The sequence below is a fragment of the Xenopus laevis genome, chromosome 8S (genome assembly GCF_017654675.1).
Source record: "Xenopus laevis strain J_2021 chromosome 8S, Xenopus_laevis_v10.1, whole genome shotgun sequence".
NCBI lineage: Eukaryota > Metazoa > Chordata > Amphibia > Anura > Pipidae > Xenopus > Xenopus laevis.
The window spans coordinates 28,107,417-28,395,774 of NC_054386.1; the positions used below are offsets into that span (position 1 = coordinate 28,107,417).

Sequence of the window (288,358 nt, forward strand, 5' to 3'; positions counted from 1 at the left end):
GCCTACGTGTGCCAACTTTTTTGTCCCTCTTTTTGTTTCCAAATGTTAGGAGGTATGCAGATAGGTAGAATCTCAGCTGCCATAAAGCAGGGCAGGACTGCTGCTTCCAGTTAGTATGATCCTCCCACACTCTACCCCACCAGTTAGCACAGATTTCAGCACAGCCCTGTACAGTGCATTTCCGATAAATCCCTATATAAATGGGAATGTTTGGGGGGGAATGAAGATCCACCACAGCACAAATGACACTGCTACCAGTTATAGTACACTGTCTTTTTGTTGTTTTCTCAATAAAGTTTTCATTGTACAAAAAAAAGTTCGGGAAAAGGTGGCGTGTGGGTACACCGACGTATCAGCGGAGCGCAGCCAGATGGGAGGTGCTAGAGTGAGAGAGTGCGACCCGGAAGTGTCTACTGGGCGAGGCCTTAGAGCGTTTCCGGCAGCTGAGGAGGCCGGAGCTGGGGAGAAGAGCGGGGTTAGGCCCAGGCAGCGGCCCGAGCTGGTACCTGAAGCGATGTGAGGAGAGAAGTGGTTCATTGTTACCGGGGTAGGTGAGAGAAGGAGGAAAGGGAGCGGGTTTCGCCTGAGTGGAGAGAGTGCGTCGGTGTTTCCCGCGGGTTACATCCCGCCTTCTGTCCTGCCAGGGGTGTGGGGGGAGGTGTAGTGCGAGGGGCCGCGGGTAGGGGGCAGTCTGGGCTCAGGGGCACTTACACGCGACACAATATGGGACAGGGGAGAGTGAGCACGTTACCAGCCACAGGGCAGTAAGTGAGGTTTTCCCTGTTGTCTGCGCCCTGCTTCATTATATTTCTGCTGTTGGGGACCTTGTATCCGGCCTGTGCAGTTTGGGGCTTTGAGGGCTCCTGTGCTAAAACTTCAGGTTAACAGGCACCGACCTGTGCTGCGCTTTTATGCTGCTGGGTGGGCTCTCTGCTATAATTTGGGGAACTCTCAGGGGTTCGGGGTGGCTGGTCCCTCTCTTAGAAGTTTAGGGCCCCAGCCTAATGTTCTCAGGTGTTTTACTCTCATTATTGGGGGGCCCAGTTCCGCTCTGCTTTAGCTATAGGGGTGCAGGCCTGTCATGTGCTGGTCGCCTGTTGCCTTTTCCTTGATTTGGACAGAATATGACTTTTTTTGTGAGCTGCCAGTTTGGCCAATTTCATGCCTTGGGGGAACTTTTACTTTGTCGTTGGGGGGGAGCCGTCCTTTACTGGGGTGTCTGCATTGGGGTGCCTTTTGTGTATATTTAGCAGTCGTGGGCTGATCATCTCAGTTCGTCTGTTTGGGGGATACAATACTTTAAATCTTGGGCGGTTCTTATATTTCAACTACTTTTTGTTTGTTATGGTTGTCATAAAAGTGAGGTTTTTTTTGTAGGGGTGCCGCGCTGGAGATGTCCTTTCCAGGGATTTGGGGGTACCCTAAGCAGAAAACACAATCATCTTCCTTAATCAGTCCCCTCATTGGGTTGACATGGGCTCTCCTGATTTAACTGATTTGATGGGAGTTGTTTATCATGTCTGTTTCTGGGGTGTGCCATTTTTTGGTAGATCCCGATGTATCTTTTGGGCACCCCTGTTCTAGAATGTGGAGACTTGCCCTGTTCTCTGTTAAGTCCATGGGGAATTCAACTGCACAGTTTTCTAGTGTCTCTGCTCATATGGGGTCAGGGATAATCCTGTGCCAATGTTTGGGGAACTTGTCCAGTGTTTGGGTGGGGTCCCCCCTGCTATTGCTAAAGAACTTAACATTTTGCATGGTTCTTCTATTAGTTTTGTGGGCTGCCCTACACTTTTGTATTGCTGTTAGAAGGCTGGCGCTTCAAGTGTACATTAGCTCTAATTTAAGATGGTGTGTTTTGGCATTTTCAGGGCACAGTCTCAAACCCCCTGGGTCACACTCCTACTGTCCTGTTTACTACCCGTCTCTAGTAGGTGTATGGTGGGACCAAGAGCGATCCTGGCCCCTCCAGCGCCTGAGGCAGCAGCAGTTGCTGCCCCCCCTCCCCCGGAAATTCGCTCTTAAAGTACAAGGAGCAGCATTTTTGCTGCCCCTGGTACCTAGTGGGGCCTCAACTTGCCTCATTGGCGAAGCACCCCTGGGTGGGACATAGTCAGGTTTTACAATCGGGGTTTACAATCTGGATACTAGAGTACAATATGATGCTAAACACCCCATCCCAAAGTGTAACTGATGTGATTGTTGGTATAATCCACCCACAAAACCTATAATAACACTAGGGAATGATTTGGCTTTCATAACGAATATGTTGATTATCCAGTGGGTGAAATGGGTGTTGAACCGCATGTTTGGGGTGATCTGCATTAGGTGCAGCCTAGGATCTCGGTGGTATATTTGCATATGTATTTGTATTGTCTGGTGCTTGATGTTATCAGCAATGACACTCCTAGAACTGGTATCACAGGGACGCCTTGTGCTTATAGAGTGATAAACTGGGGTTCTCTAGCCACCCTCTGCCCTCACACTGGTTCTCTCCTGTTCCTACAGACGTACATTCTCCTACAGATGACTCTCAGCATAGAGTAGGACTAATCGCCAGCTATATGCCCTTTGTGCCGGCTCTGCCTGCTCATGCCCTGAAGCCATTCTGCCACCTGGCTCAGAGCAACTTTGTGGGGGGCATTACTCTTGGTGATGGTGAACTACAACACTGTTTATGGAGCTGCCCTGCCACCGGGCAATAATGCATATTGAGCCTTTCTGTAGCATTGCCCTTCAATATTATGACTGGCAGCAGTCGTTCAGCTTGGTCTATATGTATATGTGTGGGCTTCAGTGTGGATATAGGTATGTGACTTGAGATGGGGGGACATGCTAACGTCTGATTTAGTTCCTCTGCTCCCCAGGGACGTTTGTTGGCTTCTCTCAGTGTAGAGGTCAGGACTGTGAGAGCTGCTTCTGATTAGCATTGAGGTTCACTGGGCAACCATTATTAGCACCTTGCTTTGCTGGAGCTTCAGCAATTCCACAATGCTTGTGTGTGTTCTCCCCATGTCTGCAAAGGTTTCCTCCAACATCCCACCCCAAGGCAAACAGGCAGGTAAATTGTCCCCTGAGAAAACAGATTGTCCATAATGTGATGTAAAAAAAAAGAAACTAAAATAACTGCCCTGTCACTAGACATAGCATTTTCTCTCCTAGAACCTTATTTGTTTCAGCTCCATAGGACTATGGCCTCAGCCGCTCTACATTTCACATGCAGTGTAAATAGGAGCTGCAGCCATTTTTGGCCCCCATATTGGGTGAAAAGATTAAATCAAATTTGCATCTCGTGGGTGTCGTCAGTAATTAATTTACTTTCTATTTTAGTGGCTTGGAACTCTGGAAAGCTCACCACCACCCCACTTATCAGAATCTGCCTTTTCATTCTCACGGCAGGAGCAAACGAGTGACTTGTATGTAACCCGGCAGCTAACCGACCCACAAATTATATAAATGGCCCCTTACTGCTGAACTTCCCCTCTCTGTACCAGGTGTTACACATACAGCTCAATCATTCGCACCCCCGGCTGGGCGCAGCTTAGCTTTATCTGCCAACTCTACTTGTTGCACCCAAAATATTTGGTGGTAAATCATGAATATTATTTATATCTACATTATACATAACTTACTGTGATATAGAAAATTCCTTCTCTCTATATTTGTATTTATACATATGGGAGGAGGGAGGTGCTATATTGATTCCCTTAGACCAGTGATCCCCAACCAGTAGCTCGTGAGCAACATGTTGCTCTCCAACCCCTTGGATGTTGCTCTCAGTGTCCTCAAAGCAAGTGCTTATTTTTTAATTCCAGGATTGGAAGCAAGTTTTAATTGCTTAAAAACTAAGTATAGAGACAAGTAGGCTGCCAGTCCACATAGGGGCTACCAAATAACCAATTACATCCCATTTTTTGGCACCCCAATGGGACTGTTCATGCTTGTGTTGCTCCCCAACTGATTTTTTAATTTGAATGTGGCTCACGGGTAAAAAAAGGTTGGGGACCCCTGCCTTAGACAGTACAGTATGAGGGTATAGCTTATTGTGTGTCCAGAACATTCCTTCTCTGTATATTTGTATTTATACATATGGGAGGAGTTGCCATGTTGATTCCTTTAGACAGTACAGTATGAGGGTATAGGTTATTGTGTGCTCAGAACACAATCTCTCGTTTTTATTTATTTATACAGATAAAAGGAGGGAGGTGCCATATTGATTCCCGTACATTCCTGGGCAAACAGCAGGCAGCTAGGCTGGAGTATATAATGGTCATATATAGCTGGGAGGTTATTACCTAATTCTGCAAACATTGCTTCTTTTTTCTTTTTTTACAAAGGTGCTGGCCCTTTAAGTAGACAGAATTCCAGAGCTCTGACAAGTTGTAACTAGCAAAGATGGAACCCAGCAGCCCCCATACTACATATGCTGACTCTATTATGGTTTTGTGCATTTAGGTCAGCCCTGACTTGCTCTTTCCATGCAGTGGGCCAATAAATTGACATACTATATGTTTGTGGGCCAGATTATTTCAGCATGTTGATGTCATACACATCGGCCTGTCTGGCCCATCGGGATGCAGAGGGTCCTAAAATACTATAAAGGGCCACGTCTGTCCATTGTGCTTCTAGTTGGGAAGCTGTGGTGTAGGTTATGGCATATATTAGTGCAATAATATTGTTATTTTGTATTATAATTTACAGCATTTGAACACATTGTAGCAGACACAGCAGATTCTGACTCTTGCAACATTGTAGCAGTCCTTTCCCCTTTAGTTCAGTCAATTCGCAGTGCGAAACCCAGTGAGAATGAGGAATCAATGGATATTGGGAAGTTTTATCAGGAGTCAGGCAGCAGTTCAGAGAAAGGGACAGACACAATGACAGTTACACAGAACTATAAACCCAGTGAGAATGAATGGATATTGGAGTCACAGGCAGCAGTGCAGAGAAGAAAACGAGGAATGGATGAATATTGGGGAGCTCCTTGGAGTTATGTCTTGTTGCTTGACTTCCCCTTTAAGTACAGAAGCACATACTGCTGGTTGTGAATGTAGCTTTGCCCCTTGCTGGTGTCAAGTAATCTGCTGTACAGCCATTATCATTATTATTATCTTTATTGCCCCTGCCCATGGGAGATAAAGATCTTGTTTTTTCAGGCACAGCCTGTGCTCGTATATACTGTACATTTTATTGGAACAGCTGTGTGCTTTGTTCTCCTTATCAACCTGGATGGCATCTTCTTATTTCCATTATATACTCCAGCCTAGCTGTCTGCCCTCATTCTGTACTGTAAGGGAAGTCTAAGGGAATCAATAGGGCACCTCCTTCCTCCCATATGTATAAATACAAATATACAGAGAAGGAATGTTTTGGGGACAGAATAAGCTGTACCCTTATACAGTATTGTCTAAGCAAATCAATATGGCACCTCCTTCCTCCCATATGTATAAATACAAATATACAGAGAAGGAATGTTTTGGGGACAGAATAAGCTATACCCTCATACTGTACTGTCTAAAGGAATCAATATGGTACCTCCTTCCTCCCATATGTATAAATACAAATATACAGAGAAGGAATGTTTTGGGGACAGAATAAGCTATACCCTCATACTGTACTGTCTAAAGGAATCAATATGGTACCTCCTTCCTCCCATATGTATAAATACAAATATACAGAGAAGGGATGTTCTTGGCACAGAATATGCAATGACTCCCTTTCCTCCTCTAAACAGAGACACTTTCCACTTGCACCTGATAAAAACTACCCGTTGTTCCTTAGATTTATGGATTGAGTTGGGGTCAGAGTTTTATCCATCTTTTTTTGCTCGGAAGGGAGACTTTGTTCTCCAGTGGAAACATGAGCATATGAAGTTGTCATTTAAGATCTATAAAATTGCATTAATGCAGTGAGAATTGTTGGAATGTAAATGAGGCACAGCAGCTCCATGAATATCAATTGCCTGTTTAAGAAGAGGATTAAAATTTGGAGCAATCTATTTTCCTTTTATAGGAATTTCACCATCAAACCTACAGCCCCTCTGCTCCTGTCCGTCCACAGGCCAGGGGTGCTCTGGGCCCTTTATGGAATTGTCTTTTTTTTCTTTAAACTCATTCTTTGCTGTGACCCTTATTGTTCATACTAGTAGTGTATGTTTTGTAACCCTGAAACTTTAGCAGGGTGACTGTTACCCCAATGTTTCTATATATCAGTAACCTTGTTATGAGCGAAGGGGGCCCAGTCTGAAGGCCAGTTAGGGAGAGATTTGGGGTGAGTGCTTATTTGTGCTTTGGGTACCCCTGGAACTATAGCAGGCTGACTGTTTCTCTATATCTGCGCCCTTGTTATGAGCTAAGGGGGCCCAAGAATAAGTGCAAAAACGGGCAGCAAATCTCCATCATTTACCAAGTATTGATATAAATGTATTCAGTGTGTTTGCTTAACATGATCTGTACATTGACATTTGAATACTGGGCAATGAGATCTTGAATAAACAGTTCTCCCAATGCAAACGGCACAGGATTGTTTAACGTAACATGAACAAGAAACACGGCCGAAAGGTTCTGTTTAGCTATAAAATGTTACCCAAAAACCCTGGGTTGTGTCCATACGTTTCTCGGCTGGAGGTCGTTCAACCAGAGAATCCAACTGAAAAATGTAATGGAAATGAGCCATACATTTATTTTTCAAACAAATCTAATAGTTGGCTTGTGTATTATATAGCAACAGAAGAATTGGTCAAAGAAAGGCTTATTTTGACAGTTTTATTTTTTCACCTTGAATTGACAGGCGACATACACCAGCTAAATTATGGATACAGGATCTTTCTGGATATTGGATTATATATAATCAAACAGGCAGTGTGTAATTAGTGAAGCCAGGCTTGAGAATAGAGTCAAGGGAAGCCCAGACGGACAGAGCAGAACACAGGGCTGCAGCTGCACTTTTTGGAAATTCTCCAATATTATTTATATTTCTGCCTGTTTATCTGGCATTATACAGCAGCACAAACACTGCCTGGCATTTCGTGGCACCAGAAGCCAGTGACACAGCCAGATGCAGATTCCCTTAACCACGAGGCAGAGCAAGAACAAATCCAGCCTGATAAAGCAATCTCTTCTGCAATGATGGGTCTTTCTCATGAGTGTTCATATTATATATTGTCTAATGTTCTTTATAAATGTGAAATGATTGACTAGAATTTGTGGCAGCCGTTGGTTTTATTGTGTGATCTATAGAGGAAACGTTAGGCTTATGCAAATGGTGGTTTTCCCCTGGTTTGTGCAAGGATATTGCTGTAAGGTTTATCTGCCTTTTGCAACCCACATTTTTTGATGGTTGTTTTGTTTTTTTTTCTTGAATTTCAGTTACCTGTGCAGAAGACAACATGGACAGCAACAGCTACATTCAGTTTGATGTGCCGGAGTACAGCAACACTGTTCTGAGCCAACTGAACGAGCTGCGGATGCAAGGGAAACTATGTGACATTGTTGTCCATATTCAGGGCCAGCCGTTCCGAGCACACAAGGCCGTGCTGGCCGCCAGCTCTCCCTACTTCCGAGACCATTCGGCACTAAGTAACATGAGTGGCTTATCTATATCTGTTATCAAGAACCCCAACGTCTTTGAGCAGTTGCTTTCCTTCTGCTACACTGGAAGGATGTCGGTGCAATTAAAGGACGTTGTAAGCTTTCTGACTGCAGCCAGCTTTCTTCAGATGCAGTGCGTCATTGATAAATGCACCCACATACTAGAGACCATTCATTCAAAAATCAGCGTCGTGGAGGTCAACTCTGTACCCGGCGAAGACGGGTTAAACGGTCAGAATGGTGTCAAAGATGACGGCTATTTTGCCAACCCGGTGGAAATATCCCCTCCTTATTGCGGGACAATTCGACAGACTATCATAGGCGGCGATTCCAAGATGGAAGTCATATCAAGTAAGATGCTAAGAAGCCGTTCCCAAGAAGAGGGCCACTCTGATAGAGGAAGCAGCGGTAGTATCTCGGAACATGAGGTTCAGATTGAAGGCGACCCTGACCAAGTAGACATTAGAGATAACCAAATCACTGAGGTTAAAGTAAAAGCTGAGAAATCTGACAGGCCGAGTTGCTCTGATAGCTCTTCTCTTGGCGATGATGGCTACCACACGGAATTGGTTGATGGAGAACAAGTGGTGGCTGTGAATGTAGGTGGCTATGGGTCTGTGTTGCAACACAAATATCCCTATTCACAAGCTGCTTCCCAAACTAGCAACCTGTCAGAGTCCTATGGAAATATAAGTAACTCAAGTCCTTCCAGGTCAATGCTGAACTGTTATCGCGGGGGACGGGCACGGCAGAAGAGAACGTCCAGCGTGCCCGGCGATATACAAAATGTCGTTCAAAGTTCCGAAAATGAAACGGTGGTGAGCACCCCAAGCTACGAGACCAGTCCACGTGAAAGAACTAGCAGAGGCTACTGGCACCCCTACAGCGAAAGACTTATCTGCATCTACTGCGGCAAGACTTTCAACCAAAAGGGAAGCCTCGACCGACACATGCGCCTGCACATGGGAATTACCCCCTTTGTGTGCAAGTACTGCGGGAAGAAATACACACGTAAAGACCAGCTAGAATACCACATACGAGGGCACACAGACGACAAGCCCTTCAAATGCGAGGTGTGCGGCAAATGCTTTCCCTTTCAAGGCACTCTGAATCAACACTTACGGAAAAACCACCCCGCTGTGGCAGAGGTCAAAAGCCGAATTGAGTCGCCCGAGAGAACAGACGTGTACCTGGAGCAGAGTAACGATGCTTCTGAAACAAATATTGACTCAAATGTTGAAATTCATACAGCGTCTACCAGCCCCGAATAACCGTTATGTTGCCACGAGGGGGGCACAGTGTACAAAGCACATACATAACATTAATCAATGCATAGTTTTCCTCTCAGCTTCTTTGGTGATGTCTCTTTCTAACAAAGAGAGCAACTTATCATGATTTTTTGGGGGCAGGGAATGGTTCTTGATAAAATGGAAACTGTATAGGAATTTTGGGAGATACACTAATAATTTAGGTTTCCTTTTAAGTTTTGGCCTTTTTTTTTTTTTTTTTTTCTTTTAAATTGTCCTTTTTGCTTTTTTAAGGAGACAGGGTACTTTTGCACTCCCGAAGAAGCGTTAAAAAAAGGGGGGGGCGGGGTTGGGGAATGTGAAACAATTTGGTGATTTGATACTATTTTAACAAAACTCAAGTTTTTTGTGAGAAATTCTGTATAATGTACAGCTTGAGGATACCTGTACTGCCAAGGTGAAAATGTTGCCTTTACCAATACAAACACCAGGTTATCAAACCTGCACTTAGTGGTCATGGGGTTGGTGCTTCACCGTTTGACAGGTTTTCTAGCTTCATTGTAAACATATCTGTTAATCTTCCGGTTTTATTTTCAGCAATGAAGAGCTGTGCAAGCTCATATTCAATCTTGAGTAGCTGTTAACTCATTTTAAATCTTGGCGGCCATAATGGTACCCACTGCAGATCTTAAATTCAACGCATAGTTCAGATTCTTCTTGATTTTTGACAGTGAAACCATGGTCTGTTTTTATTTTATAGCTCGTCTTCTAGCCTGAGTAGCTGCTGCCTGTTTTAGGATCAGGGGTCATAATGGTGCCCTTTGCATATCTTCATTTTAATGCATGGTACAATTTTGTTGAATTCCGGACAATGAAGACTTGTTCAGCTCTAATTTTGCAACTCTTGCCTGATAAAGGTGTCCTAACTGTGGCCTTGGCAGGTCATCATTTTGTTTTTATAGCTCTTTTGCCCAAAGAAGCTGAAAAAATGGTGGTCAATAGAAATCTCCATGCAGTAATGTTGTAGTGAAAAAGTGAACCGGGTTTGCTTTGGAGTCTGGTTCAGTGCATGGCATCAATTTTAAACGTGAGCAGTAGTCTGCCTTAGTTGCTTCTGTTTAATTGGTTATTTCTTTCTTCTGATTTCTGGTTATTTCTATCCGCTTCACTTTCTACAGTGCTTTGTAATGGTCCTAAAGTGTAAAGGGCTGCGGCAGAGCTAGATTGGGATGACTGCTGCCCTTGCTTGGGCAGTTCCTGTAAGACTGAAACTTATTGGTCTGTAAATTTTAGGCACTGCATACTTTGAGTGATGCACATTTTCCGAAAGCGAACCTTAATACCTCTGCAGCTCTACATACCTGACCCCGATGCCATAACTATACTAGTAGGTAGACATATTGGTTTCTCTCAGTGACGGGAGAGGTAGAAGCTGGAATTTGTGGTGCTGATATTTAATTATAATTTTTATCACAATTTTGTAGGGTTTTCAAGTTCATTTTGTGTGTGTATACATTGCATTTTCTTTTAGGCCCATTAGTCGTTTATTTTGTAGGAAAGGCACCATGTACACCCACATGCTTGGGTGCTTCCTATGCATGGTAACACTGCTTAATGGATTGTACTCTAGCACTATGAAGGAAAAGGGAGCTTTCATTTTTACTGTGCTGAGAATACCTCTTAAAGTCTTTAAAATGGCTAAAATATTGTTCCCTTTTCCCCTCGCATTAAAGCCAACAAGACCTCATGAGAAGCTATTTCAAGACTAACTTTAGTTGCATAACCTAAATTTCCTTTAATCCTCTTTATATTTTCTTGTACATAGCCACTTCCTTTTTTTTTTAAAGATAGATTCGGTGAACCGAATGTCGGATTTTACACTTTTATTGTGGTACTACTTCTGAATTAGGTCTGTACAATGTATAAATGTGAAACCCAAAGGTATTGGAATTTCTTTCCCTAAATGGACCTCTAGTTTCACGGCAGCCCCACTTGCCGCTGCCATATAGTTCCTTGCTCCCGATGAAGTAGATTTTTTTAAAGAATGACAATTTTTGTAATTCTTCGAACATTTTTGATAGAGATTTTAGTTTACCAAAGAGGGAGGAGGTTATTTCAGTCATTTGTTTTGGCTTGTCCCACAAGGAGGCAGACAAGATGCATCAGCTTTTCCACTGTCTGTTTACAGTGGGAAAAAAGCCAGTATAGTTTTATATGAAATTATTTGCATGAACGACGCAGCAGATGTTGATATATTGTTTTATCATGCCTTGGCTATTTCTCTTGGACAAAACGTCAATGATTTAGTCTTTGCCGAGTCCCATGTCAGCCACTGATTTCAAAGTTTAAATACAAGTTCTTTGTTTGCTGTTGGTGTATCTGGCCTTTATTTATGGGTTTCTGTATTGACCTGCAATTCTAGGAAAATCCAAGCCATAAAATGGTGGGGGCGTCGGTTTTGGCAGTTCATTTATTTTTAAGCGGATCCCGGCTGGAGTGACATTCGTCCTTACAAGGCAGTATGTGATGCATGTAAGGGAGGACTAACCGTAATGTTTTAGGCCACAATTTCTAATCTTGTGCCTTGTAAATGAATATGTATCATATATATCTTAACATTCATACATGGGCAAGAGCTAGGGATTCAGATTTATTGAAACAATGAATGTTGCCTCTTCATGGTTTAGTGCCTCTAATGGTGAGGCAGTGCCTTTCCCAAGTGGGCCATGTACTCCGCTGACTGTTAGATACTTGGGACAGCTGAAACTTACAGCCGACCATCAATGGGTCAGGATCTAGAAAGCTGTTTAATGATGTAATGAAGGTTTGCTGTGATAAAAACATTCAAATATTTTAAGTCGCTATTGACTTTTTACTTAAATTTAGCAAATACCATCTATACAAGGGTTCTATTGTTCATTTAATCTTGGCACCTTTCCTGCTTAGATTGTATAGATGCTTTGCATCTTCCATCATTTTTCTTGGTCTCCTCACAAAGGGATCCTGTCATCGGAAAACGTGTTTTTTTCAAAACGCATCAGTTAATAGTGCTACTCCAGCAGAATTCTGCACTGAAATCCATTTCTCAAAAGAGTAAACAGATTTTTTTTTTATTCAATTTTGAAATCTGACATGGGGCTAGACATTTTGTCAATTTCCCAGCTGCCCCCAGTCTTGTGCCTGCACTTAAGAAGAGAAATGCTTTCTGGCAGGCTGCTGTTTTTCCTTCTCAATGTAACTGAATGTGTCTCATGGGACATGGGTTTTTACTATTGAGTGTTGTTCTTAGATCTACCAGGCAGCTGTTATCTAGCTGCTATCTGGTTACCTTCCCATTGTTCTTTTGTTTGGCTGCTGGGGGGGAAAAGGAAGGGGGGTGATATCAATCTAAAGCTGGCCATAGACACATAGAGCGATTCGTACGATTTTCGGATCGTTTGTGGAGAGTGCCGACAGCTTTCGTCCGGCGGAGATCGGTCGTTTGGTCGATCGGTAAGGTTTGATTTTGACCCGACCGATCCCGCTGGAGCCCATTGCACATCGTAATCGGATCGGCCATACGGACGACCATTCAGATTACCCCTGATATAGCCATGCTCGTTAATGGCATATCGGGGAAAAATCCGCTCGTTTGGTGATGTCGCCAAATGAGTGGATCTTTGCGTCTATGGCCACCTTAACTTGCAGTACAGCAGTAAAGAGTGATTGAAGTTTATCAGAGCACAAGTCACATGACTGGGGGCAGCTGGGAAACTGACAATATGTCTAGCCCCATGTCAGATTTCAAAATTGAATATAAAAAAAATCTGTTTGCTCTTTTGAGAAATGGATTTCAGTACAGAATTCTGCTGGAGCAGCACTATTAACTGATTCATTTTGAATTTTTTTTTTTTCCCATGACTATCCCTTTAAGGGGCACAATTTCAGAATCATTCTTTTAAGGAAACAGCAGAGTTTGTAAATGGAAGTGGGTTTGCCAGACAAGCAGGTCATTAACTGGTTCATCCACCAAAATGCTTAACCAAATTTGGATGATGTGTCTGGGCCAATCGAATCATATTTGTAGTGGCTTGGGAGAAGACTGTATGAATGTGTAGATGGGGTCCTCATCCAGTGGGATGCTCTAACCTGGGTTGGAAAGGGGCCCTTACACAGACCAATAAGCTTGTGACCCTGTGTGGAGGGGCAATTGTTATTGGTCGGTGTATGGTCACTTTTAAGGATAATTAGAAGAAGCCTTGAACTGGTTTTCCAGAAAACACAATTGTTTTGAACTTGGCTTAATAACCCTCTTTAGTTTTACTGCAGGTACCAATGCGGCATTCTGGTTGGTGGCCCCATTATGATCTTCTTGCAGTAATGCTCAAAGCTACAGTAGCCACTCTTGCTGTCCATCTCCATGCATTACAGAGTGGCTGAACATCACCCACAGTTGTTGCCTTGAATGCTTAAGCTTGTCAGTGGTAGAGTCTCTCCATCTACTTTTAAAGTGATGTGACCCCTCTCCTCTTCTTCCTCCTCTCCATCTAGGGAAATGTGAAAAGGATGATTCTCTTCTATCCCATCCTATAAATGTTGAATCTGTAACAAGACTGTGAACTTTTTTATTTCTTTATAGCTATAGATTGTGGGTTGTTTTTTTTTTTTTTTTTTAAAAAAAAAACCCTTTCTATAGGGTAAGAATGATCACATCTGTACATAGATAAAGGGTTTTTTTTCTTTGTATTTGCATTTTTAAAGCGATTAAGTTAACATGGCTGCCGTGGTCCGTCACTGGTTACTTGTGGACGGAACAGGAATTGGAAGGTACGATTGGAAGCCATTTCCGCTCGACATTTTTCTCTTCTGTGCGTTAAGATGAAGCCCGCCACTTTAAACTTGCCAAATTTTCATCGCGTTTGCTTCTATTTCTCCATGTCATGGCTGAACTAGAAACAGATAAACCAATTCCAAAGGGCTTGGGGGGAGGGTGGGAAACAAGTCACAAACAAGCTTTACGTAACCCTGGAGGAGGCCAGTATTTTTGGGTTTCATCTTTTTCTTTCTCCAGTGCGAGACCCGTCTGGCTAAGGATTATTAAAAAAGAAAAAGTATTTAATGAAAATAACTTTATATCTCTTGACTGTGATATACTTAGTGTAATTTAATTTTGTTTTCTTAACCGATTTTCTCAAAACCTCCACTGAAAGGGACTCAAAAAAAAAAATATGCAAACCCTTCTCTATTTTCTAAGGGAATTTTCACCCTTGAATGGTGCTTTTTGACTGGTCAGGATTATTTATTAAAGTTTTATATATGAAAGTATTTGGAAAATGTACTTGTAAATCCTTTGTATGACTCTTGGGTTGATAAGACAAATTTCATATTACTCAGCAACTGAACAGCCGTTCAGTACAGCCATTCAGAATGTGTTCTGTTTACCTACTGGGGGCGTTGTTTGGGCCGCTTTGCAACCCCAGGGTGGTGTCAGGCAGAGAAGAGCTATTTTTCCACTCTTTTCAATACCGAATTTGAAGCTTTTCTGCTCATGTCAAACAAAATGGCTTCTCCCAGGTTTGTGAAGGTCACGAGCAGCACCCGCCCATCTTTAATATTTCCATAAATGTTATAGAAAATTAATTTCTACTTATACATAGATATTTGGCTATAAATATGTTTCTTGCAAAATCAGTCTCAGGGGTTTTTTTTTTTTTTTTTTAAATTTTCCTAAATTCCAAATCCTGCACAAAACAATTTGAAACTGACTTTGAACCCAAATTTCTATATTCCAATGAAACACATACATTTACAAAAAATGCACTTTCAACAACTTCATGAATTTGAATTTTGCTCAACTGAACAATTAGGGGGGCAGGTTTACAACACTAGAAATCAAGGTTTTTACCACAACGGCGACTTTTCATATTAGAGTTGCCGAAATGCATGTATATGTAATGTTTCCAAATTCAAACTGGTTTTAGATTTAACTTTTTTCACTTATTGAAAATGATGAGTAGAATTTATTTTCAATAGAAATGGAATTTTATGAATTGTTATAAAAAGTATGAAATCAATTTTTTTTTGAACCTTATATTTGATAAATTTTACATCTCAAATAGCGCCACTATTAAAAATGTAATTTTAAAAATAATTTCATTTTTTTTTATTGTACGAAAGCCCTCATTAGAGCAGGATTTGGCTTCCCCCCCCATAAACTGATTTAAATAAGTTTATAGTTTTCATCTTTTATTTATAGTGGGTTTCACATTGTGATTGAATTAGAATTTTTCTAGGAAATTCCTAGTAAAAAAATAAATAAAAAGCTCAAAGCGTAAAAGCCAATTTATGGCTTAAAATGTTGTCATAGACGGTTTGTGTTTTTGTGTGAAAATGGTAAATTTTTGCACATTCTGAATGGCTTTCTGTGTTACTAACGCCTTCTGGGCCAGCGTCTGCCTGGAAGGGTTTAACTTGCAATATAAACCAGTAACCTCACAACTCCACACTTCAGTATGAAGTAACCAAGCTAGCTAAACAAATGCTGTAACAGACTAATAACTTGCCATTAAGGATTATTTTATAGCATGAATTAAACAAAAATATTTATTCAAATGATATTTTACTCTTGTATTTTTTTTTTTTAGATTTGTGATATGAATTTTCAGTGCTGCTTAATTTTGTTCAGATGACTTTATTGCTTGTAAAACTGCTTTTTTAATGGTTATAAATAAAGTCAATGGGGATTGCTGTTTGTTTGTAAATAAAAATGCTGCTATGGCAACTCTGGATCATTTCTTTCTCCCCCAATTCTGCATTGAAATTATTTCCAGGTCCATTTGGCCGTGGACTAAAGGGATGGTTCTGTGGTCAATGCTGACCACAGAAATACTTATTTGAGTAATTTCAAAGAAAAGTTCTGCAGCTACTTATGTTTGTAAAATGTATTCAGATATGGGAACTGTTTGGATGTGTAGAACGTAAATGACTCCCTGTCTGTTCTGAGCCGAGAGGAGTCCATCTATCATCCTGACGTGTAGAAGGAGCTTCTGGACACCTGCACTGCTGGAAGGCCTGTAGAGCAGAAGTGTTGACCCTTGGCAACGTGATTAAGTTCCTATCTGTTTGATGTATGTTCTCCCTCTCAACTGTGAAATGGTGCTGTTCCATATTTTTTTTTTTGAAAATGTTTCTACTTAGGGAGAAAACTTCCTCTTTAGCAATGTCACCAGTTCCTGCCTTTACAGCTTAGAACTGATCTATCTCCAGGTGGAAGTAGAGTGACGACCATGTAATGTATAGAGTTCCATGTCCCCTCCCTGTACAGTATTCCTAGGCAAAAGTTGTTTCCTAGTTGTATAGATGTAAGAGGACCTCACTATTCTGATTAAAAGTCATAAACCTTGGCAGGGCTTGTTGAATATTAACAGAGGGAACTGTTGACTTGCCAGGAAGCTTCGAAGTCCAACATGGTGCTGGAAGATGCAAGCTCAGCTTTTATTTTTTTTTTTTTTGTAACCTATACATTGCCTGGGACTTGCTCCGTCCGTGCAGCAATATTGTACTTGGCAGTGGAAGCAGATTTTTTTTTTTTTTACTACTATCCTGGCCCCTTCCTCAGGCAGTTGGGTTATTAAATCTAGTCCCATAGCGATGGAGTCACAGAAACCACTGGAGGTGGCAAAAGGAGAAACAACCGAATCCCCAAACACCAGGGTGTCCAACGTTTTCATATTGCCATCCTCATAGCTATTCTTATAGGAAAATAGTAAGAGGTTAAATCACTGGAATAACGCATAACATATTTGAATGGTAGCTGGGAAGAGCCCACCCAACTCAATAACAAAAAAAAATAAATAACCAGACTCAAGAACAATGGAGATGGGTAAAGCTGATCTGCCGAAGTCAGAGTTTTCCTTTGTAAGGGTGTGATACCCAACAGTATTGTGAAATACAGAAGTGGTTGGTGGCAGATGAATTCACAATGGCCAATCATAATAAGCGTCAGATAAGCCTGTAACCTTCCCTACAGTTCTTTAAAGGAGAATTCAACCATTTACTAAAAAAGCCTACCCTACGTAGACTCCCCTCATCCCCCTCCCCCAGCAGGGGAAATGCCCCTAACTTTTTACTTACCAGTTCACGGCAGCCATCTTCTGGTCTTTGGTAATCTGAGACTGAGACCGGAGAAGCGTCACATACAGATATGGAGCAATTTCCCGGTTTGCGGCAATTGCGCATGCAGCTAAATGGACGGAAATTGACGAAAGAAGGCATGAAGACCCGGAAGATGGCTGCCATGAACTGCGATCCCTGAATCTGCATCGAAGGGTAAGTAAAAAGTTAGGGGCATTTCCCTGGTGGGGCAGTTAGGCTGGGTGGGAAGAGGGAGGGGGGTCTATGTAGGGTAGGGGGGTAGGTTTTTTTTTAGTTAACGGTTGAATTCTCCTTTGAGTACTCACTGTAGCCTAACTCCACAGCCCATCCCCTCCAGTACTGGAGTAGGCTCTGCTTTGCAGTAAAACTCTATGACCCTTGACACCATCAGATGTTTTAGCTGAAGACACCACCCACGCTGCCAACACTGTGCCTATTCCCTTAATTTGGGAAAGTCCTGTTGTTCAAACAAGTTCTTTCTCTTATCTATAGCCTTTCCAGATCCATCCTCCTTAAAGGGGTTGTTCACCTTTGAGATAACTTGTAGTATAATGTAATATTATGATATGATGTGATATTCTGAGATAATTTGCAATTTTTCACTTTTTATTATTTTAAGGTTTTTGGTATTTAGCTTTTTATTCAGCAGCTCTTCAATTTGCATTTTAAGCAATCTGGTAATTAGGGCCCAAATTACCCTAGCAACCATGGTTGATTTGAATAAGAGACTGGAAAATGAATAGGAGAGAGTCTGAATAGAAGGATCAGTAATAAAAAGTAACAATAACAATGCATTTTAAGCCTTACAGAGCATTTGTTTTTTTAGAAGGGGACAGCGATGCCCATTTGAAAGCTGCAAAGAGACAAATAACTATAAAACTATATAAAAAAAAAAATAATGAAAACCAATTGAAAAGTTTCTTAGAATTGGTTGTTCTATCTATAACATAATAAAGTTGAACCACCCCTTTAACATTCACAGCGGTAGAAACCAGTCTCTCCACATGGATATTTAAAAGGAACCAGAAATAATCAGAACATTTGCCTTATGCAGTTTAGGCCTGATAGTGGGAGTCATCTCAAATGCTTGGTTCCGTCATGAATGTGTGTGTGATTGGCACTAAAGTTTTGCAAAAGCATTAAGATGTTTGGCCGCCTTCACGTTTTAATTTCCGAATACCTAAATCCCATGTTTCTCTTTGAAAGGACAAAGGGTGCTGAGACTAAAGATTTCCAACCAAAATTCTTTCCAACTGACAACCACCAGAAAGTGTTGCTCACCTACCAAAGCCGAGAGCTTGGACATCCTTCAAAAAAGCCTCAAAACAATTTAATTTAGTTTGGGTTTAGATCCTCTTTGAAAGACTGAGATTTGGTCAGGAATTCCGACTCCAGTTTCATTCTTGGCCATTGTGAACTCTATGACCCCGAATGAGCTGAAGAGCAAACATTATCTCTAGTTTCCTTCTCGGAGGAGCCCCTATCTCATGCAGCCTGTGCCAGGTCCTCGTGTGAGAGGAATGGAGCTGTTTTGTTAGTCTAATGAGAGAGAGAAGCAGGCCAGATGGGAGAAATGCAACAGGAACATGGAAAGATTTTCTTTTTGGTTTTCAGAACGGCAGAAAACTGAGGATGGCTATTAACTTGTTTTTTCCCGTGTGCCAGCTGGTTTGTATAAAGAGAAACAGATTGGGCTGATGGTGAATCTCGGCCCACGAGCGCAGCAGCTGTTGGCAGTTTTGCGTTTCTTTGTAACAGCTGAATGAATTCAACAGAAATAATGTGTGAATTACCTGCAGTTGGGTTCTAGAGCTGATGCTACCTGGAGACATCTGCTCTTTGCTTGAGGTCCCAAACCAGTGGCTCTGTAGGGCAGATGTGCAGTAGACATCTCTGCCAACTGTCTCCATTGGCCTTTTGACTGACCTGAGTGAGCTGCCACATAGGAATAGCCAATGGTTTTTCTTCTTTGGTCTCAGCTCTTCATTCTCTACAGTAGATGTACAATAGACATATTAATGGCTGCTCTACTATAAAAACCTACTCCATGACTTGACCACAACTACGTTCTCCCTTGCCCTGCTGGAGACGCAAAGAAGGTGCCTCACAGTAGTGTTGTAGCCAATAGTTTTTCCTCCAACTGAACACCTTCCAGTTATATTTGCATGGACCTGCTTTGTATACCGTAGAGATGTACAGGGGACATCACAGTGGCCGCTCTACAGTACGACCCTACTACTTTATTCCATCTAAATTCTCCTGACCTGAAGAAGGCACCTTGTAGTCATTTTCCAGCCAGTGTTTTTTTCCTCCTAATGGATGTTTTTCCGTAAAGTCACTGCCATGATTTCTATACAGTAGATGTACAGTATATGTATGTCAGGGGCTTCTTCTCATTGACCTTCTGACGGCCTGAGTTAAATGCCCCATATTCCCTTGGTAGCTGCTATTTTTTTCTCCTAGTGAATCATTTGCCATCAGGTCAAGGCCCTGCTGTGTATACAGTATATGTACAGTAGATTGTTGCAAAAAGACAACTAATTACAAAGTAACCAGCTTGTGCTATTCAGAGCAGGTTATTAATAAATAACTGAACGTCTGTTGGAGCGGGATGTTTATGTACAGAAGCCCCACCAGTTCCAGGAATATATAGATAGGTTGGACCTTTGCCATATGGCTGTTTAATATGTCAGCAGTCGACATGCCCTTGAACTTTTACATTTCACCTCGGGTTACACAGCCACAATGTGACCGAGCCATACCCCAGTAACAGAGTAACATTTCCTACTGAATACTTTCATGTGTCTACTTTTAAAGGGGAAGCAATCCTGAGCCCTGTGGTGCCTGGAAGTGATATGATTTATGTACAGAGGAGCTCAGGTCCCAGCTCGGATTCACGGTAAATAGCAGTTTCCCCAGGTTACACTGTACCCTTGTGCCCCCAGCTGGTGTTCATATATAGGTATCCTGTATCAGCTGAGTTTTCTGATCTCTTCTACTTTCCTAGTTAAATCTGCACCACTTCTGCACTTTACTTCCTGCTGTAAAGTGAGAGAGAGCTGCGGGTACCAGAAAGAAATTCGCATTCAACCACCCCCCACATGCACAACCAGTGGATTTCTCAGAAGTTGCATAAATCTCTTTCTCCAAACTGTATTAGTAAATGTTTAACTCTTTGCCTGCCATGACCCTGTCATCTCAGTACACTGTGCGTGACTTGTAAAAACACAGCTAGGCACAGATCAGAAGGGAAACGTTAAGCTGATGCCAAATATTTTATGATCTGAGCACTAAAAAGGGTTAAAGTGATACTGACTCTAAACAATTATTATTTAAAATATTAATGTACATCAAAAGTTGCCTATAGCTCATGTTGATCGTTTTTCACTGATAGTTCTGCTTTTGTAAATAATTGTCACTTGAAGTTCCTAAACCTGACTGTTTTGCCAACCTGACTGTCCCTTCTCAACCTGTCAGTTAGAGTTTCTCATGCTAACAGACTACTGAAGCTCAAATATGGCAGCCCCCTCATAGACGAACTTGGGGGATCAGATGAGTAATATAAAAGCATCTGTAAATACGTTTTATGGCAAAATTATAAATAGCATGCAAAGACAATATTATGATAGATGTAAAAAAGGTTTAATTTCTGGTGTCAGTATTTTTTTAAAGGTGCATGTTAACCATTATTTTCTTTTCTTTGTGTGCCATGCAACTTTTGGGTTTTTTCAGAACCTCAGCCACAGGGCAGGACTGCTACTTCTAATGTGGATCAGATAGGATCTGTGCAGCCACTGGGACAGAATGCTCTGTTATACAGATAGCTAGAATCTCAGCTGCCATAAAGCAGGACAGGACTGCTGCTTCCAATGGGGATCAGTTAGGATCTGTGCAGCCACTGGGACAGAATGCTCTGTTATACTCTGCAATAGAACAGATTGTTGAAGTGACAATTCTGATGATGATGATATAACAAAAAGAGAAACAAGAGGTGCCATATGGAATAATTCAGGTATATGTTCTCTCTTTCCCATTATTGTTTCTGCTGCTGCTACAGAAACTTCCAGCAGGTGGCGATGTCTATCGGGGAATAAAGAAAGATGCCCCTACTACATGGCAGGGATAATCTGCTGGGGCAGGACATATTCAGATGGAAAGTAGGTGGTTTCCATGTAAACAGTTACTTTTACAATATACAATAAAGTGGCCTATATTCCCTGGAATATTTCATGCAGGGACCTAACAGGTACAATTTACACAGTTAAACCTTGATTTTAAGTACCCTGATTTTAAGTTTTCCTGCATTTTACATTTTTTATTTGTGGTCCCACCAATTTTTAATGCATTTCAATGGGTGCATTTCCCTGATTTTAAGTAACGTTTTCCCAGATTTTACATCAAAATTTTTTCCTCAAAAAACTGCATTTATTCCTCTATGAATGTTATTTGTGAAATAAAGAGGTTGGGTGTATATTTTGCCATGGCTCTGCCTGTAAATGGTCAATTCCAATCAGTCTGCACTAATAATTTATTGCTTTAGGTTGTGTATGTGACAGAGGCCTTGCACAGGCCCCCCATAGTGTAACATTAACGCTGCAATGCTTAACCCTTGTTATTAACACAGTAAATATTGTATCTTGAAGTAAAACTGACTCCTGTGTTAATATCCTTTCAGCACTTGAAGAAAGTTACTTTCCCTGATTACATTACATTTTTCTGGATTTTACATCATTTTTTCCTGGTCCCCTGAAAAATGTCAAATGGGGGGTTCTACTGTATTTAGATATTCTCCGGAACTAAATTGCTTCCAACTCCATTAAAGGTATGAATGTATCAGACTCCAATGTTATTTGTAAAGAGCTGTGGCCTTTTTGGCTTCAAATACAACAGGTCCACTGGCACCAGCTGGTATAATATTGAGTTTATATAGTACATATAACATTAAAAAATGAGACTGTTGTATGGGCAGTGTTATAAAGCTGCCATGTGCCTCTGCCCAGGCCTAATAATGTTCTTACTTCAACTGCAGTTCACACTTTTCACACTGGAGGGCAGTAGCTGATCAGAATGTTTGTAGCACTAAGTCCATTCTTATTAGTTTATGCTCAGTGCGAGATTGATTCAATATCACAGGAAAGGCCTGCAATACTGAATGGGGTGCTGCTTCTGTGTTTGCGCATTTAATCTCCTGCGTGTCATATTTGTATTTATACATATGGGAGGAGGTGCCATATTGATTCCCTTAGACAGTACAGTATGAGGGTATAGCTTATTGTGTGCCCAGAACATTCCTTCTCTGTATATTTGTATTTATACATATGGGAGGGGGTGCCATATTGATTCCCTTAGACAGTACAGTATGAGGGTATAGCTTATTGTGTGCCCAGAACATTCCTTCTCTGTATATTTGTATTTATACATATGGGAGGAGGAAGGTGCCATATTGATCCCCCTTAGACAGTACAGTATGAGGGTATAGCTTATTGAGTGCACAGAGCATTCCTTCTCTGTATACAGTGAAGCCTCGATTTTAAATTTCCCGCATTTGAAATTTTTTATTTGTGGTCCCACCAATTTATAATGCATTTCAATGGGTGCATTTCCCTGATTTTAAGTAAAGTTTCCCAGATTTTACATCAACATTTTGTCCTGATGTTCCCAAAAACTGCTTTTATTCCTCTAAGAATGTTATTATTTGTGAAATATGCCTCGCGTGGAAACTTCGGAAAACGAAGCACCGTGTGTGCATTGCCGCAGGTGATTTTCATTTTAGCCGGGAGAGGGCAGTGGGAAGGCAGTTTGGGGAGATTTGTTGCTGGGGCGACTAATCTCCCCAAATCTTATAGTGTGGCCAGACCCTTATGGTAGACTTGAATATCGATACACCTACCTCCTGGAGAGTGTTGTTCACTTGTTTGGCTGTTGTGAAGGGGTTTCTCTTCACCTTGGAAATGATTCTGCGATCATCCACCACTGGACGTCCAGGTCTTTTTGCGTTGCTGAGTTCACCAGTGCTTTCTTTCTCAGGATATACCAAACTGTAGATTTTGCCACTCCTAATATTGTAGCAATTTTTTAGACTTTTTTTCTGTTTTTGCAGCTTAAGGGAAGGACTCGATGATCCGTTTTGACCCGACACGTCGCAATGCGACTAAACGCATGCGACGTGTTGGATGTTTTACTGAAAACGAAAGTGAAGGAGAAATCGCATGTTACAACTACATTGATCCGACTGTCGGACATTGATCCGACTGTCGAATGAAATTTCATCCGACAGTCGGATCAATGTAGTTGTAACATGCGATTTCTCCTTCACTTCCGTTTTCTGTAAAACATCCGACACGTCGCATGTGTTTAGTCGCATTGCGACGTGTCGGGTCAAAACGGATCATCGAGTCCTGCCCTAAGGATGGTTTGTTTCACCTGCAGGCAGAGCTCCTTTTACTGCATGTTGTCTGTTCGCAGCAAAATCTTCCACATACAAGCACCTCCCTCAAATCAACTCTAGGGCTTTTATCTGTTTAAAGGGGAAGGAAAGGTAAAATACAAATAAAGCTCTATGTGTTGCCCCTTAAGTCAAGAGCCACTTACAGTAATGCTGTTTCTATAGGAGTTAACCTTCAGCTGTATGCAAAGATTGGTTTTAAAAATATTGCAAAGTACATGAAATATAGTGGACATCCCTCTGCCATTTGGAAACTGCAACATCAGGGCTTGCACATGCGCAAATATAAATCTTCCAAGCCCTGCGCATGAGCAAACAATCATCTAGATTCCCCCAGGCCAGTGGTGAAGTTCTGGTCACATGATAAAAACGTACCTCTGCTTCTTCTCCCCTTCATTGTTAAGCGCCGATAGCAGCGATCGTGTTGGGTTGCCATAGCAACAGCATTGGGTTCCGCATTACTTCTTTCTTTAGCTGGGTCTAGTCTTAGGTGCGATCCTCAATAGTAAAACCAAAGCAGCCCGTCTGGCGCATGCGCTCTTTTAGCCCGGGAGATAAAGGAAGTGATGTAATCTTCAGCAAGATGTCGGCTGCAAACGCCGCAGTGGTGATTTTTTGTCAAGTGCCTGTACAACTAAACTATAGTGATTTGGAAAATTACAGCATGGCGTTTCAGGAGGGGGGCACACAAACTACATTTAGGAATATCATTTAAAAATTAGCTTTCGTTCTCCTTTAATTGATAATGACATAACAAAGGCATTGCCTACACCTGCCCATGAAATAGCCTTTGCGTCAATTGTCCAATTACTGAGCCCCTGAAATGAAGCGAGTGTGCTAAAAAAAAAGGCTTTAGTTCCGCAATCTTTTTCTTCAAACCACTGAATTAAAACTGCATCTGAGTTGTTTCATTTAAAATTCATTGTGGTAATGTACAGAACCAAAATTAGAAAAAAATTGTTTCTGTTCAAATATTTATGGGCCTAACTGTATATTTTGTCATGGCTCTGTCTGTAAGTGGTCAAATCCAATTAGTTTGCCCTTATACAGTCCTGTAATAATTTATTGCTTTAGGTTGTGTATGTGACAGACAGAGAGACTTGCACAGGCCCCCCATAGTGTAACATTAACACTGCAATGCTTAACCCTTGTTATTAACCCAGTAAATATTGTATCTCAAAGCAGAACAGACTACTGTGCTTATATCCTTTCAGTACTTAAAGAAAAAGTTACTTTTAACACCTTTTCCAGATTTTACATAATTTTTCCTAGTCCCCTAAAAAATGTAAAATGGGGGGGGGGGGGTTGTACTGTATTTGTATTTATACATACAGGGCCACCATCAGGGGGGGGCAAGGGGTCCGGGCAATGAAAGGGGGCCTGGCAGTGCTGCAGTTTTGAAAACAGCCGGACCCCCCTTGCGAGCGCCGAAGCCGTGCGTACGGCCATCCCGAACAGCCGAAATGCGGAAGTGCAGAAGGACCCAAAGCCGCAAAAACAGCCGAAGCCGAACTCCCGAAGTGGCGAAAAGACCCGAAGTCACGAAAGGAGGCGAAGTTGAAGTGCTGAAGCCACGAGTTCAATTCTACTGAACACTAATGTGGGTTTTTTTTTTTAAATCCCCTGGCCACCAAAGTATTATTTTAATATTCTATAGACCCCTGCCACCAATGTTTTTTTAAAAAAAAAATTTTTTGGAGCCCCACAAACTTCTTAGGGGGTCCTGACACGTGTGTGTGTGGGGGTGTGTGTGTGATTTATTAGTGCTGATGTCTGTGTGGTCTTTGGGTGGGATGGAGTGGGGTGTGGGTGGAGTGGGTGGGATCTGGGGTGGGGCTTGGGCACTAGTGTGGGTGGGGCTTGGGCACTAGTGTGGGTGGGGCTTGGGCACTAGTGTGGGTGGGGCCCTGAAAATGTTGTTGTATGGGGCCCCATGATTTCTAATGGCTGCCCTGTATACATATGTGGGAGGGAAGAGCCATGGAGTGGGAGGGGGGGTGATGGTACAGTACAAGGAGTAGGCACAAGCAGGTCCGGACTGAGAATTAAAATAGGCCCTGGCATTTCAGGTACACAGAGACCCAATCAGCCCACAAAGAGGCCCAAACAGACCCCACCAGCCCACTAAATACTGACTTTCTATGGCACCTTATAGCAGCCCCCTCTGGCATTAGCAGCCCCTCTGGCATTTGCCAGAACCCACAGACTGCCAGTCCGGGCCTGGGTACAAGTATAAATGAGGGGTGCCAGGGAGAGTCAATAAGACTGACGGTTTCTCAGGTTCTGGCCAGTGAGTTGTTACAGAGCGGAATCTTTTCCTCAGACCTTTAATTGAGGTTCATTAGGGTAAGGCCACACTAAGCGATAGCGCGGCGATTTGACTCGCGGCGACTTTTCATCCGCAATCGCTGGCGAAACTTTGGCGCTGGCGTCTATGGGGAATCGCGCAAAATCGCCAGCGTAAAAACACACGCGGCGATCTTTTTTCTATTGTCGCTCGAAATTGCCTAGCGAGGCGATTTCGAGCGACAATAGAAAAAAGATCGCCACGTGTGTTTTTACGCAGCGATTCCCCATAGACGCCAGCGCCAAAGTTTCGCCAGCGATTGCCGTTTAAAAGTCGCGGCGAAAAGTCGCGGCGAGTCAAATCGCCGCGCTATCGCTTAGTGTGGCCTTACCCTTATTCGGGGCAGAAGGTAAAGAAGCGATGGGGTCCCAAGCAGTGGGCGAGTGTAAGCTCTTGGGCACAGGGCAGTACAGACGGGATGTTTCTGCACCAGATTTCTATATGGAGAAAGTGACATGGAACCTTCCCCCACAAATTCCACGATTTGACTCGCTATTGCTAAAGCAATGGGAATAAAAGCGCTAGAGTTCTCCAATCCAGCCCGTCACTCAGCATCAGCATCAGCGAAGCATCTGCGCACTGTCCAGTTCTGGCGCTTCTACATAATCCCTCCCCGGGCCGCCTCTGATTGGCCAGTCTCCCGAAGATCCCTCCCCCTGTATTCTCCGCCCGCTGTTTGGTGCGTGTCCCTGTCCCTCCTGCCCGCACCTGCCGCTTCCTGGAGTCCGGGGCTCGGTGTGTGTGGCGCTGCCATGTTCGTGTGGGGGTGCGCGGAGGGCCCTGGAGCCGCCACCACTGCCGCCGGGAGAGCCAATACCGTAGAGCCTGTCACAGGTCAGTCATTCGCTCTTTCACTCCTCCCCGCCATTGTGTGTGTGTCACGCCTAGTGATAGTGGCCTCTGTGTCTTCTCTATATGTCCAGCTCTGTGCCAGGCCTCACCCCAGTCAGTCCCTCCTCTCTGCGCCTCTAATCACCCCAAATCTCAACAAACACACTCACCCCTCCCAAATTCTGCTTTACCTGTATCCTCCCTCTAAGTCTTTCACTTCCTCCCCGCAAAACGTCTATTGGAATATTCCACTCATGTTTCTCTTTCATCTTACCCGAAATGTACCACTGCCATGGGACTGGGGGGTAAGTCAGACTCTGAGGCAAAGGGGAGGCCCAGAGATGGAAAGGTCCAATGTGGAGGTCTGGAAAGGGGTCCGGCTGGTGGGTGGAGATTTTAGACTAATTGAAGAATTGAATTGGCTGGTTTAGGGGCTTGACACTTCATACAGGGAGCATCATGTTCTCATTGTGGCCCCATTTTACTTTAAAGCAGGAGTTTTCACTCAGCCAGGGGCCCATTGAATAATAACTTTCTGCAAATTCCTTCAGTCACCTTCACCTGTGTATCTGCTCACTCTCCAGTCAGGCCACACCAGGAGACCCACAAACCATTTCAGCAAATGTAGGTATGGAGGGAGCACATCACTCGCTGACTCTGACGCAAATAAATATTTATTGAATCACAACATGTTTCGGATCACAAGGACCCTTTGATCCTTGTGATCCGAAACATGTTGTGATTCAGTAAATCTTTATTTGCGGCAGAGTCTGCGAGTGATGTGCTCCATCCATACCTACGTTTGCTGAAATAGTCAGTGAATAACCCATTGGGAGGAGGAGCCTGACAATATTAGCATGGGGCCTCATGACTGCTAATGTCCCTGGTCACCCCTCCTCCCCCAAAGTTCTGTCTATTTACTCTTGTGTGTCTCTCTAATCACCCACCTTCCTAAAATTTAGGGGAGGTGGTTGTATTCCCACCCCGATGTGCCAGTGAGTATTTCTTACCCCCCCAGGGTTGCCACCCAGCCGGTACTATACTGGCCTAGCCGGTAAAACACTGCCAAGGCCGGGACCGGTATTCCAAATTTACCGGCAATGTACCTGCCGGTAAATTTGTAATACCCTTAAAAAGACCCCTCGGCCAGCCCCCAATCCCCTGTGAATTTACCTTGTCCTTCGGTTTTTGTCCTGGCCGCGCTGTGGCCCCACCCCTTTGCATCTCAACCCCACCCCCTTGTATGTCACACCACGCCCCTTTTTGTACCCGCCGCCCACCAGCCGGAAATTTTTTTTGCAAAAGGTGGCAACCCTACTGCCCCCCCCCCAATCTGTGAACACTCCCTCACCCCCACATCTCTTCAAGAATATTCTCCCCCTTCGTTAGGTTTTGCTCACCACCCTCTCCTCTAAATGTCACAAAGTTGTCCCCCCGGCACCTGTCGTCTCTCCCTCTTGGGACACCCCCACTCTTTTCTTTCATATCCTTGTTCTTTCCCAATATATCTTCAGTTTTATCCTCTATTGACCCCTGTGTATCACCTTTAAAGGGGTGGCTCACCTTTGAGTTAACTGTTAGTATGATGTAGAGCGTGATATTCTGAGACAATTAGAAATTGGATTTCATTTTTTTTATTATTTAAGGTTTTTCAGTTATTTCGCTTTTTATTCAGCAGCTCTCCAATTTTGCATTATAAACAATCTGTTAGCTAGGGTCCAAATTAACCTAGCAAACATGCATTGATTTGAATAAGAGACAGGAATATGAATAGGAGTGGACCTTACGAGAAAGATGAGCAATAAAAAGTAGCAGTAATAATGTGTGTAGCCTTACAAGAGCATTTGCTTGTAGATGGGGTCAGCAATGCCCCCATCTGAAAGCTGGAAAGAGTCAGAAGAAAAATGCAAATAATTATAAAACTATCAAAAATAAATAAATAATGAAAACCAATAGAAACTATATACTAAAAGTTTACTTAAAGATGGACAACCACTTTAATTGTAAGCTCTGCTGTGCCAGGCCCCTCCATCTCTTTTATCCCTTGCTTTTTGCTGCATTTGAGCCCTGTGTTCTATTATTATGCAGTGCTGAGTAACCTGCTGGGTTCATATCTAATGGCAATGAGTGATAATGTGCTATTAGATGTGCTGTGTGATATCATCAGATTAATATGTTGTTCCATGGGAACTGGTGGCTGGGCTCTCGGCACATCATAAAACTCTTATTATATATTTCAGCTACCTGATAACTCTATAAATATATTGGGAGCGCCTCCGGGTATTTAAACGATAATTACAAATAAAGAACCTTATTAGAAGGGAGGAATCCCCATATTGAGGGCTCACACAGGTGAGCTCGGCACCTTTCCTGTGTATGAGTTACTTGTGCCTCATGACCTTTACATGAGATACAGCAAATGCATGAACACCATATTCCCTGGCTATTAACACACGCCACTCCCTAGAGATGCTAATATTGTTACTAAATATCTTACACATAATTTATGCCATAGTTCAACCAGTTCTGCAGATTTTAGGATAATTGATGGTGAGAGGCGGCCAATCATCAGGTAGATCCCTGTGCAATGGGGAGCCTTGCAGCCACATGGATGGACAGACTGACTATTGGATGGCCCTTAGGAAGTAGGCGTGTCTCACTTCCAGGTTGTCATGAGCACCATCCACTGCCAATCTGTAAGGTGCCACACACATATACTGGCATGTAGTCCTCTGTGCCAGTCAGAGTGCGCACTGAAGAAATTTGAGACAAGATTAGCCGCAGTGTTACTTTCTCTTTCTTTATTACCAGGTAATAGTCGGAGAATGAGTTTGTGTTTATTTTGGTTTAAGTGGCAGAAAAGACCCATATAAACATTATGAAATATCCCCCATGGCATTATGGGTATAAGAAGTAAATAGAATGGGGCGTTATCCATGACCTTAGTGTTGCCTTTTTTGCTGCTGTTGCTTTATCTCTGAAAAGTACATTGTTACATGGTGATCATTGTAGGAAATGATTTGTGGAATATTATGTTACTGTAGATAAACATTCTGACATCTTGGCCTTGTTGCTTTTTGTACTGGATTTTATGGCCTAGCGCCATTAGAGTTGTGATGCTCTGATGTTGGACAGGTTGGTCTAAAACTCTGTGACTTGCTACAGGACAGAGTCTAGTCTTGTGAAAGTTCTGATTGACTACAGGTCTGTGTAGCCATGTGAGAGTTCTGATGCTGTGATTGGCTACAGGATGAGCCTTGTGAGAGGTCTGATTGGCTACAGGTCTGTGTAGTAATGTGAGAGTTCTGATGCTGTGACTGGCTACAGGATGAGCCTTGTGAGAGGTCTGTGTTGCACTGTGAGAGTTCTGATGCTTTAATTGGCTATAGGATGAACCCTGTGAGAGTTCTGATTGGTTATAGGACTGTGTAGCCCTGTGAGAGTTGTGATGGTGTGATTGGCTACGGGATGAGCATTGTGAGAGCTCTGATTGGTTACAGGTCTATGTAGTCCTGTGAGAGTTATGATGCTGTGATTGGCTACAACTTGTTTAGCGCCATGAGAGTTCTGATGTTCTGATTGGCTACAGGTTGGTCTAGCCCTGTACCCTCTTAAATTTGTTTGTTGCGGTCAGTCAACAAGTCTGTGAGTATCCAGTTTCACGCACCAGGTGAAAGTGCCGGCTCATGGCTGTCGGTTATCCCAATGAGCAAACACAGATGCACTGTGACATTATGAGCCCCAGAAGTGCTTCTCACCAGTTTCCCTCTAGTTCTGTTTAATGCTTTCAACATACAGATTTTTTTTTTTTGAAGAAACAGTATGCTTATAAATGGTGCTCAATTATGTAATTTGTGTCACTTGACTCACTGAGGCTATCCAAAGTCATCTCAGAGCTCCCTAACCCCTATAATTCAGCCTTTGTGCCTTTATGTGGTTACAAAACCCCTCAGTGACTTCTAATATCCTTATCATTTACAGTAGGGGGTACATTATCCCTTATACAAAAGTGATACTCAGCGTTCCCCGTATAACTCAGCCTGCAGCCTTGTGACTTTAAATGGTCACAGACCCCCTCAGTGACTTCTAATATCCTTATCATTTACAGTAGGGGGTACATGATCCCTTATAATACGGGTGATACGCAGAGTTTGCACCTTATCTCAGTATAGCTACAAGCATCCTGTGCAAGGGATGTTGGGATTTGTAGTCCATATTAAGCAGAGGCTTTGCATTTGCCTTAGTGCCCGGGCTGCAGACCTAGAGCTGGAACAGACCTCTCTGTGAGCTGCTTTTGTTTATCATTGGATATCTCTCGAGCTGCCTCTATACAGAGCTGAGTGCTTCCATTGTGCTTTAAGCCAGGGACAATAAAGCATGAATTTGAGTCACCTGCCCTTGAGCGGAGCTATTTTTACTTTCACTTGCTCCCTTACTAAAGTAATGGCTAGTGCCCTCCCACCCGTAAACTTTTTGTCCCGTAGTGTCACCCACAGGTGCTCCAGGAAACCAGGTAGGGCGACTATTTTATCTGGTATATTGTGTCTGTGCAGATATTGCAGGCGGAACAGATGGACCAATCCTTTCCCATAAATCAGTTTTTATTTTGTGCTAAATGCACAAAATAATGCACTGGTAATGGTAACAGACTTCTCACATAGGATCATGCGGTGCCATTGCTGGCAGTTCCATTCCCCTCTGAAAAGGTCAAAGCAATTTTACAACTTGTTGCACGGAGGTCTGTCTGTCACCCCTCGTGTTCATCATAAGGGAGCCGTGAAAGTGGAGAGGGGCGCTTTGACCACCAGCGGAGGCGTTTCATCTGGTATCTGGCATCAGAAGGGCAGCCTTATCACTGCTTAACTGCCCCATTGTGGAAAAAACATGGCACACTGTGGATACATGGGGCAAGCTTGACAGGTATTTGCCCGGATCTGCCACCAACCGCTATGTCCATGGTGGGAAAGGTGCACTTTGAGAAAGCGTTGGGGATGCTCTGGGCATGCTTTAACCCTTAGTATTATGTTGGCGCGTGGTACGAAAGGTTTATGTCCCCTGTGTCTTCACTCTCTAGTAAATACTCCAGATAAGAAAGCAATAAAATTCTGCTATTTGAATAAAGGAAAGTGTTGCAGGTCTGGCACGCGCCCTCTGGTCAGAAACATGGCTGGCCTGCTGCAAGGCAATTCTGTAGAGCTTGTGCTTGGAAGCTTTGCCTTTAAATTAGCTCCTAATAGTAAAAGCCGAGGAGCAATTAAAGGACTAATAATAAAGCCTCTGGCAGCTGAACACACACACCAATTGGCTCATTCTGGGTTAACCCCCTTGTTCTATAACCTCCTGCGTGCATTCATACCCCCATCCCTTCTGTCAAACATATACACAATTATCTTGCCCTTTCACAGCGATCAGGCTCCTCTCATATAGACATGACGGCATAAGGGAACGGCTGTGAACCCATCTGGCTACCCAGAGCCCTTAGAAGAGACATATATGTGTATATACAGGATGAGATAAGACCCCTGCTTTGTGTAATACCTATTGGTCATTACACCAGGTCCCTGAGTAGTAACTTGCCCATGTAAGCCTACTACAAGCATCATGTTCCAACAAGTGCCCACCAGTGGAGCATAGATAGTTGGCAAGTAAAGGGGGTATTGATTTAGCCCTATATCCAGTACTCATCACAGTAAAGGTGGAAAGGCTATCAGTCGATATTATAGGGAAAGTGTGTAATGCAGTCCCCAGTAATCCATTCACAACAAAGACAACACCATGCCAGAGAACTGCCAGTCCAAACCTTAACTAGTCATAAGGTATTTCAATAATGACTGTTGCAGTCTAAGTGGAGTACTTGCTTGTGTCAGGTGGGAATCGGACCTGAGGTAGATACCGTATGTTTGCAGGCTGCCCCTGTTCACATAACTGTCTCAGTAGTCTAATACAAATGCCCATTGACCAAACCTGCACCCAAAGTCTCATCTGATGCAGTAGGTGCCTAGTCCTACTAGTAACTCAGGGGCCACTTACAAGTGTCCAAGGCCAACCAGAAATCTTCTCTGTAGTGTGGGAGGTACCTACAACAGAGCAAAAATATACAGTGGATACGATACGACATAACTTGACATGAATAAAACAATGTACATAAGGCACAGACTGGAAAGTTCAGTAGACAATATATAGGTAGGGTGTAGTCCTAAATAAAACATCCCAAGGGTAAGGATACATTGAGACCTCTCAGGGTTAAAGTGTCCTTCCGTGCATAGTAGAACATTGTCTCTATTGCCACCTCCAGCCAGAGGCCATACACTTAAATGTGGGGAGGCTGTGTCATTTGAAAGAAAATGTCTGGCCACCGGCTGTGAAGCATGGCCCTCTTTCAGGGCTCTGCTGATAGCTGACTGATGATTACTGATCCGTTCCCTAAGTGTGGTAATAGTCTTTCCCACATTGTATAACCCACACAGGCAGTTACTGATATATATATATATATATATCACATGGGAAGTGGTGAACCTCAGCCTTTACTGCCCCACGTGAGCCTTTACTGCATGGCTGACATTTGGAATTCATTACTACAGGGCCAGCAATTCCCCAGCTGGATATCTGCCTATAACATGAAAGCACAGGCCGAGGAGGCACAATGAAATGGCCATTAAACCCAAAATACTAATTGCTTCATATTAAATAGAGACTTGGAAGAGCCACAGTCATTCAGGGTGTAGCTGCCGGCTTGGCCTTTATAGTTGGTTGGGTTATGAGGAGATGCTCAAGTCGCCATTTGTTACCCTGCTTGGTATCCGGACAATATTTGATATTATTTATATGTTTGTGACCCTTAAAGGGGTTGTTCACCTTTGAGATAACGTTTAGTATAACGTAGAGAGTGATATTCTGTGATAATTTGCAATTCGTTCTCATTTTTTATTATTTAAGGTTTTTGAGTTATTTAGCTTTTTATTCAGCAGCTCTTCAATTTGCATTTGAAGCAATCTGGTAGCTAGGGTGCAAATTGCCCTAGCAACAATGCACCGTTTTTAATAAGAGGCTGGAATATGAATAGTAGAGGTCTAAATAGAAAAATGAGTAATAAAAAGTAGCAATAACAATACATTTGTAGCCTTAAAGAGCATTTGTTTTTTAGAAGGGGTCAGCAACGCCCATTTGAAAGCTGCAAAGAGTCAGAAGAAGGCAAAAAATTCAAAAACTATAAAAAATAATAATGAAAATCCATTGAAAAGTTGCTTAGAATTAGCCATTCTATAACATACTAAAAGTTACCTTAAAGGTGAATCACCCCTTTAATATATTGTATTGATAATACAGGGTCTAATAATCAGATCCTGAAGGACTTGGCCCTTCCCTTCTCTGTATCAGTTGGGCTGACCACAGACTTAAATACCTGGGTAAAATGACCATTTCCCCTCCCTAATTGGTGTCTGCCATATAAAGATTAATAGAGGTAGGCTCACTGTGATTGAGAGTCCCGAAGCTGCTTCAGGTGGCCAGGCAGAGTTGTAACCATTAAACAGAGACATGCATCGATTGCCTCCCACAGTATGGACCTTGTCAGGCTTTTTGCTTTAATTTATGTGGGCCGTAAAGATAAGGTCATGTTTCAGGAGTCTGGAAGTATTTAAAGTCACAGTAGCTTGGTTTCAACTTGACACTGTTAAAGTGGGCTCATAGTTGCATTAAACCCTTTCCTATATCTGCTCATGGCACCCACTACTGAGTGGTGTCACCCTAATCAGTGCTAACAAACTACACCATATATAAATGGCCTTATTCGTCTTTTGGTTTAGGGCTCCAATTTGAGGTCCTGGAAATCCCTTATACCCCTTAACTAATAACAAGGTTTTGCTTTTTTGGAGACCTGACCAAATGTTTGCTTTATTCTGCCATCCACATGCTGGGCCAAATCTGGTGCAATTATTTTCTCTTCTTAGTCCTATGCAGACCTGTCAGGAGAAGACCATGTCATCCTCGCCTGATAGAAGCTTTTAACCTACCTGATCGATATATGTCCAATCTTTAGCCCAGGGGTCTCCAACCTTTTTTTACCCATGAATCACATTCAAATGTGAAATCACTTGGGGAGCAACACAAGCATGAACAACGTTCCTGGTGGAGCCTACTGTTTTTCATGCAGCCAACATTTCCTTCCAAGCTTGGAATTGAAACATTTTTTTTTAAGCCACTGGGAGCAATATCCAAGAGGTTGGTGAGCAATGTGTTGCTCAGGAGCCACTGGTTGGGGATCACTGCCTTAGCCAGATATCTGTCTGCAAAAGTAGATGGGCTTCTCGCTGAAGCTTAGGACTGATTGTAGAGAGAGAGATCAGGCAGGCATATGGTGCCCCATGCTTCTTTAAGACAACTCTGGCCATGATATTCAGTGTTTTGGCTTTGAAATAATTTTGGATTTCCCACCAGGAATACTAGTCCTTAGTTTCCATCTTATAAAAGAACAAAGGAGATTCATATGTAGGGTACTGAGGCCAGGAGTCTCCTTTTCAAAACCTTTTTTTCCCTTATCCCCAGAGGAAGAGCTATAATTAGCTAATCTTTTCAGATCGGGAGACAAGTTAAAATACTCAAGACTGTTTCGCGGAAAATGTAGTCTTAGGACAAATGTTGTCTATAAGACTGGCCATTAATAATTCAGCAGAACAAAAAGTCCCTGTTGTGCATTGAGTTCATTAAAGGCGGCAACCACCAGTGCCATATAGACTTGTCTCCTGTCTGCAGAACATGCTTAGTTCAATGCGACACATTTTTTTTTGCCCTAAACCTGCTAGTGGCATCCCCAACAAAAGGCTTAGTGACATTTCTGACAATTCTGTTCTTTCTATTTTGTGGAACATAGTTACATAGTTACATAGTTAAATTGGGTTGAAAAAAGACAAAGTCCATCAAGTTCAACCCCTCCAAATGAGCATCCATACACACACCCCTCCCTACTTTTAATTAAAACAGTTTGGAAGAACCCCCTTTCCTGTTTCAGCACAATAATGCCCCCCATTGACAGAGCTAGGACCATACAGAATGGGTTTGCTGAGATGTGGGCTGAACCCCAGCTGGACCCTCTGGGATGAACTGGAACCCCGACTGTGAGCCTGATCCCCCAACATCAGTGGCCAACCTCATTAATGCTCTTGTGGCTGAATGGAAGCAACTCCAAGCAACAATGTTCCAACATCTAGTGCAAACCTTCTCAGAAGCACCGGGCAGTTATAGCAGCAATGGGAGGGGCAACTGTGTATTTAACCCCCTTGGTTTGGGAATCAGATGGGGGGCAGTTTTCCAGACATGACTGTAGAATGAACCTCACAAGCCTTAAGGAACACATATTAAAGGATATCTGGCCTACAGATGTTTTTCTGTTATGACCATATATGTTCCCTTTATGTCTAGCTCACAGAAGCAGCTGCTGCAGGGTATCAGGGCTACTGGGATTCCAGTTGTGCAAGGATTGCAGTCTGCTCGACTCACTAATAACCTCAAAGATAATATGAAAGTCTTAGTCACAGCAATAACAATAACCAACACGAGAGTTTCAGGGAAGCAGCGCTTTATATTATGGCAGTAAAACTCGACTGATGCATTTGTCAGTCAAACCGGTTTGAAATGAAGAGAAAGCAGATTTCCAGTATAGGTATGTTTTTATTAACAGTTTATTAGCTGCTCTGTAACACAGGGGGGGGGGTGTTTTCCCTCTTGCACGTACCATGCCATGATGATGCGGAAAGCATCTCCTGATACCTTTCTGAACAGTTATATTGTGATAGGAGCAGTCGAACATCAGGAGACGCTTCCTTCATCAGTAATGTAACCTTGTGACTTTTGGCTGGATAAAACCACAGAGGTTGCTCCCATTGCAGAATTATGATTTTACCATTGTTAAACTGCTATTATCATGAGCACTAAAAATTATGTAAGTTGCAATAGAGCCTGTAGGCCAAGTCATCTGATGTCACATATAAATCTCCCCCTCTGAATCTTATTTATTCTCCATCTCTGAGCAAGAACGAGGTCATGTACAGTAGGACATGTCCCTTGATGGAAGCATTAAGCACAACTGACAGCAAGCTCTTAATTATAGAGCAGAAATCCCATTTGGCTGGAGACAAGCTTTTTATTTATGAAACGGTGATGAGGTATTTAAGGAAGAGGAGCCGCTGCCAGTTCTTTGTGACTGTATCGGAGTAGCCTGCTTGCTATTGTCTGCCAGCTTCTAATAGGCCGACCTGTAATACTTCCTTCAACTTGTCCTTTTTCATTGAGGTGCAGAAGGGAGAGAAGACAGGGAAAGATCGGATTGGGCTTGTTTGCCTGCCAGGAAAAACAGCCCCGCAATTCATGGGAACATTTCAATCCTAACACTTGGCTCCGATTCCATTCCCATTCATGCTGTGCTGCTTCCAGAGTATGAGAGGCGCTGGTTCAGAGCCCAGTTTCATCTTGGACCTGCTATTGTGACATTTCTGAATTGATAATGGGTTGTCTCGCTCCGTGGCCATGGCAGCTCCGTCCCCAACATTCCGGAATGCCAGTTACTGTGTCAGCCATGTGGTCTATTCTGCTGGGTCCTCCCATGTCCATAAGGTGCATTATTAGCTAAATCCACTTTTGTTTCCATGCAAATGAATAAATATCTTCAATTCCAACATTATGTATTGCTCTGCACTTCATCAGCTGGAAGTTGGTTCCATGTATCTCTCACCACGTGCGCCTCTCTGTCGGTAGTTATACGATCCACCCAGTCTTCTGAGGCCACCCAGTGTCTGAGGCCCGAGGTAACAAATCCCTGTCTCTTTGCATCCGTAGCTCGAGGGTTCTTATCAGTTACCTCTCAAATAACCGTAAGCTAAATCGGATCTCCTCTCTTGTGGATACAGTGACAGAGCCTGGCGACACTGGGACGGTGACAGTGCCTGATCATAATTGGCCCCTGTGGATCCATAAAAACAACCTTTGGCTGTGCAGCCCAGAGATTTGTTCTGGAGCCTTCTGTAATTTTTTCGGTTCCCATTTAATGTATTTATTTTGCGGTCGCTCGGATGTTGGAACAGAACAGAGGGGATTTAATAAACTGTTCTTTTATATGAATTAATATAATGTCTGGTACCCAGTGCTGCTCCCTCCCGACTGGAAGTGCTTTTTGTCGCGCACCTGGTGTCTTTTCCTTCTGCTGCCTGGTGTTTGTCAGACAACCTGTCTCTCCTGCTTCTGTGGCTTCATTTAGCTTTGCCAAAATGCCCGCACTGTTCTTATTTATTGCCGGCCATGTGGATGCCCAGCGCAGCCAGCTGGCCTGTTAATGTTAATAAAAAGCATCATGTTTGGCTCTCTTTAAATTATCGTACGATACTGCGTCACTGTGAGTTCTTTTTCCGGTATAAAATGGCCACAGGGGGCAGTGTGGAACCCTCCATGCGTGGTGTTTATAGCAGAAGGTATGGGATTAACTTTCCCTTTAAGACTTTTTCTAGACTTCCATGTAATCATTTTCACTCATGCATTAAACGTACATCAAACATCCACTCTTTTTTTGGTAAAGTTGAGCAGATGTTCATCTGCATGCAGTTCCAAGACCCTAATCCTGTCATTTAGCTTCCAAGATCATTTGTAGGGAAGGGACAATACTCTGATCTACTCTAACCTACCTTATAGATATCTGCCTAATTTTTCATTCTGGGTCTGGGGACTGCACATGGGCCAATAAGTCTGGAAGGGCTGTATAGGCTCAGGATCGGATTGCCCAGTTTGTCCACGCCAGTGGTCCTAAACTGTTGGCTCCTGATGACTTGACTATAGTTTTCTCCTTGACCTGGTTAGTATCTGAACGAGCCTTGATTAGGGATGGGTAGAAAGGGGATTGAGAGGCTGAACCAGCAGTCCCTGTATGCCCATGTATGGGCACCATTGGATAGGAGCAAGACATCTTGCACTACTCTTGTGTGTTTGATTGGGCATTTACCATCATGACCCCCAGGCTGTGCCCCATGCAAGGACTTAGGGGTTGAAGCTAGAAATAAATGAGCCCTTATTTGCTCGTTAACGTCTCTTTTGTCTTTTCCCCAACTCTCCAGAATGTGCGACCAGAAGATGCTTCCAGACAAGCCGCTCTCTGTTCTCCCTTTCCCAAATAGATAGTATTACAGTTGCCATAACTACCATATAAATGCTCTTGGCTATAAAAAAAAAAACATGTGGGAGTCAATTGAAAACTTTATCTCTTGGTATGAAATGTGGAAGCACAGTGGGAGGGGATGGGATTCTTAAACCCAAAATAAAGCAGATTTAAGGGCAAGATAGACTTGTCTGATGCTAAAAACAGCATTAATTATGGTGTATGGCTCACAGGCAGTTTATGGGGTATATGGTCATTGGTGACTTCATTGATGGTACTGGGCAACCCCTGCAAGTTAAACAATTTAAGGGTTAAAATCCCATTTAATTAATTGAAGTTAATAGTCACCATGGGCTGCCAATTGTGTGTACTTGAGAGTTGCGGGTGCTGGTCTTGTTCATAGAGTATGGAATTTGGCTACTCGGTCATTACAGCGAGTCAGGGAGCTGCAGTGCCAGGAGGCTGTAGTATTGACACACAATGTATAGAGAAGGCATCACAAACACTTCTAGACATGTGATACAGTTGTGTGCTAAGTGCAGTGTAAGGAATGCAGGAAGCTGTTATGTGTGCGAGCATATGGACAGCACCGCAGCTAGGTGCTCAGCTACCATGGTGGGGATGCATTTTGGCATTTATGTTTTGCTGGAGGTGTGAGCTGTTCATAACTAGAACTTACTGGGCTCCTTTAAACATTTATTGAAACAACTTATCAGAGGGAAAAACCAGGCTGTCCAGTTCAAAACCAGACGAACTGGGTCGCAGTGTCTGCTTCTTTACTGGTTGCACCCATGGTCCGAATCTTGGCTTGTTTGGGTTGTTGCAGGGGATGGACACCTTGTTGTTGAACTACAGTAAACAAGTACTCCTTGACTGCCTTTGGTGTTGATGATTTATAGGGCTGCAGGTTGGGCAAGACTTCCCTTGGATATTAACAGATCATTTGGCCCACTTTATGGGAATGTTTGTCTGGCATCTTGTAGTGAGAACAAATGTGTCTAAATGGCCAAAATAGATGGTGGTAAATTGGTGGTGATATTCAAAGTCCCGCTAACAAAGAATTACAAAATGCAACAGAGTTTGACATTCGACATTTATCACCCAACTGCTATTGCTGAGAAGCTCAGCTCATCATAAGGGCTCTGTGTCCTCCTGAACAGCTATGTGAATATGGATCAGTGTTACCTGGGCTTGGTGATGCCATCACATCAATAATCTGGACTGTTATGGAATGTAGGAATGTGCCATTGGAAGTATCTTTAATTGATTGCTGAAGCTTCAGTGCGGGTCTGATTCTAAAGGGACCAATCAGTGTTCAGATCATGTCGTCCCCCCATGTCATTACCCAGGGGACTGAATATTCAAATTGGGCCCAGTGCTTGCCAAAGCAGCAGAACTTTCTGTGTATGGGCAGCCAATTTCTGGATAACAACGTGGCTACACCGTGTGTCCACTACCCGTTATTGGCACAGGATCTGAGCCAGCGAACAGCCCAGGGAAAATACAGTATTAGCACTTTGCTCGGCGAAAAGGACAGTAGTTATAGCAACCAATAAACACAGATAAACATTGCCCTGTTTACTGATCTGAGACACTTTTAATATTTTACTTGATTGTATTCATTACATCGGCCGGAGCTGCCCAACAACCCATGAACCAAATAGAATCATTTTTCTCATTTGCTGAGAATGCACATGTATTAAGTGTCTTTTAATTGGGACACTTTGCCTTCAGTTTTCCAACTCTCTTTTCTGTTACAGGGTACAATGACATTCCTGACAATTCCGTGTATCCTGCTTTGTGGAACAGTTTGGGGAAGGCCCTCTCCTGTTTCAGCACAATAATGCCCCCCTCATGCACAGAGCCAGGGCCATACAGAATGGGTTTTCTGAGATGGGAAGAACCTCAACCCAATTGGAACCCTGACTGTGAGCCTGATCCCCAACCTTACTAATGCTCATGGAACTCCCAGCAATAATGTTCCAACATCTAGTGGGAACCTTCCCAGAGGAGTTTGGGTTGGCTGATTTGGGAATGAGATGTTGGACAGGTATTGGTGGGATGTCACTGATACCCAGAAGGTTCATGGGTACTATCAGGTAGAATATAACAAAGTAGCTCATGTGCTTACATTGGCCCATATCTGTGTCTCAGTTGCTCAAAGAAGGCCATGTGCAGGGTCACTATCGGTGAATGTCCTTGCATATAAGAAACCTCATTGTTTCCCATTATTTTTTGTTATTGTAGAAGTCGTGCCCCGCACTGTTCCCTTATGGCACAGGTAAGCGTGTAGGGGGCCAAGCTCTGTTTGGAAGCAGAATGTTCTTCTCCTAAAGCCTCGGCTGTTTTCAGTCCAATCGTATTATTTTTCTACCCTGCAAGCTGTTATAAATAGCTGACTGGTTAAACGGGTTTAGCAGATGCGAGAGTTAAGTGACCGAACCTAAGCGAAGCATTCACTGGTTTCACAGCCCAAAGCTATTTAAATGGGTATCATTTGGGGAGGGGGGATACTTCTAGGAGCCTCACGGCTGTTCTTAAATTGTCATTGCCAGAGCAGACCCCCCGATTGTACCCTAACAAAATTATAGATGTGTGATATGGAGAAGAGTAGCCAAAGGAACCACCCTAACCCTAATTGGAGGACTGCAGGGCATTTAGAACATATTGGCCTATAGAATCCCAATAATATTAGGAGCCTGCGTACTCCTGCCAGGCCTTTTCACCCCAAATATATCCGCAGTACTGTCTTGCTTTTTTTGCAGGGATTCTAGATGGTTGGCGCTAGACCCAAGGTAACCTGTGCATTACACCTGCCATTGAGCAGACGCAGAAAGTACCGGTGTCCTCTGCACCTGTAGATTCTGGGGTTTTTGGGGGGCGGGGTATATAAGAGAAAGCCATGTTCATATAAGTAATGCAATCACAGTGTTTCCAATCCCCAAGATGGAAAAAGAGTTTGTTCTGCCTGTTTCTAAGATGCACGTCTAGTTTATTTTCATTTTCCCCCGAAAAAAAGGAATCACAAGAACATCTTTTGGGGACCTGCAAATTGACGTGTCACTATCCAATGGATTGTTGTGCTGGAGGGTATCTCTCTGGCTGTTTTATTGTATTATTTCTCAGAATGGATCTCGTACTTTAATGGATCTTTTACTTCACCCAAATCTGCGGAACCACGACTCCCATGATTTTTCTTTACCAGCCATTGTGACCCAGTATCACCCTGGTATTCTTCTGGAGAGCAATGGGTCAGAGCCAAGCACTCCACCAATGTCCCCCCTTACACTGCCCAGATTTGCCTTGTACATGGAATTATCCCTTTCTTTATTCAGCCTAAATTGTTATAATCTGTCGCTTGACTAATCTCCTCTCCAGGAGGATTTGCTGTGGGGCTGACCCATATCAGAGCCCACCCTTTGCACTAGAGCCTGGCACGAGAGAGATTTCCTGGAAAAGAGTTGTTTAAATGCAAGATACTTGTCATATACGTGTGACTTCCCAATATCCATTCTTTCCTCATTTCTACCGAGTTTATAGCTATGTGTAAATGTCAATTCTCTGGAAATCTGTGTGGGTAGGGCTGTTTATATTCCCTACACTGCTGGTTCTGACTAGCTGATTAACAGGACATGTGGCACTGCTGCCGCTGCTTAAGAGGAAGAAGAAATGAGAAACAATTGTATCTCGATACTTTGTTTCCGTCAAGCATTTCCTGTGATTTCTGATAACTGTTGCCTTTTGCAGGTTGTGGTTGCTGAGGGGCCCAGGATTGTAGGGGCCCAGTATGATTGGGTAGAGGTTGCTTTAGCCATGTGAATGTCCCATTGTTCCGATTGGCCCAGGTTGCTATAGCCTTGTTGGTGTTCCAGTGTTCTGATTGGCTACAGGTTGCTCTAGCCCTGTTGGTGTCGCAATGATCTGATTGGCTACAGGTTGCTCTAGTCCTGTTGGTGTCTCAATGATCTGATTGGCTACATGTTGCTCTAGCCTTGTTGGTGTCCCACCCCTGTGTTCTGATTGGTTACAGGTTGCTCTAGCCCTGTTGGTGTCCCAGTGTTCTGATTGGCTACAGGTAGCTTTAGCCCTGTTGGTGTCCCAATGTTCTGATTGGTTACAGGTTGCTCCAGCCCTGTTGGTGTCACAATGATCTGATTGGCTACCGGTTGCTGTCACTTTCCCAGTCCCAGTCTTCTTTTCAGATTCCAGTATTTTATCTCTAATGATTAAGCAGCGGGAGGCTTTATATTGACAGAATAACACTGCTTTTTAGTCATAATAGAATGGCACACGATACAAGATATTTCTCATATTAGTTCATTCAGAATGTAGTAGCGGATTACTGGTGCAAAATGCAAAGATTTTTGAGCAAAACAGATTGGCTGCATCAACTATATGGGGTGCACCCTGAAAAGCATTCCCCAGTTTTGTTTCAGGAGTCCATACTCTAGGGAGCTGAAAAAGCAAATACATTGCCCTCCCTGGTGTCTGCACTGGAGGCTGAAATAAGTAAGTGTTAGTAAGCAGTTCCATGTTCAACTTCTGTTGATGTGCAGTGTCAGCATTATCTCTGTCCGTTGGGGTACTGAAGGTACTTTATATCAGGGCAATAAAGCCCTTTTGTGCATCTGCCCGTTCCCCCAATCCCCCTTGTTTGCAGGAATGATTGGTTTGCCAATAAACGTTATGTCCTTGGCTGCGCCATAGCAATTAATCCTCCCTGGAGTCTGGATATAAATCTGCCTTGTGGGTGAGACTGACAGTTCGTGATCAATGTCTGCTTCCTATTTATCTGACAGTCAGTATTTGCATGAATATATCGCAGCTAAATGCTCCAAACATTTATAATGTGACCATCGCATGTGTATGGACTTTGTTCCACCTGCTTAGAGAGTGCAGAGACCTCAGGAACAGGAAATCAGATGTGCAAAGGAAAATGGCTCTGTCCATTATATGTTTACGTCTGATCAGCTTCTCAAACAGGAGAGAAGTATGATATTGCTAGTGGCTGGGAGCTGCCATATTGCTTGCCTTGGAAACTATTCCCTATGTGTTTCAGGGAACCTGCACTAGGGCTGCTGTATATTAAAGGAAGGAGTTTCTGGGACCTTAGTGCTCCTTTAATGGGAAAGAGAAATGGTGATTAGCCCTGTTAATAAGTGGTGTATTTCCCCTTTAATATGTGTGCTTGCAGCTGCCTGCTTTAATCTCTTGGGCAGCTCCCCTCAAGGCTGAGCTGGTTTTTATGAGGTTGGGAGAAATGTGCTTGGGTGCAGTAATTGGAAGCTCTGGCAGGTATGTACTGTAGCAGGTTACACTTTCATCTTTGCTGGAACCACCAGGCGGATTCTGATTTCACGTTCTCTGATGCTGTTAGTGCTTCCAGCGCTCGCCGGCTCATTCCCAGACGAGATTGGCTGGCAGAAGCCAAAGCAGGCTGGTGTTGCTATGCATATACAGTCATATGAAAAAGTTTGGGAACCCCTCTCAGCCTGCATAATAATTTACTCCACTTTCATCAAAAAAGATAACAGTGGTATGTCTTTCATTTCCCAGGAACCAGATTTTTAGTGAAGCAGTATTTAGTTGTATGAAAATCAAATGTGAAAAACTGGCTGTGCAAAAATTTGGGTACCCTTGTCATTTTGCTAATTTGAATGCATGTAACTGCTCAATACGGATAACTGGCAACACCAAATTGGTTGGATTAGTTTGTTAAGCCTTGAACTTCATAGACAGGTGTGTCCAATCATGAGAAAATGTATTTAAGGTGACCAATTGCAAGTTGTGCTTCAGTTTGACTCTCCTCTGAAGATTGACAGCATGGGATCCTCAAAGTAATGCTCAACAGATCTGAAAACAAAGATTGTTCAGTATCATGGTTTAGGGGAATGCTACAAAAAGCTATCTCAGAGGTTTAAACTGTCAGTTTCAACTTTAAGGAATGTAATCAGGAAATGGAAGGCCACAGGAACAGTTGCTGTAAATCCCAGGTCTGGCAGGCCAAGAAAAATACAGGAGAGGCATATGTGGAGGATTGTGAGAATGGTTACAGACAACCCAAAGATCACCTCCAAAGACCTGCAAGAACATCTTGCTGCAGATGGTGTATCTGTACATTGTTCTACAATTCAGCGCAATTTGCACACAGAACATCTGTATGGCAGGGTGATGAGAAAGAAGCCCTTTCTGCACTCACGCCACAAACAGAGTCGCTTGTTATATGCAAAAGCTCAATTAGATAAACCACAGTCATTTTGGAACAAAGTGCTTTGGACTGATGAGACAAAAATTAGTTATTTGGTCAAAACAAAAAGCGATTTGCATGGCGGAAGAAGAACACCGCATTCCAAGAAAAACACCTGATTTGCAGATTTGCTGGAGGTTCCATCATGCTGTGGGTCTGTGTGGCTAGTTCAGGGACTGGGGCCCTTGTTAAAGTCGAGGGTTGGATGAATTCAACCCGATATCAACAAATTGTTCAGGATAATGTTGAAGCATCAGTCACAAAGTTGAAGTTACACAGGGGTTGGATATTCCAACAAGACAATGACCCTAAATTTACCTCGAAATCTACAAAGGCATTTATGCAGAGGGAGTACAATATTCTGGAATGGCCGTCACAGTCCATCCGACTTGAATGAATATCATTGAAAATCTATGGAATGATTTGAAGCAGGCTGTCCATGCTCGGCTGCCATCAAATTTAGGGGCGGTTACATTTGCAAAAGGAGGCTCAACTAGCAAGTAGATATAAAAGACTAAGAGAATAAAGAGGTTGAATAATAGTTGGAAAGTGGGCCCACGGTCTAAGGTTTTCTGGTGGGCCCACAGGTTTTCACATGACTATCAGGAAATACACTCCCCCTTGCAAAGGAAGTAGAGACAGTCGTATGAGTACCAGGAAATACACTCCCCTATACTGATGCCAAAGGTTACTGCTTTTATTTCTGATGGCAGAGTTCAGTACAGAGTGCAGCCATATAATGGTATGTATTGTTCAGCTCCACTACATAGTGCTCCTCTCTCAGCACTCTCTGATCACTATTTCTAGCAATGATACAGCTAATTATTTAATTCCGGTGCATGTAGGGGAGATACCGGCTCAAAGCATTCTCTGGTTATGGCACCTGGAGGAACCTGCCTGTAGGTATTACTCTGCTTTCCTGCTGATGAATGATCAGTTCTCGCCTCACGAGATGTGACTCTCCTGGATCTGTGTGTTTTAGGGGTTCATGAGTCTCTTTCCTGGGACCCTAACACTATGTATAGAGGAAATGTGTGTGCTTGGCACGGGTACAGATGGGACAGAGCAGGGAATGGTATCCAAGGCCTGGCAAGGGTTCAGATGCCTGTAGCACAGAGGGCAGACGGCTGTCATAAAGTGGAACAGACCGAGGCTAAGGTGGGTCAGAACCAGGGCTTCTGGGGCATCTTTAGATTGTCTAGTTATTTAAAGGGTACAATTACCCTTAATAAAATGCTAACTGTAGTGCTAAATGCCAGACTGTTGTGGTTTTGGTTTATATGCAGAGCCTCATATCCTCTGCATGGTTACCAGGGTTACAGGCCTTAGCAACCTCATCATGCTAATGCCAAAGTGCAGTGTTCATGGCTGATATGGGGCTCTAGGGAAAACACAAGTATTGCACTGAGTATCAGTTGGTATCAGAGAGTCAGGACATTGCCAAGTGGATCTTTCCCTTATGCCTTGGTCTGGGGCCGAAAGTCCAGTTCGCTCGTCAGCTTTTCCATTTGCTGGAATCCTTGCGTCACGTTATTGATTTCCACATTGAGGCTAATCGGTGCAGCCTGTTTGGAAGTCGCCACATCCGCTCTCAGGATAATGGTGTAGGTGCCCTCAGTGTGTAGGTGGCATGGGTGATGTGGTAGTGGATGCCGTTCCCCTGTATAAAGTCACCCAGAGTCATTGCTGTACTTGCATAAATTATGTGCCTTGTCTTGTCCCCTGGGGCCACTCTGCTGAACTCCCCCTCTTTGTGCAGAATGAGGGCCAGATAAGCTCCAATCCCCTGTTCCGTGCCAGTGTGCTGGTGTTGGACGGGTCACACTCAGTCTCATCACTGGCCTTTGATGCTTTCTGGTTGTTCTTGCCGGTGTCTTTGGCCACGTGACTGGCTGATTTACCAATTGTGCCGTCACTTTGTGTCATACAGTATCCGCCTGTCCTCTTCGGCTTGGCTTTGTCCAAATGACCCGCTGATTTTGGTCTACAATGAGTTGACATTTGCCCCCGGTCACGTCTTGTTCATGGCAAGCTCATGCGTGTCCATGCTGTAGTAGTCCACTTGGGTCACCTCCCTGGATACAAGAACTTCCCCGACTGCATCAGCCTCTCCTCACTCGTGTCCTTCACCCAGTAGCTCTGCTGGATCCTCATTGTATGGACACTGGGGTCCTTCTGGGACATCTTTTCTGGGGATACAATTTGGGAACCTGTTGGCAGGAGCAGATATAAACTATCATCCTTCCCCATCTATTCATTCCTCATGCTTAGTGGATTTATAATTATGTGGATCTATCTTTGCTGAACCTGTCTATTCACTGCCCTGGTAGTTCTTACTTCTGCTACATTGTTACAGCACTGGATTCCTGCAAAGCCCCTGTTCTTCATATCTGCTGTGTGGGAGCTCCCTCCAGTGGCCGCTTGCATTATTGCTGATCAAGTGGTTAATTATAATACCTGTCCCAGATTTAACCAGTGAATGGCTGGAAGTTGTAGTTGAGCAACAGCTCTCCGTACCATGTGTTTGTATTGATGCAGTGAACTGATGCATTCAGTTTTAATGCATTAATGGATTTAATGCATTCTGATGCTGTACTTGTGCTTCATGCTCATGGAAAATTAGAAATGCTAATACACAAGGCTGCCAGAAGCCATAGAGCAACATGCTAGCTTTATATAGAAGAGAAAGGGGATATCAATTGTGCATGGATTTAGGGTGTGCTTCCCCTTTACAGGGGTCTTAGTGATGGTTTTTAACACAGGTTGCAGTTGGTCTCAGAGGAATGAGACATAGAAATGGGTTGTATTCAGGGGTGTAACCATTGAGGAAACAGGTGCTTCCCATTGGGGCCATTGACTGGTCAGCAATTAGGGGGTTCCTAGAATGATTTTCCCCAGTAAGGTATATTATATTATTATATAATCATATTGTATGATTGACTGATACTATATGTGGGTTTATGGGGGGGGGGGCTGGCAATCTTACACCCCCCTCTCAGCCTGTGTTTGCAGGAAAAACTGTATTTTCTCTGGTTCCCATAACAAGAGCTTCCTTGCAGTTGGGCTTGGTCACAGTGTGTGTGTGTGTGTGTGTGTGTGTGTGTGTGTGTTAGTTGTGTCTTTGGCAAGGAGCTGCCAGTAAAATGGGCAGTATATTGCATAGATACACAGCAACAATGCCTACTCCCAGCATGCACAGCTATACACACACTGGGGCTCATTTATTAAAGCAGCGCAGCGCATAAGTGGACGCAAAAGGTTGTCTGCGCCATCACAAGCGTGATCGCTAATATATTTGCGTGATATTGCGCATAACACAGAGCTTTTGCGATGGTTTTGTTTATGCGCATTGCGCAAAAGATTGGGCATTTATGTCGCAAACGATGCCGTGGTTGTTAGGGGCGTGGCTGTGGGCGTGGCTACAATGCGCTTGCACTGCGGCCGTCGCAGATTTGCGTCTGTATATGTGCAAAACTGCACCCGGGCAACAGCACCACAATTTTTACGCCTGCCTCTTCGTGGCGTAATAGTAACGCTCTTCAAAATGCGCATTCCTGCCCAGCTGCGCTAGTATATTCAAGATGAACAACCCTTGTAAAGTGCATATTAACCACGCCTTCCACCCAACATGTTTATATTGACCAAGGTTTCTTTAAGGGTATCAGGTAGGCTAAACACCTTTGCAACCAAACAAATATTAGCACAGAAACAAATGCAGATGCGTCTAAGTGAACGCAATATGCGCAATATGTGACGCAACTAATTAAAGCAGCGCATTCATACATGAGCACAACTAATCCTTACCTTTGCGGTATCTTCCTGTGCGCACAATTTATTATAAGCACTGCGACAGCTGATACGCAGTTTCACACGTCGCACCTGTCTTGTGTCTACATTAGCGCACAAATCGCACTGTTAAGGTATCGTGCGCTACATTATTAAATACTCGCATGCGCTGGGCAAATGTCTGGCCACTGCGCTCTTTTTAGCGCTGCGCTGCGTTAATAAATGAGCCCCACTCTCTCTAGGTTTCCATTAACCCTTACATGACTACTGCAGGGACACTCGATGTGTAGCTCCCCCTCAAGCGGGCAGCACTCCTGTAGAGTAGGGGGTTGCAGGTCCTTACTGCTCGTCTCTACCTTAGGCCCATGGGGGTCTGCTCCCCCTAGTTAAGTTTCTGGAGGGTTTTCATGTTTTGGGTGAAGTTCCCCTTTAACATTCCTACATTTCTTTATGGACAGCACCCAGTAACCCAAACAGTTCTGCACTGGTTCTTAATCCATACAGATGATTTCAGTAGCAGCACATTCAGTAGCAGCACCGTCACACATCCACTTGGAGCAGCCGCCCGACACCCCAAAAATCTCATTCTGTAGGTGCATCTGCATTTCCGCAGGGCTCTAGTTACGGGGGGGGGGATTCTGTGGCAGTTTGTGCTATTGATCCGTTACTGATATTGATTGGCTTAATCAGCCCTTTAATCATTAGTCACCCCTTGTTTGCAGCTATTGTCTACCCCCCATATAGTTCCGTTCATGTGTCTAGCGGCTCTTTCCCAGGGGGCCCAGGGCCCCATACTGATGCCGCACAGGAAGTTGTAGGAAGTGGTGGTTACACAGACCAGTCACACAGGGATTGCTCTTTATTTATACAAGGAAGAGAATTCTGCACAATGACTTCCTGTAATAATAGGAGGCAACTCCCTGCCCCCTTGTATATAGTATAGATAGTATATTATATATATCTGTATATCAGTGCTGCATCTATCCAGGCCTGTGCAATGACACCCCCTGCTGGCAGCGGAGCAGTGTTACACTCTTTATTGATTGTGCAGCTCAGTACTAGTCACATAATGCTGCGAAGCTTTCAGTGTTGGGGGTAATTCTTATCATTTATTTATCGCTATCTCCATCTGCCGGGTTTTTAGGTTCTATCTGAGCACTAGGAGGCCCAATCCAACACTGCAAGTTATTAACCCAGTTCTTTCTGTAGGATCATTCAGACATGTAGAATGATCAAGTGACTGGGCCGATTAGTATTGGCACCCAGTGACCCAGTTCAACACCCTCCTGCACCCACAACCCCTCTCTTGTCCCATCAATTACTCACCACTATGTTGTAGTACTGCCAGAATTGTACCCCCACCCTCCCTAGCCACATGCCCATGCTGCCAACCCCCTAGTTATGGCCCTCTTTTCCACCCTGCAAAGCTTACAATCTAATTAAAGAGCATGAGACACACATTAGATAAGAAGATCAATGCCAAGTCCTTCTAATGGTCGTTAATGGACCAAATACATTTGTTTGCCTAATCAATACTTATTTTCCACCTACTGTTCTCTGTCTGACCCATTGTCACTCGGATCTGCAGTAACCAGTTCTAAACCAATTAGACTGGCATATTCCCTAGCACTTAACTTTGCCTTATTTTGCAGGGCGAATCAATGAGGCAATGTGAGCGGCACCCGGCTGGACCTCCTGAGCTTATGAATAAAAGACTTTGTGTTTCTTCACAAGAATCCAGAATGGGTGAGTGTTCTGATGTGTTCTGCCCGGTAACAGGAACCCACCAGCATGTCCAGCACCACAATGTACAGACTGGAATTGTAATTTATGGATAAATGGGCTGCTCATATCTGTGTGGCACTGACTGTGTTTCCTTACACCGCACAGTCGGAGGCTAGGGGTATTGAGATCACAAAGACAGCGAGTAAGTTTAGTGTTCTGCAATTGGCACTCACTGTACAGGTATGGAATCTAAGACTTGTGGTGTGTGGGACCTGGGGGTTCCCTGGATAAAGGGGTCCAAGAGTTTAGGGCAAGAGCAGTAAGTAGGGGTGTTGTTGGCACAGGCAGGGAAAGGCAACTGCAGCATGTAGTGCCCCCAGGAGAGCTTGTGAAATGTGCTGCAGAAAATCTCCCACAATTGCCAAAACGTGTAAAAATGTCATGTGACCCCCCCCCCCGAGAGAGCTGTTGGGTGTCCCCCACAGTGCGTCACAGTGTGTCTTGGCCCGGGCTGCCGTCTCTGTCACTTTCAGCTTTGCGAGGTTTCCTTATTTGCACTTCTATTCCAGATATGATTTCACGTCTTTATCCTACATAGTGCGCGCTGGGGCCTCACATCATCCTGGAACATAAACTCTCTTGCCCCAAGAATTGTCCCCATTTAGTAGCCTTGCGCTCTCCTTGCTGAGAGTAATGGAGCTGCCATGTGTTCTGCACCCGGGTTCCCTTTTGTTCCCCCCCCCCACGCTCCAACAAAATGCTGATTGTTCATTGGCTGCTAACTAGCGTCTCTGAATGGTATAGGGACTTTAGATTGTAAGCTCCATGGGAGAAGGGACTGATGTAAAATCTCTTTACAGTAATCTGAAATATATTCTATATGCTATATATTCATTTGATAATAATCACATATGCTCACTGTTAGCTGTCATTGGCCAGCCTGCTGATCACGCTGTTCTTCCACCAGTAGGTGGCACTGTTAATAAGCCAGACACAACCTCTCAATGTATAGCACCCTGGCATTATTATTATCTTTATTAACACATATTATACCATAAACTATATGGCAGCATATGTATTCCCCTGTACTAAGCACAATTCAGCAGGAGCAGCCCCCTAAGTTTTCTCATAGTCTGTACAGAGAGATCCCATAAAATTATGACAGCATAGGTATTCCCCTGTACTAAGCACAATTCAGCAGGAACAGCCCTAATTTGCTTATAGTCTTTACAGAGAGATCCCATTGACACTGTGAGGCACTCATTGTCCTTTAAAGCTTTTGTTAACAGACAGTTCTCACTCAGTGGGGGTTAATAACATGTTTACCCAAATCTCTAAATACCATTTGCATGACTCTCCCAGAATGAGTCAAAATGAGTTTCCAACCTGCCAGTTTTGCCAATAATAATTGGGTAATAGATCTGGTGCACAACAGCCTGCAATGTTTTCTTGTTTGTCTCCAGCTTTGGGGGTCTCTAAACATCCGGTGTCTGATATTGGGGGGGGGGGGGAGTTTTGTTTTGTTGAATTAAGTAACATATTGTGCAAGTATTTTCCTCTCTTGAACTCTCAGCTGGTTTGATATTGATAGAACACAGACATCTTGGCACTCCCCCTGCAGCCTTGTCAGTAACTCCCAGCTTATTGTGTGCCCAGAACATTCCTTTTCTGTATATTTCTATCTATGCATATGGGAGGAGGGAGCTGCCATATGACAGATCAGACTAACAAATCACTCTTTTCTCCTCCTCAGGTAATATATGTCTTCAAAGGCGCATCAGCAGCTGAGGCTGAGCAAATCTCCCAGGATCCCGTGGGGGAGCATGTATAAGAGGAATGGCCTAATGGCCAGTGTGACAGTCAGGGGTGCTACGCCAGAGGTGAGGGTGCTCTCGCCCCTGTTTGTGCAGTTACTGTGGGAAAATACTATGAGTAGCTGATTTTGGCCATCACATGCCCCTCTGATGCCAGGGAGTGGGGAAAACCCTTATGATGTATGAGCTGTGCTGCTCCCTTATCCTGACTCATTAGCAGGGTTTACTGATGAGCTTCGTAACCCCCCAAATTACTTGGGGTTCGGTCTAGGACTGGAAACTGCAGAAACGACAATAGGGACCTATGTAATTCAAAGGGGGTTATGCCCAACTCTAGGAATGTTGCACTACTGCTCATGGGAGTAGTTTTATCATTAAAGGGATAAAGGTCTTTGGTATTTTTCCCAGATAGCTCTGCTGGTTTCATATAGCAGGGATATTGCAGGGATTCCCTCATGCCAGGCTGTTTTTACCCACTGGGTGACCTTCATGGACCCAATTAGCATTAACCCCAATCTTGCTGCCCACAGGCCCTTGTATCACATGACCAATCCCAGAATCCTCACATTTGGCTCTAGCTCCTGTTACTGAAATGAGGAGGATTCCGGTCATTGTGGGTAGAAGTCAGGCCCGGACTGGCAATCTGTGGGTTCTGGCAAATGCCAGAGGGGCTGCTATAAGGTGCCATAGAAAGTCAGTATTTAGTGGGCTGGTGGGGGGCTGTTTGGGCCTCTATGTGGGCTGATTGGGCCTCTGTGTACCTGAAATGCCAGGGCCTATTTTAATTCTCAGTCCGGACCTGGTAGAAGTGATTATAAACAGAGCTCCTTGTGTTGTGTTGGCACAGAGCTGGCGTCGGGGTTGCCGCAACAATTTTGAGGTTTAATCCTTTTTTGATTAACATGTTCCACTGTTGGTTCTGTTCCCAAACACGCAGTCCATCGCTTGTGCCCAGACAGGTCCTGTATATTCAATTACAAATATCCATTGTTAGGCTTTAGTTGTCCTTAAAAGATTATACAGCATTCCCTGCCCTAGTGAGCTTACAGTCTAAGGTCCCTATAACATTCACCGGGAGGTTTTCTGATCCAGTGCCATGGGTGCTCATATGGACCGGCCAATGTGGCCACGTGATACATTAGAAGGCGAGGGTTAGAAGCCGGCATGGCCTGTGCTGGATTTCTTCTGGAGGCAGATGAAGCAAAGCGCTCTCTATCAGAAGGTGGGTGGCGGGTAAGATAAAAACAACGAGGGTGGGTTCCAAGTAAGGAGCCTTATAAATATTGAATAAGTACCCCCTCTTGTGAAATATAATTATAAGTTATACAGGTCATGGAACTCCGATGTGACTTCTAATATCCTCATATTTTGCAACGTGGGTTACTTTATTTATTTATTATAATACACAGGGCTCTGTACTAGGTCCCTTGCTTTTCAACTTGTTTATTAATGACCTGGAGGTGGGCATTGAAAGTACTGTTTCTATTTTTGCAGATGATACTAAATTGTGCAGAACTATAGGTTCCATGCAGGATGCTGCCACTTTGCAGAGTGATTTGTCTAAACTGGAAAACTGGGCAGTAAACTGGAAAATGATGTTCAATGTTGATAAATGCAAGGTTATGCACTGGCAAAAATAATATAAATGCAAGTTATACACTAAATGGCAGTGTGTTGGGAGTTTCCTTAAATGAGAAGGATCTAGGGGTTTTTGTAGATAACAAGTTGTCTAATTCTGGGCAGTGTCATTTTGTGGCTTCTAAAGCAAATAAAGTTCTGTCTTGCATAAAAAAGGTCTAACTCAAGGGATGAAAATATAATCATGCCTCTTTATAGGTCCCTGGTGAGGCCTCATCTGGAGTATGCAGTGCAGTTTTGGACTCCAGTCCTTAAGAGGGATATAAATGAGCTGGAGAGAGTGCAGCGACGTGCAACTAAATTGGTTGGAGGGATGGAAGAGTTAAATTATGAGGGGAGACTGTCAAGTTTGGGGTTGTTTTCTGGAAAAAAGGCGGTTGGGTGGGGACATGATTACACTTTACAAGTACATTAGAGGACATTATAGACAAATAGCAGGGGACCTTTTTACCCATAAAGTGGATCACCGCACCAGAGGCCACCCCTTTAAACTAGAAGAAAAGAACTTTCATTTGAAGCAACGTAGGGGGTTCTTCACAGTCAGGACAGTGAGGTTGTGGAATGCACTGCCGGGTGATGTTGTGATGCTGATTCAGTTAATGCCTTTAAGAATGGCTTGGATGATTTTTTGGACAGACATAATATCAAAGGCTATTGTGATACTAAACTCTATAGTTAGTATAGATATGGGTATATAGAATTTATGTGAAAGTAGGGAGGGGTGTGTGTATGGATGCTGGGTTTTCATTTGGAGGGGTTGAACTTGATGGACTTTGTCTTTTTTCAACCGAATTTAACTATGTAACTATGTAACAAGTTTCAGTGAGTCATGTAACAGAAATGACATCACTAAGCTCTGATTATAACCTATGACATCACTAAGCATTGTTTATAAGGATATAATTTACAGGATATTCAGAGCTCTTGTGTGTGTGTATATATATATATATATATATATATATATATATATATATATATATATATATATATATATATATATATATATATATATATATATATATGCATTCATTAGAGTGGGTCTGCTTGAGCCACAGCAACATAAGTTTTACTTTGCGCCTTACTCCTCCGACGTACTGAGTATTCTGGGATTAGCAGCTCTTATCATCTCCCCGGTCTTCATTTGCTTGACCTTGTTCCAGTTGGTGCCTTATGGTCAGAGGCAGAACTTGAGACCTGTGGGACCGTGATTCTATCCTAATGAACACCTTGTTCCCAGGGCTGCCATGAAAAGTCACAGGACTCCATAGAACAACTTTTTCTGGGCCCCCGCCCACCCCACTGGTGGCTAAGGCCCCCCCCTCCAAGTTAAAAAAACATGCTAAAGCTAAGAAATTGGTGCCAGGCTCTCTGAGAAGTTAAAAAAACACTGATACCAAGGCAAATTAAAAAAAAATGGTGCCCAGGGCCCCTACAAGTTTAAAAAAAGCATTGAGTAGATAAATCCGGGCTCAGAGGTAGAGGTTCGGCAAATCACACTGGACATGTGTCACATAGAACTGCTGCAACCAAGGAAACCTGCATGTTTAATGCAGAAGTGCAATGTTTCGTGGACCCCCACATTAAACGTTCAAGGTTTACCTTGCTTGCAGCAGTTCTGTGTGCCATTGGACTCCCTGTTTTCTGACCATAAGCCACCATAGTTCTATCTGATACCATAGACCCCCATTTTCAGAGCCTCCTTCAGGAATCATGGAGCCCCATGCAAGTAAGTTAGTAGGGCCCTGTCAACAAGTCAGTTCGGGCCTCAATGATAAAAAAAAATGACTCACATGCACACGGCCATGCCTATTGGTTCCCAGCATGGATCATTATCGTGTGACTTCTGAGTTCCGGGAATTCACAGCAGGGGAAAAAGTAAAAAAATGAATGACCCCCCCCCCCATGTGATAATTGTTCCTGTTGTGATGACTTGCTCACAGCCCTTTGTTCCAGTACAGATGTTGCACAAACGTTCCCAATTATTTATCCCAAACCTGGGATGTTGCCATTCTCCCCCCCAATCCATGCTACACATTCCAGCCGAGTGTTAGGCCGTATAGAGAAGCTTAACTTTGCCTTTAATCCCCCCCCCAGCGCCAATCCAATAACCATAATAAGGGGCTGTTGGGAATAGTTGTAGAGCAGAGCTGTAATACTCGGCCCTTTAGTAACAGTCTGGTTATAGGGACATTTGATTTCCAGGCTTCTCCCGCTGCCCCATCCACTCATTACTGTATTTCTGGAAAAACTATTTTTTTCCCTTTTATTGCCCTGAACCCCAATAACTTTGAAATTGCTGCGCCTTCTCTTTCATTTCCAACCCAAGAACCTCAGCATCTCCCCCCCCAAACCTCACTCATAGGGTGCTTAGTGGTGTTCCCGTTCCATCCCAGCACTTACACATAATTGTACAGGTTTTTACAAATGCCAAATGTGAATATTTTTATTTTATTTACACGATGATAGTTTTCAGCCGAAGAGAAGAAACCCTCTCTTTCCTATAAAAACTTCTTTTATGGGGTTTCGTTTTCTGTTTATGGAAATATCTATTGTCTGTTAAATGATATTTACAGGCATATATCATATGGCCGGCCATGGCTACTGTGTTTTTCCATCATCTGTAGGCTTTTGTTTATTGGGCTGTCTTTGTTTTTGTGGCAAGGAGGTGTTTCCATTGGGCTGGGAGAAAGGTATAAACTGTGAGCCTGATCCCCCAACATCAGTGGCCAACCTCACCAATGCTCTTGTGGCTGAATGGAAGCAACTCCCAGCGACAATGTTCCAACATCTACCATGCACTGATGTGAATAAGAGACTGGAATATGAATAGGAGAGGCCTGGATAGAAAGAGGAGGAATCAAAAAAAGCAATAACAGCAGGCATGATGGGAATTGTAGACTAATAACGACTCACTGACCAGTAATTTAACGTTTCAGGATCATATAGTATTTGGGGGGTTTGAGTTATTTAGCTTTTTGTTCAGCTGCTCTCCAATTTCAGCCATCTGGTTGCTAGGGTCCACATTCCCCTAGCAACTCTGCACTAATTTTAATATGAATAGGAGAGGCCTGAATAGAAAGATGAGGACTAAAAAGTAAAATAACGTAGCCTTTGTTTTTTGATGGGGTCAGTGACCCCCATTTAAAAGCTGGAAAGAGTCAGAAGAAGGCAGATAATTTATTTTCTAAAGTTTGTGAATTAAGACCAATTGAAAAGTTGCTTTGAATTGGCCATTCTATAACTTATTAAAAGTGACCTTGATGTGGATCCAGCCCTTTAAACAAGAATATATTCTCTGTCTGTTCTGCCCTGAGCTGCAGATTCAGACATCAAAAAAAAAAACCTCCTTGTCATAAAGAAAGATGAATAATGAATGTGTTATTGACCTGTAGAAAGTCACATCGCCCCGCGCACCCCAGTCTCCAACCTTCCAGCGACCACAGGACCAGAGCGCTTGCGCCATGCCCAGATACGGGGAGACGGAAACATTTACTGAAATAGATATTATTTTTTACATTTGGTCATAAACCTGTAAAATCCAATACAACTCCCTCCCCGCGGGCCCAGTGGTTGGAGCTCACATTAATTTAGCATGACTGTATAAACGGCTCCGTTTACATTCCTGGCCACGTCGGGCCAAAAAGGCAGTTTAATAGTGTTGACCTGCGGGTTTATCCAGTGCACAAAATGTAAATTCCAGTAAATCCCAGGCCTTTTCCAGACGTCGACATGTTTGGGAAGCGAGTGCCAATCAAACCGAATAAATAAAGGAGGGGGGATAAAAGTGATTTATTTCATATAAACGGCTGTGTGTTCCCCCGGGGGTTGTATGCGCCGCAAGGTTACGGATAAACCACTTCTATAGGCTGTAGGTGTGAAAATAAAAAGGTGTCTATTGATTGGCCTATTACTTTTGCATAATTACTGCGGCCCGCTCTCAAAGGGATTCTATTTTATAGGCAGATGTATTTATACTTATTCTGAAATATTATATACAAGGCCAGTTGGAACACAACCTGGGATTTATCCTTCCCAGATGCTGACCTTTTAGTTTCTACCGCTGACAAAATGCCAAATCCTTAAAGAGGACCTGTCACCCAAAAAAAAATATTCAAAATCCTATTTTATCACATCAGTCAAGCAAAATGAACTTTAATTACACTATATAAATTATTTGAATCTTGTTTCCTTCAGTCTGGGAATTCATAATTATAACAAGCAGGCAGCAGCCATTTTGTGGACACTGTTATTGGGGCAAGCCTTGCATCATCTCAGGATCTTGTTTGTGCACCAGAATGGGGACCCGATGTCCACCCCCATGCCCTGGTTACACAATTAAATGGTGAAGAGAACTGGGGGAATGTGTGGAGAGCAGTGACATAAGGAAGTGCTGAATGGAAAGTGAAAGTAACTGTCTGCCCCGCCTCTATGCCTAGTCATAGATGAGGTGCAGACCATATTTGATTGACAGCTGAGATTTTCAAATGTGCGTACTACAGCTATGAACGCTTTAATAAAAAATAGAAATTGGATTTCATGTTTAATTTGAAAAGAACTTTTATTATTCAGATTTTTGTGTCTGGGTGACAGTCCACTTTAAGTTACTGATGCAGGTGACTTCTCCTGGTGCTTCTCTGCTCCATTCTGTGGCTTGAGACACCTCCTACATCAGTGTAAAACTGCTGCAGCCATGACAACTAAAAATAAAAGTAATACAATTATTATTTTTTTTTTAGGGCAGCAGTAGTTCAGACTCTATGGATGGACCGAGTTCGGACTATGCCAGTAAAAGTTATGATGCCGTGGTGTTTGACGTGTTGAAAGTGACTCCTGAGGAGTTTGCTGTAAGTACAAGTCGTCCATGGAACGTCCTCATTTGGTTGTTGCTTACCAGCAGCAGCACTGTGGGGCTCATTTTTACATTGGATATATTTGTACCTGAGCAGTAACCCATGGCAACCAATCTTTCAATCGCTGATTGGTTACTGCCCATGTGCTAATTTGCCAAGTGTTTATAGCAAGCCCTCGTGGCAGTGAGTTGGCACTTGCTGTAACATTACCATCTCAACTTTGGGCTAAGTTGTGTTAGGGATAGCATGCCCCATCAACTATGTTGGCCCCATACTACTAAGTTAGAAGTGTCCTTCGCCAGGGGGCTAAAATTATTGGCCCAGTCGTCACCTAGGCCCCCTCCTTGTGTTACAGCCCAGGGCTGCCATCAGAAATCGCCACCCCTCCCTTACCCATCAGTATGAAGGCCACTCAAGACACGAGTTAAAACTTTAAGTGCCCATCTACAAGTTAAAAAAAAGAACTTTGTTGCCCAGGGCCCCCCTACAAGTTTTGATGGTCCGGGCCTCCTACAAATTAAAGAAAAAACATTAGTGGCCAGGGCCCCTACAAGTTATTAAAATATAACATTTGGCCAGGGCAGGGCCCCTACAAGTTAATAAAAAAAACATTTGGCCAGGGCAGGGCCCCTACAAGTTATTAAAAAAGAAAACATTTGGCCAGGGCAGGGCCCCTACAAGTTAATAAAAAAAACATTTGGCCAGGGCAGGGCCCCTACAAGTTATTAAAAAAGAAAACATTTGGCCAGGGCAGGGCCCCTACAAGTTATTAAAAGTTTCCTGTCTTCTGATTCGCCAGTGAAATGTAAGTCCCGGTAAAGGTTCAAACTTCAGCTATCCAATCACCATGCGGCTTTACCGAGACTTACACTTCACGGCGAATCAGAGCACAGGAAGCAAGTTGCAGTCATCGCAGCTCCAGCCCGCCCTCCCTTCTGAAATCTGCAGCTGACTGATGACAGGGGCCGGCTCTGCAAGTTAGTGCAGCATGGCCAGGCCCCCCTTAACTCCCCAAATCATCCGGGCCCAGGACAGTAGTCTCCCCTGTCCCCCCCCCTGATGGTGGCAGTGTTACAGCCTGAAATTGCTCCGTAAAGGGGAACTGATCACTCCATAGCAATAACAATACAATTGTAGTCTTACAGAGCATTTGTTTTTAGATGGGGTCAGTGACTCCCGTTTGAAAGCTGGAAAGAGTCAGAAGAAAAAGCCAAATAATTAAAAAACTAGAAGAAAGAAAAAATGAAGGTCAACTGAAAAGTTGCTTAGAAATGTATAACATGCTAAAAGTTAACTTAAAGGTTGGAAACTTGGAATGTAGATTAAAACATTCACCTTGGCTTAAAGGGATACTGTATCTTTTAATATGAAGCAGACACAGCGATTGGCATGGGGCTGCATATCCAGCATTTAACAGCTTCTGTGAAGGAGACAAATCATTCCCTGCAGATGTCTGTAAGTCCTGCTTGACTGAGGAACATCTGCCCAATGCTTGGGACAGTCCCTTCTAATGCCTGTCTCTGGGGATTGGAAAGCCCCCTGTTCTGCTCCTGCTGGGGCTTTGCACATATACTGGGGGCTAGTTTTTTCCTACTGATCTTGTTTCCCCTTTCTCTTTTGCAGAGTCAGATTACACTGATGGATGTGCCAGTGTTCAAAGAGATCCTTCCAGAGGTGGGTATCCGTCATTCCTTCTCTCGTTTCCTGACCATGCCCCAGTTGTCTCCCCACGGCTGCCCGGCCAACCATTTTCCTTTATTGTTATTACATGGAACATAACCCGGCGTGTATCCTGACAATTGCACACGATGGAACATATGAGCGTTTGGGAAGGGGAAAGTGGGTTTCTTGTTTTAACGGCAGTCTGTAATTTGCCTGTTCACAAGTTCTGCCATTCTCGAGTTTGTTTTCCTATTTGGTCACTTGGAGAAGCCCCCGCAGTAGCCAAGTCTAGCAGCTCGGCTATTTTCCTCTGTGTAAACAGTGAGCAGGAACACACACAGAGCTCCCTCCATAGCAATGGAGACTCTCTTTCCCAGCATTCTCTCTGCTCTTGTGTCTGAAAAAGCACTTTTCTTAAAAATGGTTTAAAGAGCAGAGAGCTAATGCTGTGTTACCAGAACCCCAGGGGAAAACTAAAAGCACAAGGCCATATTATTGTCAAGGATAAGGAAGGTCAGTTTATGCCTGTGCCTTTTATACCACCTCCATGTAAACAAACCTTTTTGCCTCTTGCCAGGTAGAATGGGCCTCCTTGCCCCAACAATCCGCTCCATGCCGCTTAACTGTGCTCATTCACTTAAGGGGATATACCTGGTTTTATACAGTGTGTATTATACATGTGTATTTATAGGAGGTGCTATATGGCCAGAGACAGAGGGCCCGTTCTACTGTTTTTAATTAAATATGGAATTTAAGAGCATAATGGAGCCCATAATTATATGTGCCTCATTCACAGTTCAATTGACTGTAACAAACTCGTGCAGATTAAGATCCAAGTTTATGAAGAGAGCTGTATCATTAAGCACATGAGAGACTGAGAACCGACAGGCATTCCCTCCTCTAAAGGGACAAATCTATATATAATGGCAAAGCATCCATTTTTGTACATTTTTGAAGACCATGGCCTAGGCTGAAAGGAACTTTCTGGAGCCATATGGTCCTTAAACTGCCCATTGAAATTCTAAATTAAAGGTGAACTGTAGTGGTTAAAACATCAGTGGCGGAGCAGGTTAAAAGGGGGGGGCATCGCTAGTGCAACGAGCGCAATAGCGGAGCTGATTTTCTGGGTTAAAATCAAGAAATTCAGCTCTTAAAGTTATAAAAGGCAGCTTTTTGCTGCTCCTTGTAACTGGCTGCTTGCTACTGCATGAGGCAAGGTTCTCCACCGTATTGGGAGGGAGGTGCCATATTGATTCCCTAAGACAGTACAGTATGAGGGTATAGCTTATTTTGTGTCCAGAACATTCCTTCTTTGTATGTTTGTATTTGTACATATGGGAGAGAGATGGCATGTTGATTCCCTTAGACAGTACAGTATGAGGGTATAGCTTATTGTGTGCCCAGAAAATTCCTTCTCTTTATCAAAAAGCAGTTAATGGGATAAAAGAGAGCAGTATGTACCTGTATCAGAGAGATATTGGCCGTTATCCAGAGGAAGTAAGTGTGTAACCGTATCCTTATTCAGGAAACTTTTAAGAAAACATTTCTTCTTTGAAGGGACGTATATTGGAGTTCCGAGGAAGGCATTTATTTTATTATCAGATGCAGCATGTGAGATATGACATGGCGTAGGGAGGCCAGGGGTATAAAGTGGAAATGAGATCTGTCAGCAGCTGCAGTGAGTATGGGGCGATGACAAACGGACAGATTGGCTTTGGCAAACCAGCAGAGAGAAGTACTCTATGTAGTCAGTTACAAAGGCCTGTCTTGAACAATTGACCCAGAGAATTGTAGCCATTGGAGCAAGGGAAGGGAAATGTGCCAGCCAGAAAGTGTCTTTGGTTACAATTTTAAACCTTTAAAACCCAGTTTATGTCCAGCCTGCCCAATGCTGCCCTTCTGTCAAGTTGAAAATTCAGGGCAATAGGAATTTAAGGAGACGGAATCGTATTTCCTTTGCTCGAGCGCCAGCTTTATGCTTCGTTTGCCGACAGATTTCATTGTAACTATCGTTAATAAAGTGTAGAAATAACCACTCATGGGCAGAATTATTGCAGCCGAGTCATATCAATATTATGAGACTTTATATTCCAGATAAGCGCACGAGCAGGAGAGGCACCCCTAACCTTTTATAATGTGACAGAAAATGAACGGAGGTGTTAAAAAGTTTGTAAAGTAGTTCAATTGGCCTGCTGCATGGTTTTGACCAGAAAAGGGTTTTTGAGAGTAGGAGAGACTGTGTCACTTAAATGGGCCCAATTCATGTAAAGTAAAATCTGATTACCTCCTTTCCACTCAAATATAATATTGACTGTCTGCCCAAAATATCCTGACATGCCATCTAAGGTGGAACACTCCAAACTAATTATAGGGATTGTGGGGTTTCTATGGTAAACAAACCAAACCTCACCATGTGCAATGCTAAGCTTTGGCCGGAGTTGGGTAAAGACGTTGCAATTGGACTCCATCGCTCCGTGGGGAGATAAGTGGCATCTTAACATCTACCAGTGTTATAGAAAAGTCTGGGTTGGCAAATGCCAGGAAAACACTACCTGCCTAAATGAATAATTCCAATGGTAGAGAGGTGGAGGAGAAATAATGGACTGGGGCTCTTTTTTAGGTTTGAGCCCCTGGTTCCAGTGAAACCTTAAGGCTACTGGGTACAATGACATCCATGACAATTTCGTGGTTCCTACTTTGTGGTACAGACTTTTCTGTTTCAGCACAATAATGCTCCCCATTGCACAGAGCCAGGTCTGTACAGTATGGGTTTTCTGAGATGGGAAGAACCTCAACTCAAAGCCCTCAACCCAACTGGACACCTGTGTGATAAACTGGAACCCTGACTGTGAGCCTGATCCCCAACATCAGCACCCGACCTCTCTAGGAACTCACAGCAACAATGTTCCAACATCTAATAGGAACCTTTCCAGAAGCAACGGGGCAGTTATAGCAGCAAAAGCTCCTTGGTGTGGAGATGAGGTGTAGGAGAAGCAGGGGTCCTTATAGTTTTTGTTATATATTGTAGAAGCAGAATGCCACACAATCCAATTTAGTATCTCCAATTAAATTTTTTTATCCTTTTGTAGGATGTACAAAGACTGCCTTCACAATAAATAACCTGTAGCTCTGCTGATGGGAACATTTTCTTTCTTCCATTCTCTGTGAATGTCCGTCATCTTGGCACCTGCATTTTCCTTGAGTTACAAAACTTGTAAGATGATGATTAATACCAAGAAACATCATTAAGAACAAGTTTTTTTTTGGGGAATTGGTGTTGGGTAAAATATTATAATTCCTTGGCATTTCAAGAAGGAAAATAAAATAGTTGATCTCCGTCCCAACGGAATTCATTAATATCATATATAGGGCTGACTTTGCTAGGAACTATGGAAAATGGCTATGATGTCCAGATGTGGAAAAAGATTGTTTGTTCTTAAGGAATAAAAAAAGGAGACTGCAAGGGAGGCAGGTGGTTGCAGTGGCACAAAGTGGCAGTGTGGTTGAACAATCTGGGTCAGAAAATGTTTGATCTGTTTGGCCCTCAGAGGTTCCAATGGTGAAAGCTGAGGATGGAAATGGTACAGACAGTAAAGGGAAAGCTTGGCAAGGCTGTAGGAAAGCGAATGTTAGCCAACATGGTCTCTGTTCAGCGCTGATTAGAGCCAATGACTAATTTTATCATTGCCCCGTCTAGTTTTCATCCAGGATCTGTGTCTCTGCGTGATTGCATTCAGCTCTGGGGGAATTGTGTGAGTATTGCGTTACTCGGTGAGCAAAGCTCAGTAACCTCACACAGCTTCCCCGCTGTCCCACCAGATCATATTCAACTGTTTGCTGCTGCCTGGTTCTCTCTGTATAATCATAGCAGCACAGGAGATATTATAGTTTAGCATTCTCCTTCTTAGGGTGGTACACGCTCCCATTCGGGGAGATTAGTCGCCCAGTGACAAATCTCCTCTTCTTTACAAGGAAACTTTGGGCGACTTCAGAAAGCTGAAGCAATCCAAGTGCCATCCCGCCTGCGATTTACGTTCTAGCGGACGGGAAGGCATTTCGGGGAGATTAGTCGTCCGAAGAAGAGGAGATTTGTTGCTGGGCAACTAATCTCCATGAATTGCCACATGTGCCCAGGGCCGCCATTATAAATCACTTGTACAAAAAAATTTCTGGGCCCTGCCCGCCCCAGCCCCCGAGCCCCCCCCACAAGTTATAAAAAGCTATTGATGGTCAGGGCCCCTTATAAGTTAAAAAAAAACCTGTGGCTCCAGGGACCCCAATAAAAGTTTTTTTTTTTGTTTTTTAAAAATTGGTGGTCAGAGCCCCCCTATAAGTTAAAAAAAAATTCTGACCAGGGCCCCCTATAAGTTAAAAAAAAAAATTGGCACCAGGGCCCCCATACAAGTTGAAAAAAAAATTGGGGCCCCAGAGAATATTTTAAAAAAAATCATTGGCGCCAGGGCACCCTCACAAGTTCCAAAAAAAATTGGGGGCCCCAAAGAATATTTTTTTTAAAAAAAACATTGGTGGCAGGGGCCTATAGAGTATTAAAATTCTACACTGGTGGCCAGGGGATTAAAAAAATTAAAAAAACACACATTGGTGTTTAGTAGAATTGAACTCGTGGCTTCAAGACTTCAACTTTGCCTTCTTTCATGAATTCAGGTCTTTTCGCCACAGGACTTAAATTTCGGTTGTTTTCGTAGCTTCAGGACTTCAATTCCGCCTGTTTTTGTGACTTCGGGTATTTTCACAGCTTCAGGACTTCGGCTGTTCGGGACTTCAGGAGAGGTGATGCGGCATGGCTTCGGCGCTGTCAAGGGAGGCCCCAGCTATTTCGGTACCCCTTGTGCCCCCCTGATGGCGGCCCTGCGTTTGCCACCACCCTTAGAAGCAATGATTGAGAGATTCTTCACTTCATTTTAAGTAGGCCTACCAGAAGCCAATCAACTGAAAAAAGATGCTTTTAAATCAAGTGTTTTGAACATATGAACCTTTGTGATATGAGCTGTGGGTCCTGTTAACTAAGGTGCCACACACATAGAGATCCGTTCATTATGCGATTTCGCCAAATGATTGGATCTCTCCCCAATATGCCCACCTTGAGATGGGCGATATGGGGCTGATCCGATCGTGGGCCCTAGGGCCCAACGATCGGATCATAGAGGCGGGCGTATCGCAGGACTGCATCAATGAACAGATGCGGTCTGTGATCTGATGGGAATTTTTCCCCTACCCAATCGACATCTGTCCGACTCTCGGCCAGATATCAATCAGGGAGGGCCCCACAAACGGACCAATAAGCTGCCGACTCGGTCTGTAGGCAGCTTTTATCGGCCCAATATGGCCACCTTTACTCTGTGTGGTTATAATAAGGAAACGTCAATATATCATGGATAAGGGTGTAAGAGCGGTTCTCACCAACTTGTGGCTCCATTTCCACTCTGCAGCCAGTGGACTTTCCAATAAGTTAGTAGCTGGTGCAGAGATACAACATAGTTGGCCTTACATACCATTGAGGCAGTTTAACGGAACACGTGCATGCCGTATCCTAATTATTGTAACCTGAAACTCTAGTCAAATGCACAGAGGACTGTCTCCTCAATTAGCCCACCGCTTTTATTACAGTGATCTGTTGCTATTGGCCTGTTTTTCCTGGGAGTGGTATGGTAAGTTAAGTGTTTCATTATCATTGGATATAGTTGGGGTATGGTATGAGAATTTGTATGTTAAAGCAATCTACAAAGATCCTTTTTTATAGGTTTAAAGTTGATGTTTTTTGTTCAGAGAGATTCCACCTTATCTGTGGACACCTTTTGTAGCAGTGTGTGTGTTAAGCTTTGTACCACCTGATGTGTTTAAGTGCCTACCACAATCTGCCTTACCCTGATAGAGGATACTAATAAAAGGAGTAGGTCTCATCATCTTGACAGAATTTTCTGCACTGCCAAAGAGTCCAGTCGTCTTCAGATCTTAGTGGAACCTTGGTTCTAAGCCTGATATAATTGGTTTTACCAGAGACTTGGGAAAGTTCCCGACATTACAGCTTGTTGAGGTACATTACTAGACAGTCTCTTGAAATGCCATTAAGGAAAGAAGAGGGACCATAGATACATCTGCCTCATAAGGTTGCCATTCTATTCCTGAAAATGTTGTTTTTTTCTTTCCGTTATAAAAAACATTGATTTAGGACTAATCCCTATTCGCTTTTTCTCTTGGGTGTATAAGTAGACCTATGCAAATAAGTTCTTGCCCCAATCTTTCTTCTTGGTTTTTAGTAACTTCCTACAAACTTTGCACCTGCCCAGAAACAAGGCTTGGTGGTGGAAACAGCAGATAGATATTGTGTGCTCAAGCCATCTATGTCTGCATGTTAGCGTCTAAATGATTTCATCCACAATGTGGAGTAGCATTGGGTAAGCACAAGAGAGACTGGACATCGCTGAGACAAATGTAAGGAATTGCTTCTTAGTCTGCTTCAACCAACTCTAAATTGCAAAGCATGAAAAGGGTCTTTGACGGAAGATGGACCAGTCTAGGTCATAAAACCAGCTGAGTTACGAGAACATGAAAATGTTCTCAGTTATAAAGTACTTTTCCGAGACCTAAACCACCGCGACGAGACCTCTGTTTCACATACTCAGCCGCTGGATGGTTTCTTGCTCTGTGAAAGTCATTTTAATTTGACAGTTTTATAAGAGCCACTTTATTAATGCTTGTGGCCAAGTGGTTTTAATAAGAGCTCAGTGAAGCGCATATTAGTACGTGTGTCGAAATCACACAAGACCCGGTCTTGTTTCTTGTCTACGTGGGCACAATGATGACATTATAACTGTAGGACTTGGAAATCAAGCCTGGAGTAATCCTTTCTTAACAGCTAAGTCTTGTACTGTAGATGATCTGGAAACCCAACGTGCATATGTGTGATGTCAAAAATAAATGTTGTAATGGGGGGGATGGCTTTCCCAATATCATATGAATAATAATACATTTTAATAAGTTAACATTAAATAAGAATGTTTAATAAAGTTAAAATACATTTTAATACAATTTTAATTAAGATATTTTAATAGATACAGTTTTAATAAATTAAGTCAGATCCTATTAGAAATAAAAATGTTTTGTCTAATTGGGTCTGAATTATTTAATAAACAATTTGATTTTAGCTAGAATTCAGCTTTTTTTATCTAAAAATCTACTTTTAAAATCTGTGTTTCTTTAAGCAATTTTATCTTTTAGAAAATGTGATTGAAGCAATTTTAGCTTTTCCACACAAATAAACACAGTCATGAATATTTCTGATTCAAGTTTTCCTAAAGGCCACGATTCGACGGGACTTTCGGCCAGATATCGATCAGGAAAGCCCGTCGGATGGCCCCACACATGGGCCAATAAAGGTGCCCATACACTGAGAGATCCGCTCTTTTGGCGATGTCGTCAAACGAGCGGATCTCTCCCCGATATCCCCACCTTGAGGTGGGCAATATCGGGCTGATCCGATCGTGGGCCCTAGTCTCGATCGGTGAAGCCTGTCGGGGGGACCCATACACGGGCCAATAAGCTGCCGACACGGTCTGTCTGCAGCTTTTATCGGCCCGTGTATGGCCAACTTAAGCTGCCGACTCTAATAAAAGCTGCCGACAGACCGATGAGGCCATCCGACGGGCTTTCCTGATCAATATCTGGTCGAAAGTCTTGTTGAATCATGTCTGCATGTATGCGGTCCCGCAATCCGACTGCCCGTTCTCCTGCATTATGATCCGACCGTTGGGCAATGTTGGCATATCGGGCAAAGATCCACTCGTTTGGCGACATCGCCAAATGAGCAGAGCTCTACGTCTATGGCCACCTTAACTCTAATTTATGAAATGTGTTGATCCAAGCAAATCTCAAATTCTAGTGACAAAATTCAGCAACTAAAACCTGAATAGTTTCTATAGAAGTCAATAAGAGGCGTGCTTTCAACATTCAAGCTGTTTTCAAATTTATTTTTTTTTAAAAGTAATTTTTTCAGAAAATGGGAATAATAATAGTGGGATTTTCAAGTTAGTAATTTTTTTTATTTTTTTAAGATTCACGATTATTTCTAAGTATACTATGTGCCAGTTTAGGAAAACCTGAACTGTACAATTCAAACTTCATTTATTTACATTTTTTCCACTATTGAGTCTTAGAATATACTTGAAAGAATAGATTTCTCAAAATCTAGTTATCTGCTTCATGTAAGCACAACTTGATGAATGGTTTCGGTAAGGATCAGGAAGTTTCAAACTGACATTTAGTCGGTGGCATTTGCAAGGCTGCAACTCCGACTTTTAAAACTGAAATTTGAATGGTAAATGAGAAGTTGATTTTGGAACGCCCATTAAAAATCCATCTGATTTGGTTATGTAATAAAAAAAGGTCCTCTGGGAAGGAGAGAAACTCAGAGAGGATTAGGTGATTGATAGGAGACTGGCATATGAAACATATACTTTCCCCCTCCACGTCTCCTCTAAGATGTTGAAGGCGTAAATCGTTCCTTAACGCCAGCGGTCTAGTGGAGGTCTGATGTAAGTATCTCTATGAACTTTGGATGGACATGAGTTGTCAAAAAAAAAACTCACATTCCGCAGAGGACACGTAACGCTTGGAGCTCTCTCAATAGCCTTGACTACACTGTGGTGTTACCCTTTGTTTCTCTTTTGCAGCTCGTAAAAGGCTCACAGTGAAGTCAATGTACCCTGGCCTCTCCTGGCTGGAGATTAGGGGCAATACAGAATATTAAACAGCAACAACCTCTTCTTTAATGGTTGATTGGAGAGATAAGAAGCTGTACAGAGATATGTCTTATATATCTAATATATAAGACATATCTCTGTACAGGCTATGAGCAAACATAGGGGGCTGTACCTGCCCACTTAGTATTTGCCTTCCTTTGGACCTTTTCACCTCTGTGCCAGTGCCCATAAAAACAAACCTGTCAACTGATATTTGATCACGAGCAATGCTTTTTATTTAATATGTTCAGTATGTTTATCCTTAATTCTTTTTAAATCATCCTCTTTGAAGGCTATGCGTGAAGCTATGCGCTGTGATTGAATTGCATTTCAGGGTGCTGTGCCAAAATTAGGCAGAAAGCTTGTGCATTGCTCCACATCTAAGCATACGTATTATATGTCAGGCATTCCCAGGAAACAGGGTGAGGGGTAACCCCTTCTGTGCCACTGAGATTTGGACCAAGGCATACAGGCTATACAGACAAAGCCCTTAAGTGTAGGAAAGGCATTCACAAAGGACCAGTTAAGGCCTAATCAATATCTTTATTAAAGTAATGCTGCTCAGTAACACCTTACCCCTTCTTTTTGTATGTTGAATTTATCATCTCACTCTACCAATAAGATTCTCCAGCCTGCCCAATATCCAAAAGAACACCAATTGAAATAATTAGGGAGGACCAAGATTTGGTCAATGGGGGGCCTCATTGCCAGAAGCTGTGTGCCTGGTATGGTTCTGCTACTTAGCATAAGCCTGGAGGCTTTGTTGAGTACATGGTGCACCAGGCTAAGCCAGCTAAAAGTCCATTTAAATATGTAGATTGATTCTTTGTGATATGGGTCATTATTGGATACTTACTCCAAGTCTAAGGTAATTGTTTATTAAATTGGCCATAAGATGCCAGTACCTGCCATACTGTTTCTGAGTGTGTATTGGAGACTGGGATGGAATATTATTTGTAAGACCCTACTTGACCATCAGCAATGCCTCGTGCATGTCTGATTTAACAGACTTCATGAAAACCCTCAAATTTCAAATATTTGGGGCCTCCTAAAGTACCACATTATAAATCTGTAGGTTGACTGCCTTAATATCCTGTTTATACGTTGGATGTATTTATTGGGCATGTATGCAATCTCCTGCTTATTAATTCAGCTCCATTACCGCACTGCCTTATTGGCTGTAGTACAGCATGATGAATTCATGGCACTTAAGGCTAAGTTATTACAGCTGCCATACAGGATATACACCATTAAATCTCACGGTGTAAACAAACGCTTAACAAAATATATAACATTTTGATTGCTAAACCAATGGCATCAATATATCTGAGCCCTTCATATAATCCAAACAGGGCCCTTCCACCTCAATTGCTATGTGTCACAGAGCGGAGCTCAGAGCTGTGGGAATTTGGATCTCTGTTGCGTTAAGTTCTTCATTGATTCCACAATCTTTTTCTCATCTGTTAGAAATTTTATTTTCAGATATTTTTGAGAAATCCTAGAAGGTGAGTAATATAGCTGAAGGATGCCTTTGCCAATGGACCTGGCAGACTTTGTGAGATTGAGTATGCTGACCATCTGTGGAAGAAATGATTAGATAGGGATAATAAAATAGCCCCTGTGCTGCTCAGAATTTTTTCCATTAAGCCAATGCGTTCCTGCTCTATGTGATATTAAAGTGTCAACTGCTGAATGTAGTTTTTTTATGAAGGCCATTATAAGCCTGTAGTTTCCACAGTATTGTTTCTATGGTTTATTCATGACTAGAAGGATAAAGATACCTCCATAATGAAAATAGAGATGAACCTGGACAGTTGTAGGAAACAGACCCTAGAGAAAATATGTGTTTTATTCTTTAGCTTTCTTGATGTCTGCTTTGGGTGGCCCTTTGGCTATGTATCGATTACAGGATGTTATGCCATGTGTAAGTTTGAGATTCGAGTTATCCTTGACGAACCTTTGTTACTTAATCAGTATGTTTGTTTTATGGTTTCTCTGTTTCTTATATGAAGCAGCTGTGTTCCAGGGTAGGATCCATTTTGGTTGCTCCTCAATAGTTGAGTCAAGCCAAAGGATGCCCAGAGCAGCAAACAAGAAGGTGTCCTTTTTTTCCCTGTTTTTGGGCACATTTCACTCAGTTTTTCCATGGGTAAGCAACATTGTTTACAGCAGGGGTCGCCAACCTTTTTTATTTATTTATTTTTTTTACCCGTGAGCCACATTGTTGTAAAAAGAGTTGGGGAACAACACAGGAATCTGTTTTTTATGCAACCAAAACGTACCTCCAAACCTGGAATTCCAAAAGAAGCACCTGCTTTGAGGCCACTGGGCGCAACATCCAAGGAGTTGGTGAGCGACATGTTGATTATGAGCCACTGGTTGGGGATCACTGGTTTACAGGATGGTTCTAATCCCCTCTGTTTATTTGGAGCAGCAGAATGCTTGTATGAATGGAGCAACTGGCAGCATTAGAGGAAAATTCACAATTCACCCAAGTACTAGAAAAAGTAGACTATAGAGCAAGCTGTAGCCAAATGCCTGATTGGGGGTGTTCAGGGGGCTACACTAAGTTATAGATTTATAGCACTGTGATCAGAACCAGCTACATGCGGACCAGATGACTCCCTGTATATAACCAGCTTCCTTTCTTGCTCATCACCCAAGCTGTATTAACCCGGATGGAAAGTTCCATGGCTCAGTTTATGCTAATGCACATTCTAAAAGTTTTGGAACTGAAAACTTAAGATCAGAAGCTCTGATACAGGTCCCCTTATTCCATAATAATGTTATAGATATTGTATTACATTAGTGACATTAGTCTTTTGGGCACGTATCTGTTAAACAACAAATACAGTTTAATCACATATATCAATTGTTTTCACTAAGATAGGCTTTTAGGTGAATTCAGGAGAACAAATACATTTTATTCCCAAATCAGCCTTCAGGTTGCCACTTCTGCAGGCTCTCTTCAAGGGAGCTAGCCCAACAGGTTGCAAACCCTGGCTTCTAATGCATCTTCTGATCCAGCCTGATTGGTGCTTATGCTCACCTGAATTTGAATAGGTTCAAATGACTTGCCTTCTTTATCTATGGATTAGTAAACAGTGGTGGGTCCTTTGTTCAAGGTGCCAGCCAACCTTGATACAAGACATTGACTGTATCAAAGACCTGCTTTAAAGAAACTATAGAAAGTTTGGTTTGGAAAACAAGTCCTACTATTGCCATGTCCTGCTTTTGAGTCCTCCTTTCACTTTAAAATGTTCTTGATGTGTTTCACTTGTATTCAGCGAACTTTAAAGCAACATAAAGCCTTTTTTTAGTGATAATATAGACCCTAAATGGAGTAAGCTCCTTCGTCAGACATGGGACTTGCCCCGAAACGTTTGAGGCTATTACAAGCAGGATGAACCCTGCATATTTATTTAGTGCATTGTGCCAGTTTCCATTCTACACGTGACTAATTTGGAGGGTTTGAGGGCCAGGGTGTGCTGGTGAGTACCTTAGATGCCTTTGTAATAGCCATACCCAATTGTGTAGCAGTTTCTCAGTGTTTCTGCTGTAGGAACTCAACTCAAGTAGAATATATTCCAAGTGGTAGAATTTCAGGAATGTGGGGAACTCCACACATACTACCGTTGACATTGGTGGGACTAGCAGATTAGAAACAGCTCAAGATTAATTTGTCATCCTAGATTACACTCCGCAAAACCATAGAGCAATTGTTAGACCGTATAATATAACTGTATGTTGATATTGGAATGTCATCAGACTTTCTACTGGTGCAGTAAATCCGTAAAACTATAATAACTACTATAATGTAAATCCATGTTGGGGGGGGGGTATCCGATGCTTTAGCCCTAAATCCTCCACCAAGTATCACATTGAAACCAGCTAATCTGTGGATATTCCAGCCACTCATATCATAGGGAAAAAAAACATAATTTACACTGGAGAATAGGATTAACATCTGATAATGTTTCTTGTTTAATGTGTAGTACCAGAGGCTACAGCACGACTTGTATATTACGTAGGGAAGTAGCAGCTGGCTGCTTATACTGTACAAGTGAGAATATGATTTAAAGAAAAACTAGATGTTATGAAAGTCATAGTAACCTTTGGTTTTGACTTCCATATTTTAAGCGTTTTGAGAGACCTGGTCTCAACCCAACTCAACCCCTGTAGAATGAATTGAAGCCCGACTGTCAGCCTGATCCCCAACATCAGTGCCCAGCCTCACTAATGCTCATGGAATTCCCAGCAACAATGTTCCAACATCTTGTGGAAACCTTCCCAGAAGCACAGGGGCAGTTAAAACAGCAAAGGGAGGGCCAGCTATAGATGGCCTTGGTTTGTTGCACAGGGAGGTGTCTAGATATTTTTGGCCATATATTATACTATATATGGTGGTGTCTCTTTGCAAGAGTCCTCTTTTTATATGAACCTGTAATGGCATGTAAACATGTCAAAAGAATTTAGCAGAATCTCACTATTCCTAATCTGTGCCCTTCATTTCTTTGGCTTCCACAAATGCACCATTTACAAAATGTACTGTTAATGTACAATGGCCTCCAAACCACATTTGTTACTTGTTCAAATCGGCAGGTTATTTGGATAGTTTGCACTAGCTTTGATTTCCTGTAATTCTCATCTTGTACTTAGTGCTCAGCTTCTGTGTCGTGGAATGGAAAAGCCATAAATGTAATTTCTCGGCTACGAGTCTTGGAGAAAGTGAAGGTAGTACATTCTTTTGTGCTCAGTTTCTGGATTCGCCAATGTGTGGGCACGTACAATTATTTTGTTTATGTATCCGCTAACAAAAGTATCAAGCATTCTGCAGCTTTCCTACCAAAGGCCTCGACGTGGCCCGAAAAGAGTAACATGTTGGGACGTCCGCTGGAAAATGATGCTTATAAAGCCAACAACAGAGTGCTAATTATTGCAGGTTACTGTAGAGTTGATGACTGGAACTAGTCATAATTTTTATATTCATGGTGCCGGCAAATCTGCAGAAGAATTTTAGATTTCAGAGATTCTAATATTTTGATAGTTCTACAGTTGTGCAGCCAGACAAAGACTGAAAGAAGATAACTAAGCATTTAGGTTGGCTAATTAGCCATCACTAGTGATTACCAACATTGAGTTAGCCTTCTTTAAGCAAAAGAGGATGCCAATACATTGTGATATTCAAGAGTTGCTTCAATACCTCAAATTTAGCCAGTTCTCCATGTACAGTCTACTAACGGAGGACATTTTTTTATCCAAGGGCAGAGGATAATTTACTAGTTAGGATTGTACTGTTCATTGGAATTTGGTTCTTCAGGTGATCATAGTCTGGTTGAAGTTGTATGTGCTCCAACCATGGACCAACCTTTTGACCATCACTCTTGTGATTTGTGCCATGATGTAGCAATAAAGGCATTTTGCAAGACGTGGAGTGCTGCCCAGATTGATTGCAGAGTTCTGCAGTTGGTGAGGTAATCCAGCAAGGTACTAACTAACTACAAGTTTGTTGGACATGCCATGGTCAAAGACAGGGCTGTCTAACTGGCGGGCTGCATGGTCTTGTGGTAGCATGGGCGTAGTTTTAAGTGGGTGTGGTTTAAAAACAGGGAGTGGTTAACAATGGCTTCCTTTATCGGCCTTCACCATGTAGGCCTGAAAAATTCCGGCCCTCGGTACCACAGAAGTTGGACAACACTGGTCTAAGAGATCGAATTCCTTTCCATGCTTTCCTTTCAACTAGAAACTGCAGAGAATTCATTGTTGAAATACCCCAACTAATGATTTAATGGCAAAGTAATACATTTGGTTCTCTCTGGGGACAGCCACCAACAATTTTTTTTAAGGGAGCTTAGTTAACCACCCCCCCATTAGTCTTCTTATGAAAAATCACACAAATCTATATATCAAGCTATCCCTTACCATTGATAAGTTTAGCATTTATCCCATTTATGTTGGCCATCCCTGAATTAGATTCCTCTGGTCTCCATGTGAATCCAGGAGGACATTCCAACACAAAACGTCAACTATGGAAACTGACAAACAAATGCTACATTTTCTGTAGCATCTTCCTGTTAACAAACTCAAACCCAGTCAGTCTTTCCAGTGTTTGCTTAGAAGCCTTCATCTACTTGATGTTAATGCAGATTTCTTCTTCCTCCACAGGAAAATTCTCTTCTGAGCGAAAAGGTTAAAAGGATAGTAACCCCAAATATAAATCCTGCATAATGAAATCTGCTGTAATTCTAATTAAATTCCCAATATACATTAATTTAAATTCTTCAGTGGTGCATTTTATTGAAACAGTGGTAGCCTGCTCTCATGTTTTGCTTAACGGAGCCATAAGCCAGTTAGAAACTATAAAAGGTATAGTTGATTTAGTCTCTATAGTGGTATTTTTGCTTTACCTACACCAGTTTGTAGGTTTCTGGGTCATTTAACACCTATTTGTTACACATGCCCTCATTTAGACTCCATGTCAAGTTTCCTGACCTTTATTCTGTTCTCGTCAATCAATTTCACACTGTTTTAATGTGACATGAGATAAGCTACTATAGTTCCCCAGCACCTGTTCACTCCATGATAGAAAGGATAGCGTAAAATCCAAAATCCACATGCTTTTAAAGGCAATGAGTACAGTTTACACCTGGCCAGTATTTGTTCGGCCCAGACGGTAAATCACTAGCTAGGGCCGGCACCAGAATTACAAAGTTGCTGGTAATGCAGCTGCCAATAAGTCTGCAAACATTATACTCCTCTCCCTTTCTGCTGCCGATCTAGTCTTTTCGCCCATAAATCCCTGCCCAATGCGCCCATTTCCCCACCTACTATCCTGTCCCAGCCACCATTTTCCACCCATCCCAGTAATTTCACCTGTATGTCAAACCTCCACCCCTATATGGCATCATGGCCATTCCCCACGACCCAAAGGCCGATACCAGTGGGGGGAAAAAGGTGCCAACCCTAGTAACGAGGCTTCTAAGCAGGCAACCAATAGATGGTCTTCTCCCAAACAGATTGGGAAGTCAATAGACTTTTTGGGGTTAGACTAAATATTTGGAGGTAACAGAAGACCCAGATACAAAGAAAAAATCCCGTTACCCCCGAATGTCTAGTAAATTGTTAAATATTTAACTTTTGGTTGAATGGGACCTCTGTGGTTAAGTCTTAAGCAAGACTCTATGAATAGACCTTTATCTACAAAATGTCAAGTTTGACAAGTTCATTATTCCTACATGTACAATGGAAAGGTGCTTAGAATATTGTATTATCAAGACAAATCATGTGCCTAATGTAGCAAGTGCTTGTTTTGATGTAAGGTTTTGAAGCTTCTTCTGAAGATACAAATGGAATTCCATACTTAGAGCCCAATAACATGTCTGAATGTCTTCTTGTTTCTCACTGGAACAGGTAGACTGTGTTAGTGTAGGCAATTTTACAGGTTACAAATTTGTACAAGGGCCTTTAGAACATGCTAAGATGGAGTGTGTGCTGGGGATAGTCTTCCTATACACCCTAGGACGGCTACATTAATAGTTCCACTTAATGATTGGTAAGCTCTCAACCTTGTGGATCTTTGTAAAGATGGCATCAGTGGCATATCCAGGGCTTTCAAGATATTGTGCAGAAACCTGAAAACCTGGTCTTCAGAGGAGAAAAAATTTGTCCTGCTCCTGCTTTGGTTCTATGTCCTGTTTCTCAAACTCTAATGGAAGAATTTAGTTCATGATTTCCTCAAAACCTCCCCTTTCCAGCAAATTCAATAAAAAATATCACGGAGTTAATAAGAAGTGTTGCATGTTCCAAAAAGCAAGGGATGGGTTCAGCAGAAATTGGGCATACAGTACGAAAAGCATAAACTGGACCTGCCGTGTATGTAACAGAATTGCTAACAGAAAGAGCTAAACAAACGGGAACTCTCCTGCCGCATCCAGGGATGGTTCCGCCTGTTGGCTTTAGTCCTCTTTATAAATTCCATCTGCTGGAAAAAACCTGCAACATACCATGCTAGGAACTGTCTGCACAAGATCCTTCAGTAGAGGGAGGTGGAAAATCATTTTTTCATGGCTTTTCCATGGAAATGCTTCCTTTCCCTGTTTGACTAAATAGTGCTATTCCTGACAGACCCTTTTTGGGCAATCCAAAAGCTTGTTCAAAATCTTGTTCAAAATACATTGATATAATTTAATTTCTCCTGCAATGTATGGGTCCTTATGTAGGTGTGGTATAAAGATTTTTATATTGGCCAAACCAATCAACACGTTGGCCCGAAAGCCTTGAGTTCTCTACTGAAGAACTTACAGAGTCTGTGAAACGAGCCCAACATCAAGTGGACTGATGTACTTCTTGTTTTTTATTGTAGGAACTCTCCAGTTGTGGTTGGAACAAAAAAGAAAAGCGTATCCTCGCCCCAAATGTTGTTGCCTTTACAAGACGATTCAACCAGGTAAATATTAACTTCAGTAATGGGTATTCTTAAATCCTTAAGTTCAGGATCCAGAAAATATTAGTCACTATGGTGCCCTTTAACAGTGCAAGGTCCAGTGCAGACCTTAGTCATTGAAAGCAGGCATAAGATTTATTCCATTACATATTTTAATACTGGGAACTGAGCTGACTCACAGACTTAATGTGAGTCTTCCCCTTTGAAGAAGTGATTGTTTTTCAAACATGTCTTAGACTTAGTCTCTCAATCATACTTGGCCTAAGTCAAGTACTCATTTGGTTTTTGAGGAACGTAGTCTTACCATCAGCCTTGGCTTAAGGCAAGCACCCCTTGGGTTTGTGAGGAATGTATTCTTCCCATCAGCCTTGGCCTATTGCAAGTGCCTCTTGGGTTTGTGAGGAACTTAAGGCAAGTACCCCATGGATTTGTGAGAAACTTAGTCTTCCCATCAGCCTTGACTTAAGGAAAGTACCTCTTGAGTTAGTGAGGAACCTAGCCTCCCCATAAGCCTTGGTGTAAGCCAAGTACCTCTTGGGTTTGTTATTGAGCAAGCTCTCTTCCCATGGTATCGCATAAAGTTCTGGCATCTGCTTAGAGAACAATTAAGAGCTACAACTGAGCTCTTCACAGTAAGTGTGAAAGAGAGTATTACACACCAAAACCACACATCACAAAGGTTTTCATTTGATTGATGGCTTGGGGGGTATGAAAGAAGACAGCAGACAATGAGCTAATTACTCATATTAGTTCAAAGAGTTAGAATTCCTTTTGCTGTGCATCATACTGGCAGAATCGCTCATGGCTTCTGTCTAGGAACAAGCACAGATGGACCCAGGTGTCCAACTATGTAGCACAGGTAACTTCAAGGCAGACAGAAGTAGGGAATGAGGGTGGTTTTTGTTTTATCTATGTGCAGGTCACGTGGGTGGGGGATTTCTCAGTGTTTTTCATGCAATCCCTTCCTTAAATTCAGTAATATTTAAGAAAAATGTCATATTTGTTATAGGTTCTGTAGGTAGGAATGTTCCCCAACACCCAGATTTCAGAGGGTACGGTTCTGCAGGAATGTCCTGTTCTAGAACCGGGACGAAACATTACAAGAGATGAAGTCATTGGCCCTCAATCAGCTGCACTTATTCAATTAGCAAAAGCAATATATACATCTTCATCAATTATATTCTTTCAGTGCTGCCTTTAAAGATCTCCTTGTCACTGCCAGACCCATCTCTGTATCCTGGGAAACAAATTGGTCCACTCATTTACTTTTGTTCCTCTCTCAAAAATATTATCAGTCCCAATATTCTCTTGCATCTTCATAGTCCATTTATGAGCTGGGGGTCCCTAGAATAGATTCTTTTGTTTAAAGGGATATAGTCATCTTTATACATACATCACTTTGAAGCAGAGGATGCATTTAGTTGGGGGCTACATTTAGAGCCTTTCCAGATACCCCCCAAGACCTTTGTTGTTGGGGACACAGGTTTCCCTAGTGGCTTGTTGGATCTGGGGCAGTAAGTGAGCTTCTATAATAATATAGGCGCAGAATCTCCATCCTTCCTATAGTGTTTGCTCTTCTCTAGTGCCCTTAGCCAGTCATTTGGGCAAAGCCAGTGCTCAGGTAGACAACAACTAAGATTGTGTTGTTAAAACAACTCTTGTGGGGGCACGTTTGCAACATTTGTTTGAGATGCCTTTAAACCAGTGATCCCTTACCAGTAGCTCGTGAGTAACATGTTGCTCTCCAACCCCTTGGATGTTGCTCCCAGTGGCCTCAAAGCAGGTACTTATTTTTTAATTTGAGGCTTGGAGGCAAGTTTTGGTTGTATAAAAACCAGTTGTACTGCCAAACAGAGCCTCAATGTAGGTTGACAATCCACATAGGGGCTAACAAATGGCCAATCACCGCACTTATTTGGCACCCCAAGAACCTTTTTCATGCTAGTGTTGCTCCCCAACTCCTTTTACTTCTTGGGTTTTTGCTCATGGGTTCAAAAGGTTGGTAATCCGTGCTTTAAACCATGGCAGATCCAGTTCCTGAAACCTTCATGGGGAAAAGCAACCCACTTGGACTTGCAACTCAAGCTGATCTGCAACTGCCATATTGGCCTCCATAATTTCCGTGACATTGCTAGAAGGTGAAAATGTGATACGTTCTCTAATATTTGAGACCTTTAAACAGCATTTCTGCATCTGCGTTTCTGATGCAGGGCGCTAACCCAAGCTCTGCTAGTCATCTTTATGTCACAGGATCTCTTTCATGATGTTTCCTTTATTAACATTCTTCCACCATAGCAGATTTATTACAAGACTTTGGAGGGCTGAGAATCAGGGGTCTAGAAAGGAGATTTCCTCCTTGGAAAAGCAACTATGGAAAAGCTTAAAGCATAAGTGTGTCCCATAGATTGCGCTACATAATATCCAAAAGAACAGATTATAGAAAGGTCTAGAGTGTCGAAGGACTGTGTTCTCTTTAATCTGTGGTTGGCTGCTTAGCACGAGTCTCACTTTTACAGTCCCTGGAAAATATGAAGGCATGATATTAACGGGAGAAAAGCCATCTGCTGTGTATTAAAGAAAATACAATTCTAATAAATTTGTGCAAGACCTTCGTACTGTCCAAAAAATATGTCATTCTCTGCAATAAACGAGCTGGTCACAGTTGCGCCAAGCTATTGTCACGGTTGGCACCCTGAATTCAGAACCGATGCTAAGCACCCTCTTCTCTGGTCTTGCTTCCGCCTTTAACAGCCGCCTTTCACCTCGGGAGGAGCCCTTGGCTAATCGGATGCCACCAGGTCTTAGAAAGAGAGGTGCCAAGCAAAGGGTTCTGAACGAGCAAAGGGGCACAACGGTTAAGTAAAGTCTTTGGGCAGAAGGGCGAGGTACAAGGCGAAGACAGAAAGCGTAGTTAGATCAGGCCGGGTCGGGGCAGGCAGAGTATAAACGGAGTCAGGCAGGCAAGAGTCAAACCAGGAGATCAATCAGGAGGGATATGGAATAGAAGAGTCAGTTACCAGGCAGGGTCAGGATTTCAGAAGTCAGATCGTCAAAAACAGGCAGGGGTCACAACAGATAATCAGGAATCAGAAGCTTCAACAGCACAGAGGCACCAGGAACTCTTTGGAAAGAAACCTATAACGGGCAATGTGAAAATGTACACTGTGGCTTTGAACACTTAAAGGGATCCTGTCATCGGAAAAAATGTTTTTTTCAAAACGCATCAGTTAATAGTGCTACTCCAGCAGAATTCTGCACTGAAATCCATTTCTCAAAAGAGCAAACAGATTTTTTTATATTCAATTTTGAAATCTGACATGGGGCTAGACATTTTTCAATTTCCCAGCTGCCCCCAGTCATGTGACTTGTGCCTGCACTTTAGGAGAGAAATGCTTTCTGGCAGGCTGCTGTTTTTCCTTTTCAATGTAACTGAATGTGTCTCAGTGGGACATGGGTTTTTACTATTGAGTGCTGTTCTTAGATCTACCAGGCAGCTGTTATCTTGTGTTAGGGAGCTGCTATCTGGTTACCTTCCAATTGTTCTTTTGTTTGGCTGCTGGGGGGAAAAAGGGAGGGGGTGATCTCACTCTAACTTGCAGTACAGCAGTAAAGAGTGATTGAAGTTTATCAGAGCACAAGTCACATGACTTGGGGCAGCTGGGAAATTAGCACAATGTCTAGCCCCATGTCAGATTTCAAAATTGAATATAAAAAAATCTGTTTGCTCTTTTGAGAAAAGGATTTCAGTGCAGAATTCTGCTGCAGCAGCACTATTAACTGATTCATTTTGAAAAAAAATTTTTTTCCCACGACAGTAACCCTTTAAAAGTTAAGACGCCAGCGCGCATGCGCCAATAGATAGGGAAGTGGCGCAGCAGCAGCAGAAGCGCAAGAGAGTGGCATGCGTCCCCGTCGAGGGGACTGCAGGCGTCCCTGCAGACCCCCTCCCACTAGACCACCACGGTGAGTAATCCTCACAGCTATAAACTTTGTTTTTATGCACCAGTTCCACGATTCCAAACATGTTCAAGGGGTTAAACACCTGTTTGCTGACATGTTTGGATTCACAAGTTGCAGCCAAAAATACTGTTGATAAAGCGAGGTTGATCATTAATGATGTTCTCTGCTTACTCTGGCTTTTGGATCACCGCCAGTAATCTTTTCAACAGATTTTCCCCAATTAGGTAATATTTGGTGTTTGTAAAACACAAGCAAGTATTGTGTCATTCCAGCCATGCTCGCTGACATATCGTTTGGTGTTTCTAATAAACTGTTTACAAGTTTCGTTTGGGACACTCGTTGTATTGAAGAGGTTCATGAATAGATGCTCTTTCTTCCTCTGATTCTACTGGACTCCCCCTGCTAAAATATACAAAAATATTTCTTACGTTTTCTAATGTCTTGGCTGGCTCCTAACCCAGATGCGAGTCATTTCAACATAATAAAGTAGAGCACTACAGGCACAAAATGCCATATTGTTCCACTTATTGGCCAACTGGCTGGATCCTCATTGGAGGAATGTTGCTGTCACTATAGAGGTCCTACAAGTACTGGGAGTCCCAGGAACAAAAGGGTGTCCATTGGGGCTCTACTGATAAGCAGTTTCAATATACATTAATTAAAATATCTTATTACCTGTGTTTAGGTGGCCCTAAAATTATTTTGTCCTGGGACCCAGTAATTTCCACTTAGGGCACTGGGTGCCATGATTCTGCTTCCATGAGATCAGGCTGCCCAAAATCTGAATCAGTTGATTACTGCCTTAAGGTGGCCATACACTATAACAGTGCTGTCCAACTTCTGTGGTACAGAGGGCTAGAATTTTTTTGGCCTACATGGTGGAGGGCCGATAATGGAAGCCAGTGATGACCACTCCCTGTTTTTAAACCACACCCACTTTAAACCACACCCATGTTACTGCAAGACCATGTCCACATTAATGGTGGGAGCACAACAAAAGTCCAAATGATTGGTGCGCACTGCAGGGATATCATTTATCACTCACGAGTAAAAAGTTGTCATATTATTAAAGGAATCGTTCAGAATAAAAATAAAAACTGGGCAAAGAGAGATGCTGTACAAAATAAAAAATGTTTCTAATATAGTTAGGCAAAAATGTAATGTAATGTATAAAGACTGGAGTGACTGGATGTCTAACATAATAGCCAGAACACTACTTCCTGCTTTGCAGCTCTCTTGGTTTCCACTGATATATAGAGACACAGTGCTGTTGCCCCTTCAGCAGTTTGTATGAGTGTGAACAGGTGGGCAGTTTCAGTCTGGGTCTCGGGTGTGAACAGTACAGGGCTTTAGGGTGTGAACAGTACAGGGCTTTAGGGTGTTAACAATACCAGTGTCACAGGTGTGAACAATGCAGGGGAGATTACATGTGTGAATTTGATTAAACAATGCAGGGGCCAGTTAATCTCTTTAGTGTTATCTTTTAAAGTTTACACATGGTAAACAGACACAGCAGGCAGACTTTTATGTGGGGGGGGGGGCCACACAAGCCACGGGCCGCTTATTGGACAGCCCTGCACTATAAAATCCGAGCGTTTGGCATTCTTCCCCCAATTTTCCCACCAAAGGCGGATGACACCGGCCTAATCCACTCATTTGGCCTAATTGAATTACAACGACGGGAATACCAGCCAACGGGACAAGGACCGCATCAACAAACTGATTCGGTCCTCAATCAAGCGAGAGAATTATACATGCCCTATGCATGATTTTTGAGCAGATATTGTTCGGGAAGCCCATCTGAGGGCCCAATAAATGGCTGATAAACTGCCCGTGTGTGGTAACCTTTAGTCAGTCCTTCTCAATTATGAAGTTAGTCATGTGGCATGATTGCACTGGTGTTTTGATTTTCCTATGTTGAGTTAAGCTGTATTGTAATGATGCAAAGTATCACCATTTTTTCCCCCAAATGAAGAAAATCGATACCATACAAGAGTAACTCAAAGCTGGTAGTTTTTACAAAACAAGGTGCCCTTCCATTTTACACAGTATATGCAACAAACAGATTAAAGTCAATTCTTCCGAAACCAGAGTAGACCGGTCTCCTGGCAGTCTGCTACTTTTGAGGCAAATGAAGGGAAATTGCTCGTCTCAGTGAACCCAACCCCTGGTATTCTCCATATTTGCTCTGTTTCACAGACCTTTCTGGCAGAGATATACCCTTCCTTTAGAGTCTTCCCCAGCTACTGTGCCACAATAGATTCCTCCATGCAAAAGTCAACCACTTTGTGTTGTTAGAGCTGTGTGTGTTGTCATTACCTTTCCAGTTGGCAAAATAGCAGCCTTTGAAGGGACACACTTTCAACCTCCATCTTCTGTTGTTCGTTCCAGGTCAGCTTCTGGGTCGTTCGAGAGATTTTAACAGCACAGACGTTGAAAATTAGAGCAGAAATACTGAGCCATTTTGTCAAGATTGCGAAGGTGAGTCTCCTGGGGTAGTGACTGTTACTCCAAAATAATGGTCCTGTAATGCCTTGTGACGCACCTGAGTGCTTGTATTGGTGTCTTCTGTGTTACGTCACTTCTTGGCACACAAATGTAGTGGCATTTTCAACCACGGCCAGACTGGAGCCTTGGGGGCCCACCAGGGCTGAAAAATGAAGGGCCCTCCTGGCAGTCCCTGGGGGCCCCCTCGCAACCTTCAAACTCTTGGCCCGGCGCGCGCATGCATGAATGCTGCCACAGCACATGAGCAGGTTTTTATGGGGCAGCCGGAGGAGCATGTCTGGTCTGACGGGGCCCCATGAGGGCTGGGGCCCACCAGGTTTTTTCCCGGTGTCCCACCGGCCCAGTCTGACCCTGTTTTCAACCCATTGAGACAGTAAGGCAGTGAGGAATGACAGCTGTAGGTGTCACTTTTGTCTGAGGCTGCCGACTTATCCCTATTTAAATTACCCGGCCTGCTTTTTGTTTGAAGCTTTATTCTCCTTGTGAAGCCATTTGGAGATGGACAATTGGATTAGATTCCAGCATGTTCTGGGATAGAAATAACGGCTTCTTCAAATTATCAAAATAATAATAAACTGAAACGGTGCAGAAATCGTCAAGTTTTCTTTCTTTAAGTCTGTAATTAGGCATAAATGTGCTGCACAGAGGTTCACATGGAGCCGACAAGTGGCCTCTGTGGAGTCTGATAACCTTTTAAACCTGACGCTCGTTTTTCGCATCTGAAAGGAGAATATTTAGCGGTTGTTTAAAGCACCTGCTCAGATTTCCCTGGGGCTCTGCACAGAGATTTGTATGGCTGAAGAGGATTGGCCAATGTGTGGCCATATACAACCAAAAATAAAAATGTAATTCAGTTCATCTTATAAAACATTCATAATTGGTTCTGTTTGGTTTTTTTTAAGAAACTTCTGGAACTGAACAACCTCCATTCTCTGATGGCCGTGGTGTCAGCGTTACAAAGTGCCCCAATATTTCGGCTGAACAAGACCTGGGCTGTAAGTACCGACTGAAATTGCATTTCAACTTATAGCTCAAGCTTAGGGTTTTCCGACCCGATCTACAGAGGTGCAACAGATAATAATGACATCTACCTCATCATTGCCAGCTGCACTTACACATGTGTCTAATGGAGTGTAAGCTCTTTGATTTGTGATCTATATCATTGGAGTGTGTTAGTTACCATTTATACGTCTACTTAGCTGCGATTCTCACTTTGTGTCCTGTGCTTGCCTGATGCTTTCATACGACTGACAGAAGGTGGTGTTTGCTAGCATTGGGCGGCCAATCAGATCCCCCAGGCTGTAACTTACACATGTTTCCCCCCTGGTTTGTTTAGTCTGCACAACTATCTTTGGTGGAAATATGGCCCAAAACACATGTGCAAACTGAGCTTGACACAGATGTAGGGAAACAAATTTCAAAGTAAAATAACTTAAATCATCAATAAAATGGACCCCCTGACTCTGGCCCTTGGGGTACAATATGTTTCATTTCAGTTATTATTGGGCAGTGTGTAGGTTGTGTTATTTTGTAATGTTTGGCTCTTAAACACTTATCTATATTTATATTTAGCCTGCAAGGCACAAGTTCTAGGAAAAATGGGCAAAAGCTGTGAATAATATGTACTGACTGTCCCTGGCAGCATGCTTATACAGGATAATGTACCCCCTACTGTAAATGATTAGGATATTAGAAACCAATGAGGGGTTCTGTGACCATATAAAGGCACAAGGCTGCGTTATACAGGGAACTCTGAGTATCCCTCATGTATTATAGGGGTTTATGTACCCCCTACTGTAAATGATTAGGATATTAGAAGCCACTGAGGGGTTCTGTGACCATATAAAGGCACTAGGCTGCAGGCTGAGTTATACAGGAAACTGAGTATCACTCGTATTATAAGGGATCATGTACCCCCTACTGTAAATAATAAGGATAGTAGAAGTCACTGAGGGGTTCTGTGACCATATAAAGGCACAAGGCTGCATGTTTAAGAAGTGTAACATTCTCATGTAGGAATCTCATAGTTTTAGAACTTGCTGCTTTGGCAATGAGTGAGTTAATAGAGTTCTGGCAGTGAATGGATTAATGAGCACAAGTAATGGCCGCTCAGGTCGGCAGGCGTACGCTGTCAGCATCATATCCAGTTACATGTCTGGGAGATGTGAATATTAAGGGACTGAGCTTGTTTCTTTTATCAGCAGTCAGTGAGTGAATCCAATATCCTGTAATATCGAGCTCCCAAACTGCTCCGCTGGCTCCTGTCCCAGACACTCTCAATCCCTGTCCCTGCTTGGGGGGCAGCCGTCTTTTTTGTGTTTGGGGGTTGGGCGGCAAAGCCACAGCCCAGATAAAACAACATCACAACTCTATTTTGTGTTTGAGAGATTTTATAAGTAAAAACTTTGGTACTGATTGTGCACGGTAGTCTCAGCATCTTCCATTGGACTCATTCTGTTGCTGCTGGAGCTGACAGCTGGACAGGCCTTTGGTCATTTCCCTAACTGGCAGATAATTATTTGGTATAAGAAACAATGAAATGTTATTAAGGATTATGATGAGCTCATGCAGGAATGATTGGTCAGAAGACTTGGCCATACATGTAAATACAGCAGACGGGAACCAATTCTCAACTGTTCTCCTTAGACCAACCTAAATGTTCATTTCCATGTTTTGGTCGTTCGTTGGACCTGAGGCTCACAGAAAATTGCTGACACACCCAAAAGAAGTCCAGAGCCTTGGTTTCTACTTTGTGGAACTGTTTGGGTGCCCCTGTCCTATTTCAGCACAATAATGCCCAGAGCCAGAACCCTTCAGAATTGGTTTCCTGAGATGGGGAAGAACCTCAACCCAGAGCCCTCAACAATTGGAACCTCAGACTGTGAACTTGATCCCAACATCAGTGACTAACTTCACTAATGCTTTTGTGGCTGAATGGAAGCAACTCCCAGCAACAATGTTCCGCCATCTAGTGGGATCATTCCCTGAAGCACCGGGGCAATAGGGGCAATTGAGGCAGAAGTTTCTGTAGAATCCTGGAACCTCAGAAGATGACACTATTGAGAATGAGGACTTTATGTGTTTCCCTTTAATCAAATGACCTGATCATTTTTCATCTTCATTTAGGGAAGACTTAAAATATTCTTATTTTCTGTTTTTTAACCCAGTTTGTGCAAAGAGATGCCACTATTTTGCTAAAAATTATTCCCTTATGCTCTGTGTCTCAAGTGGGCAGGTAACATCAGGTAGGCAGGTGAGTGCCAGACTTCACTGTGCAGTAAACAAAGTCCTTCTGAACTTCCACGGCCAGCACTTACCCTCTACCATTCTCAATAAATTATCCCATCAATTTAGAATGGGGTGGTGCTCTCTTGGATATTAAACAACGCTTAACTTTAAATATTAGAAGGATAGAAACCAAAGATCCAACTAGCGGCACTCCGTTCAATAAATTGACAACAAATTGCAAATTGCCTCAGAATATCACACTCTATATCAGGGCTGTCCAACTGGCAGCCCGCGCCCCCCCTTATATGGCCCTCCACATCAAAGTCTGCCTGCTGTGTCTGTTTACTATATGTAAACTTTAAAAGGTATCTCTACAGAGATTGACTGGCCCCTGCATTGTTTAAACCTCAAATTCACAATGTAATACCCTGTATTGTTCACACCTGTGATCCCCCTTTATTGTTCACACTTGTGACACCTCTACTGTTTATATCCTAAAGCCCTGTACTGTTCTACCTGAGACCCAGACTGAAACTGCCCACATTGTTCACCTGTTCACACTTTATTCAAAATGCTAATGGGGCACCAGCACTGTGTCACTGTATTTAGTACATATTAGACTGGTCCTGATTCCTGTCTCCTGCTCTGTTCTGCCTTCCATATGCTCCCTGTGTGTGTTATACTTTGTTATTTGTTCTGGGGGTTTGTTAGCAATTGAAAATTATTGTTAGTGCACCTAAGGTGTTTAATCATATGCTGGGGTACTGTATTATACACAGGGGAGGAGGAGGCATATGGATTTAAAGGTATGTCTTATATGACTTAACTTTTTTCACATATGAGAGGCATCCCTGCCAGGGCAGGAACAAGGTAGTTTGGCAGCCTAGGCAAGAGCTTCAATCAGTGCCCCCTGTCCTGCATTACCATTTCCCTCCTTACCATGATGGTTTTTAAATAAAGAGAGCAAGAAAGTGTACAACATTTTTTCATTTATATTACTGCTCCCTATACCTGTACGAGCAAGCCCAGCAGCCATCCATCATACAGCCCCCCTGTACCTGTACCAGCAAACTCAGCAGCCATCCATCATACAGCCGTCCTGCAGCCATCATATTGCCCCCAATCTTTACCTGTGCCAGCAGCAGCCAAAAATACATCTGATCACATCATATTGCCCCCAAGTATTTATGTACCTGTGCCAGCGCCCAGCAGCAACAGCAAACATATGGCCCCCTAATCTGTACCTGGCTGTGCCAGCAGGAAGCTTCACACTTTACAGTAATAGAAAGAAAGTCAGTCAGAAAGTTCAGTGAAACTGTGCAAGGCTGAGCGCAGCGAGAGTCACACCAAGCAGGCCGCCAGCTCTCTGCCTCTCTCTGTCATCCAACATCAGTGAAGTCATTGACGTGTGTATGCACGTCGCACTGCACCTCACAGAAGGAGCTATTACTTGCCGGCAAGATGGAGAAGGAGAAGGATTCCACCAACTGGGTGACCATGATTACTGAAACAAATTATTAAATAAACGCTTGAAAAAAATGAAAAATTTAATAAACGAAAAGAAATCCCATTAAAAGTGCACCCCTCAATGATGGCGACCTAGACAGCCGCCTACTCTGCCTACCCCTAGTTCCGGCCCTGATCCCTGCAGTGAGCACCAACCATTTGTTTTTTTGGTGTGCTATTAATGTGGACATGATTTTGCGGTAACATGGGTGTGGTTTATAGTGGGTGTGGTCTAAAAACAGGGAGTGGCTAACACTGGCTTCTGTTATCGGCCCTCCACCATGTAGATTAGAAAAATTCTGGCCCTCTGTACCATAGAAGTTGGACAGCACTGCTCTATATCATACTAAAAATTATCTCAAAGGTCAACAACCCCTGTAATCTGTATCACATTGTACAATGTGCCCTGCTTTGATTTCTTTTGTAAGTGAGACCTGTGGGATTTTATCCCCATACCTGTAGCAGCAGGACTTTATCTATTCATTGTGCCTCAGAAATAACACATTTATGTGCCCAAACACAGTTTGACATATGAACAACAGATGAGATTTACAGTGGTGTGAAAAACTATTTGCCCCCTTCCTGATTTCTTGTTCTTTTGCATGTTTGTCACACTTAAATGTTTCTGCTCATCAAAAACCGTTAACTATTAGTCAAAGATAACATAATTGAACACAAAATGCAGTTTTTAAATGAAGGTTTATGTTATTAAGGGAGAAAAAAAACTCCATCTACATGGGCCTGTGTGAAAAAGTGATTGCCCCCCTTGTTAAAAAATAACTTAACTGTGGTTTATCACACCTGAGTTCAATTTCAAAGGTTATAAAGCCATTTCTAAAGCTTTGGGACTCCAGCGAACCACAGTGAGAGCCATTATCCACAAATGGCAAAAACATGGAACAGTGGTGAACCTTCCCAGGAGTGGCCGGCCGACCAAAATTACCCCAAGAGCGCAGAGACAACTCATCCGAGAGGCCACAAAAGACCCCAGGACAACATCTAAAGAACTGCAGGCCTCACTTGCCTCAATTAAGGTCAGTGTTTACGACTCCACCATAAGAAAGAGACTGGGCAAAAACGGCCTGCATGGCACATTTCCAAGGCGCAAACCACTTTTAAGCAAAAAGAACATTAAGGCTCGTCTCAATTTTGCTTAAAAAACATCTCAATGATTGCCAAGACTTTTGGGAAAATACCTTGTGGACCGACGAGAAAAAAGTTTAACTTTTTGGAAGGTGTGCGTCCCGTTACATCTGGCGTAAAAGTAACACAGCATTTCAGAAAAAGAACATCATACCAACAGTAAAATATGGTGGTGGTAGTGTGATGGTCTGGGGTTGTTTTGCTGCTTCAGGACCTGGAAGACTTGCTGTGATAGATGGAACCATGAATTCTACTGTCTACCAAAAAATCCTGAAGGAGAATGTCCGGCCATCTGTTCGTCAACTCAAGCTGAAGCGATCTTGGGTGCTGCAGCAGGACAATGACCCAAAACACACCAGCAAATCCACCTCTGAATGGCTGAAGAAAAACAAAATGAAGACTTTGGAGTGGCCTAGTCAAAGTCCTGACCTGAATCCTATTGAGCTGTTGTGGCATGACCTTAAAAAGGCGGTTCATGCTAGAAAACCCTCAAATAAAGCTGAATTACAACAATTCTGCAAAGATGAGTGGGCCAAAATTCCTCCAGAGCGCTGTAAAAGACTCGTTGCAAGTTATCGCAAACACTTGATTGCAGTTATTGCTGCTAAGGGTGGCCCAACCAGTTATTAGGTTCAGGGGGCAATTACTTTTTCACACAGGTTTGGATTTCTTTTCTCCCTAAATAATAAAAACCCTCATTTAAAAACTGCATTTTGTGTTTACTTGTGTTTACTTGTGTTATCTTTGACTAATAGTTAAATGTGTTTGATGATCAGAAACATTTTGTGTGACAAACATGCAAAAGAATAAGAAATCAGGAAGGGGGCAAATAGTTTTTCACACCACTGTAGTTCTCAGTGATACTTTTGATATATAGGATATAAGCAAGGTATGAGTTGCTGACAGAGAATATAAATCCCAGCTGGTTTGTGTCTTGACTGAAATATAAAGTTATCAGTTTATCTTACCCTGATTATAGTTGTTATTATGCCGTTCCATGTTCCACATATGGGTAGATTTAATATTTATAAGGGTTTATATTGCATGTCAAGTACTGAATGTAAGCAGAGCAATTATAGGGTATAAATAATGGAGTCACACTCTCGCACAACCAGGGAACATGTTCTCTCTAGCAGCTCTCTCTGTACTAGTGCCGGTTTTAATTACAGGGCAATGACTGCACGCAGAGAGGTTTATGGCGTCCCTGTCATGTCTCTGTTTCAGTACATAGTTACAGTATTTTGGGATCAGATCCAGGGCCAAAATTGCCAGAGCAAATGTAAAAGCAATGACAGCAAGGCATTGTGGGTCCAATAAATGATTTCCATTTTCTTTTTACTGTTGTCAAGCTTAGAACCTAAAGCACCATGTTGCTTGATTAGCAACCAGTGACGTTTCTACATTACCATTAGGATGAGCAGGTGGTTGTCGGGGTCACTGACCACAATAGCCTAGTAGCAGTTTTAGTTCTAGACCAGAAAGAGGCGGCTAATGAAACTTTCATTGAAATGGGTCCATTTATAACACACTAAAAGTTTATCTAAAGTTGAACTTCCCTATGTGACTCAGGCTGGTTGAGGGGTGATCATCTTCCACAGATGGTCGAACCAATGGCACTCACTCTGTGTCTCTCTCTAAGAATCTTTTGTTGGCATAGTCTCCAGGTATCTCCGTCGCCCTCATTTAGTCTCCAGGTGTCTTCATCACCCTGATCTAGTTTCCAGGTTTTTCCATCATCCTCATTTCATCTCCAGGTATCTCCATTTCCCCTCCAGGTATCTCCATTTCCCCAATCTAGTCTCCAGGTGTCTCCATTGCTCTTATTTAGTGTTGAGGTGTATCCATCGCCCTGATCTAGTCTCCAGGATTCTCCATCACCCTCATTTGGTTCAAATATAGTACTTTTCTTCAGGTGATGTTAGGCCCACTGACCGCTCGTGGCTCCCTAGAGAAGGGGGGCAGTTGGTTGACCTGAGCTCGCTCAGTTGATGTGATGTCAACAAACCAAAGTGGCTTATGTGCTGTTTTGTCAAACCAGATACTTGGGGTTTGTAGATGCCAGCATTAAGCCAGAACATCTTCCCAGTACAAAACATTCAGAACGTTCTTGTGTGAATAAAACACTTGATAAATCAGGTTTCTGTTTGCCAGAAAGGAATATTTTCCAGGTGTGGGCATATTGTTAACAGATTATTTTTGAGTCACTGTTTTGTCTTTAGTTAACACTTAAACAGCACAAGTTGGCAACCCATGGCCTGCTCCTCAGGATTTTTGACCAACGTTTTGTCCATAAGAGTGAATGGGCAATGTGCATGATTGCCTTTCAGTCTGACTGCTTGGGTGGAGGACAGGCGGATGGATGTAGCACAGAATCTTGATGGCATTCAAGAGCCCATTTTCCAGTTTTGCCATAAGGTGTGTTATTATGACACTAATAGAGGAGATCTCGAGGACAATACTGAAATATTTAACTTTCTTCTCAGAGCATCTCCTCGTTACTAAATATCACTCAAAGTCTTTCATTAGGAGCTCTGTATCCATTTGCATATCCAGAATATTATTGAGAAATCTCATAGTTTGTATTGAACTGCTACATCAACTACACCCCAAGCATTGTATGGCCCTTGGTGCATAGGGAATGCTCTGGCCAAGCCTGTCTCCAGTTGGACAAGTAACTGAAATAGAGAATTGATTGGCTGGAGGCTCCTGTTATTACTTTATTAAAAGGTTCCTCGGCTCGTTACCTGGAAAGAAACTCCAGTTCTGATGAACAGGAATAGCCTGAACACATTGTTCTCATAAATTTCTCAAGTCAAATAATAGGTCTTTGCTACATTAAACCATTTAATTGAGGAAACCACAGAGTTTCATAAAATGGTGCTTGGCAGTCATTCTATACATTTCTGTTTCCCAGCTCGCTTGACCCTCTGCCACTCACTTCACTTAGTTGTTCTCAGAATGCCAATTCCTGGCCTGTCAACATTACCTAGCCTGCCCCCTGTTAGCTCTGTGTCCCCCGTAGTGCATTTACAGATAAATCAGCAGTGAGCTTGTTACAGGTATTCTCTTGTTTCATCTTGCAGATTCTGCCTTGCTCTTTAGAGCCATTGTTTCCCATGGACATTAAATTATAGATGTGTTTTGGGGAGTTATTCAGGGGTCAGCAGCTAGACAGCCTCTAGTATAAAATCTGAGTGTGTTGGAGAGGCTTTTGGAAGTAGCAAGTGTGTCCTATGATCTGATGTGAACTCTACTTCATATGTTATTAATGTAGCAAGAATATTTATTTCTGACCGCTTTAGTTACTCTGTTATCTTTTAGTTCTCCCCCTTCAAACTTTTTTAAATCCTAAAACTTGAGACGTAAAAAATCAAGATTGCCCTACATAGGAAATTTCATCCTCATGTTCCAGTTTTTGCTTTCCAGTTGGCCACATGAACACCGGCAGCTGTCAGGTTTCTCTGAGCAACGTTGGCCGCACACTCTCAGAGCTGATATTTTTTTATGAATCTTGTCAAGAAATGGACATTTTTGGGAACCGATTTCGGCATGCAGACACTTAACAGCAGAGCCAAAGTATTATCAAATAACTCTGGATCCAGTAGAATTCTTTCCACTCTGTAGCTTCACGTTGCCCTTTCTCTCTTCCTGGGTTTGTTTTAACATAGTTAAATCCACTTATATTTGTGTGTAGTGGTCTATCTCTTGGGACATCAGATCATGCTGCATCTCTTGCCAAGCAAGATGTTGTTTTATTTTTTTTATAACTGTGTTATTACAGTTTGTTTTGCTGCACTTCTTTTGGAGTCATTAGAGATCTTCCCACCTTCTAAGTGTCAGGGGGCCTAGCGGCTCCCAAAGGGAGTAGTCCGGACCAAGGAGGAAGCCAGGAACAAGAGTCCAAGATTGTGGTATCCGAGAGGGTTACACAAGAGAATAGTCAAAGTCCAGGCAAAGTTTCAGGAGGCAGGCAGATCAGGTTCAAAGTCAGAGTTTCAGGCAGGAATCAGGATCAGGATAGCAATAGCAAAACACACCCAGGTTCTATAGCACAAGAAACCTATAATTGGGCAGGGTTTGTGTCCAGGGCGCCCTTTTATGACAAAATCCCGGCACCAGTGATGACATCATGCAGCGACGCTGCACCCATGTGTTCAACATGGGTGCCGCCATCTTGGATTTTCATTGCTACCGCCAGGAAGGTGAGCAGCGCCGTCGGGTGCTTCTGGCAGTCCTGACACTAAGGAAGCCTGGAGAGGACTTCAGATGGGTTTTTGTTTGCCTGCCTTTTTCTGGATCATCTGAACTTGGACGTGTCCTTCATAGACATTCATCAGACCCTGTATTTGGTTCAACGAATCCCTTGCCTTTTTTTTAAGGGTTTGATTTTGGCCTGATCCTCAGCGTTTAGATTCAGTTGGCTGGTACCCATAAACCAAATGGCTTTGAAAAATTTAATGTGATAGTTTTTGGTTCATGGTTGATTACATTTTTTTAATCTATCTCAAAGTTAGGGTTCTGATTCAGTTTTCAAATAGATCCTTAGTAGAGGATACCAAAGTTGATCCAACCACGATTTATGGCTTCCTTTCTTTTAATCTCATTCTATATTGTGTTGACGTTATGAACACAGTTGTCCAGTTGGGAGTGGAGAAGCCTACTCAAGGCTTAAATTGAATTACATTATCAAGCTTAAAAATGGTAGGTCTATTTCTTAGTATGCAACACACAATTAGTTCATTTACATAAGAAAAAATTAAGCATGTATTTTGTTGGGGTCCTGTCACCATAAAATTAATGGTTTGATTGGTGGATCACCCTGGGTTTTAACTAGGGATGCCATAGTTTGCCTGTAGGAATGTGACTGGTGGCCAGTAGTTCCATGGGAATGTTGATTTCCGTATATGATCAGCAGCTGAGGGAATGTGGGTTTCACATTCTCCCTTTAATCCATAACACAATTTTCTCCCTTTTTAGCTTTACATTTGTTTTTTTCTTAATTAATTCAGGATAGGGTAGCCTATAAGGAAACCATAAATATCGTACAAATATTTCCTCTCATGATCATACTGAAAAAATTAAACTAGTATTTATATTTACATACCAGAAACCCTGTTGTTTGGGATCACACAGATCTTATATCTCAGAGCCATTGGTGGGAGTTCTAGGGCGACATAACTTGATCCCAAGAGCCCAGCATAGTCAATGCACAATTAGGTGAAAAACGTGTAAATCCCTGTGTGTAAATGACAAAGTGTTTATATAATCCTAATGTCTCAATTGTACCCTAACCTTTTAGTTTGTAAACTCTAATCTCTAGGTCCTTCTAACCCTATTTTACTCTGTAATCCTTGTTTGTTATCCACCATTTATTCCCTGTTTGCTATAACTGCAGTAAAGCACTGCGTATCTTGACAGCGTTATAAATAAATGATGATGATAAATGATGATGATGATCCCTGTTTAACTTGCGAAAAAGCCAATAAAAATATAAAGCTTTGCCATAGACTCCTCTATTCCATGCCTGTGAAACAAATGCCATCTTCCCAAGCACAATATGACCACCTGATATTCTTCTCCTGCTTGCAGCTTCTGAACCGAAAGGACAAGACGACCTTTGAGAAGTTGGATTATCTGCTGTCCAAAGAGGATAACTGCAAGCGCATGCGGGAGCACATACGAAGCTTAAAGATGGTCCCTTGTATCCCCTACTTAGGTAGGTCTGTCTTTTTATTCTGATTGTCTTATTTGGATTTAGGCATTTATTTTTACAGTAAGTGGCCATATAGAGTGTAACATGGATATGGGTTATTGCAATGTCTAAAACAGACCTCGAGATAAGACATCTGTTAGATCAATTGAACTTCTTTTAACGTCCACTTGAAGTTATTCAGTTGGGGTTTCTGCAATATTTCATGGCAAAGCTACATTTCTGTAGGTACTGTTCATAGAAACTGTGATCTAAAGGAGATACTTCTCAGACCAGCATGCTGGTTCCTCATAATTATCATTGCCAATGGCCTTAAAATAGCTTTGGAATGGCCGAGAGGAACTGAACCTATCAACAGATGCGGTCATATATACACAATGCGAAGTGCAAGCACACGATCTAAATGAGCCGTGTTTGACACACACAAACATGCATTTATTATATACACCAACTTGCCGTGCTGTACGGTAACGAGCTTAAGGATAAACATAACATTACAAGGATCGTTGTTTAATAGACCATATAAATTACCCTCACAGTAAGGTTGATTTAGTGCAAGGAGCCAGATAATGATCAGCACATTGTGTTATCTGCTGGTAATATGTCCAACAAACTTTATTCAGGGGCACTTTGCCAGTGAGTCCTAGGGCAGTCACAGCAAGGAGATGCAGGAATGTCTAGTAAGCATTTCAGATTATAGTGTTGGAAGCATTCCTCAGGCAGGAGATAAGCCACCCAACATGTCTGTGGCTTTATATTGGCCCAGCTTTTGGTAGCGAATCAGCTGGAAGAGCCATTTTGGGCACAACAAGCTCGATGAAATAATTGCAGTTGTGTGCCTTCTGGTCTGGATCTGTCACTTTGTACTTTGGGAATAACACACAATATACTGAGTCATCAGTTGCTCTTTCCATTCTTCATTGAGACTGATCGATCCAAATGGATCTTTTTAGGGGTCTGCAAAACACACTGATCATAGAGTTGTGTCAGGATTGTGTGTTTAATCCATGCATATTTGGCTATTGTGCACTATCCGTGTAAGCAATTTAACATTTCAGAAACCCCTTAGTTAAGTAGTTCTTCACTCATCAGCATTTTCACAGTGGAACAAATGGCATCATACCATGGGGGGATTCTATAGCAATTTCCACAGTTTGATAATGTAAGAATAAAGAAATTGCGGGCATTAAATGTTTTGACATGTGTTTCCAGGCGAGCTTGGTGTTTGTTGAGGATGTTGTCTCGATATAAACATGCAATCTTTACAGACAAGAAAGAATAGACAGGACTTTTTTCTCCCTCTTTTTTTAATTTAATGAGCATGCACCAACCATCTGTCTTTAATATTTTGCACACGCTTTGGAAATTGCTTTGCATTCAGCTAATAACTGTCTGGAACACAATGGCCAATAAATGACTTGCTGTCTAACAAAGTCAAGGTGTTTGGCTTGCCGTTTTAACTGTACCTGCTGTTTTTCCCTAGGTGTGGTCTAAAGTAACTTGGGCTTGGCCAGATGAATAGGTCTTGACTCTCCATACTGGTGATACATGCTGGGTTTAGAGACATGCTGTTAGGCTGAAGGTTCACAGGGCCTAGAATAGGCAGTACAGTAGCATCCAAAATTGCCACCCATTTGTAATAAATTAAAAATAAAATCAGTATGCGCTTCATATATTACATAATCTCCCACCATCAGAACACTTTTCCTCACAGTAGTTTGACTTTTGACAAAAGCAGTCACGTAAAGGTCTCTAGATACAGGCAAATGAAAGACAGGTACGTGGTGATTAGTTCCCCTGTTTGGCACACCGTTTCCCCTCCGTACTCCACCTCAAATAAATACAAAAGGAGAGAGAGGCCAATGTGCGCTTCTATATACTAAAACGCTGCATTCCTAATAGATTTGTACTTACAGGATCGCTCTTGTTCAATTGCGATCCTGTAACACCCACACCCAGATTTGCAGTTAATGTTGTTGGTGTTGTTAGAAATAATAAGAGTAACACATTAATATATGTTTCCCAGTAGTTAATGGGAGTGTTGACTGGATAGACGGAAACATTTAGAGAGCAATCCATGTTTGCAGCCATAGTGCTTCTCTATTAGAGTACACAAGCCATTAACCGGTTACTCATTTCTGGCTTTCGGGAAGAAGAAGCCAAAAAAATCCTGGAAGGAATATCAAATACTTAAAGGCTTGGGATGACCTTTTTTTCTTTCACCCTACAGAAGATTTGTGCTTCTTGATGATGTGTTATCCAAGCTTATAATTCAGTTGTGGTGGGAAAAGGACTATTATAAGCAACTTGGGGTGGTGGGTAAACAGATCAGCTGTAAGTTCCTAGACACTCCTCATCTTTCCCCCAGGGGATCGCATTACTGACCTGCAGGTTAGGTTCACCAAGCCGTCTGGAACATTAATATCTCATGTATCCCTGTTTGACCTGCGCCGACAATATCCCACAAGCAGTAAATTTCTTTGAAATGTTAAGTCAACATTTTTATTTTTTTTTAAGTAAATGTGGCTGGATTGTAAGCAAAGAAACCCAATCCCCCACCAATTTAACTTTGAAGAGAATGATGATGGGTGGTTTTATGAATACAGCACCAGAAACTTATAGGTGGTACTTTCTGTCCCCCCACTCCAATGTGAAGATCAGTCTTCTATAACTAGTGTATTTCATTACGCCCATCCCAATATGATACTAAGTACTCCTAAAAGATAGTTTGATATTAATATGATCAAGATGACCAGACATCTCTATTGAAATAAGAGATTTTTCACCCATCTTCTGTGACATAACTCAAAGAAAATTGTTGTGCCTTCTTAATTTTGTTGGTGGTTTAAAGGGCATGTCAAGCCAAAAATAAAATTTTACCTTATGAAAGACAAGATCATTCTAAGCCACTTTCCCGTATCCATTCATTCTACATTCTCGTTGGATTCATTGTTACTTTGTAACTGTCATTGCTATTGACAGCAGTGCATGTCTGTCCTATTTTTATTGTCTGACTTTTGAAACAATGTAACAGAAGCAGCTGAGAAACAGCCCTGTCTTCCTGACTTTTGCAACAATGTTTAAAAATTCGGAGCTGGTATGGATACGCAGACACTGCTCTCAGTAGCATTTACATTCACGCATAACTATAAACCCAATGAAAATAGGCAACGATTGTATATTGGGAAGTTGCTTAGAATTGTATTTTCTTACATGGGGCAAAATTTCATGTTTTGGTTTATATCCCCTTTAATATAGGACATTACTGTGAAAAGTAGAGAACATAAATTCCTGCAAGTTGTCCTTTGTTGCTAAATAATTTTTCATGAGTCTTATTTTGAAGTCTCTTGGTACGAACCAGACATAAATTAAGGCCATGCTTTGGAGATGATATAATACTTCTTTGCAGACTGATTAAACTGTTGCCTGGCAGGGGATTCTGGGAACTGTAGTTCTGCAACAGCTTCTTCAGGCTAGATATATTTTATGGAGAGAGTGATGACATTTGACATGTAATAACAAAATCTGTTTAGCAGATGTTTGCTAACTCCTAACTGGGAGGTGGACCTTGTGATGCTGGTCCAGTCTTTCAGGGAAGAGCCTTTGCCACGCTTGGGTATGGATTAGTTTTAATGCCTTCAGCAGGCTCTTTACACATCCATAAAAGAAATCAAGAGCCATCTAATAAAATGTTTAATCCAAGATGTGAAATGTTACTACTGTTCCTGTGTTTATTCTTACACTTTGAGGAAGTCTAGCCTGTCCTTCTGTATTGCCCTCAATTTTGGCTAGTGGATGCCAAAATAATACACAGAGACAGTTTTAGGTGGCTCAAGGTGCCCTCTGCTTTTCACCCAGTTGTTCCCACAAGATGTGAGCAGGGAATAGTTTGTGGGGTCAGTTAGTCAAATATACCTTTTTAGGCTTGTGACCTACATTGTGGTTTATGTGCATAACTGTCCCCTTCTAACTTTATATTTAATTATGATACAACCAATTTTCATGGAGATATTGGGTTAATCAAGGACATGGCCTAAATGTAACTTTTTTGTTTTTCGCATTGAGTTTTTAGAGGTCATGCATCATGTATTTGCCCCCCCCCCATATTCAGAGAGAGTATTACTGGCAGGTACAACAGCACGGTTCCTTCAACGGGCGAGGGTAGGGCTTTGTAGATCTCTACCAGCTTCCTGTTTAGGGATGTAATGCACATAAGTCATCCTTCAAAATGGATTACCCCTCCAAATAATGGCCTTTACTGAATAAGAAAATAGGTACTAGTGAAAAATTATGATTACTTTTATTTCCAGTTTGAATGTTTTACACTCAGCACTTTACTTCATCCCAACTTATTGCTTATTGTCTCTCAAAACTATGTTATTCCAGCTCTTTCTGAACCAGCCACCTCCAGCATGATGGGAAAATAACAATTAGTACCTTTTAATGTTTCAGAATTGCATGATAAAGCTATATTTCCCTGCTTTTTTGAACTGGAAATTTTCAAAGATACAATATACACCTTGACTTAAGAAAAAGGATGAACATTTGACTTTACTGGGCTCCTTGGGTTTTTGCTCCTTGATAATCTGATATTTTTGGAGGGGTGGAATAGGAGAGCCATGTCCAAATTGTTCACTCTGCAATATTTCTCCATAAGATTAATGGAGGCCCTAGACAAGGGTGACCACTTGCTCATTACGGTTGTTGACCTTTCACAAAATGGCTCTCGTTTGATTCTGCTTTTTTTCTTTTTGTAAAGAGGACTGTGTCTTCTATTACTATTCATATTTCACTCACTAACATTTGAAATATTATTTGGCACCCATCATTTGCCTGCAAAGGTGGATAGCCTTTTATTACCCCAGAGATAGAGTCCTTTGCAGGTGGACACAAACCTTGTCATGAAATAAGAAATGGTTAAAAGCAGAGATAATATTTATAGGTACATGAAGTATGTTATGCATTTCATTTGTCTGTAAAAATATATATATATACACACATATCTCTTAATACTGTACAGGTAGATTTGTTTGCCTTAAAGCATAAGGTGTCCTTCCCTGATCAAATACATGGATAGAAGAAGTCACGTTTAAGTAGAGTAGCATACAGATACAGTACATTGAGAGTAAAAGATAGCTGAAAGTGTGGCGGATGGTGGAGCATGTCTAAGTGCGATATTTCTAACAGAACCTTACCATGGAAGGGGTGCCACTGGGGAAGTAAATTTAAGATTGTTGAACATGAAATCGGAAGGAGGAACTTGTAGTGTAAAGTCCCCTTCAATACAACATGTTATAAGTAACTTATAAGAATTAGTACGAACACCTAGTTTACTGCTACAAGACTTCATTGGATGTCCTCTCCTGCGTCGTTGAGATAATACAGTTACAGTACATGGTGCTTTGGATAAACATATGCTATGCCCTAAATACATGCCATGCCAATGAAAGATTATTCATAGTCGGGGTGTGGGTGGAGTAAATGTCAGTGAATTGGGTGGAAAGTGATCATTTTGTAACCTAAGAGGGTGATCTGTTTCTGGTTTGGGTTGGTATGTTCTTTTGCAGGAATGTTTTGTGAATGAGGATTGGTCAGAAACGGATTGAAAATAAAATATACAGCATGTTACAGTACAGGTATTTGTGGACAGTAAAAGTCTCTGTAGACTGTCACAGAGGAAAAGTCTTTCTGTTACTTTTCTGATGCCACAACCTAAAAAGGAACTCTGTTTAGATGGTTTTGTGACTAGTGGAAAGTGTTGGGATTGGGCCTGATCATCATAACGACTTTCTTTAATGAGTACGACCCGCCTCTAAATTCAGCCCAGTAAACTCCATCTTGGTACCGGCTGCGGTAGTGTCCTCCTCTGTACCAGACTCCATTGAGGTTAGAGTGAGCACATGCATTGTACCACCAGCCACCCTTCTGGTAGTGGGCACAGTTACCTGCAAGAGACAGAGGATTTAAGGTGAAACTCATATCCATATCTTGGTATTGATATGACTTAAATGAACAACAATACAAAAGAATAGCACCTTCTGGTAGCAGGACGCCAAAACCAACACGTCAACTTTCTAATAACCATCTCCTGTATTGCTTAAAGTGCTACTAGTGCACAAAAATATTAGACTTCTGGAAACTAGTCAGGGAATGTGTTATCCAGATTCCCCCCAAGTGGAGCGCTTCCCTGCCAAGGTTTGAGAGAAAACGTGAAACATTGTCTCCCAATGGGTCTGATGGAAACACTGACTTCACTTTGGCTTGATGCTCGTATGTTAGATCATCTCTCTGAAATGATCTTTAAAGGGAATCTATCATCACATTATTTTTTTTTGTTTTACAAGGCAGTTTTGTCTGTTAACACATGCTTTATGGGACACGTAAAGCTGTTCAAGTATGAATGTATGCTCACTAATGTATATGTAACATTTCCCAAATCCTGACCAAATCTACTTTTGGGACGTTACTTGTGGCTTTGTAGCATTCAATTGTCCAGCCTCAGTTGCCCTGCAGTATTCTTGTTTTGACATCTAGTCAATTGTTGGTCAGAGTTGACATATTTGAACAACTTTATCTGTCAGGATGTACCCAATAGATGTTTAAATGAAGGTCATAGCTTCACAAGATTCCTACATCTTTCTCATCAGACTTTTTCTGGGTATGTACCTGAATACACGTCATGGTCCCTGTCCAGTGTAGTGAACTGTTTGCCGTTGTGCCAGGTGAAAGAGTCCCCGGCATTGCCATTGTAGCGACCCAACCGAAGCTTGTAGTATTCGCTTTCCGGCTCCAGGCGGAAACTGGCATATTCAGCAAACACTTTGCGGCCGGACCAGTCCTCCATGGTGATCAGCAGCTTGTAATTGTCTTGGTTTGTTAACCAGTAAATATTTTCAAGGCCCAGCCAATATTCACCATCAATGTTGCCGAATCCTTGCTGAGTAGAATGGAGAGAACAAACATTTAGTGAATCAAGCTTGTTCCTCCTTCCAAGGAACTCATCTAGGCTTGATGGGTTTAAAGCGAACCTTAAAGGGATACTGTCATGGGAAAAAAACATTTTTTCAAAATAAATCAGTTAATAGTGCTGCTCCAGCAGAATTCTGCACTGAAATCCATTTCTCAAAAGAGCAAACAGATTTTTTTATATTCAATTTTGAAATCTGACATGGGGCTAGACATATTGTCAATTTCCCAGCTGCCCCAAGTCATGTGACTTGTGCTCTGATAAACTTCAATCACTCTTTACTGCTGTACTGCAAGTTGGAGTGATATCACCCCCTCCCTTTTCTCCCCCAGCAGCCAAACAAAAGAACAATGGGAAGGTAACCAGATAACAGCTCCCTAACACAAGATAACAGCTCCCTGGTAGATCTAAGAACAGCACTCAATAGTAAAAACCCATGTCCCACTGAGACACATTCAGTTACATTGAGAAGGAAAAAGAGCAGCCTGCCAGAAAGCATTTCTCTACTAAAGTGCAGGCACAAGTCACATGACCAGGGGCAGCTGGGAAATTGACAAAATGTCTAGCCCCATGTCAGATTTCAAAATTGAATATAAAAAAATCTGTTTGATCTTTTGAGAAATGGATTTCAGTGCAGAATTCTGCTGGAGCAGCACTATTAACTGATTCATTTTGAAAAAAACATTTTTTCCCATGACAGTATCCCTTTAAATCAAATTAATTTCTTGATGGAGAAAGCCTTAACTAGGTGGGTTAAAGTATAGACCTGCAGGATACAATGGGAACTGTCAGGCCACTGAGCTTCACATTCCGAGAGAGACATTTTTATAAGGTGTACTGTAGATCCCTGACCGTGTGCTATAGATATAGCCCTGAGCTTTCCTAACAAGATCGCTGGAAAAAAAAGAAGAATCTGGGAAACTGTTTAATGCTTGAATAAAGCCAGGCTCCTGTTTGAGAGATTAGCAAGAAGAGCCCTTAAGGCTTCACTTCCTTGAACGTGGCCTGGAACACGTGTCCAACAGCTCGTTCCCAATCAAATGATGGCTTACTGCACCGGGCCTTTAAGGCAGCACAAGCCCCTGTCTCTGTACTAGAACTTCAATTTGTAACATGAGTGAATCAAGAAAAAGTGAAAAGCAGAATACCTGCTATTTAGTGTTTATTGTGCATCCACACAAGATATTTCGGCAGCAAGGGCCCTTCTTAAAGGGCCCTTGCTGCCCGAAACATGTGGTGTGGATGCACAATAAACACTAAATAGCAGGTATTCTGCTTTTTTCTTGATTCACTCCTCTTACAAATTGAAGTTAATTCTGTTGTTGCCAGCGACGGAGCACCAGTGTGAATCAAGGCTACTCAATAACGCTTGGCATTTGTGTGTTTCTTCTAAATCTGTACTAGAACTATCTGGAGCCCCTGTTCAATAGCTTCATGTAACACGAAATAAAAAAAAAACCACGGGAAGAGTCATAAGGGCCATTATTCATATGTCTTTATTCGTGTTCACCTCTGCCATTAATACATTTACACTGCGTCATGTGCACAGTGACTCCCAGTTGGAGTGAAGCTAAACTGCCCTGGATACCCACAAGCACCTGTATGTATACAGAAGGAAAATTCAGTTCTATTGACTAACCAAGCTGTAGGTACAAGGCCAGAATTTGGTGCAGGCACCTCCTCTTACCAAAGACCAGCAGTTCCTTAATCGTTACTGCCTAGTCATCATTGAATCTGTGGTCTGTGGGGACTAGACTGATCAAGAATCCCAAAGCACAGTCAATCTGTCCAGCCAGAAAGGTCGGAGACTTGCAACTAGCTTTGGATGACCAAGCAAGGAACAAGAGCAGAACCTGACTCCCACTTATGTTCTGAGCTTCTCGTTCAGACAATATTGGTGGCATTTGGGCACACAAGTGGTTGTCTAAAGGGTACAGTATGTGATGGGCCTATGAGCTAATCTCTGAATACGGGCCAAATACATCAGTAAAGCCCTGTATACAACACTGCTGGTTCTTCCATATGTCCTATTGGGCCTATTGGTCTATTTTTTCTCCTTCGGAAAGGGATAAGTCACAGACGTTGAATGTATCGTTTGCCCAAAGAAAGGGGTTCAGAATCCTCTCATTCTACTCTGCATTCAAAAGTGTGATATCATCAGCTTTATGTGCCCAACAGCAATGACTTGATCTCTAAGGAAGGAAATCCATCTACACCACAAGAAAATATTTGCCCTTTCACGTTGTGTAGCCGATGGCTGAACTTCCAGAACAGTTTGAACAGGGAACAGCCAAGACCACAGTTAGTCTCTGCAATAATGTTTTTATTCTGCAGGAGCACAATAATCTTTGTCAATCATTGAATCCTCTGGTACTACAACTGTACAGTCATAACACAACTGCTACAGTTACACCATCACTAATGATCAGCCACTATCTGTCATTGCTCTGTGACCACAACCAATATTCACCAGCAACGTCATTGGTAATACAGTTTTCCCTGACTTGTATAACTCAACCTGCAGCGTTGTGCCTTTATATCATGGGTGCCCAAACTTTTTGCAACGAGGGCCAGATTTGATGAGGTGAAAATGTGTGGGGGCCGACCGTTCAGCCTGACATTCTTTGAACCATTAACATTAAATTACAGGAATCGAGTAATCGTAGCAGTAATATTTGGGCACATCAATGAAATAATCTGCCACTTGGTCTACTCTGCTGCCTGTGTGCTGAAGGTGTTAGCAATGTAGTGACGCCATACTTCTTTAGTTTACTGTACTGGCACGTCGGTACATCTATTGACACCTTCAGCCCTAAAGAAGTATGCGAAAAAAGTGCATCTCTACGTGCCAGTACGTGACTATTACTAACACCTTCAGCACACAGGCAGCAGTATAGACCAAGTGGCAGATCATTTTATGTGCCTTAATATTACTGCAATGGGATTCCTGATCGCACTGTGCTGGGGGGCTTCATTATTATTAATTTCATGATGGAGGCTGAGGGCCAGTGTAAATTTGAAAAAGGGCCGCAATTGGCCATGCCTGTTTTATATGGTCACAGAACCCCTCAGTGACTTCTTAGGGTAAGGGCACACCTGGAGATTCGGAGAAAGAATGAAAGAAATCTCCAGGTGTGCCCTTACCCTTATCATTTACAGTAGGGGCTATATTATCCTTGCCAGTATGTGTTTTTTTTTTTATCTTTAGCTGGTGGGATCAGGCAAAATGTGCCAGATTCATGTTAGAGTTGGCATGTTTGGAATGAGACAATGTACTTACCTTGTAAGTCTCCCAGTTCCTGAAGAAGTTGACTGATCCATCTAAACGTCTCTGAATGACGGTCCAGCCACCAGGGTCATGCCGCTGGTCACACCACACCTGCATGAGTCTGTTGGTATTTTCAGGCTTTACTAAGTATATACTGCTGGTGTCATGTCCATCTTCCATTGCCTGCAGACAGTCTTTCCATGGTCCTTAGAGAAACAGGAGACAGAGAATGTTCATCCCATTACATAAAGAACATGTTCTCATACTGGAGAAAGGACTTTGCTTTTAGAGATAAGGGGACACAAAGCTTGGAGGAACCCCCAGGTACATTATGTTTTATGATGAGTGATGTCATGCACAGGACATAACAATGACATCATCGTGGAACAAGTCTTCTGTTTTTCCCACTCGGAATTGGTTAGAAATTTCTGTCTGGCACATTGCTTCACCTTATCCGAGAGGGAACTACTTGCTGCTTTGAAGGGAGGAAGAATTTGGGACTTGAGTGTTTGCTTCTGTGCTGTTTAAATGTAACATTCCTGAGAGTGAAATTTGGAACGTTCCTAGTGGATGTGGAGCTGCCCCCACCCCCATAACTGGCAGCAGAGAGTTGTGATGGAAACCTAGGGTGGCCGCCAGAACCGCTCAGAACAAATAAAGGTGCAATGCTGATTCTCTGTGCAGACAAGTCTGATATCACCAATAATGTCTCATTATATTAAATGTAACATGATCCTGTGAGCTGGGGCCTAGTTTAAGAACTAATGCATTCATACCCACCAACATGCCATAAACCAACTGCACCCTTACCCACCTACATGCCATAACCCAACTGCACTCGTACCCACCTTCATGCCATAATACAACTGCACCGTACCCACCTACATGCCATAACCCAATTGCACCCATACCCACCTGAATGCCATAACCCAACTGTATTTGTACCCATCTGCATGCCATAACCCAAATGTACCCTTACCAACCTACATGCCATAATCCGACTGCACTCGTACCCACTTGCATACCATAACCCGACTGAACCCGTACCCAACTGCATACCATAACCCAACAGCATTTGTACCCACCTACATGCCATAACCCGACTGCAGCCATACCCACCTGCATACCATAACTCAACTGCATTTGTTTCCACCTGCATGCCATAACCCAACTTCACCAGTACACTCCTACATAGAACAAGTGTTGTTAGGAATGTTCTGGCCCAGTTTGGTGCAGCAGTGGTTAAGTTTGTGACATTGTGTTACTGCGGATGGAAAGGTCAGTGCCATATTGTGGTTTAGTGATTGGAGTGGAATGTTGAATATGAGGATCAGACATCCGGGCCCTAATTAGCGCCTGAAACATTCTTACAATAATCCACCCCAGCCCTTGTCTGTGCCCTTTATCTGTGCCAGTCTGTTCATTTTATCTGTGCCAGTCTGTTCTTTTTATCTGTGCTAGTCTGTGTGTGGTCACTGGAACTGCCCGTGGTGGTGGGCAAAATTACCCTATGAGACATCAGAGCTCCAGCTCTGATTGAACTACACTTCCCAGCATCCCATCAGCAGCTTTTGATTTTACTTGTCCTTTAATAACATAACTGAGTTGTGGAATCTTCTCTTCCTGAGTTGGAATAAAAATAAATGCCAGCTGAATGACAGTTGCTCATATTGCTGATCCAGAAACACACACAGGATTTCTATTTAATGGGACTTATAGGCCCCAGGCTGTGGGCACACCCAGAATTCCATGGAGTACAATAGCAGCGTTGCACAGTGGGACCTGACTGCTCCGTCTGTGCCCAGGGCTGCCATCAGGGGGAGACGGGGGGGGGAGTTGTAGGGGGCCCGAGGGTAAGGGGGCCCGGCCACGCCACACTTGCTTGATTAGCCAGGCCCCCCCATCTTTCTGAGAGCTGCTGACTTCAGGAAGGCACGGATGGTTAAGGGGCTCTGGCCACCAATTTGGTGGGGGGGGCCACCAATTTCTTTTTCTCATGTGGGGTCCTAGCCACCAATATTTTTTAATGGGGGGGGGCACTGGCCACAAATGTGTTTTTTTTTTTTTTATGGGGGGCCCTGACCACCAATATTTTTTTATTAACATGTGGGAACCCTAGCCACCAATATTTTTTTTGTTTTTTTTACTGTGTGGTGGGGGGCGAACCTGTGGGGTGGGGAGGGCGGACCTGTAGGTGGGGCTTGCGGTGGGCACAGCCCAGGGGGCCCAGGAAATTTTGTCCTGACTGTGCCAGCCACATTGCGGTGCTCCACATCTCCTAGTACAGACACATATTAACAGCAGCCTGGTATGTGGACAAAGGGTGCAGCTATCCATGTAAATATTCTCACCCTGCCCCCAGTGTAAGGGCATCATCTCCCTTCAACATATGCAAATGTACTGCACCCACTTATATGTACCCACATACGGTACTGTCTAAAGGGATCTGAATGGCAGATTGGGCTCTGGTATAACGATTGCCCCACTTGGTGCCCATGGGGCAGTGTGCTTATAGTTCTTAGCGACAGGGAAATGATGTACAAGATGATTCCAGAGGAAGAGAGACAACATTTTCCTTCAGTTCTGGCTCCGCTCCATTTGGAGGCCAACGTGCAGAGCAATGAGTGCACATAGTACATAACGTGGTGCTGGCTCTGCCCCTTGGAGCTGCTTTTTGGCAACAGTGACTTCTCCAAATCTTTGTCCCAGGGGATCACGGCCCAAAAAGGAATACAGTAGCGAATGTTTCCCTGAGAATAAGCAGCGCTGCATCTCTCTGCTTCTGTGTTGGCCTGCATATGGATTTGTTGTGGTGTGAGAGCCAATCGGGCTGGGCACACACAGGGCTTTGCTCTATTGCCGTCCATGGGGCCACAAGGCTAAACAGAGTGCACCCCCTGGGAGGATCATTTAGCTAAAGTTTCCCCTTAATGGCCCCATATTTGCTGCACCTGAGGCACCCATGTCTGTATCGCAGAGCTCCCTTCTGCTCTCCCTAATTGTTACTGTGTGGCCATGGGGCAGCTGCAACTCCTCAATATCACGTCCATATTCATGGGGAAATCTTCTGCTACTTTTCCATATGTCACAATGATACCACTGTTAAAAAAATCTGGTTTCACATTTCACAAACTGAGGGTAAGACACTGTCACCTGCACCCCCATCCATAGGAAATGGGGGGGGGGAGTATTTGCCAACTGATACTTTCCTAATAATACTGATGAAGCTCACATGGAAAGTCATTTATATTCTCTGTCCTTACAGTATAAAGATTGTGTGCCCAGAACATTCCTTCTCTGTGTATTTGTATTTATACATATGGGAGGAGGGGCCATATTGATTCTCTTAGACAGCATAGTATTAAAGTATAGCTTGTTGTGTGCCCAGAACATTCCTTCTTTGTATATTTGTATTTATACATATTGGAGGAGGTGCCATATTTATTCCATTAGACAGTATAGTATGAGGGTATAGCTTATTGTGTGCCCAGAACATTCCTTCTCTATATATTTGCATTTATACATATGGGAGGAGGTGCCATATTGATTCCCTTAGACAATACAGTAAGAGGGTATAGCTTATTGTGTGCCCAGAAGATTCCTTCTCTGTATATTTGTATTGATACATATGGGAGGAGGAAGGTGCCATATTGATTCCCTTAGACAGTACAGTATGAGGGTATAGCTTATTGTATGCCCAGAACATTCCTTCTCTGTATTTTTGTATTTATTGGGGAGGTGACATATTGATTCCCTTAGATCGTACAATATGAGGGTATATTTGATAAAATCAATGTAGAAGAGATGGCTGGGAGTTGTGGGCAGGTTAATAAATGATAAAAAAAAAACCGGCACCCACTCCTGGCACAGAAAACCCATAGAAGGGAACTTACCAGATGGCTTGTCTGTGGAATTTGAGTTGCTGGTGAATAGAGGCATGGTGGGCAAAGGAGGTGGCAAGACCTTTAAATTCTGATCTCCTTGAATCTCATTGGTTGATATTTGGTTGATGATGCGGTTGTAGTTGGGAGGGTTAAAAACCTTGATGGGCTGCTGGGGGGGCTGTGGGAGGGCCTTAGTTTGCACCGGGGGCACCTTTTTGCAGTGTTCCTCCAGCTGGGCAATGACGATGGACTGGTTGCTGGCTAACGAGGCCAAGTGCTGGTACTTGTGCTCCAGGTCCTTGTACTTGTTGGTGAGCTGCAGCATCTCGGCCGTCTGGTTCAGGACCTTGTTCTCCAGCTGAGACACTTCCAAGGCATTGTCCCTCTTGCGAATGATCTCATGCAGCAGCTGCATGTACAACTGGGTCACCCGCGAGTTCATGTTCCTACTCTCCTTCCGCAACAGTTTCACCTCGTTGACGATTCCGCCGTCCACCTCCACCATCTGCTGCAGGGCCTCGATCTGCCGCTTCTGCTTCAGGAGCTCACTATTCAGCAGCTCTATCTCCTGCTTTTGCAGCCGCGTTTCATACACCGGCTCCTGCTCCTTGGAGTTCACACAAATGGCCCCCGTCACCTTCTGCTGGGGCACAATAAATGTGTAGGTGCACTTGTCATGTGACTCCGGCACCGCTCGTCTCTCTCTGTTCATGTAAATAAACTCCTGCTCCGTCGTCCCTTCACTGCTCTGGAATTCCTGGGCGTTGCCCCCATGTGAGCCCCTTAATGCCACGAAGAGAAATAAAATACAGATCCTTGGGGGTACCATTGTCTTTTAGTGGGGGGGGTGAAGTGAAAATGTTGGATAATCCTCTCTGTGAATTTCTGTGAATGAAATACAAAAGTTTTCAGGTCAAGTAGAATCATGCAATGGGAAAACTATATCGGTGTGCACGCGCACAGGATCTTTACTCCTGTTACATTCCTCCCAACTGTCCTGTTTTTAGAGGGACAGTCCCTCTTTTGACAGCTCAACCCACAGTCCCTCTTTTTGTACTGGAAAATCCAGTTTTTCTCTGCACCGAACAGCCAGAAAAAGAAACAAAGTTTCTAACTTAATTGGCTTTTGGCAGAGAGCCCAGAACAGCCACAGCTGCATATAAGATACTTTTGTAACAATTTCAAGATAAGGAAATTGTAACAAATTGTACAAAGTAATTGTAACAATATAAGATAACAGGTGACTCACAGCTTAAAGGGCAATTCACCTTCATTAGCAAAACTGTAATAACTGAAAAAAAACACAGAAATATGTTCAAACTTTCATAACATGACAAATTTTGTAAAATAAACATGGTAATTAGGGGTGTGGCCACAAAAATTGGCGTGGTCAAAAATTTCGCCTTTCTATGACCCTCTTTTTATTTCCAAAATGTTGGGAGTTATGCCTGTTATACAGGTAGCTATAATCTCAGCTGCCATAAAGCAGGCCAGGACTGCTGCTTCCAATGGGGATTAGATAGGATCTGTGCAGCCACTGGGACAGAATGCTCTGTTATACAGATAGAATCTCAGCTGCCATAAAGCAGGGCAGGACTGCTGCTTCCAACGGGGATTAGAAAGGCTCTGTGCAGCCACTGGGACAGAGTGTTCTCTTCTCAATGTTCTCTTATACAGATAGCTTGAATCTCAGCTGCCATAAAGCAGGACAGGACTGCTGTTTAAGATGATCCTCGGCTTTGATACATTTAATTGAATACAGTGGGAAAGGAATTTTGACCATTGCAATTTATCACTCATATGACTTGTTAAATTTGTTTCTCAGCAGTTACAGTTCTGTACATAAATTGAGGGGCCAGTGAAAGGTCCGTCACTCTTGCTATCCCCCTTGGCCGTGCTCTCAGGCAGTTGCAATTTTAACAGGACATTTAATAAGAGCCACATTTTCCAATTAACCCATTAACCAAGTGGCTCATCAGACGTCTGTAATGATTTGCTTTTCTTTCCACGAGGGGCACGTGTTTATGGGATTGAGATTGCGCCGGCCAAGTCATGAACAAGTGGCTTACATTCTGCCATGTTTTATAAGGGGAGGTAATTATTAAATGTATATAGTTAGATATGGAGTGTTCTGGGATGGGGGTGTAGCCTAAGGGTGCTGGTGGGTTACAATGGATGGCAGTGCAAGGGAGAGTGGACGTATGGCAGCTATAAAGCCTAATCCGTGGGGAAGGAAGGGGCCAGTGCTTGGAGATGTGCCATCATAGTGATCTCTATTTTATTCACTGGTGTCACTGCCGTGCCATTCTGCTGAGAAGCTTGTGCAGCAGCCCCAGCACAAAGGTTTCATTCATTGCACCCTCGAAATAAACTTCCTTCTATTATTTCTGGATCCTGTCTGCTGCCGTGAAATCTTTACAATCAAACCCAGCAAAGAAGGGCTTCCTAACTGGACTATTTCAAGCAATTAGCGCCTACTTAACTCATTCTTTTTAATTTGGGTAGAGAAGGCACGGCCCTTGGCTTGTGGCGGAACGACCTGGGGTAACGCTTGGGGGCGCCAAGGCCAAATACAGAGGATCCAAACTGTTTGGGAAGCATTGGCTTGAAAAGTAAAGGGCAAGTAATATATATAATATTTCTTTAACAGATCTGTGGATCTGTTGAAACCATACAGGTTTTTGGATGAGAACATGATGGCATTGCCAGCCATGCCAAGGGTTGCTTTATGGTCTGTGGTGGATTCCCTAATTATCCAGGCATTGTACTCTATTCCTCTGTGCATCATACAAGTGTCCCCAAAGGATAACACTGGAAACTGTCCATCCACTGCTGTAAACATTCCCAGAATTCTGCTGGCTTTAATGTGCTGTCCGAACCAAAGAGCATGACTAAGAGCTTGTCCCGATGCCATTGCAGTTAATTGCAATTGACGGAGCAGTTAATGTTATATAAGGAATGCCGCATGGCAGATTACATGTATGACGCCGTGTGTTTGTGTGTATGTGCCGCAGTATGTCATTGGGATGCTTGTTGCTCAGTTACAGTCGCTTTTGTATCTCTGAGAGCAAGCCAATCATTGGGTTGGGTTGATCACCTCATTAAAACAAAGTCTATCATGAACATTGTGAGAGTAGTCGTTACAGGCCAAGTCAGCAAATTAGTCTGTTTGTGCCCTTAAGGCACAATTGAGTAGTGCCAGATAATGGATCAATATGGGGGGGGGGCATTTATATACACAATTTAAAACATCCTCTTTCCAAAAATACCAGCTCTGGCTTCCTTTAAATAACCACAGCCTCCCCCCTGCAGCAGTTGAGTTGCTGAGGAATTACTGCACATGGGGTGGGAAAGGCGCAAGTGTGTAGGGGGTATTTCTGGAGGCCACTGTGTGAGCATCTCTGGCACTAAATTAGGAGAAGGTGGGACATCCAAAGAGCTTTGTCTTCTCAACATATGGTGGAGTCATTTTCCCTGGAAATTGCTTAGATATGGAATCTCTTCTCGGAGAGCAAATATTTTCCTTTCTGGTGCATGGTCCACCAGGGTCCCCTGGTTCCTAACATATTGTTCTCTACTGAGACCTGCATCCCCTACAGAGATGGTGGTGGGATTCACAGTATGCACCTGGAACATTCCCCCTTCTGTTTTTTTGGAGACTCCAAATCCTTTCTTCTCCTCTAATTGGTTAAAGGCCACTGTAGCTAACAAATATGGTGCTCCTTAGTGGAAGGACCTTCTTCATAAAGCTATGTAATAAAACCCACTGGTCATGATTGTGTATTGCCAGTAGCAAGTCGGGTATGTCCAGCAGGGTGCAAGCTGTCATTCCCATGGGAAACCTGAGATGGAGCGACAAAGTTGTGCACCATCTGTTATGTTTGGAGAAAGTATCTTGGAGGAGTCTGCTTTTTCAGTAGAGGTTCTTCAAACATTGGTATCTTTGGAGTGCAGTGGGTAAACTGCTGTTACCCATCTTATAATGTGGCAGTAGCCATGAAATCGGTTGACTTTAACCTTTCTGGGTCCCTTGGTATGGAAAGATTGGCACGGTTTATGGCACAATTTGGCAATATTACAGAATGTTTAGGTGGGCAATTGTTATTACACTAGGATTGCCCTGGCACAGCATTTTCAGCAGCCGAATAAATGAATGGAGCTACATGGTCACACCGAGTTCCCTGCTGTTCAACATCAGGTATCCGGCAGTACTGCTTGTCTATGGATATATTGTTATTTATATAGTGCTTGTGCGGGGACAGTTCATGGGCAGCAATGCAGCTGTTGGATTTCATGTAATTTATAGCTGAGTAACCCACAATCCCATCTGATAGAACTGCTGTGTGTAGTCACACAATGGCCTATTGTTCTAATGGGGATTCCATTCCATTGGGATTATTTTTATTGGACGGGCTGGCTGGAGACCCTTTATATACAAAGCCTGTTTATACACATGTTTATCCTGGGCTGTCCCAAACCACACATTACCAGCACACCGGTGGTAGTGGGGGGGGATACACACGCCACCAATCAGCAGGGAGCACTGGGATCTTGTATTTTAATGCACAGTAAGTAATGGTTCAGTAACATGGCTCCCAAAGGGAACTTGGAATTGAAAGAACTGCACAAGCCAATGAAAGCTCTTATGGCATGCTGGGAGTAGTAGTTCAGCAAGGCCCCATGTAGCTAGCATAACAAAGCCACCCCTTACCCTCCAACAGCAGAGCCAGATAAGGGAGATCCCTGATGACTTTACATGCTTTCTCTCCCTAGTTTATCTCCTGTCAACAGCTGGGGGGCCACATGGACATCTGTGCTCCATTCATGGTCAGCTACCACTTTTCCTTCAAATCAGATGCCCCCCCCCAACAATGCCTTTCTGTTAACCCTATAAAGGCCACACGCCACTCTGCTTTTTAACTCTGTAGAACCCCGACGCTGACAATGGCACTGCCTAGATATTCAGGCTGTTAGGCACATGGGGATAGTTCTAAAAGTCCCATTCTCAGTGGATGAAACCCATATATCAGGCTGTTTCAGTGAGCGCTGTAGAGGTTGCAGTGTACAGCAGCGCTGGGAAATGTGAGTGGGCAGGGAATAAAGGGTGCAAGGCTAGTGCCGCTGGATAGGATTGTTTGATAAAGAAACCAGATGCTCCCTCTTATACAATCTGCAGTCGTGTCAGCGACTTTATAGCGACTCATTGGGGCCAGACAAAGGGAAAGTCACTGTTGCAGAAAGTCAGTCTTGTGTATCACTCCGTATAACTGAGCCACTTTATCTACTCTGGGTCTTCTCTTCAAACCACTCTATATGCATCTAGGACTTTACCTACTCTGGATCTTCTCTTCAATCCTCTCTTATCTGCATCTAGGACTTCACCTACACTGGATCTTCTCTTAGATCCTTTATATCTGCATCTAGGACTTTACCTACTCATGATCTTCTCTTGGATACACTCTATTTGCATCCAGGACTTCACCTACTTGTGATCTTCTCTTGGATCCTTTCTATCTGCATCTAAGATTCACCTACTCTGGATTACCTTCACAGCCAGCACTGGTTCCTGCACATGTATGTGCAATGTATTCTCGAGGTGCAGTAGGTGCACAAGTAGGTTTGTGGGAGGGCATCAGCTATAGAATGATCACGTAGAAATTAAAAGGAGCCCATGTAGTGTAGAGTGAAGGGTGCTTAACCCAACATTATGCACCATTAACTCGATGTCTGCAGCTCCTGTTTGATTCTCCTTTGTCCCTAGGATTAACTACCGCGGAATCTTCACTTTAGCTCAGTCTGCACCAACTCCAGTCTGTATCTTGATACCCCTGGACACAGGTTGCCCAAACCCTGGGTTCAACAAAAGTGACGTTAGCATGGCTGGGAAGGTGCTTGGAATGGGGTGCATGCAACGTGGGGATCATATTGTTATAGCACTGCCACGGGCAGGAGAGCAGCCCTAGGCTGTACAGATAAAGCAATGATTCCTGGCCAAGGAATAAGAGTTAATGGCATGCATAATAAATTGAATAGAGGAAGAACTGATTGACGGCATTGGTAACCAACTTAACTGAAACTTAAACATGGTCACTCTTACCCCGTCTCCTCCTGGACTCTGTGCCAGGCGCAGCTCAGCAGTTCCGCGGCTCCATCTCTTCGGGTCTGTATTTATTGATGACACTTTAACCCAAAAGACCAAATTCAATGTCAGTATTCCCGATTCTCAGACTGGCAGTGAGTAGCTGTAATCCCTGCACATTTCCAGGTCAGGGGCAGGGGAAGAGCTGGTGGAGCAGAACAGGACCCTCTTCTGGCAGCATTGCCCCCCTCAGGTCTTACGTCTCCCATCCATAATGTCCAGGAACAGCTCAGCAGCCTTATTTGAACTTCTCCTCTTGTGCAGGGATTGACATTCTAGGGAGGAAAGAAAAGCTTCCATCCAGTGTGTAGGGAGCTCAATTACTCTAGTTGGACAGAGTCGCTCCCCTTTTTTTTCTTCCACTCCCACCAGCACTCAGGGACCCATAGAGGCAACAGCAGCCTCCCCCTGACCATTCACTCCCAGTCGTAACCCACTGATGTCATATCTCCCCTGGTGCGTTTGCCATGCAGGACGGCTGCTGCTCCCTGGCACAATAACACCTGGGAGGAGAGTGTTATTTAACCCCTCTGCTGCTGGAGAGACCTGTAATCTCTCTGACATTTTTTTCTTTCTCCCCCCCTCCCCTCCTGCTGACACGGAAGCCAAAGTCTTTAAGATAAAGGAGCCACTTTATCAGGACTTGCAGCAGCAGAACAGCAGCTGTGCACGTATCTCACTGTTTGTCTCTGGGCTTTCTGGTCACTGTCTCTTTAAATGAAACTTTCATTCAAGAGGGCCTCCCTTGAAAAGGGTCAATGCAACAATACATATCAGTAACTGCATAAACAGATAGCTGTTTAGATATCTGCCATTTCCTACACTGTTACCTCCCTGTTCCATAGAGTTTACCATCTAAATGATTTAAAGTCAGTGTGACCCCCCCCCTCCCACCCTGAATGATGGTCTTTCCCACTGCGCCCTTTATTTCCTGTCCTGCAGATCACTGAGCTTCGCATGGCCCTCTGTTGTTAGGATATTTGGCTCACAGGGCATTGCTCGGCCAGGGAAAAGGACCTTGTCCCTGTGTAACCAGCATTGTTTGGAGTTAAGATTAATTTACAGAGGTACCACCAGGGAGGTAAAAGGAACCCCAGGCAGATTGTGGCCGCAAGAGGCTCAAGGGTGCAATTTGTGGGTTGCAGGAGAGTGGGATGGGTTGGTTTTTGGCATAATGCGGTATGGCCACTTATTTTAATTTGATATTCCAGAGCCTCCTGCCCAAGGTGTCAGTCATCGGTGGAACTCAGTATTAACTGCTTGGGTGCATAAATTGCAATGGAGCCCCCACACTGCACTCTACACGCCCCCAAACCACTTGCCACCCCCTAACTCTCTTCTCATTGGTCCACTGCCACCACCTCCATGTTGCAGGTCTCAAGGGGATAACGCCAGTGGGACCTAATAATTGGGGCCCCCTTAGGGGAAGAGGGATCTGCTAACTTAGCAGTATGGGGCCACACAATTAAGGATGCTGGCTTTGTCTATTTAGACCAGAGATCCCCAACCTTTAGAACCCGTGAGCAACATTCAGAAGTAAAAGGAGTTGGGGAGCAACACTAGCATGAAAAATGTTCCTGGGGTGCCAAATAAGTGCTGTGATTGGCCATTTAGTAGTCCTTATGTGGCTTGTCAACCTACATTGAGGCTCTGTTTGGCAGTACACCTGTTTTTTATGCAACTAAAACTTGTCTCCAAACCTGGAATTTGAAAATAAGCTCTTGCTTTGAGGCCACTGGGAGCAACATCCAAGGGGTTGGAGAGCAACATGTTGCTCATGATCTACTGGTTGGGGATCACTGATTTAGACATACTTGTCTGTTTCAGTGCCATTGTTCAGCCCCTTATCTGGCCAAACGTGAAACTTGGAAACCTCTTTCTCCATTCATGCAACTCCTTTTGAAGTCCCTTAATAACCCCTATGAGTCCTGTTCAGTTGAAACATGTGTAGGTTACACAGATGTGTGTATACATGACTAATTAGAAAAGCTTCATTATACTAATGAAGGCCAGTTCTGTAAGGGGCCTCCATAATGGATGGGAGACCAGATGTTACTACAAGTGACAAGAGATCCAGAGATCCCTTTCATTCATGTTTAAAATAGTGCTACAGACATTCAGGGTGACTTAGTCACCCCATATAATATGTGATTTGTCATAAAAAACCATGTGCACAGTTCATATTGTAGAAACTGAGCATTTAAGATGCCACAATGGAACCCCTGCTACATGTACACATCCATTGTGGCATCATAAATTGAAAATCTGTGTTTGTTATGTCTCTTTGTGACACATATACAAAGCACACATCATCGAATTTCCATGATGCTTCCATGTGTCTGTGTGCAATTCCAAAATCAAGCAACCTCCCCCCCCCCCCAGGCAGGAGTCACAGAGGGATATAAGAACATTTATTACAGGATAGGATTCATGTTTTATTTATGTTCTATTAGTATTGGCAGGGTTTCTACATCTGTTTTAAGCCTCTATAGTGGGAAATTACTTTTTTTTCACCTAAGAGAACAGTTGGGAGACATCTGGAAGCGAAGAAATGTAACAGTTGACTAAGACGTCTCTATAAAGGGCGAGGAGACGGCCACATATAGGTGCAAAATGCCCACAAATAGTGGCAAAGGTATAGGTTGATACCAGTCCCTAAAATTAAGTGACTTGATTTCCCCTTTAGAATGCCATACGAGCAGTGATGTCTCCGGATTGTTCCTCTAGGGGGTTGTAGTTCCACAACGGCTCTTGGGCAGCACAAATAGATTAATAAATAAATTCTATTTGTTCTGCCCAAGAGCCGTTGTGGAACTGCTACCTATTTATTTTATGCGGATTTTAATGCGAACCAAAACCATACGCTTGCGAGTGCAATTTTACTTATTTATTAAAAGATATTTTATGCTTCTACACATGTTGCTTTTTATTGCCCATGCAGAAAAAAAGACAAGGTCGGAACTAGGGACGGAATACCTATATTTGAGAGGTGCTTTAATTAAATGCTGTCTGTGAGTATAATAGACCACCGGGAACACCACAGATCATAGTGTGGGTACTAAATATACCCCATCCTATTTCCTCACCTATAACAAACTACTGTACACGATTGATGTGCTTTTCTTTCACCTCTTATCACAGTTAACGATACTTTTCGGGTACTCTAATTTACATAACACTAAAAACTTTGTCGGGCCCCACCAAATACTCTTCTCAGGTCTCTGTTAGGGAGGTCGCATGAATGTTTGCTCTCGGGCTTTTTGAAGTTTAGCGTCTCGGCAAATCACTAGAGTAAACCTCGGGCTCCACCTGAAATCCTTTATCCTCAGTGAATCGCGGGACCTGTAGGGGTGTCCTTTCTGCACCCTGAACCACTGATCTAACAACAAATCGTTATCCAATTACCGCCGTTGCAGCCGCTCTTTCTGTTAGTTATATACTCACACCAGCCTCTCCTGTCTATGAGGACCAGGGTGGGCGCAGGTATACAAGTATTGATGCCACACTGGGTTGTGTTGGTTGGATAAGGAGAAGGATTGCTTAGGTAGTTTCTGGCTAATATTGATCCATGCGTCACTACAAGGACACCATTAATGAATGGCATCAGTTCACATAATAATTGCACTTTTTCCCTGTGGTTTTAATCGAGCCCTTATGTATTGTTCCCCCATGTCTGTAGAGGGAGCACATATAGGAAGGGAGTGAAATTAGGAACTCGCAACACTACTGGGAAAAGCTCCATGTTTTCCCAAGGAAGAATAATGAAAGGAGCTTAGCCTTAGAGGCTCCCCCACACACAGCTTTGCCCTGGGAATCCTGGGGGAGAGGAGCATTATAAGGTTCTAACCTGCCATCCACTTATCTCGGCAGCAGCAACTACACAAACAAACAGCAGAGTAATTCATTAGCTTGACTGTGTCTTTCCACCAACACTGAATGAAGGAGCACCAGGTCTTAAAAAGCTTAATTAAGCATAAAATACAAGGATCAGTGCCAGGAACCTTCATTTGCATGAGGAAGATAGCCCCATGTAATTGGCAGTAGGAGTGATCTTCTCCATCACAGTTGTCCCCTGAGCACCACTCACTACTCCTGGTGTTGGTGGGTTCAACATGCATGAAGTCAGTGGGTCTGCATAAGAAGGTCTGTTCTGAAGCGTGGCCACAATTAGCTGAAATTGGCCAATATGATTATGTGGGGAGGGATTGCAGGGAATATGGAGTCTGGAATACTGACATTCTATCCTGTTCTTGTGCCCCCTCTAAGGGCCGATTGTAACCCAATGAATCTTTTTCTATGCTGGACTGAACTCCCATACAGCAAATTCGTTTTTTAGAAAGCGCACACCCAATTTTAATTTAATAGTGAGGTGCTTGTCCCCTGGAGACCGCCCAAATAAAGTCTCCACAAAATAATCAAACAAAAATTAAATATAGGGACAGCACACTCAAATTTAAAAGGCAAAATTTTATTACATTTACAAAAAATTACACTCACATATTCAGCTACGGCCCAGTAATGGCCCTACTCGTTTCGACCACAGAAGTGGTCTTCATCAGGGGCAAAATCCATAAAGTGTTAGAAAAGGATAAAAGGCACTTTATGGATTTTGCCCCTGATGAAGACCACTTCTGTGGTCGAAACGAGTAGGGCCATTACTGGGCCGTAGCTGAATATGTGAGTGTAATTTTTTGTAAATGTAATAACATTTTGCCTTTTAAATTTGAGTGTGCTGTCCCTATATTTAATTTTTGTTTGAACTCCCATACAGACCTAGGCTTCAGGTGCTGAATGAGTGCTGAGCACTGTAAAAGTCAATGAGCCTACTATATATAAATATACATACACACACACAAGGGGTCCAGCTTGCCTTACTACTGTAACCAATAGCAACCAATATGCAGTACCGGTAAGCCTTTCCTAGTTTAGTTCTTAGAATAATGAAAGAATGCATTGAACTCTCCTCTGAGTCCCAAATTTATGTAAAATTTATTTAAATCAACCACGTTACTAATCTGCCCTAATGGCTGCTGCTGCTTGGGCATTGTGCAGCTGGTAGAGGTCACACCAGAGCGATGGCCCCAGATGCACATTCTTTACAAGGAATGATTAGGTGTTCAGAGAGCCAAGACAAACACAGCTACACCCACGCTCACCTTGCTTGGGATTAATGGAGAGCAGTCTTACGTCTGTAACCCATTAGCAACTGCAGCACCTTCCTGTCATCACTGCTCTCGAATGACTTCCCACTATGCCACTAGTCAATAATAAGAATGAAGTGTGTTCTGACTTATCTACTGGAGTAACATCAATCCAAGCATTTCTTTTTTTTTTCAACTTTGTGTTTATTCAGGTTCAACATCTTATACAAAATGCCAGTGAATAGTTGTAATTTGCAAACCTGTGTCACAACATACAATAAAATAATATAAAAGTAATGAAAATAAAATGAAAGAAAGAACAAAAAAAAACATACATGTTGCATACATTTTCTGTCACCGTGTCATCAAGTAAAATTACCTACATAAGCAGAGAATAGAGATATATCACATACAGTGGGGTATGTAGAAGAAATTCCAGTGGCACACTGAATGCTGAAAAAAGTGTTAAATTTATTCACCCAAATACATACAGACAAGGGCCCTTGTCTGTATGTATTTGGGTGAATAAATTTAACACTTTTTTCAGCATTCAGTGTGCCACTGGAATTTCTTCTATGTACCTACATGACCCGCATGGCAGGAGTGGGTTCTCCGGTGTAGCACCTGGTACCACAAAGGGTACATGATCAGGGGTGGAAGCACTCTACCATATTGTTATACAGTGGGGTATGAACAGACTAGATGGGGTCATCTTTAGTAATTCAGGGATTCCATATTAGGTCATAAGTGTCCAGCTTATCTTTCAGCAGGTATGTAATTTTTCGTTAGCTGCAATCCACCATATTTTCCTCTCCAGCGCTGATCGATGAGGGCCAGAGCCCTTCCACATTGAAGCTAAAACACATCTTGTGGCGGAGCAGATTTGTGTAGCTAATTTATTGTGATGTATCCAAGCATTTCTGTCTCTGTAGGCCACGGTGGTGGTGGAGGTAGATCTTACAGGCTACTGCACATCTGCTCATAATAATACACCCAGCTATCCAGACTGATACTTTGGACTATATTAATGTTTGCTAAACTGACAAATTTTCCTAATGTTTTGGGAGCAAGGAGACACATAAACAGCAGACAGGCCAAACGTTTATCTTGGAGGCCACATCTAACCTTCAGTTAGACAGCCCATAAACATGTTGTCCCTCTTCTTACCTCCACGTCTTTAGTGTGCTTTTGTATCCTTTAGAAAGAACCAACTATAGATATATTGAAGCCATATTATGTAGTACTTGGAAATAAAGGTGCCCAGGATGGGCTGATCCCTGTAGGATTCCAACTGATGGGCCCACCAGCTGACCAAATAGATAATGCAAAAGAGTCATGGTCATATATTGTTCCAATTGTTTGGGCAAACAGCCTGAAGCATATGTCTATGTAGATTCTCATTCATCCAGGTTGTGATATACATAGGGTTGCCATCTTTTCTGGAAAAAAATACCGGCCTTCCTATATATTTATCTTATTTCCCTATTAATAAGATTGGGATCAACCATCATTTTTACCGGCCAGGCCTGTAAAATACCAGCCAGGTGGCAACCCTAGATATACAGTATGTATTAGAGTTAAGCCTAAAGCACTTTCTGAGTATTCTTGAAAACATTTCACCACTCATTCGAGTGGAACTGAATAAGCCACTCTGATGAGTGGTGAAACTTTTTCAGTAAAAAATCTGAAAGTCCAGTTGTTTAAGACTTAACTCTACCGGATACTGTACCACCTGAAAGACAACTTCAATATATACAACGCAAGTGGCGCCAGTGTCTAAGTAACATCACAGTATGAATTAAGGGCCGTCACTAACATACCGGAGAGTTTTTCCTTAACTGACAGTTTGAAAGCTTGCATATGGCTCTGAATGCTCAAGTCCCCTTAAATAATGTCCGGCTCTCTGTATGTTTTATGTTCTCCTGTAGTAATTGTACCTTAGATCCGTACTAATGGAGGGTGCCTCAGCCGCTCCCGTTTATACAGTAGCATTTGTGAAGATCAAAGAAGCTCATGTTAATAGTCCTTGAATTTTCCCCTAGAACCACGGGCAAGATATAAAACAGTCACATATCTTCATTAATCAAAAGTGCAGCCGCGAGGGAGAACCACAGGGACGGGAATGGTTCCATTTGGGATCAGAACTGAAATCTGGTATTTTGCTGAGTAATGTGAATTCTAAAAGCCCTTGGTTTGTGCCGTGGAATGGAAACCTCTTATTTACTGTATGTGACTGCATTACTCACAGACCTCTTTTCATTGTTTGGATTACAATATATCAGAGGTCTTGGGTTTGTTCCATGTTCAGTCCAGTTCAGGGTTCTGCACCCGACTTTCATCTGGGGGGAAAAGTGATTAAGATTTAGTGACTTTCTCCCTCCCACACAAGTCAATATGAAAGGAATATCCTCCACATGTTGGGAAAATGAGAAAGTAAATATATACTGTATATAAATATATTCTCGCCATAAACCCAGCTCAGCTATTTCACCACATCAGCTTTGCCGGCTTGGTGGGGGAGAGAGCCTCATTAAGCTATTTTAAACTGGATTCTTGTAAATTAAATCTCGGATTTGCCAAAGGCACAGATGTAGCCATAAGGAAGATATGAACTCTTACATTAATGACCCAGCTGTCAGTTCACAAGAGTCATTTTGGCGTTGCGTATAATTTTCGGTACATTTGTTGCAGTATGGGTATGTTAATAAACAAGGATTCTTTTTTTCCCTGAGCTTCTAAAGTTATTTTGGAGGTAAGTCGATGAGGCTGGGATCTACAGACGAAATGGCTGGAAAATGATAAGGTGATAAATCCAATGATAAAGTGCCGTGGTAGGGACATTGTATGGGTGTCCTGTGAGACTACACCAGTAAAGCTGGCCATAGCCGCAAAGATCCAATCGTACGAAACTAGGATATGTATGATTTGCGGACCGTGTGTGGAGAGTCCCGACATTTTTCATCCGGCGTCGATCGGACAGGTTAGAAAATTTCGACTGCCGATAATATCTCTTTGTGTATTGCCAATCATACGATTTTCAGTGGGAGACTGTCACTAGCTTAAGCCGTTGAGATCCTTTCCCTAATGGGACTTTTAAAGGACAAGGAAAGTTAAACTAAAGAAGTAGGCTAGAAATGTTGTACAATATGTTTTGGGCTTCTGTACCAGCCCAAGGCAACCACAGCCCTTTAGCAGTAAAGATCTGTGTCTCCAAAGAAGCCCCAGTAGCTCCCCATCTTCTTTTCTGCAGATTCACTGCACATGCTCTGTGCTGCTGTCACTTACTGAGATTTGGAATCGACTCAAAATATACTGTACACATAGAATAGAAATGTCACAGTATAAGGCTGATTAGTAATTAATGCAGATAATTACTACATGGCAGCACAGAAATCAGTGCAGTTAGCATCCGAAATTAATCAGCCCTGTAGAATCCGCTTATATTACAGTCCAACCTCATTTTCTGCTTGATAATTAGTGACGACCCCTAAGCTTAGCTTCTCAACAGCTGCTCAGAGCCCACTGAGCATGTGAGTGTCACAGACACTTTCCAAGATGGTGACCCCCTGTGACAAGTTTGAAGTCCTGGATCATTGCTGCTATTGAGAAGTTAAAAATTTAGGCTGGTGCAATAAGTTCAGTATATAAAACATGGCATTTTTAGCCCTTTTCATTTTTAGGGTTTAGTTCTCCTTTAAGCCTGCTCAAAAGATATCTGGCTGATTTTTGGGTAGGTAGGGCCGTTGGAGGGCCCCATACACAGGCAGATAAACTGCCAACTGGGTCGGAATTTGTGTTTAAATGGACCTAAGATTAATTCTGCCTGTATATGGCCACCTTTAATTTTGCTCTTTTATTTTCTTATACCTTCAGTTGCACTTTCTTTATGAACCCTGTTCTCCAGCCGATTCATCTCCCTTAAGCTGGCCATAGATGTAAAGATTTTTAAAAGATCCAATCGTTATCGTGAGACCACGATTATCTCGAAATGATCGTTTAAATGTACGATGTGTCGATCAACTAAAAAGACCATTTCGGGCTATATTGCCAGCAAAACTGAAGAGTAGCTGCCTACTTGGCCCTGCAAACATAGATAGATTGCACTGGGGCTGATAAAGATTTTTAAACCTGGCCAATCAATTTTCTGACAGATGTTGGAGGAAAAATCGTAAGATGTGCGATCGTTCGAATCCCACTAACCGCACGATAATTTGACAGATTGGTCGGACTGCACTGAAATCAGTCTTTCACCAAAGAAGAATCGTCGCATCTATGGGGATTTTTTATCTTTAGCTGCTTTACCTCCCCCATCAACCTTTATCTTCTTTCCCTGTTGCTGTGTTGGCCTTTCATCTTATGCTTTTCTACTCTCTGTCTCCTGCATTTTCTGTGTTTTCTTCCTCCCTATTTTTCTTTTTTATCCCTATGTCGCCCTCTTAGTTCATGGTAAGTGAGCAGGTAAGGAAGTAATGCAGATCACTTCCTTCTGTTCTGATCCATGAACAATCAGAACCATAGCAAGAAAGAAATACTGTGGGAGGACCTTCTTATGCTCCCCCTCCATTCGATGTAGAGCACAATGGCTTGGCCCTTGTATGGCTTCCTTAATATCCTTTTCTACAATAAAAATTGGTACAGTCATAATAATGTTCTTCATGCACAGGTCAGGCTTAAATTCCCATGGAGTGCCTGCTTATCTGTAAGGTAAATCAGATACTGTACAGACAGGAGAGAAGGGGCGACTTAAAGTTTAAGGTTTAATTTTTTTTTCTGCTTAGTCTTCTTTCAACAAGTCCTGACAAAATAAGCAAAATAATTGGAGTCAGAGACACAGGGAGGAAACATGTAGAAGTGCTCAGTGGGCCAATAGACATGAGTCAGCTCCTGGGTGTGAATCACAAAGAAGTTTTTTAAAAAACCCCAACAGGCATGTATAGCATAAGGCCGTTGGCATGTGCCAGGGATAATATCTGCTTCCAGATGTGCCACTTCGCATGACTAAAAGACTTTATTTGCAAAACATGGTGCAGTATTGTGGTTGTTCTTATCCACAGCCTCAACTGGGTTCAGTTTTTCCCCGTAATGTGCTTTGGTTATAAATGACTGTTTCTATACCCAGAAGCTCATTGGCAAGCAGAATTGATGTGTAAGTATGTTATTGGCCTATGGAAGCTTAAAGGGATACTGTCATGGGAACTTTTTTTTTTTCCAAAATGAATCAGTTAATAGTGCTGCTCCAGCAGAATTCTGCACTGAATCCATTTCTCAAAAGAGCAAACAGATTTTTTTATATTCAATTTTGAAATCTGACATGGAGCTAGACAATTTTCCAGCTGCCCCAAGTCATGTGACTTGTGCTCTGATAAACTTCAATCACTCTTTACTGCTGTACTGCAAGTTGGACTGATATCACCCCCCTCCCTTCCCCCCCCCTTTCCCCCCCCCCAGCAGCCAAACAAAAGAACAATGGGAAGGTAACCAGATAGCAGCTCCCTAACACAAGATAACAGCTGCCTGGTAGATCTAAGAACAACACTCAATAGTAAAAACCAATGTCTCACTGAGACACATTCAGTTACATTGAGAAGGAAAAACAGCAGCCTGCCAGAAAACATTTCTCTCCTAAAGTGCAGGCACAAGTCACATAACCAGGGGCAGCTGGGAAATTGACAAAATGTCTAGCCGATGTCAGATTTCAAAATTGAATATAAAAAAATATGTTTGCTCTTTTGAGAAATGGATTTCAGTGCAGAAGTCTGCTGGAGTAGCACTATTAACTGATGTGTTTTGAAAAAAACATGTTTTCCGATGACAGGATCCCTTTAAAGTGAGTGGTAGCTGGGAATTCTGGGATCTGTTTGGCAAGATATACACAACCCTGATGTTAAAAAAGGATTCCAATAGGCTAGAGTAGAGTTGACAATACATGCTAAAGGGCCAAAAGACCTTTTTCTTACACTAGTTGGACTTCTTGTGGCACTTGTTTCCAATAGAACTTAAAATCTATTTTTGAAAGGATGTAGATGGAGAAATATGGCTTGGGTAAGTGTCTTCCAGCCCTCCCATTCCCATTGTGTTCTCCAGTAATATGAGTGGCTGAGGTTGAGGATGATGTTGTGGATCTGATTTTCATCCCAGACCATCACATGTGAGGAGTATTAAAGCAGAAGCCTGGGTTGGGTTATTAAGTGCAGTAATGTGAATGGGGGGCTGCTTGTAGTTCAGCTCATAGTCAAGACTTGCAACGGGATAACAGTGGTTAGCATTGCTGTCTGGGTTCCTGAGTTCGATTGCACTCAGGATATTAGGATTATTGGTTGCTAATGAATTTGACCCCATGGTGTGTTAGGGAAATTAGATCCTAAGTGTCCCTGTGAGAAGTCTGAGGTGGTCTTTCTGGGACTGTGGGACTGGAAGGGAACTAGGTTTGTTTTCCCTACAGTCACTGTGGATGTTTTATAAGAATTTCATTTGATTGTTGAACCCTCCCAGTAAATCACCCAGGATAATGGGTCTCCTTATGGAAACGCTGTGGGGGTTGAGCAGGAATGGCAACTTTCTGTAAATCCGACCAGGCCTGGACTGGGAGTCAAAATAGGCCCTGCCATTCCATTTACAAAGAGGCCCAAACAGCCCCCTACATGCCCACTATATGGTAAATTTCTATGGAACCATACAGCAGCCCCTCTGGCATTTGCTAGAACCCACAGATTGCCAGTCCGGGCCTGAATCCGACACAAGATTGCATTGGTCTTTAGACTTTAGTAAGTGCGTGCCGTCTTTTTTGTATATTTACTAAATGCCCAGAATAGAAAAATAACAGAAAATCTCTGTGGCTTGTGGTGATTTAAATCTAATTTTCACAGAAAGTGAGAAATTCTAAGAGGGGGAGGATTTATGTTCCAGGCATGGCCACTAACCATCAGCTTTCCAGTTTATTTACAAACTACATTCTTTAGTGTTTTTTTTTTTTCCATGTGCAATTACATACTTTTTTTTAAATAAAGTATGACATTTTAACAGAAAGCATTAAAAATCATTTCACCCATTATCTTCATTGTTAGTGGCGTAACTACTAGGAATGGGGGGGCGGGCAATTAAGGTGTCTCATTTGGGGCAAATATGTTGAGACGTTTTCATGCTAGGACACACTTCAGAAAGGGAGGGTACCCAGTTAGAAAGGAGACTGGGTGCACATCCTGCGGCCAGCCCAGCAGTATATTCGAACCCAGAATTGTAGGACATGGCAGGTCTAGGAATGTTTATACAAGGTTAGTTGAACTTCTCTGGCCAGTGTTATCTCACAGGTTGGTGAAATATTGTCAAGCAGTTGCCAAATGGAGAGTCTTGCACCTTCGATGGTCTCACTATAATGGGTGATGGGGGCTGTCAGAGCAACATTAGGCATAAATGGCAGTTTACTGCCCTGCCAGTTACAACACAAGGAGGACTGCTCCAGTTCTGTTTTATGTTTTGGAACCTGATTTAAATCCGTAATCATCAACCAGTAGCTCGTGAGCAACATGTTGCTCTCTAACCCCTTGGATGTTGCGCCCAGTGGCTTTTAAAGCAGCTGCTTATTTTCGAATTCCAGGCTTGGAGGCAAGTTTTGGTTGTATAAAAACCAGGTGCACTGCCAAACAGAGCCTCAATGTAGGTTGACAATCCACATAGGGGCTACCAAATGGCCAATCACAGCACTTATTTGGCACCCCAAGAACATTATTCATGCTTGTGTTGATCCCCAACTCCTTTTACTTTTGAATGTTGCTCACGGGTTCAAAAGTTTGGGGATCCATGATCTATATGGTCCCAAACAAGCCAATTTGCAGAGTTATAGAAAAACTTTTACAAGAACTTTATGTCCAGTTTTGTGAAGACCTATCCCAAGCAGGTATGAATAATGTTCTCATGAGGCGTCTAATTAACAGGCTATTTATTATGACCTTTATAGTGCACTGATGATACTTGGGTTAAAACTGGGTCTAGTTAGGACCTGAATGACATCGCTGTACCAGTGTTTGCAGTTGAACCTATAGTTGAAAGCAGATGATGGCCAAGAAACAAGATGCCCATGTCTTTGGTGTGCCAGGGATTTTGTATACCCTTGAGTTTTTATGCTTGGTGCAAAATGACTTGATTCCACTGTTTGTTTCCATCACCTGGAGACCATTGTAGTTCTACAGTCCCTCTGGCTTGTTCCACTAAGCAACTGTAGGGCTCTAATTGAAACCAGCGTCGCTGGTTCATCTGTTGTCAGAAAGGATCGGTCATAGTTACGCCTACACGACAGTACCCAAGTTGCGAGGGCATCTGCGTTTGTTTATAAGTGTTTTGCTCCTCTATAAAACTTTTATGAGCTTCTCCATGGCAGGCGAGCAGAACACTAAACTTATTACGTGGAATAGTGGTCCTTAAGTCCACCAGGTTTTCACTTGGACCTGCACTGTTATTGTACGAGGTCTGGTTCCTCTGAGTTATCCACTGCTGATGATTGTGTTTAGAGCTGGGTCAGAAATGAGTTTAGTCTCCAATCATCGCTAGAAACCAGGCAGCAAATTGAATTATCCTGTTTCTTAATTTCACATCCGGCCACTTGCTGTCATGCCCCGCCAGGAATGTTTCTTATATAACAGCTGCTAAAAGCATCCCTGTGTGTAATATGTGCCAGCTTTGGAATGCAGTTTACACAGTTTCCTAGGATATACGCAGGGACCCACAATATTATTGCCTCTCGCTGGCAGGGCGGACATGACAATAAAAATATATTTTATTCTGTCCGTCAATGTTAAGTGTATTCTCAATGATTTGCTAATCTCCAGCACATTGTTTTGCTCCCTTTGAGTTCTGTTCTACTCGGCCTCTCCTTCATATGTGTTGAGTTCCACTTGTTGCCCTAGTTGGAAACTGACTGACATAAGTCAATGGGTTTGACATACCAGCAGCATTCCTTACCTCAGTTTAATGACAGCAATTTGTTTTAAAATAAATCAGAACATAAAAGGCACTTGAATGTCCTCTCCCATGTCTGTGTCTATCAAGCCACCCCCCAGATATAGTTGGTAAGGGACAGTACATATAACTTAAATAGGCGTCACTTTTGGCCAAGATTGTGCAAGGTCACATTGGTACTAATAATCTCAGATGGGTTCCAGTAATTATTGGGACATTCCTCCATTTCTGATAGGCCTGCTGGACTGATATCCTGCAGGTTTAAAAACCCAGTTGGGCGAGGAGCACATTAGGTGGCTTCAGGGTAGTGGCCCAAGGGCCAATAATTGGATCAGTCTCACTTTGCCGTGTTCATGAATGGTCAAATTGAACCCGGACTTTCTTGTTTCTCAACCTTAGCAAATTAGCATGTCAGGCAGTATGAGCAGCTGAAACTGAGCTGAAAAGTAGTAATTCCCAGTTGGTATTGAACCCAGGACCCCAAAGCTGTAAAGCTAACCGCCCATCTTGCACATATAGGCTACATAAAAACAAATATTGGAAATAAATATTCCCCCCAAATCCTGAAGAAATTTATGGGACTTGGTCAAACCCCTGAACGGAATGCTGGATTCTGTACACCAGAGATCCCCAACCTTTTTTACCCGTGAGCCACATGCAAATGTAAAGTTGGGGGGAGTTGGGGAGCAACACAAGCATGAAAAAGTCGCGGTGCCAAATAAGGGCTGTGATTGGCCATTTGGTAGGCCCTATGTGGACTGGCAGCCTACAGGAGACTCTACTTGCCACTAAACTTACTTTTTATGCAATTAAAACTTGCTTCCAAGCCTGGAATTCAAAAACAAGCACCTGCTTTGAGGCCACTGAGAGCAACATCCAAGGGGTGGGAGAGCAACATGTTGCTTACGAGCTACTGGTTGGGGATCACTGCTGTACACGGTTAGATACCAGTAAATATTCATTGACCACCCCCATGCAGATGGTTTATACCTCAAGGCCTGTCTGTTTAAGTTTGAGTGGTGTACAGAATACAAACAAGGGACTCGCTGCTGATCTGCCTGCTTGGTACTTTTAGTCACTGGCCGCTCTTGGCAGGATTTGGTTACGTTCCCTTGTGGTTCCTAAAGAAAGGACTATGAAATCTGAAGGCTGCTGCAGCCTAAAGTAGTTGTTTGGGGATGTGGCTGCTTTTTTTTCCAGTTCTGTTATCAGTGGAAACATGAGCTGATTGTTTCCGGTTGCTTGAAGTTGTTCATCTTATTCTTATCACCGTGAAAAGGACTGTGGCCAAACTTTTCCCAAGACCAAAACATGGTCTGTTCCAGTAAACTAGTGGGCATGATCCCCTGTACCTACCACTGGCTTAGAGTATGAGAGTTTAATTGTTGTGGTGCAGCTAAAGCCATGTAAAATAGGTAAGAAATATTGCAGAGGGTTTAAGAGTTCAAGGGTTCAAATTGTCCCCCTTTTTTGGGGTGCTCCAAAAAGTCAGCTGATCTGACACCCTCCTATAAAAATTGATAGAAATACAGCGTCTGTATTAATAGGCAAGAATGGCTGCAACCTTCATAAAAAATGCCTGAAAGTCTCATGCAGTCCAGCAATGCCTGAGGGTGTGACCAAGAAGGCTGCAGGAACCTGGGCTGGAGGGGGTGCAGCTGTTTCATCGGCTGGAGTACAAATGTAAACACTCCATCCTAGTGAATGATGGTACCACCTCCAGCCCAGCATAAGTGATGCTACCAACCCTGGAGTACCTACCTGTTAACTAAGCCATGTCAGGGCCCACCAGCCTAAAACCTTTTGGTTTTGTGACCATTGTTTCCTAGTTACTGACACATTCCTGTCTATTTTAGGAACATGTTGGTGTCTCTTTAAGAGTAGAACAGGCCAGAACACTATGAGCATTTCACAGTGGCACCAACATGAGAAATAGGGTCAACATCAGAATGATTTAAGGCTACAGGGGTCAAATGGATATTCCTTTGTTGGGAGTTATTTGCCATGAACAATGGATACATAGGCAATAGTGTGTTGTACTGTTTGACAGCAAATAGTCCTCACACTTCAATGTATGTCCTCTGTAAATCATCCTGTAGTCCATGTCTATGGGTTTGCATCAACCGTCACCAGCCGCCTCTTTTATCTCTTTGTCACTGGTATTTACTTAAGCAAACATGGTTTAGTGGTTATGCATTGATCCTTTACGAGTAAAATCTCTCTATCTTCTGAAATTCTTGTGAAATGGCAGTTTCTAAGCGGTGATGGATTTATTGTAAAGACACCAGCTTCTGCTTGGACTCCAGAGCTGTGCATGAGAGCCGGTATACTACTCTGAGAAAGCACACCATAGAATCAGAAGATGATTTGGGCCTGAGAGTTAGAGAGAGATATTCATGAATGGGCTGATCTGGTGCTCTTTTGAAAGGTAACTAAGGACCATTGCCACTGTCTATTTGGAGGGTCATTTCTTGGTGAAAAATACACCTCTGGGTAGTGCCAAATAATACCACCAGAACCATTGTTTCACCCATGGGTTTGAGGAAAGTAGGGACCCTTTCATGTGTCTTCCAAGGGCAGTTTCACCTCTTCCCAATCTCTGGTCTCAACTAGGTGATCGTTTTCTTCTGCACGTTCCATTAGAAGCGCTTCATGAGGTCTGTGCAGTAAAAATTTTTACTGTGCCGTAAAATCTTTTACAGAAGATATCTAGTATAGGTAAATCTAAAAACAACTGTACTTGCTGAGTCCAGTTGTTTTTAGATTTACCTATACTAGATATACCATGATCTGGATGAATGAAAATCTTCATAGTCATACTTTTACAGAAGAGCTGCAGTAACATATAACAGACCTCCTCATGTGTATCTAAGAGCACAAATGGTGTAGAAGGGATCCTGAACACAAATGGAATATTCAGGCTAAAACAACTGCAGATCTAGAGCCGACGGGAAGCAGAGGAATGACCTCACTTTCTGATTTTACCTAGTGGGAAACAAATGTGCCCTGGTATAAAAACAATAAGCTCTGTGATGTGACCTCCTACTGTGTTTGTTTGTTTTACTATGTGTAATGCAGCCTTCATAAGCCAACCAAATACAAACCAGATTGCGGGTCCGTTGAGTAAAAGTAAGTTGTGATGTCTCCAAGCACAAGGTTCAATCCTGTAGATCTAGATTTCAGCTAGGCTGTTAATTGTTTAAATATTTTCTAGCAAAAGACCATCTGAAACAAGATTCTACCAACTACATCTCATAGGGTGGGTGATTATTTTGATCCTTGATAGAAGACCCATTACAAAGGCCAGTCTTGGGACCTCTTGGGAAGTAATAATTCTTTGAGGCCGTAAGTTAGCTTGACAAGGTATAATAAGCAGGCCCTTTGCAACGAGTGCACAAAATTAAAAAAAAAAAAAACACCTTTTTACCCTTTGTCTATAGCTTGTAAACTTTGTCGTTTGTCTCTAATGGAAACTGTGACTTTTCTATGAATAGGAAGGCATCATTTCCAGCTCTTTGACTTTTCTCCTCAACTTGGGTTTGGGCTTGAGCTTTATGCATAGGGAAATTGCATTTATTTCAGGCTCCCTTGTGGTGTTCTGATTGTGCATGCATAAAGGCATCTTCTAGGTAAAGCCAGGGATGTTGGTCGGGCCAGGAAAATACAAAGGACAGATACATGTAAAGATTAGCATTTTGGAAGTGCCATGGGTGGACAGTCATTTGGTGTAGCATGGGTTTGTGAACTTTTCCTTGTCATTAAATTTGGGGACCCTGAGAAAAAGCATAAAAAACAATGGTGTACAGATTCTTGGAGTTATAGTTGGAGAGTTGCAGATAATACAGTGAAATAGAACCTTTTTATTTTTATGCTTTTCTAGCCTAAATACAAACTGATTTTCCTGCTTGCTCCAAACCGTAGCCAAGAAATCTGCTGAGCTGTGCATTTTAATTGTGTCTTTGTTTGTACTGTGCTGGTGTAAAGGAATCAAATCCCTCCAATCAAGCCTTAATGTTGTCACAAACACTTTCCTGGGGTGCCCAGTGAGGCTTGGGAAAGCAAATCAAAGGGAAATAAAGAGCCTTATGGGCTCCCAGAGTCATTTAAAAATGTCTTAGCCTTATCGCTTTATAAAGAAGGTGGAAGAATTTCGCAAAGGCAGAAAACCCATATCCATATCTCTCTTGGATTTCTGCTAATTTGGCATAACTATTGTGGTAAGTGACTTAAATTACACATGCATTATGAAGCAACGATACCTCTTTGTGCTGTTCTGGGTGGGTTTATGTTAGGTCGAAGGAATCTTGTTTCCCGAGCTGCAATGTTTTCCTGCATTATAGTATGGTGCCATTCTCGCCAAATACAATTTGTTGGCAAGGTTGCCAAATAAGCAGATCTTTCCCCAATATGCCCACAAAGGAGATGACTGATATCCAAGGCTTTTTACTGATATTGGTCGTCTTGTCTCCCACTACACACTTTTGTACGATAATATTGGTGCATCTATGGCCACCTTAAGCCCTGAACTGAATCCTGACTTTGTGCATCCCTATGAAACATCGGGGCTATAGGGATTTATCAGGAAGAGCGGTGCAACTTTAATTTTGCATATGTTATAACAGACAAAATGTCACATACAACTGGTACCAAGATGGTACCTGCTTTTTCAGGAACTTGGGTGGAGCTGACATCGGATCGGCATCTCCAAGTCATTCCCAAGTATCCTACTACAGATGGTAAAGTGCAGTGCTACTTCCCGGTATCTGTTCTCTGTGTTGAACCAGCTGGCCGCTCATTGAGAGCCAAGCTTCAGAAGCAAATTAAGATGAGGAAAATAAACATCTCTGTAGATTTCATAAACTGTTTACTCAAGCAAAGCTTTGGTCTTCTCCAGCTTGTCCCTTAGCCCAACAGAACACAAGCACATATGGATTCTGGGGCCAGAGATTTACACATTGGTGGGATTTGATAATGAAAATACGGTATGTTGTGTTGTTCTGTTTGAGAAACTCATGCCCCTGTGAAGTGATTGTTCACATAAGGAACTAGTTAAATCTCAAAACTGGAGTTCCAAGCAACTTCTGAATCAGCTTCTCGCCCAATCACAGGGATTGGGCCAATTTCTAGATGAAAACATGCTTAGCAGTTGTGAGTTCTTGTTAGTTGTGCTGCGAGTGTGCCATCCGTCCAATATGTCAAACACCAACTGTGAGAGAGCCAATGGGAAACCAGGACCTTCTATTCCTATTATTCCCATTATGGTATTGTATATTAGAATGCTGAATGGTTCTGATGGGCCCAAGATCTTGTGCAATTCACCTTTAGGGGACACTATATTAACTGATTCAAAGCAATTGTCCTTTAAAACAAACAACTCAGACTCAATGTCCTACCAGGATACTCCAAAAGTTGGCCAATGGACCATGAACATTGTCATTGTATGGATTTATGCAGAAGTTACTTTGCCTTGACAATAGTGTATTGCTGTTAGCGTGCACAGATACATAGTCGAATATTCCGTTTTCTTCTCAGTCAGTGCTCAACTAGGCCTCCTTGGGCCCCCAGCAAACTATGGGGCTGTCTTAGAGCAGTGGCAGAGAGGGCTCAGCCTGAAGTCCATTTTGGCAGAACATTTTTTTCATCTATTTTTGCTGTTCTTCATATCATTGTAAGGGTGGCCCTGACCAAAGGTTGGACCTCGAAGTGGGGTTTGGACTAAAGAGTGTTCTACTGCACATGATAAGACCCTCAGTATGTCTTTAGAATAGCATGAGACAGGTATTACTGGATAGCGAAACAAAGAGAGGTACCTACAGACCTGCAACTGAAGGGATACTTACCTCACCAGACAGTTGAGGTTTCCTTAGACTGATGAAATAAAATTGTAGGCTCCTTTTAGAAGAGCATGCTGTCTGTGCCAAAGCCCCAACTGAGTTTCATGTTCTTCAGAGTTTTCTGGACAGTGACATGTTTTCGTTTTTTCTTATCGAAAGCTTCTTGGCTGGTTGGGGTTTCAGTTAGAAAGGTGTTTTCACTGGTTAATAATAATAAAAGCACATGGGGAAAGCTAAGGGGTTGTGTCTGAAACTTTCCAGATTCCTATCTTTATTATTAATGTCTATTTATCCCAGTCTCCCCTGAAATAATATCAGACCTTGCCCCCCAGTCACTAGGCCACATGCAAGCTGGAAGGGTGGCAGCATATTTCTGAGATTTCTATCCTAAAACATAGCGCCATGTGGGTGACATCTGGCACTGACTTGGACAACACCGTCTCGTTGAGTTGGTTTCACAAGGCTGCAACACTCACACCTTAGGTTTCCAAGCTTCACTCTTTATGGCTCACATGTCATTAACACACATGACTATGAGGTGGATATGTGTCTGTATTTTGCCCCTCTCCATACAATGCAGTCTGCTGCTTCTGTGCACTTATTTCTTCTCTGAATGAATAGGAACCTTCATCATGTAGCGTGAAATCGGCAGGAAGATAGACTCTAGATATGGCCAGAAGATCACAAATCTATCCCAGTAGAACCATAAATAATTTGTTGGATCAGACGTTTCACTGTAATTTTTGGGTACTTGCATTTAAATTACGGCCGTGTGGATGACAGGCGCCAGCAGGGGGCTAACTGCCATTCTGCTGTATGTTTATTGAGAGTACAAAACTGAAACTTTTTTTGTCATCTATAAATATTCATAATCTTTTATTTGCATCAGTGTTTGAAATTCCAATGAAAAAAAGGGCTTTTATGTTCTCTATAGGGTATTGTGTTGCCTGGCAATATATTATCCCATTCCAACTGAAATTGACTGCATGCAAGGGTTGCTAGAACAATTATTGAACATTCTACCAAAATGTTCTACCAATCATTTGGACTCCTGAGAGACGTAGAGTAAAGCCATGCACACTTATGTTACTGGTTCAACTTGCAGTTCCTTCCTTTAATTTTTTGAGCTCCAGAGAGACCCCCAAAGGTAACAGGTTTAAGATTATTAAGTTGGCTTTGTGTTTACTCTACAAGTGGCAGCCCCCCAAAGATTTTGGGAGACACTCATCTCAATTTGTAACCCTAAGTTTTACTCACTGCCTCTTTGTACTTTTCACAGTTATTGCTCTGCTCACACTCCTACAATTGTCTGAAAGCAGTCCGACTGTCCCATAGTCCCACCTGGAAACCTAAATTTTCCCTGCCAACCTGATTTTATAGAGTGTACATTAGTATATTCTGTGCTGTCCTTGCAATGAATAGCAGTGGCCTATGGATGGAAACAGATCTTGGGACACCTGCTAATAGAATGCCAGACATTTTTACTGCCTAAACCTGTGTGTGACATTCGTATATGGCATGATTTGCTTAGCTGTGTGTAAGTCGGTGCTAGTGTGCATGTGTAAATGTTTTCTCGGATGTGTGTATGTCTTACTCTGTGTATGTAAGTGTGGCTGTCTGGGTACGTCACTGTTACTTCTTGCCCATGTGTACAGACTGTCTTGACTAAAATATCTTTAATAGCTGGAAATAATTTGCTAGATAGGAAAGAACTTTGCTTTCTCTTCTCAGAAAGTCCCAATCCCGGAGACTTCTTATCAGATGTTGCATCTTGCTTAGAAAGGTTGATAGACTGTATTTTAAAAATGGCCTTTAAAGAGGTCTCTCTAAAAGTACCTAAGTGCTGTGGCAGTCTCCATACAGAGGGTAGAAATATATGAGACCTCTGATGATCTTGGTACACTGGCTAAATATCTGTATGGTCCTCTACAGAGAAATGTAATGGGCATCTTGACCATCACTGTCCATTGGAAAACAATAGTAGTCAAAAAGCTCATCTCCACCTATTACCACTTCCCATTTTAGATGTATAGAAAGAGAGATGCCTGAATCACACATACTAGTGGCAGGTGGGCCGCAACTCAGAAATGTTGCCAAATGACAGCAGATACCCAGTTGGACAGTATAGGCTTTGTAGCAATATACACGAACTGTGATGAAATCTGTATAGAGGGGAAGTATCTTTAATGGCCCAGAAAATGCCCCATTAGACAGTAGCCTAATAGGCTCTGTATTACATGTTATACATGAGTTGTGATGGATTATTATTAAAAGAGGGGAGGTATCTATAATGGCTTCTGTAGACAGATACTAGAGTTCTGATGGTCATTTTAGAGGGGTAAATATTTATTTAATGTTTGCTGTAAAGGGCTGTGATGGATGTGAATTGAAGGGTATCTATTTTGGGCTCAGTAGAGCGATAGAAAAGATCTAAAGGTCCCCAATGAGAACAACAAGAGCTGATGGTATTTGTAGAAAGTAGACATGTCTATAATGGCCTCTGTTGAGAAATACAATAGCTGTGATGGTGGCTATAGAGAAGGAAGACCTCTATAATGACCTGTAGAGACATACAAGACATGTAATGGGTCTCTGATGAGGAGTACAAATATGTGATTGTTATTAAGGTTCTGGAAAAATCTCTTTATGTTTCCAAGTCATAGTAAATGGTTTTTAATATTACGTCTAATGAGCTGCGAAATGTACATTATTGCCTTTATTTTCCGACAAACATTACATTATTTTCAGCACAATTAATGGCCTTTAGAGCAGTAAAAGGCACAGTATGAGGTGGCCTTCCCTTTGGTACATTTATTTAGACCAGTGTTGAGACAGTTGGGGAAACCCTTGTGTCCAAGCAGTGGAATCATCATTATTATTATTGAATCATAAAGTGAATATTATTACCCAAGCGTTGCATAATCTAGAACGAGTAGTTGCTGTGTCGGTGTATGATGGGATACGGAGCGGAATAATAAACGATCAGTTAGGATGGAAAAGTGATTTTGCTGAACAGCTGCCCATGAGCTCATTCTGTTGGACCTCGTCCCGGTGGCTTCACATGCTGAAAGAACATTTTTTGCACAGTAGCACATTTTATTAAGCAGGATTGGAAATTCTAACTCTTCAAATGTTTTCCTTGGCTCCTGGGCAGCTTTCCTTTTGCCCCCGTAAAGGTATATCTAAAACATGGACCTCCAGAGAACCCTCCTCTGCTTCCTCCGTATGAGCTAAAACCTACTTATTTTGGCACATCTAGCACAATACATCAGTCTGTGTCTTGAGCAGGGCTGCCCTGGCAAACTGTCTGTGACACTGGTTGCAACTGCTACAGTTACAGTAAATAGAGTATTTGTCTGTTCTGTGCAAGACTGTCAATTCCAACATTTCATCTTATCAGTTAAAAGCCATAAGTCCCCTTATTGAGCAGCGTATTCACCAACTAGTCTTAAGCCCCCCTCCCCAATGCATTCTCGTTGGGTGTTTTTAATACATTGGGGGAACATATTTTTCTTCTTTAAAACTGTCTGAAATACCTAAATAGCTAGGTACTTCAAATCCCTAGATATGGCAGTGCCAATTGTCTGGAAGATGGGGATCTGTGATTGATGAATGCTGTTGGCATGCTGTTAACCTTTCCTAATTAGATCTTTCCATTCTCAGTGGGTTTGTAATTTGGCTAAGCTTTGTTCGTGGCCAAGTAATACAGATTTTGGACTGCTAGAATCTGAATTACAGGTTTCTGTATTTCTAATGAAAAATACTTACTAGGCTCTTGCATCCAACCTTGACCAATTAGAGTTCCTTTTATTTGAAGGTTTGATGAGAACAGACCAATGATTAAATCCCAGTTTAACTGATTGAGCTTGTGGTTATGCTTTCGTTATTACCTCCTATGGAATTCCTATGGAATTCCGGTTTTACAATCCTGTTATGATCAAAGAATTGGGCAAAGCATGATATCAATAGGGAGTAGTTGGCCAACTGGGCATCACTGTAACATGGGAAACTTTCTAGCTGTGCCTGTAGTAAGCACAGTTTTGCAGAAAAGAAAGTGAGGGTAGAGTGGCCCTGTAAGATATCCTTTATCCATGGCCGAAATTAGTGGTAGGTAGCAGAGGCAGGTGGCTTGGGTGGAGGTATATGGGAACACAATTCCGAGAAGGCGACTGGTGGGGGAAGTGAGTGAGTAACTGCAAATGCTTCCTGGCTCAGTTCTGCCAAGACACCTGGTCTTAACCTTCAGGTGGTCCAAAACATTAGCAGTTAGTGTGTGTCAGTTCTGCTCTGAGTTTATTTACAGCTTTACAGCTTTTAATACATGTTGACTCGAAATAGATGCGAGGAGTCAAACAGCAAATGAAAAATTGTTTAATGTCAACGTCTTGTTTTTTCCTTCTCTGCTGTGTTGACATTAAACATAAATTGCCCTTTTGTAGCTGGTGGCAGTGCCTGTTATTGCTGCTCTATCTGTCATTATTTCCATTGCTTTCTGTGGCTTTCCATGAATTCGGTTATTTGCTAAATGAACGTCAGATCAGATTAAGGCTGTTGCTTCCCCAACGAGGACTTAGGAAATGAGCTGTTATGACATTTCCATTGCTCAGCCCGCAGATCCTGATTGCACACAATGAAATCCCATGTGCAATCCGTGGAGCAACTAGAGAGGCGAGTGAAGTAATAAAACAGTGCAGCGGTTGCTAAAGAGCCAAGGAACAATGGCTGTCTGACATTCACAGGACCTCCAGTGTAGCTCTGCCCAGTACACACGTCTCTGTGAATGAAAGGTTACATTCCTACAGGGAACAGTGGGAATTTTCTTGGAGTCTCTGCAAATGAGCACATTTCAATATCAATTATGAAACCACAATTGACTTGTCGATCCAAATCGTTGCCAAGCTTTGATTTTCGGCCCTCACTTTGTGGACTCTTGCCCAACTGTTGACTGTGGAGCAGCGTACCGCTCAGCCTTTATATCCAATGAATTCCTTAAGGACAGACTACGAAGAAGAGGTTTTCTGTTGAGGTTGAAATTGGGTTTGTAACAGCTGAGCGGCACAGGTTTTTGGATCAGCGGTCCCAAGTCTCTGCGTGCCAGCTACAGAGAAATCATATTTCACATTGTAATCCTCCTGCTGTGCTGGTGCACGGGAGGCTTTCATTACAAGGTATTCCTGTGAGGTGCCTATTGTCCTGTATTGCCTTCTCTTTGTTGGAAGATGCTGGCATGGCTAGTCCTCTGAAATTGGCTTGGCTCAGTGTGAATCCTGGCAGGGCTTTACCCATAAAATTTACTAAAAGTCTTTCCAAAATATTGGTGTTAGAAAGTATAAACTGCTGTATAAATGAAGGAGCAGAGGGAAATTGATGATTAAATTCTATAGCAATAGGAAATACTGTTTTTTTTTCCCCATCTGAAACGAGAGGGTCCTTCATTCTTCTTCCTCATCTGAAACTAGAGGGTGCTTCTTTCTTCTCCCCTCTGAAACGAGAGGGTCCTTCTTTCTTCTCCCCTATCTGAAACGAGAGGGTCCTTCTTTCTTCTCCCCCATCTGAAACGAGAGGGTCCTTCTTTCTTCAACCCCCCTCTGAAATGAGAGGGTCCTTTTTTTTCTCCCCCATCTGAAATGAGGGTCCATATTACTTTCTACCATTTATACCTTTGTTGGTTGGTCTTACTGTGGAGCATCCTGTAATTTGTGGGAAAATGTGGAATCCTGTATGGGTCTAGTGAAATATGGATCCAGCAGTGACCAATGCATTTTAAGGTTACTTGTCATAGCTCCTTTTTTTATATAAAATTGGTGGATGAAAAATTGAAGGAAAAAGTTTAAAATGTAATGAAGATACAGTACATTAAGTTAAAGGGAAATTTCAGCTGATATGCAAATAGTAGATGGATGGATCAGAGCCAGTCTCTAGTTTTTTCCTTTTTCCCAAAATTCTGTAGTGGGGAAAGAACGAAGTTGCAGCTATATAGGCTACCTTAATAGTACAATTATTATTAACATGAAGTACATTTTTGCAAAATGACAGGCTTGCTGTTGTTTGTAACTTTTATAGGGGTCTCCTCTAAAATATATTTAGAAATCAAGGAGCAGAGAACACACCTCATGAGACTAAATGCCGTGATTCATAAAGTATAACAAACAAGGGAAAGTTGTGCTCACCACTAATTTTTAAAACCATTAGGCGGGGGTGCAATGAGGCTGTGACCACAAAATACATATAAACAAATACAAGAGTCCTCTGCACTCAACCCATTATCAATATATTTAAGACATTGAGATATTTTGTGCATACTGCTACTTAAAATGCCTAATGTTTTTTAAAAATTAGTGATGTGCACAACTTTCCCTTGTTTGTTATAGTTTATACAGGAGCAGTGGCCAGCTCCATGTTGTAGCTCCCACCCTTCCCAGCTATAGTCAGGTGATCCCATTGGTGGCCAATAAACGGATAACCATGTTTGGGAGATTTAACCTTGAAAGCAGCAAGTAAGTTGCAGGTAAAACAATAACAATTGAATTCTTAATGAATCAGATGAAAATTGAGCATAGGACTGGCCAGATATTGGATGACTTTGACGTGGTTGGCCAGCTTAAATATATTGCAATATATGAACAAACAATCCCTGTCTTGTTTAAAGGTAAGGTATTTTTTAGTAGCTGTATGCACAAAGTGATTCATAAAGTGGCAGTAGGCATTACACACGTTACGAACAACAGCATGTGAATGTAGATTGGAGTCACAGACTACCCTGTGCCCATCCAAGGGGAGGTAGACTGACGTGCCCACCCAGTGTCCTGCTGCATCGTAGTCTGCAGCAGGACTCGATAGCTAATGATTCTGTGATGGTTCTAACCTTCTTCTCCTAAGGGTAAGGACAATGCCAAGTGCTGGCATTCACTGGAATGAATTTACATGTATTTACAAAAGAGGAATTCCAGTCTAACTTGTGTTCTGCTGCAAATTGCTGTTTGTTCTCATCAAGGAAGTCTATTGTGTGTTAAAAGTTCCACAGAACGCTCATGAATATTCAACTTCACCAGCACAAAAACCTCCATTAGTGGGACTAGAAAACACTTTTGATGTTGGCAAGAGTGACTAATGGGCACAGCTGTCTAACACTATGGGAATTTTGCCTGAATGAGACATTTAACTCAAGGCTGCCCAACATTCAACCCCTCCGCTCTCATTCAGCTACAAATCCCATCATGCATTTTATGGCACATTAGTTATTGTTTAAAGTGTTCTTCAGCTTTGTTCTTGTGATTGTTTGGGCTTTTGCAGAACTTCCCTATGTTATTATACCAAGATGGAGTCCAGTTGTTGAATAAGGGAAGACTGGACAACCTACTGACATGTGTAGGCAAATACGGAGAGGCTTTAGTGGGAAAAATATTTTTCCTGAAGAGGTGAAGTTCCAGTAAGTGAAATGCCTTGCATGCCAAATTAATGCCCGTCTACCCCTGAGAAAGTGAGAACAGAAATCTCCAGACAGAGTTGTGCCCTTTAAGCCCTGTGAGATGCCCACAGAAGCCATTGGGGATGAGTGCAGCAAGCACAGACTTATGAACAAGGGCACCGATTATTATGGATAAGAGGTGCAATTAATCTGTTCTTTTGTCCATACTGCACTTTTACTAGCCTTTAAGGTTTGTGTAGTTAGATTTTAGATTGGAAAATTTCTACAATAGAGAGACACAGTCATCCCCACCTCAGTTTGATTCAGGGACTTGTATCACTTCATTAGCCAAAGATTAAGCTTTATTCATTTGAGTGGTTCTGAAAGCTTTGCAACGAGGCACTGAACTGATGGGCCTGGGAATGCTATAACCGGGCTGATTAATGATAACACAACCTTGAACGTGTAGAGTTGGCTGCATGGTCTAAGCAAGCATGAATTATGTCATTGTAGCAGAAGATTACCATTACAAATCTATTAATAGACTTGATGAGTTCCTTAAAGCCCATTTCAAGCAGTCCATCTCACAACCTACCTTTTTTGGGAAATTGGTCAAGCCCTATCATCTGTATGTAGTGGTGATAAACCAATAGCAACCCGACTTTGAGTTATCTTGAACATGTCTAACCACTCTTCTGATCAGCTCTCCTCTGGTTAGATCAAATGGTAAAACCACAGCTTGGATCCGTGCTTAAACGTTAGGCAGATGGCTCAAAGTCCTTTTGCTATAGGTTGATGATATATCATGACCTGGATAAATGAAAACCTTCAGAGACATCTCATCACATGAGCTGTTGTTCCAACCGAAATAGATGTCTCTATGGAGTCCCATCAAAGACCTTCCAAGGACCTTCAAAGATCTTCAGGTTGTTGCTCAAAAAAACAGTTGCTTTAGACTTATCACTAGTAGATATCACCTTGATGAATGAAACCTCCCTAGACAAGTCCCATCATTATTTGTACAGTTACCATACTGTAGATATTTTTTGGGACTCCATAAAGAAGTCTGGGTTGGACCAAAGACCTTCCAAGATCAAATATATAGTCATTTGCCAATATAGAGTCAACAAATCACATCAAAATATTTGGACACCAGAAATCGGATCTTCACACAGCATTGGACCCCTTCATCCAGTTAATGGCTGATAGCGGCCCGAGGGCACAACAGGTATATTTCTGTAGGGAGTTAGCTTTATATAAACACACAATTTATTACCTTCTGTCATGGCTGTAGTCCAGCTGTAAATATTCCACGTACATGTGTTTGCTATTCTCTCGACCTGTATTCCCTGGATTGCATACAGATGGAGCAGCTTGGTAGAAGTAAAACTGTACATTTCATGGTGGGGGGAGCAGCTTGGTAGAAGTAAAACTGTACATTTCGTGATGGGGTGATGGATGTGTTCCTTTTATCACAGTGGCCATTCTACATCATCTCCAAGGAGGCTATAAAGCTGTTAAACCTATTGAGTTAAATGGAAATTTCAGAACCCTGGAAATCATGGCTCAGGATTATTCTGCTTGTTAACGTCCAGCTTGACTTCTTTTATGCAGCTTGTGTTGTACAAAGAAGGTATTTTTGTTGGGTACATTGAGAACAATGAAATAGCTTTAGTTATTACCCCATCTGCTTAAGTGATCCCTTGTTACAGATAGCTAGAACCTCAGCTGCCATAAAGCAGGGCAGGGCTGTTGCTTCCAATAGGGATCAGATAGGATCTGAGCAGCCACTGGGACAGAATGCTCTGTTAAACAGATAGCTAGAATCTCAGCTGCCATAAAGCAAGGCAGGACTGCTGCTTCCAATGGGGATTTTGTTTTGGAATGCTGCTATAACAGTCCACATGAGAAGTATTTGGGGGGTTAGAAGTATGTGGCTGCTGGTTTGTATACTCTGATAGGCGGCAGTGACAACAATGTTTGTTTTGAGTCATTGCACCAATTCACCCCTGCAGTTGCCAAGTTCCCCCCTTTCAGCAGTGAAAAAATGCAAAGTGTCTGGATGGAGTGAGGAATGTTGGTGGGTAGCTGCATGTATAATTCCAGGGAGAGGAGACTGATAAGGTCAAGTAAAGCCGTGTCGCTAAGTGGAACAAATTCCATGTAATGGGTGAAATGACAGCAGCATCAGTTGAAGGTGCAATGTAGCCACAAATCACTGTCCTACCCTGCGCTGGTGGGAGACAACTTACTCACACACTTTCCGTGCCATTGTGTACCGTCTTTGCTGCGCCGGCAGTTAGGGACATCAAAACACTCGGGCCAATGACTTGAAGTGGAAGACCACCAACATAACATTATAGACGTCTACCCTTGCTTCCCAAAGCACAAATAGAATTCACTCCTTGCCACCCAATAACCATCAGTCTTAATGTGACTCCCTCCATCCTATTATTATTATACCCCTCAATGCCTGTACCATTCAATTGGGGGTGGCCCCTTGTTACAGCAGATTTGAGTACTAGAAAACATTTGTTTGTGCCCGTGAGTAGTTGTAACCCCTGTAGCACCATTATACCTTATGCCATGGAGAGCCAAGCTTTGGGTCATTAATAGGAAACCATTCTGCCAGGGGTATTTATTTTAAAATATTGTGTCCTCCACTATTAATTTGAAATACAAAAATACAAAATACAGATGACCCTCTCCTGCCTTGGGAATGTAGGGAGGCTGTAGTTCAACCCCAGCACAGCGTCCTGAACCTTAATAAATGAGAGGAAGCCCCAGGTCTCCATTCGGGGCTGCTCAGTGGGGGCCATACAAGAAGAATGGGCCCAGATAGGGCTTTGTTGTGAGATGTTCAATACTTATTTGGGGTGAAAAGATAGTTGATGGCCTATATGGCCTGGAAGTCATGGATACATGGCTGATCATAATAATGGTTTTGGTAGAAGTAACCATTTTATGAGCTAAGATGACCTTTGAACAAAGGTTGGACCTCCCCCAAGGTGGGCTTCAGCAATATTCACTGTTGTAAGGTGTGACATTGGGCCTACAGTCAACAGAAACTTGAACATTGAGAAAGTGGCTCCAAGAATGGAGAGTGTAATATGTTGTGGGGCCATAATCACTGCTGTACTGATTTTGTGGAGTCTTTATAGCATTTGACCAATGACATCTCTGTTGCCAAAAACATTCAGGTTTATTTTCCCTCCAGCACGGCTGCGGATGGTGATTTAGCCGTACTAGAGGGGATCTGGAAACATATGTTGGGCATTGAGCTGAAGAATAAGAAAAATGACAAGGAATATGGTTCCTCGTAGCCATGTACTAACCCTACAGCAGACATGGCACCTCTCGCCTTCCCTGACTGGGGCTGTTTATGAACAAGTAAGATTAAACAGAGAGAAATGTAGGCAAAACAAACAGAGAAAAACAGCCCCTGGTTTCTATGGACCCTTGTATGAAACACTCTGTGCCTTGTGCTGACTCCAATACTCTATTATGGACAAGCAGAAAACATGAAATATGGCCGGAATACCATAGAAAGTAACATTTACGTTATGGGGTATAATGGGAAAAGGCTAAGATAATACGTATAAATGTGATGATGATCAGGTCTCCCATAAATTGTGCCGTAAGTGCAGGTCGTATAAGGGAAGCCTACAATGGTCTCCCTGTACGATCGTTACTGGGCTACTCCATCAAGAGCTGCTCCATAAAAGCAGATGGAAAACAGATGTTCCTGCTGCTGACAAATTACAAACAGAATGCAGACGGGTCTGTTTCTGTGGCTGCTTTGTGTTGCTCCAGGCAGGTTGACGACGTGACAGTCTCACTTCTGATTCCTCAGGTGGTGTGAAACCCGATGATTAAAAGCGGTGCAAATCCAACGTGTGGCTTATCACCTCTGAGTCTGTCCCCGGGAGCCCATGGCTCTTTCATACCAGAAATACATTGGTTATTGGTTTGGTAATCTGATAATTTTCCTTTGTTGTGGTGCCTTGGCTCCTCACATCTTCTTGTGCCAGTTACCTTCTTGTGGTGCGCTTAGTTAGATGGCCTGGATGCTCCAATATTGGTTACTGTGTGCAGACCCTTCAGGGACCTTGCTGGCAGAGGGCAAGTGGTCGGCAGGCTGAACGGACACTTGTAATTTCCATCTAAATTCATTAAGCATGGTGCCCCATGGACTAAATCCGTTAACAGGCGTGGATTCCACAAAGGGCCGGGCCTAGGGAGGCATATTATTAAGGACGGCATGCCGCCCTGCTGCTTGCTGAGAAGCTCATTCGCTAGAGTGGCATGGTTGCTAGGACCGCACGGCATAGGGGTGCCCGTCATTGAAATCTGGCCCTGTCCGTTAATACGGATAGTCGGTCCAAGACAGAGGTGGATGAGTGTTCAAACATTTTATAAACACATTGGTACCTCTCAGTAGGCTTTCTCAGGGCTCCTGAAAAAATGTCTTACGGTGGCCACGCGCAGATGGTAGAGTAGGAACCAAAATTTCATACAATATTCGGCGACCGATATTGGCAAAAGTGTTAGATATTGGTTGTCTAATTGATCAGTCAAGATGGAATATTCAAAGGTGCCCACACATGGGCCAGGGGCTACTGCTGAATATTCAGATAGAGGTGGAATTATATTTCCTCCCTTTATCTCTGACGATTCAGCTCTTAACGTCTGTAGTGAAAATTAACCAATGGTCCCAGGAAAGCTCATAATTGTAATGTGGATGGCCACCTTTAATGTATCCCTTGAATAACAACCAAAGACGCTTCAGAGAAACCTGATACTCCGCCCCCCATTTCTATTCTGTTGAACTTTGCTGAAGAACCTTGAATTTCTTTGTACAGTACATGGAAGGTTGGATTGTTGGATGTACAACCAACACAGTAAGGCTCAAGGGTGAAGCACCCACAGGAACATGAGACAGGGAATATTGGGGGTAAATAATTGCACAGGTTGATCATTGTTGAACTCATTAATGGGGAACTACGATGAAAACAATTCAACTTCAGATTTATTCTTATTTATTTTTGTTCTCCTGATAGTTTCCCTATAAGCAAAGCAGTTAGATGGAAGCCATTCCTGGGCAGTCACACACACTTTCCTATACAAACACATTAGTTTGCTTGAGGCAAATGCTACAAATGTCTTTTGACACTGACGTGCTGGCACCATGATTACAATTTCCCTTTCAGTTCCTGCTCGCTGGAGGCTCAGAACAATGAGTGGAGTATGTTCCATAGGGTCAGACGCTAGGATATTGGCAATTACGTGCACGTACAAGTAGGGCTGAGCTTCTATCCATAGAAAATGTACAAAAAACAGAGTTTTGTGGGTTCCCTAGAGAAGTGGCCGTTTCAAAAGAGAAACCTATTTTTATTTAGGTAACTGTGTGCTTAAGGCTCCCCCGTGCATGTCGTCCTCACCACAGAAATGTTGTGTTGAGCCCTCACCTACAAATTTGGCTGCCTTCAGATGAATACCCGCCACCTCCCCCCCCCCCCAGTTCTTTGTACATGGAAAGTTGGATGTACATGGAAATTTGGATTAGGTCTGGACTGGGAGTCGAAATAGGCCCTGGCATTCTAAATACACAGAGGCCCACACAACCCCCACCAGCCCACTAAATAGTGACTTTCTATGGCACCTTATGGCAGCCCCTCTGGCCAGAACTGACAGATTGCCAGTACGGGCTGAGTTGGATGTATGACTAATTTAGCAAAGGTGCCCCAGAAGCACACATACAATCATGAAGCAGGGGACATTCCTGCTGGAATATTGGGGAGAACAGTTGCCCAGGCCTGCTAGAAAATAGCCAGACACTTTACAAGGTGGACTCGAGGCAGGACAAGTGAATGTTTTGGGGCCAAGTCCATCGCCAGCTTTGTACAGGCGAATCCCATGTAGGCAAAACAGCTTGCAGGAGCACTTGAGGTGCAGTTTAACTGGGCAATCAATCATCTATGGCTGGGCTGCAAGGTAACATTCACGCAGCACAAACATGAGTGACGGCTCTGCTCCGTAAGAGGTTATGCAGCAACCCCATGCTGTGACTTCAGCTTCGGCTTTTCCTCTTGGGTTTCCTTGTCGCACACTTCCCCTCCCCATATTAGCTGCCCTAATGCCCAGACACAAAGCCCGACTTGAGAAATACCAGCAACTAACCAGGCACTGTTCTTTAAATGTAACTGCCAATGTTTTGGGATGTAAATCTAGTCACATGTGGACAGACAAAAGCTGTTGTCCTGGTCCTTACAGACCAAATCAGCCCATGTGTTTTGCCTCATGAATATCATGAACATGTTTCGGACAGTTCAGAAAATCCATTGGGTGAGGACCGCATCACCCTCATCTCACTGGTATCTCCACGGCCCTTTATTATCATATCGTTGCCCTGGTGCCAAACAATTGGATCATCCCAAAGTGGCCCAGCTTATAGGTAGCTATATATATACTTGCTAAAACGAGTGTCCTCTTCTCAGAGACAGACTAACCGATTGTTGTTCCAGTGTGTTTTAACCACTCCCCAATGGCTGATATTTACATTTAGGGGTGCATTTACATACACCCATATTGAACTTGCATGGTTTATGCAATTTAGTGTTTACACATTTTCAAATATATATTTTTTAGGAATCTACCTTTTGGATATAATCTACATCGACTCCGCCTACCCGGCATCCGGCAGCATTATGGAGAACGAGCAGCGGACCAATCAGATGAACAATATCCTGCGAATCATCGCAGATTTACAAGTCTCCTGCATATACGGTGAGTACACCTTTAATAAGCCACCAGAAAGGGCTGCTATGTACAGAACATGACTGTATGTATATGATCATTAAAGGGGCTGTTGACCTTTCAGTCAACTGTTAGTATGATGTAGAGAGGGGGATTCTGAGACAATTTGCAATTGGCTTTCATATTTTATTATTTGTGTTTTTTACTTATTTAGCTTTTTATTCAGCAGCTCTCCAGTTTGCAGTTTCAGCCATCTGGTTGCTAGGGTCCAAATGACCCTAGCAACCATGCACTGATTTCAATAAGAATAGAATATGAATTGGAGAGGCCTGGATAGAAAGATGAGGAATACAAAGTAGCAATAACAATACATTTATAGTTTTACAGAGCATTTGCTTTTTGAACCCCAATTTTAAATCTGGAAAGAGCCAGGAGAAGAAGGCAAATAAGTAAAAAAAAAAAAATTAAAAAAGAAAAAAAAGTAAATATGAAGGCCAAAAGTTGCTTAGAATTAGCCATTCTATAACGTACTAAAAGTTAACTTTAAGGTGGACCACCCTTTTAAAGATCTATAGAAACATTGGGGTAACAGTTACCTTGCTATAGTTCCAGGGGTACCCAGGGCACAAATAAGCACTCACCCCAAATCTCCCCCTAACTGGCCTTCAGGCTGGGCCCCTTAGCTCATAACAAGGTTACAGATATATAGAAACATTGGGGTAACAATTTTGGTGAGTATGTACCTGTACCCACAGATCACCTTGTGACGCTGCCTCATGTACAGAAGTATCTCAAGTCCGTCCGGTATATTGAAGAGCTCCAAAAATTTGTTGAAGACGATAATTATAAGTAGGTGCAGCTGTACAATTTGCTCCTTTTATCAACGTCAATTAAAGTGTAAACCTGTATACTGTATATATTAAGGGGGTTAGAGCACATGTATACAGTATGTATTGGGGGGGTTAGAGCACATGTATACTGTATGTATTGGGGGGTTAGAGCACACGTTTACTGTATGCATTGGGGGGTTAGAGCACATATACTGTATGTATTGGGGGGGGTTAGAGCACATGTATACTATATGTATTGGGGTGTTACAGCACATGTATACTGTATGTGTTGGGGCACAAACACCCCGTTATTATTATTATTATTATTATTAGGAGTCCCAGTTGTGGTGCATGAATCATCCCGACACAATGAGTGGAAAAGCAGCTGTTTCCTCTCAGCTGCTGTTTGGGGCAGTGACGGTTTATTTTTCCATAACTGGGGCACAGTTAATATGGGAAGGGGGGCGTGTTGACCTTTGCACCTCTCTGCTGGGAATAAAGAGACCCACGCCGTTAAATAGGGAGGCTGTGATTGGAAGCTTCCAAACATAAAACGGGTGTTCCGTCAGCAGTCTTCCACTGAATTCTATGGCAGCTCTGTCACTGGGAATCATGGGATAATCTTCCTGGTGTTGTATAATCAGGATAAGATAAGTATAGAAATAGGCAACAAAAGGAAAGCAGTGAGCTTTTGCACTTCATTTGGCTTTGGAGCTCATGTACCAAGGTAAAGCACTTGCCTTAGTGCATAGAATTTCTATTGTATGAGGATTAATTCACTGGGGAACTGGGGTTCTAAGCGTTGGTGCTGGGAGATCTGCCCTTCTTTCTGGGAGATGAATCTTCTGCTTGGACAATGGGTTTGAAATCCTGCCCCTAATCCCAGCTCTGTGTCCTCACATAGTCCCAGGCATATGGGAAGACACTTTGTGGCTGTGTGTGTGTTTGTATGTGCTGGAGCCAGAACATTATCCCTCGTGTACCTGGAACATGTTGCACAGCCTCGGAATTGCCTCCAGCTCCAGCTATACCAGAGCCCAGCAGTTTTACAAATAAGAAAAACCCAAACAGTCAGGGAAATTAGTTTATTGTAGGAATAAGAAACTTCTCCATGTTCGAGCTATGACATTAGAGGGAGACGTGGCTCTTTGAAGAGGTCCCGCACAATGAGCCTTTATTCAGTAACCAGGAAAATGCACCCAAAGTGAAGAGAAATTGCCCAGAACAGAAGTAGCTCGGATTTTCTGCCATAAAACTGCTGATTGTTGCTACATACTCGCCTTGTTGGAAATATGAGTGGGAGGAGCCAGTGGTTGTAGGAAGTGGCCAACCCAAGAGATTAGGGGCCGCCCAGCCATTTCCACATCTTGGTGTTGCTGTCAAACCAATCTATTTACTGGATTTCAAGTCGGATTGGGAAGTTTGTTATTAAAGCAACAGATTGCTTTTACGTTTTTGCTGCACTTTCGGATGATTGGGGCAAATTATCCACAAATTCTAAATTTTTGTTTGAACTTGAAATTTTAATGTAAAAGTTGTTGAAATTGAATAGAATTTAGAAGCAACTTCAGAAGAACGAATGGACGCTTTGGTGTTACCACTAGCCATTTCAGGTAATGCAGATAGAGATGCATTTTCAGGAGACTTGTCGCCTGCATTCTTGCGTTTTTATCGCAGGCGGCAATTCTCGGCTATAAAAAATTCACATGCAAAGGGGATGGAAGGGGGCAACAAGCGGTGTCAACCCAGGGGGTGTTAATCTGGGCCTGCCATGATGCCTGGTACACATTAAACACATTCTTATTATTATTTCCTGATTCAAGAACTTAATTAAAACATTCAAAATTTCCGAATTTTGGGAGAAATCTGCAATTAGTGCTTTGGTTTTGCTGCTGTTTCGGAGATTTCTTTCTTTGTTTAAACTGTTGTGTTTCTTTTTTAGACTGTCGCTAAGAATCGAGCCGGGAAACAGTTCTCCTCGCTTGGTGTCCTCCAAAGAAGACCTAGCAGGTACCAGATCCCATTCTAATGGCTGGTGCCATTGCTATTGATAGTGGCTCTTTCTAATACGATGGTGATGCCCCAGGTTGGATGTGCTCTCTGGCATAACCATTTGGTTACTGCACCCTGGGGGAAAAATGTGATCGTTCCTTTCCATATTTTATCTCTAGTTCAGTGATGAAATTCAATAGTTGATGCCAGTTCTACAGCAGTGGGTACCATTGGGTGACCCAGCAGACCACTCTGGATCCATAGTGGCCCATTTTTGTTTTCCTTTTGGGATGTTAAGCACATATCTTTATCTCCAAGCAATGGCAGCTCAGTTCCCCTCTAACCGCTGCCGCTCTTATTTACGGGTGTTTTTTACACCTCTGAGACCGGAGCACTTTGACTTCACATCCAGTTGTGTTGCACTTACCTACTTATGCCTGTTCCGTACGAGTGGAACAGATTCTATCCATTGCTGATGTGGAAATATTTAGAGTATTAAACACTGGCCTAGAAACACATCCTTCATGTAACAGAGGCAAATAAGTCAGGACAGGAGATCCCTGGGTCCCTACTTGTATCTCTTACATTTATAGAAAGGATTCCAGACTGAAATAAACGTGTCTGTGCTGAATTTGGGGAAGGTCGAGAAGTTCAGAGATGGGCTGTTGTGGTTTCATCGCTAACAGTAGATTTCTATATATATGTAACCTGTTCCCTGTGATTTCTGCACTATACATAATACAACATGACCATGTTCTTGGCTAAAACCAACTCAACCTAAATGCTTATGGCTATACTGAGTGTTCATGTGTTATTGGAAAACCTGGCCGGGGCCACTTGTTTGTTCCTTGATCTGAGTTTACCATGGAACTTGTCAGCAAAGTTGTAGCACCTGCATAACTGCAAGTCTTCCCCAGCACAGTCTCTGGTGCCATTACTCATGAGGAAAGCGTTGGCTGTGGGCATCACTGGAATCCTTGCTCCCTATAGCATCAGCTTCTGAGAGTGGGATTTCGGGGGTACTACTACAAATGGGACCAATTTCTTGTTAGCCGTTAACACATTTTGGCAAAACAAGGGTTAATTCTTAGTGTTTGAAAAAGCAGAGACATGAGTAAACAGCGCACCAGAAAAAAAAATTGTTGTTGCCCCCAAGAAAGCAGCAAGCCAGATGGGCTTATTTTGGATTTCAGAGGACAGCTGGTATTACCTGATCTGCAAAGAATTCCCCATGTGTAACATAGTAAGGTTGAAAAAAGACACGTCCATTAAGTTTAACCTTTTAACTTTTTTAAACCTGCTTAACTGCGAGTTGGTCCAGAGGAAGGCAAAAAACCCTATCTGAAGCCTCTCCAATTTGCCTCAGAGGAGGAAAAATTGGTGATTGCTCCCGCACACCTGTCTGTGCAGATATATCCAAATCCACTTGGTGCTCAGTGATCGAGATAACCGGCAACCTCAAATCAGATACTGAGAAAAGGCACACTGGCACACAAGATGTGAATTCAGATGAAAACCTTGCAAAAATTGTATTACCGTAAGTGCAACGTTTTCGGGGCAAGCCCCTTTGCTTGACCCGAAACGTTGCACTTCCGGTAATAAAATTTTGCAAGGTTTTCATCTGAATTCACATCTTGTGTGCCAGTGTGCCTTTTCTCAGCCTCAGAGGAGGAAACCATTCCTTCCTGTCATTCCTTCCATCCAAATTGCAATCAAACTAGTCTCTGGATCAACTTGTACTTGAGCGATCTTCGATAACCCTGTATTCCCTCACTTGCTAAAAAAAAACCCTTACCAATATTTAGGTGGAATCTCATTTCTTCTAATCGGAATGGGTGACCTTGTGTCAGCTGAAAAGACCTAATGGTAAATAACGCATTTGAGAGATAATTATATGATCCCCTTATATATTTATACATAGTTATTATATCTCCCCTTAAGTGCCTCTTCTCCAGCGTGAACATTCCCAATTTGGCCAGTCTTTCCTCATAGCTAAGATTTTCCTAACTTTTGCCAACTTAGTTGCCGTTCTCTGTACCCTCTCTAATACAATAGTGTCCTGTTTGATTGATGGAGACCAAAACTGTACGGCATATTCTAGATGGGGCCTTACCACTGCTCTATAAAGTGGAGGAATGACCGCCTCCTCCCATGAATCAATGCCCCTTTTAATACTCAAGACCTTATTTGCCCTTGATGCTGCTGACTGACATTGCTTGCTACAGCCAAGTGTATCATCTACAAGGACTCCAAGGTCCTTTTCCATAATGGATTTGCCCAGTGCAGTCCCATTAAGGGTATAATTGGCTTGGATATTTTTACATCCCAGGTGCATGACTTTACATTTATCAACATTGAATCTCATTTGCCACTTAGCTGCCCAGATTGCCAGTTTGTCAAGATCCTGTTGCAAGGATGCCACATCCTGGATGGAATTAATTGGGCTGGATGGTTTTGTGTCATCTGCAAACACTGATACATTACTTACAACACCCTCCCCTAAGTCATTAATGAACAAGTTAAATAAAAGTGGACCCAATACTGGCCGCCCAACAAGGATCACAACCAGGGACTCTGCAGCCAAAAAATATGGACTAGTCATTGCAACACCTTGGTATAAGTACTACTATAAGTACACTCAAACAACACCACCTGTCCTGTGGCTTATTTTGGCTGGTAGCAGTTTGCAGAAAATTAAGTTAGTGAGGAAAGGAGAGTCTTGTGATGTTGCTCTGCTCAAAAAAATGCAGTCAGTGAGCAGAGAAGAGAGATCTGACATATCTTTGGTCAGTTCACAACTTTCCAATTCACACTAACTAAATTTTCTGCTTGCTTGCAGCACAATGAGCAATTTTGCATTTGTTTTGATGGTTTATATTTCCTTTAAAGGCACCTAAATCCACCAGCTGAGACATTGTTCCCATGAAAGGGATGGCCAGTCCAGTGGAGGCCGAGGATGAAACATTGCTACTACCAATGTGGTTATTAGTTTTCATCTGCTCCCATGTGTTAATGACCCCCTAGAGACACTGTAGGTGGGACGGCAGGGGGTAAGGAAGTGAGACTCAAGCCCATGATGTCATCGCTTAGCACTTTCAGCATTAAACACACATCCAGTTTTTTCCACGCAAGCTCAGATCCGAGCGGCCAGTTGTGCAATTTACTTGACTCCGTTGCCACGGCACAGTGTAAATATTTTCTGCCTTTTCATCCAATAAAGGCTCCGTCCCTTGGTGTTGCGAGGGATTTTCATGTACGGAGCATGGCAGGGCCACCCCAGAGCTAACACTCAGCTCAAGCAGTTCCAGCCCTTCAAGTAAAGCAAGAGCATAGCATGGCTTGCTGAATCCTCGTGGGTTAATAAGATGCTTATAGAGGGGTCAGGGAGTGTTAAATCAGTCGCTGCCCCACAGCACAGTTCCATTACTCATATTGTAACCTGTTATAAACGTTGACACATAACTGAACCGATACTTTGTTTCCAGGTGTAGATAAAACTGTACTGAAGAATGACCTAATCAAGGACAGTGATATTGTGTCACACAATGACATCATCAGTCCACAGTGACTATAAGTTTGTAATTAGGAAACCCTGCTGCACCTACAAGTCTTCCTGCACTTAAATGGGCAATAGAAAGGTGCCCAAATAGTGTGTGCCCCTATGGCCTGTTGGAATAAAGATGAATAAAGTCATGTTGCAATGGGTGTTGGCATGGATCCAGCCCAAACCAGATTATAGTGTATTACATGTGACAATTTGTAGAAGGGAAAGGAACAACAAGACTAGACAACGAGGAGTAGAAGCTTCAAGGTTCATTGCACTTGATCTCCACACACCAGGGCCAGGCTGAAGCTGAGAACAGTCACCCTCAGGGGGTGCAAACGGTTAAGCCAGTGATACGTTCAAGCGTTTTTTCCATTGCAGCATTTGGATGAGGCTGCGGAGATCCTGGGAAACACATTATAGATGATGGAGGAGTCAAAGTGGCTTCAAATGCCTTGGAGATTACATCAAGGTCTGTGATAAACGACGTCGACCCCTGTCTCTGCTGTGAATAATCCCACAGACTTGCCCCTGAGCGAAATGTGTTGGCTCCTGATGGGAAGCACATACACCAAATGCATCGCTTCCCCCCCCCCCCAGTTTCACTGCGCAAGTGATGCGTCTCCTTCTCACAGAGACAAAGGAAACCTGTGACTAACATTTTCCCCGAATGCCGTGTCACGTGGGACGTATAGATCTTCCAGAGTCCCAGTGATCCATGAGCCTGAGATCAGAAACTCCACAGTGTTACATAGAAACCTGGGGGAAGGGTGACCATGAGCTGCTTGCTGTTTGGGGTTATCAATGGTCCAGCAGTGTTGCCATTGGATTGCCCCCATGGAGACACCACTGCAAGTCAGCCATACAGATGTTGCATTGAGTTTGGAGGAATCATTTGTGCAGTGTTGGTATAAGATGTAACTGGCAGAGCCAGGGAGTGGAACGTTGCACAATAGAATTCCATGGGTTTTAAAGGCTAAGCACAAAGGGGTCCCTCTGCCTTTAGAGAACAGAAAGAGCCTGAGATCTGATTCATAGGCCTTGTGTATTAAAGGGGCAGTACAGTTATGGATGAACGTTAGCTGGAAAGCTTAGAGCAAGAAACTAAAAAAGGGCATTAGAGGTGCAATAAAGGTGCAGGGTGGCTTCCCAGATGCACACAGGCAGAGTATGGGCACACACAAGCAGAGCATGACACAAACTGGTAGCGTATGGGCACAGGTAGGGTAGAACAGGCACAACAGAGCAGGAGACAGGGAAACCTAACAGGAATATTACAGTATGTACTGCACTACAGTATGTGTTGCCTGTGCCCATTCTGCAATCTATAAGAGGTGTGAACAATGTGGGCACTGACCTGTGGGTGTAAGGACTGAACAATGCAGGAGATTCCAGTCTGAATCTGGGTGTAAACAATGCTGGGGGGTCGCAGGCTGACAGTTGGGCAGCACTGTTCTACAGTATTTGGGACTCGGGTCTTAATTAGCAGTGGCAATGCCCTGGCCTCCAGCTTGTCAGCTCTTTAGCTTCAGAGTTTTACTCTAGATTGGCACCAGCAAGTGGCTTTATCAGTGAAGCCCCCCTTAGCTGATAATAAGGTCACAGATATGGGGAGGAAGGCGGCAGATGAGTGAGCTCAGAAGTGTAAATGTTGGGGGCAGGCGGGTTGGCCACTTGGCTCATGGATGGTGTCGCTGGATGGATTGGCCACAAGAAAGTGAAAGTTCTGTAATGGGATGAAGTAATTTCTCTCGGTTATTGGCTTCTCTTTAAAGCACTCAGATTCTCTAATGCATTACGTAAATGTGCGTTTTCCTTCATTTCATTTCATTGCTATGTATGTACTTTCCCCTTAAAGTGACAGTGGCCCATTCCTGCCATTTAAGTCTATCAAATCCGTTTTACTTATAGAAGGGGTGTTTTCAAAAGTGGGCACCAACTCCTTGTTACCGGAGGAGTCCAACAATGCAGCATGGCTTCATTGTATAGAGGGACAGCGCCAGCAGAGCATGACGGACAAACTAGTCTCCCCATGCATTGCTGCATTAAAGGGAATGTAACCTCCGCCCCCAAACGGACTGTAACATTGTACAGAAAGCTCATCTAAGCACTTGTGTGTTTTATTTATATATATATATATATATATTTTTTTTTTTTTTATTAGTTTTTATGATGTTATCACGTTTAAATTGTCGATATAATACATTTAAAGATCAGTGCCACTAGCTGGTCATTTCAGTCCACTGGCAGCTGAAAATGCATTTCCTGAGAAAAGGACAGTCTTATGATGTTGCTCTGCTCAGAAACTAAAGTTGGTGAGCAGAGAAGAGTCTCCTAATGCTTCACTGGTCGGTTATAAGCAGATCAACAGACTTTCCTTTTTCTTAGGAAGTTAATTTTCAGCCGACTGTAGTTAGGAAACAGATCACAATCTAGTCGTTCTGTAATACCATCTGGTCGAGGAATGGCAGGAAGAAGCTGGGGGTAAAATCAAGCGGCTATGGCATTAATAAAGCAGATACAGGGCTCGTTCAGCCAATAGGAAGGCCTGATTGCATTATTGTCAATCTCGTTTCAATCGTTTCAATCTCGGCTGCTCTGTGCTGACTATAGGTGGTGCAGTGAGTGATGGGCTGAGTTGGCCAGTGGGTGGCGCTGCCAGTCGCACAATTCTATCATCTCTGTATATTTGTATTTAGACATTTAGTGCTTTTGCTCTTGTTACACAATGAGGAATGTGTGTGATTGTGAGCATACACAGCCATGACACACGCGTGTATAGAGTCACAGAGACAGGTGTGAGTTGTGCAGCAGGGATTATACTCTAACATAGATGTGGCATGTGCTGGGATTTCTTGTTCTGCCCCACACAGGGTTAAACATATTTTGGGAATTGCCGGTGGTTTACATCCCTTCTGTGCCAGGACAGCTCATGCCAATTCAGACAAATCACATTCTTCCCTTTGTGTACGGACAAGCCGACCCAGGAACCCAAAAACAAACAATTCCACAGTTACAGTTCCAGCTTGCGCATGGGTTCTCCCATCCGCCAGTCCTCACTGTACTCCCTATGCACCCCATGGCCCTTCCAGACGCCCCAGGGCCCCCTCAGGGCTCAATTGTAACACATACCTTAAACCTCTCTCCAAACCTAATGAGCATTAATCATATTAAAGGGAAACTATTCCTCAGAGGTAATCTCTGCAGACAGAGGGCAGAGAGTAAAGGCAAATGTACATAGGAAAATCCATTAAGATTATATCTCACAAGGAATCCCGGCTGATTTATTGGTGCAGCAGCAAGTGCAGCTCCCCCACTTCTGTCTGACCCCAGAATCACAGTAGCTTCTGCTACAAATCATGATTCATTGCCCCCCATCTGCTCCAAAGGCTCTGACTCCCGGCATTTGCCTTGGCCACATAAGCCTGACCCTTTAGGCCATTGAAGAAGACAAAGGAAGCCTTTCTCAATGCCAGGGTGCAGCTGCATGAGCCACTACAGGGCACACACCCAGCCCCAAGTGTAGCCTCTATGTAACCTACACCCCTAAGGTAAGGGGAAATATAAGCATATATAGCAAAGTAAAACCTCAGCGCTGGTGCCAGGACTGCAGCTGTATTCAGTATATCAGTATTTTCATTTCCCAAGCAATGTTACATGTGTCTTTGTATAGGCTCCGCCTTTCCTGCTCTCAGTACGTTCTCACAGTAAGTACCACATAATTTCTGTCATTAGGTCCCTCTGAGATGGCGGCCACAATGCGATTCAACAGGAGACCAACTTGCCCTGATGCGTCAGTGGCCACCAACCTCCCAACTCCGCCTGTATCCCGCCATAGAAAGAGCCACAGCCTGGGAAACAAGTGGGTGCAATGCAACCTTGCCTTATATTGCTGTTTAGGACTTCTGCTTTAGGGCTATGGCACATGAGGGGTGTTCTAGGCCAGCCCATCGATCAAAACCCCCAATTAACTTTATGGCTTAAAGCACTTGTGTGGCACTTCTCTATGAGCAGAAAAATGGAAATCATTGGGGATGGTGCCAGCTGGTCGGGTTCCCCCAGGCATTACAATCGCTAACCTAGGCCCCCAAGGCATCAGATCTCTTAACTGAAACAGATCAGTTCAAGGTATGTTTTTATCACTTCTACAGCTGCTTCTCATTGGGCCCTTGCGGCTGTCCGGCCCATGCACAGGATGGTAGAAATTGGAAATATTGGTATACTGCAAATGTATGCAGTCCCAGATAGGTGCAAGGGCCCACTGGAAGCAGCAGAAGGGACCCATACACTGACCAATAAGCTGCAGACTTTGTCTGTTGGCCCATTTTATTGACTTGGCCACCTTATTGGCCACCTTAAGTGAAGGGAGTAGCACTTATTGATCATTGTAGGGAAGCGCTTGTATTGGCTTAAGATGGGCCAGTTTGGTATAGGTTTATAAGCAACTTTAGTGCTACACGTTGGGTTTGGGTTGGAAGAGGATAGGTTTGGGTCAGTAGATTGTTGACCCAGGTGTCACTATGGTTCCGTGCATTGGCAGCTTCTCTTCCCTTTATGTCATTACAATAAAAAAATAAATAAAAGGTGGGCATACTACATGGGGCCTGTTGTAGTGTATCCATCTGTTCACCCCATTGGCTAGTCATTTGGATATATTATGGGGTTGGTCCCTGTATGGCCCTAAAAGCTCTCCCAGTGTTTTGTAGGTGTCAGTGACCCATCATGCTATTTACACATTTTGCTCACTCACTTAGATGTCACACAGTCCCATATCTGGCTTCTTTTCTTTCCTCCATTTACCCAGTGTCATGTGTCAGTTCAGTGTGGTTGAGAGTAAAAGTGCCACATTTCCATCAGAGAAACAGCGCCACCTGCTGGACGATAGTGTCCTAGAGTCACAGAGCCCTGTCAGGAATCAATCTCAGACCCCGATGTTTACCAATGGTATTTCCTTAGGTAAGTGCATCATTTTCTTCATTCCTTTGCCAATGATTGTAACCACATTTCCCATGTGACTACTCACTTTTCCTTTATTGCATTGACTAATTCATATTCACATTGAGAAACTGATGCTGTAAATGGATTTATAAGGTCAAAGTTAGTGAGGTTCTCCACCAGCTAGATCTTTGGTCAGCTAAGTGCCACCAGCTAGCTCTTTGTTCAGCCGAGTGTTCTCCACCGGCTAGATCTTTGGTCAGCCAAGTGTTCTCCACCAGCTCGATCTTTGGTCAGCCAAGTGTTCTCCACTGGTTAGATTTTTATTCGGCCAAGTATTCTCCACCAGCTAGATCTTTGGTCAGCCAAGTGTTCTCCACCCGCTAGATCTTTATTCAGCTAAGGGTCGGAAGTGTTTAGTCTAAAGCTATGAGAAGACTTTTGGTTTGGGAAGGGGGATTGGTTGCCGCTGGATGATATATATTCATTTCTGCTCCTCATTTAATCAAGTTATTTATGTTCAACAATTGAGAGGGTGGGCCTAAGTATTAACATTCTCTGTTTGGTTACTTTAAACACCACGGACATATTGGTGATTGCCAACGTGGCTGTACGGGCGGCACCCCCCCCACACACACACACCCACCCACATTGAGTTACTGCATTGAAGAAAGGCAGAAAGAGCTGGCTAGCACCCTCTATTTCTCTGGCCAATGACAGATGGCAATAATTGTGAATAGGTGTCTCTGACACCTATGATTAAGTACCGGAGAGTATGAAACGCATTAGGTGGGCCATGTGGGGTCAGTATGTACCATTTTAAACGTATTTTGTAATAAATTTTCATTTTTAACTAAAAATTGAGCTTTGGAACATATTTCTTGGATATATACATTTGTAGCACATTGTGGGTGCCCTTGGAACCGGGACAGGTTCCCTTGGCTCAGCTGGATTCACAGGAATCCGTTATATAGACTCCCAACAAAAAATAGCAAACATCTTACTCTTTCTAGCTGCAAACTGCCAGGACCCAGGGCACATAGACAGTTCTAGCCCCTCCAACATGAATAATGTAATTCAGTAAAGGTGGCAGAGAAGTAGAACAGGTGCAGCTCTTTAATATTTGTTTGAGAGACATTCTATAAGCCCAGTCCCTGCTGATGAAAAGCAGAGGTGCAGGTTCATAAGGCATGGTGTCTGTGTGTTGGGAAAAGTCAGTGCCGACAGGTACGGATCATGGTACCTGTGCATCACGACTGTCCAGACCTCAGTAAACAACTTGCCTACAGCTTTCCTTCAGCATGGTCTACATGAATGTTCTACAGTGGGCCAGTACCAGCCCTAATAGCATTGTGCCATCTGACCAGCCTGAGAGACCCTGGAGCAAATCTGCCTGGAAGAATAAGCCAGAATCCCTTCTGAATGGCATGAAAAGCTGAAGCTCATCAAGTCCACTTAGCTCAAAAGGCTTGGCTCAACCAAAAGAAAACACTAAGTTAGAGTATTATCAGTTTGATATAAAGCATTTGCTGTTCTCTAACAGTTCCACAGGGACCCTTAACCACCTCCGTACCTCAACCACATGATGAGTTCAGCTTAGGGTTAGAGGGAACCCACCTTTCTGCACCATGTGTTTGACAAGAAGAGAGCTCTGAAGGGCCCATCCAGTGGGTAGACAATCCTCAACTCTTCTCTTCACTTTATATTCAAGGAGCAGAAAAAGCAAAATTCCAAGAATCCTCCTCAAAATATTGAGCTCATTAAAGAAATGAGTTCAGAGGTAGGAAATTTTTTAATGTCTCCCATTGCTGGAGGGAAAGACAACAGAGGACGTGTATCTTGGCAATGATGGGCCGACTGGCTGTTGATGGATATGGATTATGATAAGGCCACAGGCAGCTTCCCTGCTGACCACATAATCCATTTGCATCTTCTCCTATTTCACGGATGATGAGAGAAACTGTCATCCCAGGAAGCCCTTGCATCTGTCCAGGCAAGTTAGCTGGAGACCATTAGGCTCATCTGAAGTTTAACGCAAAACGCACTCGATGGTGAACGGAGCATAAAATTCTGGGATTTGCCTGAAACAGAGCTCGATTCTAGCAAAGGGAAGCATTGCTTGAGCCAGACCAGTTGGGTCGGCTTGAGGACTGTCGTTAGGCATTACAGTAAGAGCTAATTATGTACATGAATGGGTCTGCTAATTGCACAAGCAAAGATAACCTTGGGGCCGTCCAATCACGCAAGGCTCCTCTTTCCACTAAAGATTTTATGTTCATGATACTCTAGTGACACCAGTGATGTCAATCTCTGTCAGAATTATGGTCTTTAAATAAAATGTACAGCCTCAAAACAAATAAATGTAGAATTTCTCGGATTGCTTGTCTGAGCACTTTTGCAATTTGAATTATTTTTTTTTTTTTTAGTTTTCAAGAGTTTTCAAGCTTTTAACATTTTGAATTTTAAAGAACAGCACCACCTGTTGCCAGTTTGGCCTACTGTCAGCTGCAGATGTATTTGGTCAGAAAGGGAAAGGCTTATGAGGTTACACTGCTTAGAAAATGAAGTTAGTGAACAGAGAAGAGTCATCTGAGTCCGTTCTAAGCAGAGCGACACCAAAATAATTTTCTTTTCTGATTAAATTAATATTCGGCCAAAAAAGGTGGTGCTGCTGTTTCACATTCATTCTATTAGCCAGTCAAAAAGTGCTAAAGTCTTGAAATAATAACTGTAGATAGCAAAAGTGCATGGTGTTTGAGACACCATGTGCAGTAACATGAAACCATTTCCGGGAAAAAAAATCAACCTGCATTTACCTTTTTGGCATTTTTACCCTCTCTCTATTTTAGGGAGCAGTGAAAGCTCGGAATTCAGTGAAGATGTATCAGCTGGGCTTGACAGGTAGGTCCCAGTGCCATTTCTTGTTAGTAAAATCAAATGATCTGAAATGGAGACAGTGACCCCCATTTGAAAGAGTCAGAAGAAGAAGGCAAATAATTCAAAAACTATAAAAAAAAATAACTGAAGACAAATTGAAAATTAGTGTCAAAATATTAAAGAAATTGTCGAGCAATGCCTATAATTATACCATTATTAATCAGAAAAAAAGTTTCAAAAAATAACGAATGAGGGGAGAAAAATACTCACAGTTCACCCTAGTCCACGGGTGCAAAAATCCAAAAAAGCTAGAAATTGTGAGTTTTCTCCAAAAGCAGTGGCGTAACTACCGGGGGAGTAGGGGATGCGATTGGGCCAGGGCCCGCACCCCCTCAGGGCCCCCTGGCAGCTCACGCGCCACGAATTCCGGGCTGATTCCCGGGCGGTTCCGGCTGTACAGAGGGGGGCGGGGGGCCTGGCTGCGTGTCCCGCGCCAGGGCCCGCCCCCCTCTAGTTACTTCACTGTCCAAAAGTAAAGACCAAAGTTAAGATAAAAAATGCAATTTATTGGGACATACAGATGACCGCCTAACGTGTTCGCTTAACGGTTTTTTCTTTTAACAAAGAAAAGAAATAAAAGAAAAGAAAAAAACTTAAATTTGATAAACTATGTTTTTATTATAATCAGATTTGTGTTATATTTTTTCTTTATTTTCTTTCCATAATTTCTTTCTATTTTTTAATTTTTTCTTTTTTGAAATATATTATACTATATATAGTATATATATATATATATATATACTACATGTTCTGAATGAATAATTGTATACCACTTATATGTATACAGATATTCTAAATGCCATTGCTCTCACTTAAATTGGATTAGTTGCATGTGCAAAAAGACACCTGTGCTGTTAATTGTCTTTAAAAGAGATTTTCAGGGGTGTGCTCATTAGTCTATGAATTGCCCCAGTAGGCACGAAACGCGTTTGAATTTTTTATCTTAAAAACTTTGGTTTTTACTTTTGGAGAAAACTCACAATTTCTTGCTGTTTTCAATTGAAAAGTAGCTTAGAATTGTCCATTCTATAACCTAATAAAAGTTACCGTAAAGGAGAGCCACCCCTTTAAGCCATAATTCCTCATTCCTCTACATGATCAATTCTTGGCATCAAAACTTAGGATAAAGCTATGGGTTCCTGTAAATTAAGGGATGGATACTCCTTAGCAATGTGATTGTACCAAAGGTATGCCTATATCAGGATCCTGTGTGCATTGAAACAGGATTGAGGGAGGGATGGAAACCCCTGCTCAAATCCTTTTGACTCACCAAAGACTTTTTGGGTCACGCTTCTGTCCCCCATTTGAGACCCAACATTTGGCCAGAATTGGCTCATGACAGAGGTTGTGTCACATGGAGACATCCATGTCATTTGGCCATCATTCCAAACACAAACAAGTCTCATTCTAAGTGACCTTCAGGGAGGGCTTCTACGAGTATCTGAGGTAAAGAATAGGTGTTCTTCCCAAGTCTCTCTTATGGGCCCCATTTGGGAGCAGTTGTACAAAAGCATTGGAAAGGAATTGTACCCAAGAAGCCAGCTGTCGCCATGTTTGTGTCTAATTGTAACCAATGTTATTTTTGTCATGAGCTTTTGTGTGTGCTTTTGATAGCAAGTGCTCTTCCTTGCTAATGTGCATCTAATGACTGCCAGCACCAATAGGTGAGCTCGTTGATTAGGATGAGGTCTCCTGAGTCTACCAAGATGGAATCATGGAGACACTTTAGCTTACACACGTGTACAGTGCAATGCCACATGCACTGGAAACAAACTAAGGACTGGTTGGCTGGCCACATTACATCTATGCGTCTTAAAAAGTCAATCGGAGTTTCTGGTTCAGTTAAAAATAGAGCCATATACCTATGGCTTCTCCTGGGAATCCTATCAATAAGATCCAACTGGTAGAAAAAGACACACAGCTAGGATTGCAGACAATCTATGGCTTCCCAGCAATTGCAAGAGATGAGGGAAGTTGAACTTAAGCAGTCGAAGTGCCAGATCTTATCCAAGCTGGCCTTACAAAAGATCTGCTTATTTGGTGAGGTCACCGAAATTACTTGAACTTTTCCAATTTGGCCAATAGTGTGATGAGTCACATTTGACTGAACCAATTTTGGTCAACCATTGGATGATACTCCAGGCCTAAAGTGACCTGTTAGGAGAGGACCACATCAACATGTCAATGCGGTTGGCATTTGATAGATATTTGACAGTTTTTGAAGGAGATGCCCATCAGGAGGACCACAGGCCAGGTCTGTATGTTCTGAATGACTCCAGTGAGTTATCAGGATTGGACTCTCTGGTTATTTCTAGAGATGTCTGTATAGAGCACAAATGAATGTAGGCTCCCAACTGATATTGTTTCAGGAAATGTATTTTATTAGCATGAAGAGAGAGTATAGAGGTGGATATCAGGTTACAAAAGAGTTTCATGGGGCATAAATAAAGTTCAAATGGTTGGGGTGCTGCATTCATAGCATTCCTTTTTTAAGGTCCTATAAACCAACTTTTATGCCAAATACATTCATTTTTCCTCTGTTATTTAGGAACCTTTGCATATCCAGTGCCCCAACATGTGGTTTAATTGTGTGTTCAATCCTTGCCCCAAGTAGTCAGGGTGCCCTGCTCCTGCATTCCTACGATGCCATGAAATAACTAGCCGATTCCATGCATGTTACTTGGGTAATGCTTTTTAAGCTCAATGCTCTGTTTTAGAACACATGTTTAAATTTGCAAACAGGGGTCGATTGTATGCCACCTTGGGACCCAACTGGCGGGTTCCTGTTCGGAATTCTCCCAGAAGTCGCAGCTGTGTTTACAGGTACATTTAGGTGTTGGGTCTCAAACTTTCAATCTGCATGCCTGAAATTCTACATAAATCCTGAATTTGGATAAGTCACGGGCGGCCCTTCAGCTGTTGCACCTGGGACTTGTCATTCACCAGCAGCTGCAGTGCCTCCTGTTGGACATGCATTCAATAGATGATAGTAGAACAATCTCCCCCTTCTACCCCTTTATTAATCCAATGGTGATTTATGTTTTTAAATACATATTATATAGCATGGCAGCCATGAAACGGTGAACAGGGTCTTTGGGTGTCTGAGAACAATATTTAGTACTATTTCTTGTGGTTCAGTTAGGGGCCCAGTGGGTTTCTAATGGAATGCCAGCATACACCAACTAGACGGGTACCTATCACATAAGTACTTACTTTCCCAGATCCACTCACTTGGAAGCTGCAGTCACCCCCTTTATTTAGGGCCAACACATTTTACCCAGCGCAGTACAGAAATGACAGGTCATTCCCAGGCCCTGCCACAGTGGAGCTTACAAACTAAGGTCTCTATAATATTCACATACATTAGGGCCATTTGACCTGCCTGTATGTTTTTTGGGGTGTTTGAGGAAACTGGAGTAATCCAAGAAACCCAATGAGACACTCCTTGCAGATAGTGCCTCGGTCTCTGGCCCATAAGCGTTGTTGACCTGAGGCTCCATGTCCAGAACCCAGGGCCTAACTGTTTTGAAACTTAATTTGAGGTCCTGTGTAGTGTTGGGACCTAAGTCTACTTTTACAATTTTGTATAAAGAGCTTTTCCTTTGAAGAACAAGCAGCAGAGAGGAATAGATGGGCTCATTAATAGGAGACTAAATACATTATATGAATGGTACCAGCTCTGGACTTGGTAGGAACAGATGTAGAGGAATGTACCTGGGGTTGAACGTGAACCCCACCTGAGTTTGTAAGAATTCTCCATTGATTGAGGTGGATTTTTTTTTATACAATCCACGACTGGTGGGTCATGTACAATGTTGCCTTCAGGTTCCTCGGCCAAGCATCACAGTTTTAACTACTGCTGTTATTCTTTGGTGGCCACAAGGCAACAGTGGACATTGGCAGCTAGGCCATGCCCTGAGGATGAAGTAGTGCCTCTCCTGAAATACCACCTTCAGTTTCCAACTATGGTGCTCTTCTTCTAACACCTTGCAGAGTTTGCCAGTGGTCTAAAGTTCAGCCCAGAAGTGTCATATAGAAGAGCTTTGCATCCAGGCTCATGGTGTTTTACCCCTGAGGTCACTCCTAGCAAACATTTATCACCTAAACACACTGGGGGTCATTTATCAACACTGGGTAAATTTTCCCATGGGCAGTAACTCATGGCAACCAATCAAATTGCTGCATTCATTGTTCTACTTGCAGCTGGCTTCAAAAAGCTCATCACTGATTGGTTGCTATAGGTAACTGCCCAAATTTGCCCAGTGTTGATAAATGAGCCCGACTCACTGGCCCATTTCTTCAGAGGCTAATCATGGATTAACAATGACCAATCGTGCTTCAAATTGATGGCAAAAACAAATGATAATAAAAAAATTGGCATCCCCAGTTATCTAAGCTTTTATTATCCTTTAATTGTTCTAATGTTGATGTCCTTATTGTGTACGCACATGCTTTTGTGTGTTTTTGTCTCTTTTTGTGTCTCTGTTTTATCTCTAATATCCATTCTCTCTTTCTCTGCCGAGACCCAAACAAGGCACGTTGTTTCTATTTGCTGTTAATTGTGAGGTCAGGTTAGAGGCCTGTGATGGGCAGACAGGAACCTTCCCAAGTGGAACCTCTTTCCAGTATGGGCAGGGTGTGGTCTCCTGCAATCCCAACCCCCAATCCCATCACTCTCTTGCTCTAAAGTGATTTTGTAGCTGTGAATTTTACCTGTAGGAGACTGTAGAACTGAGTTTTGAATGAGTTTGTGAATGTGAAAGTCAGGGCCGGCTCTGTACCGCACGTCTCTTTGTGTTTATCTTGTAGCTCTACGAGATCGGAGCGGGCCAGCGCTTGGATACACACGGGAATGGCGACCGTACGGTAAGGACAGATAATGCGCCCTTTTACATTTGCAATAAATGAGCTGAAATCTCATGTAGGTTGCTCTGAGGAAGAGGAGGAACAAGGTACATTGCACCAGAGCATGGTGGTGTTCAGATTACTGGGCATGGTGACGCCACTGCTTGTGTCATGTCCAATTAGGTTCAATTTCAGTTGACGATTGGATGCCTGAGTACTTACCAGTTGCAGCCATTGACCTACAAGCAGTCAGTGTTGCTCAGTACTTGTAGGTTAGTTGTGTGGCAGCTTGTAGAGCATGTAGCTAATATTCCCCTGGGCCTGATACTTGCCCCTTTATCTCTACAGCCATATCCGATATTTACAAGGTGATTAGATACACTGGAATGACTTACCAGCTGTGTTAGAGGCAGCTCTTTGCTTACAGACCTTCCCTTTGTGCAGTCCCACAGGTGCATACAGCTCCTTCGTGGGAAGCTCACCTGGAGCCATTGCCATGGAGGGATCACTCCGTAGGAAAACTCTGCTGAAAGAAGGGAAAAAGCCAACGGTGAGATATGATTTGCTCCTAACACATGATCATGCATAGAGCGAGTGACATCTTGGTCTGACAGTCTCTTTATGTCCCACCCACACAGGTCAGTTTACAAGAGCACAAAGCACCATGGAATAGTCTTTTAGATGGAGCTCATGAAATCATTTGCCATCAGTAGCTCACGTAATACATTAAGACATTAGTAGGACATGTTTACCTGTTGTTAATCCATAATCACTAAAGTGATGGCAGCACCCACCACTTATGTCAACCAGCAGCAACCAGTTAGGTGTGAGAAGTATTCTGACGCCCCATGTGCCACAGTTGAGGGTACTTTAAGAGATTGTCACTGTCCCAAGGACCATAATATTCATAGAGTCAAGGTTATTGAGTTAGAGACAACTGCTGTAACATTTCCTGATCTGGACCATCTATTCTGCTCTATCTGCAGCTTGCTTCCTGGACAAGGTACTGGGTGACCCTTTCTGGTTCAATGCTCCTCTACTTTGGGCCAAAGTCTTTAAGAGGCAATGAACGGAAACATGTAAGTGATACACCGCAGCCTAAATGCTGTTTTCTATGGGTCAAATTTGTGTGATGCTGAGTGGTAACTAACCCCTACGAGTGCAGATATCCTAAGCAAGATCAGTAAGTGGATCTCTGAGTCCGAGAGACCTCCACAGTTGCCCCAACTATTACCCCCTGGTAGTCACTGAGATATCTTCCTATAGTCCTGGTAGCAAAAATATTGGGCAGCTGTGCCCATTTCTGCATTTATACAAGTACTCAATGCCTGATGGGATATGTCTGGATGGAATTACCTGTTTTTTATGGCTCATACACTATAGGGTTTCTTTTTGGTTGGCAGTTTCCAAGGTGGGAAGGATGAAAGTCAATACTCGTGCCTTAATAAAGGCATTTTGGAAAGCTTCATTCAGCTTGCACTTAGGGAACATCTAAAGGGTGTTTGTATCTGAAGCTCAGTGTGATCCAGAACAATGGCATTTGTTATTAAGTAATTCATCTTTAAATTAGTTGATTCTCTCTTTCAGTACAAATCGACACCTAGTAAAAAGGTGTCTATACTCGGCTGGATGGTGGTACTGCCGGATGATCCAGAACATCCTAACATTTTCCAACTCAATAACCCAGATAAAGGTAACACTCAGATTCCCTTATTTGCCCATATGTCCTACTGAGATCATGGAGTCAGTGCCTTTAAGGGCCCCAGACCATATTTACTTTGGCAACCAGAGGCCAAGTAGCACTCAAAAGGACTCATTGAACTATGGAACTAGGGGTTTCTTTTCAGCTCAGTTGCTTGTGACCTCGTTTTTTCTAGCCATGGTCTGGAACTCCCAGCCGAACTAATAAAAGGAAGCTGTTTTCTCCATAATTGGGTTGATTTGGGGGGCGGTGAATTGAAATGACATGGCAGTAATGAGAACTGTCTGATTTCAGGCAATGTTTACAAGTTCCAGACCAGCTCCAGGTTCCATGCGATACTGTGGCATAAACATCTGGATGACGCCTGTAAAAGTACCCGGCCTCCAGTAAGTGACCTTCCCTGTACAGAAACACCTGCCCCTGATGTAAATAAGACCCCCTTTGGAGACAGTCCCCCTTGGCTTTCAAAAAGGTTACAGATATAGGTGTTTCAGGCATTGTTCAAAAATATCTGCACCAGCAGATAAAGTCCACATAAAGGTGGCCATACACGCCCAGATATTATCATTTGAAATGAAGTTTTCTACAATAATCAATGTGTGTATGGCTGATAATCAGACTCACTGATTGCCCAAGACAGAAAATTTTGATCAGGCGCCTTTGAAGGCACCCGAATATCGGCCAGGGTTTACTGCTGATTCGTCGCCTAGAAGTAGAATTTTGTTGTTTCTGCCTGTACAGTATATCTAATTATTCAGCTCTTAACATTTTGGTTACAGGAAAGGTCGCCATTATTATGTGTATGGCCACCTTAAATGACCTTCGAGCATTCTCCACAAACAATCCCTCTGACTGAGCCCCCCTGCCGCTTCAGGCCCCCAGACAGACTAAATGGAGGATAATCTAGTGCAATTTTACTTAAATTCTTGTTGTTGATCACCACTTGGACGCCATATTGTTAAAGTGATGATGATGGTTATTTTCCAGGTGCCAGCTAACCTCATGTCTTTCGAGTGAGTGGTTTGGTCCATTTTGGAATTGAAGTGCCAAATTACCCAGCCAAAGTGGATTTATATTGAAGGCAACATCGCCTGAAACATTTTGCCCCTATGGAGTAGACAAGCCCTTCTTTGCGTCACTATAAACTTGACATCCAAGATGGAGGCGATGGAGAGCGGGACAACAAGTGATGGTAAAGCAGCCCCTATTGGATGAAAGGACATGATATCATTTTACAAACTGTTCTTCTGAACTGTGAAGCTGCTTGATGTACTGGAACAACCTTTTGGCCCATGTTGGGTTTAAACCTCCTTTTGATGGACATGATATTAACAGTGTTACGGATAATGAAGTGTCAAAACCGCATTTTTTTTCTAAGTCGACTTGCACTGATTCGCTCTGCATTGTGGTGGCCTCCGCCTTTTGTAGGAAAGAAGAAGATGAGGAGAACCCACTTTGGCTACACCCCCCTCAATGTTTTGTGATCAGTACCAAATCCATGGATTGCGGCACAAACTGCCGACTGTAAATACAGTAAATAGGCCTTTAACTTAATTTTTTTAATTCAAAAGACACAAATTATTATTGTATCATTTTCTTTGTGTAATGAACTTGCCTGCGATGTAACATAACGAGATGTTATTTTTATTTACTACATTAGTATGAGAACATAGGGGCCTGTTGGACCCATTGAAGATAACTCTAGTTTATCTGGCATAATTTTTTTATTGTGTGTGAGTGTATTATTTATACTGGAGAATGTGGCTTTGAAACAGGCGTGGGGTGCGTATACATGAAGGGGCATCCGGGGGGGTACAAACGTTTACAATCGTCCCACCTGGAAACCTCACACCAGCAAGGAGAATAATCCATGTTACAGACGGCAGTTCTACATGTCAGAGTTACGCATGGTAAAAGCCTAAACTTACCCCAAAACTGAGCTTCTACCCCCAAATAGATTTACACTGTATTTATAATGACTGTTTATGACTTAGATTGTAAGCTCCACTGGGGCAGGGACTGAGGGAAGCGCTCTATAATCTTGTTCAAGTGGTGAAGAATATGTCGGGAATTGTGGGTAGGCAGAAGAGGCAGGGGCCTAGGTCATAAAGGATGGGGAACCCTGGGATCCCAGGCACCTACAGCTCAAAGGGGCGTTAGATGAGCAGCAAGTGGTGCCAGAGGGAGAGGAAAAAGTTCCCCCGGAGTGGAAAGGAGTTGGGGGAGTGGAGAGGAGCTGCAGGGACTTGTTGAGTTGAGCAAGACCAGGAGCATCTGAGCCATAGGGCTTTCTTTATAGCACCCAACCAGGTGAGTTGCCGGGCGGATCTTCATAACGACGACACGGACGCCCCAGTGACTGGTTTTACTGTACTGAGTTTACCAAGCCGGTTTGTGGTTAAGGCGCTAAAGCAAATATTTTCGCTGCACATCTCTGTCTTGTTTAACATTCCTTGGTGATTTTGGAATTTGTACACCAATAAATGTGAATTGTAAACTTTGCAGCGGGCGTCACTTCATTCTATCGCTATTTTCTGACATTTGCCGAGTAAGACAGGTTTTGTGCCACAGGTCTGTGGCCTGGTGGTTTGAGATGATAAGTCGCCTAACTATAGGGGTCGCAGACTCCACATCTGGAAATTTTCTGTTGCTCATCTGAAAGGAAGTGAAGAGGAGCCACGTCTGTGCTCTACATCAGTGCAGCCCCCCACATGAAAATGTGGCTGTCGTGATTCCTTGTGTGAGCTTTAAAGGGTATCAGTACTGAGATCAACTGCCCCCCGCACAGTTCCCACCCCAGACTAAGGCTTGTGCCACATATACTGGATCTTGGCCTGTTGAGAATCTGCTGCTCCGATATACAATGTTCCTGCACACCTATACTTTGCCTTGGCTTCAGTGTCGGACTGGGACACCAGGGGCCCACCCAAAAACCTTTGACTAGGGGCCCACCAATTAATCTTAGACCAGGGGCTCACTCTCAGTACAATTATTATTCCTCACTCAACCTCTATTTTCTTTTCTTTACATACATTAATCTATTATTCTATCTATTTAGCCTCGTAGTTCTCATAGAAATAGGGAATGGCCATTAAATAGGACTCGTGTCTAGCAGCATAAGGGCCCACTGACACCTTGGCCCAGCGGGACTATTCCAGGTATCCCTGTGGGCCAGTCTGACACTGCTTGGCTTGGTTGCAGGCAGATTCAACAACAAAATGTGAGATTTTGCATTTTTTGTCTGCCTGTGCCCAAGGCAATGTATTGGGGGTGCAGGCACATTGTATTTCGGAGCAGCGGATCAATGATAATGTAGTAGAAACGTAGGACAAGTCCAGGTTGACTGCACATTGTTTTTATTGAGAAAGTGGCTTAACACACTCCATGTTTCTGGCCAGGCCCTTTATCAAGTAGGAGCGGCGGATAAGCCTGTGTTTCTCAAAATAAAATGTAGCAGACAGCACCATCCAGGAATTCAATTAAAAAGCCTTTATTTGTTACTTTTTGGCTTCATAATCTGGACAGATACAACGTTTCTAGCCAAACAATGGCCCTTTTTCTCAACAGGCCGACATCCAGTACGTGGCACTTGCCAAAGCATCCGCAACTTCTATACTATGCCCACCTGTGTATGCCCTACCCTGCTTATCCTACTCTGCTTGTGTGTGCCATACTCCCTGCCTGCCCTATGCTCCCTGTGTGTGCCATACTCTCTGCCTGCCCTATGCTCCGTGTGTGCCATACTCTCTGCCTGCCCTTTGCTCCCTGTGTGTGCCCATACTCTCTGCCTGCCCTATGCTCCCTGTGTGTGCCATACTCTCTGCCTGCCCTATGCTCCCTGTGTGTGCCATACTCTCTGCCTGCCCTATGCTCCCTGTGTGTGCCATACTCTCTGCCTGCCCTATGCTCCTGTGTGTGCCATACTCTCTGCCTGCCCTATGCTCCCTGTGTGTGCCATACTCTCTGCCTGCCCTATGCTCCCTGTGTGTGCCATACTCTCTGCCTGCCCTATGCTCCCTGTGTGTGACATACTCTGCCTGCACTATGCTCCCTGTGTGTGACATACTCTCTGCCTGCCCTATGCTCCCTGTGTGTGACATACTCTGCCTTGGGGAGGCATTTATTTTGGCCCCCGGACCATTGGGTGTGACCAAATCAGTCAGATTAAAGAAAATGTAAAGCCTCACAAATTTATCAGATTAGGACATTGCTGACATTACAAATATAGTTACAGGTGAGTGAAATAATAGTGATTTATGGTTCAACCAGTGGCAGCCGCTCTGCCCTTTCCTTTTCAGCCAAACACAGAGAAACTGTTATATGTGAATCTATATTTATATTAAAAATTGCCAACAATGACCTGGAGATTGGTTGTTATTATTATTATGGGCAGATATTAAATGACTGTATATATAGGAACATGTACTCCATCAAGTACTGAATGACCAGACATGGGGCAGCATGATGGAAACGCTTCAACAAGAAAACACCAATGTAGGAATCTTCTTCTATGAAAACCATCTCTTCCCCCATTCTGCTTTAATTGATGGCAATTTCACCAACACTTCTCGCATATTCCGAGACACACTGCGAGAGTCAAACAGACCTGATCAATTCAATTCCCAAAAAATAATCGTGGATCCGAGGGCAGTGATCCAAATGTCTGATCACTCTACCCTGAAACACTACAAATACTCTCAGTACGTCCCGCTAGAGAGAGCTATGGTTTATGACTGCAGAGACCCCCCCGAGAGGCACTTGTACCCACAGCCTCCCTGGTTGAGGACAAAAATGTGGCACTTTAAAGGAACAGTAACACCAACAAAAATTAAAGTGTTTTAAAGTAATGAAAATATCATGTACTGTTGCCCTGCACTGGTAAAACTGATTTGTTTGCTTCAGAAACACTATTATTGTTTATAGAAACAAGCTGCTGTGTAGCAATGGCAGAAATTGAAACAAAGGCTATATGGCACAGGATAAATAATGGATAACAGATAACACCATTATGTTCTACAGAGCTGCTGCCCCCATTGGTACACAGCAGCTTATTTATATAAACAATAGTAGAGTTTCTGAAGCAAATACTCCAGTTTTACCAGGTATGAGCAACACTGCATTGTATTTGTATTACTTAAAAACACTTGTTTTTCGATGTTACTGGTTTTTTAATGAGAAACTAATAAGGAACGTTAACAATATGCTAAACCATTTCCTAAAATAATGATATATTATAGACCAATGATACTTGCTCTTCAAAAATCTGTCTATCGTGAAAGGAAATGTAGCCCCTCCAAACAAACAGCCTGCCCTTCTGTTTACATTATGTTTTCATTTTCCAGACATTAGCAGTTTTTTTAACACTAACAATGCATTTGAAACAGCACCACCTGCTGTTCAGAAAAGTCACAAGCGGCTCCATTTTCTCAGGAACTGAATTTGTTGCGTTGGCTGAAAATTAAGCTTTCAGGGGAAATGGAACCTCCTGTGATGTTGCTGAACAACAAGTTTCACTCTTAAGTCATAGTAGGAGTAGATATTAAAAAAATATATATATAAATTGCAAAGGTGCGCTGAAGAACACCCTGAGCAATTGCACTGCAGCACTGGAGGGCACAGAGTAAGGCTGGAACCCAACTGAGTGGTGTCAGGGATCTTTCTGAATAGTTGCTGGAAGCAAAATGATCCACCAAAAACCTGTTCCACCTTCCTTAAAAGGGATACTGTCATTTTTCAAAATGAATCAGTTAATAGTGCTGCTCCAGCAGAATTCTGCACTGAAATCCATTTCTCAACAGAGCAAACAGATTTTTTTATATTCAATTTTGAAATCTGACATGGGGCTAGAGATATTGCCAATTTCCCAGCTGCCCCAAGTCATGTGACTTGTGCTCTGATAAACTTCAGTCACTCTTTACTGCTGTACTGCAAATTGGAGTGATATCACCCCCTCCCTTTCCCCCCCCCCCCAGCAGCCTAACAACAGAACAATGGGAAGGTAACCAGATAACAGCTCCCTAACCCAAGATAACAGCTGCCTGGTAGATCTAAGAACAGCACTCAATAGTAAAAACCCATGTCCCACTGAGACACATTCAGTTACATTGAGAAGGAAAAACAGCAGCCTGCCAGAAAGTATTTCCCTCCTAAAGTGCAGGCACAAGTCACATGACCAGGGGCAGCTGGGAAATTGACAAAATGTCTAGCCCCATGTCAGATTTCAAAATTGAATATAAAAAAATCTGTTTGCTCTTTTGAGAAATGGATTTCAGTGCAGAATTCTGCAGGAGCAGCACTATTAACTGATGCATTTTGAAAAAAATGTTCTTCCCATGACAGTATCCCTTTAATTTGCCCATAGATGTAAAGATTTTTAAAAGATCTTTATGTTATCGTTGACCAAGTTTATCTTGAAACAAACGTTTAAATGTACGATTTGTCCATAAACTAAAAAGACCATTTCAAGTGATATTGTCTAGTTGAAGCCAGGAAAACTGAGGGTTGCTGCCTGCTTGGCCCTGCAAACAATTGGACAATAGACAGATTTCTCTGTGACTGATGTCGGACGAAAAATCATTAGATGCACGATCGTTTGATTCCCACTAACCGCACGATAATTTGACGGATTGGTTGGATAGCACTAAAATCGGTCGTTCATCAAAGAAAAATTCTTTGCGTCTATGGGGACCATTAGTCATGTTACCGTTGTTTCCAGGGGCGGGGCTAAAGTGCGATATACATCATTGTACCCTTGGCTATTTCTGGTAACTTTTCCCGGACATTAGAAGAGATTTATAATCCCAGACAAAAAGGGAGACAATGTGTTGAGTAAAATAAGAGTATAAATGGCATTTCCTGGTAGATATGCACCTGTAGCTACTTCATTCTAATCCACTAGGGATTCGGCCAAACCCCTGAATCCTTTGTGAAAGATTCGGCCGAATACCAAACCGAAGGGGAAAACATTTTTATTTCCTTGTTTTCTGACAAAAAGTCACGTGTTTTCCCTCCCAGCCCTAATTTGCATATGCAAATTAGGATTCGGTTCAGCTGGGCAGAAGGATTCGGCCGAATCCGAATCTGCTGAAAAATGCAGAATCCTGGCCGAATCCCAAACCGAATCCTGGATTCAGTGCATCCCTATTATCCACTGAACACATGTCAATTGGTTTATGATTAAAATGAGAAGAAGAAGCCTCATCAGAGCTCACTTGCCATTGCTGTAATGATGGCATTTTACCAGTAGAGGGCAGGTCAGATACAGTTCTGGAAGAGTCAGATCAAGATATCGCAACAGTGTTTTCCCAGTGTAAAAGTTTTATCACATAAATATTTCCCTGCCTTAAAGGTGAAGTGAACCAGAAAAATCAAATATTGCCTGATGAAAGAAAAGGGTCATTGTAAACAACTTCCCAATATACATCCATTAAAGAATGGCACTGGTTTTAAGGTTATGTGGCCATGTAATCACTACACAAAGGCATATCTGTGCATCCATGACTGCTCTGCTTGATACAATGTAGCAAAGTCAGTCTTCTATGTTTCTTCCCAGCAGATATGTTGTATCGAGTAGAGCAGCAACAAAGCCCCAGGCGGGAGGAATGCCATTTAGGGGGAGATTTGGGGTGAGTGCTTATTTGTGCCCTGGGTACCCCTGGAACTATAGCAGGGTGACTGTTACCCCAATGTTTCTATATATCTGTAACCTTGTTATGAGCTAAGATGGCCCAGCCTGAAGGCCAGTTAGGGGGAGATTTAGGTTGAGTGCTTATTTTTGCCCTGGGTACCCCTGGAAATATAGCAGGGTGACTGTTACCCCAATGTGTCTATATATCTGTAACCTTTTTATGAGCTAAGGGGGCCCAGCCTGAAGGCCAATTAGGGGGAGATTTGGGGTGAGTGCTTATTTGTGCCACAAGCACCTATCCCTTAGGTGGCCTCTAGAACATGAGAAGTCTGGGTAACCCATTGATAAACAAATAATCGCACTTGATCTACACTGGATTTAAAATTAAATTTAAACATTTATATGGAACAAAAAACATTCAAGAATCAGCACTTTCACACTTCAGCAACAAAAACATGAAGGGGAACTCAATCTTCCGAACATTATTCAATATAATGAGGCAGCCCTCTTAAGATACGACCGGTGATTGGATTCACCATGGGAATGTATACACCACCATATCCATAGACAAAACACTGACAGAAGGAACATCAGTAGGACCAGTAACATAACATTTTTTTTTTTATAAAAAAACATTAGTTTTGTGCTTAACGAAAAAAAACACAAAGACACATTAAACTTTAAATTTGCAAAGGCTTTATTAAGAAATAACTTACCGATTATCTGCTTGCGCTCCTCTTTAGAAATGGCGACAGGGCGACGATCCATCGTGCGGCACTCGATTTCTCCTCTCTGGCTATCTCCTATAGAAGGCAGGGAGGATAAATTGAGCACGGCATGATGGATTCTCGCCCTGTCGCCGTTTCTGGAGGAGCGCAAGCGGAGAATCGGTAAGTTATTTCTTTGTAAAGACTTTGCGAATTTAAAGTTAAATGTGTCTTGGTGATTTTTTTTCGTTATGTAGAAAATAATTTTTTTTACAAAAAAATGTTATGTTACTCGTCCTTTAAATTCTCTTTTACATTCCCCACTAAAAGATATTCCAAAAACCATGCAGGACAACCCATTATTCATCCACACATAAAACTTTGCACTCTCTCCGTAAAAAAGCAGACTTATCTCCATTTAACTCCATACATCTAACATGGATAAAAAACTAAAATTTCATCCCAGGTCTAAATAACACCATATTTAAAATATGGCAAACACAAGGCTTACAGAACAGACAAAGAGACATGACCACGGATAGACAAACATTTTCTTACAAACTCATAAATTCTCCCTAACTCAATTAATACAATTAACTAAACTTACAGAAAAAGGCAAAAATCACCCTATTGATTCTCTATGGCTTCGACACGATACAATTAAATCCACTGCACAAATCTACAGATCAGAACAACAATAGACATAAAGAAACCCAGTACTAATCTCACAAGAACGTCTGAACGTGTCCGGGAGGCGGAACTACTTACGAGACTGAAAAATCTGCAACAACTAACTACCCACCAGGAGTCACTACCTCAACAGACTGCTAACAATCCCCCAATACAACAATAAAGATACTAGTAACTCTCGCATATTACTTACACTAAGCAAATTGACCAAGTTCAAATAGGATAGAGATAAACCTGCAAAGTTCTGCAATTTAGAGATGTTAATTCTTATTCTTGACTTCATATAACTTGACGTGTGCTTGATAATTGTTTATTTTATTTATTTTATCTGTTAGGTATAATTACATTTGGATATGTAAAAGACAATAAAAACATTATGGGGAAAAAAAAAAGTAAAATCAAGGGTGAGGGTGGGGGTTGCCTTGGCAACTGTGGGAAATACCTTTGCATTGGGAGGGATCTAAAGGCCCACTGGTAAAATATGTTGGGATGCACCGAATCCACTATTTTGGATTCGGCCCAAATCTTTCATGAAAGATTCGGCGAAATGCCGAACCGAATCCTAATTTGCATATGCAAATTAGGGATGGGAAGGGGGAAACATTTTTACTTCCTTGTTTTGTGAAACAAAAAGTCACGCGATCTCCCTCCCTGCCCCTAATTTGCATATGCAAATTAGGATTCGGATTTGGTCGGCCGGGCAGAAGGATTCGGCTGAATATGAATCCTGCTGAAAAAGGCCAAAACCTGGCCGAATCCCGAACCGAATCCTGGATTCGGTGCATCACTAAAAATATGTAAATGGCATATATGTATTTTACCATGGGTAATAAAGTGCCTCATGTGCTCCACTCCAATTATTCTCCTTCCACCAGATGACCAGACAAACCTCTACTATTAAAAATTGTCTCTCCCATTTGACCCAGTTACTTGCAAAAACTTGTTAAAGCGGCATCTCTGGCCTCCTTCCCAAAGTTTAGAGGTTTATCCCACAGTCCGGGAAGGGACCCACAATATGTGCTAATGTCGTGCCAACATGGAAGCCAGAAGATCATAAGGTGCCTTCCCCAAACTTGGTCAAGTATAAAGATGGTTCCCAAAGTTCTCCAAACCTCATAGAACCAGTCAAATAGGCCATCCTTCCAATGATCATCTGATCTACAGAAGGTTTCCACCAAGTCCATTGGGCACACTTCTAAATGAGTAATGGAACCAGGCAGGGATGGCAATTGTCCCTCTGGTTGACCCTGGTGTTGGAGCCAGAAATGGACTGAAGTTCTTCAGAGGTGAGAGGTAGCCAGGTAGGCCCCATAATCAACACTAAAGCCCTACGAGCTATTTTGGGATCAGCATTTTCCATTTCTTTCTCTTAAACATGTACAACGTATACTCTAGACTGGACTTTATCGACTAGGGTTCAGATTTGGTTCAGGCTGTAGTTTATTTCTGTTGAGGTGTCCAGACCAGTTCTAGTGCAGACAGCTGAAATCAGGTGTGAAGCCTTAGTGGCCGACAACTAGAAATTCTTCGGGGGTCGCTCCCTGGTGGTGGAGGATGAGGAACACAGTGAGTAGCTTTGGGACCGTCTTTGCAAACCTTTGGGAGTGTTTGAGTGACGATGGAGACAGCTACTCGCTTTCTTTCTGTTCTCCCCAGTGGCACCCATGACTAGTTGCGTGCAGCCCCCACTTACCAATGCACATTGTAGCTAGGGCCAAACACAAGTATGTGGAACATGATGGAGACTTTAATGTGAAGGGAAGTGGCGTTGAGCGCATTATCCTCCCTGTTGGTTCTGTGCAGACAGAAGGGCTGCCCCCCCCTCCTTGTTTTCCTGTGTAAAAGATTTATCACGTTACTACAAGACCAAGACTGTGCACGTGCTCAGTGTGGTAGCTATATGGAGCTATAGTGACCCCTTAATTAGGACTGTAAACAACGTATTAACCATTTTGTAACATAGTTTCATTCACAACCACCAAGTGGGTCCACCCGTTTCTCAGGACCCCTTTCAGTACATTCAAAACTAACACTCTGGTTGCAAAGCTGACTTTCCGGTTCAGGAATCTTCTTTTGTGGCCCTGAAAACCCCAGAGGCTTCTCTGTAGGTGATCTTCTAACCTGGTTGACTTCATTATCTTTGCACAATTTCACAAGACGTTCCTTCTCTCAGAAAATTAATTTTCAGCCGGCCAATAAGACCAGCAAGTGATATTATTGTAGTGTTTCCCAGTGCATAACCAGCCATGTCACCACCATTAGAATAGCAATGACATTTCATGAAAGTTTGGTAACTTTTTTGTTCACATGGAGAAATGTCACTTCTCTTAACTCCCATAAGATGGGGTGTAATTGAAAAACATTCACACCTAAAACTCTCTTGTGGAGGGCACTGCCTGTTGCTTGAAAGGTTGGACCTGGTGAGATTGAGGGTGCATCGCATGGCATAGTGCCCCTATATAAGAACTGGACACATCTATGAGGCTAATTCAGACTGTGGGTGTGGGAAATGCCATACTGCTAAACTTTACAACTTCTCCTGGAAAAGCCTGTGCTTCTTTTCATGTATATTATTTTAGCACTAGGGGTCCTGAGTTCAACTCCAGCCAGGGCACTAGAGTGTGTATATTCTCTCCATGTCCTCACAAGCTTCCACCAGGAAACTCTGGATCCCCCAACACCCCAAAATGTACAACAAGATTCATGTTCAAGCTTCCTGTTCCCAATTGTGAGTGTGATTTCGATTGTAAGCTGCACGGGGACAGGGACTTCTGGGAATGATCTCTGTGCTAAATAAATAAAGGATAATGACAATAATCATTTCTAATGAGGTCACATGAATCTGCAATTAAAGGGCTGGTTCACCTTTAAAGGGCATGTAAAGGTAAAAAAATAAAATCCCATTTTTACTTTCTTTAATGAAAAAGAAATCTATCTCCAATATACTTTAATTAAAAAATGTGTACCGTTTTTATAAGAAACCTGACTGTATGCAGTGAAATTCTTCCTTCATTTACTGCTGTGGATAGGAATTGTCAGATGGTCCCTAACTGCTGAGCAGGGAAACAATCATACTTATGAACAGCAGGGGGAGCCCCCACATTACTTCCCAGCCATGCAGAACTCAAGCAGCTTTGTTTATGACGATCCCTAAGCAGCCCAGACCACACTGAGCATGTGCACAGTCTTAGTCTTGCAAAGATGCTAAAAGTTACAAGATGGTGACCCCCTGTGGCCAACTATGAAAGCATAAATTATTTGTTTGATTAGGCTTGTGGTGCAGTAACAGTAGGGTTGCCGCCTCACCCCTTTTAAACCAAACACATAAACTACAGCCTGCATGGATAATTAACAATTCATTTAGATGCATGCTGCAGACTGAACTGATTTATGTGCAGCCATGTTTATCATGCATCTAAATGAATTGCTAATTAGCCATGCAGGTTTAAAAGGGGTGAGATGGCAGCCCTAAGTGACAGGCAGAGCAGAGTGATAAGGGCAGGTAGGTTTCTTGAACATTTTTTGCTCTCTCCCGGGGACCTGTAATTTAACAAGGAAAACAATACCTTTTTTAACTGTTTCACTTCTGGAACAAGATTTAGAGCTCTAAATACCAACAAAAAAATTGAAAGTTATATTTTTCATGATATAGGGATTTATACCAGAAAACTATTTTACTTTATGCACAAAAATTCAACTCATTTGGAAAGCCTCAAGCTCATACTAATAGTCCCGGGAGTCACGTCAGCTGCTGAATAATGATTTTTTTATGGGGTAAATACACAAAATAATACATTGACCCCCCAAAATAATATATTTCTGGAAGGTACAAGTACCATCTCCCATAGTATCTCCCATAGTATCCATTATAATCAAATCATTTCCTTTTTTTCCTCTATAATAATAAAACAGTCGTTTGTACTTGATCCCAACTAAGATATAATTAATCCTTATTGGAAGCAAAATCAGCCTATTGGGTTTATTTAATGTTTACATGATTTTCTAGTAGACATAAGGTATGAAGATCTAAATTATGGAAAGATCCGTTATCCATAAAACTCCAGGTCCCAAGCACCTTGATCCCCCCATCTGCACAGTTGAAGTCTCTGCAGCACAAGCCCACACTCTGCCTCCCTCTCACAAATTTGTAACAGTTTCTCTTCAGTACCTGAATGCTGCTCAAATTCCCCAGCACAGGAAGCAGTGGCAGATTGACAGCAGACACAGCCAATAGGAGTTAAGTTAGCTGCCAATACAATGTGCAATGTCATAAGGAAGAAGAAGTGAACACTGTGGTGTTTTTGGGGGTCAGTGACCCCCTCCCAGCACAGGGTCCGTGTGGAACTGAAGGATTAGTACAGGGAAACTTCTGAGGTGAATATCTCTTGAACTGTACTTTTTCTGTTAACTATTTCTATGGAAAAGTTTGTTCTATTAATGTGAACCGTTAGATTTGTCAATTTGTTACAAAGGTGAACAATCTGTGCAAATCCCTCATAACGTGTAACCCGACTACTGACTACATTAAATCTCATCTGCCACTTAGCTGCCCAGACTGACAGTTTATCAAGATCCTGTTGCAAGGATGCCACATCCTGTTTGGAATTTATTGGGCTGGATAGTTTTGTCTCATCTGCAAACACTGATACATTACTTACAACACCCTCCCCAATAGTCATTAATGAACAAGTTAAATAAAAGAAGACCCAATACCGAGCTCTGAGGGACCCCACTAAGAACCTTACTCCAAGTAGAGAATGTACCATTAACAACCACCCTCTGTACCTGATCCTGTAGCCAGATTACTATCCAGATTTGGGGATATCTGCTGCAGGGAATTGTTTGCTTTTTGCTGGATTTTGCAAACTGAACTTTTGCCATGCCTTCTCCCTGTGTTTGCCTGGTCTCATTAAAGATTTATTAGCACTTTGTTTCCTGGTCAGGTGCCCACATGATCATTTACAGCAGGGGTGGGGGAGATAGCTAAAAGGCAGGGTGTGAACCCAAGCACCAGAGATGGCCATCAACGTTCTGACTTGTTTGTGGAGTGCTTTTTGGTTCATGAAAGCATTATTAACATTAAAAACCCAATGTCTCAGCCCTAGTGATGGATGGGAGAGGCTGCCCTGATTCTGGCTGCCTTACATACTGATTGGGGTACGGTAGGGAGCCCAGTCCTACACTCCCAGTAGGGAATCTGGTGTTGGCAATAAACCCCTACAAAGTGGTTTTATCTATTTTACCATCTCTGCCCTCTTCCATCATTCACGCAGACTTCTCGCCGCTCATTTAGGGGCAAATTCACTAACCTGCGGAGTTGCGCTAGTGCAGGCTTTGCTGCACTTCGCCAGGTGAGGTTTCACCAGGGCGCCGCTAATTCACTAAAATCCGAAGTTGCGGTCAGGGAGGCGAAAGGTAGTGAAGTTGCGCTAGCGTTAATTCGTCAAGCAAAGCAAGTAACGCTAGCGATGCCTAATTTGCATACGGAGCCAAGTTAAAGTACAATGGACGTATTTGTAGCAGCAAATACATTACACTACACAAACCTGGGAAAGCTTCATAAAATAAAATAGAGATGTTATTTTGCCCTATACATGTGCCCAATGTATAGTTTAGGTGCCATATGTTAGGAAATGTAGGGGGGAAGGAGGGTACCCCCAAAAAAATGTACGACCTTTTTCAGCCTATCACCGTTAAAAAAAGGAAAAGACGCCAGCATTTTTTGGGACATAGAAAAAATTTCTACTTTTTTTGAAGCAATCTACTCTATTGCACTTCGCCTGTTCTGGCGAAGAGGTAACGTTCAGTAAAATGCGCAAGTTAGTGAATTAGCGTAGTTACGTCCCTTCGCCATATCGCAACTTCGCCTGGCGTAAGGGTGCAAAGTAGCGCTAGAGTAGGTCCACTTTGCTAGCGAATTTACGCCAGCAGCCATTAGTAAATTGGCGAAGTAACGAAATGACATCACGCTGACGAATTTGCACTAGCGTTAGCTGCTTCGCACTTTAGTGAATTTGCCCCATAGACTTCTCTCCGCTCATGTCCTCCACCCCTAATCCCAAGCACACCCCCTACTAAATCCAATCAAATATATTTACTTTGCATTACCAAGAAATTTCCTCCGAACCCTTTTATCGGGTCAGACTCTCCTCTAATGTTCTGCAAGCCAAGAAGGACAAAACATAAGTAAACAGTCTTCCTAGGTGTCCATCTTAACTCTTCTGCCCCATTATCTTTTTTCTGCTTGATCTCGATTGATGGATCTACATTAGACGAACTAAGCGACCAAACTATGATAAAGCGCATGTCCAATCCCTTACGTTTGTACGAAGAAAAGATTCACTGGCACACAGTGCTTGATAAAGGGGTTGTCCCCGAAACGTTGCATGCCGCATTAATAAATTTAAAGCAAGGGTTTTTCACCCTGCCAGCAGTACCTGTGTGCCAGTGAATCTTTTCTTCGTACAGTCGTGGGGTCACCGAAACCCTTTTTTCTGAGCACCAGGGTCATTGTATCCTCGAGAGGGCCTGGGTGTGCGTTGGCAGCTTGGACCTTTTCCACAATCCCTTACGTTTGCCATAGAGATAGTTATTCTATACTATCCCAGAAAACACTAAAAACAATAAATAAGTGTAAATTACAAAAGGGTTTAGAGAAGCACCCCAAGTATGTTTATATCACTTAATATTTTGGGTTTAGATCCCCTTTATATAACACCTAGGACACCCTCTCCCCTGCCTAGTGTCAGACTGGCCCACAGGGATACCAGGAAAACTGCCGGTGGGCCCAGGTGTCAGTGGACCCTCATGCTGCTAAATATTTTGCCTATTTTATGGCCATTCCCTATTTCTAGGAGAACAAAGAGGCTAAATAGATGGAATAACAGATTATAGTATGTAAAGAAAAGAGACTAGGAGAATAGAGGTTGAGCGAGGAGAGGAAGAAGAATAGTACTGAAAGTGGGCCCCTGGTCTAAGGTTTTTGGTGTCCCACTCCAACACTGCCCCTGCCCCGGGAACTATGGGCCACATGGCAGCTTCAGAAGGCAGCTCACAGGTGCCGACCTATAACACTTGCACCTAAATACCACTGCATCACCAATGAAAGGGCTAATCCAGGGTGGAAGAACTGAAATGTGGGGCCCATGCTGTGTCAACATGAAATTTATGGGGGTAGAATGTATCCTGAAATCATTGGGGCTCAGACCGTGCCATGAAATGCTGGGGACTACACTAAATGCTTAGGCACTCTGTGCAGTTAAAATTTTTAAGGACCACACTATAACATGAAATTGTTCAGGGCCACACTGTGTCATTAAATGTTACAGTCCACACTTTGTCATGAAATCCTGGAGCAACACTGTATGTGAAATTATGCTGCTACTCAGTGTCTTTAATTGTTTGGGCTCTTCTGTTATGAAGTGCTAGGGGGCAACACTGTACCCTGAAATGCTTGGGCCAGGTCCCTTATCCAACCTTCCATATTACAACTAGCTAATATACATCCCTGCAGCTTGAGGTGGCCACTAATATTTGTTCTGTATAGACCCTGCCCAAAGAACTAATGTTATTCTCTTGAGATATTCTCATGGTTATGGAATGATAAGCCTACACGTGGAGCGTAGGTATGAGTAGATGAAGCACTTACTCCTGGGAACGGAGCTCAAACCAAAGTAAACATAAGGAGGTTTATTTGGGCTTTTTGGTTGGATTAAAAAAACAACAACAAATCATAAAACACTTGGCACGAGCAAATTGTAAATACCGACGAGGTGTGTCTGAGCAGAAGTGATGATTCAACCCGTCCCATAACAGGAAAAAAAGTCTGGGTGGCGTGAGTTTCATTACCCAGAATGCTTGGGACCTGAGTTTTTCTGGATAAGAGATCATCAAGAAAGATGCTGTATTGATTGCCTTCACCAAAGTATTCTACCCAACAGAGGCCTTGTCTGCATGATGAGTTCAAGAGCTTTAAAACTGGCCAGCAGTAGGGCCCAATAGACCAGTAGCATATATATAAAAAACATTTAATCTGGAAAACCCTCATCAGCACAAAAACCACATTAGTTCAGTAAAAAATAAAAACACAAAGTGTAAAAGCTTGAATGTTGTCAATATGCCTCCTGCTAGCTTGCTGAAATTTTTCATCCAAATTCTGGAGATTTTTTTCATAGTTACAGTCATAGTTACAGTGCATTCCACAACCTCACTGTCCTGACTGTGAAGAACCCCCTACGTTGCTTCAAATGAAAGTTCTTTTCTTCTAGTCTAAAGGGGTGGCCTCTGGTACAGTGATCCTCTTTATGGGTAAAAAGGTCCCCTGCTATTTGTCTATAATGTCCTCTAATGTACTTGTAAAGTGTAATCATGTCCCCTCACAAGCACCTTTTTTCCAGAGAAAACAACCCCAACCTTGACAGTCTACCCTCATAATTTAACTCTTCCATCCCTCTAACCAGTTTAGTTGCACTTAGTCTCTGCACTCTCTCCAGCTCATTTATATCCCTCTTAAGGACTGGAGTCCAAAACTGCACTGCATACTCCAGATGAGGCCTCACCAGGGACCTATAAAGAGGCATGATTATATTTTCATTCCTTGAGTTAATGCCCTTTTTTATGCAAGACAGAACTTTATTTCGACAGATAAATATTTGATTTTTTGCAGCAATTTTCATGAAGCAAAAACATGATTTGAAAACTTTTGCCAAACATTTATAATTTTTGAGTATCTCAGTTCCAATTAACCAGATACATCGTTTACCCCAGGGAGGACAATAATCAGCTTAACAATGTTTCGTGTTCAACAAAAAAAAATCCTTTCCAGGATCTGTCTGAATTCTAGGTTTTTCTTCAGTAAAATATTCCAACAAATATGAAACCGCTGTGCCTGAACCAAAGCCAAACCCTGGTGTTTGTTACATTAGCACCTGAAGGGAATAGAGAAACCAAGGTCATTGTTAATGTTTTGCTTTTGTTGAGACGTTCTCGACAAACAATTGTATTGTGGGAAAGTTGAGAGAGTTTATTTAGAAAGGATTGAGCACAAAGAGATCATCCACTAAGCCCTCGTGTCTAGGTAGAACCTTGCTGTGGCGAGATTGCATGTGACATCATAGGTTGGGTTGGCAAACAGTTGGAACGTGTTCCATCTCGGTCCCATTCCCTAACTCTGGCACAGTCAGTTGGAAATTCTGTGAAAATGATGCAGATTATAGGAATAAAACCAGTTTGTATTTTCTTTGCAGGACACTACAGACGTGTCACATATGTACCTGTATTTTTTGGAAATCCTGCGTGGCTTCATTCCTCATTTTCTTGTTTATGCTTTCCACCCATAACTATGAAAAGATAAGAAAATCATGGACATCCCTAAGAGCTCATAGGGCCATTGGCAACATCTCCCCTCTGCAGAATATCATATCGGCCCACTATGTCAATAGAGAACCAATCAGCGTACGCATCATTGCAATACGCCATGTTGACAAAGTCAAGGAACTCTATTGCTGGTTTTACTTTGAGTTCAGGAAGGGCTACACTCCTGTCAGAGCACACACAGATATTCCTTCAGACCAATTTGGTCTTCCTTACTGTGCAGTTGTTGTTCTCTACAAGGAACCCCTATTTTGCTTCTCTCATTATATTTCCATCCACGCAATGAGCATGGGAAAAACCGATGGTGTTCCAGTGTTTAAGATCAAAAACCGTGAGCTGCTGTCCTTTTCTGCCAACTTCATCCTCTGCATTTCCATCATGTTTGGGATTTGCAGCAACGTACTGCAGTTCATACAGGCAATGGAAATGTACAGGCTTCTGGGAGGTACATAGTTAAATTGACTTGAAAAAAGTCAAAGTCCATCAAGTTTAACCCCTCCAAATGAAAACCCAGCATCCATACACACACACCCCTCCCTACTTTCACATAAATTCTATATACCCATATCTATATTAACTATAGAGTTTAGTCCCACAATAGCCTTTGATATTATGTCTGTTCAAAACATCATCCAAGCCATTCTTAAAGGCATTAACTGAATCAGCATCACAACATCACCCGGCAGTGCATTCCACAACCTCACTGTCCTCACTGTGAAGAACCACCTACGTTGCTTGAAATGAAAGTTCTTTTCTTCTAGTCTAAAGTAGTGACCTCTGGTACGGTGATACACTTTATGGGTAAAAAGGTCCCCTGCTATTTGTCTATAATGTCCTCTAATGTACTTGTAAAGTGTAATCATGTCCCCTCGCAAGCGCCTTTTTTCAGATAAAACAACCCCAACCTTGACAGTCTACCCTCATAATTTAAGTCTTCCGTCCCTCTAACCAGTTTAGTTGCACTTAGTCTCTGCACTCTCTCCAGCTCATTTATATCCCTCTTAAGGACTGGAGTCCAAAACTGAACTGCATACTCCAGATGAGGCCTCACCAGGGACCTATAAAGAGGCATAATTATGTTTTCATCCCTTGAGTTAATGCCCTTTTTTATGCAAGACAGAACTTTATTTGCTTTAGTAGCCACAGAATGACACTGCCCAGAATTAGACAACGTGTTATCTACAAAAACCTCAAGATCCTTCTCATTTAAGGAAACTCCCAACACACTGCCATTTAGTGTATAACTTGCATTTACTGTATATTATTTTTGCCAAAGTGCATAACCTTGCATTTATCAACATTGAACCTCATTTTCCTCAAACCTCAAAATGCTGAACCTCAATTTCAAATCTCAGTTTTCCAACTTAGACAATTCACTCTGCAAAATGGCAGCATCCTACATGGAACCTATAGTTCTGCACAATTTAGTATCATCTGCAAAAATAGAAACAGTACTTTCAATGCCCACCTCCAGGTCATTAATAAACAAGTTGAAAAGCATGGGACCTAGTACTGAGCCCTGCGGTACTCCACTAACAACACTGGTCCAATTAGAAAATGTTCCATTTACCACCACTCTTTGTAGTCTATCTTTTAGCCAGTTCTCTATCCAGGTACAAATACTATGTTCCAGGCCAAAATTTCTTTATTTAACCAGTAACCTTTTGTGTGGCACTGTATCAAATGTTTAGCAAAGTATAAGTAAATCACATCCACTGCCATCCCAGAATCGAGGTCTCTACTTACCTTCTCATAAAAAGAATTAAGTTAGTCTGGCAAGATCTATTACGCATAAAACCATGCTGGCACAAACTCATAGTATTGTTATTTGCTATGAAGTCCAGTATCTTATCCTTTATTAACCCTTCATAAAGCTTTCCTACCACGTAGACTAACTGGCCTATAGTTTTGAGGCTGAGAATGGGATTCCTTTTTGAATAGCAGCACCACAATTCACCAGTCTCTTGGCACCGTCCCAGAACGCAATGAAACCTGAAAAATTGGGAGCGCAGAGAGTCGTCATCTACAGTATAAAAACCATAGCAGTCAAGCGATTAGAAGGATTATATATTGGAAGGAATTGTTCAGGTGGTATCATGACCATCGTCGGACTGGGGCCCCCACACCACCCATGGGCCCCCCAGCCGCACGCACTCTCTGCCTCCCCCAAGCTGCAACTCCAATCTAGCCCCCCCATCCCAGCTGCAACCCCCTTCTGGCCCCCCACTCTTACATATTCCTTTGTGCGGCAGCAACCGGGGCCAGGGCTGGCGGGATGTCGGGGCAGCATTGGAGCCACAGAGTGAGTCCAGGACAGTGCTTAAAATAGGGATCAGGTCTAGGCCAACGTGAGCCGGTACCCACCGTTTTTTTCCCGGTGCCCTGCTAGCCCAGTCCGACCCTGACCATGGCCAATTGCTTGAGGACATCCAATGCCTGGCACCATGCCATGTATCTTAAGAATGAAATTGGCTACTATGGACAACTGGCAGTCTCTACAAGACAAAATACCTGACGTTCAGTGATATGGATGAAATTATTTTGCCAAGGGGACACATGCATACAGATTCTCTTGCTTTATTATTTTCTTCAATCCAATCTTCCTTCTAGGAGGTGCCTGGTTCCTGCTGATGAAAAGCAGTCCCACAGCATGGTGCCACCATGACTATACTTAATGGGAAATATATAGTAGATTGTGTGTGTGCAAAGCGCTTTCATGTTTCCATGGATCACTATAGGGCTCATTTGCTGAAGAAGTGCAAAACCTTCACCCCTTTTTGTCCCACCTTACTGATGCATAAGGAAAAATAGCCGTGGGTGAATTGTGGATTGGCAGACATGTACTTATCACCTGCTCAAGGTAGGTATGAACCTTCTTAAGTACGGGGTTACCTTGGACTGCACGTGCCAATAAAGAGCTACGATTGCACCCTAAGTGGTGTACTTCTGAAACCTTTAGCTTATCCGAGTCCTTACATGTTTGAACATCTCACCCACATCTCAAAAGGAATTTGCATATTCAACCACACCTTTATAATGAGTTTGTGTAGCAATCCAAATATTTGCATCATGGAACAAAGAGAATAAGCAGCAGTGCAGAACCCAAGGACTTAGACCAGAACAGTTTGAAATCTGATTTTATCTCTCTGGTTTCTGACAAAGGCTTCCCCCCCCCCCGGGTTTGCGGGAAGTCATTATTTGTGAAAAAAAGGACGATGTCCCCGTTGCTGGGGATTATCAAAAAGATTCAGTTCACTTTGTATAAATGAAATGAGGCTGGAGAGCTGTGTTAATGACGTTTGATGTCTGTAAAGTGCTGCAAAAAATGTCAACGCTATACAACGGAGGACTCCACATAAATGAAATAATTAGATCAGTTGCCAGGCCTCTACCTTATCTCCAACACATGGTGGTTTCACTACCAACAGAAATAACCCTCAAAACAGTCTGGGCAGCGTCTAAATAATCGGTTTCAGGTTGAAAACCATCAATACATCAGGGAAAAAAACCTGGTGGACCCACAGCCATCGTGGTTCTCGCCAGTCCAGATCCAATGGATCGCAGAGCCACTTTATTCATGGCCTCCCCTGCCCAAACACAGCTGAAATAATGTTCATTCCACAAAAAAAGGTATGCACTGCCTGCTCCCCTTGGTTGGTCTTCTCCAAGGTTAAACATGGCGACCCTCGTCATGAGTCAGTCAAATGCAAACAATAAGGATTACCACATTTCAACGTAATAAAGGGGGGTAATGTGTTACAACTTTGAACTTTTTCACTGTGCACCATAAAGAGTTTCCCACACCCACTTTAGATCTACGGGTTAAACAAATTAAAATGAAAAATAATAAACAGTGTGAAACCATGAGAAATAGCCCGAGAGAATTGTCTCAGAGCCAAATGGAATGCGGTAGTAACTGTTAATACACAGGAAGAAGCCTAAGTAAGAGAGTAACCATGTTAATTGTGTCTCATTCTCATAAATGCCCTTGTGCTCCGTGAGCCAAAGAATGATAATGTGATAATAGCCCTCAGGAGTCACTGGTTTCATTAAAATTAGGATACCATTAAGCTATTATCGACACCTCTTGGTGTATATATATATATATATACATATATATATATATATATATATACATATATATATATATATATATATATATATATATATATATATATATATATATATATATATATATATATATATATATATATATATATATATATAGAGGTCTCCTAGACAGGGAGAGGAATGGAAGATTTAAATCTTTTTGTTGCCATATCTGTTTAAATGCAAGTCATCTGTTTAAATGCAAGCATCTTATTGGCTGCCATGGGTTACTGCTCCTGGGCAAACTTAGTGTCTTTTATTAAATATAGGGGTTTATGTCCAGACCTGGCCCTGTGCATAGTGTCATTATTGTGCTGGAATATGAAAGGACCACCCTCCCCCAAAACTGTTCCACAAAGTATTCCAACTAGGCATATGTCATTTTAGGGACATGTCTCCAATACATTTAGTTAAAGGGATCCTGTCATGGAAAAACATGTTTCTTTCAAAACGCACTAGTTAATAGTGCTACTCCAGCAGAATTCTGCACTGAAATCCATTTCTCAAAAAAGCAAACAGATTTTTTTATATTCAATTTTGAAATCTGACATGGGGCTAGACATTTTGTCAATTTCCCAGCTGCCCCTGGTCATGTGACTTGTGCCTGCACTTTAGGAGAGAAATGCTTTCTGGCAGGCTGCTGTTTTTCCTTCTCAATGTAACTGAATGTGTCTCAGTGGGACATGGGTTTTTACTATTGAGTGTTGTTCTTAGATCTACCAGGCAGCTGTTATCTTGTGTTAGGGAGCTGCTATCTGGTTACCTTCCCATTGTTCTTTTGTTTGGCTGCTGGGGGGGGGGGGAAGGGAGGGGGTGATATCACTCCAACTTGCAGTACAGCAGTAAAGAGTGATTGAAGTTTATCAGAGCACATGTCACATGACCAGGTGCAGCTGGGAAATTGACAAAATGTCTAGCCCCATGTCAGATTTCAAAATTGAATATAAAAAAATCTGTTTGCTCTTTTGAGAAATGGATTTCAGCGCAAAATTCTGCTGGAGCAGCACTATTAACAGATTCATTTTGAAAAAAAATGGTTTTTCCCATGACAGTATCCCTTTAAAAAAAAGTGTCACATTCAAACTGGTCTAATCAGACACACAAATACAAACGCAAGGCTACATTGTGGTCCTGTGCTTCCCTGAAAGTCCAACATTTTACATGGAAGTAACACATCGGTTTCTCGCTATTTAAAAGCCAATTTCATTTTTCCCTATGCTTTAATAAAATTGTAAGAGTCCAACTGAGGAGTAAATGAAATGTGATGGAGATAATGATACAAAGCCTTGTTTGTAACAGTGAGAGAGCCAGGTCCATACATAGTGGATTTGCTGAGATGGGAAGAACCTCAGCCCAGAGCCCTCAACCCAACTGGAACCCCTGTAGGATAAACTGGAACCCCAACTGTGAGCCTAATCCCCAACGTCAGTGGCCAACCTCACTAATGCTCTTGTGGCTGAATAGAAGCAACTCCCAGCAACAATGTTCCAACATCTAGTGGGATCCTTCCCTGAAGCCTCACGGCAGTTATAGCAGCAATGGGAGGGGCAACTGTGTATTGACCCTCTTGGGCTGTAAAGGCATGTTATGGCCATACAGTGAATACTCTTTAGCCACCAGTATTTCTGCCCCCCCCACGCTATATGGGGGGGGGGAGAAAGATAATTCAAGCTTTATATATACCTGCTTAGTGTTACCATGTTTTTGTAATTATCTATAGACAAATGCAATAAAACACCTTCTGTATAAGTTAAAAATGAGGGTTTGGTTCCATTTTACCGTTTGGGCTGATATTTGGGCACTGCCTCCTGATAGGTCTAATACCATATATAAATGTATCTACTTTTCTTCTTTCTGACACACATTTCTAAGCTAAAGCTGTACCGTATAAAGTACAAAGTCATCTACAACTCTGTCGCAACCTACACTTAAAACATCCTTTTTTGATACCTTCTTGTGCTTTACAAATACTCCTAAAACTGTCAACCTTCTGATTCTGACTTCTACCACGTTTCTGTCTTCACCACTTCTCTAACACAGCATTCTGTCCCAGTGCCCTGCTTTATGGCAGCTGAGATTCTAGCTATCTGTATAATAGAGCATTCTGTCCCAGTGGCTGCACAGATCATATCTGATCCCCATTGGAAGCTGCAGTCCTGTCCTGCTTTATGGCAGCTGAGATTGTAGCTATCTGTATAACAGTGCATTCTGACCCAGTGGCTGCACAGATCCTATCTGACCCCCAGTGAAAGCAGATGTGTATCAGAGAGCTCTCATAGAACCAGAGGGATGGAGAGTGTCAGCCCAGGCCATGCAAGGCCTTGGCGGGCAAACCCCCAGCGTGAGGCCCAGGCCTTGGGGCCTACACTGGAAGGTGTGAGATCCACCAGGACAGTGCAGACAAGGAGTAAAGCAGCAGGGAGTGAAAGGAAAGGAGCGGCAAGAAGATCAAGATCTGTTTCCTTGGGAAGGATTTCTTCCACAGACATGGAGGATTTGGGAAAGGCAGCTGCCAGTGCTGTGAAAACGCCTGACAGGGAAGTAAAGTGTGTGATGATTGAGAGGGAGGGAAGGAAGGAGGTTGTTGGACAGGAATAGGGATGTCGCGGACTGTTCGCCGGCGAACTTGTTCGCGCGAACATCGACTGTTCGCGCTCGCCGAATGTTCGCGAACGTCGCGCGACGTTCGCCATTTTGGGTTCGCCTTACCTGGCGCTTTTTTTTGACCTCTCACCCCAGACCAGCAGATACATGGCAGCCAATCAGGAAGCTCTCCCTCCTGGACCACCCCCACACCCCCTGGACCACTCCCCTTCCATATATAAACTGAAGCCCTGCAGCGTTTTTTCATTCTGCCGTTTTTTCATTCTCTGTGTGCTTGGAAGAGCTAGTGTAGGGAGAGAGCTGTTAGTGATTTCACTGATTTGAGGGACAGTTGATAGTAAGTTTGCTGGCTAGTAATCTACTTGATACTGCTCTGTATTGGAGGGACAGAAGTCTGCAGGGATTTGAGGGACATTTCAGGTTAGGTAGCTTTGCTGGCTAGTAATCTACCTTCTACTGCAGTGCTCTTTATGTAGCTGCCTGCTGTGGGCACTGATCTCTTCTGATCTCATCTGCTGACTGCTGTAATAACCCAATAGTCCTTGTAAGGACTGCTTTTATTTTCTTTTTTGTTTTACTTTGCTAGTTGCTACTATAAGAGCCCAGTGCTATTAGTCTAGCAGTGTTGGGGAGTGGGACTGGTGTGCTACTGTGCTGCTCCTAGTAGTTCAGCAGCACCAACCCGAGAATTTTTTTTTTTTTAATATACATATAATTTTTTTTTATTTTACTTATCTTACTGTTCTTTAACGTGTACAGTGCTGTTTGCTGTTCTTCATAGTAGTGCACCAATAGTAGTGCACTTGCAGGCATTATTTGCCCAGTGGCCATCTAGCTGTGTGAGCTTTTTCACATTCTGTCTAAATATCAATAATAATACCGTCTCCAGAACCACCACCTGAGTGACGTTTTTCAAGCAGCAATAATATATTCCGTATCCACTGCTGTAGTAGTGTATACGTTGACCTTGTAGGCATTGTTTGCCCAGTGTGTTCTTCATTTTCAAACAACTGCCATCTAGCTGTGTGAGCTTTTTCACATTCTGTCTAAATATCAATAATAATACCGTCTCCAGAACCACCACCTGAGTGACGTTTTTCAAGCAGCAATAATATATTCCGTATCCGCTGCTGTAGTAGTGTATACGTTGACCTTGTAGGCATTGTTTGCCCAGTGTGTTCTTCATTTTCAAACAACGGCCATCTAGCTGTGTGAGCTTTTTCACATTCTGTCTAAATATCAATAATAATACCGTCTCCAGAAACACCACCTGAGTGACGTTTTTCAAGCAGCAATAATATATTCCGTATCCACTGCTGTAGTAGTGTATACGTTGACCTTGTAGGTATTGTTTGCCCAGTGTGTTCTTCATTTTCAAACAACGGCCATCTAGCTGTGTGAGCTTTTTCACATTCTGTCTAAATATCAATAATAATACCGTCTCCAGAAACACCACCTGAGTGACGTTTTTCAAGCAGCAATAATATATTCCGTATCCACTGCTGTAGTAGTGTATACGTTGACCTTGTAGGCATTGTTTGCCCAGTGTGTTCTTCATTTTCAAACAACGGCCATCTAGCTGTGTGAGCTTTTTCACATTCTGTCTAAATATCAATAATAATACCGTCTCCAGAAACACCACCTGAGTGACGTTTTTCAAGCAGCAATAATATATTCCATATCCACTGCTGTAGTAGTGTATACGTTGACCTTGCAGGCATTGTTTCAATTTGTTTGCCCAGTGTGTTCTTCATTTTCAAACAACGGCCATCTAGCTGTGTGAGCTTTTTCACATTCTGTCTAAATATCAATAATAATACCGTCTCCAGAAACACCACCTGAGTGACGTTTTTCAAGCAGCAATAATATATTCCGTATCCACTGCTGTAGTAGTGTATACGTTGAGCTTGCAGGCATTGTTTCAATTTGTTTGCCCAGTGTGTTCTTCATTTTCAAACAACGGCCATCTAGCTGTGTGAGCTTTTTCACATTCTGTCTAAATATCAATAACAATACCGTCTCCAGAACCACCACCTGAGTGACGTTTTTCAAGCAGCAATAATATATTCCGTATCCACTGCTGTAGTAGTGTATACGTTGACCTTGTAGGCATTGTTTGCCCAGTGTGTTCTTCATTTTCAAACGGCCATCTAGCTGTGTGAGCTTTTTCACATTCTGTCTAAATATCAATAATAATACCGTCTCCAGAAACACCACCTGAGTGACGTTTTTCAAGCAGCAATAATATATTCCGTATCCACTGCTGTAGTAGTGTATACGTTGACCTTGTAGGTATTGTTTGCCCAGTGTGTTCTTCATTTTCAAACAATGGCCATCTAGCTGTGTGAGCTTTTTCACATTCTGTCTAAATATCAATAATAATACCGTCTCCAGAAACACCACCTGAGTGACGTTTTTCAAGCAGCAATAATATATTCCGTATCCACTGCTGTAGTAGTGTATACGTTGACCTTGTAGGCATTGTTTGCCCAGTGTGTTCTTCATTTTCAAACAACGGCCATCTAGCTGTGTGAGCTTTTTCACATTCTGTCTAAATATCAATAATAATACCGTCTCCAGAAACACCACCTGAGTGACGTTTTTCAAGCAGCAATAATATATTCCATATCCACTGCTGTAGTAGTGTATACGTTGACCTTGCAGGCATTGTTTCAATTTGTTTGCCCAGTGTGTTCTTCATTTTCAAACAACGGCCATCTAGCTGTGTGAGCTTTTCACATTCTGTCTAAATATCAATAACAATACCGTCTCCAGAACCACCACCTGAGTGACGTTTTTCAAGCAGCAATAATATATTCCGTATCCACTGCTGTAGTAGTGTATACGTTGACCTTGTAGGCATTGTTTGCCCAGTGTGTTCTTCATTTTCAAACAACGGCCATCTAGCTGTGTGAGCTTTTTCACATTCTGTCTAAATATCAATAATAATACCGTCTCCAGAAACACCACCTGAGTGACGTTTTTCAAGCAGCAATAATATATTCCGTATCCACTGCTGTAGTAGTGTATACGTTGACCTTGTAGGTATTGTTTGCCCAGTGTGTTCTTCATTTTCAAACAACGGCCATCTAGCTGTGTGAGCTTTTTCACATTCTGTCTAAATATCAATAATAATACCGTCTCCAGAAACACCACCTGAGTGACGTTTTTCAAGCAGCAATAATATATTCCGTATCCACTGCTGTAGTAGTGTATACGTTGACCTTGTAGGCATTGTTTGCCCAGTGTGTTCTTCATTTTCAAACAACGGCCATCTAGCTGTGTGAGCTTTTTCACATTCTGTCTAAATATCAATAATAATAATACCGTCTCCAGAAACACCACCTGAGTGACGTTTTTCAAGCAGCAATAATATATTCCGTATCCACTGCTGTAGTAGTGTATACGTTGACCTTGCAGGCATTGTTTCAATTTGTTTGCCCAGTGTGTTCTTCATTTTCAAACAACGGCCATCTAGCTGTGTGAGCTTTTTCACATTCTGTCTAAATATCAATAACAATACCGTCTCCAGAAACACCACCTGAGTGACGTTTTTCAAGCAGCAATAATATATTCCGTATCCACTGCTGTAGTAGTGTATACGTTGACCTTGTAGGCATTGTTTGCCCAGTGTGTTCTTCATTTTCAAACAACGGCCATCTAGCTGTGTGAGCTTTTTCACATTCTGTCTAAATATCAATAATAATACCGTCTCCAGAAACACCACCTGAGTGACTAATTCAAGCAGCAATAATATATTCCGTATCCACTGCTGTAGTAGTGTATACGTTGACCTTGTTGGCATTGTTTGCCCAGTGTGTTCTTCATTTTCAAACAACTGCCATCTAGCTGTGTGAGCTTTTTCACATTCTGTCTAAATATCAATAATAATACCGTCTCCAGAACCACCACCTGAGTGACGTTTTTCAAGCAGCAATAATATATTCCGTATCCACTGCTGTAGTAGTGTATACGTTGACCTTGTAGGTATTGTTTGCCCAGTGTGTTCTTCATTTTCAAACAACGGCCATCTAGCTGTGTGAGCTTTTTCACATTCTGTCTAAATATCAATAATAATACCGTCTCCAGAAACACCACCTGAGTGACGTTTTTCAAGCAGCAATAATATATTCCGTATCCACTGCTGTAGTAGTGTATACGTTGACATTGCAGGCATTGTTTCAATTTGTTTGCCCAGTGTGTTCTTCATTTTCAAACAACGGCCATCTAGCTGTGTGAGCTTTTTCACATTCTGTCTAAATATCAATAACAATACCGTCTCCAGAACCACCACCTGAGTGACGTTTTTCAAGCAGCAATAATATATTCCGTATCCACTGCTGTAGTAGTGTATACGTTGACCTTGTAGGCATTGTTTGCCCAGTGTGTTCTTCATTTTCAAACAACGGCCATCTAGCTGTGTGAGCTTTTTCACATTCTGTCTAAATATCAATAATAATACCGTCTCCAGAAACACCACCTGAGTGACTAATTCAAGCAGCAATAATATATTCCGTATCCACTGCTGTAGTAGTGTATACGTTGACCTTGTTGGCATTGTTTGCCCAGTGTGTTCTTCATTTTCAAACAACTGCCATCTAGCTGTGTGAGCTTTTTCACATTCTGTCTAAATATCAATAATAATACCGTCTCCAGAACCACCACCTGAGTGACGTTTTTCAAGCAGCAATAATATATTCCGTATCCACTGCTGTAGTAGTGTATACGTTGACCTTGTAGGTATTGTTTGCCCAGTGTGTTCTTCATTTTCAAACAACGGCCATCTAGCTGTGTGAGCTTTTTCACATTCTGTCTAAATATCAATAATAATACCGTCTCCAGAAACACCACCTGAGTGACGTTTTTCAAGCAGCAATAATATATTCCGTATCCACTGCTGTAGTAGTGTATATGTTGACCTTGTTGGCATTGTTTGCCCAGTGTGTTCTTCATTTTCAAACAACGGCCATCTAGCTGTGTGAGCTTTTTCACATTCTGTCTAAATATCAATAATAATACCGTCTCCAGAACCACCACCTGAGTGACGTTTTTCAAGCAGCAATAATATATTCCGTATCCACTGCTGTAGTAGTGTATACGTTGACCTTGTAGGTATTGTTTGCCCAGTGTGTTCTTCATTTTCAAACAACGGCCATCTAGCTGTGTGAGCTTTTTCACATTCTGTCTAAATATCAATAATAATACCGTCTCCAGAAACACCACCTGAGTGACGTTTTTCAAGCAGCAATAATATATTCCGTATCCACTGCTGTAGTAGTGTATACGTTGACCTTGTTGGCATTGTTTGCCCAGTGTGTTCTTCATTTTCAAACAACTGCCATCTAGCTGTGTGAGCTTTTTCACATTCTGTCTAAATATCAATAATAATACCGTCTCCAGAAACAGCACCTGAGTGACGTTTTTCAAGCAGCAATAATATATTCCGTATCCACTGCTGTAGTAGTGTATACGTTGACCTTGTAGGCATTGTTTGCCCAGTGTGTTCTTCATTTTCAAACAACTGCCATCTAGCTGTGTGAGCTTTTTCACATTCTGTCTAAATATCACTAATAATACCGTCTCCAGAAACACCACCTGAGTGACGTTTTTCAAGCAGCAATAATATATTCCGTATCCACTGCTGTAGTAGTGTATACGTTGACCTTGTTGGCATTGTTTGCCCAGTGTGTTCTTCATTTTCAAACAACTGCCATCTAGCTGTGTGAGCTTGTTCACATACTGTCTAAATATCAATAATAATACCGTCTCCAGAAACACCACCTGAGTTGTTGTTGTTGTTTTAAAAATAATGCCAGGCAAAGGCAGGCCCGCCACGCAGAGGCACTAGGGGCCGTGCTGCTATGCTATCCTGTGGCCCTAGGAAATTGCCCAGTTTTTAAAAAGGCAATGACCCTGAACTCCCAAAATGCTGAAGAGGTAGTTGACTGGCTTACACAGCACACCCCATCCTCTACCGTTTCTAACTTTACCACAACATCCTCATCCTCCACTGCTATGGCCACCCCACGTAACACTTCCTCCACCACCGGCGCCCCTTCTTCACTGGAGTCAGAGGAGTTATTTTCACATGAGTTTCTTGAACTGAGTGATGCGCAACCATTATTGGCAGAAGAAGATGAAGGAGATGAGGACGTTACACCAGATTTAATTCTGGCAGAGAACACAACAGAGATGGACATAATGAGTGATGAGGAGGTCCCCGCTGCTGCTTCGTTCTGTGAGCTGTCAGAAGAAATTGATGCATCTGAGGAGAATGATGATGAGGAGATTGATGTTTTGTGGGTGCCCAGTAGAAGAGAGCAAGAGGAGGATAGTTCAGATGGAGAGACGGAGAGTCAGAGAGGCAGGAGGAGAATAAGACTTAGAAGAAGCAGGGAGGACAGCTCGCAGGGAACAGTAGGGCAACAACATGTATCGGCACCTGTGGTCAGCCGGCCAACGCACCCGCCATTGCCGCCAACGCCGCCAACTTCTAAAAAGGTCAGCAGTGTGGGATTTTTTTAATGTGTGTGCCTCTGACAAAAGTGTTGTAATTTGCAATGAGTGCAGTCAGAAACTGAGTCTTGGGAAGCCCAACAGCCACATAGGTACAACTTCTATGCGAAGGCACATGAACGGCAAGCACAAAGCACTTTGGGAGCAACACCTCAAAGGCAACAGGCAAACTAAAAGCCACCCTCCTTCTGGTCCAGCATCTTACTGCTCTACCTCTGCTGTCCTTGACCCGTCTGAACCACCCTCCACTCCGCCTTCCACCTTGACCACCAGTTCCCATTCCCAGTCATCTGCCCCCAGCCAAGTTTCTGTGAGGGCCATGTTTGAGCGTAAGAAGCCAATGTCTGCGAGTCACCCCCTTGCCCGGCGTCTGACAGCTGGCTTGTCTGCACTCTTAGCCCGCCAGCTTTTACCATACCAGCTAGTGGACTCTGAGGCCTTCGGCAAATTTGTAGCAATTGGGACACCGCAGTGGAAGGTACCCAGCCGCAATTTTTTTTCAAAAAAGGGAATACCACACCTGTACCACCATGTGCAGAGCCAAGTCACCGCATCTCTGTCACTTAGTGTTGGGCCAAAGGTCCATATGATTACTGACGCATGGTCCTCCAAGCATGGTCAGGGCAGGTATGTCACCTACACTGCCCACTGGGTGAACTTGGTAATGGCTGGGAAGCAGGGAATGTGTGGCTCAACAACGACAGTGGAGTTGGTGTCACCACCACGGATTGCACGCGGTTCTGCCACCACCTCTACTCCTCCTTCGCTCTCTACCTCGTCTTCTTCCTCTTCTTCCTCCTCTGCTGCTGGGTCCTCCTCCTCCACACCTGTGCACCCCCAGCTCCCCCTAGGCTATTCGACGTGCCAGGTACGCCGTTGTCATGCTGTCTTGGGGATGACGTGCCTGAAAAGCAGAAACCATACCGGATCTGTACTCCTGTCATCTCTGCAGTCACAGGCCGATCGGTGGCTGACCCCACACCAACTGAAGATCGGAAAAGTGGTGTGTGACAATGGAAGCAATCTGTTGGCAGCACTGAGACTGGGCAATTTAACACATGTGCCCTGCATGGCACATGTTCTGAATTTAATAGTCCAACGTTTTGTCTCGAAGTACCCAGGATTCCAGGACGTTCTCAGGCAGTCCAGGAAGGTGTCGGCCCATTTCAGACGTTCCTACACAGCCATGGCACGCCTTGCTGACATTCAGCAGCGGTACAACATGCCAGTCAGGCGTTTGATTTGCGACAGCCAGACTCGCTGGAATTCAACGCTCCTCATGTTGGAACGTCTGCTGCAACAACAAAGAGCCGTCAACGAATACCTGTTTGAACTGGGTGGTAGGACTGGATCTGCAGAGCTGGGAATTTTTTTCCCCCGTTACTGGGTGCTTATGCGCGATGCCTGCAGGCTCATGCGCCCTTTTGAAGAGGTTACAAATATGGTCAGTCGCACCGAAGGCACCATCAGCGACCTAATACCCTTTGCTTTCTTCCTGGAGCGTGCCGTGCGACGAGTGACAGATGAGGCTGTAGACCAGCGTGACGAGGAGCAGGAAGGGCACGATTTCTGGTCGGAATCACCAGAACGAACCCAGGCACCTGCTGCAACGCAGGGAGAGGTGTCAGAAGTGGAGTCAGAGGAGGAAGGTGGCTTTGTGGAGGAGGAGGACCAACAGGAGCAGGCTTCCCAGGGGGCTGGTGGTGACCTTTTGGGGACCCCTGGTCTTGTACGTGGCTGGGGGGAGGAGACCGTGGATGATGCAGTCCTTGATAACGAGGAAGCGGAGATGGATACCTCTGCATCCAACCTTGTGAGAATGGGGTCTTTCATGCTGTCATGCCTGTTGAAGGACCCCCGTATCAAGAGGCTTAAGGAGAAGGACCTGTACTGGGTCGCAACGCTACTAGACCCTCGGTACAAGCATAAAGTGGCAGAAATGTTACCAACGTACCACAAGTCCGAAAGGATGCTGCATTTACAAACCAGCCTGCAAAACATGTTGTACAATGCTTTTAAGGGTGATGTCACTTCAGGAACTCATCAACATTCCAGGGGCAGAGGTGCCAGTAATCCTGCCACGAGCGCACCTGCAAGGACAAAGCACTTTGGCCACTCTGTAACGTCAGACATGCAAATGTTTTTCAGTCCAAGGCAGCGCCAGAACCCTTCTGGATCCACCCTCAAAGAACGCCTCGACCGGCAGGTAGCGGACTACCTGGCATTAACTGCAGATATCGACACTCTGAGGAGCGATGAACCCCTGGACTACTGGGTGCGCAGGCTTGATCTGTGGCCAGAGCTGTCACAATTTGCCATGAACCTCTTGTCTTGCCCCGCCTCAAGTGTCCTCTCAGAAAGGACCTTCAGTGCAGCAGGAGGGATTGTAACTGAGAAGAGAACTCGCCTAGGTCACAAAAGTGTGGATTACCTGACCTTTATTAAAATGAATGAGGGGTGGATCTCGGAGGGTTACTGCACGCCGGAAGACTTGTTCTGAGTTTCTGACTCCCCATGCAGCTGTCCTTCTCTGCACGCCTCATGACTCCACACACAGCTGTCCTTTAGCGTCCTCCTCCCTCCGCCACCGTTACAAACTAGGGTGCAAACCCTACTGGTTTCATTTGTATCCAGGTAAATCCTGAGTTTTTCTGGCCTCTGTGCTTCAGTGGCTGCGACCAAAAAAAAATGAATATTTTCAGCATTTCTATGGCACATTTTTTCTGGCCTCTGTGCTTCAGTGGCTGTGACAAAAAAAAATGAATATTTTCAGCATTTATATGGCATATTGTTTCTGGCCTCTGTGCTTCAGTGGCTGCGACCAAAAAAAATGAATATTTTCAGCATTTCTATGGCATATTTTTTCTGGCCTCTGTGCTTCAGTGGCTGCGACCAAAAAAAATGAATATTTTCAGCATTTATATGGCATATTGTTTCTGGCCTCTGTGCTTCAGTGGCTGCAACCAAAAAAATGAATATTTTCAGCATTTATATGGCATATTTTTTCTGGCCTCTGTGCTTCAGTGGCTGTGACAAAAAAAATGAATATTTTCAGCATTTATATGGCATATTGTTTCTGGCCTCTGTGCTTCAGTGGCTGCGACCAAAAAAAATGAATATTTTCAGCATTTATATGGCACATTTTTTCTGGCCTCTGTGCTTCAGTGGCTGTGACAAAAAAAAATGAATATTTTCAGCATTTATATGGCATATTGTTTCTGGCCTCTGTGCTTCAGTGGCTGCGACAAAATTTTTTTATATTTTCAGCATTTATATGGCATATTTTTTCTGGCCTCTGTGCTGCAGTGGCTGCGACAAAAAAAAATGAATATTTTCAGCATTTATATGGCATATTGTTTCTGGCCTCTGTGCTTCAGTGGCTGCAACAAATTTTTTTTATATTTTCAGCATTTATATGGCATATTTTTTCTGGCCTCTGTGCTGCAGTGGCTGCGACAAAAAAAATGAATATTTTCAGCATTTATATGGCATATTGTTTCTGGCCTCTGTGCTTCAGTGGCTGCGACAACATTTTTTTATATTTTCAGCATTTATATGGCATATTTTTTCTGGCCTCTGTGCTGCAGTGGCTGCGACAAAAAAAAATGAATATTTTCAGCATTTATATGGCATAATTTTCTGGCCTCTGTGCTTCAGTGGCTGCGACAAAAAAAACATAATTTTTCAGGAAAGTACACATGCCTAATTTTTCAGGGTTCTGCAACAGTGGCAAAATCGCATCTTTTATGGTCACCGCAGGTGATCAATAAAGTAGACCAAAACTGGGCCCACACTGCAGAATCAGTGTTTTTTGGTTCACTTCACTGTACATTGAATTACCTCTGCCTGACCGTGCACGTGCGCACAAGCACGGTCACTGCTAAACACACCACTACAGAAATATTGCCACCAACAGGACGAACATCCTGGAGGTGACAAGCTCAACTAGTAATTAACAACTATTATTTGCTCACTTGACGGTATCATTCATTAAAGCTCTTTGCGTTTTTTTGCGTTGCAGTAAGCGCCGCGTTTCGTCTTTGCGTGTGAACAGGCTGTAACCTTTACACTACTTGATTGGCATGTAGACGCCGGACGTTTTAAAGCAGTTTATTACACAGGTTTAGGAATGTAGTGTGATTTCTGCCCTTTACAGCACAAAACGCAGCGCTGTGTCAACAATGGATTTTTCAGATACATTTTTGCCCTTGATCCCCCTCTGGCATGCCACTGTCCAGGTCGTTGCACCCTTTAAACAACTTTAAAATCATTTTTCTGGCCAGAAATGTCTTTTTTAGCTTTTAAAATTCGCCTTCCCATTGAAGTCTATGGGGTTCGCGACGTTCGCTTACCGTTCGCATTTTTGACGCAAGTTCGCGAATATGTTCGCGAACTTTTTTTCCGACGTTCGCTACATCCCTAGAAAAGAAAGACAAGTAGAAAGTAAAGTAGAAATTGTATCTGTTGCAAATATGGAGGGTTGTGTGCATAGTAAAAGCTCTGAGATACGTGTTGTTAAACATAAAGATAAAATGGAAAACAGTCAGCTTTTTATTTCTCCTGATCTCTTTGCCTCTATGAAATCTGTGTCAGGAGAAGACTGTGAGTTTGCGGGTGGAGAGGCAGCACAGAGCAAACCCAGCAAACAATCAGGGGCTGAATATGCAGCAGCTGAGTGAGCAGGAATTGACGGCAGCTGCTGGTGTGGGAGAGTCTGGGAAGGATGGAGTGGATGGAGTGGAGGCTGGAGCAGACTGTGTGAATACAAGTGATGATATGGAGTGCGGTAGTGGAGACATCAGTGAAAGTGTTGCAAGGCAGTGTGTGGAATCTGTGCTTGGTGATGCTAATTCATTGGCTGATGTGATACAACCTGTTCCTTGTACCACCCCTTTAAGTACTGCTGCTTTAATTTCTATTTCATCTTCTTCTGCTGTACTCACCACCTCTTCTATGGCCTCAACCTTTTCCCCAGCCCTTACAGTTTCTCCAATAACAACTTCCCCTTTAACTACTCCAGCTGTTTCTCAGAATCCTCTGCCTACAGTGCCCTCCACACAGCCAAGTTCTGTCTCTGCACCTGTTTCTTCCTCTGTAAGAAGACCAAATGGTCAGCAGTCAATTCCTTCAGAAAGTGCAGGCAGGAGAAATGTGGCCCCACCACCTCCACCAAACGCTTGGAATAGGCCACTGAATAGGGTGAGGGTGCCTGGAGTGCAAAACAATATCACTGGGCCGGTTTTCAAGCAAAAGAATGTGATTAGGCTCAGGTGGCAGGGTGATAAGGAACAAATGTCTTCTAGGGATGTGATAGCCAAGGAGATGCTGCTTAAGCAAAGTACTTTAACACCTGCAGGCGTCAGGGCTTATATAAAGTTTTCTGACACAGAATATGACATTGTGTTCAAAACATCACAAGCCCTAGAATTTTTTTGGCAGGATTATGACAGCTTTAAACATGCAGGCCTGTGGGAAAGCTTTAGAGTCATCTCAATAACTAAACCTGAGACAAAGAAAGTCACCATTTTGTTTAAGAATGATTGTGTCCCACCCGGGGATATTCTAATATGGCTTAGACGTCATTGTAAGGTGCTTACCCCTTTGAAGAAAGACATTGATAATAATGGATATTGGTCAGGTGGGTGGTGTACTAATGTGGAATTGTACATGAGGTATAATGTGCCGCAGCATCTTCCAAACTCTGTCTTCATTGGTAGTGAGCGAGGGGTGGTTTTTTATCCGGGTCCGGCAAGGGCCTGTTTCAAATGTGGTTCTTACCGACATCGTGCAAGTGCCTGTGCAGTGGTCAAGTGTTCACTATGTGGTGATGTAGGACACACCGGGAAAGATTGCAATGATGTGAAATGTAACTTGTGTGGAAGCTATGGCCACTCACATAGGGCTTGTCCAGAGGCTCTTCATAACATAATGGAGAGCTGCCCTCAGTTAGAGGAAGAGATGGCAAAGGATATGTTGGAAGAGATAAGGGATGAGATGGATTATTTTCAGTCTGATTTACAACCATCGGTCATTCCCCCATCTCAGCCTCATGATACTGTAAAAGATCAGTCAGCTGTGGCAAAAGATGCAGGAGATTCTGTTCCCCTGACTGTTTCCTCTTTGTCTCAGGGAGCAAATAATGAGTTGCCAGTTTCTATAACAGAGGCCCCCATCATTCAGCCTGTGGGAATACAGCCTCTTCCCCAGAGACAGAAACCTCTTGCACAGTCTTTAAAGGGAAATTGTGAACCAGCAGATAAGGCAATTCCACCAGTAAGACTAAGTAAGTCTCCTTCCTCACAAGACTGGACAATAATAAAGAACAAAGACCTTTCAGGAAAGCAGTCCCCTCCAAAATACATTCCACCTATGCAAATCAGCCTAGAAAACAAATTTGAACTTTTGGCAGAGAAAAAATCTTGGGCAGATGCTATGGAAGAGCAAGATGAACTGGAAAGGATAGATATGGAAGATAAACATAGTGTGAAACAGTGTCATGGTCAGGCTGATGTGGGTACAGATAGTGGTGCTGAAGGCGATACTGACAGTAAGGGAAAGGAGGAAGTTGTTTCAGGGTCTGAAATGGAATGTAACAAATTGCAAGTCCGCAGGAAAATTGTCTCGGTTGAATTCAGGGAAGGTGATAAGGCTTTATCTGATGATGCAAGTGAGATGATATCGTTAGGAGATGATGATCCAATCCCATCTGGTACACAGATTAAAAGATTTGGTGATCAAGATGATAGTCAGGATGAGAGAAGGAGTAGAAGGAGGAGGAGGCACAAGAAAATTAATAACACTTAACTATGGCTTCTTGCCCCCTCAGGTTTATTTCAACAAATGTTGCAAGCATTAAAGTGGCCAGTACAAGATATCAAGCCTTTGAAGCCTTAAGCCACACCTCAGCTGACATCATCTTCTTGCAAGAGACCAGACTGACCACCACTGCAGATATCAAGAAAGCATCAAAAGATTGGCTTTGGGGTCCAGCATTTTTTTCAATTGCTGCAGAACCTGGGGGCGGTGTTGGTATTTTGTTTAAAGGCTTTTCTGGAATATTTGTGCACCGCCTTATAGAGGTGGAAGTAGGCAGGTGTCTTCTATTAGATGTCTCTGTTGCAGGACGCAGACTGAGACTTATTAATGTTTATGGGCCTCAGTCTGGGCATGGGAGAAAAAACCTTTTGAGGGAAATTCAGCCATATCTCCATACCTCCACTTCAGTCATCATGGCTGGTGACTTCAACCAGGTCCTTAGAGCAGAAGATAGATCAAGGCTTTCCTTTGACAAATATGAAAGTAATTTTCTCAAAAACATACTTGAGCAAGCAGACTTGGTTGATGTCTTTACCCATGGTGGTCGGATGTCAAAGCATACTTACCATTGTGCAGGTCGAAGCAGCAGGATTGACATGGCTTTTGTTCGGAGGGGGGAGATCTTTACACAGACTGAGGAAATCTTGGTTGATTACTCTGACCACCTTGCCTTATCTTTTTTGCTGGGTGTCTCCTCAGTTCCAACAAAAGGTAGGGGGTTATGGAGATTGAGTTCAGATACCCTGGAGAGTGAATCAGTGCAGCACTCCTTTGAGGCACTCCTTCAGTGTGAGTTGACAAAGATTGTGTTTTTCGACTCAATGTCGCAGTAGTGGGAGGAGGCCAAGAAGTCATTCCGCGCCTTCTTCCGCAGACTGTTACAAGGGAGGGAAACAAGTATAAAAAGTACCTTGCCCTACGAAGAAAGCTTGAATCCTTAATTTCGGACAGGGTGGTTGGGGAGAAAGTTTCCAGACTAAAGCTTCAGATCAAACGGCATCAGTATAGTCGTTACAGGTCCTTGGTTCTGGAGAGGGATTATGGGGGATTCCATTGCCCAGATCCCTTTCGGAATTGCAGGGAAGCTGTGACGAGGAAGTTGATTGTTGGTTTGAAGGACTATAGTTCAGAAATCTAAGGGTGGGATCCTGCGAGTTGTTCAAACCTACTATGCTAGTTTGTTCGGAAGTAAGGTTTTGGATAGGGGAAGGATGAAAGCTTTTCTGGAGGGAACCCCAGGTCCAGACCTGAAAAATTTGGATTTTTCACCCTTGATTGAGGACATCACAGAGGAAGAGGTCAAAAAGGCAATTGAGCAGCTAAAATTAAAGAAAGCCCCAGGTCCAGATGGCCTAACAGCCGAATTCTATAGAACTTTTAAGAACCTTTTGACCCCGATTCTTGTGGAGGTCTTTAAAGACTGCCTGGGAAGAGGCATTTTGCCTCCCTCCATGAGAATCTCCTCTTTGGTGTTATTATCCAAGGGCAAGGATCCTACAGATGTCAAGAACTGGAGGCCAATTGCCCTCTTGAACACAGATAGGAAGCTTTTGGCAAAGGTTTTTTTTTCTAGGCTTGTTTTATTTTCAGGCACGTTATTGTCCCGTGAGCAGTTCTGCATGGTGAAAGGGCGGAGCATCTTTGGGGCAGTCTTGTCTGTACGAGAAGTGCTTGAAACATGTAAAGCCCAAAATAAGGGGAAGTATGTGGTAGGTCTTGACCAAGCTAAGGCTTTTGATAGGGTGGATCATGATTATCTGTGGGCGACCTTGCGTAAGTATGGCATCCCAGACCAATTTGTTGATTGGCTTTCTGTTTTGTATAAGGAGGGGGAAAGCTTCCCACTTGTCAATGGGTGGTGTGGTGAAACCTTTGGGGTTGAGGCTGGGGTACGCCAGGGTTGCCCTCTTAGTCCACTGCTATATGTCTTTGCGATTGACCCATTTCTTCGTGGAGTTCAGGCTTTGGATTTGGAGGGCTTCCAGGTCCCCTGTTACCTGCCCCTGAAGTCGGTAGCCTACGCGGACGATGTCTCGGTTGTCATCTCCCGTCCTGAAGAAGTTGGGATGTTGGCCGGGGTTATCGAAAGTTACTCAGAGGCCTCAGGCTCTCTGGTCAACGCTGATAAGTCGGAAGCTTTCTGGACCTTGGATGGTGAGCCGGATTTTCCGCTCCCTGATTTCCAGCATGCCTCGGGTGAAATAAAGATTCTAGGGGTCAAATTCGGGAGGGGTGATAATGCCAGGTTAAATTGGGAGTCAAAACTGGATGCTGTCGACTTAAGGATACAGCGATGGAAAAACTGGAAGCTGTCCTATAGAGAAAGAGTGAAGCTCATCAAAGCTTACCTGGTTCCTATCCTCCTGTATGTGTCTTATGTTTACCCCTTGCCAAAAGCTTTCTATGTAAGGATCCACAGCTTGTTCTTTCAGCTCATTTGGGGGAACAAGCTGAATCATGTCAAAAGAGGGTTCACTTACCTGCGAACTAAAGAGGGTGGGCTGGGCATGTTATGTCCTGTGGCCTTCTTTGGCACAATTTTCTTGAAATTTAATTTTGGGAATCTGGGCCAAAGAACTGATGTTCCGTGGGAAAACAGTGTCAGGGCCTGGGCATCCCCTTTTATAGGGCAATGGTTACAAGGCGATAGGGTGAAGTTGGTGCGGGTGCGACATGGTCAACTCCCACTGCACTTTGTTGCCGCACTGAAGCTTTTAAGAGTTTGGGACATTAGGATAGGCGAACTTGGCACAGCCTCCAGACGTGATCTTTATAAGAGGGTGTTGAGTGTCTATTTTGCTGTTCCAATGGCCTTGAAGGACTGTGTAGGGGGAACTCTTGTGGAGAGCCTGCGTTACCTAAACAGTAAGAGATTACCCCCAAAGTTTTTGATCTGGCATGGCTCTCTCTTCAGGGAAGGCTCTTTGTTAGGGGGAATGTGAAATACCTGTCTGCAGTAGATAAAAATTGTCCCTGGGGGTGTGGTGTGGAGGAGACCCAGGAGCATTTTCTTTTGCAGTGTCCCATGGCAAGCAATGTCCTTCATCAAGTTTCCCAGGCCATATGTGCCCCATCTTTAAGTTCCCTGAACTATGCTGAACTTGCATATGGTGTTTTGGCAAGAGACCTTTCATATCAAAGGGAGACAGTGTACCTCATTATTACTGCCTACAAATATCACCTTTGGCAGGGTCGTTGCAAATACACTTTTGGGATGGATATGAGAGCAGAGAGGATAGTGTCCTTTATACTCAGAGAGTTATGTTTTATAAGACAGATGGAAAGATCAAAATCCTCATCCAATATTTCTTCATGGAGGGATTTCATATTCTAATGTTTAGTTTGAGCCTGATGTTTTGTTCAATGTTTATTATTTTACTATGTACACCTTGGAGGAAAATTACTGCCTGCTTTGTTTTGTCCTTGGGGGTCCTTTGTTTTGGGTGGGGGATGGGGTTAGGGTGGAGGGAGTGTGTTATGAGGACATTTCAAGCAGACTCTGGACTTGAATATGAATGTCCTTTATTATAGGGAGGGGAGGATGTCAGTATGGACAGAGTTTGGACAATGGATTCTGACTATCCTCTGGAGGGTGGATTGGGTGGTTTGGTGTCGCATATTACATGAACTGCCTCAAATGGACTCTCATTAATTAGTGTTTGCCTCATGCTTGTAATTTGAAGGTGTGCATTATTTTGTAAAAGGGTTTTTATAATCTATGTAAATAAAAAAATTCCTATCTGATCCCCATTGGAAGCAGCAGTCCTGTCCTGCTTTATGGCAGCTGAGATTCTAGCTATCTGTATAACATAGGTTTCTGTCCCAGTGGCTGCACAGATCTGATCCTCATTGGAAGCAGTAGTCCTGTGCTGTTTTATTAGCCTGCTTTGTCATTAGCCTACAAGCTTTATTGATCCATTATGCTCAGCTTCTAGTTGTTTGTTTCCTGCCAGGGGCCCTAATACATTGTTGTTTTTGTACTGATCAATGATTTCACAAGGAGATGAAGATTTCAATTTATCTGAATAAAAGTGTCACATTATCCTCCCCATCAGATAAAGCCACTGCGCAGACTAAGCACTGCCCCCTGTCTGCACTGGAGCGGAGACACTGTGAACATGGTACTATGGGGCAAGGGCTGCTTTCTAGATGGGAGGGGTATGGCTGAATAATACAAAATATTTCATGATGAAAGTCACTAATGACAAGCTTTGGATGCCAATTACCTAATTAGGCTCATTTCCTTGTATTAGGCTCTTCAGTCTGTCTCTGCTCAATGAAGAGATCACTCAGGAGTGCCAGCCGTTAGGTAAGCTGCTCCTTTCCTTTAACTTACCTGATGTCTCAAGGGACCCAAATGTGACCCAAACATAGTTGTATGTTATTTTATGCTCACTCTTTTGCTTGATAGCAATACGTTTTAGGGGTTCAGCGAGACCCAAACCTAAGCTGCACTGGAACCCATATTTGTTCTCCAACCCAAGGGTTAGAAACACTCAAATGGAGAAAACTTGTTCTCAGCTCCATTTTAACCCACGGAGACGAAGTGAAGAATCTAAAGGAAAATTCCTTGTTTATTTTTACCTTATTGCTCAGAAGCAGAACAGAGCCGGTTGCACATCAGATCTCCCTCCAGTTGCTCCCCAGAGAGAATAACATAATTCCCATGCTGCAACATTGCTTATTTCCCAAAAATCCTGCTGAGTTTGGCAGTGTAACCCCCGGAGACTCACAGAACTGCATGAGGGGGGGGGGTCATTAACCGTCCCAACAAGTTCAGTTTATTTAAACCAGCAGCCATTGGTCACGAGGTTCTACTTGTACCTAAAATAGAAGGATGGCATGTCGGATCATTGTCAGGTTCTCAGGGAGGGGGTTGGCTGCCAGCTGGAAATAAATATATATATCTTTCTCGTTTATTCACTTCTAATTAGTGCTGCCCAGTATCTCCGACTTCATAGATTCATATTGTTATAAACTGCCAGCATGTTGTTTCCTCTACTTAACTAAGTTTCTTGATCTCTTGATATTTCTCCTAATTACAATTCTAATTAATAATATTAAGCTCTCGGATATCCTATAGTCATGTACACATTCACAGGTAGGATCTGTGCAACCACTGAGACAGAATGCTCTGTTATACAGATAGCTAGAATTAAGGTTGCCATCTGGCTGGTATTTTACTGGCCTGGCTGGTAAAAATAATGGTTGATCACAATGTTATCAACCCTAGCTTGAATCTCAGCTGCCATAAAGCAGGACAGGACTGCTGCTTCCAATGGGGATCAGACAGGATCTGTACAGCCACTGGGACAGAATGTTTTGTTTTACAGATAGCAAAAATTCTCAGCTGCCATAAAGCAAGGCAAGACTGCTGCTTACAAATGGTATAAGATTAATTGATGTGCCCCCAATATCAGACCTCAATAGAATGAGCTGCACAGCAAGGTTGGTCACTTCTGTGTGTGTCTATGTCAGTTCCTTACCTGTTGCTTGATCAGATCACTTGGAAAATCAGGGGCAGTTCTAATAAATGTGGGTGGACTGTACTGAAACTTAGATTAAATGCATGTAGTGTATATCATTACCATATTACAGTTATATCAATAATTACCATGTGCCAAAATGGGGGCTTTAGACCCGGGGCCACTAGCACTATGGCTTTGGCTTGGGGGGGGGGATAAGGCATTGCTAAAAACCTAGAATTTAGAAAAATATAAAGTAATAGAAAATAAGATACTGTAACAAGCACAGGAATGAAATGTGTGTTTTATATCTGTAAATATTAGCAGAACAATTCTACTTTACTCACAGTGCCACCCCTTCCCACTGTTTCCATTAAAATCACCATCTGCCGAGAACAAAGACAAATAACATACAACCCATTAGGGGACAGCGTTGGCGGCACGATTGGTGTTACAACATGGCCCCTCAAGGGAAGTCATTTTCTGGCAGTTAGAATATTGCACCTTGCCAGGTGTGCCACCCCTAGCTTCTGCACCAAAGGGAGCACAGAAACTGGCATGTCCCTGGGGTGTCACTCAAAAGGGCAAGTTAGGGGGCGCAAGTGGGTGCAAGGTGTGACAGACTTTAATTACAGAGTTGCCTTTTGCAACCCAAAAATTGGCTTATAATCAGATGCGCTCCTTGCAATAAACAGCCGTTATTAAAGGAGATAATGGGGATTTACCCTAAATATCAGCCCATCTTTGGGTCCCCACCTTAGAGTCAGTGAAATAATAAAGATGGTAAGGTGCTCCAAAGGGTAGGTGGTAATAAGCCAGTTGACCTTCGAAATACATTATCATCTTCATTAGTGTGATTGCAAGCCTATCAATATAAAATATCAGTGAGAAATCTAAGTATGCTTAGGATAAGATGTGGGATGGACAGACTGACAGATGCGTCACTGTACTGCCTGATGGTGGGACAGGTGGCTGAAATGCCAAAGGAGATGCCCATTGAGGGGTGTTGCTGGGATATCCCTTTTTAGATGCCACCACTGCTATTCTTCTCACCAGACAGGACCTCTCCAATAGGTTCATGACCTTGTTTTGGAGGGAGGGAACATGTAACAGAAGGAAAGGCTGCAGTAGAACTTGTGGATTTGTACCCTTTTGGTGTCAAAGGCGCAGCACCTCTGATATTTAGTTGGTAAATAACTATTCACATTTAGCAGCTGCCTCTTTGGTAGATGCCAGATGTACCCTAAGCTGTTGGCATTAAACATCTGATGAAACTCCAAACACTAAGGGGCCGATTCACTAACTTCGAGTGAAGGATTCGAAGGTAAAAAACTTCGATTTTTTTTGGGCTACTTTGACCATCGAATGGGCTACTTCGACCTACGACTACGACTTCGAATCGAAGGATTCGAAGTAAAAATCGTTCGACTATTCGACCATTCGATAGTCGAAGTACTGTCTTAAAAAAACTTCGACCCCCTAGTTCGCCTTCTAAAAGCTACCGAAGTCAATGTTAGCCCATGGGGAAGGTCCCCATAGGCTTGGTTAACTTTTTTTGATCTAAGGATATTCCTTCGATCGTTGGATTAAAATCCTTCGAATCGTTCGATTCGAAGGATTTTATCGTTCGATCGAAGGAAATATTCTGATGAATACACATAATGTTGGCATATTCCTTCTACACGATCTGAGCTAGAGGCCTTCAGACTTTTTTTTTTAGTTCAAATCTTACTTTGCAACCAAACTATAGTTTCAATGCCTTCAGCCTTTCCATCCTCTTCTACAGCTTTGAGCCTTTTAGAGGCCTAGAGGTTTGCAGAATGTTTTTGCTCCCCAGGCTAAAATCTTTGGAACATTTTCGAGTTATATTTCAGGACTTGGAGAAGGTGTTCAGACAAAGGTTATAATGGAATCAGCCATTGACTCGCAACCTAAAGAACAGTCGGATATATATCGAAAAAAAGACCAGCAACACTGGGGGTTTCATACAAAACACAACGTATTATTATGTTATGCACATAACATAATAATACGTTGTGTTTTGTATGAAAACCCCAGTATTGCTGGTCTTTTTTCTGATATAACTATTTTTTACATTGCACCTGGGTAATTATTGAAGATGGGAGTGCTGTCCAATCTAACAATATATATATATATATATATATATATATATATATATATATATATATATATATATACGTGCTGCATGGCTAATAAGAGAAAAACATTGAAACCTTCAATGTGGTTGAGTAGAAACCCAGGCAAACCGATATGAATCGCTATTTTGCTTATTTGCTGAGCATGAGAGGCATTGATTATGTGTCAGAATTTAAAGGGCTACTGTGGTGACCCTACAAAGGTTTGCTTAACATGGGTTTATCTCAAAATACACCAAGGTGTAATTAAGCTTAGCACTATGAACACAATAACATAGCCGTGAAGGAAGAAAAATGTAAATAATAATAGTAATACCCAAAAGATACATTACCAGATTTATTCGTCCCCCCGTCGTGCCCCAACCAAAGCAAAGGTTTGTTACAGTTCACCTGCCACTGGCACCTTCTGACCTAACACATTATGTGTGTATTTAGTTTTGGAATTTGCAAGAGAACAAACATCACTTTCTTTTGTTGTTATCTGGAAAAAAGTTCTTTGCAACGTTCTGTGTGTGCAGGCTCCTGCAATTACTCTGGAAAACTTGCTACACTCCTGCCTGGCACAAAACATGGGGATTACAGGCAGGGTCGGACCATGCAAACTGAAGGGCCCTCTTTCTGGCGCTCAACAACTTTGACCCCCCCGTGCGTGTACTTCCCTTCTCCCTAATTTGCCACCAGGTCGGACCAGGTAGAGAAGTGAGCCTGGGTTGGCAGGGCCCTTGAAGACCATGGCCCACTGGGCTTTTTTTCCCAGTTTTACGCCGGCCAAGTCCAACTACTTTTTTTTACTGACAGCCACATAAACAATGCAGATGGGCAGTAATGGCCCTCCCAGGCTAGACAATAGGATCTATAACACAGCCTGTGCTGTAGGCCCTTGGCAGGAGTTGCTGGTGGCGTTTGCTGTGGCCCCTGGCAGGAATGGCAGTTTGCTTTGTGAAGTTCAACAGCAACTGGTGGGCTTGACTTCTGGCTTTAGCTATGGCCCTTGCCTGCATGGTTGCTGGGTTTACTCCAGTGTAGGCTTAAATAACTACAATACACTCTTCTCAACGTTACTAACTCCTGCGGGCATCCTAGCTTGTTTGGTTGCTTTCACACAAATGTTTGCTTTGGAACATGTCAATATCGTCACAAAGCTAAAGAGATGCTTCTAGGGGCGCAATGTTTTCCACGGGAAAGATAAATTGTACCCTGGTCCAATCCGCAGCATGCAAAGAGACCAACTTCCATCACCCACCATTAGTTAAGGCATGAGCATTCTAGAAGCTGAAGCACCATCACAGAAATAGTCTCCTGCTGTCTCAAGGTGGCCATACACGGGGTGATAAAAGCTGTAGACAGACTGAGTCGGCAGCTTATTGGCCCATGTATGGGGCCAAAAGTCAGCCAGATCTCGAACGGATGGGACTAAAAATCCTGTCGGATCGCGGCTGCATCTGTTCGTTGATGCGGTCCCGCGATCCGACCGCCCGTTACCATTTGTTAGGATCCGATCGTTGGCCGTATAATAAACATATCCCCATATTAAAACAGGTCACAGGTCAGTACACCCGAAAGGAGGGAACAGTAGATATGTGCAAGGATACCCAGCGACTGGTTCCCCTTCGAAGAATCAGTCCTTAAACTAATAGACTATAGCCCCTATCTACAGTGTTAATAAGGCAGGGTTTGGGCAAATCCTGATATGACAAATGCAGGTCAATTAGATGGTCCATTGTAATTATAAACTTGTGGGTGCTGCCCAAGTACGTCTCATGAGGAGTTACTCCTTTGACTGCATTTTAAGTGGGATAACTGAAAAATTGAGGCTGCAAACGGCTGTGCCACTGGGTGCAGCTTAGTCAAGATGGAAAGTACAAATGAGTCTGGAGAAAGCAATGTAACAAAAAACGAATTTGGGCTTGTTAATATTACTGGAGTAGGTTCTACCCATGGTGCATTCTCTAACAAATCTGCTTTTATTTGCAGGTAAGGACTGATATGCCCAGCTGAGACAGTATGTTGTATGGAAAAAGACTTGGCTTCTTTGGATGTACTGTTGGCATAGCATGCCTTATTTTCTCCTTCAACTTTTATTGGCCAAAGAAATTTAGGTCAAAAATTTCCTGGAGAAGGATTGAGTCTTGCAGCGGCGAGTTGCCGTGGGATACAATCACGCCACTGAAGGGCACCAAAGCCTATATCATTGCCCCATACTATGACAACCGAGAGAAGACAATTATACGCATCTTGGGAATTGTTCACCACAGAGACGTGAAGGAACTTTACTGCTATTTCTGTTGTACTTCCGATAATATTCTGTACACAGTCAGGGCAGAAATAAATATCCATTCGGACCGGTTTGGCTTCCCTTATGGTTTAGCTGATATCATCTGTTCTGAACCTCCAGACTGCACGCCGACACATGTCTCAGTTCACCAGTCTCCTTCTGAAGAACCCGACAGTCTTACCACTTTCAAGATTCGAAATAGAGTGCGGGGCAGACTTACAGCCAACTTCACCGTCTGCTTCTCCGCCATGTTTGGGAATTACAGCAATGTCCTGCAGTTCATCCAGACCATTGAAATGTATAAGATACTGGGCGCCCAAAAAGTCACAGTCTACCTCAACAACTGTAGCCGACAGATGGAGGAGGTCCTTCAGTACTACAGTAAGGAAGGGACGGTGGAGGTGATCCCCTGGCAGATACAGAGATATTTAAAGGTATCTCATAATTGGCAATATCCCAAAGATGACACTGAGATTGGTTATTATGGGCAGATATCGGCATTAAATGACTGTATCTACAGAAACATGTACTCCAGCAAGTTTGTTGTACTGAATGACCAGGATGAAATCATTCTGCCCTTTAAGCACTGGACATGGGGCAGCATGATGGAAACTCTTCAACAAGAAAAACCCAACGATGGAATTTTCCTGTTTGAAAACCACATTTTCCCCCAAACTGTACTTTCCAATGGACATTTTCCCAACATATCCTCATGGAACTGGGTCCCGGGGTTTAACATACTGCAGGTTATACACCGAGAACCAGACAGATTTCTTTATTACAATGCCCGAAAAATGATAGTGGATCCGAGGGCAGTGATCCAAACGTCTGTTCACTCTACCCTGAAACAGTACAAATATTCTAATTACGTCCCTCTAGAAACTGCCCTGGTCTATCACTGTAGAGGCCCCCTGCAGCCAAGCTTACCCAGAGCGTCTTTGATTGAAGATAAAACTATATGGAAGTATAATGATTCCTTAATTAGGAATGTTAACAAGATGCTAAAAAAGTTTAAATTGGCCAGGTGATGTACATATTATTTTGTCGGGTTAATTATAATAATTAAAAGCTGGTTACAACACATTTCATGCGTAATATATGTAACTACAGTATGTGCTTTCAGGCGACTCCCAAGTACTACGCGGTACTTGCGATGGGTATTAGGAGAGATGTCTCTAGGAAGATCTAAGGTGGGCAAATGCTTTAGGCAGTTGAAGGGAGGTAGAGGGCAAGAATGCTAAAAGAATAGAACATATTCTACAGCTGAAAGCACAAGCAGTAGTAGCAACGAGGGTGGAAACCCTCAAAACAAATGAATGTAAAACAAGTTGAGTGTGTTCTGCTGGGGCGGGCAAAAGAGGCGCATGCGTCAGACCCTAGGTACCTGCCTCTAAAGCTGGCCACAGACGCAAAGATCCGAACGTATAAATCAACGTACGATCAGACTTCCCCATCTCCCGACCTGCCACTAACCATTCAGATCAAATAAAGTACAAAAGAACAGATGAGCCGATGTTCTGCCCTTGACAGCAATCGTACAAAAGTTATGTCCAACAAAGCTGGTGACAGTCTCCCTCTGAAAATCGTACGATCGGCAATACACGCAGAGATATTACCCGCAGCCGACAGAAATCTTTTAACTTGTCCGATCGACCAAACGACCGATCTCCGCCAGACGGAAAATGTCAGGATTCTCCACACACGGTCCAAAAATCCTACGAATCCTCGATTTGTACGATCAGATCTTTGCGTCTTTTGTTTTCAAGATTTTATCAATTTGAATACCTTTAATATAGTGAATTTTCAACAGCAGGGCCACAGAAAACCCACACAGACACAGGGAGAACACACAAACTCCTTGCAGATGGTGTACTGGCCAGGGCCGGATTTCTTTTTCCGGAGCCCCTAGGCTGGCTCCGCCCACGCTCCCCTCCAGTGCGCATGCACACTTCCCATACCCTATCTGCACTGAGGACTGCGTGCGCCTGGTAAGTAACTAGGAAATTTGTTATGCACACAGTCCTCGCATTGGCAGATGGTGCGGTGGGGTGGCATGCCACCCCAGAAATCGTGCCGCCCTAGGCCCGGTCCTTTGTGGCCCCGCCTAAAATCCGGGCCTGGCACTGGCCACGGTCAAACCTAGGATCCCAGCACACAACGCACCACAGTACTGACCTTAGTAGCCTCTTCTGTCTCCAAACAAAATGAAGGGTAAATAGGTTTCCTTCACCTTCACGGATACATTTAAACAGTTTGTGGGCTGAGGAACCATCCATTGTTTTCCCTAAATTTACATGTAACAAATACATCATTATAACACAGGTCCCAGAATGCTTTGCCAGAAATAAGCTAGTGTCTATCAGAGCCTGCTAGAATCAGATCCTGTCTACATCAGGTGTAATTATAATGATTGGGCAGTTCTATAACAACAGTGGCAACACTCTAAGGTGGGGGGGGGGGGCAGGATTTGCTGTATAGTAAATAAACCCAACACAGTCAGGTATCACCGTTTAACGTAGCCAGAAACAATATGATGTATTACATCTGACCCCTTGTGGTGACTACAAGCCATTTATGTATTAGCATGGACAAAATAACTAACTATTTGCCCTTTAATACAGAATTGAAGTGATTGACACATCTAGCTTACGGAGACATCCATATAGACTTACCTTCCATGTGATTGCCCCAAATGTCCCCACTCCAGACTTGACCCTGCGATGCAAAACTTTTGTATAAATTGTTTTTTTAATAAACCTCCCCAGGAGACCATATCTGCAAAGGAGCAGCCAGAGATATTTGTGATTGGTCCTATCAAAGGCTTAAAGGTGGCCAAAGGTTTTACAATTTCTCTACTAATGTAGAGCTGAATCGATGGCTATAAAGGTAAATGCAAATAAAGGCTATAAAGGTAAAAGGAAAAATTGAAGGTCGAGATTAAGCTTGGTTCTCACGTTATTCATAGTATTCCTTGAGGTGGCCTGTGGCCATACACAATAAGATCCTATTTTTTGGTGAGGTTGCCAAACAAGTGGTTCTTTCCAAGATATGCCCACCAAAGGCAGGGGGCGATACAAGGTTAATTCGATTGTTCAGCCCTGGGCCAAACTATCGGATTACAGCGAAGGAAATTGGCACAGACAGGTGGAATTACCGCATCAACAACAATTTTTAGCCTGATATTGATCCGGGAGACCCGCAGGAAGCCCCCACACAGGTGCAGATAAGCTGCCCATATGGTCAAAGGGCCGATATTGGCAGCATTAATCTGCCCGTGTATGGCCACCTTAAAACTATTTGGATGAGGTGGACTCTCACTGCTACCTTGTGGGCTTCCCAAAAGAAGATACAGAGCCAAGGTTCTCTTTAATAAAAAAGAGAAAGGAATTTTAGGGGCACTCATCTTTGATTTAGGTGTTTTCTAAAGAAATTGATTCATAATCAATGTTTGTACCCTAGAGGAGACCCAAAAAGGACCCACCAGACCAGCCATTCACAAACTGGGAAACTTTTGACCCTGTGATGCAAAACTTTTGTATAAACTGTTTTTTTAATAAACCTCCCCACGAGACCATATCTGCAAAGGACAACCAGAGATATTTGTGGTTGATCCTATCAAAGGTCTAAAGGTGGCCACACGTTTTACAATTTCTCTACTAACAGGTAAATACACATAAATCTGAGGATTTAGCATGAAAGATTTGCCCATGTTTGGGCTCCTTCAAAGGCACCTGCTAAACATTTTCCATCCTGCCCAATTGACGAGATGACAAATATCCAAGGCTTTTTCCGATATCAGTCACCTTTTTCTCCCACCATACACTGAATATTGTACAAAACCTCACTTTGTATGATAATATTGGTGCATCTATGGAGGGGGAAAATAATTTAGTTGTGAGAGGAAAGAGGCGATTAAACAAAAGTTTTGCCCGAACTTTGCAAACTGTGTACAGACTATGGGAAACTGCTTCCCTAGTTCTGGGAAGGGTCAGGTGAGTGGTAAGGCCCATGATCATCTCTCCACCATCACCGACACCAGTCTGTAAAGCTTCCTCCTGAGGGTCCTGGGGTCCTCCTTTCAACCATATCCCACCACTTAGTCTTACTGCTGCATCTACTAAGGATTCCAGGGTCTGGACTGATTGCTGCCTGAGGCTTCTTGCTGCTGCAACCCCTGGTAACCAGTGGGGCACTCCTGAGGTGAGTTTCTCAATTGCCTCATTGGCACAGTGCCCCTAGGCACAGGATTTGGCACAGTTATACCAGGCTTGGCAAGCACCTCGGACACAGACACACCCACGCCCCCCACACAGACACACCCAAGCCCCCCACAGGATTTACCCCAACAGATCTCAGTCATCAGCCACAGACACAACATTATTGGGAGCCTATGTAGTGACCAGTAAAATCTCACGTTAAAAACTCTGGGATAATAGATAGTGATGGGCGAATTTTTCCTGTTCCTATTCACCAAAAAATTTGTGCATTTCCCACGAATTTCGGGGTGAAAAGATTGCAAAACGGCGAAAAATTCTCGAAAGCACAAAATTTTTTTAATACCGATGCAGACAATTTGATGCACATTAAAGTCAATGGGCGCATTTAATTATGGCTGGGTCGGATTTGTCACCGGTGTCAAGAACATGTGGACGCCAGCCAAAATTCGCTGTGAATTTGCGAGTAAATTCCCCATCACTAATAATTTACTGATTTAATTAATCAGTAAAACTCAAAATTCCCAGCTCATGCTTCCCTACTGCCTGCAGCCTGGTGCCACTGAACCTCTTAGTGAATTGTAATCGCTTTATCATTTACAGTAGGGGTACATTATCTCTTATAATACATGAGTGATACTCAGAGTTCCCTGTATAACTCAGCCTCCAGCCTTGTGCCTTTATATGGTCACAGAACCCCTCAGTGACTTCTAATATCCTTAGTATTTACAGTAGGGGGTACATTATTCCTTATTATACATGAAAGATACTCAGATTGGCTATAAACAGATCCAGATCCACTCAACTGATACCAAGCAGATCTGGGCCTGATTTTAGCAACTTACTTGCTAGACCAGAACAGGCTGATCCTGGGGCCAACAAAGGGCTCATACATGGGGCCAACAAAGACGTGCTGGATAAGGGCTGCATAATGTGTGCCAATGCACTCTTTGTCTGACGGGATTTTTAAAGCTGGCCAATTTTTTGGCCATATATAGGCCAGACAGGCCCACCAGAGACCTGGCATCCAGGTCCCACTCTCGCAACAATTAGACGTTATTGGTGCTATGAGAGTGGAAATAAGAAAAGGACGGTAATGCCATTGGCCGGGACCGACCTCGTAGGCCTGCCCAATACTGGCCATACATTAATATCTTGGTATTATTAGGGAATATTTTCTGAGAATTTTTTTTCTGCTTTCATCTTGTCAGGCAGTGATTACAAGGCTCCCTTTGCCTGTGTGTGTCACCAATCTAATGCCTCCACAGCCTCTCTTCTCCATTTCATGATCAAAGGATTCCTCACCTTCTCTTCATTCTGCGACAGGGACTAGTTCCACCTCACTTCTGGTTCATCGTGTACCTCTGATGCTGCCTGAACGTGCTTCACCCACCCCTCTCACTGTCTTGTCTACTTTTCTATCAACCAACCTGACAACCTTAGGCTTCCATCAAGCAAAATATATAAGCTGTCTATGGGATCCATCAGAGGAGAAACTTGCAGCAGTCTGTTCCAGGAGCAATTCGCTAGATACTGATACTGGATCTGTACATCATGAGTAGGGATGGACTACACAAAGCACTACAACTCATACTCCACTAAAACTCAATTTAGAGAATTTGAGAATTTAGAGAATTTGAGAATTTTAGCTCTGTATGTGTTAAAAGCAGAACAATTCAATCATCTGTCTCCTGGAGGCACCTCAACACTTCCCCAGCCAGGCAGTATGAGTCGTTCTCACTGACAGCGGCCACCTTTAGAGCCACAGTTAGAGCTGTAAGTGCCAACCGACTGCAGTAAACCTCTTATCTATGTATTTTTATTGCCCCTTACAGCAATATCAAACTCCCTGCTGAAATGCAAATGTGCCTTGGCTGCCTGCCTATAAGCACACACGTGTAGTAGCCAGATATGGGCTGCTGGGGTTAAGTGGCATGTACAAAGCAAGACATGATGGTGGTATTGGTCAGGGGGCAGTGTTGCTTCTTAAAGGAATTGTTCAGTGTAAAAATAAAAACTGGGTAAATAGATAGCCTGTGCAAAATAAAAAATGTTTCTAATATAGTTAGTTAGCCCAAAATGTAATGTATAAAGACTGGAGTGATTTGATGTATAACAAGTCAGTCAGGACACTACTTCCTGCCTTTCAGCTCTATAGGTTTACACTGACTGGTTACCCTGGTTACCAGGCAGTAACAAATCAGAGACTTGAGGGGGGCCACATGGGTCATTTCTGTTGCTTTTGAATCTGAGCTGAATGCTGAGGATCAATTGCAAACTCACTGAACAGAAATGTACCATGTGGCCCCCCTTCAAGTCGCTGACTAACTCAGAGTTATAGAGCTGAAAAGCAGGAAGTTGGATTCTGATTTTATTAGACATCTGTTCACTCCAGCCTTTATATATTACATTTTTGGCTAACTAACTAACTATATTAGAAACATTTTTTATTTTGCACAGCCTATTTATTTACACAGTTTTTATTTTCACACTGAACTATTCCTTTAAACATCCAAGTCATTGTCAAATCAAGTCATTCTTGTTTTTAAATAGGGATTCACCCAATCCACAAGTTCTGTATTTGGCCAAATTCAAAATCCCACAGAAAAGATTAGTCTAAAACATAAATCTAAACCCTCACTTCCATATTCAGATCTGAGAACAGCCAACCAAATTCCATGATCTTTAAAGGGATACTGTCATGAAAAAACATGTTTATAGTGTTATAGTTAATAGTGCTGCTCCAGTAGACTACTTCTGCACTGAAATCCATTTTTCAAAAGAGCAAACAGATTTTTTTTCTATTCAATTTTGAAATCTGACATGGGGCTAAACATATTGTCAGTTTCCCAGCTGCCCCCAGTCATGTGACTTGTGCCTGCACTTGAGGATGGAACTACTTTCACTAACTGCTTAACCCTTTCGGTCAGGGGTGCTTTGCCAATGAGGCGAGTTGAGGCTGTCGCCTCAGGCGGCAGAGCTCCACTAGGTACCAGGGGCAGCAAAAATGCTGCTCCTGGTACTTTAAGAGTGAATTTCCAGGGGAGGGGGGGCAGCAGCAACTGCTGCTGCCTCAGGCGGCAGAGGGGCCAGGATCGCCCCTGCTTTCGGTGCCACGCAATCTATCTAATGGATCCGCTAAAATCAGTCGTTCACCAAAGAAAAATCTTTGTGTCTATGGGGACCTTAAGCCTCTTTCCTAAGTAGGGCTTTATCAAAGTCTCCACCTCTCTCTCTCTCTGGCAGGAACATGCTCTATGGGCATACATCTAAATGCAGCAGGGCTATGTTTAGCTTCTGCCCAATGTTTCACCACTAGTTGCTGAGCAATATCCTGTTTTTTATTTTTAGCCTTGGCATCTCTTGTCTTGTCTCTTGTCACCAAGGCAGCCCTAATGCTTGCCCTGTGTATCCCAATGTGTTCTTTAAGCATTCTCACTGTTTTGACACAATAAATCAGCCCACATGGGCATTTAATAATATATACAACCATTGTTGTTATACATGTCATCCTCCAATAGTGTACTTTCTACCAGTTCGGGGATGCAAGAAATGACCAGCCAGGATCAGGCACATGACACAGCCGCTGCATCTATGTACCCCTGGTCGGTAACAAAAAAAGCTGCATTTGTGGATTTAAATATGTATCTGTCGGTTTAGAGGGACTCAAGATCTCTTTCTAAGTGCTAACTCTTTGGTAGCTAAATTTGGGTTTACGGGGCAATTTTTTGCATACACTGTCGTCACTTGCGACTGAGGGCCAATGCTTTAACACACGTTTACACATGTATCCAGAGCCTTTGCCATATTGGCTCACATAATACAGTACATATCATTTGTAATTTCCTTTTTTTTTACTCAAGTTTACACCCTCTGCATTTGGTTCTAATAAAATTCCTGTCCCGACTAAGGTTTAAAGCCCATTTCTTGGAGTCCTCTATCAATTCATGCGGATAGCCTCTATTAAGGAACTTTCTACACATTATATCCAAGTTTCCACCCTTTTACCCTCATCACTGTCTATACACACTACCCTAAGCATTTGTGACTTCGGCAGATGTATTGGTTGGTTGCTCTCATAATGTACCATTGTGTTTCAGTGGGCTTTATATAAATGCATATCCCTTAACAACAACAAAATCAATGCTACTCGCATTGTAATTCAATGTCAACCTTATAGGCTAACCATATTATTATGTTGATCCACTAACCCATCCAACTGAGCAATGGGGCCTGACCAAATGAAAAAGTTATCGTCAGAGCGCCTAAAAAAGGCACCGTATCTCCAGAACAGTGCATGGTTCAAGATGCATTCATTTTTGTATGCATACATGTAAGCATTAGCATATGCCAGGGCGATGCCATCACGGTCCCTTTGCGCTGTATAAAATATTGCCTTTTAAACTTAAAATAGTTTCTATACAGGATGAACCGAAACAGATAAATTCTCCTTGTTTCACCAAGCTGGACAAGTAATTCACTTGCACAACAGGGACACCGTGTTGTGAGAAATATATTCTGCATTTACGTTTATACTAATGAATGAGCTGGTCTTTGACTATAGCAAAAAAGCATCATGAATATCCAGAACCAAAGCGAGCATATATATATATATATATAAATAAAAACAAAAATAATTAGTGCACTCAGAATACCTGATTAAAGCCTAGGTGCAGGAACATGAAGTCATGAATACGAATAAACAGAAAGAGTCCGCACTCATAGGTCTTGTGAAGAAAAAAAAAAACTTCCTGGATTAAATTCACTTTTTTCTTCACAAGACCTATGAGTGCGGACTCTTTCTGTTTATTTATATATATATATATATATATATATATATACACATACACACACACACACTTTGTCAATGTTGTTTTTATTTAGGTGGACTACTGCCTTCAGGGGGGCACAGGGGTGACTGTTGTCCCAGGCCTGGAAGATTTGCATTCTAAGGGGGGGGGGGGGGTCTGGCCATTCTTTAGAAGGAACTCTGGAAGAGAATGAAGAAGACTACTCTGGAGAAAGACAAAGAAGCCGCAACGAAAAAGAGCAAAGTAAACTGCACCGGAGAAGAAAGTCGAAGCCACGATGAAAACAACGAAGAAGACCACTCCGGTGAAGAACGAAGACGACCACTCCGGAGAAGAACAAAGAAGCTGCGATGGAAAAGAACAAAGAAGACTGCTCGCTGAGGAGAATTAAGACCACCTGAAGACATTGAATGGTAAGTTCAAACATCCTTTTTTTTATTTTAACCATCTGGACACCAATTAACAGTAGTAATTCCCTCGGCACCATTGTTTTTCAACTTGTACAGGGGGCCCTAACCATCAGTGGGGTGGGCGGGCCCAGAAAATTTCATTGTATAGCCCCCCGTGATTTCTGATGGAGACCCTGCTGCTGGCACTTGCCAGTTACAGAGCCGTCACTTGTTCTGCTGAGGCTGAACATCCTACCTACTTTTCAGTGGTTTCAGTAAAAACATGCACAATACATGTACACAGGCTCCACTGCTCTGTAATGTCATGTATACTTGAGCTAATGAGGAGACAGTCCACCGTAAAACACTGACACAGACTTTATATAATGTCATTTGAGGGAACTGCATTACTGAGTAAATACATTATTGAGTTTATGGAATAACTGAAAAACACTTTTCTCTTTTTATAGTAGTTTTGCAAAATCCTCCTAAAACGGAACAAATGCAGGACATGAGATAATGAGGGTGAAGGGTAAGGGGTGGTGGATGCTAAGGTGGCCAGAGCTTTACAGGTCAAAGGTATGGAAGTGAATGGCAGAGGTTGAGTAAAAGTAGTGAGTCTGAATTGTAAGTCATTAATATTAACATGACCTGGCTATGAAGGACCTGGAGACAAAGAACATGGTGAAAAGCAAAGGAGGAGGTATGTCTTATTCAAGAATGCCAAGTGATGCCAGGGCTGGGGGTTTCTGTTTGTATAGTATGGTGATCTGTTTGATAAAGCATCAGAAAGATATATGAATTGGGCAGGGCCAGACAATATGGGTGGAAAATCCTTCTTGGTCACAGTTCATCCAACATTTGTTAGGAACCAGAGTCTTCTTCCTCCTCTAACCCACTGCATTGTCTTCTTTTCATCCCTCATCATGTATTTTTTTTTCCATTTTCCCACAAACATACCTGATTGCACAGGCTGTAAGGAAACCCTGATAGTCTGCCTGTTCGCACTAAAACCATTTCCTCATCACCGATAGGCTGAGTCTGGTGGGTGGGGTACATGTTCTCTGAAAAGCGGACCCAACTGTCATTACTACACAAAAGAAAAATATATGGGCAGGGTCGGACTGGGCCGGCGGGACACTGGGAAAATACCCAATGGGCCCTCGGGTCCTATGGGCCCAGATCCGCACCGAGATCTGAGGCTTTCGCATGCGCATATACAAGAAAAGTAGAAAAAGCACAGATAGTCAGGCAGAGAGGGGATTGGACTTTGGGTAGGCGACAGAGGAGGTACATGCCTGCCCCCCCCAGCTTTGCGCCCTAGTCACGTACCTACCCTGCCTACCCCTAGTTCCGGCCCTGCCAGAATCTTCTCAACCTTAAACTCTTCCCCATCCTGACAAGAGATGGCAGTTGGAGTCGAAGGAGTGCGCCCGGGGAAAGTATTTTGAACAAATATGGAGACACAACAATATCCCCTACCGCTGGGGTTTTCCAGTTGAATTAATAGTTTTGCGTAATGGGACTCCCACAATATTGTCCTCGGTTGCGGAAGCCAAGAAAGCCCTTGCCAGGTGGGATATGCCCACATCCCCCGAAGTGCCACAAAGGTGGTCTCCTCCATATTCGTCTAGGAAATTACAAAAAGAATCGCAGAAAGTTGGATGCTCTTCTTTTTTTACATATACATCTTTTCTCTCACATGCTATTTAACATTATGTGCTGAAACTCTCTCCTTAGCTGATAGATCACCGTTACTCTTTTTCCACCCCCCAAGGTTCCACGAGATCTGCAGTGGAGTAGAGTTGTGGAGCGGAGTCGTGGTTTCCGGCTGACAACCACAATTACCACGGTGTTGCAATATGCACTACAAGGTTTTCATATTATGTATTCTATATATGGTAGTACATGGCAATTTCAGTTTAGGGTTGTATTTGATTTTGTTATTATGGCCTGGGAGGAGCATGCACACTTGCCAATACGATGGTATGGTTCTACTCCCTAAATTGTAGGGGTCTAAATTCACCCAATAAGCGAAATCAGGTGCTACATGATGCCTATAAAGCAAGAGCTGATGTTTTGTTTTGTCAAGATTACACTTACTCCCCCCCCCCCGCTTTCACACCCATCCTGGGATAGATGCATTTTTCTCTGATCCCCAGACAACTTCTCAAGCTACCAAATCCTGGATAGGTTTGAGGACATGGTCAGACCACGCACCCATTGGTTTGGAACTTCCTGACAATAATTCCTTCCTTGATAAACTACCATGGAAATTAAATAATAGTCTACTTTTCTGAGAAGATAATAAAACCCTTATAGAACAGGCTATTAACCAGTACTTCTCACGCTAATGCTAACGGCGACCCACAAGTCGTATGGCTAGCACACAAGGCAGTTCTTCGGGGAGAACTTATTTCTTTAGCGGCGAAAAAATTGCAGAAATCTAGAGAAGAAACCCAACTGCAATTAGAAATGAAACTATATGCTCTTGTAAAACAGGTTAACCAGCAAAATAATTCCCTTCATCTGCAAGAAATAGCTGAAACAAGAAGTAAACTTAACGAGAAAATGGCGGCTAGAACGACGTATCGCCTCAAGCTCCTCAAGAAACTTTTTTATACTAAAGGCAATAAGGCGGATAAATTATTAGTAGCCCAACTTAAACAACATCAAGCCCACAATAGAATCCACCATATTACCAATGAGCGAGGGAAACTTATGGAGCCCAAGCCTATTCTAACATACTTACCCCGCACTTGTTATGCTTATTCCAAAATATTATGGACACAGGAAAGATTGATAAGGAATATCCAAGCCCAAATAGCTACAATCCCCAAACCAGGGAAACCCCCTGATCAATGTCAAAATTATCGTCCGATAGCACTGTTGAATACAGATCTTAAGATTTCTGCTAAGCTGTTGGCTCTCAGGCTCAATCGGGTGCTCCCATTACTAATTGACCCTAATCAAGTGGGCTTTATCATTCACAGACAAGGATCAGATAGTACCTGCTGATTTCATAAAATCTTACATCCTTAAAAAACACTATTGCTTTCTCTTGATGCTGAGAAAGCGTTTGAAAGGGTGATTGCACAAATAAACCTGCAAATTTAAAGAAACTCAAACCTGTTCGAATAAGACTGAGGCTTTTATGTAAACAGTAGCCAATGGCTGTTGACAAATGTCCGGAAGGATCTTTGGTCCCCTGAAAACTTATCCGACATAGCAACTTTGGGCTCACAGCGAGAGGGAGTCACAGCAGCCAGGTCTCCAGAAGCCGAGATAGATGGGGTGGAAGCAGCAGTAACCAAAGGGGAGGCAGACATACAAAGTTCTTGCAGTTGACCTTGTATAACTTGAAAACCACCCTGCAAATCTCTAACTGCCTGGGTGAGTGCCGCAATTTGCTGTGACAAGTCCTGCAGCGGGGATGACTCTCCTTGAGGCTCCATGGCTTGGTTATAATGTCATGCGCTGTCAGGTGGCAACCCAATGTGAAGAGAATCAGCAGGGAAATAACAATTACTGCAGGCGAGCTGAAGTGGAAGCCGGCTTAACTTTTGAAGAGAAGTGAATGTAGTCAGAAATGGGTCAGAAGTAGGAGGCAGGCAGAGTTAATTTGTGGTCAAACAGGCAGAGGTCAAAGACAGGCAGCGGTCAAGCAGAGAAGGTCCTATCACAAGCTTGGAAACACTGGAAAGAGGAGTTTGGCCTGCATGTGGATCTCACTGTAGCACCCAGTGATGAGAACCGCAAAATAAAGCTCTTTCATTATTTGATTGGGGAAAAGGGCAGAGAAATCTCACAGACCTTATGCATAACAAGTGGCAGAGATGACGGTCTCTCTCTGAAAGATATAATCCAGGCATTTGATAAATACTGTGATCCAAAAAAGAATGAAACTGTGGAAAGATACACATTCTTTTCAAGGAACCAGGAGCCTGGGGAAAATATTGACATAGACAGTGGTGTGAAAAACTATTTGCCCCCTTCCTGATTTCTTATTCTTTTGCATGTTTGTCACACAAAATGTTTCTGATCATCAAACACATTTAACTATTAGTCAAAGATAACACAAGTAAACACAAAATGCAATTTTTAATGCAGTTTTTAAATGAGGGTTTTTATTATTTAGGGAGAAAAGAAATCCAAACCTGTGTGAAAAAGTAATTGCCCCCTGAACCTAATAACGGGTTGGGCCACCCTTAGCAGCAATAACTGCAATCAAGCGTTTGCGATAGCTTGCAACGAGTCTTTTACAGCGCTCTGGAGGAATTTTGGCCCACTCATCTTTGCAGAATTGTTGTAATTCAGCTTTATTTGAGGGTTTTCTAGCATGAACCACCTTTTTAAGGTCATGCCACAACATCTCAATAGGATTCAGGTCAGGACTTTGACTAGGCCACTCCAAAGTCTTCATTTTGTTTTTCTTCAGCCATTCAGAGGTGGATTTGCTGGTGTGTTTTGGGTCATTGTCCTGCTGCAGCACCCAAGATCGCTTCAGCTTGAGTTGACGAACAGATGGCCGGACATTCTCCTTCAGGATTTTTTGGTAGACAGTAGAATTCATGGTTCCATCTATCACAGCAAGTCTTCCAGGTCCTGAAGCAGCAAAACAACCCCAGACCATCACACTACCACCACCATATTTTACTGTTGGTATGATGTTCTTTTTCTGAAATGCTGTGTTACTTTTACGCCAGATGTAACGGGACGCGCACCTTCCAAAAAGTTCAACTTTTGTCTCGTCGGTCCACAAGGTATTTTCACAAAAGTCTTGGCAATCATTGAGATGTTTTTTAGCAAAATTGAGATGAGCCTTAATGTTCTTTTTGCTTAAAAGTGGTTTGCGCCTTGGAAATCTGCCATACAGGCCGTTTTTGCCCAGTCTCTTTCTTATGGTGGAGTCGTGAACACTGACCTTAATTGAGGCAAATGAGGCCTGCAGTTCTTTAGATGTTGTCCTGGGGTCTTTTGTGGCCTCTCGGATGAGTTGTCTCTGTGCTCTTGGGGTAACTTTGGTCGGCCGGCCACTCCTGGGAAGGTTCACCACTGTTCCATGTTTTTGCCATTTGTGGATAATGGCTCTCACTGTGGTTCGCTGGAGTCCCAAAGCTTTAGAAATGGCTTTATAACCTTTGAAATTGAACTCAGGTGTGATAAACCACAGTTAAGTTATTTTTAACAAGGGGGGCAATCACTTTTTCACACAGGCCCATGTAGATTTGGAGTTTTTTTTCTCCCTTAATAACGTAAACCTTCATTTAAAAACTGCATTTTGTGTTCAATTATGTTATCTTTGACTAATAGTTAACGGTTTTTGATGAGCAGAAACATTTAAGTGTGACAAACATGCAAAAGAATAAGAAATCAGGAAGGGGGCAAATAGAGTTTTTCACACCACTGTATGCCACAGAACTGAAAACCAGCCTATTGTGTTTATTTAATGTTTACATGATTTTCTAGCTATGGAGATCCAAATTACGCAAAGATCCATTATCTGGAAGACCCCATGGCCTGCATTCTGGAGAACAGGTCCTATACCTGTATAACATCTATTACACACTATGCTCTTCCTAACTGTGTATATTTTGGAGAGGGTTGTGCAGGCCCTGTAGCAATATGATATATTACAACTGGCCACTAGACGTCTCACTGTTTTAACTTATGCAAGAACTAGCAGGAGATACTTGTTGGTAGTTACAGACTGTGTGGTCAGCAGCTAATGGTCTCTCTTGGGATCAGTTAATAAAGTCTGTGCTACGCGATCCTGAGTGTGTACCTCCTTGATGTAAGTCTCCCTTCATAACATGGTGGCAGCAGGGAACTAAACCTTGGAGTGAAAAGCTGACTGAAATCACTGGGAGTGAAAGTGAAAGTAAAGCAGCATCCAGAGGCTGTGACTGGAGCTACAGCTATAACTGTGAGTAACAATCACTGCTAATATTCCTACAAGATGGAGAGTGGACTGAAACCCCCTGAGAGCTTTAAGAAGGGGTTACTATATTCAGTGTAGGGTCCAGCACACGGCAGTCTGTTAGTTGTGTATTTATATAAAGCAATCACTAAGTTTTATTCTACTTGTGAATGATGTATTATTAAGTGGGATCATGGAACCCCACCCAAACAGCACATAGGATAGGAATCCCTGATATAAAGTGCATTTCTTTTATTCCTCGCTGCTTTTTAATGCAAACTACAAACTTAAAATAAAAGGCTCATCCTCTCTAATGACACGGTTTGGCACCAAGAGCCTTTTCCCTTGATGATAAGGTACTGGATCCGTTATCCAGAAAGCTTTAAAATACAGGAAGCCCGTCTCCATTTTAATCAGTTTTCTATTTCCTATTTTTACTTACTTGAGCCCAACTAAGATAACTAAGATATAATTCATCTAAAACAATTCTATTGGGTTTGCTTTCAAATCCAACACCCAAATTATAGAAAAATCCATTGTCTGGAAAACCCCAGGGCCTGAACATTCTGTATAACCGGTCCCATAACGGTTTATATATCTAATAAATGCAGATCTGGCACATCTCAACTCGATATAAGAACAGAATAAAAAGGGGGAAGTTCCTGTCGAACCTTTACACATAAACAAGTATGGGATCTCTTATCCGGAAACCAAATAGCCAGACAGCTCTGAATTACGGGAAGGCACCCCCCCCCCCTTTATCAGTCCCATTTGAAGCAAATCATTTACTTTGTGATAACATTTTATTTTGTAATAATAAAACATGCCCTTTTACTCGATGGGAACAAAGTTGCCTGACCCTAAATTGGGGCCAACTTATTCCTGTTTGTTTAAATGTGTTTTTATGTTACGGTTACGGATAAACCCCTTATCCAGAGAACTCCAAGTCCCAGGCATGCCGTATAAAAGATCCCATATGTAATATACACTGTGAACTGGATCAGTATGAAAAAATATGATGAAAATCCAGTGTTTGTGGCAGTTTCAGTGAATAAACAAAATCAGAGACTACAAAGGCGCCACTTGCCGCTCAGCAGTGCCACTAAGCACAGACTCTAAAACACACTGGAACTCATTAACACAAAATAACAGCAAAACCACTCAATGTACCTTTCTTCTACATGAAATAAGCAAGAGTCCATGTATACTGTATATCAGAAGCCTCCACACACTGCAGCTCCTCTCAGCTTGTCAGCTCACTGCTAATCAGCCCCCAGGTGAGAATATGCAGGAAATTAACCCTGTCACAACCACTGTACACAAACCTCCCAACTGTCCCTTTTTCGGAGGGACAGTCCCTCTTTTGACAGCTCAACCCGCAGTCCCTCATTTGTACTGGAAAGTCTCTCTTTTCTCTGCACTGAACAGCCAGAAAAAGAAACAAAGTTTCTCACTCCATTGGCTTTTAGCAGAGAGCTCAGAACACCTAACAGGTGCAAATAAGATACTTTGTAACTTTTTTGAGACTCAAAAACACAGTTTAGATAAGGAGAAATATTTTCAAACTTTCATAACCTGCCAAATTTTGTAAAACAAACATGGTAATTAGGGGGGGTGGCCACAGAAAGGGGTGTGGTCAAAAGAATTGCTGCGCTACATGTGGGAAAAAAAATTTTGTCCCTCTTTTTACTTCCAAAATGTTGGGAGGTATGCTGTACCTGAGACAGTAGGGGACAAAATCTTTCCCAGTTACAAGCTCACAGCTTCCCTGTACTCACAGAACCCCTCAGTGACTTCTAATATCCTTATCATTTACAGTAGGGGGGTACAATATACCTTAAAATACATGAGTGAAAAGGACATTGACAGCACCAAAATAGTTCACTGTCCAAATATAAATAGTATAAAGAAGTCACCTAGTGTCTGCCAGAAACCGCTGGATGTAATTGCTGCCAGTGCCCCGGGGTTGGAGGGGTGGAAAACATTTATGGGAAAGGAACGAAAAGCCAAGTGCCTGACAGCAAGGACGAGTGGAACTTCTCTCCTCCAAACATTTTCTCACTGGCCATACAGTGAATTTACCGGGTGATAAAAACATAGGCACCACTTTGGCTTTCCAAAGTCTCCCCAAGTTTCCTCGAGAAAACATTGATGAAAATCAGGCTTCTACTGACGCCTAGCACCCCTTGCTGACCAGATGTCTGCGTATAAAGGCAAAGGCCAGAGGGGTGAACGGAGATTATTATCCCCCCCCAGCTCTGCCACCATAGAACGTGGGCCCTAATACTTCTCAAACCAATAAGATACCAAAAAAATCCCAGTGCTTCCCAGACATTATTTTCAGAGAAATCTGGCAGATTCGCTGTATCCTCTGTAAACAAACAGGTACAAAGCCTGCCGAGTCACAATATTTAACGTCAAACTTGTGATCAGTATCTGAATACTGGTTCTGCCAGTTTGCCCAGGTTTGATAGGCATGCCACCCTCTCAAGCACTCGACTTTACCCTGGCAATCACTGGGTAACCGGCACTAAATGGGGATTTTGCTCCTATTGAACTTTGATTTTGTACAGCTGCGTAATCCTGCCCAGTGTCCTGCTGCAGTCGCAGAAAATGCTGCGCTGAAATGTGCTATATCGGAAGAAAGGTTTCCAGCTCACCAAGCATCTGGGCCCACAACGCCTTGGGGCCCTCCAGAGGCTCACGCCAATTTGAAAACTGTGTCTGCAGGGGGGCAGGCTCTGCAGCACCCGGGCCCTGGTCATCATATTTCCTTTACTGTCACCAAGGCTGCTAGCAATGGATGTGAGAATGTCAGGGCCACCATCAACCATCCCAGGGCCCCATATTACCAATCAACCGACTGATTACCTGGGCATCCTGGTGGTGGGTCCTGCTTACAAGTACAATAAAAACATGTTTCCCTTGCATGTATGCCAACAACCCTGATCTGATCTGGCCCCAAATATGTCAAACTCCAAGCTGTTCTATCCAGCCACTTCCATTATGCCAAACCATGCCCATGATCCTGTAATCACAAACCCTGAACCTTTCATGGCCCACAAAATAAAATGAAGATCTTCCATCTAAAAGGGGTGCTTCAAAGTCTTTGGGAGACTGCCTTTCCATAATTCGGAGGTTTCTGAACTTGACCCAAACTCAGATATAATTAATCCTCATTGGAGGCAAAACAATCCCATTGGATTTATTTCATGTTTAAAAATGTTTAGAAGACATAAGGAATTGAGGTCCAAATAACAGAGAGACCCCTTATCCAGAAACCTCAAGGTCCCCAAGCATTCTGGATACCAGGTCCCATAGCTGTAGTTTGTTTGGTTTAAGAACAAATATCTCTGAAAGCAGCATGAGTAAGTCATGGGCACATCCTATTTCACTCAGCAAACAGTGATCTAAATAAAAGATCAGTATAAAGTCAATAACACCCAATATTAACTCGCTATTATTTATATCACACAATGTCAGACTTTGCTTTTTTCCCCAGATATGAAACTCTAAGGCCTGGGCTGCCCACAGCATGTGCCATGTGAGAAAGGTTCACTTGTTTGGAGGCATTTTTCTCATCATGTGCTTTCTACTGTCATTTAACTATAATTGGTGGAGGAGATATCAGCTTATGGCACCAAGAAGTCCACCTATATGTGGCGGCCGAGTGCCTCATGATACCATTACACCCTTAAAGGACCGGAGAAGCTTTATCATTTCTGCCTACAAGGATAACAGGAATAGAAATATCATCCGGATCCTGGGGATTGTTCGCCATAAAGAAGTGAAGGAACTCTACTGTTACTTCTGTTGCAATTCCAACATCAATGCGCACACGACCAAAGCAGAAATCGATCTCCATCAGGATTGGTTTGGTTTTCCTTATGGTCTGGCCGATATCATCTGCACGGAACCTCCAGACTGTACAACGTCATTTGTGTCAGTTCATTCGTCTCCTTCTACAACCATCCACAATCTCACCAGTTTCAAAATCAGAAACAGAGAGCCGGGCAAACCTACAGCTAACTTCACCGTCTGTATCTCCACCATGTATGGGAACTACAGCAATGTCCTGCAGTTCATCCAAACCATTGAAATGTATAAGATACTGGGCGCCCAAAAAGTCACAGTCTACCTCAACAACTGCAGCCGACAGATGGAGGAGGTCCTTCAGTACTACAGTAAGGAAGGGACGGTGGAGGTGATCCCCTGGCAGATACAGAGATATTTAAAGGTATCTCCTAAATGGCAATATCCCAAAGATGACTCCGAGATTGGTTATTATGGGCAGATATCGACACTAAATGACTGTATATACAGAAACATGTACTCCAGCAAGTTTGTTGTACTGAATGACCAGGATGAAATCATTCTGCCATTCAAGCACCAGACATGGGGCAGCATGATGGAAACTCTTCAACAAAAAAACCCAGACGTAGGAATTTTCCTCTTTGAAAACCATATTTTCCCTCAAACTGCAGTTTCTGATGGAAATTTCAGCAATGTACCCTCATGGAATGGGGTCCCTGGGTTTAATTTACTCCACTTTATACACCGGGAACCAGGCAGACCTAATCACTTCAATGCACGGAAGATGATCGTGGATCCGAGGGCAGTGATCCAAACGTCTGTCCACTCGACCCTGAAACAGTACAAAAACTCTAACTACGTCCCTCTAGAAACAGCCCTGGTCCATCACTGCAGAGCTCCCCAACAGCCACAGCTATCCAGAGCAGCCTTGATTGAAGATAAAACTATATGGAGGTATAATGATTCCTTGATTCAGAACGTTAACCAGATGCTTCAAAAGTTTACAGAAAACCCGTAATTAAACACCCAGAGCTGCTGACTCTTACCGAGCGTGTGGTTTAGTATTTGAGATGTATGTGTGTATATATATATATATATATATATATATATATATATATATATATATATATGATAATGTTTATGGGCACAGGCATTGCGTTTGTATTTAGTATAAGTACAAAAACCAGACATTATTTTTAGAAAAAGTAGATCACGTTGCTCCCATTGGTTTCATCCTCATCCACTCATTATTCCTTATGTAAAGGGTGCCATACATGCAGAGGTCGACAAATGAGCAGATCTCTCCCCGATATGCCCACCTTGAGTGTTAAATACTTCAAACCTTTTAATCTTAATCCATCTTTTGGATACTCTATATCAGTGATCCCCAACCAGTGGATCGTGAGCAACATGTTGCTCTCCAACCCCTTGGATGTTGCTCCCAGTGGCCTCAAAGCAGGTGCTTAATTTTGAATTCCAGGAAGCAAGTTTTTAATTGCATAAAAACTAAGTATAGTGTCAAGTAGAGTCTCCTGTAGGTGCCAGTCCACATAGGGGTTACCAAATAACCAATTACAGCCTTTTTTTGGCACCCCAATGGGTCTTTTCATGCTTGTGTTGCTCCCCAACTCTTTTTATGTTTGAATGTGGCTCACGGGTAAATGAGGTTGGGGACCCCTGTTTTATATTATAACTATTGAGCCTTTCCAACACCACATTTAAACCTCTTCATTCTCTTTCTATCTTATGTCACTGAAGAATTTGTGGTCTTTTAGGGAAGTTTAGTTTTTCAATTGGATATTGGAAGGTAATCATCGTGACCACAGTACCACTTTGGGCCTAGCAAACAAACTTGATAGAAGAATCTCAGGACTTCTCCACCTCTTTACTATTTTCATTTTCCTACTTACATTTCTTAAATGCCGATTCTGGTTGTATGAATTTTTTAAGAAACATGAACTCACTTTTTATACCTATTTAGCACTAGCACTATTTAAAAAATCAATTCGAATTAATTTGTTTGCAAACAATCAGAGGCTGTTATAGAATTTTGCACACACACTGTTTACCTATTTCATTGGTGTGTGGTTTAAACTTTTTTAAATTATTTAAAAATAATTTTTTAATCGATAAATAAGTGGCACAAAATTGATCTGGCACGCTACAATTACAATTGTTTAAAATGCAAGAATTCAGCACAGGCACTTTAGCGAATGGAATTTTAGTATGCAAAAGAAATCAAGACAATTGAAATGGTGATTTAACTAATACAAGTGAAGATACTGAATGAATTGTTATAGCAGAGTGGAGGTTTACTATCTCCTTCTCCTTTTTATACCCTTGTCTTTCTGTAATGATTGTTAAAGTTTAGTGGAGGAGGAATAATGGTCTGGGGATGTTTCAATGGTTTAGGCCATGGTTCCAATAAAACCTAAAGACTGTAGGGTACAAATATATTCCTGAAAATTCTGTGCTTCCTACTTGGTGGAACAGTTGTGGGGCCCTTTCCTTTTTCCAGCACAATAATGCCCCCCATGCACAGAGCCAGGACCATACAGAATGGGTTTGCTGAGATGGGAAGAACCTCAACCGAGAGCCTTCAACCCAACTGAACCCCTGTAGGATGAACTGGAACCCCGACTGTGAACCTGACCCCAACATCAGCACCTAACCTCACTAATGCTCTTGTGGCTGAATGGAAGCAACTCCCAGCAACAACTCCCTGCAAAAATATTCCAACATCAAGTAGGAACGTTCCCAGAAGCACCTGGGTAGTTATAGCAACAAAGACAGGAGCGTCTTCATATTAACCCCCTTGGGAATGAATGGAAGCAACTCCCAGCAAAAATATTCCAACATCTAATGGGAACTTTCCCAGAATTGCCTGGACAGTTATAGCAACAAAGAGAGGAGCATCTTTATATTAACCCCCTTGGAAATGAGCTGTTGGGAAGACAAGTGTCCCCATACTCCATGAATTAATGAGTCGGGGTGTTGAAAATCCTTGAAAACTAGGGCATGTACCCCAGGTCACTACAAGTGGCCAACCCCTTAATTACTAACCCTTTCCTTTTCCAGGTATCTGTGGGCAGCTGTTCCTCAACTCAGGAGTTCTGAATACTACAGGGCTCAAAGAAAGAGATGCATGTTCACCATTGGGCGCCCACTGGGAGAGGTGATTCTAGTCTAGTATGCTGATGCATACCGGACAATTATTTAACCTGACAAATTAGGTGGTCGTTAAATTCAATTTGTAGAAAAAGACAAGCACTCCAGGAGCCAGTCAGTGCCGATAAAAAGAAACTTTATTCCAAAAGAGCTAAAATAATGGTCCTAATTTTCACTTCGTGCTTTAGATGTGTTAAGGCTGCACCTGAATGTGATAGACCCGGGGTTTGCACACCCAATTCCAACATTACGCCGGGTGAGCCACATTTGGATATTTAAATTTTTTACTCTTGGGATTGAGCCAAAATTTTTCCTGTCTTGTGTGCAGTCAGTGTTGGATTGGGCCGGCGGGACACCAGGAAAAAAACCTGGTGGGCCCCCGTGGACCCAGACCCCCTCCCCCTATCTGCCGGGCCCCCCATAAAAATAGTTTGCTCCATGCGCCGGCGCTCTCGCATACAAGCAGGGGGCCCTGGAGGCAGGGTCTTTTTCATGCTCCTTCCTTTTTGCATGATTTTCATTCTCCTTCCTGGCACGACCGGCGTAAAACGTAGTACGCGTGTGCGCCTGTGCAGAAGTGCACACGCTCATCGGAATGGGGCACGTGGGGGGAGTTGGTGGGGGCCGGGGGTCTGGAGGGAGGCCCTGGACAACAGCCCTGGTGGGCCCAGGCCCCCCAATCCCACCCTGTGTGCGGTCATTATATTCAGTGCATCTTGTTTAGGGAGCCACCAAGTCTAGAGTCCAGAAAGATAAAAAGCTTCACACACACCTGTACTGCATGATTGAGTAATGCAGGAAGCACAATATATTTTATGTATGTATTTATACACCTTAGTGCAATGGTGCAATCACTTATTTCAATCAGCAAAAAAAAAAAAAACACAAGAAACGACTAATATTATTGTCCCAGTCCTTTCCTCTCTGCACCTGGGAATTCCGGTTGTTAATGACTGGCCTATTTTTGCAGTGGGGGCAACAGCCTCATTGTTACTCTGCTAGGTCACTTACAAGGTATCAGATAGCAACAGCTGTCAAAACACAGTGCTGGGCTTGATGCTTCCACAGCCTATGCTCATAGGAGGAGGACACCCTACTCATTGAAGAGGCCTCCTACATAGGGACTTAAAGGACCAGTTATGGGGGTAGAAATTCATTCCAAGAAGATCCAAAGTCACGAAAAGACCGGAAGCTAAGGAAGGAGCTGAAGAACCTAAGGTTAGTTCCACTGAACACCAATGTTTTTTTTTAATTGAACCCTTGGCCACCAGTAGGGTTGCCACCTGGCCGGTATTTTACCGGCCTGGCCGGTAAAAATGATGCTTGATGCCAATGTTATTAATTTGGAAAAAACTGCAAGAATATAGGAAGGCCGGTATTTTTTTTTCCAGAAAAGGTGGCAACCATAGCCACCAGTAAAAAAAACTTTTATGTGGGACCCTGGACGTCAATTTTTTTTAAAAAAAATTATAAGGGGACCCTGACCACCAGTGAGGGGGTTTACCATTTTTAGCGCTGCTGTCTGTTTGGACTTTTTACCAGGCCTGGACTGGGAGTCAAAATAGGCCCTGCCATTCCAAGTACAGAGGCCCAAACAGCCCCCTACCAGCCCACTATATGGTAACTTTCTATGGAACCATACAGCAGCCCCTCTGGCATTTGCCAGAACCCACAGATTGCCAGTCCAGGCCTGCTTTTTACTCTGGTATTGGAGTAAGTGGGACTGTTGGCGGGACCAGGGGGCCCAGAAAATTTTGAGGGCGACCCTGCCCCCTATTAACAAAATCAGCACTTTAAAGGGACTCTGTCTCAGTAGCGGTTACACAGCAGAAGGGGAGGAGGGAAGAAGTGAAAAGCAAGGGCAGCTCTCCTGGAATGAGAGACACACAGGATTACATAAAGGCCGACTGTAGGCATAGGACATCGCAGGAAGGAAGGGTATTTCGCCGCAGGATGTCCTAAAATGCGTTCCGTACGACTGACCTGTAGGAAACTGCGCAAAGGGATAGTCCAGATGGGGGGCGGGCTCTCTATGATGACCTCACCGGTAGGGTCACGCCTTTCTTCCAAGAGGTTTCCCTCCCACAATGCAGCGCGAGTCGGTGTGACGTGGAGTCTCCCTTGGTCCCATTGTCATCAGACAAATAAAGTAGTTCGGCAGCCGTAGAGCTCAGGGTGGCGGTGGGAGATCGGGGCGGCGGGGCAAATTGTAAGTACAGACGGGCAATTTGTGTAAACTTGGGGGCCGCGGAGAGTAACGGTACCGGGGGGCCGCGGAGTGAATGTTACAGTAGAACAAAGGACTGGGGGTGCAACACATTGTACGGCTCACACAGGGTTTGGCCTTTTTTTTTGGAGGGGGGGGGTCGCACAAGGCAAGGGGTCGCACACACGGCCGGGCTCTATAGAGCAATGGGACATTGAAACCCAGGGTGGAGGACACATAGGGTAGGGGTTATAGTGTGGGGGACACATGAGTGTAGGACACATAGGGTGGGGGTTTATAGCTCAGCAGGGTCAGTAGAAGAATGGTAAGTGACATAGAGCTTGTTCTGATTGTCCCAGTGAATCTCAGGACAGAGCCATTCTCCTGTTCCACTGCCATAATCACCCAGTGCAGGGGGTACAGGGCTGCTTGTGAGGCACAGTAGGGAGGAGGCCTGTTATATAGAGGTCAGATCATTGGGTGAAATACACCTAAAGCTGCTCATGCTCTGCCCAAAGCCCAATACATACTGCTTGCCTGGCCCCTCCACGCTGAGTTGGCAAGTTATAGGCCCATGTTTGGGGGTCCCCCAGTCACCTGCCCAACAGACCACAGGAGTTTGCTATGAGCCTATTGTGCGCCAGTCCATTCCTCACCAGCTGTTTATTTGTGACTACCTGTAGGCCTGCAGTATGGTCTGATCATCAGTCCTTGGGCCAACGATTAAATTAGCCCAATTGGGTCCCAATAAAGAAAGGAGTGAAGAAATAGCGGGAGGGGAGAATATAGTTACGTAGCAACTCAAGCTGAAAAAAAGTTTGCTCTGCGCTTAACCCTAGTGAATTCTACCTAACCCTGGCCCTTGTGTGTCTGTATGACAGGTGAATCTGGCTACTTGGGGCGTGTCACTGAGAGCCCACAAATATCAGTACTGGTGGCCCTAGTGGCCCAAACAGACTCTCATCTGGGATCTCAGGGCCTTGACTGCAAATCTACAAGAAGATGAGTTCCGTGGAGCCTGAGAATATGACCCAGGAGCCCACAGCTGCCGAATCTAAGGATGATGGCATGACCTGGTGGTACCGATGGCTGTGTAGGCTCGCTGGCATCTTGGGCGGCTTCTGTAAGTACGATAATGTACCCCCTACTGTAAATTATAAGGATATTAGAAGTCACTGAGGGGTTCTGTGACCATTTAAATGCACAAGGCTGCAGGCTGAGTTATACAGGGAACTCTGATTATTATAAGGGATAATTTACCCCCTCTAAATGATAAGGACACAGAAGTCACTGAGGGGTTCTGCGACTATATAAAGGCACAAGATTGGTGGATTTTACTGATAGAAGTTGAATAGGTATGGGGGTGCATGGTGCAAAGTGTAATCCTCTAAAACACAGATTAGCCGGAGACCTTTGTGACCTCTGTTATTACAGATTAGTGAATGTCAGTACCAGTGAGAGGCTCAGCTGCCCAATAAGCCTTGATGAAAACACATATTTGTGCAGCCAATGAAATGGAGACATAAATCTATTGCTACTCCCATAGGCCAGCATTATTAGCTGTACCTGTGTGTGTGGCTACCTGCGGCCAGTAACAGGATAGTGCTGTACTGCTTGTCTCGTCATGGGATCAGTAACATGATAGTGTGTGTGTTTATAAGCGAGCGCATATGAGAAGCAGTCGGCCCTTCAGCAGCCACTGAAAGTTATTTTCTTTTTGTCCGTAAACAGCTAAACAGGCCTGGATTTAGTAAGGCTTATATACAGCAGATAAATCATATTCTATCCAATGCATTTTATATATATTTATATTTATATATAAACTATAGTAGTGTTTCTAACGTAAACACACCAGTTTGACCAGTGCAAAATAATTTTTTGGTTTTACTGTTCCTTTAAAGGGATCCTGTCATCGGAAAACATGTTTTTTTTTTTTTTCTCAAAACACATCAGTTAATAGTGCTACTCCAGAAGAATTCTGCACTGAAATCAATTTCTCAAAAGAGCAAACAGATATTTTTATATTCAATTTTGAAATCTGACATGGGGCTAGACATTTTGTCAATTTCCCAGCTGCCCCTGGTCATGTGACCTGTGCCTGCACTTTAGGAGAGAAATGCTTTCTGGCAGGCTGCTGTTTTTCCTTCTCAATGTAACTGAATGTGTCTCAGTGAGACATGGGTTTTTACTATTGAGTGTTGTTCTTAGATCTACCAGGCAGCTGTTATCTTGTGTTAGAGAGCTGCTATCTGGTTACCTTCCCATTGTTCTTTTGTTTGGCTGCTGGGGGGGGTGATATCACTCCAACTTGCAGTATCAGAGCACAAGTCACATGACTTGGGGCAGCTGGGAAATTGACAGTATGTCTAGCCCCATGTCAGATTTCAAAATTGAATATAAAAAAATCTGTTTGCTCTTTTGAGAAATGGATTTCAGTGCAGAATTCTGCTGGAGCAGCACCATTAACTGATTCATTTTGAAATTTTTTTTTCCCATGACAGTATCCCTTTAAGGACGACTCACAATTATGAGTCCATGGTATTTTTTGTTGCATTGTTGTTAAAGGGTGCCCACCCTCTTCCCACTCTTCTGCAGCTGATGTTACTGTAGAAAGAGTATTTATCCGTATCCCCTGCTGTGCACTGTCAGATGAGAAGAGAGGGAGTATCGTGTGTGTGTAGAGGCCCATGCAAGTTTAATAAGTAGTGACGGATCACCCTGCCTACGTCTGTGCCAACCCTGATGTGCCTGCTGATCCCAAAGCACCACTGACATGCTCCTCTTTGTCACAATTTATATTTACTCAGCTGTGCAAGTAAGGGATCCGTTATCTGGAAACCTGTTATCCAGAAAGCTCTGAATTACGGAAAGCTCGTCTCCCATAGACTCCTTTATAACCAAATTATCCACATTTCTAAAAATTATTCCTTTTTCTCTGTAATAATAAAACAGTAGCTTGTACTTGATCCCAACTAAGATATAATTAATCCTTTTTGGAAGCAGAACCAGACTATTGAGTTTATTTAATGTTGACATGATTTTCTAGTAGATTTACGGTATATAGATCGAAATCACGGAAAGATCTGTTATCTGGAAAACCCAAGGTCATGATGCATTTTGAATAACAAGTCCCATACCTGTACTGTGCCTTCTCCGTTCAAGTTATGGGCTTCCTCATCTGCCACGTTATATATGACCTGTCAATAAAGGCAAGTTGAGTCAACATCAGTGAATTAAGGTGATACAAATCTCTAGATTCACGGTTACAGATTAGCAAACCTGGGGGTGAACTGACTTCTGCTTAGGGATGCACAGAATCCAGGATTCTGCCTTTTTCACCAGGATTCGGCCGAATCCTTCTGCCCGGCCGAACCGAATCCTAATATGCATATGCAAATTAGGGGCGGGGAGGGAAATTGAGTGACTTTTTGTCACAAAACAAGAAAGTAAAAGATGTTTTCCCCTTCCCACCCCTAATTTGCATATTCAAATTCAGATTTGGTTCTATATTCGGCCGAATCTTTCCCAAAGGATTCAGGGGTTCGGCCGAATCCAAAATAGTGGATTCGGTGCATCCCTATTTTTGCTACATTGTTTCAAGAGTCCGAACAAGAGAACATAAAAGGAGATACAAATGCTGCTTATAGTAGCAATTACGTTTATTTAAAACCATTAAGAACATAAATATATGGGATCTGTTAGCCAGAAACCTGTTATCCAGAAAGCAACAAATTACGGAAAGGCCGTCTCCCATAGACTCAATTTTATCCAAATAATCCAAATAACTTTGTACTTGATCCCAACTAAAATATAATTAATCCTTATTGGAAGCAGAACCTCGGAATAAAGATTAACCATCTTAAACAGCTGGTTCACCTATAAGTTTTCTTTTAGTATGTTATAGAAAGGCTCATTCTAAGCAATCTTTCAGTTGGTCTGCGTTATTTTTTATTTTTTTTAATAAGTTGCCTTTTTCTTCTAACTCTTTCCAGCTTTCAAATAGGGGTCATTAAATCCATCTAAAAAAAACATTGGACTGGAAACTGTTTCTAAACAGTTTCAGTGAGGAATTGTTTTCATATTTTCTACTTGCCCTTTAAAGTTTTTTTCCCCTTTTAAAAAACAGTTTTCTCACAATCATCTATTTTTTTTAATACTGTGGATAAATGAATTACCTGTCCTGCACAGGCTGCACTATCTCTCACCATAGGGACTTGTGTTTTGCAGCTTGCGCAGTGGCTGGACTTTGGAGCTGTGTCACAATAAACCCACTAAATATCGCGGCGGGGGTGCTGATGATGTGAGTATGATGTGACAAACATCCTGTTGCTGTTGTGTGTTTACCCCAGGGTACATGAGCAACTGTCATTTGGCAGCTGCCACAGAGCCACAAGGCAAAATTTGCTCATAGTCTGTACAGAGAGATCTCATAAAACTATGGCAGCATAGGTATTCCCCTAAGCACAATTCAGCAGGAACAGTCCCCTAAGTTTGCTCATAGCCTGTACAGAGAGATCTCATAAAACTATGGCAGCATAGGTATTCCCCTGTACTAAGCACAATTCAGCAGGAACATACGTAGCCTGTACAGAAGCTATGGAATCAGTGGCCCCTAAAAGTCCTTTTTTTTAAAGGTCTCACTGTTCCACCTTGAAACAATGAAAGAAAGTCACATTTCTGATAAAAGTTTTTTTTTTTTTCTCCTCCGTAGGCTGAATGCGTTCGTCCTGGTTCTCTGCGAGGCTCCATTTTGCTGCCAGTTTGTTGAGTTTGCAAACACGGTTTCTGAAAAGGCCGACAGGCTGAAATCCTGGCAGAAAGCGGCATTTTATTGTGGGTAAGTTATTGTGGATAAGTTCATCGTATTATGGCTGTGATCCGTGTACTTGGCTCTGGTGCTGTGTCAGAATTGTTCCTTATTTGTTGTACTAACTGCGCTGGATCAGTTCATGTGAGTCCATTTGTCATCAAACCCTGATCCATTTGCCCAGGCCAGGTGAGTGGCACCAGTCAGCTCTAACACTTCACAATATCAATGGTCCTTGCTTGGCATATCACAATTACATTGATCTTCAGGGGAAAGGAATAGCATTGGGAGTTGCTGTTAATCACCCGGCACAGGTTTGATTTCTACATTTAAAGGAACAGAAGTAGCAGTACTTTACATTTCATAGATATCTCCCTAGATGGCGCTGTTAATTAACAGCTTAACTGTTCCCTTCACTGCAGATAGAACTCTGGCTGATCCAACAGCCAATGGCCGGACATGAAACTGCCAGTTGTATAAATCGTTGTGTAACACGTTTTTATTCTCCCCCCCCACAGGATGGCGCTGCTTCCCATCTTTATCAGCTTCACGTTTACCACCTTGTTCGGCAATGCTATTGCGTTCGCATCGGGAGTGCTGTACGGCCTGTCCGCCCTGGGCAAGAAGTAAGACATGCAGAGATATGCACTGTAATAGGGCAGGGTTTGTTATTACTGCTCGGTGTAATATATTTATTTACTCCCCCCCTGCCTTTAGTCTGCAGTAAAATATAGTCTATTCACCATAGAGAGAATGTTCCCTAGAGCAATAGGAGTAACCAATGACATGAGGACTCTGCCCACTCACCCCATATCTAACAGACATTAGGGCAAGGCCAACTGATCCCCAAAGGCAATGGACACACTGTTGCTGAGACGTTACATTATAGGTTGTTTTTTGTTCCTTCTCGGTGGTGACAGACAATGTGTGTGCTGTGTTGCAGGGGGGACGCAATCTCATACGCTAAACTTCAGAAACAGCAGCCTGACGAGGAGAAACTGACGGCCACATAATGGAGCGGGACCCGACCGCTCCCAAGGACCCGAGCTTAGACGAGAAATACTTTTTTTTAGGTTTAACAAATTTTCCTTATTTATGGATCTTTGCTGTGATATTCTGAAGAATCCTGTACTGTGTGTGTGTGACGACTCTGGCCACAGCAGAAGGCTCCCATGGAACACTTTGGAATCTGGTTCCAGCAAGGGCTGTGTGCGTCGGTGGCTGTCTCTGGATTGTGACCGTTGCTTTCCATTTCCGTCGGACAAGAAACACTATTTCCAACTGGCCGTCCCTGACTTGTAGCTGTAGCCTCTTGTGGGTGGTCAGAGTTCCAGCTAGATGCAGGGAGTGCGGTTTTTATTGTAGCACTAATCTCTGTGTTCATGCTGTGAGGCTGAAATACTTATACAGACAAAGTCAGCTTTGCCTTCTGTTGGTTCCACTAGATCTGACCATACTTTGGACTCAACACTAAAAGCCCGTACAAAGGAATGACGTGCTCCCAGTCAATGATTGGGGCTTGTTAGGGATTTTTGCCCAAGTCCAATTGAAATCCAATTAGTGCGTCTATGATCATATAAACTGACATATAAAGTATTGTTTAGGCCTAGCATTTCATTTAGGCAGCTCCCTGACCCTTAAAGTTCATTGAGAGCACAGCAGGCCTCCCTAATTCTTTTCACCAGTTAGAACAATGGCAGTTTCATGAGGATAACAAGTCAGAGGGAAATCACGATGCCTTACAAAAAACCAAGGCACGATTAGTTTCTTAGCTAATTCGTTCAGCCACGTATTTGCTCAGGTGTGGCCTTTGGGAATTCCTTTCATAAAGATTCACTTTCTCAGGGTTCGATGCCCCATATTGGTGTGATGAACGTGTGCTTGTATATTGCCTATTGTTTTCCTATAGAAGAATATGGTGCTGTGTTTTACATACTGAGCTTTACATGAAGCCCTATAACCATAATGATCGAGGCCTTCTGAGTTATCCTCCTCTGGACTTAAGAGTGTCAGTGGCACTGCACATGCTCCGTATGCTTTGGGTTGCTGTTGAGAAGTTACGCTTAAGGTTTGGGGGAAATCATCAGAACATTAGCGTAAAGGGAGCGTGTATCTGTCATAGAAGCTGATGGTAGGGTCTGATTATCGATGCTGATACAGACTGCAATGATTTCTATGCCGCCCTCAGTGTGAATTAATGATTGATCAGCCCTATACTGTGAATTTTATACTGTTTATAAATAGTGTATTGTGAGTCGTCCCCTAAGCTCAGGTAATAACCCCAGAGAAGATGGGGAGATGTTTGGGGGGCTTGGAAGCTCAAAACATAAGGTGTAGTATTTTTAGCCTAATATTTATTCTTTTACTTTTTCTCCCAACCAATGACAAAAAATGTTGATGAGTGTTCTCCATAAAGGGTATCTTTCCTATTACACTTTTGCTATGGCCATACCCCAGATTCCATCAGCATTATATTCAAAATATATAACAATGAACAGGCACTACACTGAGATTTTTTGGGGTGCCTGCTCATAGTTACATATTTGGTTTAATTTTCTCTCCTTAGCTGTAAGTTTGGGGCTGGGCACCCAAACCCAACATTTCTACTAGCAGGTGTCTACTATCCAACATTCTTGGGGTTATTTCTTATCCTTAATAGTGTTCTATTGTGTAGGATTCTCTGACTAACATTAGATTGATAGGTGGGCCAGAGAACAATGGATTTCCGATGCAAGGCAGAATGTTCAATGGAAACACTTGTACAGAATGTTGTATGCCTTTTAACATTTGATATAGAGAATAATAACGGGGGAGGTATTTGTACCTACAAAAGAAGGAGCAAATTCTGGAATGGGGCCCTTACATAGTAAAGGTATCTGTGCTGTTGCTTTAAGAGAAAAGACTGCTGTTACAGGTAAAGTAGCGCTGTTTACATGGGAGGGCTGTTTTTAATTACTGTCTTTAATCCTTTCGTTATTAACAAGCTGTTCCTTTACGGATGATTCCCAGCGATTAGAGTTTATATATTTAATGAACTATTAATGAATCAGTGATACCGGGGGAAAGGGAACTAACAGATATCTTTATAAGATGGTGTACCTCTTTTCTTCTTGCGGTGCTGGCTCAGAATCACATGAATTAGACAGGGACTGGACTTTTTTTTTTTTTTTTTAATGCAAGTTTTGAAATTGCTGTGGTTTGTCAGTGAATTTGACTTTCTTGAGGTCCTCGATGTACTGAGACTTGTTCTGACTCTATGCAGTGAATAAAAGAAAGACAAATACCTTCTACAGCTTGTGTGTGTGTGTCAGAGAGGTGTGCAACAGCCATTCACAGGGTTCCTGTACTGCCTGCTACCAGAGCTATTAGCCATGTGTATGATACTTTCCTCTAGGTGATGCTGCTTTACAGCTTTAGGGCCGAACGTGCTATTTGCATTCTTCAGATTTGACACTGGGTGCCGCTGTTGTTCATTAATACACTTACATCCTTGATGTGCAAATAATGCTCTCTAGCGTTGCAGAGACTTTCTACTAGAGGCTTTGCAGCTGGCCATAATAACAAATAATAGGGCTCAACTACCAACTATGAATTTTAATGGTACAATCTGTGCCTTGTATCTCCCGTGCAACATGCAGAGCACAGAAGCATCGGCACAAGGGAACCCTATACTTAATGCCTGCCATAGGCTTCCCAGCTTGTCCCCACTTCCTAGCCTCAATGAAAGGCACGCTAAGGGGTTTACAGGTCATGTATATACTTGCCACCCACCACATGCCATCTTCAGATGCAATGCTGATTAATTCAGGCAGTGCTACATTTTGCAGCAAGAGCTACTTTTTTTCTTCCAACTCCTTTACCTTGAGATATTTCATAGAGTTGTTGAGCTCCATCTACCAGTGGGTGCTGAGCATTGCAGTACAACAAAATCAGAAGCAGCAGCATGCAATCACTAAACAAATCAGAATTGTCTAGTGTTCGCTATAAACACAGTTATTATTGTCAGTTGAAAGCCTTTGGATATTGATACACAGGTGTGACTACTTGGCATTGGTAATGCACAACCTCTTTTCCCTAACACTAGTTGTGCCCAGGGTAATGGATATAATACATTCCCAACCAATAAAATACAAGTCCCTTTTGTCTGAAGAGCCATGCCACTACAGTTTAACACTTTCACTTAATTCCAGAGTCTTGGTCTCATGTAAAGGGGTGACAACGGAACACTGTGTTGTGCTGTAAACCATGAACATACTGTTGTACCGAAATAAGAGTGTATAGATGCAAAAAATAGTGTAAAGTCTGTAAAGGATGGGAGGTTTAACAGCATCCGGATTAGTGTGTTGGAAATCCTCCAAGCTGTAATTCAGAAAGGAAAGTTGCTCCTTTACAATGTAAAAAATAAACCCCTCAAAAAAATTACTTTATAAATGAACGGCAGCCTGTCCGGAAGTAGGACTCTATTTGCTCCAAGCTGCGTCCTTTGGTCTTAGGGACAAAGAAGTGTGTGAAGAGAAGTGCGCTAATACAGATCGCTGTGAAGAAGAAAAATGGCGTCTCTAGGGACCAGGCGTTCTGGGGGAAGATAATGAGAGTTTAGGTTGTTTCTCTGTTTCTCAACTTTAGCCGTGGAGATGTTTCCCCTTAGTTCTTACAGATGCCTTTCTCTAGTTTATACTCAAGCAATCGCTGGGTCTACAATCAGATCATAATGGAGGGCTTTTGACCTGGTCTGCCCAGGGCTCATGGGTAAACTTCTTCCCCCTGTCCCAAACCTTTGGCAAAGGCTGAAAGTCTTGCTGCTACCATTTACAGTATAAATGAATGCACCAGATCTGTCCATAATCTCTAAAGATGTTGGAGATTTACAGGCCTGGACTAGGGTTTCCTGGCATTTCAAATACACAGACGCCCAAACAGCCCCCACCAGCCCACTGACTGTCTATCCTGGAGATAGGGTTGGGTTAGAAGTGGGCAGGTAGGGGTTGGCACAGGTCCGGCTCCATATATGAAGCAATGAGCTTGTCAACTCAGTATGGACAGGCGTTAGTGTTACGGCCATGGAACATTAAAACTGGCTGTATGGTACACTAATTACACTCTAATGAAGGCACCCCCATCCCAATTACAAATAATTCTAGGCTCAACTTACCACAACCGGGATAAAGGCTTCGGTGAGGATAAATCCAGTTATCCAACTGACCAAAACACAGAGACCAGATGCTACTCCTCGGGATTATAGGGGTAATATCTCTGACATGAGCAGCCAGGTGATAGGTCCACAACCAAAAGCATATCCTCTAGAGCAGAGAGTGTAAGAGAATATAATGCGTCACAGTGGGCACTTGTGCAGTAACCCATAGCAGCTGTTGGGTCTGTACTTTGGTGATAGGTGTCCCCAAAAATCGATGGAACACTGGGATATTCGGCCCTAACACAACCAATGAATGATTAGCTTTTATTGAGCCAGAGGTAGGTAGTGAAAGAAAAAATGTGATTGGTTGCCATGGTTTGCTGCCCAGGTGCAGATTTACCCCATGTTAATAACTGAACCCTAGTGTTTCATTGCCTACCTATAATATACAGCATGATACTAATGAGGGGAATCAGTTTTATATAGTTTATTGGCTTGGAGGGGTCGGCAGAACTGTTTATACTCATGTCAGGTTGGTAGAGTTATGATTTCTGTCCACAGTGAAATGTAAGTACAAGCCCATCGATAGGGAGGAGACAAACATCAACGTACCTGCAAGAGAGGATAATCATTAGTAGTACAACATCCCATCAACACAATATCCAGGCATTTGTAAAGATGCACTAGTGTTTTACCATGTGCACACTAAAGAGCCAGAGTGTTACAATAAAATCCTCTTTATCTGTAAACCAGAAAAACAGGCAGCAGATGGAGGAAGATGGCGCTAACATGCAAAACTAAATCAAATAAAACAATGATCAATTTAAAGAAATGGCGCACCAATTTTATATGGAATCCCTATTAATGTAGCCTATTAATGAAGCCACTACTGATCATAGGTGTATCTTTAGATGTTATATCTCCGGATATGGAATGCTACTTCCAGTTGTATTGTTAAATGTACAGTAGATGTCACACAGACACATACTTGATGTAAAGAGGAGGATTTTCCTTCCAGCTTTGTCCATAACAGAGGCTGAAATGATGATGGAGAACAATCGCACAACACCCACTAGGGCTGCGTCATAGCGACCTCTCTAATAGGAAGGGGGGGAAATAGGTTTTGGGGCAAACAGGAGTCCGCATTGTAACAATTCAAGTAAAGAGTATATGGGAGATGGCCTTCCCATAATCCAGAGCTTTCTCGATAACATGTTTCCGGTACTACTACAGATTCCCTGTACTACAAAAGAAAGCTCATTCATTAAAGAATCACATAGGCCAAAAACCAGGATCATATTAGAATTCAGCAAAAAACAAAAAAAAGAGAGATATATAATGAAACAACCGCCACTGTGTCAAAGTTTGTCTAGCTAAATTTAACTGTACACCCAGACCTATTTGTCAGTGTAAGAGTTAAAATCAGAGCACAATACTATGTGCTCTCACAATGGGAAAACCTTAATTGCACAATAATAATCAAAGGGGAAGCAACGTGACTTTCTATAAATAAGCAAGTGTGGTGACAATGCAAGTCAGAAGGGAGGTCACCAGATGAGGATATCTGTAGCACTATGCCCTTACATATATCACATAGCTAGATGGGACACCACTACAGACACTAATGGCAGAATTTTAGGGATGGCCATTTTAAGAGTCAGAGAAATACGTTTCCACTTTCCACTTACTATTGTGACTTTAGTCCTGTTAAAGATGGTCTCTAAGTAAATCAAGATGGGGCTGACACCGAACATCTGCTGGAGAAACCTCATGGACACAGCAATAAGGATACGCTTGTAGTAATATGGTTTGGAAAGTTCTGTCCATGTAAGAATGGAACTCTAGGCAAGAGAAACAGCTTAGTCAGTTGGAAGCCATCTAGAACCCAAACATATTTGCTCCACGTCCCATTCTCTTCTCTTTCATAACCATAGATCACACAGAGCTCACTCTACCTTCTTTAAAAAATATTGTTTTTAATCCTTTTGTATTCTCCTTGATACTGTGTGTTGGCCCCCCGAAGCCAGGCCAGAGCCTTGAGAGCCTTTTCATCCTTGCCCTTTGATATGAGGAAGCGCGGGGAGTCAGGCATGAAGCACAGAAGGCGAAGCATGGTGACTACAGGTACTTTTCCAATAACAACAAGCCAGCGCCATGGTAGGAGAAGGCCTATACAAAATGGGTATAAGTCCTTTCTACCAGTCAAGTGTTTTCTACTAAAGTCAAGTCCTTTCTACCAAAGTCAAGTCCTTTCTATCAAAAGAAAGTCCTTTCTACCAAAGTCAAGTCCTTTCGAAGAAAATCAAGTCCCTTCTACCAAAGTCAAGTCCTTTCTACCAAAGTCAAGTCCTTTCTACCAAAATCAAGTCCTTTCTACCAAAGTCAAGTAATTTCAAACAAAGTCAAGTATTTTCTACCAAAGTCAAGTCTTTTCTACAAAAGTCAAGTCCTTTCAACCAAAGTCGAGTCCTTTCTATCAAAAGAAAGTCCTTTCTACCAAAGTCAAGTCCTTTCGAACAAAATCAAGTCCCTTCTACCAAAGTCAAGTCCTTTCTACCAAAGTCAAGTCCTTTCTACCAAAATCAAGTCCTTTCTACCAAAGTCAAGTCATTTCAAACAAAGTCAAGTATTTTCTACCAAAGTCAAGTCTTTTCTACAAAAGTCAAGTCCTTTCAACCAAAGTCAAGTCCTTTCTACCAAAGTCAAGTCCTTTCAAACAAAGTCAAGTCTTTTCTACCAAAGTCAAGTCCTTTCAACCAAAGTCAAGTCCTTTTGTAATGAAATTACCTGTGCGGCGGGGTCGCCCGCCGCGCCATCGGCGGGGACGTCTGCCGCGTGGTTCTTAGGCGCCATCTTATTTCCTAGGGCATGCCTCTTAAAGGTACAGGCACGCTGGCGTGATTGCGCCAGCGCGTATTGACACACGTTTTGGCGCGAAATTTGACTGTATTTAAGGCCCATTCTGACCCCCAGCCAGTGCCCGTGATAGAACTTGTTCTAGTGGTTTTCCTGAGCCTTGTGCGTCTGTCTTTGAAATTCTGATCTGATTATCCGTGTTTGACCCTGCCTGTTCCTGACTTTTCTGTATCCTGACCCTTGCCTGCCTACGACAACTCTCCTGCTCAACCCCTTGATTGACTACCCGGTTTTGACCCTTGCCTGCCTGATGATTCTGATATCCGCCTGCCTCGACCCAGCCTGTCTGACCATCCTTCTGCCTAATCCTCTTGTACTGTGTCCTTCGGCCCAAAAGACTCTGCTACCAGCCGTGCCCCTTCGCCAGCCAGAACATCTCGCCTTGTACCCGTCGTTAAGTCCAGGTGGCACCCAAGTAAGCTGAGGGCTCCTCCCGAAGCCCAACGGTGGTCACACTACTGGTGAAGCCGAGCCGAGACCAGGGTACTTGGCACTTGTTCTGGTATTGGGTGCCGGGACACCTTTCTACCAAAGTCAAGTCCTTTCTACCAGTCAAGTGTTTTCTACCAATGTCGTTTCTACCAAAGTCAAGTCCGTTCTACCAAAGTCAAGTCTTTTCTACAAAAGTCAAGTCCTTTGTACAGTCAAGTCTTTTCTACCAAAGTCAAATCCTTTTGACCTACCTAGCACCATAAAAAGGCATGTTTTTTAGATTTGAATCTATTCTACAGCCCAGAATGACATTTTCTGCAAGCTTTCTAGCAGTGATGACCATGTCATAAATGTTGGTCACAGCGATATCTCAGCACTGACATTTACTCTGCAGCTATAGCACACATTCGGTGGTTCCCCAAGACTCATCTTACATACTTCTTCTCTTCCTCCTGCAAGGCCTTCCCCACTGTCTGATAGTGAGATTTAGGGGCATCACTGAGAAGTGATTTCTGTGTGTCGGCCATTAGAATAAACTTCCAATTAATATTTTAATCTGACCTAGTACTATTTTAGTACTATCATCTCAAGCTGGCATCTTTACTGAAGAGAGAAGCTGCTGTCTGTGCTGTACAGTCTATGTGGGCAGTGTCAGAAATACTTCTCTGTATACCGTCCCCAACAATCTCCCTTGTTCTGCTTTCAGCTGTAATTTCCCACCACGAGGTCAATTGGTCATTGGTTTAAAACTACTTTGATTAATTTTATAGGCAGGTGCCAAAGAAGATGATTTTGGGTGGTGGGAGTAGATTTCACTGCTGCACAGAGTTGATTTGCATTTCCAGCACTTGCACCAACTTCCAATACCGGGGGAAGAATTCTGCCCCCCCATTCCAACATGGATGACTATAGATATGGAATCTATCATTTGGATTGCTTGTTACCTGGGGTTTTATGGGTTCTTTCCATAGATACTACTATTACTGTATATACCATAAACTACTACTACTACTAAGGCTCGTAGCATATGTGGTATAATCTACACTGAGTTTCTCAGCCAGTGGCTGTCAGTAGTTTCAATGGAAACAGCTGAATATTTCTGGAGGATAATACTGTATGTCCCCTGTATGTCTCACTGACCATACTGACCATGTTTTGACATAAAAATGTATTAGTCATGGTGACATAATATCCTCATGCAGGGAGAAGAGAAGGGGGAACCCCAGCTACTTACTCTGTACGGATCTGAAAATACATTAGGAGTGATCTCTGGCACAATATCAGTTTAAATGCACACAGATTATCCTGAAACCCTTTATACCCAAGGATTTATATACTGTGATGAGACATAGTAGGTTTATATATTGGTCGAGGAGCATAGCATGGGCTGCAGTCTTGGCCATTATGGTACTTACACCACTGTCTGCTTATGGGCACGTGGGCATACAACAAGCTGATATTCGGAGATTCGTCATCTACCATCAGTTTTAATGGTCAAGTACAACCCTCAAGGTTCTCCAGACTGTCATAGATCTTAACGTTCTGCAATGGGGGTCAAAACTTTCTGTGTAAGATTAACAGAACCCAGGGCACAAAAGAGGGGCTGTAACATAATATTGATAAATAAAAAGTTATTAAAAGAATGGCATAACTTATGTTTAGTGTTACTGCTGGAAACCGCTGGTTCCCCAATAGTTAACAAACTATCCCATCCCTAACAATATAAGGTGCTGGAAGTGAACCATGGCAGAGATTGGGATTGAACTACCTCACAAGGTCCTTACCAAGTTTTTGAACTGGCAATTCTTTCATTATGGTATAACAGAGCATAATTGCCATGTTTTTGGCCATTGCTTATACAGAGATATTATGTGTCACAATCCCTTGAGGGTGGCTGAGAAGGAAGCAGTGTTGTTTGGGGTCCTAGGGTCCATTATAACCAAGGACTGCTTATGTTCTCTCTCTACTGACCCTACTGAATGTGTTAGGGACCTTAGATTGTAAGCTCCACTGGGGCAGAGGCTAATGTGCATGATGTTTTTAAAGCACCATGAAATATGTTGCTTCTGTATAAATAAAGGATAATATACAGTGTACTGATTACCGGCTGTTTGCCTTAGAGCTGGTGTATAAAACTGTTAAAACTTCTTTAATTACACTGGTCAGGAAAGTAGATGCTCAACAAATAGAAAGTGGCGCCCGGGTGCTCGTGTCCCAGGTCTTCAGCAAGAGCAGACCCCAAAAATAGATTGAGAAGGCGCTGATTGATAAAGGTTTATAGTCTATGAAAAAGTGCAATTAAACACAAAATAAGTAAGGCTGTATATATCTTGACGCATATCAATAAGCATCTTTGCTTTTATACTGCCAGTTCACGGCTCAGTCTACTCTTTGGTCTCCTTTATTTCATCCATATTGCTCAAGTTTTCCATTAGCCCTAAGTATCCTCACGTTGTCCTTCACGAACAGTCTCACACGAGGGCGATGTAGAAAGGAGATGTTGGCTGTTAAACTATACAGCCAATGCATAATATTCCTAGAAAGTGAAGACATAAGCAGAGATCACGGATATGATCACAACAGAGTTATGGGTATTGGTGGGCAAAAAGAAGCATCAGTTTTATGACACATGTAGTGATTTAAGTTTTGCCTCCAATGTTTATTTTCCCATTATTATAACACCCTCCAATGATGCTAATCACATGGAATTGCAGGTTCAGATGATTGCCATACAATGCAGCATTGCTCTGTTGTGGTGGAATTGCAATTCTATGATTATGTTGTTTGATAAGGGTGCAAATTCACGTTGGCTATCGACCACCTTATTTGTATGTAAGGCCACGTACAAAATCTATTTCTAAAGTTGGCCATACAGGTCGCCAAACATGTGAATACACCTTCCAGCATCCCTGCTGTCACTGGAATTCTGGAAGTTTATAAGCATATGGGTGAAGTCACGTAGAATTAATTTACAACAATGAACTGCCTCCAGCATTCTCTAATGAGGATTCCATGAAATAATCCACAAAGACCTATTCAAAGAGGAAGGGCAATTGTTGCTGTTGCACAATGTAATTATCAGAAGCTGAGCAATAATTATTGGAATTGCATCTATAGTCTCAAATAGGTAGCAAGCTGCTTCCCTTTCTTCACTTCCCCTTATGGATGGCACAGCCCGGCCAGTTCCTTTACCTTATGCCACAAGTGGAAAGGTATAAAATTCAGGCTCAGTAGTAATTTTATGGCAGGCAGGTGGCAGTGGAGTAAAACTTCCTTGTAACCAAACCCAAGGTATAAATCATTTTCAGGGAATTACAGGGATTGTTTTGCTCTATCCCCTAATCAGAAGGATAACAACCAGTTATATCATTCAAATGGCCACCAGGATCAGCTCAGAACATGGGAAAGTTTGCAACACAAAACTTTAACTGAGGCGAGTACATTGGTAAAATCCAGCAGCAAAATCTATGAATGAGATAATAATCTGAAATGACAGAGGAGGCTCAGAAGACAGAGGCCATTATTTGGTTGGCAAGCACAAGGGAAAAGGATGCATCATGTTAATTTACCTGCCACAGAGGGCGGAGGTGGCCATGCCTGACTATTATTTTATTATTGGGAACAAACCGCCCCATAGGAGAATGCTGGGAGTTGCAGCACAACATTAACTGAAGGTTTACAGGCTGGGTGTCCCAAGCTGTGCTGCCATGGGGTGTTGGGGGCTTGTGTAACCTGCAACGATGAAACAACAATTAGACAGAATTACATGGCAAGATGCATCCAGGATCTTCTTCAGATTTCACCACACAAACTGGTTTTGTTGATTAAAAATGCACTTTTAATTGCTAATCACCCCCAATAAGTACTTGCAAGGGTATTTTCATACAAATGAGAAAAGTGTTGGGTGCATTATAGACAAATAGCAGGGGACCTTTTTACCCATAAAGTGGATCACCGTACCAGAGGCCCCCCCTTTAGACTAGAAGAAAAGAACTTTCATTTGAAGCAACGTAGGGGGTTCTTCACAGTCAGGACAGTGAGGTTGTGGAATGCACTGCCGGGTGATGTTGTGATGGCTGATTCACTTAATGCCTTTAAGAATGGCTTGGATGATTTCTTGGACAGACATAATATCAAAGGCTTTTGTGATACTAAAATCTTTAGTTAGTGTAAGAGTATATATAGTTTAAGTGAGTGTATGGAGGGGTCAGTGTGTGTGTGTATGGATGCTGGGTTTCATTTGGAGGGGTTGAACTTGATGGACTTTGTCTTTTTTCAACCCAATTTAACTGTGTAACACCACCAACAATCTCCACCTGTTTCTCAATTGCATTCCCCTCACCCCCTGTGCAAGAGGCAAGATCTGTAAAACATCACCTTGGATGCATAAAAGGTGTTTATCATTTCTATGATATCAGAAAGCTGTATGGGTTAGCAAAAGCACCAGGAAAAGCAAAAGCAGCACCCTCAAAACACAGGCACCCCCCTTCCCTAACTATAGGCGTGTTACCTGTATGAACTCACCTGCTCTGTCTCTGTGGGTGTGTCACTAGCAACAAACTTAAGCGTTAGAGTACTGATGCAGCAGCAACTTCACATTTCCTTGCTTTTCTTTGAAAAGTTTTTCTAAATAAATTCCCTACTTTTGGCACCAGATCTCACCAAGGACTCCTGGATGGCATGCAGAGATTACGATCTAGAGGGCAACTGTCACCAGTAAGTGTCATGCTCTCCATCTGCAGGGGCATTTCATTTGAGCTGGGGTAAAGGGGTCATGGATCTTTAAAGTTTTATTCTTAGTGCGTCTGTACAATATATACATATATGTGTGTGTGTCCATCAATAGCTGTTTTGCTTTTGTTACAGGTAAAGCGAGGGGCGAATTTGGGGCGTTTCACTTTGCCGAAAAATTCACGAATTTCCCGGTACTGGCGTCTCGTTTTTTTGAATGGTAGAAGTGGCAACCCTAGATAGCCTTTAGGGGCATAACTATAGAGGAAGCACACCCTGCAGAGGAACCAAGGAGGTACAGGGGGCCCCATGAGGCCCTAAATAATGAGCAATTTCAACATCTCTTGGTAAAACAGGGCAACCTCTAGTTATGTTGGGACCCTAAAATTAATTTGCTGTGGGCCCAGTAACATCTATCTACGCCACTGCCTGTGGTTTTTTGCTGGGGGTTAGATTTATGGGTCTCATAGGGTGCTGAAGGGTGTCTCTGCCTGTCCTTAGGACCCGCCTGCTCATGAGCCAACCTTAAACCTTCCTCTACTGATGTGGGATGGTATAGAATTCGGCAATGCCTGCCAACTACAACTCCCAGCATTCTCCATCAGCTGCATAGGCCCTCCCCTTCAATAGGATAAATACAAATAAACTGTCCTAGAGCCCAGACTTGATTCAGAATATCTCTTTGTAGAACCCATTTTTGTATGTGGTTCCTGGGCAGTCATCTTTGCCTTGTTACCTAATGGTACTTATGTTTGCAAACTCAATTATAAACACAGCAGCACACACATTACAGGGCTCATAAGGCCAACGCATGCGTCCATCGAAAAGGTTCCAACCAAACATGAGCCATGGCACGTCATCCTGAAAGGAAAGCAGTGTTAAAGTAACTTTTAGTATGAAGCAGAGCATGATATGTGGAGACAGTTTGCAGTTGGTCTTCATTTTCCTCTTTGCTGTGTTATTTTTATGATATAGCTATCCAATTAGCAATTTCAGCAGCTATATAGTTTCTAGGATCCAATTAGTATGTTATTGAATGGCTAATTCTAAGCAACTTTTCAATTGTGCCTTTTTTTGTATAGTTTTTTCTAAAGTTTTGCTTTCTTCTTCTGACTCTTTCCAGCTTTCAAATGGGGTTCACTTGAAAAATAATGCTCTGTAAGGCTACAAATATATTGTTATTGCTTCTTTGAATCCTCATCTTTCTTTTCAGGCCTTTCCTATTCATATTCCAGTCTCTTATTCAAATCAATGCATGGTCGCTAGGGGAATTTGGACCCACAGCAATCGGATGTCTGAAAGCACAAACTGGAGAGCTGCTGAATAAAAAGCTAAATAACACAAAAACGACAATTAATAAAAAATGAAAACCAATTGCAAATCAGAATATCTCTCTCTACATCATACCGACAATTAATTTAAAGGTGAACAAAAATAAACTTCATGTCAATTTCTGTGGCCCCTTCAATTAGTTCAAGGGGCCACAGACATTGAGATGATCATGCAGCTATGAGGAAGATCATTAATTGATGTAATCCAGTGGTTAAAGATAAATGCCTATCCCTGTGGGTCTGTCCAAGTCATTGTTCTTTGGCAGGGAGGATGTGAAAGGTGAACTTGTAGGAGAGAGGTTATTATCGGGCATGATGAACCTGTTGTGTTGCTTTTACAGCCTGTGGCTCTAAGCTAGAGTGGAAGTTCCAAACAACAGCAGTGAGGTTCTGGCTGGAACCCAATGTGCAATAGGGTGGTGGTGGCAGAAAGAATCACAATAAATATAACTGGCTCCTGATAAAACTGGGACACCTCCAAGAGCAGTCACATCAAGGGCCCAACGGCTTTGGAAGCCTTCTGTCCCATTGCAAAACCCCTACTTCCTTTTGTTGCTACTGCTCCCCTATCCGGCATGTACCCTCAGTGTCGGACTGGAACACCAGGGGCCCGCCCAAATACCTTAGACCAGGGGTCCACTCTCTGTACTATATTCTTCCTCTCCTCACTCAACCTCCAGTCTCCTAGTCTCTTTTGTGTACATACCATAATCTATTATTCCATCTATTTAGGCTCTTTGAAATGGACATGAAATAGGCCAACATTGTGCAGCATGAGGGGCCCACTGACACCTGGGGCCACCGGGAGTTTTCCTGGTATCCCGGTGGGCCAGTCCGACACTGCGTACCCTTAAGGGACAGGCATTCCTAGGATATTTCCCATTGTACTGACGGCCCAGTCTGACTCTATTTGTAATTTAACTCTTTGTTTATACCTACCAGTTTCCTAATTCCAATAATTCCCTGCCCCAGTGGAAGTTAGAAATTCAGAAGTCACTATGACATTCACACTCACTTGTTTAGATACAGTTGAGATGTTTCTGCCATGTAACACTCTGAAAGTACATTTAAGATAACCTGTTTTTAGAGGTGCTGGTGACATTGGAACCTGAAGAGCAGGTTGTTCATCATTCCCCAGTGAGCAGGTAAACAATGACCAATGGTTATACTCAGATCTCACTATAAAGTGTTACATGTCTGACAAATCAGATCTTTTCCTTCCCACTCACATTAAGGGTGGTTGCCAGACCTACTCAGCTTGCTAAATATAGACCCCAATGTTTCTTTGTCTAGAAGAACCAGCTGAGAGTTAGGTTTAATTCGCTGTTTGTAAGGTTCTAGGTGCTAAGCCTCCAGGGAGTATTACTTACAGGGACAGTGTCGGACTGGGACGCCATGGGTCCACCAAAAAACCTTAGACCAGGGGCCCACCAAAAGTTTTTAGACCAGGGGCCCACTCTCAGTACTATTTTTTCCTCTCCTCATTCACCTAGCCTCTTTTCTTTACATACTATAATCTGTTATTCCACCTATTTAGCCACTTTATTTTCATAGAAATAGTGAATGGCCATGAAATAGGCCAAACATTTAGCAGCATGAGGGCCCACTGACACCTGGTCCGACACTGTACAGGGAAATATCATGGGGGTCACCATTTTTGCCTGCCAGACAGGATTACTTGAATACACACAGTGTCAATGATTGTCTTGTAACAGTTTCTTTCTTCTTTTTGTTACACTTAAAAAGCATTGGCAAACTTACAACACTGATTCCTGGACCCCCTTAGCTCATAACAAGGTTACAGATATATAGAAACATTGGGGTAACACTCACCCTGCTATTGTTCCAGGGGTACCCAGGGAATCCCAGATTTGGTTCAGGATTCGGCCAGGATTCTGCCTTTTTCAGCAGGATTCAGCCGAACCGTTTCCTAATATGCATATGCAAATTAGGGTTCGGTATTAGGCCGAATCTTTAACGAAGGTTTCGGGGGTTTGGCCTAATCCAAAATAGTGGATTTGGTGCATCCCTACAAATAAGCACTTACCCCCAAATCTCCCCATACCTGTCTTTAGGCTGGGCCTCCTTAGCTCATAACAAGGTTACAGATATATAGAAACATTGGGGTATCAGTCACCCTGCTATAGTTCCAGGGGTACCCAGGGCACAAATAATCACTCACCCCAAATCTCCCCCTAACTGGCCTTCAAGCTGGGCCCCCTCAGCTCATAACAAGGTTACAGGTATATAGAAACATTGGGTTAACAGTCACCCTGCTATAGTTCCACAACATGGTTATAGTTCTACAGAAACAATCTTGTTTATGGATGCTACTTTCCTTTTAATTTTACACTTACATTATACATGTTTGGTTTTTTTTTTTGCATCTGTTGTGCAGTAATTAGCATATAGCTTTGCACAGCCAGTTTTCAGAGTCTCATATGATTTCTGTTCTTCAGGGCTGGAGGAACTAATGGCACACAGTAGACAAAGTATCTGTATCCCAGCAACAGACCCATATAAAGTTCCAGCAGATGAAAACCCTCAGACGATGGTGGCAGAGCGGTCTGATTTCTTTCCTTCAGTAAGCTTGGCTGGGGTTCTTCTAATTGTGTTTCTACTTCTTATCCCAGTTCTCTTCCCATCTGTCCATCCCTTGGGAAGTCATTCAATACTCATCAATGGAACCTTTGTGCACCTACACCCTCTACTCACTAGCCAACCACTCTCAACTCGAAGGGAGTTACAGAAGATTTTTAGAGGAATTAGGGTAGAGGGTGTTACAGTGATAGCAATTGCTCAGGAAGATGCTTTTCAGACACTTGTTTGTTTCTCCAGCTTTATGATATCCCTTCTATCACATAAAAGCACTACAGACAATGTCACCAAAAGGCTCCAACACATCGACTCTGGTTTACAGGCTAGGAATGGTGCAAGAACTCCAGAAGGCTTTTACATTTCAGTCATAACTCAGGAAAAACGACAAGCACCCTTTGGAACGATTCTGGGCCCAAGAAGTCCTATATCTGGTGAGGGACCTCAATGGGAGATGACTCTTACCTTAACACAGATGGACAACAAGGAGATGATGCACAAGGAAGCCTCATTCTTAGCTAGGGAGCTTCTACAAATTCTACCAACAGGGCAGGTTCCACTGGTTTTTGAGAAAGCTAAATTATGGGGAAAGTCGCTGCCTGTACTACAGATTACAGCAAACCCTTATCTTGAGAGTGGCTTTGTGTGCTGAAGGATTGAATGCTATTTTTTCTTAACATCTACAAGCTACAACTTCGAAATGCAACTTGTTATCATAGGAGTGAAACTCAAGAGCTTAACTCCACTGTATGGGTCTACTTCTGTTTAAATGACACCCCAAATACGTAATCATTGGGAGCAAAGCTAACACCAGCAAGTACTCACTGAAGACTTTCGGTAGGAACATAAACTAATGGATTATGTGAAATGCTGTCCATGGCCTCATTTTCTGACACTCTGAAGAACAAAGGAAACTATATCCCTATATGTGAATTTATTGTATATGGTGATGAAATATAGCACTATTACAGAAAATGTTGGCATCCCCAGTTATCCACATTGACATGGACCATAACTGTATATCACAATATTCTCTTTCTTATAAGCACTAGCGTATTTTTACATTGTGTTTGTTGACCGTAGATGTACTCTCCCTGTTTCATATGATTTAAAACTACATTTATTATTACTTGTTGGTAAAGGCAAGAAAACCCCAAAACTGTGAATTCTTGTTTGAAAGATTTTTGGCAAAAGCTATGGTCCAACTCCTTGGTTCTGAGAAGTAATGCCTTATCACAGGAGTCCAGTTTGATGTTCCTTTTGTATGTTTATCAATAAAATACCTGCTTTTATGTATTTGAAGAAATTCCTCTCAAGTTGCAAATGTGCTTCTGGTGAATTTTGATATTCAGGCTGGGACCAAACAAAGATTAAGCTGCTCAGAGTGTACCAGTCTGATTCTGAGGATGACACAGGTACAGTAAAAGAAAGGACATTCTAGTGGGTGGAAGGAGGTATGTCCCATCCAAGTGTAGACCAGATATGTAGGAGGTTACATATACATATTGGCCAGGGAGTCAGATGGTGGATAGATGGAAGGTGGATAAGCAGCCATGTTCAGCCTATTCAGACTTCACACACTGCATAATTCCAGGCACCAAATGTAGCCATAATGTGATGGGACTCAAGGAAGGAGGCTCAGAATAGGTGATACTTGTTGGGCTTGGTAAATATTGGACAAGGTCCTACCGCTGACTCTACTTCTTTCTCTTTCATTGGTCAGATCAAAGGATTATTAACCGTGTACCATTTATGAGCAAGATCAACTGAGAACCATCTCCAAGATCAAATTCCATTTCATGGAATCTAACAATCTTACCCCATGCATCTCTATTGATTATCCTAAGAGACCTCAATGAGTTCCATCCCTTTTAACAGGCATTCTAATGGCTATATCCATTATTTAGAATATTCAGCCACTAGAGGGTGTTAACGCTACACTAAAATGCTGGCGGGAAAAGACTAATAAAAGTTCTGACCGATCATGTTGTGTCTCAACTGATATATGTGCAAGAGGCACAAGGTCAGATGTACTTACAACCCCCCACTGCCTTTTTATTTATACCTTTAGGGGCTAACAAGAGCGTAAGAACTTTATTGATATTCCCTGACCTAATACCTGACTTTATTTACTTAACCAACTCTCTACACTATTCTAAATCACCCTTGTCCAATCTGGCAAGTGCTTATTCCAACAGAGAGGAACCATAACAACTCAACCATATGTTTCTCTCATTCTTCCAGGTCCTGTTACTGTTGCTGTACTCATTTCCCCTATTATAAATTTACTGGATAAAACCTTGACACATCTTAGTAGCTTTATGACAGGGGTTAATGTGGGGTGAGGCTATAACCTCGTTACCATCCAACCCCAATTCTCCATACAGGAGCTGGTGACGTTTATCTTAGAATCATTTTCTTGAAGATGGAGAAAGGTGCACTATATCTTCTGTCCATGCAACTGCAGGCTTTGCAATATATATATTTTTCTATTTATTAAAGCCATTTACAAGATATTAGCAGTCCTATACTGCTAAATATGATCGGCAGCTAAACAGCCCATGCTAAACTGAATATGGAGGTGGCATGGCCAATGAGTTGTCACTCTGCATAGTGCTCCCTACTTGCATGGTCATTGTAGATGTATATTCCCCAGATTGTTATTTACTGAGTCTTATCAGCAATATGACACAAACTGCATTGAGCTACTCACGTTCTTGAGGTACATGAGTGAGAGCACTGGGCCCATGCCAGATTGCGGACAGGACAAGATAATTACCAACTGTGAAACTCCTTCAGCTGTCAACAGCTTTAGAATCCCATGGGAAGAAAACGAATTGAAACCCAACCAGCATATTAAATTACCCCTTAAGCTGCTGGCAAAGCCCTGGCCTAGGTGTGCAGCTTGGCTTGTCAATCTGACCCATCGTATCGCTGGGTGTATAAAATAACGTTATTTTGGGTGACAAATTCAACCTGGATATGATTCAGGCTCAGAGTTCTTGGATTGTTTTGTTAATACAATGTCAGAGGAACCCCAAAAAGCTCGGTGCAAATACAAGGTAAAGCTCTGCATGACTCTCGAGCACAGGCAACAACGATCATGATATTGCTCTTCTTTGGCTTGTTACTGGCTGGATATAATATCCCCAGTCTAAACACTGAATGAAGATTAGCTTAGATGGATCTCTCTCTTGTGCAGTGAAAGGAAAAGGTGTTGCAAGGGGGGTGCTGCTGTGCCCCAGGGGCCATTCTCAATCTGCGTCATTACTCGGTGACGGGTTGTTTATTTAAAATTAAAAAAGAAAAAAAGTCTTGAATTGAAAGTGTCTTCGTAGAGCCAGAAACAACTCATCTGTTCTTTCTCTGTCGTCCCCCTGCCTTTTCTCTCACTCCGTCTCTAGCCCTTGTTTTCCTCCCATCTCGGCTTTCTAAATGGCTTTTCTCCCATCTCTCCTAATTTCACCTGCTCCCTTTCCTGTTGCCATCAGGGTGTCTCGCACACACACAAATATCCACTGTCTTGCTCGCTTTCACCTCCTTTGCTCTGTTTTCATTTCTCAATCTCTTTTCCTTCGCGTAGAGAGAGCAGGTGAGCAGGAATATTTTCTTTGCATAGATGAGCAATAGAATTACAACTATTCATTCATATTGCTCAAAAAAGCATGAAAATTCTACTTCTTTTAAAGCCTTCTGGTTAACACATTTTAAGAGTCAATGCCATTAACTCATTACTCACAAAAGAGTTGCTGTTATAATCTCTGTTGTCATGCCACTTGATGTGATACAATATCTGCAATATCTGCAATATTATATATAATAAATAAAATACCCCCAGTTGCAAAATATGAGGATATTAGAAGTTGCCTCGGAGTTCCACGACCTGTATAAAAACACTCTGACTTCAGCTTCGTGTTTTTATATGGTCATGAAACTCCTCGGTAACTTATAATATCCTTATAATTTACAAGAGGGGGTACTTTATTCACTTTATATAATACACAAAAGCTATGAATATCCTTATAAACGGTGAATACTGATGTCATCAGTTATAATCATGAGTTCTGATGTCCATTATAAATGGTAAGTAGTGATGTCATTTCTGTCACATGACTCACTGAAACTTGTGTATTATAATAAATAAAATACCCCCTGTTGCAAAATATGAGGATATTAAAATAAAAATACCCCCAGTTGCAAAATATGAGGATATTAAAAGTTACCTTGGAGTTCCATGACCTTAATAAAAACACTCAGGCTTTGGCCTCGTGTTTTTATATGGTCATGAAACTCCTCAGTAACTTATAATATCCTTCTGAGACAGTAGACCTCAGAACGGAGCACTAAGGGTCTACTTTTGCACCCCTTCCATCCACGGTCTAGGTTAATGTCCACTTATGTCTCAAAAACATGTTCAGGGCTAAACTCAAAAGAGGTTCCCATCAAAGCATGAACATACATAAATAAACCAATAATGACTGTATTAGAACAGTCAGGAATCGTTCAATGAGCAGTCAAAGGACTGGAGCATCTGCATACCGTCTGCATACCCAATCCAAAAATGTTATTTCACATGTTTAGACCTCTCTTAAGCCAGTAGTATACTTCAAATGTTAACAGAGCCACTTTACAAATGCAATACTATATATAGAGCAGGGCTGTAGAACTGGAGGCCCATGGGTTAGATGTGAATCTCCAAGATATTTTTATGGCCTCCTGCCTGCTGAAGATTTTTATTGATCTCTTAGTATAACATCATTTTCTGATACTGAAACATGTGAAATAGTGCATAAATGGCCTAAGGCCTACCAAAACATCATACCTGGAATAAACTTCCAGGAGAGGGTCTAGTGTAGCGATCCCCAACCAGGATGTTGATCCCCAACCACTTGGATGTTGCTCCCAGTGGCCTCAAAATAGATGCTGTTTTTTGAATATCAGGCCTAAAGGCAGGTTTTGGCTGCATAAAAACTATGTGTACTGCCAAACAGATCCTCCTGTAGGCTTTCAGACCAGTCAATATAGGGGGCTACCAATCAGACCCCTTATTTTGCACCTCCAGGAACTTTTTCCAGCTTGTGTTGCTTTCCAACTCTTTTTGCACTTGAATGAGGCTCATGGGTTAAAAAGGTCGGGGTTCTCTAGTCTAGTGTATTGATAACATGTGGGTTATATTAGTGGGACATATTCTTAACGTATCTGCCATTAACACTGCTGAAGTAAGTTAGATTTTAAGAAATATTAAGCTACTGGGCAACTGTGCAACAAATGTCTTTGTCCTGGACTTTAAAACAAGAAGAAGAAGATTTTCAAAATGGTCAGCTAAATTATAACCTTGTTACCCATAATGGCTTGGAGATGATGATCATTTTGTGTATTAATATTTCAAGGTGTCCAACAAAGTGAATTGCAAAGGACCCTACTGGTTACATTTTGATATAAAACTCTATATCTCTAGTCTGCTAGCTGTCCCTGCCTCTCAGCTTGGGGAAAAGAATTGGCCACCAGTAGCAGCGGAATTTGAGACTTCTTAGCGCATCCTGAATGTGGGACTGGCACGGTGGATTGAGGCATTTCCTATTAGCCAGATCTGGAGTGATCTTGGGTTTGGAGGTGACTCGGAGAAAGAATGAGCCCAGACCAGTCACCTGCTGCCTCATAGCTCACAGCCCAGCTGTTTAAACGATTTGGAAGTCAAAAACCTCTCAGGGATGGCAGAAAGACTTAACTTGTTTTTTCTTTGCTCCTTTTTTTCAGAGGAAAGGTGCTGGAAAGCAGTGTCCACTGATATTCCAGAGAAATCCTCTGTCTCCCCCGGCACCTTCATTGCGGCTTTATGAAAACATATCGCTTCCTTGATTTAATATGGGCCAATTATGGCTTTCTGCTGTTAACATCATCATCATCGGTACTTCCAAGAAAGGCCTTAGTAAAATAAACGAACATACCCAGCATACTGGAGCGAAAGCCAGACAGCTGAACGGATAGCAATATAACTCTTCTGTGACATTAAAAATGTGACCATTGAGTGGTGTGTGTGTGTGGGGGGGGGGGTAACAGAAGCAGAAGAAGGAGGAGGGGGGATACTCAACTCACCGTGTCTACCTTTCGTCTTGGGATGGAAAATGTTTAAGGCCACAGTAATAAATGTCCTTTCTGCATATTTCGAAGCTGGTTACACAACTGGAAAGGAGATTACAGCCCCTCAGACTGTGCCTTTTCCAGGGCTGTCTGCCCCTCCTAATGAGGAACAGATTGGCGAGAGCATGGTACCTACAGAGAACAAAGACCTAACCTGGAGCACTCTCAAGAAGCAGCACCAAGTCACAACTGGACCAGAGGTGCAGCTGTCACTCTGGCCTCTAACTTACGTGTAACTTTCTGATACTTATAAGAAAATGTTGAGATCACTAATGAGGAAATGGGCAACAAAACTATGCCGAGCCATGTAAGCTGTTAATAGCAGCAATCGTAATGAGCTCCAGTTCTTATGGCGTGAACATTTCTATTCAACAATACGCAAGTGGATAAACTGCTGAACTGTTCATATATTCTTTTGCATTAAAAGGGGGGCACATGGCAGTTTAAATAAATTAACATAGGGTTCCTGTTCATGTATGCATTGGCAGGCGTAACTTCTCCTTCCCTCTGTCTGGGCAGGGTCCATCTGTGGTTCCTCATTCTGTATTTGCCCTTCGCCTTCCCATCTGTTTGGGCAGGGTCCATCTATGGTTCCTCATTCTGTATGTGCCCCTCACCTTCCCCTCTGTCTGGGCAGGTTCCATCTGTGATTCCTCATTCTGTATGTGCCCCTCACCTTCCCCTCTGTCTGGGCAGGGTCCATCTGTGGTTCCTCATTCTGTATTTGCCCCTCACATTCACCTCTGTCTGGGCAGGTTCCATCTTTGGTTCAACATTTTGTATGCACCAGAAAAATCACTTTACTAAATAAAATACCTATGTTAAAAGTAGGTACATTCTGGTTTAGATATGGGTACACAGTATAGGACTGATAAAGGAGAAGGCAAAACGTCACTACTCCAAGCTAATGAAAGCTGAAATTTGCACCGGCTCTGGTGTTAGGTACTCTACCACAGATCTACAAATTTTTGAAAAACATTTTTTTACCCATTCTGGGTAAAAACCGGTGGTAGTATATAGCCCCTCATTTGTAATCTTACTTTTATTAAAGGTATCCCTTCCATAAAGCACAATGAGGAAAGAGACACAATCCTCCATGTCAGGGCTGTCCAACTGGCGGCCCACGGCCCCCCCTTCTATGGCCCCCCACATGCTGTGTCTGCTTACCATATGTAAGCTTTAAAAGGTATCACTACAGATACCTGTTAACACTTTATACAAAATGCTAATGGGGCACCAGCACTGTATCACTGTATGTAGTACATATTAGAATAATAGCTTTCCCTGTCTCCTGCTCTGTTCTTCTCTTCCTGTGTGTGCCATTCTCTGCTTGCCCAGTGCTGCATGTGTGTGCCATTCTGTGCTTCCCCAGTGCTGCATGTGTGCATACCTCCCAACAGTAGAAAGAGGGACAAAACATTTTTGACAACGCCCCTTTCTGTGGCCACACCCCCTAATTACCATGTTCATTTTACAAAATTTGGCTAGGTTATGAAAGTTTGTACATATTTCTTCTTATCTAAACTGTTTTTTTGTGTTTCAAAATTATTACAAAAAGTATCTTATTTGCACCTGTTAACTGTTCTGGGCTCTCTGCTAAAAGCCAATTAAGTGAGAAAGTTTTTTTCTTTTTCTGGCTGTTCAGTGCAGAGAAAATGAGGGACTGCAGGTTGAGCTGTCAAAAGAGGGACTGTCCCTCTGAAAAAGGGACAGTTGGGAGGTATGTAGCGTGTGCCATTCTCTGCTTGCCCAGTGCTGCTTGGGTGTGCCATTCTCTGCTTGCCCTACGCTACTTGTAGAATATAAGCCTGTTAGGGGTTTGTTCTGGGGGTTTGTTAGCATTTGGAAATTGTTGTTAAGGGCCCCTAAGGTGTTTAATCATGTGTTGGGGGGGGGGGTTGCTTTATTATCCACAGGGAAGGATGAGGCATATGGATTTAAGGGAATGTTTTTAACATAACTTCAATTTTTCACATATGAGTGATGAGGGATTTCCCTGCAGTGAGCACCAACCATTTGGTTTTTTGGTGTGCTACCACCATTAATGTGGATATAATCTTAAAAGTTCTAATATGGGTTTACAGTGGGTGTGGCTTAAAAGGGGGAGTGGCCAACACTGACTTCCATTATCGGCCCTCCACCACATAGGCCAGTATAATTTTGGCCCTTTGTACCACAGAACAAAGCACTGCTCCATGTGAACACAAAACTTGCAAGTAACTTTTCCATAAAGCATTTTCTTCCCCAAACTACACTGCTAACCACTGAACACTTTTAATTTCGGCAACAGTTTCCCTTTAACAAGTGGCAAGCAGTGGTAGTCCCACTGGGTATATCAGCTTGTGATTGGCATTTTATGTATGGTGTGGGTGTACAGGGGTGAGAGGGGATGCTGGGAAGGGACTATTACCAATTTCACACCCAGGACTGTGGGGCTGTTGTTACGGTTGATGACATACAACACACACTATTTGAACGACATAATGAGCATGAGGAAATTGTGTTTTTATTCCTCTGATGTTAAGTATTCGGTGCAGGCAGCTAATTTAACAGCAGGCTGGGACCCCTGGAGCAGCTAAGTTGTTAAAGGCTTTTAGTGTATCGATCTGGAGCCCTTTCGCTCATGCAACAAAACAGCTGAGTGAGCCAGAAAAGCGATAGAGTAGAATTAATTTTATGTAAAATGAACTAGGAGAATCTCAACATTATCACTATGGATTTTGCTAGGTCAGCAGGTTGAAGATGCTGTTTAACCCCTGTGGCTGCAGAGGATTTCCGAGCTGATACTCCACATACTATTTCAATACACCTATAAAGGTGGGATGAAAGCTAGCCGGAGCACTGCTATACCTAATGTTTTGCTGCTGTGCTTTCCCTAACCCCCATATTGTTAACAAACCCCTGAAAATCTTTTCTCATCCAACACCTGACTGCAATAGGGGCCAAGGACCCTACAAGGAGCAAGCTTCCATCCCTCCTCCTTTCCTTCCCCCCCCCTACGTCTGAATTGCTCACCCCAGGTTTATTTTGTCTCTGTGTCTCTCCATGTCAGGCTGGATTAGGTCTGGAAACAGAAGAGTGTGGTGGGCAACATTAGCAGGCGCACACATTTAGAAAAAAAACCCACGAGAATGGAAATGAATCACGGGGCTAAATAGTGCTTAATTTCTCCACTGCCTGGTTAAAGGGAATGGAAAACCAAAGATAAAAAAGGGGTAAAATTAAATAATTGGTTTTGTACCACCTTTAACAAAGAGGGCATGATCAGCTTTGAATATGTTGCTTCAACCTACCGTTGCTTTCGGTATAGGTTCACATAGCTGGAAAGTATCGTTTATAACAATAGGAATAATGCAAAGGCATGAAAAGGAAGAGGCTTAATGTAAAGTGGGTGGAGTCTGGATCACATGTGGATGTGGCTGTAACAGGGAAGTTCTAATAATGTCACTGACCACTAGCATGACATATAAATATTTACAATCCCTTGAGCGCAATGGTGAACTGAATTTTGGGTTGTTTTTAAGCAGGATTTGGTCAAATCCAAGTGCCTGGCTGCATTTGAGCCATTAAAACCACCTGCTGCAGGACAGAAGTTGCAGCTAAAATGTGACATTTTGTACAGAATAAGTGGTGTAAATGCCTCCATAAATATAAAAAAGTATAAAAATCATGTACTGTTGTCCACTGTGCAAGAAGGACTGAAATGTAATTTCCATCAATAAAGAATGTTTTAAGTAAAGATGGCGATACATGGGCAGATTTAAGATGCTAATTTGGAAACTTTAGACCGATTCAGCATTTTATCTGCCCGTGTATGGGGTCTTCCATTGGGCCTCCCCGATCAGTCAGATATCGATCGGCAGGTTTGATTTCCCAAGTGATTGAGGACCGCATCGGCTAGTTGATGCTGCACTTGTCTCGTCGGCAACACATTCCCATAGTTGTATTCCCATCGTTTGGTCCTAGGGCTGAATGATCGGCTTAGCCCAATATTGCCTTGGATTTGGTGGGCATATCAGGAGAAAGATACGCTAGTTTGGCAACCTCAACAAATGAACAAATCTTCTAGTGTATGGCAACCTTAAAATGGCTACTCTTGAGATCTTGCAATCAGAGCCATATGTTTGTGATGCACTGAAAGTCAATATTTGAGCATTTCTGCAACAAGGGATCATACTGCTAATAGTAGATGAGGTCTACCCTTTTTGTACACCGGCCAAAATGATGCATGCATCTTCCAGAGTCATTGTGGTAGGAGAAGGCAAACTCTTGGCCTGTATGGGTCCAGTTGGAGTTTAAAAGGCCACAGGAGATGCACCATACTTTATATCTACAATCCTTTATGGCAGCAGAAAGTTGCAGAAGGTGTATATGAATGTTTGTTCTGTAATATCCAGCTAAAGATCAGTGGATTTTCACACAGGGGTTGCACCTATACATTTTACATCCCAACCCCCTTAAAAAGCAAGTTTTGGGAGGCTGTTGTGTGTCTGGGGCTGCGAGAAAAGTTCTTGCTTACTGTGCCTCCCCATATAAGGGAATCCTAAGTCTTGTCTGTCTTTTTATAGAACTTCTGTATTATTGTCTCCCCTAGCAGCCCAAGAGACAAGAGCCCAAATTAACACTTTCACTGCCCCTCCGTCTCCTTTGGGTGGGTGGAGGGGGACATCTACAGACACCAAAAACATAGAACACTGGCCAATATCTTCTGTATTATGCCAGCAGGTGCCAGGATCTATAGAAAGATTCAAATGCCAGTGCTGCACTCTGCTTTTTGGCACTTGTCTTTAACAAACCCTAAAAATCTTCTAGTCTATAAAATGTTGGTGCCAGTTTTTGAAACAAAACATTAACATGAAAGTGTTATATATGAAGAGGGCATGATTTTAATGACCTGTTTGTTTTCATACACTCGACATTTTGCTTTTAAAAAAATCTATTATTCTATATTTTAAAAAAAGATCTATGCAACTATACATGTTTTGATTAAACAGCCACCCCATCCAAGGAATCAGGGGCGTAACTATAGAGGAAGCAGAACCTGCGACTGCAGGGGGGCCCAGGAGGTATAGGGGCCCCATGAGGTCCTAATTCATATACAATTTCAATAAATACTGGTAAAACTGGTCAACCTGGGGGCCTGAAAAATAATCTGCTATGGGGCCCAGTAATATCTAGTTAAGCCACTGCAAGGAATTAGACATCCATGTAAAAAATAGTTACCTGAAAAGGTAACATTTGGTATGATGTAGATATTGTAGAAATTTGCAAAAGTTCTGCAGCTCTTGGGACTGGAAAACTGCTATTTGGTTGCTAGGGAATATTATCCTCAAAATCAGGCAGGAATTTGGAAGCTAGAACAGAAGATGAATCTAACAGAGTAACAAAAAGAGCTTCAGAAGGTCCTGGAGATGAGAGGCCAGCTTGGTCAAGTTGTGAGGCTTCAAGAATGTCTTAGTGTCACAATTGACAGAAGCACACTAGTATACTGTATGTGCCATTACTGACTTCTATAGTGTTCCGGCCCCTTCAAAAGAAGCCAAAAAAGGGGCATGCAAGCTGAACTAAATCATACTGTACATGGAACCCAACCTTAGCACAGACCACTCTGTGTGGCTTCTTATAGACCATAAAATGAAAGCTGTCCATACGCCAGAAGATTTAAGCTACTCCTTTAGATTGCTTCTGCAGATAAGGTTCCGATATGAGCGGATCAGCTTCATTTGGCCTGGCAGCACACATGGCATGGCCATTTAACTAATCCCAGTTTCAGGGTCATCAAACAAGTCCAATTTTTAAAACAGCGATTTGAGAAATTAGTGTGCCATACAGTTACAGTTTCCAAGACTGGAGGTTATTCACTGGGCATACCCGACATAGAGCAATGAAAATAAACCATGGCAGTATAAACCAATGAACTGCTTTGTTTGATTAAAATGCACTTAAAATGCCGACGCGCTTTATGAAGCCATCTGTCTTTCCGCGCGAGCCAGAGTTTATGGGTTGAACTTGACAACTTATGACTTTTTTTCAGAGCCAGTTTACCATAAGCAATATAATGGCACATTCCTGCTGCAATTCAACCATTTAAGAATTCTGCAGCATGGTCTTTACAGGAATAACAGGAAGATCCTCCAGTCCTTCTTACAGCTTCTACCCAAGGCCGCCATATGGTTTATGTGCCTTATGTGATTTAATTGCATCAGAAATTGCTTACTAGCAATTCCATTGAATCTGAATCTTGAAAACCATTCCGCACTTCTGTTCTAGTACTGTGTTTAAGGTTATGAGGGACAGAGAAGATAGCAATTGACCCAATTCCCCATATGTCGGTCTTTCCTTAACATTTTGAGGGATTTCCATTTCTGCTCAGAGTGGTGCACATTCAAATTCAGCAGAAGCTGTGCTGCTGGGGACACGATGGATGTAATGGTCCAGTTTTAAACTGCAACTGACTGAGCAATTCCCCCAAGTTGATGGCTTAATAATCATTGGGATGATGAAACCTATGAACATAGGCCCCCTGTTATTCAGCAATGAGACCCAACCACAAGACAACTGGTTTTAACCCCATGCAGTTCTTCACTTGTGGTCCACTGGTCATGGATTTTGCTGTTGGTGTTCCAATTCGGTCTGGTCCAAACAGACTCTCACACCAATGACTGAATTGGAATGAGGTCCAAGGAGTATAACCAGCCATTGATCATAAAGTGTCCCAGTTTGGCCCTTAGCTGAAATAATTCATCACACAACTATTAAATTTGTTTATAAGCCTCATCAGATAGAATAAGAAAGAATATAATTAAGTTACTAATGATGAAAGGGTCTCCTGCAATTTCTATCAAGACAGCCAGGCAGGTTATCTGGCTCCTTTAAAAATTATGACCATTGTCGTTTAAGATTGTAAGCTCGGCTGGGGTAGGGAATGATGTGACAAAGATAATAATATACTTTACACATTGTTAGCATTATTACATTGCAAGCAAAGAGTAAAACAGTTGCAGGTACCTCTGGTCTAAATCTGATGAAAAAAGAAAAGCAACATTCTGCAGAGTCATTTTAACACAATGCAAAAAGTATCACATATTAGTCATTAAACAAAAGTGAAAGTCAGTTGCGCAAGTGATAACTATTCATAATCTGAATGGCCGGAATGTCATGAGCTGTCCTAGCATTTCCTATAAATCCCTTTTCGTTGCAACACTTCTGTGTGTTTTCTGTGGCAGTGAAACGTACTGGCCTTGATTTCGACTGCTCAGGCACCTTTTGTAGACAGGGATGGGAAAGCCATTAACTCCGTCAACCAAAAACACATTGTGGAAGCTCAGCTACTACAGTGCCTTTTGGCAAGTAGGGAAATCAATTATCATGTCTTCAAGAGTTACAAAGGCTTGAGGCACTGCAGCAAGAACAGCGACCATCGGGCACAGTATTAAAAGATCTTTCCAAGACAGATTGTTCATTGCAACACACATGTGAAGAGCTGAATCGTCAGATATACAGGTAGAAACAATAGAATTCTACCTGTATCTGATGACTCAGCACTAACAATGGGCGATTTTTGGGTGCCTTCAAGGGCACCCAATCAAAATGTTCTGCCTGGCCGACCAACGAGCCCTTGCCACAAATCCAGACCTGAGAATGACGGATTGAAGCTTAGCCCCTTGAAGACCCCTAGGTGCATTTTTTGTCCTTTGCCCCAATTCCCTGCTGAAACGTTCTCCAGTACTATGAAATGGGGCAACCTGATTGGTTGGTGAGGCATGTGATTTTGGGCTAAAAGGATGGGAGATGGAAGCTCAGCACCCTTCAAACCCCCTAGTGGAATGTTTTGTCCTTTGCCACAAAGTGCTGCTGAGTAGTGTGCAGATACTTTAGAATGGCACAATATGATTGGTCACATGGGTGGTAAAAGAATGGCAGATTGAAGCTCAGCACCATTAACGCCTATGGATAAAGGTTTTGTCCTTTGTCACAGTGTGCTGCTGAGTTCTTCGGAAGTATCTATTGGAATATGATTGGTTGGAAGGGAGGCTGAGGAAGAGGAATAATCAAGTTCAACACCCTTGAAAAATCCTAAGTAAATGTTTTGTTGATGGCAATACTAAAATTTGATTGGTCAGATAGAATTGGAGCCTCTTGTGGGTGTGAACCATACAAAAAGTTGTTGACCTTTACCTAGAATGGTCTCTGAAAAATGTGGTTACATTCTATGTTTGAAATGAATGAGTTGTGGTTAAGAAGAAATAATACACAAGGAAAGCCCCAATAATTGTCGTCCTTGCGAATGTCCAATTCTTTGTATGCACTGGGACACAGTATGACCCGATGCAACAAAAGCCCCCGTGCATACAAAGAAATGGACTCACCTTCTTCTACCTATTTGACAGTCTTCTACCTAGATGACATACAGGCCTTTTTGTGGAAACACAAATGTCTGTCTCGGAAACAAATTGTTCGGAGTGCCATCTCCCCGGCGATTTGCATTCTAGCAGGTGGGAAGGCAGTTTGGGGAGATTAGTTTCCCCGAAGAAGAGGAGATTTGTCGTTGGGCGACTAATCTCACCGAATCTGACAGTGTGTTTCTGCCCTGAAGGGTAAGGACACACAGGCAGATTCGGTGAGGCAACTTCAGACGACTTCGGAAAACGAAGTGCCGCGAGTGCCATTCCTGGCGGGAAAGTAGGGGAAGGCAGTTCAGGGAGATTGTCGCCCCGAAGAAGAGGAGATTTGTTGCCGGGGCAACTAATCTACCCGAATCTGCCCGTGTGCCCTTACCCTTACTGTGCAGGTAAGAGCAGGTGGTTGGGTCCAATCCAATATTATCACCTAGCAACGAAAATCCATAATTTGCCTCTCTACCTCTTTTCTGCAACATTTGTTTATAGGGCTATACTTAAACTAGCGTTTCACAGTCAAAAGAAGCTGCAGGCATGATCCAACTAGCCTTTCCAACTAGCCTGCCTGATTTTTCTCCAAAAAATGTCCAGATATCAGTTAGGAATGTTTGATCATCAAGATTCAGCACAGAACGATAGTGACCAAATCAATTTAAAATCCACTTGTTTGGCGATCTAACCAAACCAACGGAAGTATATGTCCACAATGTTTTCCCTTGTGAAAATGGCACTTTGAGGGAAAATAAATGAATGCCTTTTAAATGTTGCCCTGTTGTTTAAGCCTGGGAATTTTATGCCTGGTGTGCATCATGTTTCACTAGACAAGCATCTATTCAAACAGGGTCAGGGACTCCTATGGCAGTAACCTATTCTAAAATATCAAGTTGTAGAACTGGCTATAATAAAATTGGCCTGCCAAGCGAGATATATAAAACTGTCCCAATCTGCTTTGCTGGCTTGCCGTTTTTTCTCCCTGTTGTTTACTATAAAACACTGGCACACAGACCTTGAGTCTACCCCGAGTGGTGCCTTAAAGAAGATTAAACACACACAGAGATGGGGCAATGGCATAAACCCATCACTCTGAATTCAAGTCCTTCCCACCCAGCCCAGGGTATCTGATTGTCCCTATGGTTTACGGCAACAATCATGCACTCATTCCGAGACAGAGCAGACCTGGGTTTGGCAATTTAACTATCCAAATCCAATTAGTGTCTGAAAGAGTGTGTTTTATTTCACAGTGGATTAGCTGAGACAGGGCCTGTGTGCAACGCTTGGAAGACTTCATACGAGCTATTGTTTCACAGGAGGAATTGCCAAGTTCTGATAGGGTAATCAATCACTTTTTTATTTAAGGTCAGACCTGCCAGTTAGGTCCCCCCCCCCAATTAGACAGACATAACTTGTTTACAGTTCACAGGGAGACATTTCTTTTTCTAAACTGTGGTTTTTGGTAATTGGAGGCAAAATTGAGAATCCCCCCCATTATGCAAAAAGCTGCATAGTAAAAAACGTCTCCGTAAAGAGGAGATGCTGGTTCTTACCTTTGTACTGTTGTGTTGCCACAAGAAACTATTTTGTTTTAAAACCGACAGAACTTTGTGGGAAGTGGAATGAGGACTAGATATGTGAGCTAATGGAATGACGAAGATAGAGGGGCAAGGTAAGTTAATTGTATTACCAGGTGAAATCTGGATCAATATAGAAGAGTAGGATGAATCTGTATGAATAATGGACTTGGGAAGACTGGGTCAACCCAACACATTGGAACACTTGGACTTCATTATGATTAAAATGAATCTTAGGGCAGAGACACACACGGTCAGATTCAGGGAGATTAGTCGCCAGGCAACTTCGGAAACAAATTGCTCGGAGTGCCATCTCCCCGGCGATTTGCATTCTAGCAGGTGGGAAGGCAGTTTGGGGAGATTAGTTTCCCCGAAGAAGAGGAGATTTGTCGTTGGGCGACTAATCTCACCGAATCTGACAGTGTGTTTCTGCCCTGAAGGGTAAGGACACACAGGCAGATTCGGTGAGGCAACTTCAGACGACTTCGGAAAACGAAGTGCCGCGAGTGCCATTCCTGGCGGGAAAGTAGGGGAAGGCAGTTCAGAGAGATTGTCGCCCCGAAGAAGAGGAGATTTGTTGCCGGGGCAACTAATCTACCCGAATCTGCCCATGTGCCCTTACCCTTACTGTGCAGGTAAGAGCAGGTGGTTGGGTCCAATCCAATATTATCACCTAGCAACGAAAATCCATAATTTGCCTCTCTACCTCTTTTCTGCAACATTTGTTTATAGGGCTATACTTAAACTAGCGTTTCACAGTCAAAAGAAGCTGCAGGCATGATCCAACTAGCCTTTCCAACTAGCCTGCCTGATTTTTCTCCAAAAAATGTCCAGATATCAGTTAGGAATGTTTGATCATCAAGATTCAGCACAGAACGATGGTGACCAAATCAATTTAAAATCCACTTGTTTGGCGATCTAACCAAACCAACGGAAGTATATGTCCACCATTAGGGTGGGTGGAATTCAATTTGCCTAGGAGATTTGCCCAGCCTTTCTGTGCTACACCTTCTGACCTCAATCTCTTTGTGGTCCCCTACAAAGTAGGCAATCAACACAACAAAATGTTATTTAAAAGTGCTTCTCGAAGGCCAGCTTAATGTTTTACCCATTACCCAATAAAATATAATGTGTAACATTAGGGACAGAGCATATTTAAATTCTTAGAGTGTCATCTTGAGTGTCTAGAGTGTGTTTCATGACACAAGACTAGTTTTTACATTGCCTTATCTTTGACCATGAAGAGCTGTAATTACTACTACAATTACAGGCCCTATTCCCCCCCCCCCCAACTTTTTTACTGGTGAGACCTATTCAAATGTAAAAAGAGTTCGGGAGATACACAAGCATAAAAAAGTTCATGGGGGAACCAAGTAAGGGCTATCATTGGTAGCCCTTATGTGGACTGGCAGCCAACAGGGGCCTCTGTCTGGCAGTTCTCCTGGTTTTCATACAACCAAAACTTGCCTGCAAGCCTGGAATTAAAAAATAAGCAGCCGCTTTGAGGCCACTGGCAGCAACATCCAAGGGGTTGGCGAGCAACATGTTGCCCACGAGCTACTGGTTGGGAATCACTGCCCTATACACTAACACTTCTATGTAAGACTCTTATTTTATATTAAACAGGCACCCATGTCCCTTGAATGTTTTGGAGGCACAGGAGCGCATTGGCTTAGCAGATGTTTATGTTGCACCACTTTATTAAACAACCTACACTGGGTTTATTTCAAAATGCTCTACAGGCCTGTTTTATGATGCTATAGCATTAAACCAATAGGTCTTATGTCTGTAATTCTGTTCAGCAAGCACAGAAAGGGAAAGCATTAAATCCTATGCTGACCATGGCTGCTAGACGATGCCAACAATGGGGCAAATTCACTAAAGGGCAAATTGTTGGCAGCTACACTTTGCACCACTTCACCAAGCGAAAATTAGTTACCACTACTCTAATTCCCTAAAATGCGAAGTTGTGTCCTAGCGTTACTTCGGCAGTGCGAGCGTTTCAAAGCTAAATAACACTAATGATCGATAATGGCTAGCGAAATTTCGCTAGTCCTCTTACGCTTAGGTCAACTTGAATAAGGCAGGTACATTAAAGCCATATGGACATCTTTATGAGAGATGGTGCAAATGCTTGAAGTGGCCACTTTTTATTACAAATGTCCAAGGAACCTGAATAAAGACAAAAGAAGGTCCTCTAATGCCCTACACATGAGCCCACCCTAAAAACGAATGTTCCATGCCCCTCAGATATCTGGGGAAAGACAGGATATGATGTAAGTGACATAAGATTGAGGAAGATGTAGCTTCATTTTAGCAGTTCTCCTAGTCTGAGGTAGAGAAGGAAACGCTGACGAAAGAATGGACAGTGCCTGAGTCAAAGCAAACTTTGAGGGCCCAAACCAGGGCTGAAATTGCAAACCAATTTAGGATTGACTAAAGGGCCATAAGTGGGGCAACGTTAACTTAAAGTGGTGTTCTTGTTACCTGGCCACACTGGCGACATTGAACAGCAGGTTGCACACAATTCTCACTACCCCTATTATTTTGCTTAAGTATTCCTTAAGGTTAACGAAAGAAAGACTGGATAATTTGTAATTATGACTCCCGTAGTGTTACAAGTCATGCATTGAGATTTTTTTTGGCAGGGGAAAGAAAGCTTTTGATCTGCGCTAATTAATATGGCACAAACACGCTGCTGCCAAGGAAGATTACCCACATGTCCTTACTGTTGCTTGGACCTTTTTGCAAACATCGGCACTACAAAACGGCTTATATCTAGGACACCGCATTCTAATTGCTGGGGAATTGCATATGCGAGGGAACCCGTTAAAAATTTAGTGTGCTGCAAAAAGCTCTGTATAACTGGTTGTGTTCCGACTACTGAAAAGACACAGAAAAGCATTGAGAAGGATATGGCAGTTGCTTTGCCTATAGAACACATGTTCCTAAGCAGATACAGGTATGGGATCTGTTATCCAGCTTGTTTGGGATCTGGGGCTTTTTTGGATAATGGATCTTTCTGTAGTTTGGATCTTTATACCTTAAGTCTACTAGAGAATCATATAAAAATTAAATCCAATAGGTTGGTTTTGGCTCCAATAAAGATTAATCACATCTTAGTTTGGATCAAGTATTTTATTATAGAGAAAAAGGAAATTATTTTTTAAAATCTGGATTATTTTGATAAAATGGAGTCTACGGGAGATGACCTTTCTGTAATTCCGAGCTTTTTGGATAACGGGTTTCCGGATAACATGTCCAATACCTGTAGTAGAGTAACTGGTATGATCATATTTTTCTGTATCTTTGACCCAATGTATAGACAACAAAGGAACCCTGCACCTTGAACCCAAAGTAAGTAAACCTTTGCTACACACCAATCCTTAGCTTGCAATATCAGCTCAATTCTCAGAGGTCATTAATAGCTTCAGTAGCTTTAAGGTTAACTTTTCTACATTGATTCCCAGTATGAAAATATCGAAGCAGTGATTTCAATGTCATCCTATAATTTGGTAAAATGATAAAGTATGTTTAATTAGAAACCCTAAACATGTAAAATGTTTGCCTAATGAATATTTCTGAGCCAGTTTCCAATACGCATTACACGTTTTCAGTAGAGTTCAAAGTTATTTGTAAATGCAACTGCAGTTTAAAGCCGAATTCGTCTTTATTTTGTATTTACCTGCAATGCTGATACAGGTTCATTTCTCACGAGGCTGCTTCACATCCCCTGTTAATCAGTTGGCTGCTGCTACATCGTTTCAAGGGTCAGAACAAGCAGTGAAAATAAGAATAAAGGATAGGCAGATACTTATTAGTGTTTCAGTATGAAGCAATATCCCACATCTCTAAAACATCATTATGCGTAGGCCTTAGGCCTCATATAAATGGGTCACTCTGGCACCTATACTCATCTTACATATCTACTGCATAGCAGAGACAATTAACATTTTCCAGGACACCGTGTGATTACTGCCAAGACTGTACATATCAATAATAAAAAATAATAACCTTTGTGTTTCGTTATGATTTCCGCCAATTTTCTGTGAAGGCATTACCAAGGGTGGATTTGTATGGGTTCAACCACATGGCATCACCAGTGTTAATTGATTTCATTTTGCACTGCACAAAAAATAGGTCTTGATCTAATTTTTCTTGCGTTGAACATGCGTACAGACCCACAGGGCAAACTGAAAGCGAGTAACCTTGCTTCTACAGCGAACACATGTAAATCCAATGTAATGGCTATGTAGCCACCATGGTGGCGAAGAATAATAAAGATACCAAATGCTTTCCAACATTTCACTGCCAGGCTTTTGCTATACACTGCATGTCACGCGTTGGAATATTCTTTATATCTTCTAATCCTTGAAGAAAGACAATCTAGAAGCAGATGATCCCCTGAGTTTTATTGTGCAACAAGAATAACATCATTTTTTAGGCTCAAGCCTCAGTGAAGACCAATAAATTTACTCCTAAATGCATTTGGGAATAAAATAAAAGCACACTGCTTTGCACTTGCACTTGATTCAATCATTTCCTCATCCTAAGCAGCGCACAAGGAGTTAAACGTCTGGGCACAACAGACGCACGTATGCCTAACACAATGCCCGGGCTGTGTCACATGCATTTCTGGTTGCATTCCTAACACCCAGCAGCCCATCTGTAATACACATTTCCACTCTAAATTTAAAAGAATAAAAAAGGAAAGATCTGTTGGAAGAGTCTGGGCTGCGAGGCAGCATACATACCAGCTTCATGAAATTCGGGCTACGGGAAACTGCCGCAGATTAACAGTAATGAATCACTGCCACATCTGATTTAAGATTTCACGTCTCTGAATCAAGGCTCACATCCTTCTTTTAAAGGGTCAGTTCACCGGCACAAAACACGTTTTCATAGTACACCACAAATGGGGTTTTTTCCTTTCAGTTGCCTGCAACCTTTAAACAATGAATTATTTTTGCCCATCAACCCCCAGCCTCATGCCCCATGTTGCCACGCAGCAGCTAACTGCCATGTTTCCCAGTAGCAGTCGACTCTCTAAAACTGTTACTACTTGATACATTTGTAGTTCTCATTTCTAAGCAGCAGCTTTGAATTGGCAGCAACTAATGTACCAAATTGTAGGAACTAACAGCGGGCTGGTCACATAATGGGTCAATACAGGGACGTTCTGGGCCAACAGTACCCGGGGGAGTTGCAGAATCAGCTCACAAAGAGAGTGGGGGACACTTGAGGGGGTGTGGGGGGCACTAAGTCAATAAGCTGCTAATTGGAATTTGGAGGGGTTGACTCTAAACTGTCATATGCTGGAAAATAAGTGGACCACTGGGTCACCAATGATCTGGGGCAAAAGAAGACAAACCAATTGTTTGTCTCCTCTGGCCAATGAACAGATCAAAACTGTGGCCTATGGAGATCCATTGGAAAAGGACAGCATCAATACACAGTTTATTTTTGTCATTCGTGATAGATATCTGACTGATTATATGGCCAGATATTGGTTGGGCACAGGGTAAGGATGGCCCCATACCCACACCAATAATGGCCTGGTCTGCAGCTTTTTGGGGTCCATGCTCAATAGGGGGCTGAAGCTGCTCCTGAGAAAAGCCATAGACTAATGTATCATATTTTAACAATTGGAGTTGGAAACAGAAATTACTGAGACACCATGTCCAGGCTGGGATTTATAATAGGCCCTGGCATTTCAAGTATACAGAGGACCAAACAGTCCCCCACTAGCCCATTAAATAGTGAGTGTCTATGGCATCTTACAGCAGCCACAGTGCCATTTGTCAGAATTCACAGATAGGCAGTCGGGCCCATGAGACCCTATGAGGGGAGATGGCTACCATATGTGCCCATAAATTATTGTTAACCTTTATTTATTAAACCCAAGCATATTATGCAGTGCTGTAAAGGGAACATTTAATCACTGCCAGAAATCCTTGCCCCACTAGAGATTACAGTCTAACATCCTGCAACAAATGCACTAAAGGTGGATCTTTTCATTATCGTAAGACCAATCACATCTTGTCATCCAGCTGAAGCCAGGAACACTGTGGGTATCCGCCTGCTTGGTCCTGCAAACAATTGGACAATGGATACATTTCATTGTGAAAGATTAATATTTTCTAACCTGACCACTCGATTTTCTGTCCAATATAAGACAAAAAATGGTTAGATGCTCGATAACCTCATGATAAGTTGACAGATTTGTCGGTTTGAACTAAAATTGGTAGTTAAAGCAGAACTTAAACCCCAAAAAGAAAAGCCCCTACCCACTACTCTAGGTAGTCCCGCCCTCCCTGATTCCCCCTGCATAGTTTGTTACCCCTGAAAGTGCCTCTAACACTTTGCTCACATTTCGGTTTAGTCAGGGGCGATCCTGGCCCCTCTGCAGCCTGAGGCAGCAGCAGTTGCTGCCTCCCCCGTGTGCTTACCTTTTTGCACCTGAGGGGATTAGGGTTGCCACCTTTAAATAAAAGTTCCACCGGCTGGTGGAGGGGGTGGAAACAAAGGGGTGGGTCGTGACTTCAAAGGGGTGGGCCGTGACATCAAAAGGGGTGGGGCCATGACATGTGATTGGCTGGGGAGG

The 288,358-nt window shown here is 42.8% G+C and overlaps 6 protein-coding genes and 1 long non-coding RNA gene across 15 annotated transcripts; 6 read left to right on the top strand and 1 right to left on the bottom strand.

Annotated features, from left to right (window-relative positions):
- The first annotated feature begins 357 nt into the window (after positions 1-357).
- zbtb34.S (zinc finger and BTB domain containing 34 S homeolog) lies at positions 358-11,204 on the top strand. Of its 3 annotated transcripts, none has more exons than XM_041574511.1 (2): positions 358-551; positions 7,368-11,204. In XM_041574511.1, the coding sequence occupies exon 2, from the start codon at positions 7,388-7,390 to the stop codon at positions 8,858-8,860; it is 1,473 nt and encodes a 490-aa protein (XP_041430445.1). In that variant the 5' UTR covers positions 358-551; positions 7,368-7,387; the 3' UTR covers positions 8,861-11,204. The 3 variants fall into 3 exon arrangements, with proteins under 3 accessions (XP_041430445.1, XP_018088047.1, XP_018088048.1); XM_018232558.2 differs by having other exon boundaries at positions 360-547; XM_018232559.2 differs by lacking the exon at positions 358-551 and adding an exon at positions 677-764.
- Positions 11,205-26,403: 15,199 nt separating this feature from the next.
- Positions 26,404-173,343, top strand: LOC108699894 (ras-specific guanine nucleotide-releasing factor RalGPS1). Of its 5 annotated transcripts, none has more exons than XM_018232560.2 (22): positions 26,405-26,595; positions 50,414-50,507; positions 52,240-52,366; positions 58,675-58,782; positions 60,412-60,462; positions 77,572-77,655; positions 84,004-84,093; positions 85,023-85,115; positions 95,587-95,713; positions 149,949-150,086; positions 150,812-150,905; positions 152,829-152,896; positions 160,158-160,284; positions 161,227-161,378; positions 164,207-164,258; positions 167,037-167,117; positions 169,104-169,160; positions 169,584-169,689; positions 170,126-170,218; positions 170,727-170,832; positions 171,136-171,227; positions 171,829-173,343. In XM_018232560.2, the coding sequence occupies exons 3-22, from the start codon at positions 52,247-52,249 to the stop codon at positions 171,856-171,858; spliced, it is 1,869 nt and encodes a 622-aa protein (XP_018088049.1). In that variant the 5' UTR covers positions 26,405-26,595; positions 50,414-50,507; positions 52,240-52,246; the 3' UTR covers positions 171,859-173,343. The 5 variants fall into 5 exon arrangements, with proteins under 5 accessions (XP_041430425.1, XP_018088049.1, XP_018088050.1 ...); XM_041574490.1 differs by lacking the exon at positions 26,405-26,595 and adding an exon at positions 36,305-37,200; XM_018232561.2 differs by lacking the exon at positions 167,037-167,117.
- angptl2.S (angiopoietin like 2 S homeolog) lies at positions 100,625-116,212 on the bottom strand. Its single transcript, NM_001127796.1, is given in 5 exon segments — positions 100,625-101,652; positions 102,374-102,644; positions 105,955-106,148; positions 109,836-110,711; positions 115,924-116,212. Coding segments are annotated over 4 exon segments (1,368 nt in total). The 5' UTR covers positions 110,539-110,711; positions 115,924-116,212; the 3' UTR covers positions 100,625-101,452.
- Positions 173,344-213,358: 40,015 nt separating the features above from the next.
- Positions 213,359-220,262, top strand: LOC108700640. 2 transcript variants are annotated; one of them, XM_041574881.1, is made up of 3 exons: positions 213,359-213,404; positions 213,537-213,592; positions 218,879-220,262. In XM_041574881.1, the coding sequence occupies exon 3, from the start codon at positions 218,909-218,911 to the stop codon at positions 220,205-220,207; it is 1,299 nt and encodes a 432-aa protein (XP_041430815.1). In that variant the 5' UTR covers positions 213,359-213,404; positions 213,537-213,592; positions 218,879-218,908; the 3' UTR covers positions 220,208-220,262. The 2 variants fall into 2 exon arrangements, with proteins under 2 accessions (XP_041430815.1, XP_018089314.1); XM_018233825.2 differs by lacking the exon at positions 213,359-213,404 and having other exon boundaries at positions 213,434-213,592.
- Positions 220,263-234,285: 14,023 nt separating this feature from the next.
- Positions 234,286-239,371, top strand: LOC108699895 (glycosyltransferase family 92 protein F13G3.3). The gene is made up of 2 exons (XM_018232562.2): positions 234,286-234,519; positions 238,016-239,371. Exon 2 carries the CDS (start codon positions 238,049-238,051, stop codon positions 239,342-239,344), a length of 1,296 nt encoding a protein of 431 aa, XP_018088051.1. The 5' UTR covers positions 234,286-234,519; positions 238,016-238,048; the 3' UTR covers positions 239,345-239,371.
- A 3,173-nt stretch (positions 239,372-242,544) lies between these two features.
- On the top strand, positions 242,545-251,795 carry cacfd1.S (calcium channel flower domain containing 1 S homeolog). 2 transcript variants are annotated; one of them, XM_018231911.2, is made up of 6 exons: positions 242,545-242,712; positions 244,582-244,823; positions 247,928-248,000; positions 248,412-248,537; positions 249,026-249,133; positions 249,451-251,795. In XM_018231911.2, exons 2-6 carry the CDS (start codon positions 244,703-244,705, stop codon positions 249,518-249,520), a joined length of 498 nt encoding a protein of 165 aa, XP_018087400.1. In that variant the 5' UTR covers positions 242,545-242,712; positions 244,582-244,702; the 3' UTR covers positions 249,521-251,795.
- A 9,433-nt stretch (positions 251,796-261,228) lies between these two features.
- LOC108699896 lies at positions 261,229-266,942 on the top strand. The gene is made up of 3 exons (XR_005963921.1): positions 261,229-261,705; positions 261,856-261,914; positions 265,511-266,942. It is a non-coding gene; the product is annotated as an uncharacterized LOC108699896 (long non-coding RNA).
- The last annotated feature ends 21,416 nt before the right edge of the window (positions 266,943-288,358 follow it).

Bases quoted from the DNA above. Each gene is read 5' to 3' on its own strand.
- zbtb34.S (XM_041574511.1), top strand. From the start codon at position 7,388: ATGGACAGCAACAGCTACATTCAGTTTGATGTGCCGGAGTACAGCAAC.
- LOC108699894 (XM_018232560.2), top strand. From the start codon at position 52,247: ATGTCTTCAAAGGCGCATCAGCAGCTGAGGCTGAGCAAATCTCCCAGG. The intron at 58,783-60,411 runs GTAAGTACAAGT...TCTCTTTTGCAG, and splicing joins TGACTCCTGAGGAGTTTGCT to AGTCAGATTACACTGATGGA. The intron at 84,094-85,022 runs GTGAGTCTCCTG...GTTTTTTTTAAG, and splicing joins ATTTTGTCAAGATTGCGAAG to AAACTTCTGGAACTGAACAA.
- LOC108700640 (XM_041574881.1), top strand. From the start codon at position 218,909: ATGTTGTATGGAAAAAGACTTGGCTTCTTTGGATGTACTGTTGGCATA.
- LOC108699895 (XM_018232562.2), top strand. From the start codon at position 238,049: ATGTGCCATGTGAGAAAGGTTCACTTGTTTGGAGGCATTTTTCTCATC.
- cacfd1.S (XM_018231911.2), top strand. From the start codon at position 244,703: ATGAGTTCCGTGGAGCCTGAGAATATGACCCAGGAGCCCACAGCTGCC. The intron at 248,001-248,411 runs GTGAGTATGATG...TCTCCTCCGTAG, and splicing joins GCGGCGGGGGTGCTGATGAT to GCTGAATGCGTTCGTCCTGG. The intron at 248,538-249,025 runs GTAAGTTATTGT...CCCCCCCCACAG, and splicing joins AAAGCGGCATTTTATTGTGG to GATGGCGCTGCTTCCCATCT.